The following is a 288,358-nucleotide window of genomic DNA, read 5'->3' on the forward strand; positions in this document are numbered from 1 at the left end:
TGGGGGCACTTGCAGCCCGGATGTAACACAAACTTCTGTTCTATAAATTGATGCAGCAGGGTATACAACCCTTTGTATCTCTTTACTGGGCATCTCCACAGCAAAGAAAGGAAACCACCTGGACAATTTTCTTCTAAACACATTAATAACAAAACAAAGAATGGCCTGGCTGCTTTGAGTCTTATAGGCTGCTTTGAGATGGATTGACCTGCAGTAGGATTGCATATGATAAACAAATCTGTCTCTAAGGACACATGGAACTCAGTTGCCTGGAAAGTGTCACATATGTTACATCAGTTCAATTCAGTTCGGTCGCTCACTCATGTCCGACTCTTTGCAACCCCATGAACTGCAGCACGCCAGGCCTCCCTGTCCATCACCAACTCCTGGAGTTCACTCAAACTCATGTCCATCGAGTCAGTGATGCCATCCAGCCATCTCATCTTCTGTCGTCCCCTTCTCCTCCTGCCCTCAATCTTTCCCAGCATCAGGGTCTTTTCAAATGAGTCAGCTCTTCACCTCAGGTGGCCAAAGTACTGGAGTTTCAGCTTCAGCATCAGTTCTTCCAATGAATATTCAGGACTGATTTCCTTTAGGATGAACTGGTTGGATCTCCTTGCAGTCCAAGGGACTCTCATGAGTCTTCTCCAACACCACAGTTCAAAAGCGTCAATTCTTTGGTGCTCAGGTTTCTTTATAGTCCAACTCTCACATCCATACATGACCACTGGAAAAACCATAGCCTTGACTAGATGAACCTTTGTTGGCAAAGTAATGTTTCTGTTTTCAAGATGCTGTCTAGGTTGGTCATAACTTTCCTTCTAAGGAGTAAGTGTCTTCTAATTTTATGGCTGTAATCACCATCTGCAGTGATTTTGGAGCCCAGAAAAATAAAGTCAGTCACTCTTTCCACTGTTTCCCCATCTATTTGCCATGAAGTGATGGGACTGGATGCCATGATCTTAGTTTTCTGAATGTTGAGCTTTAAGCCAACTTTTCACTCTCCTCTTTCTTATATGTTACATAACTTATAAAAATCAAATAGGGATATTTCCAGACCAGAAGAACTCTTTTTTGTGTAAGCAATGTACTTGCATGTATTATTAGAGACTTCATATACTCATGTGAATTATTTCTTCTGATGCAGCGGGAAAGAACAGCAGAAGCTGCACTGGTGACATTGACCCCACCCTGCTTTCCCTGTGCCTTGGACCCTTGAAATGATAGGAGACCACGAAACTAGGTTAGATCACCATGGTGTGTGTGTGAGGCTGATGTTGACAGTCCAATAATGTGTTATGTCACCAGCAAACAGAGCAGCAGATTGTGACAATTGTGATCACCCTTCATTTGAAATGTATGGCATAAGTGAAATGCAGATACTGTCAGAGATGGCTCTTATTAAGGCACACCAGTTGAACAAGCCAAAAAGTGCCCAGGTGTGTTTGACCTATTAGATCAAGGATGATCAATGATTCTTCAGAGATGAATGAATCAATCCACTTAGAATTCAGTCTTCCTTTGAGGTCATCATCAGCATATTTCCTGTTCACCAAATTATAACTAGACATATGATCAAGTAACAGAAAGTTGACCAAAGGAAAAAATAATTTCCTTTTCTGTTTTTACTAGAACTAAATGTTTTTAAAAGAGACTCATAACTCCTCTAAGAGAAAATACCTAAACAATATCAAAATAATATGGAACTTCCTTCAAGGAAAAAAAGTCACTAATTATTGTATATGATACTACTCACTAACATGGATACATATCTAATAGGTAGCTTAACTCATAGCCCCAAATTTTAATGCCTCCTTAAAAAGAATTACTAAGAACTGCAACTTTTGCCTGGAGAATCCCAGGGACAGGGGAGCCTGGTGGTCTGCCATCTATGGCGCCACACAGAGTCGGACACAACTGAAGCGAATTAGCAGCAACAGCAGCAGCAACTTTTATAGCTATGGCTGACACTAACACTGTGTAAAGGTGGGCCTAAGGCTCATCAGTCAGTGGTGATAAATATAATGGGATGATTTGTGAGCTAAAAACACATCCATATACAAATGCATATTTTTAATTAGTTGGAGTCACGTTCAGTGAACTCAGTTCAGTTCAGTTCAGTTCAGTTACTCAGTCGTGTCCAACTTTTTGCGACCCCATCAATCACAGCACACCAGACCTCCCTGTCCATCACCAACTCCAGGAGTTCACTCAGACTTACGTCCATCGAGTCAGTGATGCCATCCAGCCATCTCATCCTCTGTCATTCCCTTCTCCTCCTGCCCCCAATCCCTCCGAGCATCAGAGTCTTTTCCAATGAGCCAACACTTTGCATGAGGTGGCCAAACTACTGGAGTTTCATCTTCAGCATCATTCCTTCCAAAGAAATGCCAGGGCTGATCTCCTTCAGAATGGACTGGTTGGATCTCCTTGCAGTCCAAGGGACTCTCAAGAGTCTTCTCCAACACCACAGTTCAAAAGCATCAATTCTTCGGCGCTCAGCCTTCTTCACAGTCCAACTCTCACATCCATACATGACCACTGGAAAAACCATAGCCTTGACTTGATGGACCTTTGTCGGTAAAGTAATGTCTCTGCTTTTGAATATGCTATCTAGGTTGGTCATAACTTTCCTTCCAAGGAGTAAGCGTCTTTTAATTTCATGGCTGCAGTCACCATCTGCAGTGATTTTGGAGCCCAGAAAAATAAAGTCTGACACTGTTTCCACTGTTTCCCCATCTATTTCCCATGAAGTGATGGGACCAGATGCCATGATCTTCGTTTTCTGAATGTTGAACTTTAAGCCAACTTTTTCACTCTCCACTTTCACTTTCATCAAGAGGCTCTTTAGTTCCTCTTCCCTTTCTGACATAAGGGTGGTGTCATCTGCATATCTGAGGTTATTGATATTTCTCCTGGAAATCTTGATTCTAGCTTGTGCTTCTTCCAGCCCAGCATTTCTCATGATGTACTCTGCATAGAAGTTAAATAAGCAGGGTGACAATATACAGCCTTGACATACTCCTTTTCCTATTTGGAACCAGTCTGTTGTTCCATGTCCAGTTCTAACTGTTGCTTCCTGACCTGCATACAGATTTCTCAAGAGACAGGTCAGGTGGTCTGGTATTCCCATCTCTTTCAGAATTTTCCACAGTTTATTGTAATCCACGCAGTCAAAGGCTTTGGCATAGTCAATAAAGCAGAAATAGATGTGTTTCTGGAACTCTCTTGCTTTTTCCATGATCCAGTGGATGTTGGCAATTTGATCTCTGGTTCCTCTGCCTTTTCTAAAACCAGCTTGAACATCAGGGAGTTCATGGTTCACGTATTGCTAAAGCCTGGCTTGGAGAATTTTGAGCATTACTTTACTAGCATGTGAGTTGAGTGCAATTGTGTGGTAGTTTGAGCATTCTTTGCCATTGCCTTTCTTTGGGATTGGAATGAAAACTGACCTTTTCCAGTCCTGTGGCCACTGCTGAGTTTTCCAAATTTGCTGGCATATTGAGTGCAGCACTTTCACAGCATCATCTTTCAGGATTTGAAAGAGCTCAACTGGAATTCCATCACCTCCACTAGCTTTGTTGGTAGTGATGCTTTCTAAGGCCCACTTGACTTCACATTCCAGGATGTCTGGATCTAGGTCAGTGATCACACCGTCATGATTATCTGGGTTGTGAAAATCTTTTTTGTACAGTTCTTCTGTGTATTCTTGCCACCTCTTCTTAATATCTTCTGCTTCTGTTAAGTCCATACCATTTCTGTCCTTTATCGAGCCCATCTTTGCCTGAAATGTTCGCTTGGTATCTCTAATTTTCTTGAAGAGATCTCTAGTCTTCCCCATTCTGTTGTTTTCCTCTATTTCTTTGCATTGATCGCTGAGGAAGGCTTTCTTATACCTCCTTGCTATTCTTTGGAACTCTGCTTTCAGATGCTTTTATCTTTCCTTTTCTCCTTTGCTTTTCACTTCTCTTCTTTTCACAGCTATTTGTAAGGCCTCCCCAGACAGCCATTTTGCTTTTTTTGCATTTCTTTTCCATGGTCTTGATCCCTGTCTCCTGTACAATGTCACGAACCTGAGTCCATAGTTCATCAGGCACTCTATCTATCAGATCTAGGCCCTTAAATCTATTTCTCACTTCCACTGTATAATCATAAGGGATTTGATTTAGGTCATACCTGAATGGTCTAGCGGTTTTCCCTACTTTCTTCAATTTCAGTCTGAATTTGGCAATAAGGAGCTCATGATATGAGCCACAGTCAGCTCCTGGTCTTGTTTTTGTTGACTGTATAGAGCTTCTCCTTCTTTGGCTTTAAAGAATATAAGCAACCTGATTTTGGTGTTGACCATCTGGTAAACTAAAACTATATCTAAAATCAAGAAATGATTTGAACAGAAAAGTCATATCTGTCTTTAAAATTCTTAGTGAATGTGAGAAAGACATCAAGAGATTCAATGATAGTAGAGTATGCTGGATGATTTTAGAAAGAAAACTAGATGAAGCTGCTAATACAAGGCAAGTGATCCCTACTTAACAAAACTAGATTTGAAACTTGGTTCATCTAAGCAGGACCTCAGAAAGGTCATTCTAGTCACTCAAAAGCAAAACATTTACATTGTTAGAGCTGAAGACTTGATACAAACGTCCTACTACAAGATATTAAGGAAAATATTTTTAAATATTTTAAGTAAAAAAGTAAGAATGAAAGCTCACTCTCCTTGATTGGTAACAGTGGTCTTGAAAAGACACATGAGACATTAAAGGTCAGTATCAAGCTGACTAGCTTTTTTTTTTTTTTCCTTTTTTTTAAATGAAAGGCCAGGTACATTTTTTAAATTTATTTCTGGGTCTCCTGGGTCTTAGGTGTGGTACATGGCCTGTTCACTGCTGCCACAGGCTTTCTCTACTTGGTGGTGAGCAGGGACTACTCTCTAGTTGCCATGTGCGGGCTTCTCATTGGAGTGGCTTCTCTTGTTCCAGAGTACAGACTCTAGGGCATATGGACGCAGTAGTTGTGGCCACAGGATTAGTTGCCACACGACATGTCAGATCTTAATTCCTGGGAAAACCATCTTCCCTGAATTGGCAGGTGGTTTCTTAAACACTGAATGACCAAGGACGTCCCAAGTTGACTTACCTTTAAGAAAGGATCCAAGGCAAGTCACACAACATGTACAATGACAGCTAGTGGAGGTCGTAAATCACTCTGCATTTGGGGCACATATATGCTAATTAGAGCAAAGGCTGAATGAGTGGACACCCCCTCAGCTCAGGGAGGTTGTCAGCCCAGGAATCCCTTCCAGCTTTACATCTTTCTCATCATATGGCTACTTTGGGCTGTCTAGTGCCGTTCTCCATTGTGGTTGCATCTCGTCCATTACCAGTTATTCAGTGCTTACAGATTCTTAGGAAGAATCTTGCTAACACACAAGACAGGCCCTGAATTGGCATAGAGTATATTCTGCATTGTTTTCCACTGTTCATTTTGATCCTGTGAATATTCCTTAAGTTGATGTTGCAAGGGGCATTTCACCAGAGGAAATGTCGCAGATCCACTAGTAATTCTTTCTTTCTGGAAAAATATTTCACCATGATTTTCAATTGGATTAAGTGAAGGAGAAAATTTTGAGACAATTAAAAACTGTTTTCAGATGAGCAGCATTTGTACCAAATTGAAAAGTTCAGAGAAGTATGCTGAATACTGAAGACATATAAATCAAGGACATAAAAGACCAACTGAAGACATTGGGCATTAGAGGAAAAGCCTATGTTTGTGTGTATGTTTACACATGAATATTTATTAAGTAGTAAATATTATGCATGTGAAAATTTAAAATTTTAAGAAGCGTGGTTACTAAATATAGAAGCTTTCTTATATGTGAATTGGAATTTCTAAAATAAAATTACATAGGGGTTTCTCTGACAGTTCAGTGGTTAAGACTTCACCTTCCAATGCAGGGGGTGCGGTTAGGAAGTTAAGATGCCACATGCCTCCTGGCCAGATAACCAAAACCTAAAACAGAAGCAATATTGTAACAAATCCAATACAGGCTCTAAAAAAAAAATAAATTACAAAGAGGAAGAAAGGGAATAATTAAATAAATATTAATAATAGAAGAACACTTTCCTGATTTAAAGAAAGATTTGAGCAAATGCACTTATTAGTATAACTTCATAATAAAATATAAAATCCCCAGACACATTTTAGTGAAAATTTTTGAATTTTAAAGATCTGGCAGGAGAGGACATAACAAAGTTATCATGGAAGAAGCACATTTGCAGCAAATAACGCTTTGATCTTGAACATTACCAAAATCTGCTCCTGGATAAGACAAAGGAGTTAAACCAAGAGCAATAGAACCCTGCACCTATGACATTTTCTTGAGAGAAAATAAATCAGTGAATGGAAATATGATGGGACAGCCTTTGGTGAAATAGAGCAGCTCTGATCAATTCTGCTTCTGGTAGTAAACTTGTAATACATGGCTGTGACTAAAGTCCTCCACCAGCTGTGACTACAACAAAATAGTTTTTATTCACATGGAGTCACGAAACAAGAGGGTCTGCTTGAATCAAAGCAGCTGCTTAATGATATAAAAAGATAAGAATTTTCTTTTGAATCTTTAGCATATTGTCTTCATTTTCTTAAATATAATAGCCAGTGAGTTGAGGAATGTAGAAAATAGGTAGATCAAAGGTTAGACTAACCGTGATGGTTTGTTGAGGGCTGCATACTTCGACACAGTCCTCAAAATTGGGGTTATGTTAGCAAAGAAGAAGGGAGGCAGAATTTTGGTTGTGCATCAAACACTGTATGCCATAGATAGAGGCAGATGAGCAAGTGGTAGGCAGGATGTTGAATCCATTCTCAGAGGACCACTACCATGCATACCTTACCTGTCAACTTGACTCTTAAAGCCGATCACTTTCTCTGTAAGAACCAACTAACCAACAAGCAAAACTGTTGCAATGAAAGGGATTCCAAAACTCTAAATAGAATTAATTTACTCTAAACCAGGCATGGTGGAGGATGGGTATGGGAAGGGAGACTTTTCTTTTTTAAATTTTCTATTTCATAACATTTAATTTAAAAAATTGTTGTTCATTTAATGCCTGTGGTAAAAAGAAAAAGAATTCACATTATGACAATGTGAGTAAGCTAGGAAGAATTGAAATATATTATCATTATACTATTAGCATAATAGGTGAACCAGTTGGCAACACATTTTCCCACCTCTTTAGTTTTCAACTTTTTTTTCAGCTGTGCCCTTATTTTCCAGATCAGGGATCATAACTGGGCCCACAGCAGTGAAAGTATGAAGCCCTAATCACTGAACCACCAAGGAATTCCCTATTTTTCAAATGTTATCATTGAAAATATACAATTTTATAATGATGGGACTCTTTGGAAAGCAGGAAATAATATAAGCTGAGTTCAACAGAATTAAATAATGGAACACATTTTATTGAGGTGGTCAATCTATCAGAAAGGATACTTTAGTAAAACTGAGAAATAGAAAGTTTTCTAATGGGTGAGCAGAAGTCACTGAATTCAATTCTTCATTGAGCCTCTCGTTACACATCACAACACTGTGCAGAAGAGCATGTAAATGTGACCAGATCACCTGACTCCAGAATCTGCCACTTACTTGTTAAGTGACAATGCAAGAGTGAATTAACTTCTCTATTCTTTGGTATCCTCCTCCATTTAAAGGGAATATTATTATTTCCTACCTTATAGAATACATATGCAGATTAAATGAGGTTATATCTGTAAAGTGTGAGTATTTAGGGTAACTGTCACATATCTATATGTTTGTATACGGACATAGACCTACATATATACTTAGTGGCTAAATAAGAGTTTATGAAATAAACTAAATGTATGTCCTTGGAGATGGAAAGGAAAACAAAGACATCATTACAGAAAAAAGGTATGCAGAGTTAAAAAAGTTTTCTTGAAAATATTTAGGGAGGAAATAATTATATGAATACAGAAGATATTTTGTTAACATTTATCACATTCATAGCATTGAGCTTGTACAGAGCCAAAAATCAATGTTAATGTCTTTCTCTTTCCCACAAAATAATGTATTTTTGTTTCATTCAGGTTTTTGACACCAAGCCTGCTTGAAGGTCAGAATACCAATATATCTGAATCATCAAAATTTCCAAGAGAAAGATGTACAAGTACATTTGGAAGATATTTTTAAACATTTTTTCTTTCCTGAATGTGATGTAAGGTATAATATTATTAAGGTCTTGGTGGTTCAGCTGGTAAAGAATCTGCCTGCAATGCAGGAAACACAGGTTCGACCTCTTGATCAGGAAGATCCACTGGAGAAGGGAATGGCTACCCACTCACTCCAGTATTCTTTACTGGAGAATACCATGGACAGAGGAGGCTGTCAGATAACAGTCCACAGGGTTGCACAGAGTCAGACACAACTGAGTGAGTAACACTTTCACTTTTTTCAATATTATCACAGCATTTGAAACTTTGAGAAGTTCTTATCTGCACATATATTTGGTGATGGTTTAGTCGCTAAGTAGTGTCTGACTCTTGTGAGCCCATGGACTGTAGCTCACCAGGCTCCTCTGTCCACAGGATTTTCCAGGCAAGAATACTGGAGCAGGTTGCCATTTCCTTCTCCAGGGGATCTTCCTGACCCAGGGATTGAACCCTGGTCTTCTGCACTGAAGGCAGATTCTTTACCAACTGAGCTATCAGGGAATTCTCAAATAGTTTATATATGTAACTATATAAGTAGTTGCTAAATAATAAGATATTACTTATGATTTGCATGCCATGGAAGACAATGACAGAAACAGACACACCACAGGAGAAACCAAAAGAGCCATAGTTTCTCCAACAATAGAGATATGTTAGGTTACTGGTGGAAACTGTTTGCTCAATGAGGATTTACATTATGGGACTTCTTTTCTTTCTATCTCTTGATTTTTAAATTATTCTTAAAAAGTGTAAGAAATATTGCAACCTAGGCAGACTTTCTTTAAGTTTCATTCAAAGGCAAGACAGCAGAGAAGTTTTGAAAAACTACTGTCCATAATTTTAAATTCAGATTTGACTGTGGGTTCCTACCAAGCAGATTTGCTGATTGCAACAAAACATGGATGGCCAATCAATATGGATGCAAATTTCAATAAGAATACTTTTCTGCTGGCAGCCAGTTACTTTACGACTTTCTTTGAAGAGATTATAGTGTCAGCATTCCAATGTCCTCTTCCTTTATTTTGGCTTCTTTGTGAACAGATACTATTCTGTATTGCATTAGTCATACATCGCTAGGGAATTCTTTGCCCTGAAAATCTCTGGCATCTTACTTTTTCAACATTCTATTCAGTCTGCTTTGTTCAGTTTTTTTCATCCTTTCTACTGCTGTATTTACATCAAGAAAACATAAACACTGTGCAACTTAGTAAATAGCCCTTGCTTTTCAGCCTCTTTTCTAGCTGTTGGATTCCCAGCCCTTTTTGAACCATCAGCTGATAGCTTGTAACTTTTCACAAAGCATAATTCACTCGTGTGTACGGTCTTTTTTGCCCTACTGCTCCTTTTGTCAGTTCTTTTTTGAAACTGCAGAGTTGGCATTGCTTAGCTCTGATTCTGAATTAACCCTATCAGGGACTTGCTTACTTTGTGTTTCTTATTTTAAGCAAAACAGTAGCATAGATTTTATGAATCAAAGGATTAATGAGCGCTCTGTCATATTTTGCAAGAATGCCTCTGTGAATCACTTTTCTGACTTTAACTGGCACTGGGAAATTACTACATGTAAATAGACTCTCAGAAATGTCAAAGCAAGAGTGTAGTATAAAGGAATGTCTGAATGGTTTCTCCACAATGTTTGGCTGGGCTGAGAGCTTTGTTAGACCATTGGGAGACGTCTGGGCACTGGAGGTTAAGCAAGATGTTCAGGATATGAAAAGGAGTATGAAAGAGCTGGAGAATAGAATTTTCTTTCAAATGAGCAGAGGTTATAAGCTTTGGAAATTATTGCTGAACTAAATGGAAGCCTAAAGAATAAATACAAGGTCTCAGATAACATTATGAGTCTATTGGTGAACCTTTAAATTATTTTCTTTGGAAGTGGAAAATATAATGGCTTTCCATTTGAGAATTTACAGAGGAACTCTCTATAAAAATATTTAGGCAAACTTTTGACACCTAGTTGAAATGATTTTTTCTTTAACTAAAGCAACTTTCTATTTTGGTTCATGCTATGATAAGTCTTCCGTTAAGGAGGATGAAGATGAAGATGAGGTTGATATGAACATCACTGAGTGGTCTTAATGTCCCTGGAATCATGCTAAACACATTGAGCTATAACCTGTTAATATAAGGGAAGACTTACTTTTTAGATAATCAGTATTTTTATTTTTAAGAGGTATATATTAGTGAGGATTCTACTAAGGAAGGAGAACCACTGAATAAATCAGAAATTCATTTAGGGGATTAGATTCTCCACAGTTATGAAAAAAACCCACCAAAGGAAAGATAAGGAAATGTATGGCTGGAGGATGAGAGAAAAGTCACTAACAAAGAATCACAGACAAGAGTTGGTGAAATCTACAGAAAACTGTTTGCAGAAGGAACTGGCAACCCACTCCAGTATTCTTGCCAGGAGAATTCCATGGACAGAGGGACCTGGTGGTCTATGGTCCACAGAGTCACAAAGAGCTGGACACGTTTGAGCAACTAACACACACATAGAAGACTGTTGCCTCTGCATTTGGAAGTGGACAGACTATAGATCGGCAGGGCTGCACCTAAAATGAGAAAAATTGAATAAGAACCCATGAGGACAAACCAAAATCCACAGGATTAAACTAAAACCTGTACTTTTATTCATTGCTTTCCTTATTGTCTCTAATGCAACACATAGCTTTGAATGACCTGCAGAAGAAGCTGGGGCCCTTCACCTTGGCACTGCATAGAAGCCTTGACGACAACTTAAATCAGAGGGAGCTCTGTGCTGGCTGGCCATGAGCTAGCCAGTCAGCAGCAATGTGAGACCTGCAGTAATGCCTGGATCCTTTGCACCAATCTCCTATTAATAGCTTACTAGCTGCTTTTTCATACTCACCTTCCAAATCTCACTCATTTCTTTGGTGGCCACCCTAGCCTATGTCGACTTCAAAAATGTAAAATGTGAGAGTTTGGGGTTAAGTTTTATTTGGAACAAAATGAAAACAATAGACCGAGAGGTAGCATTTCAGATAGCTCTGAGAAACTGCTCCAAAGAGGTAGGGGGAAGGTCAGTATTTATGTGACTTTAGTGAAGGGAGAGTACACACAATCAAGCACGTATTCTTTGCAGAAGGTTTCTGCTAATCTCATGAGGTTACTGCTAATCATGAGGCTCAGATGTCACCTTAAAGGAATTTAGTGCTTTTCTAGATATGAGGAGATGCAAGAGTTGGTCTCATAAAATCAGCTCCTAAAACTATCTGACTACTTGAAGACTTGTCCTATCAGTTTTTCCCAGATCACAGAGTGTCCTATTTCTGCTCTCCACTCTGAACTCTTCTCATGGAGTGTTGAAGGTTAGGGGGTGTTGAAGGCCAGCAGGTACAGCAACACATGATTTAATCCTTGGAAAAATAGACAACGAGTACCAATATGTAGTTGACACCCAGAACCATACAGAGAAGGACACTTGAAACATCATGCTAATTTACATAAATGGACACATGTAAAACCATTGAATTTGCTCTTTAAACCTAGATTACTTGCATCTATTTCCTGTATTTGGTGTTTACTGGCTCTAATACCTCAGGCTACTCAAAAGTTCAGTGACTCAGTTTCCACATCCCTCAAGTGGGAATAATAGTAGCACCTTACCCACAGTGTTATTATAAGAAGCAAATAAGTAAATACATGTAAAGCTCCTAGAATGACACACGGCCTGTCACCCCCTTCTCCTCCTGCCTTCAATCTTTCCCAGCCTCAGGGTCTTTTCTGTGAGTCAGTTCTTCGCATCAGGTGGCCAAAGTATTGGAGCCTCACTCCCTTCAATGAATATTCAGGACTGATTTCCTTTAGGATTGACTGGTTTGATCTCCTTGCTGTCCAAGAACCATCAAAAATAAATGTCTATTGTTTATAAGTCACCCAGTCTATGGTATTTTGTTGTTAGCAGACTGAAATAAGACAAATGGTGACTTTAGCAATGCTGCTTAAGGTTACTCTTACCATAGACTCAACAATGTTATAGCTGGCCAACTTTGTCTCATCCAAAATATTCATTGTATAAATGCAGAAACTGAAACTTGAACAATTCAGTTAAGTTGTTTAAGATATTGTTATTAGCAAAATCAAGAATGGGATTTAAAATTTTTAGCTCCTAGTCTGGTGTTTAGGGAAGAATAACTTTCTATTTGGATATACCCACCTCCACTATGGGGCCGAAGAATTGATGCTTTTGAACTGTGGTGTTGGAGAAGACTCTTGAGAGTCCCTTGGACTGCAAGGATAAATGACCATTAAATATAAGTAATTACATATTATTTTATTTAATCTCTTTTTACTCTATTTTCAAAATAGTCTCCTGAAATGGTGTCTTGGGATCTATTCTAAAATAGCATGCTTCTTCTCTAGTTAGAGCATACTGTAATTTTTAAAAACCATAATATGACAAAATATCAAGACTCCAAGGGTTTTATTTTCTATTTATTGTCTATTAGGGGTAATACATTGCTTTCAGCCCTCTGCTTGAAGGCAGAAACCAAAAGTGTAAGAAGACTTTTGTTCTAAGCTGGCATTGTAATTTTCAGTGGACATAGCCAAAGGGATGTGTCAATGACAATTTTTCTTAGGGTAGTGAAGGTTGAACTTAAAACAGATGATGAAATCTACTTACAATCTCCCTGAGACTTAATCCGTTATCTTTCCAGGCAAAAGTTGAAATCAGAAAAATGCTACTCAGACCTTAAACAAAAGAGCAAACTATTCCATAATAGGTAAAGGATAAATACATTCATTGGCATGAGAGAACTATCCCCAAACAAAAGGATGGAAATTGCACATTATCTTTTTTCTTTAATGAAACTATGTAGCTGTCTTCCAAAACCATGCTGACCTCTGGCATGCCTAAATTAAAACACTAGGTAGAATCTTATTAGAACTGTAAGAAAGGAAACATTGTTATCTGACCAGGCATAACAATATCTGGTATCAAAGGAGAACTTTTTTGAAGTTTTCCTTTAACAGACAATTATTATATCCATTGTATTGATGAGGAAACCAATGGTAAGGGAAATTAGGTAAAATCTACCTACATTTTTACCACTAGTCACAACAGGCCAAGATCTGAACTCAAAGTCAGTGTTGTTTTTTTTTTATATGCTAAGTCACTTCAGTTGTGTCCGACTCTGTGAGATCCCATAGACGGCAGCCCACCAGGCTCCCCTGTCTCTGGGATTCTCCAGGCAAGAACACTGGAGTGGGTTGCCATTTCCTTCTCCAATGCATGAAAGTGAAAGCAATGCCTTTGATTCACAGTCAGCAGGAAACATTGAAAACTGTGGCCAAGGTCTTAGAACATAAAATTACAGATTCTTCTATGCTAGACCAAGAGCTGATTTGAAATGTTTAATATATTGCTTATTTTTATATCATTGCAGGTCACATTAATTCGTTATTAATGCTGTTTCTCAAAATTAGCATCTATTAGTATTTATTTTCTCAATGTTTACAATTATTAGTAGGTCATGTTCCCCAGTGGAGAAGGCAATGGCACCCCACTCCAGTACTCTTACCTGGTAAATCCCATGGATGGAGGAGCCTGGTAGGCTGCAGTCCATGGGGTTGCGAAGGGTGGGACACAACTGAGCAACTTCACTTTCACTTTTATGCACTGGAGAAGGAAATGGCAACCCACTCCAGTGTTCTTGCTTGGAGAATCCCAGGGACGGGGGAGCCTGGTGGGCTGCCGTCTATGGGGTCGCACAGAGTCGGACACGACTGAAGCGACTTAGCAGCAGCAGCAGCAGTGTTCCCCAGTAATACTCAATACTATATTAGTCCCAAGTCAGATATTTAAAATAACAGTTAAAAATAGAATTTCTGAGTTTCTCCATAAGCTTATTCTTTGAAAAGTCTGTACTGTCAGAACTTTTATGTGCATATAAGTCATCTGAGCATCTTGTTAAAATAGAGATTCTTGGTAAATTATTCAGGTGAGATTCTGCATTTCTAACAAGCTTCCAGTTGATGTTCAGAGACTTAACTTGAATGGTAAAGGTATAACCTCTTCACGTCCTCTCTAGATAACTCATGGGAGAGAAAGAAAGCCCATACACCAGGAAACTCTTTGATTATATATTGCTGGGACTGACTGCAGTGATGTCTCTAATGTCACTAAGCCCCAGGATCACATCTACATGGTGAATCCCACTAGGAGTATCTCCCCACTGCCTAAGCCTGGCCATGCTATTTATACTAACAAAAAATCAGAGCTCAAAAGCTTGTTTTACCCAGCAGCAAGATCAAGCGTGCTTGCTATATGTTACACATCTTAATCCAGTATGGTGTCATAAAGAATAACAATATCACTAAATCAAATTGCTAATTGTTTGAGGTAGTATATGAGTTTTACTATGTGTAAGGTAGTGGTGGTGATTGATCTGATTATTACCGCAACACATGAATTTTTATTATGCCTCTTAAATGCTGAAGATTTTTTTTAAGCACACAGAAATAGCAAATTCAGTTGAGTCTGTATTCTCTCCAACTACAAAGTAACTTCCGGTTACCTAATAAAGAAATAATGAAAGGAAAGATTATGGCAAAGCTTGATCATAGAGTTAAGGGTTAAATGTTTGTGTTTCTCCCAAATTCCTTCAAATTCATATGTGTTCCTCCAATATTCATATGTTGAAATCTCAGCTCCAGAAGCTTTCGAGAGATGATTAGGTCATAAGGTGAAACCCTCATCAATGGGTTAAATGAGCTTAATAAAGAGACCCCAGATTGCTCTCTTTTCTGCCATGTGAGGATACAATGAGAAAGTGCCCATCTGCAACCAGAAGGGAACCTTCACCATAATTTGATCATGCTGACACCCTGATCTCAGACTTCACACTCAGTTCAGTTCAGTCGTGTCTGACTTTTGCAACCCCATGGACTGCAGCATGGCAGGCTTTCTTGACCATCACCATCTCCCAGAGCTTGCTCAAATTCATGTCCATCGAGTCGGTGATAACATCCAACCATCTTGTCCTCTGTCATTCCCTTCTCCTCCTGCCTTCAGTCTTTCCCAGCCTCAGGGTCTTTTCCAATGAGTCAGTTCTTCACATCAGGTGGCCAAAGTATTAGAGCCTCAGTCCCTCCAATGAATATTCAAGACTGATTTCCTTTAGGATTGACTGGTTTGATCTCCTTGCTGTCCAAGAACCATCAAAAATAAATGTCTATTGTTTATGAGTCACCCAGTCTATGGTATTTTGTTGTTAGCAGACTGAAATAAGATAAATGGTGACTTTAGCAATGCTGCTTAAGGTTACTCTTACCATAGACTCAACAATGTTATAGCTGGCCAACTTTGTCTCATCCAAAATATTCATTGTATAAATGCAGAAACTGAAACTTGAACAATTCAGTTAAGTTGTTTAAGATAATATTATTAGCAAAATCAAGAAAGGGATTTAAAATTTTATCTCCTAGTCTGGTGTTTAGGGAAGAATGACTTTCTATTTGGATATACCCACCTCCACTATGGGCGCTGAAGAATTGATGCTTTTGAACTGTGGTGTTGGAGAAGACTCTTGAGAGTCCCTTGGACTGCAAGGAGATTCAACCAGTCCATCTTAAAGGAAATCAATCCTGAATATTAATTGGAAGGACTGATGCTGAAGCTGAAACTCCAATACTCTGGCCACCTGATGCAAAGAACTAATTCATTTGAAAATACCCTGATGCTGGAAAAGATTGAAGGTGGGAGGAGAAGGGGATGACAGAGGATGAGATGGTTGGATGGCATCACCGAATCAATGGACATGAGTTTGAGTAAACTCTGGGACTTTGTGATGGACAGGAAGGCTTGGTATGCAGCAGTCCATAAAGTTGCAAAGAGTTGGACACTACTGAGAGACTGAACTGACTGACTGACAGACCCCACTATTACTATTAGATCAGTCAGGGTAAGCCAAGCTATGCTGCATTAGAAAATGACTCTCAGGTCTCAGTGGCACACAACAAAATCCCTTTCTTGCTCATATTGCATACCCACAATTTGTCAGCTGTGACTCTGCTTCATGTTGTCTTCATTTTGTGGCCCAGGTTGATAGAGCAGTCCTATATGAGAGATTGCTTTTCTCATTGCACAGGGGAAAATCATAAGAATTAGAAAAACTTTTAAAGAAACTAAGGGAAAATAAATAAGATATTTTAATTAATATTCTAATGGCAGTGTATTAAGTTGAGAACAAATACATTCCTACACTTGAATAATTACTCATGGAAAAGAAAAATGTTATCAAAATATCATAATTAGAGAATTTCTACTTTTAAATAAACAAAGAAGCATTTTCTAAAGATGTTTTTAAAATCTTTTAGAAGTATATCATGGATTATATTGAAATTCCTCATAAAACTCACAGTAACAGTTTACTGTATAAGTGAGATAAAGAAGTAATAAGTTGATTAAATAACACAGATGTTTGTTTTCCTCTCTATGTTAGTGCAGACACAAAGGACCAGGGCGTGTGACTGGCTCTGCCATTCACAAGTATTAAGAGCTTCCAAGACCACTACTTTTCCTCATTTTCTAGCCTTCAGGAAAAAAGGAGAAAATCTAGCAAGTCTCTATAAAGAGATGATCCAGAAGTTGCACATGTAACCTTCTCTCATACCCCACTCTCCGGAAATTAATCACACGGCCACATCTAAACTGAAAGGGCTGTTGCTCGTGACTCACAGGGAAAACTCAGGGAGTTTCATGACTAAAAGGATGAAGAGAAAATGAAAACAGAGGAAGAGTGATCTCCACTACAGTTTTGTTTACATAACGTTTTTCTTATTTTAGTGCAATCTCTCCAATGACCTAATGTAAGAAATCTTAGTAAATATATGTATGTATCCTGCTTAATTCCTGATGCCTAACTAACTTTGCCAAACTCATGCCTCTATCATTGACTTTGCATCTTAAAATAGTGGCTTAAGATCAAAGCTACATTTCTGGTTACTGCAAGTTATTTTATTTTTAATACGTATAATCCCCTCTTAGCAGTAGCGGCAAGAAACATTCATTAAGCATACAATTCTTGATACAGTACATTATTTAAGCAAAAACTGCATACCTGGCCACTTTCATCTAGAAACTGACATTCAATTAAAAAAAAAAGTAAACAAAATTCATATAAAGAAGCTATGCATTGATATTTATTGGGATTCCCTGGTGGCTCAGAGGTAAAGAATCCACCTGCAATGCAGGAGATATGGGAGTCACGGGTTCAATCCCTGATTTGAGAAGATCCACTGGACGAGGATATGGCAACTCACTCCAGAATTCTTACCTGGAGAATCTCATGGACAGAGGAGCTTGGTGGGCTACAGTCCATGGAGTTGCAAAGAGTCTGACATGCACACATTACACTTACTTAGTAAAAATATTGCCAAAAGAATTTCTTTGGGTGTCATCTAAAAAGGCATAGTCATAAAAAATGAAGTGCAGAGTTTTACATGGGAGGTTGAGATCTGGATCCAGGTGGAAAACTTTAGTTTTCTGAAGTAGATGATTTCTTAGTTGGATCTTTATTCTTTTAGTTGGGAAAGAAAAGAAAATGAACTTTCTGGAACTGTTTTAATGACAGGGCAGTGAAAACTGCTTTAGCAAGTTGATGTGGAAAACTTGTTCTATGGAAAATGTAATGCTTGATAGAAAACTTTAGTGATGATAGCAGGGCAATTAGATGAAAAGGAACCGAGAAAATTTGACAAGTGGGCTGACTCCCTTTCAATATCAAAAAATCTTTTGACCTCCAGGAACTAAGATGATTAAAGTTAAAAAGAAACATGGTGAGACAATAAAGCCAGCCTGAGCTACAGATGTGACCATCACAACAATATAAAATCGTGGGGTTGTGAATTGGTTAGGATTCTGAGTACATAGGGGGTTTCTTTGAAAATGACCTAAACTAGCTACTTATAGGGAGGAACACACTGATATTTTTTCAGAGCTCCCTACTAACCAACTAAAATGCTATAAAAAGTGTGGTAACCCCTACTAGGAAAAACCAATCTCTCCCAGCCTAGTATATTTTTCTTTCCTGAAACACAGGTCTATCTTTGAATGCTGTCATGAATAGAGGTCTCTTTCGAAACAGTTAAGTGCTATGCAGTTCAGCATGTCCTGGTATAATACCTTTGATTTAAAAGTTTCATAATCCACTTTACAGACAAAAGTAGATTAGGGAGATAGAGTGACTTTCATATAGCAAGGTAAGAAGCTACATGCAGAGCAGGAACAAAGGATGAAGAACTTCAACACACAATTTGCATTACCAAAGGGAAAGTAAATAGGGTTTCACTGTCCTCAGACAAGAGAAGGATAAAAAAGAAGCAGCAGTAAGAATGAAAGGTCAGTGGGAGAGATGAAGGAAAAGATCTTAAGAAAATGTTTGAAAAGACATTGTCTCACATGGATAATTTTTTGGTGAATCTCTGAAAGAAATTCGAGAAACAAAGACTTTTAACATGAAGGGACATAAATCATATACTTTCCTTTGGAAAGCATCATAAAAGTCATAACCTCAGGAAATTTTAGAAATAAGACTGATTTTAAGGTCAATAACTGTTCTCCAGATAATAAAACTGAAGCTCAAAAAGAGGTTTAGTGAAATGCCCCATGTTGCATGATAAGGGTCTATGGCTTTACATAAAGGTGAGCCTACTGTCTACAAGACTAGAGCATTTCCCACAACCTCACACCCCCTTCTTTGAATGGAAAATACACTTTTTAGCAAACTAAGGAATGCAATTTACAATTTAAACAGAATATTTCAGTATGTAAAAACTTAAAGGGATTTCTTTTTTACTATTAGCCTAAATATAGAGGAACCCAACAACTGGTTGAACCCAACAACTGTAAGATGATGTAAGAGGTTACTATAAATTGAAAGGATTTTTATTCTCTTTATTTTCAGTTTTCATGGATGTACCTTTTCGTAAACTAATATTTAGCTGAAAACATGGTCCATAAATGAACTTAGTAATATTGTATCCTCAGACTTTTTCAGAGCCAAGAACTTTTGATATGATATATAAATTAATGTTTAGGTATAGTTTTAGTTGAATAAAATTTTTGCAGTCTTTAGGTCTGAAATTACATTGGATAGACTTTTGGGTAAAGTCTGAAATGAAGTTGAAGCTTAACACATCTTTCTCTAGAATGTAATTAAATGAGTCATAAACTAGTTATAAGCTGAAACTCACCAATGGAAGGGGGCATGGGGTGGTGCAGAAACAAAGCAAACAAACAAACGACAACAGCAATGAACAAAGTTCCCGGCAAAATGTCTGTCCAATAGCAAGAATATTATGAGGCTCAACCTGTCTTTTTCTATTAGTTACCTAACAAACCCTATCCTTCCCACACCCCTTTGGACTGTAGCACACCAGTCTTCTCTGTCCATAGGATTTCCCAAGCAAGAATCCTGGGCTGTCATTTCCCCCTCCAGGAGATCTTTCTGACCCAGGGATCCTGAGTGTTCTGCATTGCAAGAGGATTCTTTGCCACTGTCCATCAGGGGAGCTCCCAGGATTGCTCAAGAGAACTAAAAATAGTTTTAATTTTTTTAATATCTTGCAATCTGTAACTGGTGAACCAAGTAGCAGCAGTGGTAAAGAACCTGCCTTCCAAAACAGGAGATATAAGAGATGTGGGTTTGATCCCTGGGTCAAGGAGATCCCCTGGAGAAGGAGCTGGCAACCCAATCCAGTATTTTTGCCTGGAAAATCCCATGGACAGAGGAGCCTTGTGGGCTATATTCCATGGGGTTGCAAAGAGTCTGACACACTGAAGCAACTTAGCACCCAGCACAGCGATCCCTAGTGACTACTGACTGCCAGGGCATCTCAGTGGAGACAAGTAGAAACCATAGGGCCTTGTAATCTCTCAGCACTATTCACAAATTTGTAGAAAAGAGTATAAAGCACAGTTGTACCTCACACACATTCACAAACAGAATAAACCCCCACATTAGTACAGGGGGAACGTTGCTGTAGGTTGTTTGACAAAATTGCAGGAGAGAAAGAAATATGAATGGTCATAAATATGGAATAGATAGCTTCCTATGAGTTTGTTCTCTATCCTCAAAACCTTCTCCCAACCCCTCAGTTTACAAAAAATAAAAAAAGCATATTGTATAAATTCCTCAAAATGTAGTGCTACAAAGGCATGGAGAATCCACCCACTCTGTGGGAAAACTATGGGAAAGAGTCTAAGCGAACTAAGCAAACCAAATAAAAAGAAATAGCATGGCAGCCACGCAAATATATCTCAGAAGGAAAGAAGCGAGAAGGGAAGAGACTAATTTATAAAACGTTGTCCAAAAATCTGACTCTAGAAGCAGTTTCAACCAAAGGAAAGTCTTCTACAGTTTTGTTGTTGTTATTCAGTTGCTAAATCATGTCCAACTCTTTACAACTGCAGCATGCCAGGTTTCTCTGTCTTTCACTATCTCCTGGAGTTTGCTCAAGTTCATGTCCATTGATTTGATGATGCTATCTAACAATCTCACCCTCTGCTGGCCTCTTCTCTTTTTGCCTTCAATCTTTCCCAGCATCAGGGTCTTTTTTCAATGAGTCAGCTCTATCACATCACGTGGACAAAGTATTGTAGCTTCAGCTTTAGCAACAGATTTTCCAATGAATATTCAGGACTGATTTCCTTCGGGATTGACTGGTTTGATCTCCTTACAGTCCAAGGAACTCTCAAGAGTCTTCTTGAGCACCACAATTTGAAAGCATCAATTCTTCAGTGCTCAAACTTCTACAGTACTACTTATTAAAAAATATGTTAATAAGAAAATAGGTTCAAGATAGTAATAAATCAACAATAAGATAAAAAAACATGCTGCTGCTAAGTCACTTCAGTCGTGTCCGACTCTGTGCAACCCCATAGATGGCAGCCCACTAGGCTTCTCTGTCCCTGGGATTCTCCAGGCAAGAACATTGGAGTGGGTTGCCATTTCCCTCTCCAATGAATGAAAGTGAAACGTGAAAGTGAAGTCGCTCAGTCGTGCCCAACTCTTAGCAACCCCATGGACTGCAGCCCACCAGGCTCCTCTGTCCGTGGGACTCTCCAGGCAAGAGTACTGGAGTGGGTTGCCATAAAACATAGACGTGTTAAAAGAGAAAGATTACTTTAAAAAAAAACTGCAATCTGAATCAATAGCATTATACAAACTATCAATAAATTAGAAACAACAGAACAGAATGCATAGAATTGAACATTGTATATAATTAAAATATATGAGAGACTTACAGATATGGTAATAATTAGGAGAAATTTATAAATATAAAGAAATTACTAAGATAATACAACCAAAATAATTGGGCTCCAACTCCCAGTAAGATATCCAGTAAATTGAACAACACAAAATTTTTTTTATTTTAATAAAAGAAGATTAATTTTTAGATGAAGTGGAAACTGAAAAAGGTATGCAACATTCCAAGAAAATTCAATTCATAATAATCAATGCCAACTTATTTCCTATTGAGACTTAAGCATGAAAAAAGAATTCTCTAGGCAATTAAGCAGATGTAAAGCATGTCATTCAAAAATAAGATATTGAATTAGCTTTAGATGTGTTCTAGTTTTGCTCTGTGTCAAAAAGACAATATTAATCCTCGCCTCCATGCTATTTATTTGTGATTTCATTTTTATTTCAAGATTTTAGATCATTTTCACTATCATTATTCAGAATTCTTTATCAGGTAGATTCCCTATCTCTTCCTCTTTTGTTTGGTTTGGTGGGCAAAACCTTGTTCCTTTACCTGCTGGTTATTCCTCTGTCTCTTCATCTTGTTTATATTGCTGAGTTTGGGGTGGCCTTTCTGTATTCTGGCTGTTTGTGGAGTTCTCTTTATTATGGAGTTTCCTCACTGTGGGTGGGGTTGTATCGGTGGCTTGTCAAGGTTTCTTGGTTAGGGAAGCTTGTGTCAGTGTTCTGGTGGGTGGAGCTGGATTTCTTCTCTCTGAAGTGCAATGAAGTGTCTAATAACGAGTTATGAGATGTCAATGGATTTGGAGTAACTTTGGGCAGCCTGTATATTGAAGCTCCGGGCTGTGTTCCTATATTGCTGGAGAATTTGCGTGGTATGTCTTGCTCCGGAACTTGTTGGCCCTTGGGTGGTGCTTGGTTTCAGTGTAGGTATGGAGGGGTTTGATGAGCTCCTATCGCTTAATGTTCCCTGGAGTCAGGTGTTCTATGATGTTCTCAGGATTTGGACTTAAGCCTCCTGCTTCTGGTTTTCAGTCTTATTTTTACAGTAGTCTCAAGACTTTTTCTTCTATACAGCACCGTTGATAAAACATCTAGGTTAAACATGAAAAGTTTCTCCACAGTGAGGGACACCCAGAGAAGCTGGCAGAGTTACATGGAGAAGAGAAGAGGGAGGTGGGAGTTAGAGGTGACCTGAATGATATGAGGTGGAATCAAAAGAGGAGAGAGCAAGCTAGCCAGTAATCACTCCCTTATGTGCGCTCCGCAGTCTGAACTGCTCAGAGATGTTCATAGAGTTATACAGAGAAGAGAAGAGGAGGAAGGAGACAGAGGTGGCCAGGAGGATAAAAGGGGGGAATGAAAAGGAGAGAGACAGATCCAGCCAGTAATCAGTTCCCTAAGTGTCCTCCACCGTCTGGAATACACAGAGATTCAGAGAGTTGGGTAGAGAAGAGAGGGGGGAGGGAGGAGACAGAGGCGACCTAGTGGAGAGAAAGGTGAGTCCAAAGGGGAACAGAGCAGTCAAGCCAGTAATCTCGCTCCCAAGTAAAAATAGGTACTGAAGATTGGGTTCTTAAAGGTACAAAATTGATAACAAATACCAAAAAGCAAAGATTAATTATTAGAAAAACATTTTCAGAATTCCCAGAAAAAAATAAACTTGTTATTTACCCATGCATATGATCCCCAGAAAAGTATCACTCAAGTATGAAAGAAAGAGGAAGGTTTCTCACATATAAATAAACTCAGGGAATATAAAATCCATCAGCCCTAAAAATAACACATGCACCTGGCAAATCATGATGGGCATCCAATCAAAGATGAATGAAAGGGTAATAAAAGAGAACTAGTTCAATAATTGTTTCCAAAGACTAGTGGAAGAGTATCTACAAGCTTCTGAGGGAAGGATGGTATGGTTCCACACATTCAGTCAAGTTTTTCTTCAAGTGTCAAAACTATAAAAAAAAATTACCTAGTGAACAAATGTCTGTGATTACAGTATCTAAAGATGTTCATTGACAAAAATATTTAAGGACCTAAATCCCATCTTCTTTCACCCCAGAGATATTTATCAAAGTCCTCAGATATTACACAAAGAAAGATTACTCTACCCTTACAACATCTAAAATAAAAAGAGACTCATTAATTAAGTTTTAGAATAATGTGTTAAAATTATATGAAAAGTCAAAAAAAAAAAAAAGAAAAAGAAAAAAGTAAAGAAAACAAATACACCAGCATGGAGACAAGCAAATGTGTATTTCATACAGCTCAGTCGTCTTTGAATCATGTACCATAAAAGTCATCAAAGTGTTAATTTACTGACCACTTTGGATTATTTGAACACATTTTCAGAGAAAAAAAAAATCATCTGTAGAATCACCAAAAGTATTCCTGGTGAGCAATATTGCTCTTCTTATTTTATATTAGCTTTTTTTTAAATTTAATATTCATTCAAGAAATTTTTCCAGTAACAGACCAGTCACAGGAATTTTGCATATTTAAAGGTGAAAGCTATTGGGACTTTCTCACATCTTGTTGAATAATGGAAGAAATGTTTCATTAATGCTCAGGGCCTTAATCTTAAGAAGCTCTTTGTAATTACTACAGCTACTTACACAGTCAGAGCATAAAATCACATTCAGCAAATGAATGGACTATATTATGTAACATGATTCTTAACCCTCCAGTTCTTTTGCTTCAATAATATTAACAAGAGTTTATAGATTCAATTTTCTCAGTTTTTTGTTTGTTTGTTTGTTTTTTTCTTAACCTTTCATTCATTATAGGCTAAAATGGTTGCAGTATCACTCAGGAGTTCAATATTGAACTCTTAAAAGTTCAATATTAGCCCTACTTACTACATTTTTCACTATCTTCAAGTCTCTTCCCACTTCATTTTTCACTTAATTGAAATGTGTCACTCCCATCACTGAAGTGGTCACAATTGTTTTCCTCACTGAAAACTTCATTAAAAATATAAATGATGCTTACTTTTCCAGAGCTATATATTCTCTTCAATAACCATGCCAGATGTTTTTTCCTACTTATTTGTTTCTACTTCATCTAGATCATTTTAGCATATATGGTTACATTTTAATATATGTTTTACTTATCAATATTCAATGATTTGAGTTAAGTAGGGTCAGGTGTTTCTATGACTTCTACATTTCTCAAAGTAAAAAGCCTTAGGCATAAAGACTTTTAAAATTTAGTTGTTATTATATAAGATTAAACTTATTTGTTACTAAATAAGTTGTTATTAAATAAGATGAAACTAATATAACAGAGACGTCAATCATATGCTTCCCCTTTCATTTATATATATATGCTGTGCTTAGTTGCTCAGTAGTATCCAGCTCTTTGCAACCATATGGACTGTAGCTGGTCAGGTTTCTCTGACCATGGGGATTCTCCAGGCAAGAATATTGTGATGGGTTGCCATGCCCTCCCCCTGGAGATCTTCCCAACCCAGGGATCGACTCTGCAAGCAGATTTTTTACCATCAGAGCCACCAGGGAAGCCCAAGAATACATGATTGGGTAGCCTATCCTTTCTCCAGGGGAACTTCCTGACCCAGGAATTAAACTAGGGTTTCCTGCATTGTAGGCAGGTTCTTTACCAGCTGAATTACCTTGGAAGCCCATATATATATATATATATATATATATATATATATATAAACTCTCTCCAGTATTCTTGCCTGAAAAATTCCATGGCCAGAGGTGCCTGGTGAGCTGTAGTTCTTGGGGTCACAAAAAATAAAACATGACTGAGTGTGCACACACACACACGCAGACATACATATATTGTGTGCATACTCAATTGTGTTTGACTCTTTATGGACTGCAGCCCAACAGGTTCCTCTGTCCATGGGATTTTCTCCAGGCAAGAATACTGAAGTGGTGGATGAAACTGGAGCCTATTATACAAAGTGAAGTAAGCCAGAAGGAAAAACATAAATACAGTATACTAACGCATATATATGGAATTTAGAAAGATGGTAACAATAACCTGGTGTACGAGACAGCAAAAGAGACACTGATGTATATAACAGTCTTATGGACTCTGTAGGAGAGGGAGAGGGTGGGAAGATTTGGGAGAGTGACATTGAAACGTGTAGAATATCATGTAAGAAACGAGTTGCCAGTCCAGGTTCGATGCATGATACTGGATGCTTGGGGCTGGTGCACTGGGACGACCCAGAGGGATGGTGTGGGGAAGGAGGAGGGAGGAGGGTTCAGGATGGGGAACACATGTATGCCTTTGGCGGATTCATTTTGATATTTGGCAAAACTAATACAATTATGTAAAGTTTAAAAATAAAATAAAATTTAAAAGTAAAAAAAAAAAAAAAAAAAAAGAATACTGAAGTGGGTTGTCATTTCTTCTTCCACGGGATCTTCCCAACCTAGGGATGGAACCCACATCTCCTGCATTGACAGGCAGATTCTTTACCACTGAGCCACCTGGGAAGACCATACATATTTAGAATAATGCAGAAAACTATTAATTCATGTGTCCCAATCATCTAATTTTGTCAAGTTAACATGGTTCATTAATTTATTTCAAAAATTTTAAGAGAATCAACACAATTCAAATACAGTTGAAGTCCCCTTGGTTGGTATTCCATTCCCACACTATCCAATCCTGTTCTTAGCTAGAAGTAATCATTATATTGAATTTTTAATTTATCATTCATATGTAAACTTTCATTACATGTAACTACATTCCTAAACAAATTATTTTCTTTTTTTTACTTTAAAAAGTTTAACACTGCATATATTCTTCTGCAACTTCTTTCTTGTTTTTTTTTTTTAATTTATTTTATTTTTAAACTTTACATAATTGTATTAGTTTTGCCAAATATCAAAATGAATCCGCCACAGGTATACCTGTGTTCCCCATCCTGAACCCTCCTCCCTCCTCCCTCCCCATACCATCCCTCTGGGTCGTCCCAGTGCACTAGCCCCAAGCATCCAGTATCGTGTATCGAACCTGGACTGGCAACTCGTTTCTTCGGGAGAGGACATCAGGCACCCAGAAAAGCATCCCAACTCTTCGAAAGGAGGTAGTAAAAAATATTAAAGACAAAAAAAAGAGACAAAAGAGGGAGGGACGGAGTTCCGTCCCGGGAAGGGAATCTTAAAAAGAGAGAAGTTTCCAAACACCAGGAAACCTTCTCACTGCTGAATCTGTGCCGAGCTTTGGAAGCACAGAGGGTAACATAACAGGAGAAAAAATAAATAAACAACTAAAACTCGCAGATTCTTTCTTGTTTTTATTGAAATATAATTTGACATACAATGATACATTAGTTCCAGGTGTGCTACATAGTAGCTGACTTCTAGTTCACAGTCTCTAGTCTCATCTCATAAAATGCTTAATATGAGTTCAGTCTTCTTAAATTTGATAAGGCTTGTTTTCTGGTCTAGTATTTGATCTATCCTGGAGAATGTTCCACATCACTTGAAAAGAATATGTATTCAGCAACATTTGAAAGGACGTTCTGTCTGTCTGTCTGTCTGTCTCTCCTTTGGTGGACATGGCTAGATCTTGGGGTTTAACTGGTTTCTTTATGTCAAAAGTTTGTTGGTTATTTCCAAACTGCTACATAGAGCTCTGGTTTGTATACTTATAATGTGTACAATATTTTATCATGTAAAAAGTACAATTCATTTCCCTATTGATGGACACAAGATTTCTCTCTACTTTGTGAGGCTTAAGGTAGTTTCATGATAAATATTGTCATATTGTCTCATTATCTGGATGTGTTAGAGTTTCTCTAGGAGGTATAATTATAAGATGAACTTGGGAGTCAAATTCTACATGTATATTTAGTTTTGATAGATACTACCAAATTGCTCTTCAATATGACTTTAATTTTCTTTCTCACAGTTAATAGTTGCCACTGCTTAGCAATACTAAGGATGTTAAATGTTGCTAGTATATTTGAAGTCAATAATATTTCATTTTTTAATTTTAATTGGAATTCTATAATTATTACTGAAGTTGACCATCTACTAAAATTGACTGCCTATAGACATTTGTGTTTTTGTGTTTTATTTCTTTAAAATTTGTTAGGATTTGTGCTTTTGTTAATTGCCTGGTGTTTGTCTTTTAAATGTTATTTAGCAGAAATTCTCCATGAATTCTTTTTTTTTATTTTATTTTATTTTTAAATTTTACATAATTGTATTAGTTTTGCCAAATATCAAAATGAATCCACCACATGAACTCTTGAAAGTATTTTCTCGGTTGGAAACTGTAAGGGTCCTTCCTACATATGCTCTCATTCATCTCTGCAAACTGAAAGCAATTTTTCATGAATGTTCTGTACACACACAGGGTGAGCTGAAAGTAGGAGAGTTAAAGCCCCAGAAACTACTTTCTGCCAGTGAGCAAGGCTATTTGGTTAATAAACATCCCTGCTTCCTTGCCCATTAATTGGGATAATCCTGAGGACTTTTCTCTCTGTTTCACACAGTCCACAGCAGGATTATGTTCCTGAGCCTACGGTGGTTTCTGGCTTGATTATATAGTTTTATTGCCTTTATTGTTCCCCACTTTTCACTTCCCAACTCTTCTCATGGACTTTGTTTGGATTACCTTCCAAATAAATTTGAGAAACTCACAAAAAAATCTTGGCCTCAGTTCTGTTCTGTTGTAGCCAAATAAAAACATACACAGTAAAAAAATGAAAAAAAAAAAAGAAGCAATCTACTTTGTGTTTTGTTTTTACTTTCATTGTATGTCTTTTGTTTAAAATCCAGTTTGTGTTATTATTGGCTAAATTTATCAATATTCTTCCTAGTTCACATTTTTAATAAAATGACAATTTCTATAGTTTTTGGTTTATTTATCCACCTGGAATTTATTTTTCTTATGATGTGAGATAAAGATCTAACTTTATATCCGTAGAAGAATAACCTGATGACCCAGCATTATTTATGAAAGAGCATTCTTCTTCACATATTAATAAGACTATCTTTTTGACATATGAAATTTCCATATATGAATCAAGTTGCTTGTGAATTCCTTATTCTGTTTCACTGAGATATTTTTTCACTCTTGGCCCAATATCACTCACTCTTTATTATAACTGTGTAATGAGGTTTGTTATCTGAGATGGCAAGTTCTGGGCTTCTCTGGTAGCTTGGGGGATTTCCCTGTGGCTCAGATGGTAAAGAGCTTACCTGCAATGTGGGAGACCTGAGTTTGATCCCTGGGTAGGGAAGATCCCTTGGAGAAGGAAATGGCAACCCACTCTAGTATTTTTGCCAGGAAAATCCCATGGATGGAGGAGCCTGTCAGGCTACAGTCCATAGGATCACAAAGAGTGGGACATGACTGAGCAACTTCACTTTCTTTCTTTCTGGTAGCTCAGCTGGTAAAGAATTCACATGCAATGCAGGAGACTCCAGTTCGATTTTTGAGTTGGGAAGTTCCCCTGGAGAAAGGCTAGGCTATCTACCCCAGTATTCTTGGGCTTCCCTGGTGGCTCAGATAGTAAAGAATACACCTGCAATGCAGGAGACCTGCATTCAATCCCTGAGTTTGGGAGACCCCTGGAGGAGGGCATGGCTACCCACTTCAGCATTCTTGCCTGGAGAATCTATGGACAGAGGAGCCTGGCAGGCTGCAGTCCATGGGGTCGCCAAGAGTCAGACATGGCTGAGCAACTGAGTGCAGCACAGCATGACAAGTTCCATTTTATTTTAGTAATTTTTTCAGTTTCAAGACATATAATTTGTCCTTTTTCACATTAACCTATTCGTCTTCTTTCAGTCTGTCCTTCATATATCAACGTCTTTTTAAAGAAAAGCTATTCTTCCACTCATTTATTTGAACATAATAAGCATAGTCACTTAAAGCATATAATTTGAGGAAAAATTATAATATGAATGCTGATTTCATTTCTGAACATAAGTATATAATTGCTGATTTTCAATTTTCTGTTTAGTATATTATTGCCCTATGTGGAGGATGGTGCATGAACAAATTTTGCTATTTTTCTTCCCTTATATAAAGTAAAAAGAAAATTCTACTCGATTTTTCTGAAAGCAATTGCCAATGCAACAGCTATAATGAAGAAGACAGTCATTTATCTCCATCTTCCTGACTCCCCAAATTCAAGGGGACCCTCTCAGGTCTCCCATTGTATAGGAGTGTCTCACCAGTCGTTAGAATCATCTCCTAGAACATGATAAAGATAAAGCTCTCCCAACTCCATCCATGGTTTCTCTCTTTTCATGTGTATTTTAAAGTGATCAAGAATACGTAGTATGAACTCAGTTAAATAAAAAATATAAATATATTCCATGACATACCTTTATTTATTTATATTCCACTTTTTATTAGCAAGGCTTTCAGAGAGCAACATGTGGTTCTTTTTGTTCAAGAGTAAAGAAGAAACAAATAAGTTATTGCTTATTTGAGCCAATATAATAGGCCACACTTTCAACACATTAACCCTAGACCTAGTACTTCCTTGCCTCTGACCAGTTTTACTTGCCAGAACTAGAGACAAATTGGCTTACTTCAGAACAAGTTTGGTTTTATTTATTAATTTTAATTCTAAATTAATTGTTATTCAAAGTGTGGAAGGCCTCATGATGAAGTGTACTTTTATTATCACAGGACAGTCTTGGTTTTCACGTAACTATCGTCATGAGCGTGGTTATCTCAACCTGTCCTGTCATTATTGTTGGGATACTTAAAATAGTAAAGTTCAAGGCAAGTGAGTAATGTTTTCCCCACCCAGAATACTTCCTTAAAAGAGAAACAAATGCTTAATTCCTCCCACAGCAGTTACTCTTGTTCATTGATAACTACGTGAGGACATGAAAATGTTGGCATGTGATGCCTTGTTTATGTGGACTTTCCTTTAGGTTAGATCAATACTCCCTTACATTGTGGAACTTTAGATGGGTGACATAGTGAAGATCGCAAAATTTGTGATTGTTTCGTGTCTGACTCTTTGTGACCCCCATGGACTGTAGCCCACCAGGCTCCTCTGTCCATGGAATTCTCCAGGCAAGAATACTGGAGTGGATTGCCATTCCCTTCTCCAGGGAATTTTCTGCACCCAGGGGTCAAATCCGGGCCTCCTGCTATATATATATATATATATTGCGAGAGAGAGAGAAAGAAAGTGGGATAGAGGAAGGACGGGAAGACAGGTATAAGTGTTAATATATATATTAGGCTATTTATCTGTGTTTAAAAGTTATCTTTAGAATGTCTAAACCTACATAAAACAGGAAAAATGCTTTAATAATGACCTGAGTCAGAGGGTAGAAGGTTGATCTGTTAGGGACTTACTACAAATATCATGTGTGTGCCCAATGATTAATTTGACTATCATGAATTTCATATTTCTTCTACCAGTTCTCAAAGTGATAAAGTTTCATTTTTGTTTACAACATGCAGTTAACTTCATTCACATTGACACTGACCTGCTTGGGTGATTAACATTTATAACTCTAAACACCTCTGTACTCACTAGTATCTTATTAAAGATTAACTTCTTAAAGATTAAAGCTAGTTAATGTATAGAGACATAATGCTGCCAAAGGGACATACACACTCATATACACTGACTAGTAAGACTAATGTAGATTTGTTGTTTGACAAAACTTTGAAAACTGGAGAGTTTCTGCTCTTCAACTGCTGCAAGCTTCTGTGCTCTTCCAGAGTCCTTAGAGTAGCAAACCTTCAAAAACCAAAAATGGGGTCAAAGCGAAGTGTACCATCAAGGCACCGTTCTCTCACCACCTATGAAGTCATGTTTGCCGTTCTCTTTGTCATATTGGTGGCGCTCTGTGCTGGATTAATTGCCGTGTCCTGGCTGTCAATCCAGGGATCAGTAAAAGGTAAGTTACATAAGGTTGGCTACAGAAAGTGCTCACAGGTGAATATATACACTTCAGTCTCCAGAATCCTGCCAGCATATTGTATCCATTGCTGTGATTGATTTCCTGCCAAGGTATTTATATTGCATTCAGATGCTTCACCTTAGCTCACATCATAGGAATTTTTTAAGTTGGTATATAATTTTAAATTTAATTCAGAATTTGAATATGAGACTAAGTATTTAAAATTAAAAAATGATTAGATTCTCAGTGTCAACATATAACAAAGTAGGTTCATAGCCTTTGGGTCTGTTCTGATAGAATTTAACTCATAAACATATTCAAACCTTGTTGACTATAATAGTGGCTAAATAGGCCAATTTAAAGAAAAATATTGCTTATTTCTAGAGAATTATATCTTCATTCTTATTAGTACATCAATTTTAATTATAACAATATAAGGGAACCTTGGTATAATTGTGGAGTTATAAATGTCTCAAGATGCCTGAGTAGCAATTTGTGATTAACAGAAAAAATAAATAACTAAATAAAAACCTCTTCTTTAGAGCTAAATGACCTGTGTGTGAAAGCTGACCTGTCATGTCCAACTCTTTGTGACCCCATGGACTGTAGCCCACCAGCCTCCTCTGCCCATGGAATTCTCCAGGGAAGGATACTGGAGTGGGTAGCCATTCCCTTCTCCTGGGAATCTTCCTAACCTAGTGATCAAATCCAGATCTCCTGCATTTCAGGCAGATTCTTTACCATCTGAGCCAGCCAGGAAGTCCAAATTACCTGTACCAACTGCTTTTAAAAGCTCTACAAATGTATTCTCTTGTTACAACAAACCTATGAGTTAGTTGCTATTGATACACCCATTTTACAAGTGAAAAACCAGAGGCAGAATTTAGGTAACTTGTTTCAATTTGCAGCATTGCCAGGTAGTACAAGCTAGATAATCTAACTGGATAATGTGCACTCTACCATTCATTCATTTATATGATTTTTTAAAAAATGTTAGCATAGCAAAAACCTTGAATATTGGATTTATTTTTTCTGAGAAAATTTTCACATTTTTATAAAATGATGAGTTATATGGTATATTAATTCCTTCAAAACCATTTACTGGTAGTGATTTTGGTTTTACTGAGAAAATTCTCAACCTTTGAGTTAGTTCTTTTCCTTTAAGCAAATAAGTTTAAATTAGAAACAATAAACATGATTTATAGTTTTATAAAAGAATTCCAATATAATCCCTGGTTTATATTACTACTATAGCTATATACAAAGAGAAGGAAGGCTTGTGGATATAAAATTAAATAAATTTTAGAAGTTCACTGAGCCTTTTAGAAAAGTGACCACTTTGGTCTTAAATGCCCTGTGAATACCTTCAAGGACATGTAATCATTTGGAAGTCCATTGGAATGTTTCATACTCAATAAAAATACAAAAGTTAGTTTTTTACCAGGAAAATAAAAGAATAAATACTTTTAAAAGTTTGTGTGGTTTAATCATGAACAACTGAATATAAGAAGAGATTTGAAATAAAGCTATAACACTACACCAGGGCTTCTCTGGTGGCTCAGAGGTTAAAGCTTCTGCCTGCAAGGCAGGAGACCGGGGTTCAATCCCTGGGTTGGGAAGATCCCCTGGAGAAGGAAATGGCAACCCACTCCAGTATTCTTGCCTGGAGAATCCCATGGACAGAGGAGCCTGGTAGGTTACAGTCCACGGGGTCGCAAAGAGTCAGACACGACTGAGCGACTTCGCTTCATTATAACACTACACCACAGGATATAAGACACACTTTCAATACATACTTCAATATTTGTTGTTGTTCTTCAGTTGCTAAGCCTGTTGGATTCTTTGAGACCTCATGGACTGCAGCATGCCAGGCTTCCCTGTCCTCCACTGTCTCCAGAACTTGCTCAAATTCATGTCCATTGAGTCGGTGATGTTATCTAAAACCCATCCTCTGCTGCCCTCTTCTCATTTTGCCTTCAATCTTTAGTTTACTTTATACTTACTTTTATGTATTTCATACTATACACTTTAATATACTTAACACTTTTACTGGAAATTGTTTTAGATTTCAAAAAGTTGTAAAAATTGTAGAATTATTTTATACATTCATACAAGTTCCCCTCAAGTCAGTATCTAGTATATATATATACAACTATTACAACCAAGAAATTAATAAAATTGTTACAATAATATTAGCTAAACTAAACACTCTATTCAAATTTCACCAGTTTTTTCACTAATGGCTTTTCTTGTTCAGGATTCAGGACAGATTCCTACATTGTATTTAGTTTCCATGTTTCCTCAGTCTCTGGCAATTCATGACAGTTCCTCAGTCTTTCCTTGTGTTTTAAATACACAAATTTAAATTTTGAGTACTGTTTAAAATATTAATTCTAAAAGTTTCTTCTGAACTAAGAGATTTGTGTCAATATATACAATATGGGAGACCTGGGTTTGATCCCTGGGTTGGGAAGACCCCCTGGAGAAGGGAATGGCATTCTTGCCTGGAGAATCCCCATGGACAGAGGAGCCTTCCAGGCTACAGTTGGCATGGGATCGCAAAGAGTCAGACATGACTGAGCAACTAAGCACAGCACAGCATGACAGATCTTGAGGTTTGAAGTCAGTCAGTCCTTTGTCCAAATTACATATCTGTCACTCTTTAACATTGAAAAATTTTCTTAGTGAGTCTAAGCCCCAATTTCCCCAGCTGGAAAAAAAAAGAAATAGCATCTTTTCATATCAGGTCAATGCATCATTATTAGCACATTCATTAATGATCTCATCATTGTATGAGCTTCATCTGAAGCAATTCATTTTGAACAGACATTCAAGGAAAATAATCACATAATAGTATTGTATTGGACTTAATGGCATATTTTATTTCCCACGTCCCTACCCAAATTGTTAGCTTTTTTAAACATATTTTTCATATTGAGATAATTATATTTTCTGCAGCATTCTCAAAAACTTCTCCAATAATGACAGTCCCCATCTAATGGCAAAAGGTTACACATGTCAAATTTATAATTATTAGAATGAAAGAAGTAGTTTCAAAGCTATGCTTCAAAGTAATGCACATACTGAAATCCTCACAGCAATCCACATGTAGAAAACCAGCAGTGTCCCTTGATTCTAGGTGTTCAAGAAGTATCTGAAAGCAACTACAAAACTTTTAATGGTGCCTTTCTCACCATGTTTTCCTGAATCAGTTCCCATAATTGGTGGAAGTTGATCATTCCTGTATCTTCTGACAGGAATCTCAATAACAAACCAACAAAAACAAAACAAAACTTGGAAGTCTGCAGAGTTGGTTAGATTTCAAAGAAAAGAAAAAAAATTATAATGGGACAGAGATGAAGTTTTAATTTTCAATCTTTTAAAACAACTAGATAGCTAAGAAAAAAAATAAAGGATAAAAGCAGCTGATGATGAAACAGGAAGACTAAAAAGAAAAAGCAAGAACTCCAGAGTCAGCACATTAAGTAAGAACTTTACTTCTGTGTCTTAACCAGAATGTGCATATTTTCTTACTCATCATTCACATTTTCAGTTTTGTTTCTAATAAATTCATCTAGATGCAGCATTTGGAAAAAGTCATGAAGCCAGAGGGACATTGAAAATAATATCCGGAGCTACTTATAATCCTCATTTGCAAGACAAACTCTCAGTGGACTTCAAAGTTCTTGCTTTTGACATTCAGCAAATGGTAGGAGACTTTTTCTCTTTCTCTCTTTAACTATGTTAAAATTTCATAACATAATTTCACTAACTACTTGCTAGAGATATATAGATCTTGAAAGTGAAAGTGAAAGTCACTCAGTCATGTCTGACTCTTTGTGACCCCATGGACTGTAGCCTGCCAGACTCCTCTGTCCATGGAATTCTCCAGGCTAGGATACTGGAGAGGGTAGCTGTTCCCTTCTCCAGGAATCTTCCCAACCCAGAGATCGAACCCAGGTCTCCCAAGTTGCAAGCAGATTCTTTACCATCTGAGCCACCAGGGAAGCCCACATAGATCTTATTCTCTTTGAAAAAAATCAGCCAATAAATATAATTGCTCAGGATACTTAAATATATGAAATGTATCATCACAGAGAAGGAAAGTACCCCAAAATTGTCCTATATAAAAGTTATTTTGTTTAAATTTGTTTACTAGTTTACTTAATAAATAACATATTAAATTTAATATGTCTTTTTAACTTTCAGATAGATGATATCTTTCAATCAAGTAATCTGAAAAATGAATATAAAAACTCAAGAGTTTTACAATTTGAGTGAGTATAGCTCAAAATTTTTATATAAATAGAAAGCACAGAATCACAACATAGTAATCTCTTGTTAATATTTGTAAATAGAGCATCACAATTTTTGGAGAAAATGGAATATTTTAAATTTTCAACATTTTCTGGGAGGGTTGAGAAAAGTGGCACAGTATAGACTTTTATATTGGTAGAAAATAACAATGCTAGATAATTGATCTCATATTAACATATTTCCGTCACTTGAGTACAAAATCTTTCAGAGACACATGAAGAAGAGTGAGGTTGCTTTTATGCAGATGTCTAGGAGTCTGACAGTTAACCTATATCCAATGGAAGCCACAGGGGGTTTCAGGTCATTGGAGAATACAAAGAGCCTCACTGTATTTTATTAATTAATTAATTAATTTATTTATTTCCAAGCTTGCCCAGTGGCTCAGTAAAGAATCTGCCTGCCATTGCAGGAGCCTCAGGAGATGCGAGTTTGATCCCTAAGTGGGAAAGAATCCATGGAGGAAGAAATGACAACCCACTCCATTATTCTTTCTGGGATAATCCCACGCATAAGGGAGCCTGACAGGCTACAGTCCAAAAGGCCTCAAAAAGTCAGACATGACTGAGCACTCACGCAATCTATCTCAGATCAGAAACAATTAAACCAGAGAGTCTACCACCAAAGATACTTGTTACATGGTCTTCACAACAGTCCTGACATTTGTATAACAGTCCTTTGGTTCACAGGGACCAAACAGAGATAGGTCAAGTCAAAGAAAAAGAGATTATACTTAGAAGAACAATGACAGAAGGTCAAATTAGTTAATGGGGAGAAGGAAATGTTAGTCCTTGCTGTTTCTTTTTGGAACAAAATGAACAAAAGCACAAAGCTTTATTTTACCAAATACAAAAAAAAAAAAAAAAAAAAGGCGATTTTTCACCTACTTATCTATTTATCTTTATCATTCTTTATCCCAGATAGCACATTCATGATATCTTAGTCTCAGTAGCCAGTCAACTCCACCCCATGTCCTGTCTTCATTCCTGTCCACAATAGAGAGGCTTTGACTCCTGTTTTCCAGGGTTTATGATCTCTGATAACCTCTTTCATAACCTAACTTCAGGGCTAGAAGGAGACATATGGCCTCTCAGGAAAGATTTATTAGTGTTTTTTGTTTGTGTATTTTACTCAAAATATTGTTTTAAAATATTTATTCAGTATTTATTCTGTGTAGGTAAAGCCATGAATGCAAGATTTTATTTCACTTTAAGTTAATTATCTATTTTAGAGTAAGTGGAACTGATTTCTCTTTTCAAGTTTTAGAGAGGACTAAATGTGGAGATCTGCATTAAAGCTTCAATTAATATTTAGTTCTTAAAGGTTTAGCACAGATTTCCCTGGAGAAGAGACTGACTACCCACTCCAGTGTTCTTGCCTGGAGAATTCCATGGATAAAGGAGCCTAGCAGGCTAAGTCCATGGGGTCACAAAAAGTCAGACACGACTGAGCAACTATCTCTTTTAAGGAGCGGAATCCCATGTTCTTCCTCACCTTCATAAGGCTCTGCACAGTGAAATCCACGCTAAGCACAGTATGTAGTGCAGAGTTTATTAGGATAGTTTCCCTAATGGAACTGTTTGTCTTCTCTTGCTTACAACTTGCTGGATAACTTTGTTTTTACTCAACTGAGAAAATTTGCTGAATACAGACTTTTATATAAGGTCTGGTAGTTTATCAAAACCCTAGCATTTTCTTTGGTATTTATTAAGTAACCTTACATTTCTCTAGATAGTAAAATCACTATATTTGAAACTGTAAATTATTTGAGCTGAGGAATTATTTCTTTCCCTTCCTTTAAACTACCTAGGAGACCAATATAGTGCCTATACCTTGATACATATTTTATAACAATTTTCAAATAATATACTTCATCAGTATAGAGAAACTTTCACCTAGTTGTAGCTGAACTACTTTTAAATCAGAAGTGAGTTTTTAAAAGATGCAACGCAAAGGAATTTCATGAAAATGTCTGTAAGATAAATTATAGGTAGGTGCTCTGGGAGACTGAGAAGAAAAGGATGAGAAAAGAAATTTAGAAGCAGGGAAGAAAGTACCAAGCAAACATTTAGGTTTACTTTAACTAATGTGATATAAAATGACATATTCCAGTTACAGAAAAAAGTGAAAGTGTTAGTTGCTCAGTCATGTCCGACTCTTTGCTACCCCATGGAGTGTAGCCCACCAGGCTCTGTCCATGTGATTCTCCAGGCAAGAATACTGCAGTGAGTTGCCATTCACTTCACCAGGGGATCTTCCCAACCCAGGGATCGAACCCGGGTCTCCAATACAGGCAGATTCTTTACCACCTGAGCCATCAGAAAAGCCTATAGAAATAAGTGACAGACTCTTAATTGCTTTTATAAAGTATTTGTACTTTAAACTGATTGATAAAATTAAGAAACAGAAATAACTGACTTCTCAACTAACAGTAGCCATATCAACTCTGAAAAATACATCTAAAAATCCTTAAAAATGCCTATTTCATTTTTTGTTACTGATTTTAATGAAATACACACTTTATGCACATGTATATGGTCAAATTACAGCACTCAGAATACTACACTTAGTCATTAACCTCTCTCTTCTTCCTTTTAAAAATATTATTTAATGTCAACTCTTTCCTCCTCCATTAAGTTTTGTGTACATATGTGTGTATGTGTGTGTGTGTGCTGAGCTACTCTGCAGGACAAGCAAATGGTCTACCCATGTCTGGAAACCCTTTTATTACCCTGCTTTGTGAAAATGCTTTGACCCAAAGAGCATTTAAGAGTTGATTCTTTTAATAAAGTGCTGTTTACCCTTTGTAGCAATAGGAAGCTTATTTTGCCCTTTGAGCACAGATAAGTCATCAAGTTAGGAAAGGAAAGACTTTTTTGTTTACTCAGCAACCCTAGAGGTTATCAATATCATTAAGGAAAATAAGAGATAAGAAACGTTTGATTTATTGCACACAGGCTTTCTGTATAATGATAGGATTTATCTTTTTTTATAAAAAAAAAAAAAAAAAGGATGAACTCAGATATTCCACTGAAAAAGGGCTTTGAAATGAAAATGGTCATTGTTTCCTTTTTTTGTTTTCTAAAGGAAGAATTCGCATTTTCTTAGTAAATAAATTCAATCTCACAGCTGTGATAGAGATGATTACTAAACCACATAACAGCTTTAACTTTATTATTAGGTAAAGCATACATGTTTATTATGGTTTCCCTGATTTCTACTGTATATCTTTCATATCTCAATATTTATACTGAATAAGAAACAAATTTTAAAGAATGCAACTGTGTGTATAGAATATGTAACTCCTGTCCTTGCAAATGAATTATTAAATGCAATATATAATTTAAAACCAAAAAATCCCCACATCTTTCATACAAAGATGTTTTATGCCTGAAAATAAACTAATCCGGTTACTTTCAACTCAGTGAAAGGAAATTCCAGATTTGTATGCTCTCTGCCAAAATTACCTTACCTCTTCTATTTCCTAATTCAAATAAAATAAAAGAAAGTAGTAAGTGAAATTAAATCTGTGAAAGTTACATAAAGAGAAAAAATCTGTTTTAATCAGGATTAAAACTATATGCTGGGCAACCAAGGATGAGTTGGCAATGATGAATTGAAGACAGAGGAACTAATGGACATTGTCGACTCTCACTTTATTTTAACCACATTTAACTCTATTCATTTAAGAAGTCTGGGATAAAGATTGGTAAGAAGACAAGGAAAAAGAGAAGAAGAAGAGGAGGAAAAGATGGAGAAAGTGAGAAGGAAAAGAAAAAGATGAAGAGCTATTAGAGGAGCAGGAGAGGAGAGAGGGAGAGAAAAAGAGGAGGGAAGATTCTATTTCCCCAAAATGTGGAGGCAATAAACTATTCACTCGCCATCCCAACTCCAACCAACCATTTCCCCCATCTCTTTGGATATAAAGTTCTGCTAACAATGCAAGATAATAAAAACCTGGACCTGCATCTAGGCAAATGTATTATATTGTCTTCCGTATCAATAAATAGTTCATAATGGTGTTGATAGCAGTGCAGGGGGGTGGGGAATCAGAACTATATCAAAACACATCTGGGACACAGAGTTTCTGGGTTTTATTTCTGTATCTGGTACTACTGCTGCTGCTGCTGCTCCTGCTGCTGCTAAGTCGCTTCCGTCATGTCCGATTCTGTGCGACCTCATAGACGGCAGCCCACCAGGCTCCGCCGTCCCTGGAATTCTCCACGCAAGAACACTGGAGTGGGTTGCCATTTCCTTCTCCAATGCATGAAAGTGAAAAGTGAAAGGGAAGTCGCTCAGTCTTGCCCGACTCTTAGCAACCCCATGGACTGCAGCCTACCAGGCTCCTCTGTCCATGGGATTTTCCAGGCAAGAGTACTGGAGTGGGGTGCCATTGTCTTCTCCACCATCTAGTACTAGTAAGCTATATAACTCTAGGCACAATTACATATATGATCTAAGTTTCAGTCTCCTTATTGCTAAAATTAGTGTTGGCCAACATCAGGTGAAAAATACTAGAGTCATTTTCCTTTACTCAAGCTTCTGTTTAAATAAATATAGCATGAAACCTGAGAGTTATATGCCTGTTAGGATTTTTAAAATAGCAATTAACAGAACACATGACTGAAAGTATCCTAAACAAAAGAGATTATCATCCGACATCACAAGAAATCTGTAGGTTTCAGAAGAGGTTAATTCAGTGTTACAATGATTGTGACTTGATCAAAAATGTACGTGTTTTCAATCTTTTATTATGCTATCTGCAGCTTGACAATCATAACTTGCCTCATGGTTCCACAATAGATGCAACAGTTCCAGCAATCACATGTAGACATAATAATAATCAACAACAGAGTAGTAGTCCACTATGAGCCTTTATTACATTAAATATGGAAACATTTCCTAGAAGTCTGCAATCAGTTTTACCTCATATTCCATTGGCCAGGTCCTAGTCACATGCTCATGAATAAAACTATCATTGACATGAGCAATGGTTGCAGAAGTTATGTGAAGATGGAGCATTATTCTCAAATAAAGAGAGACTGACTAGCATGGAAAAATTCACAAGTGTGGAGGAGTATGTAAAAACAGTGTCTGTAATAAAATCTACTTTTATCATGGATAGCAAGTGATTACATGTATGGGTGAATTTGAGACATTGTTACTTAGTAAATAGTTATTAAGGAGCCTTGTGTTTAAAAGATTTGGATAATTTGATTTAACCAAATGATTGGAAAGTTAAACATTCTAACATTTTAAAATTCTATACTTAATAGAGGTGAAATGTGCAATTATTGATCAGCCCGTTCACATCAATCATGAAAACCTAGCTACATAGAAAGGAATTATTTCTAAACTGTGAACTTGAATAAAAGCACAGAAACTAAAAAGGAATATCCTACCGAGAGGGAATGGTGATCTACTGTGATCTTTCAGGGACATTTTGAGTAGGCTCTACCAAGACATTTATACATACAGATACATAAAGAACCCTTCAGGAGTTGATGAAGCCCTTCAAGAAACTAATTAATTTACAGATATGAATTTAAATGCCTAAATTTCAGAAATAGCAAACATATTATGCAAAATTCGGTTCTCTTTAGTTTGCCTTTTTTTCCTTAATATTCCATTATTTTTAATGGATATTTATTTATTTTTGGTTGCATTTTGGTTTTATTTTATTTATTATTTTTGTTATTTGATTACCATTTATCTTCTTGTTATATTAATATATTATTTTAATTATCTTTATTTACTATTTTTATTTATTTTATTAATTTATTATTTTGGTTGCATTTTGGTTTTATTTATTTTTGGTTGTGGCATGCAGGCTTCTCATTTTGTTGGCTTCTTGTGGCGCTCACTCTGTGCTTGCCGGCTTCCGTAGTTGACGTGCTCGGGTCTTAGTTGCCCTGCAACAGGTAGAATCTTCCCAGACCAGAAATCGAACCTGAGCCACGTCTCTCGTTAGCAGGCATTTTCTTATTCATTGTACCACCAGAGAAGTCCGTTAAGTCTGCCTCGTAAGGATCCAAGTAAACCCTGAGTAGCCTTAGCTTACTGAAGCGTACAGAATGAAGACCAGAGCTAGAGTTCATTTTCCAAACAGTCGTATCCTAAAAGCGCATTGCTCCTGCTCATTCACTTCAGTCATGCCCAACTCTTTTGCGACCCTATGAACTCTTTTCCACCAGGCTCCTCTGTCCATGAGATTGTCCAGACAAGAATACTGGAGTGGGCTGCCATGCCCGCCTCCATGGTATCTTCCTGATCCAACGATCGAACCCGAGGCTCCTGCGTTGCAAGTGGATTCTTCACCACTGAGCCACCAGGGAAGCCCTTAAAAGCATAGTAGCAAAGTAGAAACATAGACCAAAGAGCAAAAATCCCTGTAGTATTTCCACTTGGCCAAATATTAATTTTTTGATTCTTTAAACTGTAAACAAATTACCGGTGAGAGGAAAACTTTAAAATGCAGGTTTCAGAGAAGGAGAAAAGAAATGATGACTTGGGTCATATAACTGAACTCTAACATCATGGTCAGAGATGAACAGACAACATAATCCAACTCTTGACAATGAGACAGTATAGCCCACAACTTCCCAGTAACCCATGTATGCTTGTCTTCTTTCTGCTTTTTTAAGTCAGGATATATTTCAATATTTTATATTAAGAATGAAGAAGAAAAAGTAGATATAATGTATTAACAGTTGTTATAAGCTTGCCATCAGGCCTTTGTTAACTACATAGAAAAAAAAATTTTTTTCTGAAATCAGTGTAACTACTTTAGACTTCTTCCTACTTAGAAGTCATCAGTGAAAATAAAAAATCCAATTACAAATCCTCATTTTTTCAAACAGTGCAATAGGAATAAATGTCATGATATCATGTGATTTTGTTTAATTTGACTCAAGTGATTGTGGTTTGGCCTAGGGATTAGTGTGCTACTGTGGAACTGAGAAAAATTGGGTTCTAATTCTGGATATATCTTGTGCTCTTGTAGAAACGGTCCCTTGTTTAAGTTCTCTTTCTTCCACCTGTGAAATAAAGATAACACTTGACATGACCTTCCTTGTACAAGTGTGATAGGATTAACAAGGTGATGACTGTAGAGAGCCAAACGCAAATCATTTGAAGAGGGCTGAGTTTTTTCTCTTATGTCACTTTTTGCTTTGCAGAAATGGCAGCATTATAGTCATATTTGACCTTCTCTTTGACCAGTGGGTGTCAGATAAAAATGTAAAAGAAGAACTGATTCAAGGCATTGAAGCAAATAAATCCAGCCAACTGGTCACTTTCCACATTGACTTGAACAGCATTGATATCACAGGTATCTGTGAACCTTATTTGATACTTTGAATCAATAAGCCATGAAATTAAAATTCTATGTACCAAAGGAGCAATGGGATCACCCTGGACTTTTAGGAACCTGTCTTATTGCATGAGTAACACATTTACATAAGGATAGTGAAATATGGAGAAAACAGAAAAAAAAAATGCCAATGAGAAAATCTTTGTAAAATATCAAATACCAAAGAAGTTCTGAAAATATTGGCATGCATAAATGTTTGTGAGTCTAATCACACTTTTGGCCTTGGCCAAGCACAACACTGGTTTTCTAGGAACCCTCCATCTGAAAGTGACACATTACTTTTTTTTTTTTAAACTTTACATAATTGTATTAGTTTTGCCCAATATCAAAATGAATCCATCACAGGTATACATGTGTTCCCCATCCTGAACCCTCCTCCCTCCTCCCTCCCCATACCATCCCTCTGGGTCGTCCCAGTGCACTAGCCCCAAGCATCCAGTATCGTGCATCGAACCTGGACTGGCATCTCGTTTCATACATGATATTTTACATGTTTCAATGCCATTCTCCCAAATCTTCCCACCCTCTCCCTCTCCCACAGAGTCCATAAGACTGTTCTATACATCAGTGTCTCTTTTGCTGTCTCGTACACAGGGTTACTTTCTGATAGTCATATTGTTGTTTAGTCACCAAGTTGTGTCTGACTCTTGCAACACTCTGGTAGGCCCACCTGGTTCCTCTGTCTATGGAATTTTCCAGGCAAGAGTATTAGAGTAGGTTGCCATTTCCTTCTCTAGGGTATCTTCCCAGCCCAGGGTTTGAATCTGAGTCTCTTGAACCTCCTACATTGGCAGGCGGATTCTTTACCACTTCACCACCTGGGACGCCCCTAGAATACTGAATCTACCTCTAAATAGCTGTGTTATTTAAGGCAGTTTACCAAAATTTTCTGTATGTTCGTTATCTCATCTGGAAAATGGGAATAGTAAAGATACTGTGTAGTAGCATTGTTTTCAGGGGTAAATGTGTTGATAAAAAAACACTTATTCTAGCTAATAATAGTAATATTTTTCAGCCCATTTGAATTGGACAAAAAACCAAAATAGTCTCTGCTGCAGCAGGTGTGCCAGAGGGGACCAAACCATCAGTAGAGGAAGCACTAAAGAACTTGAGTTGCCTTCTCACTGAACAGGCACAGCAGGATAAAGCAGGAAACTGGATAAAAGTAAACTGTGCTTGATGAGCCCTTGCTGTAAAGAAAAGCAGCTAGAGGTCTGCAATATTGTATCTACTATCACAGAATCAAAGAAACAAAGCACTCATGTCTTTATATATTTGCTTAAGAGCAAATCGATACTGACTTATGCTGAAGTAAAACTATTTGAACTGGCAATAGGTTACTTAGAGTGTGCATTTATTCCTGTTGAAGTGGATATTTATATATTGATGAGCTTTCTAACATCTAAAAATTTCTGAATTCGAAAACATATTTAGCTGAAGGTTTACAGAGAAGAGATTGTGGATACAGATGAGCCTGGTATTTCATTTTAATATTTATTTGCATCATGTCAATTTTCAAATTTGTTACATTTTAAAATTGGTTGATAATCTCACAAACATCTTAGATTTTTATACAGTAAACTGTCAAGCCAAACACAATGAAAAATTAAGATATTATCTTCTTTAAGAAAAAAATCTTATAAAATTGATTTTATCTTTTTCATTAATAATCTACCACATATTTATGAAACTGTTACAGGTCTTTTACAAAGAAGACAATGCAGTAATGAGGAAATAATGCAATAAACCATCTAGTTAGTAGAAGAAGACCTACCTCTTAGCCCACTTACTATAAATATTGTTTTGAATAAAATCAAATTCATTAGATCAGGGCTTCTCAGAAGATATACTTTGGTTTCCTCTATTTTTAACATAGCTGTCATTGTGTCTTTAAAAATATTAAACATGTTAAATGGTGAAGAAAATAGCTATTTTTATCTTTTAAGTGAAAATCACTTTATGCTTAAACAGTTCTTAGTTCTCAATAGATGTTATCATGTGCCAGATTATTTTGGCATCCATTTGTTTCACGCAAAACCATTGATTCTAGGTCCCACAAGATCGAGGGTATTAGATTATCTCTCTTAAATATAAATTATTCTATATAACTATGATGAATAAGTAGCTATCCTTCTTAAATGGATAAAATAAATGAAACATTCTGTTATATATACATTTTATAGAGAAACTATATAAAGATTCTGAAAATTCATTGAATGTATAATCAAATAGTAATTAAATAAATAGGAACGTTCAGGGTAAGAAAGGATGAAATGGAAACTCTAGATCAGATGCCCTTTGAATAACTATTTGAACTGCACTCGATGTTTTGTAATACTCTAAGCACTATATTCAAACCAACTTTATTCCAGCCTCTTTGGAGAATTTCTCTACGATAAGTCCTGCAACAACGTCAGGTCAGTACTTAACGACATTTTAAAATATATAATTTGGTGACCATAAAACTTTATGACATTAAGCAAGGATTCTATTTTTTTCTGGTGGCTCTTTCTAAATGAGGTATTTAGTCTTCATTTAAAAATGTAAAAAGTATACATTTGGCCTGGAATAATGTAGTTCATAGTATCCAGGATTCATAATGCTTAGGTATGTATGCAAGGATATGCATTTCAAATTGCAATCATCCTTTCATATTTCAAACTCTATATACATATGTATGCATATATGATGTGTGTGTGATCTCAAAATATGACTCTGATTATGCAGCCTTGGAAATGAAGCCCTGACATTGCTAAGGTCACTATGAATGAGGGAAAGGAATCTTAAAGATAATGAAATGATAACTTTCAAAATGTATTGTACTGTTTGGAAAGGACAATCTAAAGTTTAATATTAACTTTGCTCTATTCCAGCATTTTCTTCACTCTCTCTTTCTAACTACAATTGGTCACTATGGCTCATAAAATTGAGGACTTCACTTTGTCTTATCAAGATGATACTGATTATCAAAAGAGAGCTTTGAGAAATTATCATTTTAAAATTAACCTGAGTTATCTTAAAATGTAAAATCATTTTGTTGTAAACATCTTATTCAAATTGAAGTCAAAAGATCTGAACACTAATCCTGTCTCTGCCAACTATCAGAATCACTGAGCATTTCACCTTCTGAAAATCTGTTTCCCATAAATTGTGAATAATAAAAGTTTTCTAAAAATGTTAGAAGTCATCCCAAACATCAAATTCATAAACAAGTGCTTTTTAAACTGTAAATTGTTATAAAACTATAACTGTATTACTTTTTATATCACTTGTAATCATGAACACTTCTATAATATTTAAAAAATCTATTTGAAGTATCTACTACTAGGTACTATATTTTACAAACATTATCTCACTTAATTCTCAGAATGATTTTGTAGAGAGTTAATACTTTTTCTACTTAAAAATATATAAGTAATAAAGAAAGTGCCCAGAGTCACACAGTTTAAATTTATCAAAGTCAGGAATTAAAAGTAATTCTCTGGACTCCAAGGCCAATAGTTTAAGCATATCTCAAGCTCCTATTTCAAATAGCATCAGATTAATCTAGGACATTTATGTCTACAGCCATTATGAAATAAGTGAATTCTTATATTAATTATTGAAAAAATCTTTTTTCCTTAAAAAAGTGAACACATCTAAAAACCTCTGCTATACTACTATAAAAATCAATAAAAAACATAAAAGATTTGTTTTTTAGATCCAGATACAAATCATATATTAAGTTAATGAACATTAATAATTCATAGTAATTTAAAAAACTCTCACATAAAATATTAAACAGGAGGAATTCCTAATAATCGGTTTAAAAATGTAATTTTTATTTATTTTATTTATTTTTACAGAAAAGCTAACAACCAGCATTCCTCTGGCAACCCCAGGTCAGTTTTAATAATATAATTTCTCATGTTTTTTAAAAAGTTTTTGTTATGTTTCATTTTGGACTTCTGAGAATTATCTGATAAACAGCAGTTAACAGTACCCTTATTATAGATAAGAAAAGTAAAGCATGAAAGTTTATAGTTAGTCTAATTTTTACCAAAAGGCAACAACATATTTGAGGTTAATTAATGCCTGTATTATCTAATCTCACTCTAGTCCTCCATCTATTAGAATCATGGTTATTATCTTCTGCTAAGCATGCCAAGAGTAGGATCAAAATGTTTTCCAGAAAGGATCAAAATGTTTTCCAGAAAGGATACAGGTTTCATCAGGTGTGAGGGACTTTTTTCTCTAATTATTCTCTCTGAATACAAGTGACACATACTTGCTCTCTCCTTTTAACATGGTATGGTTGCCAAATCAGTACCAACGTTCCCTTGGATTCAGTCATTCAACAATTTTTCATTAAGTGGGTATTTTATACCAACACATGGCATGTATTTGTTTTTAAATTTTTATTGGAGTACGGCTGATTTAAATGTTGTGTTAGTTTCTACTGTACAACAAAGTGAATCACTTATACATATACATATATACCCCTTTTTTTTTAGATTTCCTTCCAATTTAGGTCACCAAAGAACAATGAGTAGGTGACTAGAGCACTGAGTAAAACAGTAGTTCCCTGTGTTATTCGGTAGGTTCTCATTTGTTATCTTTTTTATACATAATAGTGTATCTATTTCAATCCCAATCTCCCAATTCATCCTACCCACATTCTGCTCTCAGTTTGTTAAGTTTGCTAACAAACTTAAGCCTGTTCTCTACATCTGTGTCTCTATTTCTGCTTTGCCAATATGTCTATCTGTACCATTTTTCTAGATTTCACAAGTAAGCAATCTTGTATGGTATTTGTTTTTCTCTTCCTGATTTACTTCATTCTGTATGACAGTCTCTAGGTCTGTCCAAGTTTCTGCAAATGGCCCTATTTCATTCCTTTTTATGGTTGAGCAATATTCCATTGTATATAGGTACCACATCCTCTTTATCCAGTCCTCTGTTGATGGACATTTAGGTTGCTTCCAAGTCCTGGCTATTGTAAACAGTGCTGCAATGAGTACTGGGTGCATGCATCTTTTTGAATTATAATTTTCTTTGGTCATACCCAGGAGTGGGATTGCTGGGTCATGTGGTAGCTCCGTTTTCAGTTTTTTGCAGAACCTCTATTCTGTTCTCTAGAGTGGCTATACCAGTTTACAATCCCACCAAGAGAGTTCCCTTTTCTCCATACCCTCTCCAACATTTGTTTGTAGAATTTTTGATGACAGACATTCTGACCAGTATAAGGAGATGCTTCGTTATAGTTTTGCTTTTCATTTCTCTAGAAATTAGTGATGTTGAGCATTTTTCCATGTGCTTTTTAGCCATCTGTATGTCTTCTTTGGAAAAATGTCTATTTAGGTCTTCCACCCAATTTTTGATTGGGTTGTTCTTTTGATATTAAGCTACATGAGCTCTTTGCATATTGTGGAGATTAATCCCTTGTCAGTTCCTTTGTATGCAAATATTTTCTCCTATTCTGAGTGTTGTCTTTTCTTTTTGTTTATGGTTTCCTTTGCTGTGAAAAGCCTTTTAAGTTTAATTAGGTCCCATTATTTATTTTTATTTTCCTTACTCTTCAGTTCAATCGCTCAGTCATGTCTGAGTCTTTGCGACCCCATGAACCACAGCACGCCAGGCCTCCCTGTCCATCACCAACTCCCAGAGTCCACCCAAACCCAAGTCCATCAAGTCGGTGATGCCATCCAACCATCTCATCCTCTGTCGTCCCCTTCTCCTGTGCTTGGTCTTTCCCTGCATCAGGGTCTTTTCAAATGAGTCAGCCTTCGCATCAGGTGGCCAAAGTATTGGAGTTTCAGCTTCAACATCAGTCCTTCCAATGAACACCCAGGACTGATCTCCTTTAGGATGGACTGGTTGGATCTCTTTGCAGTCCAAGGGACTCAAGAGTCTCCTCCAACATGACAGTTCAAAAGCATCAATTCTTCTGCGCTCAGCTTTCTTTATAGTCCAACTCTCACATCCATACATGACCACTGGAAAAACCATAGCCTTGATTAGATGGACCTTTGTTGGCAAAGTAACTCTTTTTTTTTTTTTAATTTTTTTAACTTTTTTTTAATTTATTTAACTTACAATATTGTATTGATTTTGCCATATATCAAAATGAATCTGCCACAGGTATACATGTGTTTCCCATCCTGAACCCTCCTCCCTCCTCCCTCCCCATACCATCCCTCTGGGTCGTCCCAGTGCACCAGACCCAAGCATCCAGTAGCATGCATCGAACCTGGATTGGCGACTCGTTTCATATATGATATTATACATATTTCAATGCCATTCTCCCAAATCATCCCACCCTCTCCCTCTAGCACAGAGTCCAAAAGACTGTTCTATACATCAGTGTCTCTTTTGCTGTCTCGTATACAGTTATTGTTACCATCTTTTTAAATTCCATATATATGCATTAGTATACTGTCTTGGTGTTTTTGTTTCTGGCTTACTTCACTCTGTATAATAGGCTCCAGTTTCATCCACCTCATTAGAACTTATTCAAATGTATTCTTTTTAATGGCTGAGTAATACTCCATTGTGTGTATGTACCACAGCTCTCTTATCCATTCATCTGCTGATGGACATCTAGGTTGCTTTCATGTCCTGGCTATTATAGACAGTGCTGCAATGAACATTGAGGTACACGTGTCTCTTTCAATTCTGGTTTCCTCAGTGTGTATGCCCAGCAGTGGGATTGCTGGGTCATAAGGCAGTTCTATTTCCAGTTTTTTAAGGAATCTCCACACTGTTCTCCATAGTGGCTGTACTAGTTTGCATTCCCACCAACAGTGTAAGAGGGTTCCCTTTTCTCCACACCCTCTCCAGCATTTATTATTTGTAGACTTTTGGATCGCAGCCATTCTGACTGGCGTGAAATGGTACCTCATAGTGGTTTTGATTTGCATTTCCCTGATAATGAGTGATGTTGAGCATCTTTTCATGTGTTTGTTAGCCATCTGTATGTCTTCTCTGGAGAAATGTCTATTTAGTTTTTTGGCCCATTTTTTGATTGGTCCATTTATTTTTCTGGAATTGAGCTGTAGGAGTTGGTTGTATATTTTTGAGATTAGTTATTTGTCAGTTGCTTCATTTGCTATTATTTTTTCCCATTCTGAAGGCTGTCTTTTCACCTTGCTTATAGTTTCCTTTGATGTGCAGAAGCTTTTAAGTTTAATTAGGTCCCATTTGTTTATTTTTGCTTTTATTTCCAGTATTCTGGGAGGTGTCATAGAGGATCCTGCTGTGATTTATGTCGGAGAGTGTTTTGCCTATGTTCTCCTCTAGGAGTTTTATAGTTTCTGGTCTTACGTTTAGATCTTTAATCCATTTTGAGTTTATTTTTGTGTATGGTGTTAGAAAGTGTTCTAGTTTCATTCTTTTACAAGTGGTTGGCCAGTTTTCCCAGCACCACTTGTTAAAGAGATTGTCTTTAATCCATTGTATATTCTTGCCTCCTTTGTCAAAGATAAGGTGTCCATAGGTGCGTAGATCATCTCTGGGCTTTCTATTTTGTTCCATTGATCAAGATTTCTGTCTTTGTGCCAGTACCATACTGTCTTGATGACTGTGGCTTTGTAGTAGAGCCTGAAGTCAGGCAGGTTGATTCCTCCAGTTCCATTCTTCTTTCTCAAGATAGCTTTGGCTATTTGAGGTTTTTTTGTATTTCCATACAAATTGTGAAATTATTTGTTCTAGCTCTGTGAAGAATACCGTTGGTAGCTTGATAGGGATTGCATTGAATCTATAAATTGCTTTGGGTAGTATACTCATTTTCACTATATTGATTCTTCCAATCCATGAACATGGTATATTTTTCCAAATACTTAGGAATATATCTACCTAAAGAAACTAAAGACCTATATATAGAAAACTATAAAACACTGGTGAAAGAAATCAAAGAGGCAAAGTAACTCTTAAGAGGTGGGTCAAAAAATTTCTTGTTTGGATTTATGTCAAAGAGTATTCTGCCTATGTTTTCCTCTAAGAGTTTTATAATGTCTGGCCTTACATTTATCTTTGCTCCACTTTGAGTTTATTTTTAAGTTTTGTGTATGGTTGGCATGTGTCTTTAATGTCATAATTTTTCCAGATTCTTAATAATTGTCTACTTTGCCTTTGTCTATCTGCTGCTTAACCAAAGTGTCTTCTCTACTAACTTAATCTTCATGTTAAACAGTCTGAATGTGTACATAGTCTCTTTAGGTAAACTCCATGCAGGCAATATTGTATAACTCTTCAGCTCCTGAAATAATGCTGCTATTTTCATGTTATTAGAATTTATATCAAAGATTATGTAATACAAGAAGAGAACATTTGTGAAACTATAAGTGGTCTCTGGGTAAGACTTAGCAATTCCTAGATATAACAGTAGGTATGAAGTTTGAAAAGCAGAGTGATATATGAATGATGTATCAAAATACTTTATGAAACAAATCATCCCACCTCTAAACCCATGGAGGGCTCTTATGGTAGGACAAGCCTGCCTGGGGTTGTATTTTGGTGTTGTTCAGAGAGCAGCACAACACAGTGAAAAATGGAACTGCTCTTCAGCCCACTGTCCCTTATGCAATGCAGAAAACTATTTATAACATCTAAAATCACCTTTCAACACACTCTCAAAAAGTGATCTTAGGATGAATAATGACCAATTAATTTAATCTAAAATTTAAATAACTTTAATATATTTTAAGAAATATTTTTATAACTTTAAAAGTCAGCAACAAATACCAAAGTTAGTGCTGTGTTTTCTATTTACCTATTTATTGATTCACTGGGTGATTCATACAACCCACAGTTATTGAGGACCTCTTAGGTGTACAAAACACCCTAAGGGAAATATGTGGAAAGACATAGAAGGAAAAAAAGTGCTAGAGCAAAATATCTGTGGACTTAAAACAAATTTTCTTTCTTACTCTCTTGAAGACAAGCCCACCAAAAATATGAAAAGTGACTGAACAATATGCCCAGTTTCTTGCAGGACTTTTAGTCCTATCCAGAATGCCCATAAGACATCTGCCCACACCAAAATGGTCCTTGATGATTTGGTCCTGTCCAAAATTATTTGAAGGACTTCCCTGGTGGTGCAGAGGTTAAGAATCTGCCTGCCAATGCAGGGAGCATGGGTTCAATCCCTGGTCCAGGAAGATTCCCCGTGTTGCAAGGCAACTACATGTACACCACAACTACTGAGCCCACGTGCCCTAGAGCCCACTTGCTCTGCAACAAGAGAAGCCACCACACTGCAAGTATAGAGATGCTCAGGCTCACCGCAACTAGAGAAGGCCCACATGCAGCAAAAAAAAACCCAGCTCAGCCAAAATAAATTAAAAAAAAAAAAAACAACAACAACAAAACCCAAATCATTTGAATGGAACAGATATGCTCTTGGACACTTTTTGTTGTTGTTATTTAGTCACTCGGTTGTGTCTGACTCTTTTGTGACCCCTTTTAGTGTAATCCGCCAAGGATCCTCTGTCCATGGATACTTCAGATAGGAGCAAATTTTAAGGACCTTTTGGAATGGATCAAGTGTTTAAGAACCAAATGTCTTATGGACCAAAATATCCCACACACCAAATGTATTATGACATTTGATGTGCTATGTACACATACACATAGTTGCTCTGTTGTGTCTGACTATTTATGACCTGTGGACTATAGCCCAGCAGGCTCCTCTCTCCATGGGATTTTCCAGGCAAGAATACTGAAGGGGTACCCATTCCCTTCTCCAGAGATCCTCCTGACCCAGGGATCAAACTCAGGGCTTATGCATTGCAGGTGGATTCTTTGTCTTCTGAACCACCAGAGAAGCTGGGTAGGATCAAACATAGGCTAACAGCCCAGCTTCTGGCAAAAGGATATGGTGAAAGGGGAACACAGAGCATGAGGGTAATGATTGACCAGCACTTTTCTTTCCTAGAGAGTAGGACAGAAATCTTTCCAACCTGTAAACTGTAAGAATGGAATCAGTATATATTTATTTCTATCTTTCACATTTTATATGAACATTTGATAATCATAATGAAGACCAAAAACTAACATACAATTTTCAAAGATTGAAAATGTGTAGGTGAATCCATCTTAACTATTTCCACCAATTACCGTCATATAATGTTTGGTAAGCCACCTAGTTCTTGAACTTTGTATTTATTATCTGAAAGACAAAGATTTAAATATATGTTTTAAAGAGCAGTCATGAAGAAAGGAAATAATACAGATACCAATTCATGATTGGCATAAAGGAGGGACACAACCAAAAAAAAAAAATAGCAAGTTGTATACTTTTTCAAAAAGATCTTTTAAAAACTAGACTAAGGTTAAAACAAGATTGTTGTGTTCAGTAGTGCCCGTTTTAATCTGATCATTTCTTTGGCCACAAAAACTCCATTTCCAAAGCTTTCCTATTATTGGAGACCATATTGAATTACCTTACTCAATCTTGAAGAATTCTCATAATGTAAGTAGGTGGTAAAATATCACATTCCCTCTTTTACTGGATCCATGAGTCCCCAGTCACCATTCATTCCTATTCATTCCTCTCATACAGCAAGACACTATAGATTTATAGAGGGGAATGTGGCAATTAAACTTGAAAACCACAGTTTCCAAGCAGTAATTTATTATGAATATGACTTTCAGGGATGTTAAGTTTATTCTCATTTTTATATGCCTGGAAGACAGAGTTTGAGAAAAATCAACAAATGCATGCACCATATACCTGGCGTTACTACTATTATAAATTCTGCCAAAGAGAATTTTTATTTGATAGTGGGTACAAAGTCCATGAGGATTATGTTCTATTGTTCAACTGCCTTTGTTGCCAATTACCGTAAAGTTTTACTAACCCATTCGGAACAGTAAAGGGAGAGATGGGAACTAAGGTTGCATTACACCGATTGATTTCTAGCTGTTACAGTGTGCCCAAGAGGGGCTCTTTTGCGCAATTGTTCATATGCTTGAAGGGTTTCTAGAATACAGCTTGTTCTAGTCTTTTGTTGCTTACTGGTCAGGCAATGATTGCAGAAAAACAAGATTAACTATCATGGGCTTTCTCAGTCTCAACAAAATGCAATTTTCTATAGTTCCACCATGTGGAGGGGTTTGAGGATGGAAGGAAAAGAACTGGCTAATTTAGTAAAGAATGTGAAATTGGCTCAAGAGAATTTAAGGCAGAATTATACTCTTCAATTGAATTGATTGTCCCAGGACTCAGACACGGGCACCGCAACCAACACCAAATGTCTTTTGACTTCAAGTATTTGTTTTCTCTGCATCTGAGAAAACAACATACATATCCTGCTAAGCACTCTCCTCTAATTTAAGACACTCCTACACAAATAATAACAGAACCATTAAAGTATTTTCCCACTTTAATTTCATTTGAACAGCCACAGTCTTGCTAAAATGATTAAATTTGTTCTTTTAAAGTAGAGGAGAATTTCTGTAAAGTGATATCTCCCAAACACAGTACAGTGAAATGAACTTGGTCTCTTAAAGCAGGCATTCATGCATTCAGATTCTGACTTCATTACTAAGTAAGCTATTAAATCTTGGGTTTAATTTGTCTCATATTTGGTCACCAAGGGTTGTTACACCCATTTTTAGGAAAAATAAAAGTCTAATATTTCCCAAATATGATTTTCAAATTACTGTCTTGTATGCAACACTTCTTATAACTGGTTTGGAAGAAAACAAATAATGGGTTTCAGTCTTTTTCTTCTCCACAATGCTTAGTCCAGAGTCTGCACAAAACAGACAAGAGAGATTCCTCACCTCAAGTCACTGGACAGTGTTATGACCGTGGATTACTCTGAAGTAATCACATTTTAGGGTATACTGAATCCTTCCTGATACAAATATAAATAGACGATAAAGCCTTCAATTTGCAGAATTACGAATAATACTAATTTATGGTGGGTTTCCATATTATGCCAAAAATTAATATCCTCAAGATTAAAATGCCATATAATATAAAAATATGCAAATCTTTTTTCCATTCAAGAAAACAGCAAGTAATATTTAGACAATTTGAACAGATTTTAATAAACAGAATCAATTATTTTTTTACACATTTCCTTAAATAGAAATCCTTAACTGTTTTGTTAAATAGTCCTTATAAGAATCACAGTAGAGATTCCCGAGAAAAGGAGACGTACTAAAGTAAAAACTAACGGATGAAATGGCAAACTAAATAGTCCAGCCAAAGAACTCTAGTTTTAAGAATGGAAGGTTACTTTAAAAACTGGCATCTGGCTAATTTCTGTAGCAGTTAATGTTTTAATCAATGGTTTTGTTGGAAATGGACATCATACCTGTGTATGTAAGGAGATGAGAGGGAGACTGAACACTAGGTAAAAATAAAATCTGATAAAATCCTAAAACATACTTCCTTTATTTAAGAAGACGATATTCATATTTTATTTTTTTTAATTTATTTACTTTACTTTACAATATTGTATTGGTTTTGCCATACATTGACATGAATCCGCCATGGGTGTACATGTGTTCCCCATCCTGAACCCCCTCCCACCGCCCTCCCCATCCCATCCCTCTGGGTCATCCCAGTGCACCAGCCCCGAGCGTCCTGTATCATGCATCGAACCTGGACTGGTGATTTGTTTCACATATGATAATATACGTTTCAATGCCATTCTCCCGTACCATCCTGCCCTCTTCCTCTCCCACAAAGTCCAAAAGACTGTTCAATACATCTTTGTCTCTTTTGCTGTCTTGCATACAGGGTTATTGTTACCATCTTTCTAAATTCCACATATATGCGTTAGTATACTGTATTGGTGTTTTTCTTTCTGGCTTACTTCACTCTGTATAATAGGCTCCAGTTTCATGCACCTCATTAGAACTGATTCAAATGTATTTTTAATGGCTGAGTAATATACCATTGTGTAAATGTACCACAGCTTTCTTATCCATTCTTATCCATTCATCTGCTGATGGATTGCTTCCATGTCCTGGCTATTATAAACAGTGCTGCAATGAACATTGGGGTACACGTGTCTCTTTCAATTCTGGCTTTAAATTAGAGGAATTTCTCTTTATTCATGGACCAAGACAGATGAAGAATGTTTGTACAACAGAATATGGAGATATGGAGAGTACAATCTAAACAAGAGTATAATATTTCCACCTTCAAATCTAAATATTTCAAACTAGAGTCATTTACTAATCCCACCAGCTATTTCTCTGATAATGCCTATTGTGACTGATGAACACTGGCATTTCATGGCCACACCAAAGTGCATCTATCATTCTGAGCACCCTTTTCTTCACCTCCCTCTGGCCAGGAGCATATCTGACCACTAAAGCCCATCAATCCTACTTGTAAAATAGCAACTGGAATATATCCCCATCTCCCCTGCTAGTGCAAGAGTTCCAACTCTCATCAACTTTCACCTTGAATGTTGAAATGGTTTCTCAGTTGGTAGCAGAATTGTCTTTATGAAACATGGACTGGTCATATCGCATATATATGTTAAAATTTTCAATACTGTTATTTACAAAAAATATTTTAATATGTTAAAATGATTTTTAAAATGTCCCCCAGAATTTGACTAAACTCCCTTCCTGCCATAGTTTCAGTAAGCACGCCAACATCTAGATAAGTTAGATGCCCCTGCTTTCCCTGTAGTAATATGCTCTTGTCATATCATCATATGTACATTTCACATACCTCTTTTCATTGTGCATTTCTAAACATCTTTCAAATTTTAATTTATATGAAGATGTTTTCAATCCCAGACTCAGAAGGAAGATAATCCATGGCATAGCCCAGTTTTTATGTTCCCACATCACTTTTTTCTACCTCATTTACAAAATTTGCTAGCCAATGAATCAGTTGACCACTAAACTCCAAACTCTATAAAAATAGTCTCTGCCTTACTCATCCTATTATTTCTATCCCTTAAAAAGACATGACACAAGTAAATAGGAAATAAATACTTGTAAAGTGAATGAATAATCATTAATGAGATCAAATGTTTCAAATGGTGTCTCTTGACAGTGTGGTTTTGAAGTTCAATCTATAAATTTCAATAAGCAATAGACAAAGATATGAAATATCAATAAGTGAAGTTTCCATAGAAAGCATTAGATCAGACAAAATCATAATGTCTCTAGTTAAATGCCCAAGTCTATTCTTGTAGATGCTGAATACCTAGAACTCCTTCAACCACTGTTTAAGAGACAGAGTTACTACAATGATGTCCTTTTTCTCATTTATTTTTTACCAAGCATTTTTTTTAATACTATCAACATGATACCTCTTATGGATTAGTGGCTCAATAATTAAGAACTCTTGATGAATATCTCATATGTGTCATAATATACAAGTTTATTTAACATATTTTTTTTAATTATTTTTTTTCTCTTAAATGGGAGTAGTTTAGCACTTGGAAATGATTCAGCTTTATCCTGTCCTATTTTAGATGTTAGCTGGTCCATGAATTTCACAATGGCTTATATCTATTTTAATTACAATTATAAAAGACCAATTTAGTTGTATTTATACCCAGCAACTCTGTCTATAATGTTCTTAATTAAGCATTACTTTAGCAGATTTATTAACAGAAGCACTTTCCCCAATTTATTTCTTGGAGCCTAAGAGAAATTTCAGAATCAAATATATTTTTAAAACCCAGCAGATGGCAGTACAATGCTGGCTTTAAGATTAAGACCAATAACAAAAAGAAAAAAAAATGCTATTGAGCTTAAAGATTTTCCAAAAACTTTAAACTGTCATTGTTATTCTAATCATAAAGAAACACATTGAAATTCTCACATTGCTCAGAAAATTAAAAACATATGTAGTTATCCAATGGGCATATATTATTAGGATTGCACCTAAATTTTCCAAGTCAATTTCTAGAAGCAAAATATGTTTCTCGGTCCATCTTTATATTTAGCAATGTGGAAAGAAGCAGGTGAAGGACAGGACAGGCTGAGAGGTGCAAATTTATCAGATCCTGGTCAGAGTATGACATGGAATCCTTCAGGGGGATGTTTGCAACTTTCCCCCTAAGAAACTCTGACCCAAGAAGCTGTGGGAGGCAGGGGGGGATGATTTGGGAGAATGGCATTAAAATATGTATAATATCATCTAAGAAACAAAAGAAAATAATAAAAAAGTAAAAGTATATAACATATTTAAAAAAAGAAGAAGAAGAAGCAAGGAGATAATGAACAGAAGAAAACCATTGGGTTTTCTTGTTCAATGTACTGTGGATTTTAAGTTTCATTTTACTATAAAATAGTTTTCATTGACAAATTTTGTTCTGCAGGATGCAAACCTTAACTTCAACTACTATATTTTCAAGTCATAAGTTTATAAGTAAATGAAGTGGCTATTAGATACTGTAGATGATGAGATATACATTTTAGCAAATTGCCCCACATTACACATAACAATCCTAGGAGGTGTAAATATTGGGGACTAAATGTCCAAACTGTAGCATTCATTTATCAAGATTAAAAATCAGCAAAGTAGGGGCTTCCCTGATGGCTCAGTGGTAAAGAATCTGCCTGCCAATCCAGGAGACACAGGTTTGGTCCCTGCTCCAGGAAGATCCAACATGCCTCAGAGCGACTAAGCCCATGCCCCACAGACACTGAGCCTGTGCTCTAGAGCCAGGGAGCCAGAACTACTGAAGTTCACGTGCCCTAAAGCCCATTCTCGCTCCACAATAAGAAAAGCCAGCACAATGAGAAGCCTGCAGTCTGCAACTAGAGAGCAGCCGCACTTGCCACAACTAGAGAAAGCCCGGGCAGCAGCAAAGACCCAGCACACACAACCAAAAGCAAATGAATAAATAGACAACCTTTTCAGAAAATCAACATAGTAAGCATCGTATTTAATATCTATGAAGAAATATGTATCATTTCTTCAAAACTTAAAACTATAAGATCAATTCATTAAATGAAATACATATTTTGGGGGAAGTTGAAATAATTATAAGTAAGCATATACTTACTTGGGCTTCCCTTGTGGCTCAGCTGCTAAAGAATCCGCCTGTAATGTAGGAGACCTGGGTTCGATCCCTGGGTTGGGAAGATTCCCTGAAGAAGGAAAAGGCTACCCACTCCAGTATAACTCCAGTATGCTGGTCTGGAAAATTCCATGGACTATACAGTCCATGGGTCTGCAAAGAGTCAGACACAACTGAGCGACTTTCACTTTCACTTTCAAGTATATACTTACCTAAATGACAAAGAATAATACATCATAACCTTTAAATTCAATTTTTTTTAAAGGAAATGTCTCAATAGAGTGCCCACCTGATTCAAGGCTGTGTGCTGATGCTCTAAAGTGCATAGCAATTGATTTATTTTGTGATGGAGAATTAAACTGTCCAGATGGCTCTGATGAAGACAATAAAACTTGTGGTAAGTGATTAACTTCCCTCCCTCACTGTGTATACACACACACACACACACACACACACACACACACACACACACAACCCTCAGGTGCCAGAAATTACCAGAGATTGAGATATACCCTTAGTCATGTTTATGATTTAAGACAAAAATCTAAAAGTAATATTAAGAATATTAATATTCTTAAATTTTGTCTTTAACTCAGGAATCATCACTCCTTAATTCAAATTGTTGCCTTTATTCAACTTTTGGCAAAGAAACAAAAAATAGGTAAAAAGTGTACTTGAGTTGTAGTTCTGTGAGTAAAGGAAATCAGTTAAGAGTAAGATCTTCATGTCTGTTAAACTAAATATCTGTTTTGTTTCATCTTTTGTAAATACTGGCATTTGTTTAGAGTGCTAATAGTTTTTTTAATCACTATTATTACTATTAGTTAACACTTAAGTAGCACTTAATAAATGCTGAACATAGCTGTAATTTAAACATGTAATTTAAATATGTAATTTAAACATATTTCTTTTTTGGCTTGTTTCTTCATTTTATTGCCTGGGTAATATAATGTATATATGACTGGTAAGTAATGTGAGGAACTATTTGAACAATTCTAACCTACAATTTGTTCTTGAAAAATTAAAGAGCAGGAATTGAGCAATTTTTTGGTATAGTTTATAATCAGTTTAAAAATTGACCGTGAGCACAGTTAGTTCCTGAAATGTGTAAAGGCTTTAGTTACAATTTACTTCACTTTATTTGTTATACTTTGCTCTTCTTTTTGATATTAATTGAAGACAAATACTCAAATACCAACTGAAGTTTTAAAAATTACCTATCCACTCAGGATATACTTGAAAAGATAGGCAGTTGGTCTGTTTCCCAGAACCAACTCAAAAACCAGCAACTTGACTAAAGTGTCTTCAACAAGCACTCCTAGTTCAAATGTTCTTGGATAAAATTCAAACTTCAAAGTTTAACAGCATACTTTGAAGTGCTCTCAGAGCATACTGGAAGAAAGTGCAGGCTACAGAATATTTTTTAATCTATTTTATATAACTAAATTACTCAAAGAAGAAGAAAGCCATGTCTTTGTTTGCTCTGGTTTTCAGGCAGTTTAAAAACCTTTTCAGTGGGAATGTGATACAAGTGTGCCATCATGAGGTAATAGAGGTGATGTTCCCCCAATTTATATTTCAAAAATTACGTGTATCAGAGTGAGCCACATACCTTTAAGTCTATATGATGCTGATCACTAACTGTAAATGGGGAGAAACATCTAAGATGTGTAATCAGAAAATGAACCATACCTGTTATGTGCTCTCCACGGTTACAGAGTTTACAATTTTCATAACAAATTAGTATCCATGCATATCAAATAATAACCATAGAAATACACTATATGTGGAAACTTGTCCTGAAGTAAGTTATAAGGCCATGAATTATGTTTCTAAGTCACGCTAAACTCATGACATGAACTTCAGTATTAGAACTGAAATCTCTAATTATGAGTATGTGTTTGCATTAAATACATAATCAAACTGCATTATTACTTTTCAATATCATGAAGGTTTTGTGTTAATTGAAACTTACTATCAATTCACCATCCAAGTCACTAACTTTCTGAAGCCTATAGATCCTTGTCTGTCATTTTTCTTGATTCTCTTTATTATTTGCACTTTAAAGTTAGCACTGTATCTATTTTTTTTTTTTTTTTTGCAAAAACAAGTTAAAGTCTTTGTGGAATAAAGAAGAGAAAAAATCAATCAACTACTCTATCTTTATCCAGGATTTACTGTCATATAGGTTGTTTTATTCATTATTTGGATTCCCTGGTGGCTCAGATGGTAAAGAATCCACCCACAATGCAGGAGACCCCGGGTTCATATATTTAGTCAGATCCCTGGGGTGGGAAGATCCCTTGGAAAAGGAAATGGCAACCCACTCCTATATTTTTGCCTGGAGAGTTCCATTGCCAGAGGAGCCTGGTAGGCTACAGTTCATGGGGTCACAAAGCGTCAGACATGACTTAGCGACTAACATTTTCACTCTCACACTTTCATTCATTACTTAATCATAAATGATTGTGAGTACTTCACCTCAGCCCCACTTCAAACTTGTGCTCAAATTGTAGCATAATTTCTAGAATAAAGCCCTGTCCATCAATTTACATTCACTGAAAGATGATTTTAAGAAAACTATCTGTGTGAAATTGACCTATGCTCTCTCTTCTCTCCCTTATTCCTCCATCTGTGAGCTCTAATTCTAGTCGGTGTTATTAATAGAGTCATATTAATGTTAACTTCCTAAACAGCTTTCTTTTTAGGCTTTAGTTATTTAGGTTTTCATAACTTATAGCTGACGATAGCAGAACCAAGATTTCTTTAAACTGTTCTTTTCTTCTGATGAGGATTGAATCAGCAGGAAAGTTTACTTTTTAGCTGACCTGTGAGAAGAAAAAGTGCTGATCCATACCCTTCAGGCCAATGTTCAGGCCTATTTTGAAAGCTGGCAAGTGTCTCCAAAGGTTGTTTGTCTGTCTCATATGTACATGCAAAATAGACTTGAGTGGATGGGCAGAGATCACGTTTGATTTGTGTGTGTGTGTGTGTGTGAGATAGACACTCAGTCATGTCCAACTCTTTACTACCCTATGGACTGTAGCCCGCCAGGCTCTTCTGTCCCTGGAATTCTCCAGGAAAGAATAATACTGGAGTGGGTTGTCATGCCCTTTTCCAGTTTGATGTATATTCCTGGAGAATTCAGTGTACTGAGCAAACACACTACTAAAAAATAATGAACCAGCAGAGGGAGCCCTCAGTGGGTCCTAAGAACACACCTATATGAATCCCATTCCATTATACTCAATTTTGGATAGTGCAATAGAATGGCTGATAGTATAATATTGGACAGGCTCATTTATCTCCCACTGAGAGTTTTTTCCTAGCACCACACTAAAAAGCACTTTGTAGTCTAAAAAATTATAATCCTGAATACTTAGTAATCATACTCAGCCATGGCTGGGTTATATCTGTTTTTCCAGAAGTATGCCCTGCTTCATGTCTTATTGTAACATTCAGTTAGGTTCAGTCGCTCAGTCATGTCTGACTCTGCAACCCCAAAGACTGCAGCGTGCCAGGCTTCTCTGTCCATCACCAGCTCCCAGGGCTTGCTCAAACTCATGTCCATCGAGTCAGTGATGCCATCTAACCATCTCATCCTCTGTCATCCCCTTCTCCTTCTGCCTTCAATCTTTCCCAGCAGCAGGGTCTTTTCTAAGGAATCAGTTCTTCGCCTCAGGTGGCCAAATTATTGGGGCTTCAGCTTCAACATCAGCTGTTCAATGAGTATTCCTGACTGATTTCCTTTAGGATGAACTGGTTGCAGTCCAAGTGACTCTCAAGAGTCTTCCCCAACACCACAGTTCAAAAGCATCAATTCTTTGGCTGCAGCTTTCTTTATAGTCCAACTCTTACATCCAGACATGACTACTAGAAAAACCACAGCTTTGACTAGATGGATCTTTGTTGGCAAAGTGATGTCTCTGCTTTTTAAGATGCTGTCTAGGTTTGTCATAGCTGTTATAAGTAGCTCAATACTATTGTAACTTTATTTTAAATGCCTTCAGGAATGTTCTTCTTAATCTTTTCTCAAATGCAGAAATTCCCAAAGTTCCTTTAGAGCATAAATTGATCTATAGAGTATCCATTTCCACTAAAATTCAGCAACTTCATAGAAAACTGAACACACAAACTGATCGTGTCCTTAAGGGCAAACTAAATATTATGAAAGAGGAGAATGAAAGAGCTGGTTTAAAACTCAACATTCAAAAAACGAAGATCATGGCATCTGGTCCCATCACTTCATGGCAAGTAGATGGGGAAACAATAGAAACAGTGACAGACTTTATTTTCTTGGGCTCCAAAATCACTGTGGATAGTGACTGCAGATATGAAATTCAAAGAAGTTGAATTGCTCCTTGCTCTTTGGAAAGAAAGCTGTGAGAAACCTAAAGAGCATATTAAAAAAAACATCACTTTGCTGACAAAGGTCCATCTAGTCAAAGCTATAGTTTTTCCAGTAGTCTTGTATGGATGTGAGAGTTGGACCCTAAAGAAGGCTGAGCACTGAAGAATTGATACTTTTGAACTGTGATGTTGGAGAAGACTCTTGAGAGCCCCCTTGGACTGCAAGGAGATCAAACCAGTCAATTCTAAAGGAAATCAGTCCTGAATATTCATTGGAAGGACTGATGTTGAAGCTGAAACTCCAATACTTTGGCCACCTGCTGCGAAGAAATGACTCATTGGAAAAGACCCTGATGTTGGGAAAGATTGAAAGCGGGAGGAGAAGGGGACAACAAAGGACGAGGTGGTTGGATGGCATCACCAACTCGATGGACATGAGTTTGAGCAAGCTCTAGGAGATAGCAAAGGACAGGGAAGGCTGGTGTGCTGCAGTCCCTGGGGTTGCAAAGAGTCAGATATGGCTTAGTGACTGAACAACAACAAAAAATACTATGATAAGTAATCTTAACAATATAGGACAATTACAATTTATCACTGACAATATAATTCAAGAAAGGTGGCAAGAGGCTGTGCTCTGAAGCATTCAGGGTTCCAGTGCCTCCACCATACCTTCTGAGCCAAGTTCTCCCCTGGATTCTTTGCAACCTGCTGACAGACAATGGAAGAATGTTACAGAAGATCTTTTTATAAATCAGATCTGGAAATAAATACAATAATTTCCACCAAAGTTTATTCACCAGACTCTGTCATATGACCCATTTGGAGGTACGCAGTCTAGTCATGAACCTAGAAAGGGACTGAGTAAAGGTACAGCAGACATACAACCATCTTTGCCAACAGGGACATAATTCACTTTTTTTTTTTAATTTATTAATCCTGTTGTGCAGCCCAAAGCTGTTGATACCTTTCCCCACAAATATGTAGTGAGTGGACGAAGCTGCTGCTGCTGCTGCTGCTAAGTCACTTCAGTCGTGTCCGACTCTGTGTAACCCTACAGACGGGAGCCCTTCAGGCTACACCGTCCCTGGGATTCTCCAGGCAGGAGCACTGGAGTAGGTTGCCATTTCCTTCTCCAATGTGTGAAAGTGAAAATTGAAAGTGAAGTCGTTCAGTTGTGTCTGACTCTTGGCGACCCCATGGACTGCAGCCTACCAGGCACCTCAGTCCATGGGATTTTCCAGACAAGAGTACTAGAGTGGGTTGCCATTGCCTTCTCCGGAGTGGACGAGGAGGATTACTAAAATATCAGCTTTGCAAATAGGATTTATACATTCTAAAACTGCTCTTGTTTTGTTCCCTTTTTCACTCCATATGTTTTTCCTTTTATTTCTCCTGTTTGTTGCGAAGTGCTATTGCAAATGTGATCTATATTATAATTTTAAAAACACTGGATTGATGAAATTCTTTTAATTTCATTTCCTTTTTCATTTGCAGTCTCTCTCTCTCTCTCACACACACACACACATGCACACACACACCCCTGCTTTTCAACTCAAAGAGATTTGAGTGATATCATTATGATAGCTTTATATATTGTAGTATTAAGATAATATTAGGTATTGGGTAAGACTGCCTGTCTTTGAAACATTGTTTATAAGCTGGGAGAACTTATGCTAGTTATTTAACCCTTCTGTACCTCAGTTTCCCCACCTAAAACATCATAAGTTTGTGGTGAAGAAAACATTAATACTTATGAAGTGACCTTAGGGAAAGGCCAGTACATAAGAAATACTCCACCAATGCTAGCAGCTGTATTTTATTGCTGGTAGGATTAATTGCTCTTCCTCACTGAGTTCCTGAGTATCATAGTTTAAATATAAACTATTTACAATAGTAGTGGATTTTCATGCATTGCCAATAATCTTGGAGTCCACATGTTTCTTTACAAACTGTGATTAAAAGGCTCCATATATCATTTAAAATACAAGCAGACATTATTCTTACTTTTATGATCAGTGAAGCTAAGGGATTAATAGTCTCATTTCTTTGGTGTGGTTTATGACAGACAGCTTTGAATGAACAAGGGAGTTTTTTTACAACTAGAAATTTGTTTAGTTCTGCCTTAAAAAGTCATATTTTCACTGTTTACTTTCAAATCATATAAACTAGCCTTAATTGTCCTTTTTGCTCCAGTAAGTATAACACACCAACTGAGTCTGTTCTCTCAACAAATCACAGATTTTTCCCTTTTATTTCCTGAAATTTGTGATATTAGGTTATTATCTTTTCTGTTCTTAATTTGTTCTTTTTTTCTTTCTTTTGTCACCTTCTGGGAACTAGGCTACAACAATCCCATTCATAATCCAATACAGTTAACTCCTAGGCCATTGTTCTTAACAGACTTTGAATCTTAACATGTACCTACTTTTTTTATGCCTTTACCTAATATGCCCAAAGTAGTAAAAAGTCAACCAAAATGCAAGATTTTTACCTAGATTTCTGTGTGCTGATCAATTTATTTCTTTTGTTCATGTAAAATATTTCATGTCACGTAATAGCTTGTATTTTATAATTTGACAGCATTTTTGTATAATGTTAGAATGGGCTTTTCCATCTATCAATTTAGGATTAGCTTATGCTAGCACTCAGATTGCAAGACCAGCAAGCTGATTTTGATAAATTTCCTTGATTTCCCTGCCCTCCATCAACACATCTGGCATATGAGGAATTAACAACATGCCAAAAGAGAAAGGACACATTTTAGAAGTCTTTATTTTAGAATATAATATCCATACAACTAAGTATACAGAAAATAACCTAAGAAAAACATTAATGTTATTTTTAATAGATATGATATATAGCAAGTATAAAATGAAAAGCTGTTAATTCATGACTCCTGGTTCATGCTTTCAACAAGGTTTACTCTAATTGGAAATGATTCATATGGAAACTAAGATCAGTAGTAATGCATGACATTGAAGAGAATGGCTTCCCAGGTGGTAAGTGGTAAAGAGTCCGCCTGCCAATGCGGGAGACGCAAGTGACACGGGTTCTATTCCTGGGTCAGGAAGTTCCCCTGAAGTAGGAAATGGCAACACAGTCCGATATTCTTGTCTGGAGAATTCCATGGACAGCAGAGCCTGGTGGGCTAGAGTCCACAGGGTTGCAGAGAGTCTGACACGGCTGAGTACTGAGCACTCCGACACTCTGATACTTTAACACTTTGACTTGACATAAATATATTCATGCTACACGAATTAAAAGAGAAAAGTGAGTTGCCATAGGAAGGAAAAACACATTCAGAGATCCTGAATGAAAATACTGAACTAGATTGTGAGTTCGTATAAAAGAAGCAAAAGTGAAGTCTAGAAGTTGTGTGCAGTAGTTTGAATGGAAAGTTCTCTTCAAGCCGCTTGCACCGTATGTTTCATTTGCCTGGTCATATTCTGACCATTTTCAGGAAGACAAATCACTTAGTACACATAGTTGAAACTCACTCTAGCTCCAACTTAATAGGGAAAATAAAATTAAGAACACAGTAGTCATTTGTTTAAATTGGAAGTTTGTAATTCAGATATACATATTTTTTACAAATGTGGAAGAATATACTAAAATGCAACTTAGTTATGGGTATTTAGAAATAGAATGCTTTTCTATTTTTATGGACTCTGATGGGCTGTGTAAAAGTATCTGAAAATAAGTAATAGATTTAAAACATGAAATTTGATCTACTTCCATTCGATCATTTTGGTTTTGTGAAATAGCCTCCTATAGATTTAGTCATGAGTGTTCTATGAAGATTCATTAGCGAATTTGAATCCCATTTCATTTGTGAAATGCTTCCAAGATGATTTTTGTCTGACATTAATTTTCTCTTTTTCACAGCCACAGCTTGTGATGGAAGATTTTTGTTGACTGGATCTTCTGGGTCCTTTGAGGCTCTGCATTATCCCAAGCCTTCTAATAATACAAGCGCTGTTTGTCGGTGGATTATACGGTAATAGTGAGTGAAGTCGCTCAGTAGTGTCCGACTCTTTGCAACCCCATGGACACCAGGCTCCTCCGTCCATGAGATTTTCTAGGCAAGAGTACTGGAGTGGGTTGCCATTTCCTTCTCCAGGGTACTTCCCAACCCAGGGATCGAACCCAGGTCTCCTACATTGCAGACAGACGCTTTATCATCTGAGCCAGCAGGGAAACCACCTTTTATTCCATGTACTTAAGTCATGAAGTCTTTCTCTGATGCAGGAAGTCTTAGCATCTTTAGTAATGCATTTATTTTCTAGATAGTTGTTTCCATTAGCTACAAAACAAAGTCTTCCCATCTGATATACTGTCCAAGAAGTTTCTCTCTCATTCTCAACCTTTTAAAAAGGAATTTTGCCCTATAAATGGGGCCATCTCACTGGGCTCTGTAGCAAGTTTTTTCTTTTTTCCCCCATATGGTTGTCACAAATCAAGTGCTACCAAAATGAACAGCACACCCGTGTATCTGTATATCACAAGAAACCGTATTTCCTTCAGCTGCATCCTGACTGCAGAATAGTTCCTTTCTCATTATGCTTTGTATCTGTATGAAATCTCCTATGCTGTGATTTGGTCATGCAGATCAAGATCTGGGACACCCTCTATACTCATCTTCTTTGCTGTATCTTGAAAAACACTTAGTTCACTTAATATATATTTGACCTCCAAGTCTTAATTCAGTTGATGAATGCAATCATGATAATCAAAATAATCAAACTGCTGATAACTGGTCTACCTTAATATATGCCTAAGCATTTTTCACAGAGGAGTGATGTTTCTCCCAGATATTCCAAGAGAAGTATCATCTGTACTCAAATAAATATAAGCAATACTGAAATAAGCTCATTGCAATCTTTTAAAGTGCAAAACTTCTCATAGCCTTAGATAGGTTAAGATGCAAGTAAATCTCCCCCCAAATATACAGTTGACCTTGAACAACAGAAGGCATAGAGATGCCAACACCCTGTGCAGTCAGAATCCGTGTAGAACATTACAGTTGGCCCTCTGTTCTGTAGTTCCCTATGGTTTGTGTAGTGTTGTAATATGCACTTTTCAAAAAAAAAAAATCCACATATAAGTGGACCCACATTCTTCAAACCAGTATTGTTCAAGAGTCAACTGTATATTTCCTACTAAGCCACTGAAATTTCCCCCCCACAGGAGTATTCAACACACATGCTTTGTGGAATTCACTTTGATAAATGAATCCTAGTTAGCTCATTTCTCTTAACAGCTGGAAGGGAGTTTGGTTTCCCATTCTGACCTACCATATATTTATTTTAATCATTATGATGACTTAATAGAAAATGGGAAATCGATATATCAACTGATTAAACAAGGTTGAAAGACAGAGCCTCAGGTTCTTGCCAAACAAGTGATAGGAAATGGCCCCGTAAATGCTCACATGAGTTCTTTTCCTGTGTAGACATATTGCAGAGAGGACATGAGGTATGAAGGGAAGATTGTTCTAAACACATTTACTTGGCATTATTCAGGGAACAAAGAACATGCTGTCCTGTTTAAATAATTTCTATTTTGGAGCTCAGCCCCATGTAAGTTATGTTATATAACTAGAAGCACACTTTCTTCTTGTCAGTGCTCTAAACAACATGTTGTTGCTGTTGTTTAGTCGCTAAGACGTGTCCAATTCTTGCTACCCCATGGAACATAGCTCACTAGGCTCCTTTGTCTATGGTATTTCCCAGGCAAGAATACTTGAGTAGGTTGTCATTTCCTTCTCCAGGGAATCTTCCTGACCCAGGGAACAAACCTGTGTCTCCTGCATGGGCAGGCGGATTCTTTACAACTGAGCCACCTGGGAAGTACCTAAACAACACTCTATTTGTGTGCAAAAGATAAAATTTTGCATATTAAAAATGGCAGTTCTAAGTAACTCTCAACTGAAAATTTTTTTAAATTTAATATTTATTTAAAAATATTAGGACATCACTTCTGATAATCACATTTAAAAAGAAGATTTATAAATGGCTATTAGTACTATTTTTAGTACAATGAAAAAATATTCCATTCTTTACCTAAAATGTCAGCAGAGAGTCTTAGAAAAATCTTAAATTACTTCCTTTAAAAAGGGAAATAAAATGAATTGTAACTGATCTATGATGCATTCCTAATTGCACAATGATTTCATCATGAAATCTTTGGAACTTTATTAATACTAAATAATAATAATTTAATTTTTATGTAATTAATATTTAATCACCCACCCTCCACTTCTTAGTAAAACTATGTCAAGTCTTCAGGGAAGTCTTATAAGCAGACCACAGTAAACAATATTATTTTCGCTACAATAGTAATATTATTTATGCATAATCAACATTATGTTAATTAAATATTTGTATGGTCTGTACTTTTAACTTCCTTTCAATGACTTAATTTTTAAAACTATTTTAAGAAATCCACCATTAATTACGGGTGATTTTTAAAACCTACAAAATCTAAAATATTACTTTAAGTAAATACTGTCAGTTCAGTTCAGTTGCTCAGTCGTGTCCGACTCTTTGCGACCCCATGAATCACAGCACACCAGGCCTCCCTGTCCATCACAAACTCCCAGAGTTCACCCAGACTCACGTCCATCGAGTCAGTGATGCCATCCAGCCATCTCATCCTCTGTCGTCCCCTTCTCCTCCTGCCCCCAATCCCTCCCAGCATCAGAGTCTTTTCCAATGAGTCAACTCTTCGCATGAGGTGGCCAAAGGACTGGAGTTTCAGCTTTAGCATCATTCCTTCCAAAGAAATCCCAGGGCTGATCTCCTTCAGAATGGACTGGTTGGATCTCCTTGCAGTCCAAGGGACTCTCAAGAGTCTTCTCCAACACCACAGTTCAAAAACATCAATTCTTCGGCACTCAGCCTTCTTCACAGTCCAACTCTCACATCCATACATGACCACTGGAAAAACTATAGCCTTGACTAGACGGAACTTTGTTGGCAAAGTAATGTCTCTGCTTTTCAAGATGCTATCTAGGTTGGTCATAACTTTTCTTCCAAGGAGTAAGCATCTTTTAATTTCATGGCTGCAGTCACCATCTGCGGTGATTTTGGAGCCCAGAAAAATAAAGTCTGACACTATTTCCCCTGTTTTCCCATCTATTTGCCATGAAGTGATGGGACCAGATGCCATGATCTTCGTTTTCTGAATGTTGAGCTTTAAGCCAACTTTTTCACTCTCCTCTTTCACCTTCATCAAGAGGCTTTTAGTTCCTCTTCACTTTCTGCCATAAGGGTGGTGTCATCTGCATATCTGAGGTTATTGATATTTCTCCCAGCAATCTTGATTCCAGCTTGTGCTTCTTCCAGCCCAGCATTTCTCATGATGTACTCTGCATATAAGTTAAATAAGCAGGGTGACAATATACAGCCTTGATGTACTCCTTTTCCTATTTGGAACCAGTCTGTTGTTCCATGTCCAGTTCTAACTGTTGCTTTTTGACCTGCATACAAATTTCTCAAGAGGCAGGTCAGGTGGTCTGGTATTCCCATCTCTTTCAGAATTTTCCACAGTTTATTGTGATACACACAGTAAATACTGTACTGCATCATAAAAATTTATTTAAAAGTATATAAATTTTCTAAGTGTATTTTCTTCTCCAAACTGATTATTACATTAGATGGTGGTTTGTTTTTCCTAATGGTGATCAAAGTAGGGTATGAAAGTAATAATGTTTCTTACAAGCTTGAAGACCCAGGAGCCAGTCGAGAAATGGTTATGATACAGTTAAGCTATATTTTGGAATTATATTAAGGCCCCGTGTAGCAGAGTGTCAGTGATGAAGGATGTGAGTGCTGAAGACAGTCTGTGTGGCTTCAAACCTGGCCTCCTCACATTCAATATCTACGATCTCAGGCAAATGACTAAATCTCTTAGACTCAAAATTTCTACATCTGTAGGGGTCAGGGCCTCTAACTACAGGGGTCAAAGTCATCATGAACTGTAAAACACTTAGGTCTCTATTAGGCGCTCAATAAAAGTGGGCTCTAAGAAGAGTAGCTATTGATACAAAAATGTAAAATATAAAAGTGACATTTAGAAAAGTACCCTTTCCCTTAAAAAATTCATAAGGTAGCTATGGCTAAAATTACCAATTAATCTCACCTTTATAAATGCCTGTGTTTTATTGCAAGTAATTTGAGTTTTCTGAATCAGAAGTAGAACACAGTATGCACTCATTTCTCTCCTCCGCCTTCAGTTATCTATTTTGAAAAAAGTAAAGGGCTTTGGAACACAGTTTCTTAGGGAGCTTTTCTTGATCCCTTAGTTTCAAGGCTTAAAAACAACATCAATTGTTGAAAAAAAGAATCACTATTTTCTTGCCTGGAAACACCAAAACTTTCATTAAAAGAACAGAAATCATCCTGAGGGGGCTGCTTATTTCTTCTTCCTCTGTCTTCTTCTTTGATGTTGGATTCCCTACAGGTCTCACTCGCAAGCTCACTTCCCCCAGTCCCTGAAGAGGCCTTTAGTTGGTGGAATTCTAAACAGCTGCCACCACCTGCTTTGTTCTTCTCTCAGTCTGGGCTGGGAAGAGCTCATGCTCCTCATATTGATCTCCTCTCACCTCTGTCAACCTCCTGTGGACATCTGAGGGTAGCCCATGAGCGCAGCATCCTCTGTATCTGCCCATCTTCCTATAAAAATACACATCCCCTAATCCACTCCAGAACCACTGAATCTGATATCCACAATTGAAGTCCACATGTCAGTATTTAAAATAATAAGCAACCTGCCAGTGCTCTACCCTCACTTTCCAGGCAATAAACACTGGTCAGATCCAAAAACCTAGATTTCTGTTTAGATGTCTTTTAATCCTGCACTGCTGGTCATGGCCATTTCAGTGTTGTCAATCCCACTCATTGAAGACTAAACCCTAGTCCTGCCTCCAGCGCATCATTAGGAATCTTATGCAATGAGGTAGTGCTCCAATTTGACATTTTCCTACCATGAAATTCAGAGTTTCAAAATTAACTATATTTGTTTTTTCTTTTACTTTCAAATAAAGATTTTATTTTATTAATTTTATTTTTATTATATTTTTAATTTAAGTTTATTTTTTACATTGATTAAGACTTTAGTACAATCCTAAATAGAATTGATAATATCAAAATTTTTTTATTTCTGATGTTATTAAAGGTTAAAAGTGTGTTAGTCTTAATTTTTTTCTTTTAATTTTTAATTTTTTTCCTTTATCATTGTTATTTTATTTGTGATGAATGTCCCCAGTTTCTCAATTGACTGAGTATTACTGATAACTTACCAAAAACCTGAACTTGCCATGCCCCTGGCCAGGAATCCTGGTTCATTCAGTAGCCTCCACAGTCAGCCTCTGAAGTCAAGAGTCTTTTCAGTCTTCTTGTCTTTGGAGATTAGCCATCTCCCTATTTTCAGCCCTTTCAGTATTTAGCCAGCTTCAACATTATCACCCATGCTTTACTCTGCTGTTCAGCTTCCTCCTTTGTGAAGAGTTCAGGGGAACATTGTTCCTCCAAAACACTAAAGAATTATTGACATTTCTGATCTCACAGTTCAGTGAAACAATGTAATTATAAACAGACATTGCCCTAGATACATTTCCTCAATCTGAAAATTAAAATTTGAACACTTTCCCCACAGAGTATTCAACATAATGTAGATCAGCCATTGGCAGTTTGATTATTGTGATCATCATAACAACTGAACCATTCAACCAAATCAAGAGTTTAGAGATCAAATATATAGCAACTGATCCAAATTTTATTCAAGACTTAGCAAAAAGGATGTATATAAAGGGTATTCCCAACTTTTAATTTGCCATGAATAAATCACACCATAGGAGATTTTCATACAGATGAGAAAAGAAATTTTCTATAGTCAGGAATGATTCACCTTTGTTCCTGCACAGATGTATCAATTTAACAATGAAGTGAAATGAATGAAAATTCCAGAATTCAGTTTAGAAGTTGCATACCCTGCGTGACTGCAAAGCCAAGAACAGCTGCAAGAAATGGGCAAGAAGATTAAGCTTTAACCTCCATCAGCACTTCCCCCAACACAGCACAGCCCAACACAGGTCTTAACTCTCTACTTCTTCCTTGGAAGGAAAGAAAAGGGTGGAACATGCATCCAGTGTCCCAACTTTTCCAAGAGTTTCCAAAGGAACTAGTTTCTGTTCTCGTATGTATCACTAATGGACCTGGCATTGTTTGAATGCCTGAGAGATACTGAGAACAAATAGGAGTGGGTGCAGCTTGCTATGATCAGCAGGACTTGATACCATTAGGAAAAGATGAACAAATCAAGGCTTCTCCCTAAAGATGAAAAGAAAGAATTGCAGGAAGTTCCCAACATTCTAGCTATTTCAGCAACTTCCCCAGCAACTGGTGTGTACCTTGCATGAATGGGAAGCTGATGAACCAGCACAATTTGCATGACCTGGTGGCTGCAGAGAATAAGGGAGAGTGGGGTGACTTGCTGTGGTAGGAAGAGAAAACGTGCAGCCCACATTACAGACACCAGAGAGAGTAAGAAACAGAAACCACCAAAGAAGAAACCTGCCAGCCTCTTGTTGTTCTTCAGTGGCTCAGTTGTGTCTGACTCTTTGTGACCCCAGGGACTGCAGCACCCCAGGCTTCCCTGTCCTTCACTATCTCCTGGAGCTTGCTCAGACTCATGTCCTGTGAGTCAGTGATGCCATCCAGCCATCACATCCTCTGTCATCCCCTTCTCCTCCTGCCTTCAATCTTTCCCAGCATCAGGACCTTTTCCAAAGAGTCGGCTTTCTGCACCAAGTGGCCAAAATATTGGAGCTTCAGCTTCAGCATCAGTCCTTCCAATGAGTACTCAGGGTTGATTTCCTTTAGGATTGACTGGCTTGATCTCCTTGCAGTCCAAGAGACTCACAAGAATCTTCTCCAACAACACAGTTTAAAAGTATCAATTCTTCAGCATTCAGCCTTCTTTAGGGTCCAACTCTCACATCTGTACAAGATCACTGGTTAAACCATAGCTTAGACTATACGGACCTCTGTTGGCAGAGTCATGTCTCTGCTTTCTAATACACTGTACCGGATTGTCATAGCTTTTCTTTCAAGGAGCAAGAGTCTTTTAATTTCTTGACTGCAGTCACTGTCTGCAGTTATTTTGGAGCCCAAGAAAATAAAGTCTGTCACTGTTTCCATTGTTTCCCCATCTATTTGCCATGAATTGACGGGATCAGATACCTTGATCTTAACTTTTTTGAATGTTGAGTTTTAAGAGTTGTAAGCCAGCTTTTTCACTCTCCTCTTTCACCTTCATCAAGAGGTTCTTTAGTTCCCCTTTGTTTTCTGCTATAAGGGTGGTATCATCTGTATATATGAGGTTATTGATATTTCTCCCAGCAGTCTTGATTCCAGCTTGTGCTTTATCCAGCCTGGCATTTCACATGATGTACTCTGCATAGAAGTTAAATAAACAGGGTGACAATATACAGACTTGACACACTCCTTTCCCAATTTGAAACCAGTCTGTTGTTCCATATTCAGTTCTAACTGTTGCTTCCTGACCTACATAGGGGTTTCTCAGGAGGCAGGTAAGGTGGTCTGGTATTGCCATCTCTTTAAGAATTTTCCACAGTTTGTTGTGAGCCACACGGACAAAGGCTTAGCATAGTCAATGAAGCAGAAGTAGATGTGTTTTTTTTTTAATTCTCTTGTGTTTTCTGTGATCCAACAAATGTTGACAATTTGATCTCTGGTTTCTTTGCCTTTTCTAGATCCAGTTTGTATATCTGGAAGTTCTCAGTTCACTTACTGTTGAAACCTGCCTTGGTGGAATTTGAGCATGACCTTGCTAGCATGTGAAATGAGTGCAGTTGTGCAGTAGTTTGAGCATTTTTTGGCATTGCCTTTCTTTGGTATTGTGAACCTCTGATTGCTTTGGAATAGTCAACGGGGATCTCAGAAAATCAAAAAAGAAATTAGAAAATATATTGAAGCAAATGAAAACAAGCAAAAAAAAAAAAAAAACCTTATGGGAATAGAGAAAAAGCAGTGTGAAGTGGGATAACCTAGAAGAAAGGGATAAATTCCTAGAACCATATGATCTATTCAGATTGAATTATAAAGAAACACAAAGATCTCGGCAGACCAATTACTATTAAGAAAATTGAGCCAGTAACCAAAGACCACTCAACAAAATACTGCAACACAGTGGTTTTACTAGTGAATTCTACCAAATATTTAAAGATGAATTCATACTAATCTTTCTCAAATTCTTCCATAACTTAAAAAATAAGAATGTTTACTCTGGTACCAAAGCCATAGAAAGTCACCTGAAGAAAAGAAAACTCTAGTCCAAGACCCCTGACAAATATTAACATAAATTCACAAATCCTTGAGTAAAATACCAGCAAACCACATGCAATGGCAAATTAAAAGAATCATACACCATCACCAAGTGAGGTTCATCTCTGGAATGCAAGGATGTTTCAATATATAAAAATCTGTCCATTGATATACAATTATTAACAGATTGAAAGATAAAAATCACAGGATATACTCAATAGATGCAGATAAAGCTCTTGACAAAATTCAATAGTCTTTCATGATAAAAAAATAAACATACAATAAACTAGGAATAGAAGAAAATTACCTAAATAGAACAAAGGCCGTATAAGAAAAGGCCCAGATTGATATCATACTCAGTTCAGTTCAATTCAGTTCACTTCAGTCACTCAATTGTGTCCGACTCTTTGCAATCCCATGAATTGCAGCATGCTAGGCCTCCCTGTCTATCACCAACTCCTGGAGTTCACTCAGACTCACGTCCATCAAGTCAGTGATGCCATCCAGCCATCTCATCCTCTGTCGTTCCCTTCTCCTCTTGCCCCCAATCCCTCTCAGCATCAGAGTCTTTTCCAAGGAGTCAACTCTTTGCATGAGGTGGCCAAAGTACTGGAGTTTAAGCTTTAGCATCATTACTTCCAAAGAACACCCAAGACTGATCTTTAGAATGGACTGATTGGATCTCCTCTCAGTCCAAGGGACTTTCAAAAGTCTTCTCCAACACCACAGTTCAAAAGCATCAGTTCTTCGGTGCTCAGCTTTCTTCACAGTCCAACTCTCATATCCATACATGACCACTGGAAAAACCATAGCCTTGACTAAACGGACCTTTGTTGGCAAAGTAATGTCTCTGTTTTTCAATATGCTGTCTAGGTTGGCCATAACTTTCCTTCCAAGGAGTAAGCGTCTTTTAATTTCATGGCTGATATCACTATCTGCAGTGATTTTGGAGCCCAGAAAAATAAAGTCTGACACTGTTTCCCCATCTATTTGCCATGAAGTGATGGGACTGGATGCCATGATCTTAGTTTTCTGAATGTTGAGCTTTAAGCCAACTTTTCACTCTCCTCTTTCACTTTCATCAAGAGGCTTTTGAGTTTCTCTTCACTTTCTGCCATAAGGGTGGTGTCATCTGCATATCTGAGGTTATTGATATTTCTCCCAGCAATCTTGACTCCAGCTTGTGCTTCTTCCAGCCCAGCGTTTCTCATGATGTACTCTGCATATAAGTTAAATAAGCAGGGTGACAATAAACAGCCTTGACATATTCCTTTTCCTATTTGGAACCAGTCTGTTGTTCCATGTCCAGTTCTAACTGTTGCTTCCTGACCTGCATATAGGTTTCTCAAGAGGCATACTAACTGATGAAAAAGTAAAGACTTTTCCTCTAAGATCAGGAATAAAACAAGGATGCCCCCTCTCACCACTTTTATTTAACATAGTACTGGAAGTTCCAGGCAGAACAATTAAGCAAGAAAAAAAATGCAGTGTATCCAAATAAGAAAGGAAGATGTAAAAATATCTGTTCACAGAGGATAAGATCTTATATATAGAAAACCATAAATGTCACAAAAAAAAAAGAGAAAAAATATTGAGTAATAAAATAATTAAGAAAAGTTACAGGATACAAAAATTCACATAGAAAGATCACTTGTGTTTCTACACACTAATTATGCAAAAAGAAAATCAAGAAAATAATCCCATTTACAATAGCAGTGAAAAGAATAAAGTATAATACTTACAAAATAAACTTAATCAAGGAGGTAGAAGTTTTAAACAGTGAAAATAATTAAACATGGCTGACGTAATTTAAAGACAAATGGAAAGGCATGTCACATTCATGAATTGGAAGCTAATGTCATTAAAATATAGTAACATAATATAATAATGTCCATATTACTGAAAATGACCTACAAGTTTATCACAATCCCTATCAAAGTCCCAGTGACTTTAAAAATACTTGGAAAAAAGAATCCTAAAATTCACATTGAATCACAAAGGACCCAAAATAGCTAAAACAATTTTGAGAAAGAGAACAAAGTCTCACATCTTGATTTCAAACTATATTACAAAGCTATGGTAATCAGTAAGTATGCCGCTGCTAAGTCGCTTCAGTCGTGTCTGACTCTGTACGACCCCATAGATGGCAGCCCACCAGGATCCCTGTCCCTGGGATTCTCCAAGCAAGAACACTGGAGTGGGTTGCCATTTCCTTCTCCAGTAAGTATAGTTCCAGCATAAAAATAGACATAAAGCCCAATGAAGAAGAACAGAGAGGACAGAAATAGCCCACAGATATATGATCAAATCATCTTTAACAAGGATGGAAAAACCACACGATGGGGAAACAGCTTTCTCTTCAACAAATGGTGTTGGTAAAATGAGATATTCTAATGCAGAACAAAATTTACCTTTATCGTACACCATACACAAAACCAACTCATAATTAATTAAAGGTTTAAATGTAAGACCTGAAATTATAAATCTCATAGAAGAAAATATGTAAGAAAAACTTCATAGCTTTGGTCTTCACAATGATTTCCTGAATTTGTAAACAAAAGCACAGGCAACAAAAGCAAAATCAACAAATGGCAGTACATCTCATTCAAAACCTTCCGTACAGTAAAAGAAACAGTAACATGAAAAGGCAACCTGAGGAATGCAAGAAAATATTTGCAAACCATTTTCTAATAAGGAGTTAATATCCAAAATATATAAGGAACTCCTTCAAAGGCTCAATAGCAAAATAAACTAAATAAACTTTGGACAAAGGTCTCAATAGATATTTCTTTTTTATTTTAATTTTTTTTTAGATATTTCTTTTTTAAAAACATACAAATGGCCAACAGGCATTGCTCAACCTCGATAATCATCATGGAAATGCAAATCAAAATAATAATGGTCATTATTTAAAAAAATCAGAACATTATAAATATTGGTGAGGATGTGGAAAAACTGGAACACTTGTGTGCTGTTAATTGGAATGTAAAATAGTATAGTCATTATAGAAAGCAGTATGAAATTTCCCTAAAGACATAAAAATAGAACGACTATATGATCTAGCAATCTGATTTCTTTGAGTATTTATTCAAAAGAATTGAAATCAAGATCTCTAAAAGATACACAGTCCCATGTTCATTATAGCATTATTCACAATAGCCAAGAGGTAGATACAGCCTAAATTAGAAACAGCCTAAACAGCCTAAAACATGTATTACTAGCCTAAATTTTTATTGACACTAGCCTAAATTTTTAAAGAAACTATGGTTTCACTTTATATACAGTGGAATATTATTCAGTCATTAAAAGAGGGAAATCCTATCTTTACAGCAGAAGAAAAACCTGTGATACCATGGTTGCACCTTAAGGACATTATACTAAGTGAAATAAACCAGTCACAGGAGGACAAATCTTGCATGATTTCACTTACATGAAGTATCTAAAGCATTCAAAATCATAGAGACAGAAAGTAGAACAGTGCAAACAGTGGGGAGTTACTGATCAATGGATACAGAGTTTCAGTCATGCAAATTAAAAGAGTTCCAGAGAGCTGAAGTACGATATTGTGTTACAAATACCATTCTTTACATTTAAATATTTGCTGAGTGTCCATCACAAGTTATATATTTTTATTACAATTGGAATAATACATTCAAATTTGAGAATGCATTGAGTTGTGCCAACTGTTAAATGTGTAATAATCTATTTATTTTTTGCTTTTAATTTAGTGTAAACCAAGGACTTTCCATTCAACTGAACTTCGATTATTTTAATACATATTATGCAGATGTATTAAATATTTATGAAGGAATGGGTTCAAGCAAGATTTTAAGAGGTAAGTTAAAGCAAATATACAGTCCATTATCAAAATGAAAATATGTACAAAATTTATGGAGTAGATTGTGCTTTCGCTTTGATTTTGAGCTGAATATGAATTTGTACTTTGTTTCTAAAAGGAAAAACTGATCTTCATTATAAAAATTAATAATTTAGTGCTCTGTGTAATCAATCTTCTTAGTAATAAAAGAGATATTGTTTCACATGATCCCCTTCATGTGGAATTTTACTCTACCCCGTGTTACTTCTCATTAAGCAAAATTCAAACAAACCCTAAAAATGACTATTTTTCTTCAACATTTGATTTTTTTTTCTCTTTTTAATATGCACTCTGGTTCTCTGGCTCTTTCAGGACTATTACCAGTAAAATGGATAACACAATGACTAGATCAAGATATAAGCGCTTTAAATGGATGGTGTGGATGGTATTGTGCAACCATTTGTCATTGTGAACATAGACATCAGTGGGAGCTGAGAAAAGGCAGGGAAAGCACTAATAATATATGTGTGGCTACCCCACTTTATACCATCTGGTCCCCAAATGCATAGACCTATTCATGGTAGCCAAAAAAATGGGAGTGAAAATAAAATAGGTATGAAGGAGGAAATAAAATAAGGATGAATGTGGCAGTGAAATCCAGGGAATAACTAGTTTTCCTCACACTTTTGAGAAATAATCAAGTGCAGAGCTAAGATGAGGTTACAAGTGGTATCTCTTATTAAAGTTTGAATAATAGCTACATATATTCATGAATGCCAAGTCATTTCAGTCGTGTCTGACTCTTTGCGATCCTATGGACTGTAGCCCTCTAGGCTTCTCTGTCCATGGAATTCTCCAGGCAAGAATGCTCGAGTGGGTTGCCATGCCCTCCTCCAGGGGAGCTTCCTGACTCAAGGATTGGATCTGTGTTTCCTGCAGCTCCTGCATTGCAGGTGGATTCTTTACCACTGAGCCACCAGTATAGCTGAGCTGTATATATATATATATATATATATATATATATATATATATATATATAATTTTGGATTTTAAATTGCAATTATGAGTAATGAAAAGTAGATCCTATCTAACACATGCTTTGATTGACTTATTGATCTGAGAAATATTTGAGCATATGATAATAACATATACCTTTTTACTGGGTGCTTTCAATATGGAACTCAACATACTGAGTGCTCTTTGTGGATACCTTATTTAACATTTTTAATAAATCTGAAAAATATGCATTACATGAGAGGAAAGTGATGTCCAAGAAGTTAAATGATGCCAAGTCCACAAAGGTAGTTAGTGTTGGAGATAGAAATCAGACCCAAACACTCTCGACTTCAAACACAGTGTATTAATTTATTGTGCTTTAAAAGCTCCAAGTACAAATATAATAATGAGTATACATAAAACAGATGAACTCATGGCAAGTTACATTTGGCTTAAATAAATGGGCCAGTCATTTCATAATCTACTTATTTCTGTAGTTGATAAATCAGGTTCATTCAAATTATGTCAACATAAATATTTACATAGCTGAATAAATAAGCCAGGTCATATAAATTTCTCCAAGGGCTAATGTGATGTTAATAATAAAATTTAGCATGCTTTGATCACTTGAAATATTCAAAGTAGTGTAATCATTACCTTAACTCAAAAAAATGCTCCTGTGAACCATATTATGTAGGTGCTGTTACAATCTTTATTTTATGAATGATAAAAACTAAATTCATAGAGGTTAACTGGCCAAAAGTGGTAGGTGAAATTACCCTCATGCTCTCTTCTCTTCAGCTACAATTTGCCTGAATGCTATTTTTACTTATTTTCACATGCTTAGATCATCAGAAATATATAACAAAATCTTCGAGTCATTAGATATAGTGATATGAATAATGCATAAATAATTATCACAAATATCCAATAAGAAAACTAAATATCCAAATAGAAAATAGAAAAAAAAAATAAGAAAATTAATTTAAATTATAATAAATAGGTAGTTGTTTAGTTTTTAGGGTCTTTTTGAAATATGAAAATATTTCAATGTTTTTTAAATTAAATATATTAATTTAACTTGAAAAAATATGAGAAATGGTATTGTTATTATAATTACACTTTACATTTTAAAATAATACCTTGTTGAAGATAGGTAAAACTATCTTACCTCTAGATTCTAGCACATGCCTGATATATTGTAAAAACTTTGTATTTTTTAATTTAAAGTAAAATCTACAGGTTGATATGGTATATAATAGTTAATCAATGGACACCAATAACATTTCTTGCAGTTTTAAAGGTATTTTGTTTTTTAAATATGCTGATACTTTTATCTATTTTCTAAATATTTCAGTAAGTTTCTTTCTGTGAGAAATATGTACAAATTCACTTTTATTAAATTACAATTCAGAATAAAGATAATTACCTTTATAACATGGAAATAAACAGATATTTTAATTAAATCAATGAAAATAAGATTATATAATTAAATTATAAGAAAACACAAGTTTCCAGTACCATAAAATAGCTATTGCATACTTGATTAGGAATATGTCAGTATAAACAAATTTTAAAGGCATTTTTCAGTCATTTTTATATAAAGTCATGATGTAAAAGTTCTCCTGTGGAAAGTTTCAGAGGAAGATGGGCATTTCGTAAAGACAGACAATATCGAGAGCAGTAGGAAGTATTTGGAAATACTTATTTCCAAGTAAGTATGGGAATCAGGGTAAATTAGAATAAATTAACAGGATAGTTAAAAAATGTTTTCTTTATGTTGTGGTTATAAAGCTACAATATTAAATTCATTAGTGTTAATTGTTATCAGTGCTGGGTATTGAAATGGTTCAGTTCAGTTCAGTCGCTCAGTCATGTCCGACTCTGCAAGCCCATGGACTGCAGCATGTCAGGCCTCCCTGTCCATCACCAACTCCTAGAGTTTACTCAAACTCATGTCCATTGAGTCGATGATGCCATACAACCATCTCATTCTCTGTCTCCCCCTTCTCCTCCCACCTTAAATCTTTCCCAGCATCAAGGTCTTTTGCAATGAGTGAGTCATTTGCATCAGGTGGCCAAAGTATTGGAGTTTCAACTTCAACATCAGTCCTTCCAATGAACACTCAGGACAGATCTCCTTTAGGATGGACTGGTTGCATTTTCTTACAGTCCAAGTGACTCTCGAGTCTTCTCCAACACCACAGTTCAAAAGTATCAACTCTTCAGTGCTCAGCTTTCTTCACAGTTCAACTCACACATCCATACATGACTACTGGAAAAACCATAGCCACGACTAGACGGACCTTTGTTGGCAAAGTAATGCCTCTGCTTTTTAATGTGCTGTCTAGGTTGGTCATAATTTTCTGTCCAAGGAGAAAGCATCTTTTAATTTCATGGCTGCAGTCACCATCTACAGTGATTTTGGAGCCCCAGAAAATAAAGTCTGTCACTGTTTCCACTGTTTCCCCATTTTTGCCATGAAGTGATGCAACCAGATGCCATGATCTTAGTTTTCCGAATGTTGAGCTTTAAGCCAACTTTTTTACTCTCCTCTTCCACTTTCATCAAGAGGCTCTTTATTTCCTCTTCGCTTTCTGTCATAAGGGTGGTGTCATCCGCGTATCTGAGATTTTTTATATTTCTCCCGGCAATCTTGATTCCAGTTTGTGATTCATCCAGTCCAGGGTTTTTCATGAGGTACTCTGCATATAAGTTAAATAAGCAGGGTGACAATATACAGCCTTGACATACTCCTTTTCCTATTTGGAACCAGTCTGTTGTTCCATGTCCAGTTCTAAGTGTTGCTCTCTGATCTGTATATAAATTTCTCAAGAGGCAGGTGAAGCAGTCTGGTATTCCCATATCTTTCAGAATTTTCCACAGTTTGTTGTGATCCACACAAAGTCTTTGACATAGTCAATAAAGCAGAAATAGATGGTTTTTTTTCTGCAACTCTCTTGCTTTTTCAATACTCCAGTGGACGCTGGCACTTTGATCTCTGGTTCTTCTGCCTTTTCTAAAACCAGCTTGAACATCTGGAAACTCACAGTTCACATATTGTTGAAGCCTGGGATGGAGAATTTTGAGCATTACTTTACTAGTGTGTGAGATGAGTGCAATTGTGCGGTAGTTTGAGCATTCTTTGGCATTGCCTTTCTTTGGGATTGGAATGAAAACTGACCTTTTCCAGTCCTGTGGCCACTGCTGAGTTTTCCAAATTTGCTGGCATATTGAATGCAGCACTTTCACAGCATCATCTTTCAGGATTTGAAATAGCTCAACTGGAATTCCATCACCTCCACTAGCTTTGTTTGTAGTGATACTTCCAAAGGCCCACTTGACTTCACTTTCCAGGATGTCTGGCTCTAGGTGAGGGATCATACCATCGTGATCATCTGGGTTGTGAAGATCTTTTTTGTACAGTTCTTCTGTGTATTCTTGCCACCTCTTCTTAATATCTTCTGCTTCTGTTAGGTCCATACCATTTCTGTCCTTTATTGAGCCCATCTTTGCATGAAATGTTCCTTTGGTATCTCTAATTTTCCTGAAGAAATCTCTAGTCTTTCCCATTCTATTGTTTTCTTCTCTTTCTTTGAGTGATCATTGACGAAGTCTTTCTTATCTCTCCTTGCTATTCTTTCAAACTCTGCATTCAAATGGGTGTATCTTTCCTTTTCTCCTTTGCTTTTCACTTCTCTTCTTTTCACAGCTATTTGTAAGACCTCCTCAGACAGCCATTTTGCATTTTTCATTTCTTTTTCTTGGGGATGGTCTTGATCACTGCCTCCTGTACAGTGTCACGAACTTCCATCCATAGTTCATCTGGCACTCTGTCTATCAGACCTAGTCCCTTAAATCTATTTCCCACTTCCATGGTATAATCATAAGGGATTTGATTTAGGTCATACCTGAATGGTCTAGTGGTTTTCCCTACTTTCTTCAATTTAAGTCTGAATTTGGCAATAAGGAGTTCATGATCTGAGCCACAGTCAGCTCCCGGTCTTGTTTTTGCTGACTGGATAGAGCTTCTACATTTTGACTGCAAAGAATATAATCAGTCTGATTTCGGTGTTGACCATCTGATGATGTCCATGTGTAGAGTCTTCTCTTGTGTTGTTGCAAGGTGGTGTTTGCTATGATCAGTGCATTCTCTTAGCAAAACTCTATTAACCTTTGCCCTGCTTCATTCTGTACTCCAAGGCCAAATTTACCTGTTACTCCGTTTGTTTCTTAACTTCCTATTTTTACATTCCAGTCCCCTATAATGAAAATTATAGAAGATGATAAATATTCTGTTAATATTTTATTAAAAATACATAGATGTATATTTATGAATCTGCAAAGAAAGACAACAAAACTGCCTATATGAGAATGCTGAAAGTAATTCCAAGTTGCCACTCTCAGAAATTCTTTTTTTGTGTGTGTGTAGTTATTACTCTTTTCTTTATATCCTAAATGCTTAGCTGTTATTCCATTCCCAAAGGACTGTTATTATCATATCCTTAGTATTGGAGCTTATATTTTAAGACCATGTTTTTAAAACTGAATCACACAAAAGTGGGCACAGTATAGCTGAAGATATGTAATAAACATAATGGATCTTCTTGAGGCTCGTCTTTAATTGTCAACTTGTCCTATGACAAAAATAATCACATTGTGGTGTATGTATATTAGTCACTCAGTCATGTCCAACTCTTTGCAATCCCATGGATTGCAATATTGGAGTGGGCTGCCATTTCCTTCGGAGAAGGCAATGGCACCCCACTCCAGTATTCTTGCCTGGAAAATCCCATGGACTGAGGAGCCTGGAAGGCTGCAGTCCATGGGGTTGCTAAGAGTCAGACACGACTGAGCGACTTCCCTTTCACTTTCACTTTCATGTATTGGAGAAGGAAATGGCAAGCCACTCCAGTGTTCTTGCCTGGAGAATCCCAGGGACAGGGGAGCCTAGTGGGCTGCCGTCTATGGGGTCGCACAGAGTCGGACACAACTGAAGCGACAGCAGCAGCAGCAGCAGCCATTTCCTTCTCAGGGTATCTTCCTGACCCAGGGATCAAACCCACATCTACTGCATTGGCAGGCAGATTCTTTACTACTGAGCCACAAGGGAGGTCCCTATTGAACCAGTAGCCACAGTTAGATCCTACCAGAAGTCATTTTCCCCAAAACCTTTATTGCTATAGAAAAGAAAGCAAGAAGGATAGGCAGATAGGTTTGAAGCAAAATTTCTTAAATATTCACATCCTTTAAGCAACTAGATATTTATGGACTACATAAAGTTTCAATATGGGAACCATTGGATTGTGTGTGTTAGCCGCTCAATCACGTCCAGCTCTTTGTGACCCCATGGGCTGTAGACCGTCAGGCTCCTCTGCCCATGGAATTCTCCAGGCAAGAATACTGGAGTGGGTTGGCATTCCCTTCTCCGGGGCATCTTCCCTTGAACCCCAGTCTCCCACATTGCAGGCAGATTCGTTACCATTTGAGCTATCAGAGAAGCCCAACCATTTAGACTGCACAGTTACATATGCTAGTAGAAGGAATCCAAATAACCAATGTAATTCTTCATGAGAAAATACTGAAAGAATGACATACAACTTTATTGGGAAAAAGAATAAGATAGAAGTGAAACCTTATCCATGGCTTTCTTTCCATTAGATGTGACTGAAATTGTCATGCATGTATCATATTTTTCACTAATTTCTACACAATAAGCACAGAATTTTTCAGTAGTTTTGAAAGTATTTTTCTTTGGAACTCAGTAAGTAACAGTGATGTTTTGTCTTCAACTTGCAAGCATAATAACTTTCATAAACTTGAATCTGATACCCAGTTCAAACTGTTACACTAAAATTTAAGCTACTGTTTCCTACCCTATTTTATTATTCCCACTAAGAAACTTCTTAGATGTTTTTCCCCCTAGCTGCTCACCCATGAAATTTTAATATTTCAGATATTGTCTATACCCATACTGTAGAATATCTAAGAATTTTTCTTCTGCTTCTGATAAAAATTTTACCATTTATAGTTTTTTAACAATTATAAAAACTAAGAATTTTTCTTCTGCCCCTGAGAAAAATTTTACCATTTATAATTTTTTACCAGCTAAGAGGCAATATCACCCTTGAGAATGTATGTGCTAAAAACAAATTTTTATAAAAAGAAAATATTATATAATAATGCTTTTTAAAAATCATCATGTGAGTACTTATTTCTCAAGCACTATATAAATTTGTGAGAATCAAAGATTTTGAAAGAGAATATCTTTTTTAGCTAGAATTAAGATAGAAAAGTGACTAGATCAATGTGGGCTTCCCTGGTGGCTCAGACAGTAAAGAATCTGCCTCCAATGTGGCAGACCTGGATTAGATCCCTGAGTTGGGAAGATCCCATGGAGGAGGGCATGGCCACCCACTCCAGTATTCTTGCCTGGAGAATCCCATGGACAGAGAAGCCTGGCAGGCTATAGTCCATGGGGTTGCAAAGAGTTGGACACGACTGACCGACTAAGCACAGCACACAAGATCAATATAAAATTCTGTAGAAACAATACTTAAGTTGTAGAAACAATACTTAAGTTGCCTAGGATTTTTTTGAGGTCCTCAGTTCAGTTCAGTTCAGTCGCTCAGTCATGTCTGACTCTTCGAGACCCCACGAATCGCAGCACACCAGGCCTCCCTGTCCATCACCAACTCCTGGAATTCACTCAGACTCACATCCATCGAGTCCATGATGTCATCCAGCCATCTCATCCTCTGTCGTCCCCTTCTCCTCCTGCCCTCAATCCCTCCCACCATCAGAGTCTTTTCCAATGAGTCAACTCTTCGCATGAGATGGCCAAAGTACTGGAGTTTCAGCTTCACACCATTCCCTCCAAAGAAATCCCAAGGCTGATCTTCAGAATGGACTGGTTGGATCTCCTTGCAGTCCAAGTCCTATAGTTATGTAAATAAAGAGACAAACAGACACCCTTATTTATATTATTTTGATGAAGTTTAGCCCCTGTTAGTATAGCATGGGAAATACTGATAGTATTAAAGTCATTTTTTGTTTCATAACTTTTTAACTTATGTACTTCTAATTTGAAACATTATTATAATAGAACAAGGAACACTTTATTTCAAATAAATTAATTTTAGGACTAATGCTTTCAGTTAACCTTAGGATCAGATAAAAAGATTGATAGATCAATAGAATGATGAATGTATAGATGAATGATGAACACATCAATAGATAAGTGAATAGATACATATGTACATATAACATTCTTCTTCTTCTTTTTTTTTTTTTTTGTAGCTTCTCTCTGGTCAAATAATCCTGGCATAATTAGGATTTTTTCCAATCAAGTTACTGCCACTTTTCTTATACAGTCTGATGAAAGTGATTATATTGGCTTCAAAGTAACATACACTGCATTTAACAGCAAAGAGCTTAATAGTAAGTACTGTTTATTCCTTAGCCTTTGAATCTTCAAGTACTTTAATGCTGTGGTGGAATTTTAAAAGCAACAGAACCTAATATTTTAGAAAAGGATCATTATCCATTTCATTGTGCAAGTTCTTCAATGAGTATCTCTTACATATACCTTTCTCCACTTCATACTTGGAAAGAAATGAGAATTCAGAAAATCACTCACATCCTTCAAAACAATGACATAAGCAATTTGAAAAAATATATAACAATAGAAAAATTAAATCAAACTTTTATATACTGCAAGTATTCAAAGATTTAAAATTAGCATAAAACTAATCGTGAGAATGTTCCACATCAATTCAGTTTTGACCAGAGTATTAAATTTAGTAAATAGATAGGGGGAGAAAAAAATGGGGACAAAGTTTATGCAGGTAAGTCAACAGAGGTAAGCTATAAAATTTAAAGAACAATAAGAACGAAAGGCTTGTCTTGGCTAAAGCCCTAATGCGGCATAAGAAACATATTAACACTGTTGGCAACAAAAGCTGGTGTTTGTTTGTTTTTTTTTTTTAACTAAATCAAACAGCCAGCATTAATTAAGAAAAATAATTCTGTGCATGCCACTTGATTATAAACTGTATGAGTATATATTATTTTCAATTCAATCTATTATAATTAGTCATATTGTTGACTCAATTTGAAGCAAATTTTTAATTTACAGATTATGAGAAAATCAACTGTAATTTTGAAGATGGCTTCTGTTTCTGGATCCAGGATCTAAATGATGACAATGAGTGGGAAAGGACTCAGGGAAGCACCTTTCCTCCATCTACTGGACCAACTTTTGACCACACTTTTGGCAATGAGTCAGGTATAATTCATATTTAGTTCAGAAACCAAGAAAAAACTATGGCATCTTATTCCACAGTTCAAATTGAGCAGTATTAAATGCAAGACCTTTTTTCTTCAGATTTTTTTAATCATTCCTAATAAAATGAATTTAACTGAAAATGGTATCAATTAGGCAAGTAAAAGTATTTCAAGAAATATATTTTTTTACCTTATATATTCACAAAATGTTGAAAAGAACACAGGCCATTAGAGACAAAGAGACTTGTGTTGTCACTCTAGATTTGCCACTTATTATTAACTAAGTGGACTTGTGGGAGGTAATTAACTTTTCTGAACTTTGGTCTACTATGCCTTAATTTCATTTTCTCGTTGTTCATTGCTAGTGTATAGAAATCCAGTTGATTTTGCATATTGACCTTGTGCCTTGCAGCTTTGCTGAAATTAGTTTTAAGACTTTTCAATAGATCAATATCATACCATCTTGAAATACAGATAACGAGGCAGGTTTACTTCTGATAAGCCTTCTTAGACTGTTCAGGCTGCTATAACTGAATTCTAGAGATTGGTTTTCTTAAACAATCAATATTTATTTTTCACAATTCTGAAGACAGGAAGTCCGAAGTCAGGATGCCAGCATGGTCTGGTTCTGATGAGAGCCCTCCTTTTGGTTCACCGACACCAGCCTTCTTACTATATCCTCATGTAGCAGAGAGAGAGAATGTAAGAGAGAGATCTGTCCTGTCTCTTTTTACAAGATCACTTATACCATCATGAGGGCTCACCTTCATGAAAAGATTACCCTCCAAAGGACCCATTTCCACTCTCATCACATTGGGGTTTAGGGTTTCAGCATATTAGGGGCAGGAGGGAGACCACCATTCAGACCATAACAGAAAAACTATGGAAGATCTGATTCTAAAGCCTGGTCCTAGAGGATGAGATGGTTGGATAGCATCACCGACTCAATGGACATGAGTTTGGGTAAACTCCGGGAGTTGGTGATGGACAGGGAAGCCTGGCCCGCTGCAGTCCATGGGGTCGCAAAGAATCAGACACAACAGCGACTGAACTGAACTGAACTGAAGGGAAAGGTGATGTTTTGTAAGTATATTTGTCACATAAGTGAGATATTAGAACTGGATTTCAGGTGGAAACATTAACATTAAGATAATAAAATTTGACTGAGAACACCAGAAATTATTGGGGATTATTAAGGAATAAGGAACTTGTAGTGAAGAGACCAACTACATATCCCTTGGATGCATGTATTCATAATATTTGTTATTGTTGTTCAGTCGCTAAGTTGTGTCTGACTCCCTTCTACCCCATGGTCTGCAACACATCAGCCTTCTCTGTTCTTCACTGTCTCTCAGAGTTTGCTGAGATTCATGTCCATTGAGTTGCATCTAACCATCTCATCCTCTGTCACCCCCTTCTCCTTTTGCCTTTATTTTTTCCCAGCATCAGGGTCTTTTTCTAATGAGTCAGCTCTTCACATCAGGTGGCCAAAGTATTGGAACTTCAACTTCAGCATCAGTCTTTACAATAAATATTCAGGATTGATTTCCTTTAGGATCAACTGGTTTGATCTCCTTTCTGTCCAAGAGACACTGAAGAGTCCTCCATCACCACAATTTAAAAGCATCAGTTTTTTGGTACTCAGCTTTCTTTATCGTCCAACTCTCATATCCATACAATATGCAAAAACCATAGCTTTGACTAGATGGACTTTTTAGGCAAAGTTATGTCTCTACTTTTTAATATGTTGTCACGATTTGTCATAGCTTTCCTTCCAAGGAGAAAGTGTCTTTTAATTTCATGACTGTAGTCACTGTCCTCAGTGATTTTGAAGCCCAAGACAATAAAATCTGTCACTGCTTCCACCTTTTTTCCTGCCATTTGCCATGAAATGATGGAACTGGATGCATGATATTAATAGTTTTTTGAATGTTGAGCTTTAAACCAGCTTTTTCACTTTCCTCTTTAACCCTCACCAAGAAGTTTGTTAGCTCCTCTTCACTTTCTGCCATTAGAATTATATTGTCTGCCTAACTGAGGTTATTAATATTTCTCCCAAGAGTCTGATTTCAGCTTGTGATTCATCCAGCCCAGCATTTCAGTGATTTACTCTGCGTATATGTTAAATAAGCAAGGTGACAATATACAGCCTTGCCATACTCCTTTCCCAATTTTGAACCAATCTGTTGTTCCATGCCCTGTCTGTTGTTTCTTGACCTGCATACAGGTTTCTCAGGAGATATGTAGATGGTCTGTTATTCCCATCGCTTTAAGGATTTTCTACAGTTTTTTGTGATCCATGCAATCAAAGGCTTTAGCATTGTCAATGAAGCAGAAGTAGATCTAACTACAAATCCAGATGTAATGTGGATCTTACAAAGTAAAGTGAAAGTTGCTCAATCATGTCCAACTCTTTGCAACCCCATGGAGTCCATGGAATTCTCCAAGCCAGAATACTGGAGTAGGTAGCCTTTCCCTTCTCCAGGGAATCTTCCCAATCCAGGGATAGAACCCAGGTCTCCACATTGCAGGTGGATTCTTTACCAGCTGAGCCACCAGGGAAGCTCAAGAATACTGGGGTGGGTAGCCTATCCCTTCTCCAGCAGATCTTCCAGACCCAGGAATCGAACTGGAGTCTCCTGCATTACAGGTGGATTCAATTCAAAAAAGCAATGCAGGTGCATTGCTTTTGATCTTACCTGGTGAGCTACCAGGGAAGCCCATTTAAAAAACAAAGAAAATTACAAAAAGGACAGAATAGAAATTCATGCCTTTAGATGATTTTCTTAGACAAAATCAATCCTATAATACATTTTACTATTGAGATTTCAATTCAATTCAAAAAACACATATTAAATGCTTCTTTTAACTAAACATGGTTCTAGGTATTGAGGACTGGGATCACACATCACAATTTCTACAAAGCCTTTCTGGAACTTCCAAATTAAAATCTTCCTTTCCATTAAGCTTTAAAGCACCTCTTTTATTTTTCCTATCACATGACCTTTTATCTGCTTACTTGTTTGTTTCTTTTCATCACAATGTTCTCTTCAGGAACAAGAACCTTGTCTTTTTCATCTTTGAGATGCTAGTGCATTTTCAGTGCCAGAATATAACTAACATGTAAAATTATTTTAAATTAATGAGTGAATGTCTACAGTTTTGACTCAATAAGTCATTTTTAAATAAGTGATTGACTATATGAAATTGCTTATAACATAAAAATAGCCTGAGCACTTCCTTAGAAAATGCACCCCAGGATAACAAAATACAGTTCACACAAATTACAGTTCATGAAGCATTTCTTAACAGGAATGTGACTGCTTTTGATCTATTTCTCTAAGAAATCATTGAAACTCCCACTCGAAGCATTCATTCACTCCCTTATTTAAGAAGTATTTTCTTGAGTCAAGACCTCTGGATGTATCTGTGAATAAAAGAAACCAGATTTTCTTCTCTTACGGAACACATTTTATAGCAAAGGAAAACAGGAAATAAGCACTATGCATCACAAATCATTACATTTTGGGCGTCTGTTTAATGTTAATGAGTACTTAAGGGAAAATACAGAGCTTGGTAAGGCCAGTGGGGAGGGCAGATGTTGAGGTGTTTCTGCAAATTAAAATATAGTCATTAGGTTGAGTCTCATTGAAACAATAAGTGATACTTGAATCAAAACTTTAAGGGACATACAGATTACCCCAGGCATAGGAAACACACAGAGTAAAGGCTCTGAAGGACGCATGCCTGACCTGCATGAAGGAAAGCCAGGAAACCAGCATTGCTGAAATAGAATCTATAGGGCCAATGGGATTCAGATAATAATGAGTCTTCCATGGCTCTGCCCTTTTCCCCAGTGACATGAGGAGCCACTGACATTTAAGTGTAGGAAGGAGAAGATTCACTTTGATTGGTAGAATAGTTTATGGAAGGGCAAGAGAGTTGTCAAGGAGACCAATGAAAAGTTGTCACTTAATCCAGAAAAGAGGCCATGGGACTCACATGTGGCCATATGAGGTCAGATTCTGGATATAATCTAAAAATAATGTTAACAGGATCCTGCTAAATTAGTTAACCAGTGTGACCCTATGGATAAAAAAATATATATATGCTCTGCATAGATGGCCAATCTCATTAGACTTGCATGCTTAAAACTAAATATTATGACATGCATCGTCTTATGCATAATTATTCTCCTTTGAATCAGTGATTTCCCACAGCCTGGTCCCCTAGGGATAATTAGTAATCTGCACAGTTGAAGACTAACCCCAAAGTGATAATCACCCCCAACTCTCTAGAGAATCCTGACCTAAAACAGTCAAATAATTTGACCATTTTTTTTTCCTTAACTATAATAAAAAAAAAAAATTCTCTCTCACACTTGGAAAGTAGTTAGAGGAAAGTACAGAAAGCACCTATATCCATTGACTCTGACAGATGGCTTTTATGTAGTCGAAATCTTTGATGTTCAAATTATCATTTTCTCCTTTTATGTCATCATAATAAGAGAGAAAAATCATTCTACTGATATTTGAAGACTATAAGTACATTAGGGGAGAAAAATGATTTAGGCTTGCCAACAGATTAAATCACAAAAGAAATAAGATGAAACTGACCAAAGTGAGACAGGTTGAATGTCAGGTGGAGGTTTTAAATAGTCGGGTTGGAAATGCAGTCTCAGGAGAAGGTTGTGAAGCAGGAGTTATTTAAAGTGAGATGAGTCAGAGCAGTTGAGAGCCCACCAGAGGCAGCAGTGTAATAAGAACGGATGAGAGGCCTTAATAGGTCCTTCCCAAGTCTCATACCGGTGATTTCATAATCTAGCAGTCATTCCCCTCCAAGGGGTATTTTTCTTCCAGCTTGCTTTTTATGTGTCAGACATCCTGCCTCTGAGATGGAAGGGAATTAAATCTTTCCTGCTGTTCCTCTTATCCATGCAGGATGTTTTTTGTTCTTTACTTTCACTTTAAATGACAGGTAGGCCTAAATGAAACAGATAAACTTGGAATTAACATTGCTTTAGGGAAGAATAGCTAAGACCCTTAACTCTCCAAGTCTTTCTGAAGAAGTTTCTCCTAGTGGAGCACCTGCTTTGAAATCTCTGTATTGTCAATGCTCCGTTTCTCTGTTCTTCTTAGAAACAAAAGCAACTGGTGGAGACATTGGTGCTGATTCAGGGCAGCAGCTTGGGGTGCTCAGCAGAGACCCATTTTTCCAGAACATTCAGGGATATGAGATGAGTAACATAAAATTTTCAGAAATGGAGGAGTCACAAAAGAGCTAGAAGAGATGAAGAAAGTATTTTTTGTTGGCTTTTCTCAATGAAATCATAATCATTCCAACACTTGGGGGTTAGCTAGCACTGTATAGTAGTAAGAATCATTCAAATAGAGACCCTAAAGTCATAGCTAGGTTTACATTTGAGCTCTGCCATTTAAATCTACTCTGTTAGATGACTCGTCATCATCAATCATTTCATCATCTATCTCAGTTTCCTCATCTGGAAAGTGGGTTGATGATAATAGAACCTGACTTTGGAGGAATATTATGAACATTAAATTAATATGTTTTTTAAAATCTTAGGAAAATGCCTGGCATATGAAAAATGCTTTATGCATATTAGGTATCATAACTATTTTCTTTGCATACCACAGAAACATTCAACAGAAACAAATTGGCTGTGATACTGTTCTAAATATTATGCCAAAGAGGAAAATAGTTATAGATTCAATTTTCAAAAGTATGTTAAGTCTTGGGGATATCTGCATTTTATTTAGCCTATAAACCTATTCTAAAATAAGAGTAATTTCAATGTTTCAAAGTAAAATTGTCCTTATTTCCTTATTTTTCCTGTGATGTTGAATTTCAGAAAATAATGTTGCTCTTTAATATTGAGAGAACCTGGCTGAATTTGCACCATTCTCAATCTAAAACTTTTGATATTTATCTACCAGATTCAGTTAATTTTATATGCACCCACAAACTCACAAAGTGATTCTTAGTTGAGAGGGCCCTCTAGTTTTCCAGAAAGTTCTACTCTCTCTGCAATCTCTGCTGTCTCTACATCAACATCCAGTACTACTTCTCTTCCAAAGAGAAGAAGTGAAGTAGTGTTACGACTTCTTTGGAGGTTGGAGTGTTGGAGGGGCAGAGGTTAGGTTCAGTTCATGAAGAAATAAGCAGAATAAAAGGCTAGATGGACGTTGTAGGAGAAACCAAATGGCTCACAAAAACTCACTGAATGCTTAACTTACAAATTTTGAAGCTGACTCTTGAGGTTAATTCCAAGAACTCTCAAAGATATTTTAAAAGAATTATCATTTAACCTATAATTCCCCGTAGGGTTGTGGAAGATACCTATTTAATCATTTCAATTGTGTAGTACTTTAATAAATTTTAAAATAAAAAGCCAATTTAATGTAGCATGAATATATTAAATAATATTTAGCTAATCCACACAGAGAATTAAGAAAATGTACCAAATGTCTTTCTTTTATCCAAACTTCTAACAAGTTTTTAACAGCACATATGAATATAAATATAATACACGATGGAATACTCTAAGTGACATCAGAGAAGTACAAGCGTAACTAAGAATTCAAGAGTCACATCTAGTTCGAAAGACCAAAAAGGATTTTCTCAAGATGTTAATTAGACTTAAATGACCTCAAAAATTAGTGACAGTTACAATTGTAAGGGAAACTCCAGTAGAAGGAATTGAACTTTCCCTTGGAATTTGCATTTAAGTACTTACCTTAAGTGAGTTAGTCCATCAGCATATCTAAATATCTTCATGGTCCTATTGTCTCTACAGGAGTGAATACTCAAAACATCTAATAAATTGGAGCTAAAGTGGTATTTTCTCAAAGTAATAAGATGAAACAGTCATGTGAACTCTTAGTAACTTAGATTTTGTTATATCCTTAGGGACGTTCCTGTTCAAGGCTATTGGGAAGTCCTAAATTGAGAAGTGACTTTCTTAAATAACAATTGATTATGGAAGTTGCCTTCTGGCTTCTAATATAGCTCCTTTCCATTCTACCTAAACATGTTTCTTATATTTTCATGTTAAAGTTGTGCTTTCCTGCTTATAAATTATATAAAAGGAAAGCACAACCAAAAAAGTTGCTAATATTTAAGTGAAGCAAAATATTTTTTGTTGTTTTTTACAGGATTTTACATTTCCACCCCAACTGGACCAGGAGGAAGACGAGAAAGAGTAGGACTTTTAACTCTCCCTTTAGATCCCACTCCTGAACAAGCCTGCCTTAGTTTCTGGTATGTTATAGACACATGTTAAGTAACATCTTATTTAATAAGTGATGTTGCTTTTCTTACATTGCCAAGCTCAAATTTTACTAAGATGTTGCCCCAAGTTTTAATGCATTAGTCATTACTTTTCCCATTAATAAAGTAGCAAATACTAAAAACTTTCTTTTCTCTAGCAGCTCCTTTACCCAAAAGAAAAGAGGTAATTGAGTGAAAGATTTAGAATAATCCGAATATATCTACATATATGTGAATATATGTATATTTTTTTTCTAGTGTTCTAGGAATTGATTAATTTTTGCTTGTTTCCAAATTAGGTATTATATGTATGGTGAAAATGTTTACAAACTAAGCATTAATATCAGCAGTGACCAAAACATGGAGAAGACAATTTTCCAAAAAGAAGGAAATTATGGACAAAATTGGAACTATGGACAAGTAACATTAAATGAAACAGTGGAATTTAAGGTGGGCAAAACACTTTATAACCATGTATTTGTATTACAAAATGGTGATACAATTATAGTTTATGGTGATATGTGAAAAACAATTTACTTTCTGGGTATAGCTAAGTCGTTTTCTCTTCTTTCCTGATCTTTCTCTCTCTTTTTTTTTTTATATTTGAGTTCCCCTATTTTCAATTATTCACTGACATTAAAAACCACTTACTGAGGAACAATTTACTACATGGAAGTACTACTTATAATGAGCCATAAAATTCACAGAAAACTTGAAGGATATTTCAGCTTTCTTCAGCAACTTTCTAGCACAAGTCAACCATGTCTTCCTATTCCACTGCCTAACTAGGTTTTCCAACTTTTCAAGACCACCACCTAAATGACCCCTACACTTTTCTAGGGAATCATCTTTTGCTGTTAGAACATCCACACCCACCAGTATCCCCACATGCTGCCACATTCTAACTTAATCGCCATATATTTCCTCTAGAGACAAGTTCTATGAGCTGTATCATTGGGAAGTCTCTGATCATTTATTTCACTTTAGGGTGAATTAATTTTTCACGTAACAGCTTAATGTATTCTCTTCCCAAGGGTGTTTGCAATTAAAATATAGGATCATATAAGCTAATAGCTTGACCAAATTAAGAATGTTTTAACTGGGCAATTTCAGATACAAGAGTATAACTTTCAGAAGATGTTTGGACAGACATTGTCATTAGTGAAGATTCGTGCTTTTCTGTGACTTGATAAAAAGCAGGCAATAATCAATGACTCTCATTTGTATTCCTCCCAGCTTTCTTAGCTTTCTTTTTTTTTCCCCCTATCCTTTTTCCTTATCCTCTTTCTTCTGATTCTATAATTCTGTAAAGTTTTCTTTTCCACCTTAATTTTCTGACAGTTCAAGGAAGGTAAAGGAAAATGGAACATGAAGGAATGAAAAGATGGCAAAAACAGAAAGATAAGTATGGCAGTAACTAAATCTTGGGCAACACATGGAGAGTCTTAAAAGTCACAAAACTGCATCCACTTTTTCATCAGGCAGAGTGAGAGGACTGAGTTCTAGAAATATTTACACCTTGGCTTTGCCACTTCAGTTACAAAATCTTAAAAAAGTTACTGTATTCTTTTTGACATTCAGCTTGTGTGTATCTGAAAGGAAAAGATAATTCTTACATGGAGTAGTGTCTACCATGAAGTAGGTAGAATGAATGAACTAACAAGTGAATAGATGATTGTATATTGAAGTAGGTATAATGAGTGAACAAATGAGTGAATAGATGACTGTAAATTCAATTTAGTGTCAGAAAAATTAAATAATATAATGCATACAATGCACCTTGCATAGCAAATAGCACATCAGGTGTTCAGTTTATGTCTTTCCTTTCCCAGACAGGAGAGGATCCAACAAAGTCCATCAAAAATACCCACTGTTCTTAAGAACCTAATATGTTTCATCTGAACACTGGGCCTTTCTCCCAGGTCTGGGTCTGTGTCCTCTGGTTATCACCTTTGTAATGTATCTCACACAAACTTCCCAGGTCAATTATGACCAGTACCAGCAGGCATTCCCCACTCCAGGGGATCTTCTCAGCCCAGGAATCTAACTCTCTTGTGTCTCCTGCGTTGGCAGATTCTTTACCACTAGAGCCACTACCTGGCTCTTAATAACTATATCATATTTATATTTTCTCTTGTTTTCTTCTTCTCTCTTTTAAATTACCTAATCAATGTGTCTTCTCTTCAGGGTGTTATGCTCCAGGGATTTCTCTGATAGCTCAGTTGGTAAAGAAGCCACCTGCAATGCAGGACACCCTGGTTCAATACTGGGTTGGAAATATCCCCTGAAGAAGAGAAAGGCTACCCACTCCAGTATTCTAGCCTGGAAAATTCCATGGACTGTATAGTCCAAGAGATTGCAAAGAATTGGACATAACAGCGTGACTTCTACATGGACTGTATAGTCCAAGAGATTGCAAAGAATTGGACATAACAGCGTGACTTCTAATCTCTTCAGGGTTGTATGCTCTAGGAAGGCAGACAGCTACCTGGATTTTTAACAATGTTGTGGAAAGAACCTAGAATAAGGTTGCTGTCCATGCAAGATGATGTGTATATGTGACAGAGTACAATGGAGCATGACAATATCATGAAAGAAAGAGCTAGAGACATAGAGAAATTGTGACGATATTGCCTAACACAGAAAGAAGACACTAGCAAAAATTTAGACCACCGTAAACACATAGTTAGGGAGCTGGGCTCAGCCGAAGGATCTTGAAAAACAGTATTTCACTGTGTGATAACTTGTCCACATTTACTTGGACATGACCGTATTGATTCTCCAGAGAATACTGGGCTACAAGAAGAATCAATCAGAAAAGATTAAAGTGGAATCATTTTATGTACCTCTCTGAATTACAGGTTTCTTTCTATGGGTTTAAAAACCAGATCCTGAGTGATATAGCATTGGATGACATTAGCCTAACATATGGGATTTGTAATGTGAGTGTCTATCCAGAACCAACTTTAGTCCCAACTCCTCCACCAGAACTTCCCAGTAAGTAACCTTAACATGTGTTTTCCCTAATTAGGTTATTAGTATTTCCAGGTAGATCTCTCTCTGATTTATTTTTTTATTATCTTGCCATAGTGCTGTCTTTTCACTGAAAATCAGAAACTTTAAAATATAAGTAAAACAGAAACTAGTAAAATATTACACATTAAATATAGATCACCAATGAAATAATGCTGTGCATCCTGTTATGCTTCATGTTTATGATAATTTTAGTACATTTTCATTTTTGAAAATAATTTAGGTGCTGATTGCCATTTTGTTTTCAATTTAATACAACCTAATGCTAGGTGTGGGGCTTCCCAAGTGGCCTTAGTGGTAAAAAAAAAAAAAAAATCTGCCAATGCAGGAAAAGTAAGAGACTCAAATTTGATCCCTAGTCAGAAAGATCCCCTGGAGGAGGGCATGGCAACTCACTCCAGTATTCTTGCCTGGAGAATCCCATAGACAGAGGAGCCTGGTGGGCTACAGTCCATAGGATCACACAGAGTCAGACATGACTGAAGCGACTTAGCATGCACACAGTGCTTGGTGCATGTATGGATTACATAAATTCTTCAATATTTGAAATAGTCATTCAAATTTTATAAATATTGCATACAAAGCACTTCATAAGAAAATGTAAGATATATCAATAACCACTATTACATGAAAGAAAAATCCATATAATATTAATTTATAAATTAATAGATACAAAAATCAACATCTAACTATGTGCCCCTAAAATTAGTACATGAGAGACTTAAGTGGTAGAGTACTTTGGAGAAGAGAGTGTGAGCTGGAAAAAGCTTCAAGGAAGCACTAAGATCAAGCAACAGAATGACACAAAAAAGTTGAAACAAAAGAAGGAAAATACCAAGTGTGTCTGTATGTATGCATGCTCAGTCATTTCCATATAATAATATTGCCTCCAAAATTGTGTTCTTGACGCCAAACTCTGGATCTTAATCACCTTTGCTTCACTGTTGTCTGGTTCTTAATATTGCATATATAGATCATCAATAAATACTGTTAGGTATAAACTAAAGCCTCTCTCTCTGTATCTCTTTCTCAGCTGTTTGTTACTTTTGGTAACAAAAACATTTCTGCTAAACAAAATTTTAATACCAGAAATAAAGCTTGCAAATCATTGTGGGGCTAGCCATAGAGAAAATATCAATCTGAAACCAATAATTTGGGCTCCACAACATTGTTCAAAAATAATTGTCTCACTTGATTTTGTAAAGGTGTCTCACACTCTTCTGGTCTATTATATAAAACTTTTTTTCTGCAAAAAGTATTACAATCATTAAAATCATTGCTGATTTGATACATAATTGCTATGGATACCAAGCATTACCAACATCTTGCTATTTTGATAGTGCAATCATTTAAAAAACAGACCGTCTTCACAATCTTTTCTGTTAGCTTGTTTCTCTATTCCTCAATAAGTTGTCAAGAAGAAAACTTTTCTAGGTGAAAGTAACATAGTTTCATAGAATTGATATTTTAAAAGTAGCCAAATTTCATCACTATACAAAATAAAAAATTTGAGAAAACTTTGAAATAACTTTTATCTATAAAATCATACATATATAAATAAAACTTTAATTTTTTGTATTAAAACTTTATCTGTGTAATGCACAGTCCACTTAATCTATTCCAACATGAAAGAGAAAAATATAATACCTCAATGTCAAGGAAGCATGATATACCTGCATATTTTCACCATACTGAAATTATAACGGTAGAATAATTCATCTGATTTTAAAATATAAACTTTAGAATTTGCCCAGAGTGTATCTGTTCCAGTTTCCAAATGGTTCACTTCAGGGCAATATTTAGCACAGCAAAAAATGTTAATTACCATCAAATGCATTCTGAACAATTTCATTCAAATGCCATTTTCAATTGGTTCAGTGAAATTCTTATTTGAGCAGAGCTTTTCTGGTTCCAGATCAGTGATTTGTTTAAGCAGAAACAAAAGAAACCATGGCTGACTGCCTAATAGTCTTTTCTTTGGCTCTTAGAGAGCATTTAAATAAGAAAATATTGCCAGTCGAGTAACTGACTAGCTAAAGCCATTTTTCTCTGTTGTTTCTAGGGATTCAGGTTGTGCCCTGTTTCGGGAAATACAAGTTCAGTTTTCCAAACTGCAGGGATTTTTCTTCTTTTTTTTTTTCCTTCTATTTTTATCACTTGCTGCTACATCAGCTCTATCATTTTTGCCCTGTGACATTAGCACAAGTAATTTAAATATGGGGACTATATTGAGAACATTTTAAAAAGTAAACATTCCATTACACAAATATAATGCCAACTTGCAACACAATCAGAATGATTCATCACAAGTCCTTACTAAATAGTATGCATGCGTGCGTGCTAAGTCACTTCAGCCCTGTCCCACTCTTTGTGCCCCTATGACTGTAGCCTGCCAGGCTCCTCTGTCTATAGGAAGCTCCTCTGTCTACGGGATTCTCCAGGCAAGAATACTAGAGTGGATTGCCATTTCCTTCTCCAGGGTATTTTCCCCGACCCAGGGATTGAACCCGCATCTCTTGCAAACCCTGCCTTGGCAGGCGGGTTCTTTACCATCAGCGCCACCTGGGAAACCCACTAAATAGTATGCTGCTGCTGCTGCTGCTGCTGCTGCTGCTGCTAAGTCGCTTCAGTCGTGTCCAACTCTTTGCAACCCTATGAATGGCAGCGTGCCAGGCCTCCCTGTCCATCACCAACTCCCGGAGTTCACTCAGACTCATGTCCATCGAGTCAGTGATGCCATCCAGCCATCTCATCCTCTGTCGTCCCCTTCTCCTCCTGCCCCCAATCCCTCCCAGCATCAGAGTCTTTTCCAATGAGTCAACTCTTCCCATGAGGTGGCCAAAGAACTGGAGTTTCAGCTTTAGCATCATTCCTTCCAAAGAAATCCCAGGGCTGATCTCCTTCAGAATGGATATTATACTTAGAGCTAAATAATCTTTGACTCTTGTTATTCATGTGAAATGAATTAGTAACTATTCAATTATTTTATAATTGATGGTCATGTAGATCTGCTTGGCTTTTATATCATTAGTATGATTCAATATTCAAACTCTTAGCAAATTCCAAATTTGCTAAGCTCCTATCAGTGTTTTTGACTATTCTATTGTTTTATTCTTTTACCTTCAAAACAGCCTACTTACTAGATCTATTATTGGCTAGATTGCTATTAATTATAAATAAAATGAAAATCACTGGGAATAAAAATTGACCTTTATTGCCACAAATATAATAAAAATATTTATATCATGACTGATCACTATAACCTGTGAATGGAAATAAAAATTTTGACTGAACTCCAAATTTTCTTTTTATATAGCAACCTAATCTTTTAAAATGTTGTCTGTAATATTGTAGGACTTATGTATTACTATGATTACAAGAAAATTCCTAATTTTAAAAATTAGCCCCTTTGAACATATTCAAATATCAATGTGAGTAGTATTTCTTAAACTGCACCTATTATTTCCCTACATAAAAGTAGCCATCAGAAACCTATTTTTATCACCCTTATTTCTTGCTTGAAATATCTTGTCAGAAATAACTTTAATTTGAACCCTTTTATTGTAAGTGAAGGCCTGACTCTCCTGTTTTCCACCATACAGTAAATGCCTCCACATTGACACATATCTCATTTATGTTAGAGGTTTAAGCATGGATTAAAAATGACATGCCTCAAGGAAAATATCTATCCCTGACAACCACTTTGCAAAATACTGCATATTATTTACATATTGCATGCAGTGAAGATCCCTACTGGCATAGGAAGAACTTAATCAGAAAACAAGTCTTTGAGAGAACAGCTCCAAAAAAAAGAAAAATGGGAAAGTTTAACAACCGTAACTGAATAGGGTTCCCCATATCAAGAGGCTATTTGACTCTCATTCTCTGTGTGGAGATGGCTTATTAAATGACACAGCAGGACCTTGATCTCCAGAATTACATTTCATGAGTCTTTGGCTCCTCTATTAAGCACATGCTACATCTCTACTATAGCAACACTACCATTAAAATCAACTGTGTCATCATGTTTAGAATGGCTGAAAGTGCCTTTGCCAATTTCTTACAGTCATTTATATACCAGAAGTAACTGATACGCATCTTATAAGGCCAATGAACAGAGATACTTATTGATCAGTTATATGATATAAAATTACATTTGAAATGTATTTCAAAAAGTACTTCTTAAGGATTTTATTATTTTAAAAGTACTTCAAATTGTTGAATTTTCCAAGATTACTATTCAGAAGAGAAATGCTAAGTCAACTGCCTGCCCTGACAGACTTAACAATACACTTAACAGCATTTTAGTTCTGATCGTGTATTTAAGTCCTATGTACTCATCTACATATAATATAACGTACTGTCAAATGTTCAGAGAGGTGAACAAGCAATGCATTCTCCAAAATTTTGACTATTTACTGTATGAGGAGTATACAATTTAGAAATTTTCCTGTTCCTTGAAGAGGAAATGACAATGATGTTTAAACAGCAGCATCCCTAGCCGCCACACTGGGTATGGCTAAACTTACAAAGTAGGAAGAGCTGGCTTCCTCCCCGCCACCATCCTTCTTCAATCTGCAGTGTTACTTTTGTCCTGTAGTTACATTCTCCCTTTCCATCCATTTCCTAGATGATTGAAGGAAGAATTTTGAGGCACTTAGAATTACAGAAGATTACACGCATTGTATGTGGGGAAGAGTTGAGGGGTTGTAGTGGATCCCTTTTCAGGAAATTTTGCAAGACAAAGAGTCACACAATCAAGGAGATGATTTGCTTCCAAGGGACAGCTGCCTGGGAGCTCGAAGTATCTTCAGCCTTTCTCAGTGGAGAAACTGCCCTAGTTCTGAATTACCACTTTCTTAAGAAATTGCCCTTGTTCTGAATTACCACGTTTTTTGGTTCCAATGTCTTCTTCAGCACCCTGTATACTCTGCTTTCTTCCTTCTAGATCTGTTCATCATTGACTTTACTTTTTAGAGATCTCATCCACCTTCCCCTCTGTCCTCCTTCTCCTTGTCACCTACCCATCAAGTATATATCACCTACCCACCAAGTGCCATTTACTGAGATGCAGTCTAAACCCTGCCTATGGCTTGGACCAGATGGTTAAAATGATTCCATTTAATCAACCCAATAGGAGACAGTAACATACTGTGAGATGAGTTTGAGGTTAACTGAGTTGAAGCCTTGACACTCACTGAATGTGCACAGCATTAACAACTAATGGAATACCTCCAAAGTCTGGATTGCCCATTTAAAACTGAAAAAGTCATAGTAATTACCTATATCACAGAGGTGCTTTGAAAATGAGTACTGAATGTAACAGGCATTTTTCACAAATTATTTCTGATTTTTACAACAACCTTGAAAATCTCTAATATATGTCTAGTTTATATATGAGAAGACCCAGTCTCAAAAAGATGAGAAACTCAGAGAAACCGTTTTACTTCACCAGCTACAACACATCTTCCTTTTGCACACGGTGTTCTCTCTCCAGATGAGACAATGTGCACGGACATTTTGCAAACAATGAGTTTTTAGAAAGATTTTATTATTCCTGCTGAACTCATTTGTTTCTGGATAAGCCAGTCCCAGGAGTTCATATAAGTTAGGCCAATCCCTATCACCTTACAGAACAGGATATATTGGTAATGATACTAGTTTGAGCCACAGTAACTGTCTCTGTCCCATTGTGCATATCACAAAACCCAAATCAAAGAACATTATTACCTACAAGCTTGAAAAATGCACATAAATTGGAAGGATCCACATAAATAAGGCAGATGACCTGTGAAAGAGGGATTAAACAAGAGAGTCTGATAAAAGACACTGCTGTAGATGTAGAGACATTTAATTTTCTCTTCTCTAATTTGACTTCTATGTTATTGGGAGTAAGTACACCATTATCAGGCTCCCCTGGTTGCTCAGCTGGTAAAGAATCTGCCTGCAGTGCAGGACACTCTAATTGGATTCCTGGGTCAGGAAGATCCACTGGAGTAGGGATAGGCTACCCACTCCAGTATTATTCCTCTTCACTGGTAGCTCAGGCAGTAAAGAATCTGCCTGCAGTGTGGGAGACCTGGGTTCAATCCCTGGGTTAGGAATATCCCCTGGAGGTGGTCACGGCAACCCACTCCAGTGTTCTTGCCTGAAGAATCACCATGAACAGAGGAGCCTGGCAGGCTACAGTTCATGGGGTTGCAAAGAGTCAGACATGACTGAGTGACTAAGCACACACAGCCATATCATTTTCATCTGCTTTAATTACAGGAAAATATATACTTATCCTGATCCTCTGTATTCTTCTATTTAGGTTACTTTTATTCTTTTGATCTTAAATATAATATAATATTAAAAAGTAAGAACTGGAATACTCAACGTAGCTGAGGAATTTTTATATTACCTTAGAATGGTCTTCTAATAAGCAAGATAAATAAATATGAAGTAGGTTACAAATTTCAAAAAGTTAGTTTACCTACTTGAAGCATCATACTCTTAACTGGAAGATTGGTGCTATGTTTTTTCTTATAAATTTGGATTTAGTTCAGTCCCAACTTCACTCCTAGACAATCTAGGGTAACTATTTAGAAAGTAGCAATTGTGTTTGTCTCCCTTTCTTGAACATCACATGCTTCAATACAGTATACAGAATGGTGAAGCTTCTCTACTAAAGAAAAGTAGGAAAAAAAGAAGAAAAAACAAGAAATGATAGGATTAGTTATTTACTAGTCCTTCTCATAAGAGAGAGGCATATACTGTATTTGTTCCATTACAAAGATTCATCTATTTTTTCTAAAGCAAGGAGTTGATACTTTATTTCATGAAGACTACCTATAAAAGATGCTTGTCAAAATTGTTTCCTTGGCCAGATAATTTTGGAAAATGCAGAACACTATTATGCCTTCTTGGGGAATCACAAAGATCATAAAAATATATAAGGGTTTGAGACATTCTTCAGTAAAGAAACCTGTTAGCCTATATTTTCCCTTACACAAGCTCTAACATGTATCTGACAAAACCAGTATTCCAAGAAATAAAATTGGAAATTTGCTGGCATATAGTATTACAGCTCTGAAATAAATATTATGTTACTCATGATTTTTCTTTGCTTTCCTTTTCAGCGGACTGTGGAGGGCCTCATGACCTGTGGGAGCCAAATACAACATTCACGTCTATAAACTTCCCAAACAGCTACCCTAATCAGGCTTTCTGTGAGTCATTTCTTTTCCAGATCATGGAAAACAAATGTATATATCAAAGTTAGATTCTCCCCTTGACACAGCAAACTAGATTATAAATTTGCTATATCTGGATACAACTACTACATCTATGAGCTCACTTAATATAATGAGAAGAATAACAATGATTAATGACTAACTTTTTTAGCATTTATTTTATGCCAGTCACAGCATCAGTGCTTAATATAACTTATTTTAGTCAGTTCTTACAATAATTCTTTAAAACAGGTGATATTATGATAATTCTTCTATTTAAAAGTTTAAAAAAATAAGTAAAAGAGGTAGTAGCCTTATTCCAGATACCAGTCTCCTTGATTATGCATATATTGTTTATCTTGTGTATAACAAGTTTGAGTTCCATAGTATAAGATCAGTGGAAAGTACATAAAGCAAAGAGCCAATTGTGACACCCACATCTTTTTTTTTTCCCCAATGTTAAATACTATTTATTTATACATATTTTAACAAGTGTAAACTGTGAACAAAATTATTCTATTTACTCAGATATTACCATTTCTGTTATTTTTCCTTATTTCTTGGCATTACAGGGTGCCCTCTGCTATCATTTTTTTTTCCCCTGTGAACTTTCTTTAACATTTCTTTTAATTCAGGTCTACTGGCAATTAATTCTCTTAATTTTCTTTCTTCTGAAAATGGTTTTAATTTTCATTGTTGAAGGATACATTTGCTGATTAAACGATTCTGGGTTGATAGTTTTCTGTTTTGTTTTCAAAGCACTTTATAAATAGTGTTTCACTATTTCTGACCTCCACAATTTCTTTTTTTTTAATTTATTTTTTTTTTATTTTGTATTGGAATATAGCCAATATGCAATGTTGTGATAGTTTCAGGTGGACAGCAAAGAGACTTATCCATATATATATATATATATCTTTTATAACTACAGATTAAAGAGAATAAAGCAGGCAGTGATTAGAATCCCAATATAAAGTGAAAGTATTAGTCTCTCTGTCATGTCTGACTCTTTGCAACCCCATGGACTATATAGCCCCACCAGACTCCTCTGCCCATGGAATTCTCCAGGCAAGAATACTGGAGTGGGTTGCCATTCCCTTCTCCAGGGGATATTCCCCACCCAGGGATCAAGCCTAGGTCTCCTGCACTTAAGGCAGATTCTTTAACACCTGAGCCACCAGGGAAGCAGTCCCAATATGTCCCAACATAAAGGATGATCTAGTATGAAGGATACTAAAAAATTCTAAGTCTAGAAAGAAGAGACTTGTATGATAAAACCAGATAAAGCTTATATCTAGATCATTAGTCCTAAATAGAGATGCTCATTAGAACTACACAGAGATTGTTTGTGTTAAAGATGAAAATTCCATGGCCCATCCCTCCAAAGATTCCACACTAGTATTTTGAGAAACAGACATGTTCTTCCCCTGCCTTCCATGGCTTCTGATAGCACCACCAACCTAAATGGAAAATTCTACCAGTGAAAAAAATACCCCAATGACAGTGAAAAATGTGTTATTTGAAAATGTCAGTGTCTCTTCCTTCAAATGATCCAGAGATCATATCATTCTGAAAGGATAATAGAGTCACTATTATTAGGGAGATATCTGATTAAAAAAAATAAACAGCCATTAATCTAATTTGACTTGTATGGGGAACCAGAGATTATCATCTCTACTTAGCATAGAAACTATCTTTGAAACATTTGTACAAAGTAATAATGTAAAAATATGATTTGTACATTATCAATTGTACAAAGTAACGATGTAAAAGAATCCAAAAATAAGTGGAACATTGAAAGAACAATTTGGAGACATTTATTAAATTTATTAACTTATTCATGAAATCTTTTTTGAGTGCTTTATTTGTTAGGTACTGAAGTAAGTAAAGAAGAAACAAACAATTCAGTCTAGATAAGGATTCAGATAACTTGTCAGACATAACACAATGCCTAAGGCCCTGTTTATAATAAGGGCAAAGACAGGAGGCTGTGCAGGAACATAAGAAGTATTTAACATACAAAAGTTCAAAAGTAGAAGACCTTGATTTTTTCTTGAATCTTCAAGCAAAATTAAGTAATGATAACAAATGAAAATGAAATGTGAAGTTATCTCACACCATGTTAAGCAGTTTGAATTTTATTCTGAGAGCACTGAGGAGACTTTCACTGGCTTACAGGAAAATAGTGGTAAAATCAAGTTTGCATGTTAGATGGATCCATCCTTTTGTATTGCAGTCCATGGGGTTGCATAGAGTTGGACACTACATGGTGACCAAGCAACAACAAATTCTATTGCAGGATCAGAGATTGGTTGTAAGGGAGCAATTAGCCTCACTCATTAGGAGATGAAAAATAACAGTGACTTGAATTCGGATAGTGGCATTGGAGACTGAGAAGGCAATGGGATCCCAGGGATGTAGGAGCTAGTATTGGCACCCTTGGTAATTGATTGTATATGGGAGGAGAGAGGTCAAGGAAGACGAGGAAGCTTCTGGTGTAGAAAACTGTGAGTGGCTGATTAGTGGTACTATTCACTGAAATAGGAAGAATGCAAAGAGGAATGAGTTGGCAAAAGAGATTGCTGTGTTCCCTTTATTACTTGTTGAGTTGGAGATACTTACATTTATACACAGTAAATATTGGATAACTGGATCTACTTCTCAAGAAAATGTAGAAGATAACTTAGAGGTCCATTACTATGTCAGTGAAGTGACTTCCTTAAGAGTGAATGAGAAATTCATGTAGAATGAAGAAATGTTCGGGAGCAAAATCTAAAGAATAAATCATTTAAGGAATCAATAAAAAACAAGGTGGTGGTGGTTTAGTCACTAGTTCAGTTCAGTTCAGTCGCTCAGTCATGTCCAACTCTTTGAGACCCCATGAACTGCAGCACATCAGGCCTCCCTGTCCATCACCAACTCCCAGAGTCCACCTAAACACATGTCCATTGAGTCGGTGATGCCATCCAACCATCTTATCCTCTGTCGTCCCCTTCTGCTCCTGCCCTCAATCTTTCCCAGCATCAGGGACTTTTCAAATGAGTCGCCTGTCCACATCAGGAGGCCAAAGTATTGGAGTTTCAGCTTCAACATCAGTCCTTCCAATGAACACCCAGGACTGCCCTCCTTTAGGATGGATTGGTTGGATCTCCTTGCAGTCCAAGGGACTCTCAAGAGTCTTCTCCAACACCACAGTTCAAAAGCATCAATTCTTCAGCGCTCAGCTTTCTTCATAGTCCAACTCTCACGTCCATACATGACTACTGGAAAAACCATAGCCTTGACTAGATGGACCTTTGTTGACAAAGTAATGTCTCTGTTTTTTAATATGCTATCTAGGTTGGTCATAACTTTCCTTCCAATGAGTAAGCATCTTTTAATTTCATGGCTGCAATCACCATCTGCAGTGATTTCAGAGCCCCAAAAAAATAAAGTCAGCCACTGTTTCCACTGTTTCCCCATCTATTTGCATGAAGTGATGGGACCGGATGCCATGATCTTAGTTTTCTGAATACTGAGCTTTAAACTAACTTTTTCACTCTCCTTTTTCACTTTTATCAAGAGGCTCTTTAGTTCTTCTTCACTTTCTGCCATAAGGGTGGTGTCATCTGCATATCTGAGGTTATTGATATTTCTCCCAGCAACCTTCATTCCAGCTTGTGCTTCTTTCAGCCCAGCGCTTCTCATGATGTACTCTGCATATAAGTTAAATAAGCAGGGTGACAATATACAGCCTTGACATACTCCTTTTCCTATTTGGAGCCAGACTGTTGTTCCATGTCCAGTTCTAACTGTTGCTTCCTGACCTGCATACAGGTTTTCAAGAAGCAAGTCAGGTGGTCTGGTATTCCCATCTCTTTCATAATTTTCCACAGTTTATTGTGATCCACACAGTCAAGGCTTTGGCATAGTCAATAAAGCAGAAATAGATGTTGTTCTGGAACTCTTGCTTTTTTGATAATCCAGCGGATATTGGCAATTTGATCTCTGGTTCCTCTGCCTTTTCTAAAACCAGCTTGAACATCTGGAAGTTCATGGTTCATGTATTGCTGAAGCCTGGCTTCGAGAATTTTAAGCATCACTTTACTAGCATGTGAGATGAGTGCAATTGTGTGGTAGTTTGAGTATTCTTTGGCATTGCCTTTCTTTGGGATTGGAATGAAAACTGACCTTTTCCAGTCCTGTGGCCACTGCTGACTTAGTCACTAAGTCATGTCCAATTCTTTTTGGACCCCATGGACTATAGTTGCCCAGGCTCCTCTGTCCATGGGATTTCCCAGGCAAGAATATTGGAGTGGGTGGCAATTCCATTCTCCAGGGGGTTCTCCCAACTCTGGAATTGAACCCACATCTCCTGCTTTGACAGGCAGTTTCTTTACCGCTGTGCCACCAGGGATTCCTGATACTGCTGCTGCTGCTGCTGCTGCTAAGTCGCTTCAGTCGTGTCCGATTCTGTGCGACCCCATAGACGGCAGCCCACCAGGCTCCCCCGTCCCTGGGATTCTCCAGGCAAGAACACTGGAGTGGGTTGCCATTCCCTGATACTAAAAGGCTATAAATATTTTTTTGTTTTGTTTCAAAAGGAACTGCCATCATATGACATATATAAATAATGGCAACAATTACTTAAAGAAATACTAAAGCTTAGTTGCCCTACAAATTACATTTTAATTACCTCATTTCCTCTACATTTAATCTTGGAAATAAAATAAATAGAAGTAGAATATTCATATCTTTTGACGTTCATATATTTTAGGTTGTAGGAGTAAAAGGCTATTTGCACGCTTTGATGAAAGTATTTCATTTATATGAATAAAATAAATTCAATTAGAATAAATGATCTCAAATTTAGTTGAAATTTTACTGTAAGTATTCTAGAATAGATGAAATATTTCTTCACACAGACAAATAGTTTGGAATATTAGGTTTTATAAAATGAAGGAAAGATTTTTGAAAGTGATTTGAAAGTCTCAGAAGATTGAAGTTAAGAGAAATCAAAAGAAGTATGTTTAAACTAACTTTATTATTTATTACTTTTAAGGTATTTGGAATTTAAATGCACAAAAGGGAAAAAATATTCAGCTCCACTTTCAAGAATTTGACCTGGAAAATATTGCAGATGTAGTTGAAATCAGAGATGGTGAAGGAGATGATTCCTTGTTCTTAGGTAAGTCTCCAGTTTATTGTGAAAGTTGTATGGCTCAAGACAGACTGATGGAAAGAGAAAATGAAAGTGAAAGTCGTTCAGTCGTGTCCGACTCTTTGCCACCCCATGGACTGCAGCCTGCTAGGCTCCTCTGTTCACGGGATTCTCCAGGCAAGAATGCTGGAGTGGGCAGCTGCTCCCTTCTCCAGGGGGTCTTCCCAACCCAGAGATCGAACCCAGGTCTCCCGTATTGCAGGTGGCTTCTTTACCAGTTGAGCTACCAGGGAAGCCCATGGAGAGAGAATTTCTCAATACATGTAGTTACTTTTTTACAAAGAGCTAAGTGAAAACACAACAGTAGAATAACACATCAAATTGTGGCATTTCCAATATGGGGAGCGTTCACAATGATGATGGAAAAATATTCTTTAGAATTCTTGGAAAATCAAGATTCACAGTTTTGAGTTAGCAGGTCCTAGAGATACTGCTGCTGCTGCTGCTGCTGCTAAGTCACTTCAGTCTTGTCCGACTCTGTGACCCCATAGACGGCAGCCCACCAGGCTCGCCCGTCCCTGGGATTCTCCAGGCAAGAACACTAAGCATTATACTTTAGAGACTAAAAGCCAAGAACATCCATTATGCAGTTTTCTATTCTATGCATTATGTATACATTGTATGTCCAAGGATAACTATTATAATACATTTTATTTCATTTCAAACTGAAGGATCAATTATGTTTACTTTGCAAAATTTTTAAATGATATTTACTTTGTGTTTCACTATTACTTTGTGTCTCTAGTACTAGCTGCTTCTATATAAATATCTGAGAATGAATCAAAAATTGATCAAATTGATTCTTCCCAATCATTTATTGATCACTAATTTTTAATAGACATGGAGGAAAAGTGTACTATTCCAGAAGTTATTATACCTACATCATAAATGCCTTTTAATATAATAAAGTTCTATGAAATAGAATGGCTAATATCTTATTAAACAACTACCAGCTTTTAAGAAAGAAGTGTCCCTTGATAAGTCATGCTTTAAACTATGAAAATACATGAAACATCAACTGGAACGAAAAAACAGCACACTTTTCAGAAGTGTTTTATCTAACTGTGCTTTGTGCATGTGCTCAGTCGTGTCTGACTCTCAAAAGCCTCCTGGGAGACGAGAGCCACACACAAAACCAGTAACAATGAAAGTCTTGGTGGACTACGGTGCCTTGTACCAGCAAGAACTGAGGAACTTCAAGTTTGATTTTCAGAACAGTTATAAATGCATTTTGAGTAGTTTTTCCATTTTCACTTTACGTTGTCTTTATAATAAAAATTTCTGTTCTCATGATCAGTTTTTATCATTTCACCTCTTAGTATTTCCATCAATCATTGAAAAGTAAATGAGAATTCCAAAAGGATCTCATAATCATTGTTTTCAAATTTATCAGCAAGAAGCTCTTATGATACAGAATCACTTTCAAGTATTCCAATATATAAAACATTTAACACAATGAATGTATTTTTAAAGTAACTGAAGCCAGTACTTTTTAACAGGGCTACCTTTCTGGCTCAGCTGGTAAATAATCTGCCTGCAATGTAGGAGACCTGGGTTTGATCCCTGGGTTGGGACGATCCCCTGGAGAAGGGAAAGGTTACCAAGAGGATTGTATTGTTTATGAAGGCCAGTAGCCCTAGGGATTAGAGGGGGAAAAATTGAATACCACCATTTAGGTCTACGTTATCCGTCTCTAATATATCTTTCAGATAAGGTTAGTGATTCAATTTATAAAAAAATATCAAATGAATTTAAACAAAAATGTATTAAAAAGGCAATTGATTTATTAAGATAAAAATTCAGACTAAATTTATTGAGACAAAAATTGTAAAAAATTATAATCTCCATTATTTTATAAAGGTCTTTAAAAGCAGGTAAATAATTTTCTGGGGTAGCATGAGCTTTGAATAGTACTGGTGCTAAGTTAGACAATATTATGAGTAATTTCATCATTACAATTCTAGAGCTGCAGAAACCTTAAGTAATACTGGAAAAGATCAACAAAGAAGTTGGCTTTCTTAGAAGCAGTGTCTAGAATATAAGAGAATGTACACGTTCTATGTGTGGGTGCTTCTTGAGCAAGCCACGCTGCGTGTTGCATATGTCTGGGAGACAGAATTCAGGAAAAGGGTACATTTCCTTCTAGAGTCAGATGATTATCTCACTGATTATCCCATTTTCTTTGGGAGCAGCTGTGTACACAGGCCCTGGTCCAGTAAACGATGTGTTCTCAACCACCAACCGAATGACTGTGCTTTTTATCACTGATAATATGCTGGCAAAACAGGGATTTAAAGCAAATTTCACTACTGGCTATGGCTTGGGGATTCCAGGTAAGTAGGTGTGGGATTACATGCTGCCTTATAAGTTTTGGAGCCAAACAATAGAAACAGCCAGAACTTAATTTCAATGTTTGCATTCTAGTACATTCGTTCATTTTTCCTCATCTTAAAGGAGAATTTCTTCCTTCCTTTACACCTGATTAACCACTAGCTGACTTTGCTTAAAGCAGGAATCCACAGGGGTTTTTCAACAGACCTATTCGCTGCTATTTAAAGAGTTGTGCATCTTGTATCTGAAAAGGGCCATTTTAAACTGTAAAGGGGGGCTTCTTGGCACTGTGAGGAAGGAGGATTGTCCATCACATTCCTTTTGCCAAGAACGTTTTCAGAGAACAGCAGGAAAACAAGCAAATGAGCTGTTTGAATGCCAACAACATCCAGTTAAAAAATTAACATCAACTTCTTGGAGACAGACAGTGTGAAAAGGCACGGCCATGAAGGCAGAAGGAATTTGATGCTGATATTTGCTGGAATGCACAACCTTTTTGGTGGCTCAGATGGTAGAGTCTGCCTTCAACGCAGGAGACCCAGGTTCGATCCCTGGGTGGGGAAGATACCCTGGAAAAGGGAATGGCAATCCACTCCATTATTCTTGTCTGGAGAATCCCATGGACAGAGGAGCCTGGCAGGCTACAGTCCATGGCATCTCCTAGAGTTGGACAGGACTGAGCAGCAAACACTTACATTTCACACTTTTCACAACCTTCTTACCCTATATTTTTTATTACATCCATAACATAATCAGCAGAAATCAAAATCATGACCTGCCTGCTCATCATGGAGAGATGTAGATATAGTTGTAGACACAGATACAGAAGGAAAGTTATGATCAACCTAGATGGCATATTGAAAAGCAGAGACATTACTTTGCCAACAAAGCTCTGTCTAGTCAAGGCTATGGTTTTTCCTCTGGTCATGTATGGATGTGAGAGTTGGACTGTGAAGAAAGCTGAGCACTGAAGAATTGATGCTTTTGAACTGTGGTGTTGGAGAAGACTCTTGAGAATCCCTTGGACTTCAAGGAGATCCAACCAGCCCATTCTGAAGGAGATCAGCCCTGGGATTTCTTTGGAAGGAATGATGCTAAAGCTGAAACTCCAGTCCTTTGGCCACCTCATGCAAAGAGTTGACTCTTTGGAAAAGACTCTGATGCTGGGAGGGATTGGGGGCAGGAGGAGAAGGGGACGACAGAGGATGAGATGGCTGGATGGCATCACAGACTCAATGGATGTGAGTCTGAGTGAACTCCTGGGGTTGGTGATGGACAGGGAGGCCTGGCGTGCTGCAATTCATGGGGTCACAAAGAGTCGGACACGACTGAGCAACTGAACTGACAGATACAGATATTTTCATTCATATATGTGAGATTTAACTCTGCCTTCAGTGGTTTAAAGAGAATTTTTATGGCTTGCTGCTCCTCCTGAACTATGATTTTTTAAAATACCTCTGCCCCACCACTTAGTGGTTCTCTGGGTGGAAATATGTCAGGAAAACAGAATACACATGGCTTCCTACGTCTACATTTCCCTTCCATAGGAAATTGTGATCAGTATGTCTTTAATTAGGATGTCTAGAAAAGAGGTAGGATTGTACTATTGATCATCGTCTGGCCTATTCTCTAATACTAGAGTCATCTGTACAAATATCTGTTCCTCCACTCACAACCTAGACCTCATCCCAGAAAGTTGTGTGCTTTGAACATTACTGCAAATGTGAAAAATGACCTGTAGCTTATCTATCCTCTGGCCCTGAATATAAGTCATAACAATTATTACTGTCCAAACTACTCAGATGGGAGTAAGTGATTGGTATTAGATACACCTACTTAGGATTTATAAGCAACATTGACATGAATCAACCAAACAATCCACTAGTGAAGTAAATAAACAAAACATTAATTAGGGAAGTAAACAAACAAAAACATTAAGGCCTATGAAAGAATATACAGCACCAAAGAAAAGGAATAAAGACTTCAGAGCAACTGAAAATTAGAATTTACCTTAAAAAAGAGTACATGAAAAATGAGAAGCATATAGAAAGTAATATGATTTACAATTATTTTAATTTATAAAGAAAATTATTTATTTTAAATTATATTTATAATTATCTTTCAAAATAGCAAAAAAGAAAATATATTGATATGAAAATATAAATAGATGTCATGCTGCAGCTGCTGCTAAGTCACTTCAGTCATGTCCGACTCTGTGCGACCCCATAGACGGCAGCCCACCAGGCTCCCCCATCCCTGGGATTCTCCAGGCAAGAACACTGGAGTGGGTTGCCATTTCCTTCTCCAATGCATGAGAGTGAAAAGTGAAAGTGAAGTCGCTCAGTTGTGTCCAACTCTTAGCGACCCCATGGACTGCAGCCTACCAGGCTCCTCCGTCCACGGGATTGTCCAGGCAAGAGTACTGGAGTGGGGTGCCATTGCCTTCTCTAAATAGATGTCATATGTTTGTGTAAATATAATGTGTAAGATATATAGAGAGAGTGATGTAGATAGATAAAATATATACAAAATCAGAAGCTAACTAATTAAATCACTGCGTTGGAAAGTAGTAATCAAGGTAATTTTGAGACCACCTGTTTTGGATTAAGTCACTTTTCTATCTCTATGACCTATTCTCTTCTTTGAGAAGAGGAATTTCTTGTTGAAACTCTACCACCACCAAATTATTATTTCTGACTCCATCAGAGGTTTTTGGTAATGGTGTGAAGTGAACTGCACAGATTTTTGGTCAATCGTATACCTATTCAAAAACTCTGACACCAAAATACCACATTCTCACAAAAACGCTGCACAAAAAGCGTGATCAAGAGTCAAAAATGATAGGTAAAGAGATGGAAATATATGGAAGTCTCTGATGTGCATACAGGAAAAACACCAACACACAAATTGAAAGTAATAGTCATTCCCAAAGGAAGAGCCAATTAAAACTAACACTGAAAGTTATAATAGGAAAAAAACAATATAATGTCTAGATCTGATTAAAGTGTCTGAAAAATCATGAAATATGATTGCTTATTATAAAAATTTATAAGTAGAAATCAGTGTTAGAACATTTCATATTTTAAATTTTAAAGTAAAGTTTTCATTAAATTTTAAAGGAGAATAAGCAGAATCAGTTTTTAAAGATGTTAAAAACCAGTTCAGCTTTATATTTTAGTCATTTCATGATGTATATTTTAAAACAGTGGCATGATATTTCTAAATTTTCAAGGAGAAACTTCTGCAATAAAGAAAATGTGTGACATCAGTATCATTGTATTTTAATGAAATACAATTATGTGCTTGGTTCTCTATTTTAAAATAGAACAAGAAAATACCTAATAGTTACTCTCTTGGAGAGGTGGGCTTCCCAACTTTTTTCCAGAGATGTCACAGAAGGAACTTTTGAGGAGTATTGTAAATGGCACCCCACTCCAGTACTCTTGCCTGGAGAATCCCATGGAGGGAGGAGCCTGATAGGCTACAGTCCATGGGGTTGCAAAGAGTCGGACATGACTGAGCAACTTCACCTTCACTTTATATGTTTTTAAATTTATTCTAATTATATTTATTTGTTATTACAATAAAATTCATTTTTCAATGTTTATTTCCAGTGAGTATAAAACACAAATTAAAAACTTGTGGCATATTATATTAACCGCAAATTGAGTTATTAGCTGTTTAATATTGTCTCATGTCTATTCACCAAATTAAAATTAATTTCAGTTCTATTTTCTTTTTTTATTGAAGTATAGTTGATTTACAATATTGTGTTATTTTCACATATATCAGTACAGTGATTCATTTATATGTTATATATATTATATATATTCCTTTTCAGATTCTTTTCTCTTATAGGTTATTACAAAATATTGAGCACAGTCTCCTATTCTATAGGTCCTTGTTGATTTTCTATTTCATATATAGTAGTGTTCGTGTTAATCCTAACCTCCTAATTTATCCCTCTCTCTACCTCACTTTCCCCTTTGATAGCAGTAAGTTTAATTTCTATGTCTGTGAGTCTCTTTCTGTTTTTTTCTATTTCTTTCTGTAAATAAGTTCATTTGTATTCTTTTTAATTTTTTTAAACTTTTTGTTAGAGTATAGTTGCTTTATAGTATTGGGTCAGTTACATAGAAAATAATAAAGATACTACCAGAAAATAATAGAGCTCACCAATGAATTTGATAAAGTTCCAAGATACACAATTAATACATAGAAATCTTTTGCATTCTTATAAATTAACAACAAAAGATCAGAAAGAGAAATTAAGGAACCAATCCCATTTACCATCTTACCATTGCACCAGAAAGGATAAAATATGTATCATTATTTTAGAGTCCACATATAAGTAATGTCATATGATGCTGGTCTTTCTGTATCTGACTGAAAATTACTATATTTTTAAAGTAATGAAGATGAATTGTAAAACCAATTGAACTAATGAGATTAAGAAAACCTAATAGCTGTAACCAATAAGGGAGTGAATGTATCCAAAAAAGTAATTATTGACCATCTACCATCAGCAAAAATAAAAACATCTTGAAACAAAATTTTAGAGAAATAGTAGGTCTTTAAGCCATATTTTAAATTGTAAAGGAAAAAGGGAGGAAAGAATTATAAAGAGAATAGGTTGGGGAAAGGAAGGCAGCAACACCTCTTTCATCAAAAATATTACAGTTGCTGGCTTTATTCAAGTCTTCTAATAAAGTAAATACATTACGACTTTGAAAAATATTACACGCAATTTCTAGTCAAGATAAAAGCCAAAAGAACATAATCTATGGCTTACAACACAAAATAGATAGATTTATGGCCTAGGTATTGTTTTTATTTGTTTGCCCTTTCAAAAGATTTCAGTTACTATGATAATGTTATTTAGGCAATAAATCATTTAGAGAAAATTTCCTGGATTGAAACTAAAATGGAGTCTTCCATGACCATCACTCTGTGTTGAATATGTTGAGAATGTGGTCTCAAAATTCCTCTTGGCCAGGGAAGACTTATGCTGCTAGGGACTAGAAAATGGAGTGATTGAGTCATTATCATCATAATCTTCTCCCAGAGGGGTTTTTTTACACCAAAAGGCTGAAAAGCAATTACAGACACAGTGAATTGGCAGTGGCAGATAATCACACTGGTAATGGAAGGAGAGATTAGGCACACACATCTTTATATTGGTGTCCTGCTTTGCTGGTCATTTCAGGAAAACAGGAGCAAAGGAATATCATAAATATGCAGCATGAATGTGCTTCATTTATCTTCTAAGATATTTTAGGTACACCTTCCAAAGTACTTAAGTGACATGTAAAACTATTGTACAACATATTTTTTGTTTCTTCTTTCTTTATCTTAGTTTTCACATTTTATTTACATTAAACTAGAGTATAAGAAATAGGATTTATTAAGATCACTCTCCTCTGAATGTCCCCTCATTGCTCTTTTCTGAATCTCAGAGTCTTAATTTGGAACTCAATAGTGCTTATCTGGCAACTGTGGAAGTGGCAGCTGATTACATTTAGGGGTTCAGCGCCCTCCCCAGATTGTGTGGCATGTGCCTTAGAGATCAGTTCAGTTCCATTTAAAACCAGGCATATGTTGACTAAATGAGGCAGGGCTATTGGAGACTTCATAAAAAGGAGATGGGGAAATTCAGTTCTTAGCAATGTTTCTTTTTGTCTCTCTCACTATGGGCATAAAATGATCAGAAATAGGACTCCAGAGGCCCCAGAGAGTTAAACTTTTGGATTAAATTCTTGAAGTCGAATTGTTACATGCTGCGAAGAATCAGAATCCAGTTCATGTATGTAAAGGGAAATTTTGAAACAATTTATTTAAATTTCTCAGAATTTGTCATTTATTTTCAGTTCAGCAGCAATAGATTATCTTTTCCCATTCAGCATTATTTTTAATCCAACAGACTCATCTTATGAAGATAGGGTAATTTTTCTGTGTTCATTTGGTATAACACTAACAGCTTTGGCTAGAGCAGAAAAATGAACTACAATTTTCAGATATTTGCACATGCTTTCATTCATGTTTTTATTCAGTTATTTAAATTTTAATTCAATGGATACATGCTTTTTGAATTAAATATAGCCTGGCTATACCAGTAAAAGAGTAAAATTATTAATAAACTATCAATGATTAAATTATTGGCATTTAAAACTCATTTTTACCTAATGACTTTAAAAATCTATGAAAACAAAGTAATGGGATAATTTAAAAATAACTAGTGGTGACTAATATTCTATAAGTATATTAAGTTATTTGATTATGGATACAAAATTAAGCTGTCAGCTTTTAAAATAAATATAATATATATTAAAATATAGATTTAAAATAGACTTAAATTCAACACACGTATACCTCGTTTTAAGTACTTCTGCTTTCTAAACTCAATACTGGAAAGATTAAAATATAAAGTCAGTTAAAACATTGAGGCTTGCCTATAGAATAAGTAGCTGTCTTTGCCCATTTATTGTCTCACTAATCTGGTTTGGAAATATGTGTTCGTGAAATAAATTGATAATTGCATTTACAAGAACCTTCCTAATAGTATTATATTTGATATATGTAACCTACACTCGGTGGATAAACATTTGTAGAAGCAACTATCCCAATCACGCCTTTCTTAAAGTATTTTTTATTAAAGTAACTTAAATTTGGGTTGAAAAAATATAGGCTTTATCAAAGTTTAAAATAACAGATACAAATACCTCCAATTATTGCTGTGAGATTCCTGGAGGAAAGCATTAGGTATGACTTCTTGCATTATCTGGAGAAGAAAGTAGCACAACCAGCACACAGAAGTATCAATGAAAAGGATGACCTCTAAGGATTGCTACTTTTACTGTTAAGGATAAAATTTATTCTGCATTCAGTGTATTCATATTGGCACAGTAAATACATTCAATTTTTTAAAAAATGATTCTCATGATATACCTAAGACATAAGCAGTATTTATCCCACTATATCAAAGAAACTGAGCTTCAAAAGATTAATTTATTTGTCCAAGGTCAAAAATAAAAGAAAAGAAAATGTTTAAATTGAAGGTCAAATCAGTCACATGACTCCAGAGCTTATGTTTTAACCTGCACCCCAAATTCAAACAATTAAATTTTACCTTCATAATTCATAGATTTGATTTTTATTTTTCAAGTCAATAGCTATCATCAGCCAATCAACTGTCTACTTTTTAAATGTATTTTTTGAAATCATACTTTTAATGATTTCTTCGTATTGTGTTTATGATTAATGTGCATGCTGATTTTTGAGGCATATCCACTTACCTAATACAAATTAATTCACTTAACATTTAACAAATATCTACTGATTCTTACTTTGTTCCAGTCATTTTGTCAAGTCCAAGGCATATAAAAATGAAGAAACAAGGCATATGGATATTACAGCTAGTAAATTACAGATTCAATTTAATGAATGGACTCAATGAGAGCATTTATAGAAAAAGCTTTGCTTTTACCCATCTTTGTTGTTGCTCAGTTACTCAGTCATGTGCAATCCTTTGTGATGCCTTGGAGCAGCACACCAGGCTTTCTTGTCCTTCTCTGTCTCCCAGAGTTTGTTCAAATTCATGTCCATTGAGTCAGTGATACCTTCCAACCATCTCATCCTCTGTCGTCCCCTTCTCCACCTGCCTTCAATCTTTCCAAGCATCGGGGTCTTTTCCAATGTCTTAGCTCTTCGCATCAAGTGTCCAAAGTATTGGAGGAGCTTCAATCCTGAGCTTCAGGATCAGTCCTTCCGATGAATATTCAGGGTTGATTTCTTTTAGGATTGACTGGTTTGATCTCCTTGCTGTGTCCAAGAGACTCTCAAGAGTCTTCTCTAGTACCTCAGTTTGAAAGCATCAGTTCTTCTGCACTCAGGCTTCTTTATGGTCCAGCCTTTCATCTGTACATGACTACTGGAGAAACCATAGTTTTGACTATACAGACATTTGTCGACAAAATAATGTCTCTGCTTTTTAATACACTGTTTAGGTTTGTCATAGCTTTTCTTCCAAGGAGCAAACATCTTTTAATTTCATGGCTGCAGTCACTATTTGGAGCCCAAGAAAAGCCTTTTAATACCCAACTGCTATTTCCTTTCTCAAAAAAATCCAGATTCCACATGGCCCCAGTGGAGATTCTAATATCAGGATGTAGCTACTCCTCCCAAGCCACAATCAGAAAACAACTCTAGGGTAGCAAACCCCTCTTTTCCAGTGAGATGAGGGTTCCCCAAGAGCAAGACTCCATAAGAATAAACAAACATTTCCAGGAAGCATAGTTCTCACTCCCTTTCAACAATGACGACATCAAGTAGACATCTTTTGCACAACTCAAATTCTGGAAGCAAGTACCATATATGTATTCCGATCCTCTTCATTGTCCTTCTGTGTTTTCATGTCCAAGCACATTCCCAATAATTCCAGCCCTGCTTTCCCTGTTTCCTTTCAAATGACTGCTATTGCAGTTTCCATTTCTTTAGATGACTTTTTCCCACCTGACCATGCTTTAATTAAACTATTTCCAGCTTGGTACAACTTTGATTCCACCGAAAGACAGCTTCCACATTTCTATGTAAGAAAGGGTTAGAGGTATCATTTAGCTGGTAAAACCAGGAGATCTCTCTATACTTGTGAACATTCCAGTGATTGTTACTTGTACATTCACATTCATTGGGTTGGAAGAATTTATAAGATTCACAGAGACTGTGTGGGATGGTATGTCCAAAATCTCTCACACATCGCTTGGAACTGCCCTGACCTCTGCTGCAGAGACAATTAAGGTTTTGTTCATATTCTAACTAAACCATGTCTCCAGCTTTGACAGGACTATTGCAAAAGCATTTGGAGGAATTGTTTTCTCATATTCAATATCAAAGTCAGGTTAACCAAGGACTGTGGCAAAGAATGGATGTTTAAAGGGACAAAAATGGGATGGGTACTCCAGAATGGTCTATTTGTCATTTCACTATCCTATACAATACATATTTTTTCCCTGCATAGAACCCTGCAAGGAAGACAATTTTCAGTGCAAGGATGGGGAGTGTATTCCGCTGGTGAATCTCTGTGACGGTTTTCCACACTGTAAGGATGGCTCAGATGAAGCACACTGTGGTACGTTTTATTTTTAGGAAAAACTTTGATCATCTTAATTTCTACATTTGGATTCTACAAATGCAAAAGGAAGATTATGACTATATCTATTAGGACATATCTTGGTACTTATGGGTTATGATTTCCTGGTGATTTTAGTGCCTCTGCCACAATTCTGGTTATAAGAAATGCTAACGCACAAACTTATTTCTGTTTAAAGTTGACTACATTTAATACCTTTAAGTCTGTGTGCGTTAAGTTGCTTCAGTCGTGTATGACTCTGTGCGACCCTATGGACTGCAGCCTGCCAAGCTCCTGTGTCCATGTGATTTCCGAGATGAGAATACTGGAGTGGGTTGCCATTTGCTTCTCCAGGTGATCTTCCTGAGCCAGGGATCGAACTTGCACCTCTTAGGTCTCCTGCATTGGCAGGCAGACTCTTTACCACTATGGCCACCTGGGAAGCCCAGCTTTAGGTCTAGGACAAAGCATTTTCAAGTAAAGAGCATAAAATACCTCAGAAAGACAACAGCCCATGCCAGCCAGTCTAGCCACCACTCTTACTCTTATACTTTGTACCTTGCCTACACACAGAGGCCCCTCATGCTCATTTATAACGGACTTTCTTAGACTTTTCCTTGCATTCTTGATTCTTCAGTATCTAATTCTCCTCCTGCCTTGAGTCTCCTGTCCAGCCCTCCTCCAGCTCTCTGTTACGTTAGGAATAATGACTACTTTTACTCTGTCCTACTTTATAATTTCAAAAAAAAAAAAATAGTAAAAGCTATTTATGATGTGCATGTGCTGTAACGGAGTGCTGTAAAATGATCTTAACATCATTGGAATTAACTCTGTTTCACTGAAAACTGAGGCTTGGAGGAGTTAAGTAGTCGCAAAAGATTACACATCTAGTAAGGCTTAGGGCTATGTTTTCAACCGAAGTCTGTCTAATTCTACAGGCAATGCCTTTATTCTTTTTATCATCAGAAAAAATGGTGAACAGTAGCAAACACTTTCAGAATTATTGTATGGCATTTGCGGGAAAAACTACGATGGATGATATTTTATCTGTTTGATAAACTAACTCTCTTAGCCCAGTCTCCCACCTAACCACTAATGGCCTTAACACTCTGTCCAAAATGGTTGTCAGTTGAAGGGGGAATGACAGAAACCAAACAGCAGAAAAATAAGGTCAAAGAAAATACCTTCCGGAGAGAGAAGTAAGAAAAAAAAATGTTTAAAGTTGTTCTTGAATTTGTTTTCCTTCTTTTGGTAACTATGCTTATAAGATAAGCTCTTCAAAATAGCTTTATTTTCTGTTTATGTGCTGTACTGATATGCAAGGAACTTACGTATCTCTGCCAGTTCCATCTTTATAAACACATGAAAAAGCAAAATTCATACTACCAAACTTATCGTTTTCAACTTAAGACTTCCAGCATGTTCTTAAGAAAAATCATACACTATCAATCTCTAAATGTTAAGAACATTACATATTTGGCTTAAGAGTCCAACATGTGCTTACTGGCTTGGGTCACAGTGACCCTGTGTATGATCTCATCTTTTTAGTGCGTCTCTTCAATGGCACGACAGACAGCAGTGGTTTGGTGCAGTTCAGGATCCAAAGCATATGGCATGTAGCCTGTGCCGAGAACTGGACAACCCAGATCTCAGATGATGTGTGTCAGCTGCTGGGACTAGGGTAAGTAATTCCACTCAGCTCTCAAATTATTCTCAAGCTTTTTTATGGGTTTCAAATTGGGTTTATTAAGAAATTTAAAATTTGTGGAAGTCATGAATTTAGAAAATACATATGCTCAAAAGGAAGAAAACATAAATCTTGTTTAACCCCATTCTCAAAAAGACAACCACAGTTAATAATCTTTCAAGAAATATTACATAAATATGAGTATACAGAAATAGTATATTATAAAATCATGCAAAATACCATATTATAAGCTGTTTTGTAACCTATTTATGCACGAACATTTCTCATGTCATTAAATATTGTTCATAAGTTGTCTTCTTTAACAAAAGGAAATATTCCATTTTATGCTCTATTATAATGTAATTATAATTAATCACATGGGTAATGGAGAGAACATGCTTTTGCTATGTCTTCCTGACCCATTCATGATAGTTCTTTTGGAAAATTTGAAGAAGTATTATTGTCATGAGAAAGAAAATGTGCAGGATTGCAAGACTTAATTCAAGTAATAATTCCATATTAATGACTCTCAAAAAATTACTATCAGTTCAGTTCATTCACTCAGTCATGTCCGACTCTTGCTACCCCATTGACTGCAGCACACCAGGCTTCCCTGTCCTTCACCATCACCTAGAGTTTGCTCAAACTCATGTCCATTGAGTCGGTGGGGTGTTGGTTATGGGGCATAATGTTTTTTGATGAAAAAGCAACAAAACTCTGAAATGGATAGTTGTATATCCTCACTTCAAGTAAAGCACTGGATAAGTGGCACTGACTCGAGATTCCTACTTTAATGTTGCTTTTAGATAAATAGTGAGTCCATGCAGGTGAGGCCCTAGGAAGTTATTTGCTTCCACTCAGTTCAGTTCCCTTGATCAGTCATGTCTGACTCTTTGCAATCCCATGGACTGCAGCACGCCAGGCCTCCCTGTCAATCACCAAGTCCCAGAGTTATTCAAACTTGTGTCCATTGAGTCAGTGATGCCATCCAACCATCTCATCCTCTGTTGTACCCTTCTCCTCCTGCCTTCAATCTTTCCCAGCATCAGGGTCTTTTCCAGTGACTCAGTTCTTCGCATCGGGTGGCCAAAATATTGGAGTTTCAGCGTCAGCATCAGTCCTTCCAATGAACACCCAGGACTGATTTCCTTTATGATGGACTAGTTGGATCTCCTTGCAGTCCAAGGGACTCTCAAGAGTCTTCTCCAACACCACAGCTCAAAAGCATCAATTCTTCAGCACTCAGCTTTCTTTATAGTCCAGCACACACATCCATGCATAACTATTGGAAAAACCATAGCTTTGACTAGACGGACCTTTGTTGGCAAAGTAATGTCTCTGCTTTTTAATATGCTGTCTAGGTTGGTCATAATTTTTCTTCCAAGTAGAAAGTGTCTTTTAATTTCATGGCTGCAATCACCATCTGCAGTGATTTTGGAGCCCAGAAAAATAAAGTCTCTCACTGTTTCCATTGTTTCCCCATCTATTTGGCATGAAGTGATGGGACTGGATGCCATAATCTTAGTTTTCTGAATGTTGAGTTTTAAGCCAACTTTTTCACTCTCCTCTTCCACTTTCATCAAGAGGCTCTTTAGTTCTTCTTTGCTTTCTGTCATAAGGGTGGTGTCATCTGCATATCTGAGGTTATTGATATTTCTCCCAGCAATCTTGATTCCAGCTTGTGTCATCCAGCCCAGCATTTCTCATGATGTACTCTGCATAGAAGTTAAATAAGCAGGGTGACAATAAACAGCCTTGACGTACTTCTTTCCCAATTTGGAACCAGTCTGTTGTCCCATGTCCAGTTCTAACTGTTGCTTTTTGACCTGCATACAGATTTCTCAGGAACCAGGTGAGGTGATCTGGTATTCCCATCTCTTTAAGAATTTTCCACAGTTGCTTCCACTACTCAATTTGATAGTCATCCTGAGGAGCTGTTTTATAGACTCAGGAACTTAGTACAGCTTAGGCTAAGGAGATTGGCTCCTTGACCTTGTGACCACAGTTGACGGACCTAAATGCCCTGGATGATTGGGCTTTGACTGTACAGGAGCTTGTGTTACAGATTACCAAGTATCACTATATGACTGTCAACACAGGTGTTCTTTCCTCTGTGATGTGTGAACCTTAGCTAACTGTCCCCTCAAAGAGACAATGTTGGGGTTAAGGTGAAGCCTTTAGAAAGATGAAAGTAATCAAGATCTTCTTTGCCAAAAATATTTTCAATGCATTTGAATAAAATATGTTGAGTGATAGCATAAAGCTGACTCCAGTTGCATGCAAGAGCATATTGGAAAGGGAACATTTATCTTCATTATTTTTTCTAACAGTTGCTAATATAAACACATTATTTTGATTACTCATAGATTAGAAGTTTGTGCATTGGCAATGATAATGTGTCTTGTCTTTGGATAAATAAGAATAGTTTTTACTTTAAATGCTTATATGGTAGAGACAGACACAGAAATAGAGAATTACAATATATTGTGATAAATACAATGTCTTGTAGGAGAACCTCTACTCAATTTGGGCACATCAGGGAAAGCTTTCTAGAAAGTGGCCTGAGCTGTATAGATGACGGCCAATTCCACATAACCATATACTATCTATTTACAAGGTTTTACCTCCAGCCAGATTTTACTCTCTAGTTCACTGACCTCATTTCTAATGGATCACAGTCACAGAGAGGGACAGAGAACTAGATTTTTTTTTAGTGTGTGTTAAGCAAGTAGTACACCCCACTGCCTTCAATACAATGTTTTTCATGAGGTCAGGCACTTGGCTCTCTTCAGAAATGAGTCAGGTAATCTCTGCAAAGACTTTAATCTTTGGACCAGCACTTATTAACTAGTCTCCCTAGTGCTCTAGTAATTGAAAGAAAGTTACAGCCTTAATTCGAATTTGTCTAGGTTGGTGCATGCTAACAAAAGAAACCTTAGTGTGTTTAAAATGATGTGTTTCATATAGAGGAAAGTAATTTAAGAGTCAATTTATTAAAAGGGCACTGTAGCCTCTCAAGATTATTTACACAGTTAGGGTACAAAATGCAATTCCCCACAGGTTCTAGTAAATTATATGAGGCAGATTTCATCAGCTTTCCTATTTTTAATGAAATATTTTCATTCCCCACCATTGATAGCTGCATAAGTAAAAAGAATTTTGAATAACATTTTCATGTCTCTGATCAAAGTATGAAAGAAAACATTTTAGACTGATGCAAGAATAAATGTTAAAGAAATATTGAGCAGTGATTTTTAGAATATTTCCTAGGAAACCACACTACCCTGTTATTAACCCAATAAATGAACGATGCAGTTGATGTGCTCTGCTAAGGCATTAAAATCAAGAAGTCATCAGGTCTATAAAGCTCTAAAAATTTAGGAAATGCTAACATTTTAAAAATAGAATTAGCTGTATGTATCCCCATGAGGAACTGATGTTAATTTTTAAATCCCATAGTAGTCTTGTACTAGATACCTTCAGTTCAAATATCAAAAACATCTAATTGACCCTCTCATTCTGAAACCCAAAATAAGAAATAGAATTACTTCAATGTTCTCCCATTTCAGAGGTGTTTTAAAAATGTTGGGAGGTGAGTGGTAAATATTTTTTTTAATTAACGTTTCACATATATCAGTTCAGTTCAGTTCAGTCGCTCAGTTGTGTCCGATTCTTTGCGACCCCATGAATCCCAGCACGCCAGGCCTCCCTGTCCATCACCAACTCCTGGAGTTCACTCAGACTCACGTCCATCGAGTCAGTGATGCCATCCAGCCATCTCATCCTCTGTCGTCCCCTTCTCCTCCTGCCCCCAATCCCTCCCAGCATCAAGTCTTTTCCAGTGAGTCAACTCTTCACATGAGGTGGCCAAAGTACTGGAATTTCAGCTTTAGCATCATTCCTTCCAAAGAAATCCCAGGGCTGATCTCCTTCAGAATGGACTGGCTGGATCTCCTTGCAGTCCAAGGGACTCTCAAGAGTCTTCTCCAACACCACAGTTCAAAAGCATCAATTCTTTGGCGCTCAGCCTTCTTCACAGTCCAACTCTCACATCCATACATGACCACAGCAAAAACCATAGCCTTGACTAGATGGACCTTTGTTGTCAAAGTGATGTCTCTGCTTTTGAATATGTTATCTAGGTTGGACATAACTTTCCTTCTAAGGAGTAAGCATCTTTTAATTTTATGGCTTCAGTCACCATCTGCAGTGATTTTGGAGCCCAAAAAATTTAATTTCCTGTGTAAGCACTAGAGCAAATTCGTATTCACAATTTAGCACTAAAAATAGGTTCATAGAAAATTGAAAATAGAATCTGTGTTTCCTATTAGTTTAAGAAAATGGTAGACAAATAATGCTCCTGTTGTTGTACATATTTTCTGTCACTATCCCCAAATTTTCAACTATGAAGGCAAAGCCTTAACACAAAAAAACAGCAAAGATTAGATATAGGGATTAGTAGAAAAAGTATAACTGCTACCTCAAATTTAAATGATTTTTTAATTTGCTAACTTTATACAAAAAATAATAAATGTTTTCTGTTATTTTAAAATTTTAATTTACAAGTTCAACATGCAAGAAAATTTTAATTTTATTCTTAGCTATGTTCCTTGGGTGGAATGGTTGAGGCAGTGGGCTAGTTGGATAGGAGGGGCTATGGGCAAAATGGTGAAAAAAATTTTATTTTACTTGGTTTAACTGACCAAGCTAAAAAGCTAATAATTTGCCTGAATTGAAATTTGTAGCTCTGATTTTTTTTCCTGTTTTAGAATGAGAAATACATTAATTAAAAATAAGCAAAGAGAAAATAATAGCAAACTATAATAATTTATAACTTCCTAAGATTAATCTGTAATAGGCATATCATCTCACAAAGATGTAGAAAACACAGTGTTAGGTAATTATATCTGCTATGGGCAAGGGCATGAAAACAAGTATACCCAAGAGCTGGATCAGCACTTCCCAAACCTGATGATACATTAAAATCACCCAGTCATGTTCCCAGACATTCAGGTTCAGGGTGGTCTAGGTCATCGGTTCCCAGTGCTTCATTTTAAAATCAAATTAGTAGCTGAATCACTTTTCTTTACATCAGAAATTAACAGAATTTTATAAATCAACTATACCTCCATCAAGTAAATTTTAAGAAAGACAAATATTATACGATATCACTTATATGTGAAAACTAAAAAGATGATACACATGATCATATTTACAAAACAGAAAGAGATTCACAAACTCTGAAAACAAACGTATGGTTACCAAAGGGGAAAGGCTGAGGGGAGGGATAAAGTAGGAGTTTGGGATTAACATATACACACTATTATATGTAAAATAGATAATCAACAAGGATGTACTGTATAGCGCAGGGAACTCTATTCAATATTCTGTAATAACCTACATGGCAAAAGAATCTGAAAAAGAATGAGTGTATGTATAAAACTGAATCACTTTGTTGTATATCTGAAACTAACACAGCATTGCAAATCAACTAATCAACTATCCCTCAATATAAAATAAAAATTAAATTAAAAAATACGATAAAAAAGAATTAGCAGCATCTGTAACAACCACCTGGATGCATGTATAGAAATTTACATTCTGGAGCCCCACCTCAGACCCACCCATCTGAAAGTCTAGAACAGAGACCGACAATTTGTATTTGAATAAGCCCTTAAGGTGATTCTGATGCTCTGTATAGTTTGAGAGTCACTATCAAAGTGTGGTTGTCCTTAACCTTCTTCTATGTGTCATGAACATTTCTGGCAGTCTGGTGGAACTTACCAACCTCTTCTTAGGTAGGTTTTTTTAAGTTGCAAAAGAGTAAAATACACATAATTTTGAAGGAAATTCATTTCATTGAAAAAGCTATCAAAGTGTTAAAAATATAGTATGATATTATATATTTCTTTTTTAAGAGAATAAATAAGATATATTGGTGATTCTAATGATTGCTGTGCTATCAAAGATGAGCGTAAGTGATATTTTTAGAAGAATGCACTAAGATCTGAAGATATGTGTAATTTGTCTTGGTGACAAAATTATAGGTGCTGCTAATAATATTGTGGTTAGTCACCTACATTTGCAGCAGAAATAAAGACTGTGTTTCAATTACAAGTTAGTAAAAATAAAGATGTCATTATTTCTCCTCCAACTATAAACTGGCTACATGTTATCATGAATTGCTAGGGGCTCCATAGAACTCAGGCTGGAATTTTGGCTAGAGGAAGAGCCAGAGGTCTTGGTTCTTTCAAGAACGCTGGATGATTCTCCTACTACAGGAAAGTAGAACTGTCATATCAAAAGAACCCAAGAAACCTTGTATATGTGTTTCAGTAGAAAACATAGAAATTATACAAAACATCTCTGAAGTTTGGCAGTTTGATTTCATCTGGTATTAAAAACAAAGTTAAAAATAATTATACATTTTTTCTCCTACTAAGAACATGTGTGCTAAGTCGTATCTGACTCTTTGCGACCCTTGTAGTCTATAGCCTGCCAGGCTCCTCTGTCCATGGAATTCTCCAGGCAAATATTCTGTTGTGGGTTGCCATGTCCTCCTCCAGGGATCTTGCCGACACAGGGATCAAACCCTCCTCTCTTACTTCTCACGCATTGACAGCTGTGTTCTTTACCACCAGCACCACCCCAGAAGCCCCGACATGCAGGTTTAGCTTCCCTGTGTGCAGGTCAACTCTGGCTTAATCCAGGGGATTCCTCAGCTTTTCATTCTGACACTAACTTCTTTTAACTTCTCTGGAAAACTTTTCGCTCAGTAGATCAAATTAGAGTTTAAAAAGACCACTGTAAGTAGGACATCATTAAAATGGTATTTTTTTTTTAGAAAAAAGAAAAAAAATCAAGGCTAAGATTTCAACACAGGTTGGTATTATTGCTTGCTTGGGAAAAATTCATTCCTGATGTACCCTAGTAAGTATTTGAAAGCATATTATCGGAAAATAAAGGATTCTTTTATAAGAAATCACTTATTTTTATTAATTCAATGTAGGGAGCAAACTCTTTGTTGTCTTTAACTTTTATTTTGACTTAAACTTGAATGAGTATTTTGCAACCCAGAGAAATTTATGAGGCAAGGAAATTGCTGAGAATATAATTATACACATAAAGAGATAAAATTTCTTCTGGTCAACTGTGAATCATCTACCAATAAATTTTCTGCAACTCAGTTGTCTAGTCTACAAAAGCCTGTTGCAGAGTTGGGGGTTTTTCATTTGGTTTTTGTTGCTGTTTCTGCTTTTTTAATTGAAGGCTTTTTTCTTCACTTAAAGATGGTTGCATAAAAATAACAAATATTATAGTTTTCCCTAAACCAAAATATCTTTCACCATTCCCTTAAATACTGTTGTTGCGGAGAGAGAGGAAGGTGTCTATATTCTAAAATAGAAACAGATAAAGGCAGGAGAAAACTATCATTCCCTGAATGAATAACAAGCGTTTTCTTGTTCATTCTGTTGTTGTTATTCAGTCAGCCGTAAGTCGTGTCCAACTCTTTTGCGAGGCCACTGACTGTAGCCCACCAAGGCGCCTCTGTCTATGGGATTTCTCAGGCAAAAATACTGGCCTGGGTGGCCATTTCCTTCTCCAGAGATCTTCTCTACCCAGGGATGGAACCTGCATTTCCTGCTTTGGCAGACGGGTTCTTTACCACTTAGCCAACAGGGAAGCTCCTTGTTCATTTAGCCTCCCTCCTAAAAATTATTTCCAACTGATCAAACTGTAAACAACATGGTATATTTTTTGAGATCAAGGACAATTTTGCATTAAATTGATGAAATCAAGTGGGATACTATACTTTTTTCTCCTTTCCTTTAATTATACCTTCCTCTTTCTCTATCTTTCTTTCTTCCTTATTTTTTTTGCTTTCGTCTTCACTTCCTTATTCCCCTCAACTTTTCATCTCTATTTCCTTCCATTCTCTCTTCTTTTCTTTACACTCTTATCTTTTCAAAAGAAACTGCATTGACTTATAACAGAGTATATGTGGTAAAGTTAATACACTAGAAAAGTAAATAAGGTCTAAGAAAGAAGGAACCAAATAGATACAATATACAGAGTCACCACAATTACTAATACATGTGTTTTAGATTTCCTGGAAATCCATGCCAAAAAGAAAACATTAAAAACCGCATAATTTTAATTATGAGATAAGTTGAATAATACCAGTTCCATCCATAGGAAGACAGATTTCTTCTGAACCCTCAATTCTAAAGGCAATTTTGCATGTATGACCTTAAAATGTAGTAAGGCATTAAAAAGCATGCACTAAGAAAAATTTATAGTAAACATGGAGATGTATATCATATACCTCTTATTCAAAGATAAATAAATGGCAATGACTGAGAAAACAATGTTACAATTGAATCAAGAATATAGTACAAGGGATTAAGATCATTTTATCCAAGATGCTGTCCACAGAGATCCCCTCTCCCATGATCGAAGTATCACTTCTCTCAGCCATGTTTTTGGTTTTTAGTAGGAAATACCAGGAGTTTGTCTCTTTGCAAATACCATTAATATGGTAGAGAGTGGCTACCAGACTGACCCTATCAATTTCTCTCTGCTTCTTAATACAGTAGCTTGTACAAAGGGGTAAATTGATCAGGGGAAGAAAATTTTTTTTCCTTTTGTGTGTCATGAAATTTCGAGTTGAGATCAGAAAATCTAAAATTAATAAAGCTTACTTGTTTTCTAAGAGCTAACATATGGCTGGGTAAGTGCTAGGTGAGTTGTTATAAACGTGTTAAATGAATAAGCTATTTTAGTTACAATGTGTCCAATTCAGTCATGATGCTTATGGAATTGCCAACCTGTCCCCACTCTCCTAGTGGGATGGTTTGCCATCCATTGCCTCAAATTCCTTTCATTCACCCTTCCCCTGCCTATTAAAATGCTCTCTCCTACCTTCTGTTCTGCCAAATCGATCCCCCTCTTTCCCTCCCATTGAAAGGGAAGGCCCATTCTTCTCCTAAACCATTTTCAAACTAATCCCATCTGGTTCCATTCATTACTTAAACCTTTTGGGGTGTGAAATGAGCTACAGTGCCTGACTGCAGCATTTGCAACATTTGTTATTATTCTTTGCAGCTTTAGTGAGTCCAAAGCTTAAAACATCCCTACCTAAGCTCCAGCTTCAGGGAGGAATTCTTAGCACAGCATACACAGTCTAAGGAGGGTGACAAAAGAGAGGAAACCTCCAAGAGACCTGAGAAGAGAGGCAGAAGATTTAATACCGTGCAAGACGCCTTGGGATAGGCTTCTTTTTCTCTCTAGAATTCCTCTCTGAGTGTATTTTTATACTCCATATATGACCTCAAAAATAATGATGGTGGGTTGCATTTATATGCTTCTTTTCTCACAGAGAATAAGGTTCCCCTGAAGCCGGGGGAGCCCTTTGAGGGTGCACAACGTATAAAAATGGTAATAAAGTCTTAGAAATAGGCAATCAGGAGGCATTACCATGTCATCAAGGTGATGCTATGTAGATGCATTTTTATGTGGCACCGAACTGCAGATTTCAAACAGTTATGCAAATATGCACAGAGTTATCTAAATCTGCAGAGCTGGGACCTTTTCAGAATTAAAAAAAAAATGCAAACTCCAGTTGTAATCTTGACAGAATGCCTCTCTTAATGTGAACAACTAGTTTTCTTGCAAAGAGGAAACTGAGTCAGGGAGTGCCTCAGTTACATGCTTTAATTAAAGAATTTAATATAATATATTCTCAACAGTTCAACTGCTCAGTTCTGAGATTTTGTTTCTATGAACTAAATAGTGACTTAACATATGGTTGCCAACGTTTTATTTTGCCAAGGATATTTTAAATGTATCCTTATCATCTCCATCATTTTCTAAAATAAGAAATAGTTTATCATAAACTTCCTCTGCTGCTTATGTTTTGTTTATTGTGAATACCAGTTGGAAGACATCGTGTTTGGTTTGAAAAAGGTGAGTTCAGCTTGGCAGGGTTAGAAATGCAGATACTCTCTCTCATATTAAATTCTAACTTTAATATCCAGCACTGATGCCTGGAAATGTTTGTATGAACCAATGGGCTCTATACACCACCCTTAGGTTGCTGGTATCAATATTTACAATAAAAATTAATTATGTGAGTACTTTAGAAGTTTTTTCCAAAAGAATGTTTTACCCAGTTGTTCTGAGTAACCCAAAACAATATACATGCACCATTAACTGCAGTTTTTTTCTCATATAAAGTTTGAGTTTACAAATTTAGAACGCAAGCTTAGAATACAAGCTTGACGTGTGTCATTTTGTCCACATACATACATAATCTATTTTTCTCAGCCAGCTAGTGAAAACATAACTATGGAACAGTACTTGAGAATCCCAGGTAGAACATTCAGCATTTACTAAATATTCTTCATCCTTAAAGCTTTGCCTCTAGTCTTCTTTCTTCTAGAATAGGCTTGTGTTAAAAATGTAACTGAAAATCCCACCACAGTGCAGTGCCAGTGGTAGATGTGTGATAAACAGATATTAGATTAAAAACTGATTTATAAATATTTTTCAATATTTTTTTCAATTTCATTTTGCTTAGACTTTGCTTTGAATTTCCACAGAAATTAATACATCCCCTCAGGATCTATCTTTAAAAGACAACTAAGCAATAGACTAAAAGCAGCCAGAGACAAAGGAAGCCTTAACTCCACAACCTCAATGTGTATTTTTAATGACTAACTCTTCTAAATGTTCCCCCATGTAGTCACTGTAAAATGACAAAACTAAAGCAATTTAATAACAAGTTGATGTCCTTTATTTAAGGAGAAGAACTTCCCCCAGTGATTCAGTGATAAAGAATCCACCTGCAATGCAAGAGACGCAGGAGATGCAGGTTTGATCCCTGGGTTAGGAAGATCCTCTGGAGAAGGAAATGACCACCCACGTCAGTATTCTTGCCTGGAGAATCCCATGAACAGAGGAGCCTGGCAGGCTAGTCCATGGGGTTTCAAAGAGTCAGACATGACTGAGCACACACATACACATGCATTCAAGAAAAAATAGCCCATAGATAGGAGGGGACAATGTCTCACAAGCGGTGGAGCACTATTACTGAGGGATTTGGGGCAAGAATGAGTTTTATAGAATGTTAGAAGAGGCAGGGAGAAACAGAGTACCACTGGCTAAAAGGCCAAGGATTTCCTTATAGGCTGACAGGCTGCCAGGTCCTATTTTCTAGGGTAAGGTGAGCCAGCTAAGGCAGAAAGTGAAGAACTAAAGAGCCTCTTGGTGAAAGTGAAAGAGGAGTGTGAAAACGGTGGCTTAAAGCTCAACATTCAGAAAACTAAGATCATGGCATCTGGTCCTGTCACTTCATGGCAAATAGATGGGAAAACAGTGGAAACAGTAGCTGACTTTATTTTGGGGGGCTCCAAAATCACTGCAGATGGTGATTGCAGCCATGAAATTAAAAGACGCTTCCTCCTTGGAAGGAAAGTTATGACCAACCTAGACAGCATATTAAAAAGCAGAGACATTACTTTGCCAACAAATGTCCATCTAGTCAAGGCTATGGTTTTTCCAGTGGTCATGTATGGATGTGAGAGTTGGACTATATAGAAAGCTGAGCACCAAAGAATTGATGCTTTTGAACTGTGGTGTTGGAGGAGACTCTTGAGAGTCCCTTAGAATGCAAGGAGATCCAGCCAGTTCATTCTAAAGGATATCAGTCCTGAGTGTTCATTGGTAGGACTGATATTGAAGCTGAAACTCCAATACTTTGGCCACCTGATGTGAAGAGCTAACTCATTTGAAAAGACCCTGATGCTGGGAAAGATTGAAGGCAGGAGGAGAAGGGGACGACAGAGGATGAGATGGTTGGATGGCATCACCGACTCAATGGACATAAGTTTGGTTAAACTCCGGGAGTTGGTGATGGACAAGGAGGCCTGGTGTGCTGCAGTCCATGGGGTCGCAAAGAGTCGGACACGACTGAGAAACTGAGTGGAGCCAGCTAACCCTGAGTTGGAGGATTATGACTGGTGTTACATTTTCTTGACAGTGAAGCACTTCCTGTAAGTGCAGGTTGACATAGATTTAGATTTGTGACATGGACCAGGCCCCTGGGTGATATTCATTTTGTGGATCCTGATTTATGAGTTAATTTATCAGTGCCTTAAACAGATTGCTTAGGTCCATCCATTTCGTCACAGTTGGCAAAATTTTATTCTTTTGTATCCATTCACCTGTTCATGGGCACATAGGTTGCTTCCATATTTTGGTTATTGTAGATAATACTCCTGTTAACACTGAGGTGCGTTTATCTTCTTAAGTGAATGTTTTCCTTTTCTTTGGATATCTTTATTCCTGTTTTCTTTTCTGAGCTATAACAACTATATTTTATATAAGTCTTTAAAAAAATAATTATTCTTCCTGCATGGAATGAATATATTAAACTTTAGCAATAATAGTACTAAGACTCATTTTCCCTTCAGTAAATCCATTTTAGATTTTATTAAAGGACTGGTCATTGATTTGTGTGCTTCAGTTACTTTCATCTGTTTATAAAATGAAAGTGCAAGTGCTAAATTCTGGGACATTACATAGGAGTTTCATTGTTCCAGCTTTCTGTTCAGTGGATGAAAGCTACTAGACACTTTCAGTCTTTAAGGTATTGTCTGACCTGAAAGAGAGATGAAACACCCTCTCCTTAGTTCTTTTCCTCTTACTGATCATAACAGCCATGAGTCTTCCTTGGAATCTCCTCTGTGTACAGAGTTAGGAAATGTTCAGCATTGACTATCGTCCGGGGAAGACACTGAACCGTCTTTTGAAGAGGCAGTGAGCGGGTCCATAATGATATTCCAAAAGATAGGAAGCACATCATCTCCCTGCCAGCCAGGAGGAGAGAGCAGGCACCAGGAAGTCTCTAGCCTAAAGGCATAGTTTATATGAAGATTGAAATCTAGAATAAATAAAAGGCAGGAAAAATATTAAAAACTTAGAAGCTAAAAGTTTCCAGCCTAAGCCTAGGGAAGAGTGGATAATTAAAAGACATCATCCATGAAGGCTCACAGTTGACAGAATGGCTATAATAGGCTTTCAAGGACAAGAAAGGCCAGTAACTTAATGTCTTTTGTCACATAAAGGTGTGTAACCCATTCTGGCTCCCTGGTTGATACTCAGAAGACCAGGCTACATACTCCATCTTTTAGAACAATCACATAGCTTCTGACTTTAAATTAAGATAGTTATTAATAGGCTTTGCATTGAATAAAATATCAAGAACAGAGCGACTAAAGTAAACACTGAAGATCTCCTTTTTCTGCGTTCTTAGACAATGTGCACGTTCTTAAAAAGTGAATTACACTCAAAAGGAAAAAATGTTTAATAAATTATGGTGCAGCAAGTCTGTGAAGTTGTCATTATAATTGACCATTATGGAACTTTCTGGACAACATAGAAAAACTCAAATGACAAACTCAGACACTCAAGTGATGTATGCACTGATCTTAACTCAGTTAAATAATATATATGAGCAGGCAAGTAAGAACCAGAAGTATTATGCAAACATTAAAATGACATTTATGTCATTGTGAGTAATTCTTCTACAGATCTATAACTTCTTTTAAACATTAAAACACTTGAAGTTGAGTATTAAAATGTTAATCTCTTTGTCAGGAATTTCATAGTTTACTTCAATATCCACAGCATTAAATAACTAGTAATTTAATTTATGTTTTTGTTTGTTTGTTTGTATTTTTATTTTGTTCATGGGTTTTTCCCTAGGACTGGAAACTCATCCGTGCCAACCTTTTCTACTGGAGGTGGACCATATGTAAATTTAAACACAGCACCTAATGGCAGCTTAATACTAACGCCAAGGTAGGTTACAAAATGTGTTCTTTGATGAGATGTACATGGACCAAATAATAGATTTCAAAGCCATTCAGATTTTGAAGCCATCACATACTGGCCATATAATTTTGAAAGGTATTTAACTCTTTGTTATTCAGATAATTTCAAGCAGTATCTAATCCATCCTATTGGATAACATTACCTAATCCATATACATGGTAAGATGGTCAAATGAAGTATTGTAGTGTAACTAAATAGCACCCAGAGATTCAAAAAGTTTTACTTCAATATCTTTTTTATCCCTATTCTTGGATTTAAAAAAAGTAATGGAACGACCCAGAGGGATGGTTTGGGGAGGGAGGAGGCAGGAGGGTTCAGGATGGGGAACACATGTATACCTGTGGCGGATTCATTTCGATATTTGGCAAAACCAATACAATATTGTAAAGTTTAAAAATAAAATAAAATTAAAAAAAGTAAATCCCATAGAAGGCTTCCCTGGTGCTCAGACGGTAAAGCGTCTGCCTGCAATGCGGGAGACCCGGGTTCGATTCCTGGGTTGGGAAGATCCCCTGGAGAAGGAAATGGCAATCCACTCCAGCACTCTTGCCTGGAAAATCCCATGGACTGAGGAGCCTGATAGGCTATAGTCCATGGGGTCGCAGAGTCGGACACGACTGAGCGACTTAAATCGTGAGAGTTGAGATAAATAAGTACATGTTGGACAGACTAAAAAGAGTGATGCCAGTATGTATCATCAAAAGAGAAGAAAGAAAAACAAAAGGCACAGTATTCTTTTTCCTGGCAAATGTGTTCATGCTAAGTTGCTTCAGTTGTCAAACTCTTTGTGATCCTATGGGCTGTAGCCTACCAGACTCCTCTGCCTGTGGGATTTTTCAGGCAAGAATACTGGAGTGGATTGCCAGGGGAGTTCCTTACCACTAGAGCAACCTGGGAAGCCTTTTCTTAGTAAACAGAACATGGATATTAACTGAAGGAATCCAGACTCTAAGTCGTGTCTGCATTTCTCTTTTACTCTTTAAAATTAGGTTTGCTTTTACTCATGTTTTAAAAGCAGCATCTTTCCTGTATTCAAATATCTGTTTTAGCTTAGATTATGTCATTTCTTCTGTTTGGGCATTAATGATAACTTCAGTTGAATTGGCTTCAAATTTTATAGCTCCATTAAAGGCCAGCTTGTGGGTGGGTGGAGAAAGTAACTTTAAGAAAAGACTGTAACTACAAGAATTTAAGACATTATTGCTGGTACAGTAGGTTGTAGTTTTTGGTTTAACGTATTAAATGGTGAAAAGTGAAATTATATAATTATTCAGCTATTCATGAAAAGTTGCCATTTCTGTAAGTTCAACCAGTAAAACAAATTGTTAAAGGAGTACTTTTAGTACCAAAGTACTTTGCAGTTGAATACTTTATATGAATGCTTGCACAGCCTTAGCTGATATTATTAGTCTCATCGGGGATGAAGCAAAGAATCCACAAGATCTCCTTTCATAGATTTCCTTTTTATAAGGCATGTCTAAATTTACATTACCATTACAGATGTTGAGCAGCTTGTATGTTGAGAATGCCTCTCATTTATATTTTACAAATATTTAAGGATGAGTTAGGAAAAAAGGGAAAAATAGTAAATATTTTCATATTAATTATATGCATGTTTAAAATAAAACTAGGTTATTCTATGCTTACCAACAAAATACCAGGATCATTGTACATTGATGTCTCAATTGTATGTAGGTTTGTGTTATTTGAAAGAGATACCATTTATAGACAGAGATACTTGAAACTTTCAGCACATCAATAAGCCAGGGCATTCTTAATCTCTTTCTTGATTAGCCACATATACTGGGTTGGCAGGAAATCAGATATATTTGCACTTAGTTAATTTATTAATATACTTATTTATTTTTTGAAGAGACAGGTTTATTGCCCCCGTGTAATCTGATGTTTTGAAAATGCTCTTTCATTAGTGGTCAAAATAAAAAAATAAGAAAAAGAAGAGAATATCAAGGAGGATGATTCTTCTAACTACAGAAGCAACTTGACCTGATATAACTGGAAATGTAGAATTGCGCTATTTCCAGTACTAGGCTTCCTTTTTCTTTGTCTGCTAGTCCTAGATAAGCAAATTTTGATTTGATACATGTTGGTTGAGAATGTGTTCTAGATACAGGATGTAGACTGCTTATCAACACTTTGCCCCTCAGTCGCTCAATCATGTCCAACTCTTTGTGACCCCACGGACTGTAGCCTGCCAGGCTCCCCTGTCCAGGCAAGAATGAATTTTCCAGGCAAGAATACTGGAGTGGGTTGCTATTATCTACTCCAGGGAATCTTCTGACCCAGGGATCGAAACTGCATCTTCTGCATCTCAATTACACTCTGCATCTCAATTAAACATTACAATGCTACAGAGGGTATTTCCAGTTCATATAAAAGCTCTGTGACTTGGGTGGTACTTCTCCACTCTAAGGTTGAGGAAACAAGCCTGGTATTGATAAGTGACTTGGACACATTCACAAAGCTGGAGGCAACATGAGATTTTAAGCCTTCCACTTTCCACTCTACCCTACTATATTGTGAATGCTCCAAGGCAGCATCTTACTTTAAATAGCAGTTCTAGAAAGGAAAAAGAAAGAAAAAGGGCCAGTGTTGTTGGGCAAATATAGGGAGAGAATTTAGTTCACTTTGTCAACACAGCAGATAGAGACATCCATTTGTATCCCAGTGTTGCCCCACTGGACTGGGAGTAAGCCACAGCATATGGCATTGCCTATTTTCCCATAGAGGGGGCTAACCTAGTTCTGACGCCAGGACCGAAGACCAGAACAGTTACTCTATTTCTCTCTAATCTCTCTAAATGTACCTCGACAAATGGACTCACTGCTCACTCTGACTGGAAGTGAAGCCTCTTGCTGCTCTATTCTGAGAGTACATATGTGCTTGTGTAGGAAAAGTTTGGTTCAGCAAAACACGTGAAGAATGAGGTGCCAAGTTCACTTTAATTTTCTGGTTATCTGTTAAGTTAGCCAAAAACTTTTCTGTGCTTGCTGAAAAGAAATCCATCCATTTTATACAGACAACATAACATTAAGTATTGTTTAACACCGAAGAATAGAATCCATTTTGAATATCAGTTTTTATCGATGAGTATCGTAGATGTGGTAAGTTTGGATGAGACGGGACATCATCGTGGAAAATATCCTAAAAACTGCGTATCTCTTAACCCTAGGTGGATAACAGAAGGAGAGTTAACTGAGGCTTCTTCTTTGGGGAATGTTGAATGCATACTGATACATCTACAGAAAGTGAAATTTGCTCAGTCGTGTCTGACTCTTTGCAACCCCATGGACTATACAGTCCATGGAATGCTCTAGGCCAGAATATTGGAGTGGGTAGCCTTTCCTTTCTCCAGGGGATCTCCAGGGGATCTTCCCAATCCAGGGATTGAACCCAGGTCTCCCACATTGCAGGCGGATTCTTTATCAACTGAGCTATCAGGGAAGCCATATAGATACATCTATAGATAGATAGATATACCTACATGCACGTTGCTTATTAATAAAATATACATTTCCTTATATTGCAATTGAATATGTCTACTCTAAAGAATTTGTCCATTAGACAACATGAATGCCTGTGATCAAATACTTACCATGTATGTTCCAGAAACATTGAATTGCTCTGATTGTGCTTATTATCTCACGTGGATCTTGGGTCATGTTTCGTGTTTTTTGATTTGGTCTTTTCTAAAATTACAAGCATCTAAACACTGTGCACAAGATATGGTGTTAAATATTTAAATAGAAACTTAAAATTATATGCACATGTGTGTTTTAACATAAGCGATAGCTACGTAGCTGCATCAGGAAAAAGTGTTGGCAAGCTCTTTAATTCCTTGTATTATACTGATCTCTAGTGGTTGGTAAGTATAACATTTTAAAACAATTTTTATTTTAATTTCTTTAAACGAGAATTCTTGGCTTTGAAAAAAGTCGGTGTCCAAATATTTGAACAGGTAGTGAGTTTTTAATTATTTATGCCTGCACTTTATGTGCCTATTTACACGTCTGTCTCCTTTGAAAATAGGACCTATGATTTATTCATTGAATTCCCTGAATAAGTACACAGCCTCACACACAGTGTTGGGCACTGAGGCATATTCTGTATTATAGAATGATGAAATCCAAGGTTGATTCACAGAAGCTAACAGTTGGCATGGTTTATGGAATACTTATTCTGTATAATGCACAATAGTAATTCCATTGCAAATATTTCTTTATTTCTCACAAAACTCCAATACGGTACTATACCCCAACTAATGGATATTAAAACTGAGCCTCAGGGATATGGAGCAACTTATCTAAAATCACCTGCGTTGCAGAGTTAAAGGTTCAAACTCAGCTTTATTTGACTTTCAATTGAAGATTCTCTGCTGTACGTTTCAACCTCCCTACATTTTGCGTATGACATATTTAAAAGCCCATTTTACTAAAGAGGAAAAATAGGATAACCTATAATACTATGTTTTGTTTGAAATGTTATGTGCACCATTTTTTAAATATAGTTGCTCTTCTATTACAGCCAACAGTGCTTAGAGGATTCACTGATTCTGCTACAATGTAACTACAAATGTAAGTAAATATTTCCTCTTGTTCTCCTTCAAGCCTTCAGTGTAATGTCCTGGAGTTGGTGTCACCTTAAATTATTTTGTAGTGGCCCATTCAATTTTCAGGATCAGAGGAAATTCACCGAAATTAACTAGAGGCTCTTTCTTCAATTATCTTAATAGCATGTGGGAAAAAACTGGTGACTGGAGAAGTTAGCCCGAAGATTGTCGGAGGAAATGAGTCCAGAGAAGGAGCCTGGCCTTGGGTCGTTGCTCTGTATTTCGACGATCAACAGGTCTGCGGAGCTTCTCTGGTGAGCAGGGATTGGCTGGTGTCGGCCGCCCACTGCGTGTACGGGTGAGTGTGACTTCACTTCCCCAATGAGGTGACCCTGGCAGACCCTGTGCATCCCATTCCAGGTGGCCTCCCTAAATACTCCCAGCAGGGAAACGTCCCCACTGTTTATAACACTATAAACTGTCCAGTAATTTTCCCATGAAAGTCATGTATAAAAATAAAGTACAATTAAAACTCATTTTCATTAGAGTCTTACATCAAGAATTATGTTTCCCACATACACAAAAATCGAAATTTCCACCTATTCACAAGGTAAGCATTTTTAAAGGTATAAAATGAGCTTTTACTATATGATTTGTGCTGGTTGTCAGTCATTTAGAACAATATTTATTGTCATTAAGTCATCAATGTCAAAAAAAAAAAACATGTATCAGTAGATCTGGAGTTACAAACTAAAAAGTGTTCTCTTTGAAATTCACATGTAAGCACCTTGCTGTGAATTAGCTTAAAAAGCTTTCTTTAGTTCTCAAGTCAGATCTGTTTTGATGCTGGTGCTGCTGCTGAGTCACTTCAGTTGTCTCCCACTCTGTGCGACCCTATGGACTGCAGCCTGCCAGGCTCTTCTGTCCGTGGGATTCTCCAGACAAGAATGCTGGAGTAGGTTGTCATGCTCTCCTCCGGGGACTCTTCCCAACGCAGGGATCGAACCCAGGTCTCCTGAACTGCAGGGAGATTCTTAACCGCCGAGCCACCACAGAAGTCCGTTTTCACGCCAACCGTAACTAAAACTTAGCACTAAGAATCAACCATGTCTAATGCTCTTCTTGTAGTATGATTTGACAAAGTGCATGCGGAATTCTAGGATTTGTCTTCTCCCTCTAGAGCAGCCATCCTTAGAGCAGTGCCCCAGGAGAAATGAGAGTGGATGGAGGAGGTAGAAAATAAACATCAATATTCCTGGGTCCAAGAATGTGTTAATTTCTTCATCTGCCTGAAGGATGTCACCTCTTTATGTAATTATACTCCAACATTTCTGGATTAGGTCAGAAAAAGGTAGCTTCCTCATAGATTCATGAGCCCTGACTAGGGTGATTTCCTGCCCCTGAATGAGTAGAAGAGGCCTCCAGGAAATGACCTTAATTGTGAGGGTTAGAATGAGCCACAAACATCCAGAATCTCTAAGTGAAAAAGTGCAATGTGTGTGCAGAATGGAAGAGACAACTGTCGTTAATCAGATTAAAAGACTAACTTTGTATAAACACTAACACTGAAAGTTCTTGGATGAATGGAGATAAACTGTCAACCACAAAGGCAGTCAAAATCGTTTGGGAGACAGGGAGGTCCAGGGAGAATGAGTATTAATGAATTGAGCCTAATGTGAAATATCTATCATACCAGAATGAGCGCAAACTCACACTGAGAAAGCTGGGAGCCTAGAGGTGAGGACCCTGATTTGTAGTTTGGCCAGTTACCTGGGCTTCATGAGGACTCTCCAAGGTACTGTCTGTCTGCTTCTAAAGTTCTGAGTCTGTGCATTACATTGTATCTGGGTGAAAATATTAAAGCCTTTCCCATATCTAAACTGTACCTTCATTTTGCTGCTTCTTGATAACTCTATTTTAATCTTTTTTTTCCTACCATATCATAAAAAAAAAAAAAAATCTGTAGCAGTCAATTTTCCCATTCCCTGCTAAACAAGACTTCAACCTTTACCTACACATACTCTATGCGTTGGACATGTCACCAATGGTAACCTCTATCCCAACTATGTTATAGGTAAAAGGTATCTTTAGCTAGAAATTCAGTGTTTTCTGCTGCACCATAGGTAGGTCTTAGTAAGAGACCAACTTACTGTATTAACATCAGATATGATAAATTCATCCATCCGATGTTCTTGCAGAACATATGTTTTCTAAATGTCAGCTAGGCTTGCAGTGACGTGAATGACATCTTTCAATTATCTACTTTACAGATGTACTTATTATGGGTTCAGTTCAGTTCAGTTCAGTAGCTCAGTCATGTCTGACTCTTTCCAACCCCATGAATTGCAGCATACCAGGCCTCCCTGTCCAACACCAACTCCCAGAGTTCACGCAAACTCATGTCCATCAAGTCAGTGATGCCATCCAGCCATCTCATCCTCTGTCGTCCCCTTCTCCTCCTGCCCCCAATCCTTCCAAGCATCAGAGTCTTTTCCAATGAGTCCACTCTTCACATGAGGTGGCCAAAGTATTGAAGTTTCAGCTTTAGCATCATTCCCTCCAAAGAACACCAGGACTGATCTCCTTTAGAATGGACTGGTTGGATCTCCTTGCAGTCCAAGGGACTCTCAAGAGTCTTCTCCAACACCACAGTTCAAAAGCATCAATTCTTCGGTGCTCAGCTTTCTTCACAGTTCAACTCTCACATCCATACCTGACCACTGGAGTTTTGCCTTGACTAGACCAACCTTTGTTGGCAAAGTAATGTCTCTGCTTTTGAATATGCTATCTAGGTTGGTCATAACTTTTCTTCCAAGGAATAAGTGTATTTTAATTTCATGGGTGCAATCACCACCTATGGTGATTTTGGAGCCCCAAAAAATAAAGTCTGACACTGTTTCCACTGTTTCCCCATCTGCTTGCCATGAAGTGATGGGACCGGATGCCATGATCTTCATTTTCTGAATGTTGAGCTTTAAGTCAACTTTTTCACTCTCCTCTTTCACTTTCATCAAGAGGCTTTTTAGTTCTGCTTCAATTTCTGTCATAAAGGTGGTGTCATCTGCATATCTGTGGTTATTGATATTTCTCACAGCAACCTTCATTCCAGCTTGTGCTTCTTCCAGCCCAGCATTTCTCATGATGTACTCTGCATATAAGTTAAATAAGCAGGATGACAATATACAGCCTTGACGTACTCCTTTTCCTATTTGGAACCAGTCTGTTGTTCCATGTCCAGTTCTAACTGTTGCTTCCTGACCTGCATACAGATTTCTCAAGAGGCAGGTCAGGTAGTCTGGTATTCCCATCTCTTTCAGAATTTTCCACAGTTTATTGTTATCCACACAGTCAAAGGCTTTGGCATAGTCGATTAAGCAGAAATAGATGTTTTTCTGGAACTCTCTTGCTTTTTCCATGATCCAGCAGATGTTGGCAATTTGATTTCTGGTTCCTCTGCCTTTTCTAAAACCAGCTTGAACATCTGGAAGTTCACGGTTCATATATTGCTGAAGCCTGGTTTGGAGAATTTTGAGGATTTATTTGCCAGCATGGTGAGATGAGTGCAATTGTGTGGTAGTTTGAGCATTTTGGGGGATTGCCTTTCTTTGGGATTAGAATTAAAACTGACCTTTTCCAGTCCTGTGGCCACTGCTGAGTTTTCCAAATTTGCTGGCATATTGAGTGCAGCACTTTCACAGCATCATCTTCCAGGATTTGAAATAGCTCAACTGGAATTCCATCACTTCCACTAACTTTGTTGGTAGTGATGCTTTCTAAGGCCCACTTGACTTCACATTCCAGGATGTCTGGCTCTAGGTGAGTGATCACCATCCTGGTTATCTTGGTCATGAAGATCTTTTTTGTACAGTTCTTCTGTGTATTCTTGCCACCTCTTCTTAATATCTTCTGCTTCTGTTAGGTCCATACCATTTCTGTCCTTTATTGAGCCCATCTTTGCATGAAATGTTCCCTTGGTATCTCTAACTTTCTTGAAGAGATCTCTAGTCTTTCCTATTCTGTTGTTTTCCTCTATTTCTTTGTATTGATCGCTGAGGAAGGCTTTCTTATATCTCCTTGCTATTCTTTGGAACTCTGCATTCAGATGCTTATATCTTTCCTTTTCTCCTTTGCTTTTCACTTTTCTTCTTTTCATAGCTATTTGTAAGATTTCCCCAGACAGCCATTTTGCATTTTTGCATTTCTTTTCCATGGGGATAGTCTTGATCCCTGTCTCCTGTACAATGTCACGAACCTCTGTCCATAGTTCATCAGGCACTCTATCAGTGCCTTAAATCTATTTCTCACTTCCACTGTATAGTCATAGGGATTTGATTTAGGTCATACCTGAATGGCCTATTTGTTTTCCCTACTTTCTTCAATTTCAGTCTGAATTTGGCAATAAGGAGTTCATGATCTGAGCCACAGTCATCTCCCGGTCTTGTTTTCGCTGACTGTACAGAGCTTTTCCATCTTTGGCTGCAAAAAATATAATCAATCTGATTTTGGTGTTGGCCATCTGGTGATGTCCATGTGTAGAGTCTTCTCTTGTGTTGTTGGAAGAAGGTGTTTGCTATGACCAGTGTGTTCTTTTGGCAAAACTCTCTTAGCCTTTGCCCTGCTTCATTCCATATTCCAAGGCCAAATTTGCCTGTTACACCAGGTGTTTCTTGACTTCCCACTTTTGCATTCCAGTCCCCTATAATGAAAAGGACATCTTTTTTGGGTGTTGGTTCTAAAAGGTCTTGTAGGTCTTCATAGAACCATTCAACTTTATCTTCTTCAGCATTACTGGTTGGGGCATAGGCTTGGATTACTGTGATATTGAATGGTTTGCCTTGGAAATGAACAGAGATCATTCTGTCATTTTTGAGATTTCATCCAAGTACTGCATTTCAGACTCTTGTTGACCATGATGGCTACTCCATTTCTTCTAAGGGACTCCTGCCCACAGTAGTAGATATAATGGTCATCTGAGTTAAATTCACCCATTCTAGTCCATTTTAATTCGCTGATTCCTAGAATGTCGATGTTCACTCTTTCCATCTCCTGTTTGACTACTTCCAGTTTGCTTTGATTCATGGACCTAACATTCCAGGTTCCTATGTAATATTGTCTTTACAGCATCAGACCTTGCTTCTATCACCAGTCACATCCACAAATGGGTATTGTTTTTACTTTGGCTTTGGAGATCATGCTCCACTGATCTCCAGTAGCATATTGGGCACCTACTGACCTGGGGAGTTCATCTTTCAGTATCCTATCATTTTGCCTTTTCATACTGTTCATGGGGTTCTCAAGGCAAGAATACTGAAGTGGTTTGCCATTCCCTTCTCCAGTGGACCACATTCTGTCAGATCTCTCCACCATGACCTGCCTGTCTTGGGTGGCCTCACACGGCCTGGCTTAGTTTCATTGAGTTAGACAAGGCTGTGATCAAATCAATCTGTGATCAGATTGACGAGTTTTCTGTGATTATAGTATCAGTGTGTCTGCCCTGAAGACACAGGGTTAGGTGTCTAGGTTAGGTTAGGAATATCAACAGCATCTTTTCAAACCACAAATACATGAAGGAAATGGAAAAACATTTTCATTTAATATAAACACATGTTCAGTCATACAGCACATAAAATAACTTTTCACACAGTTTTAATTCTGAACAAAGGCAAGCAAGTGTAAGCTGTAATAGAATTTTGATGGTTCAGACTTTTCCTCAGCAACCTTGCATTGTACCCACTCTCCTTAGCCCCTCAGTGGTATTATATCTCATTCTTCATCAGTTGCCAGGAGTTTTCTTTCTTTTTTATTTATGTCTCTAACCAAGAAAGTTTCTGATATTATTTCAGAGAGTTTTATCCAAAAAATGTTCTTACAAATATGTTAATACTGCCTCTGATTTTTAAAACTCTACTTATACAATGAAAAACTTAATTTCCTAATAAAAAGGAGAACCCAAGTCAAGAAACTTACTGAAACCAAACCATACAAATAACCTGTGCCTGTGTGCATGTTAAGTCACTTCAGTCGCATCCAACTGTCACTGGGCTCCTGGGCTCCTCTGTCCATGGGATTCTCCAGGCAAGAATGGAATGGATTGTCATGCCCTCCTTCTGTGGATCTTCTTGACCCAGGAATCAAACACTATCTCTTATGTCTCTTGCATTGGCAGGAGGGTGGTGGGGCAGGGGGTTCTTTACCACTAGGGCCACCGGGGAAGCCCCACGCAAATTACCGATGTTTGTACTGTGTGCTACGTCACTTCAGTCATTTCTGACTCTGTGCAGCCCTATGGACTGTAGCCCTTTCGGCTGCTCTGTCCATGGCATTCTCCAGGCAAGAATACTGAAGTGGGTTGCTATGCCCTTCTCCAGAGGATCTTTCCAACCCAGGGATCAAACCCACATTTTTTTATGTATCCTGCATTGGCAGGCAGGTTCTTTAACACTAGAGCCACCTGGGAAGCTAGTGACCTGATCTGACCTGACCTCGATGTAAATCTGCTCCAGGAGTTTCCACCTATGGATAGTTAAATGGTTTAATTGGTCAGTTCTTCTCCATCTACATTTGTATGTTTACACCCCTTTTCCCATCCCTCAGCTGCAGTATTCCTGGATGTCACTAAACTTCCCTGTGCTTGTTCCATTTCTCCTTTACTGTTGCGTCTGTTTGTTTTTTATTTTTTCCAACATTAAAAGAGATATTTGGAAAGTATGAGCCGACTTTGCTGTGATTTAAAGACAAGGAAGGTTGACTTCAAATCAGAGAATAGGATTTTGATCCTACTTATGGTACTGACTGAAGGGTACTTATGGTACTGACTTAAGGGGAAGCCCCCTTGTGGCTCAGATGGTAAAGAGTCTGCCTGCAATGCAGGAGACCCGGGTTCAATCCCTGGGTTGGAAAGATCCCCTGGAAAAGGAAATGGCAACCCACTCCAATAATCTTGCCTGGAAAATCCCATGGATGTAGGAGCTTGACAGGTACAGTTCATGGACTCACAGAGTTGTACACAACTGAGCGACTTCACTTTCCCTTTCACTTTTTCATGGCACTGACTTTGTGTGACTTCGAATCAATCTGTGGGTTTCAGGATCTCATCTGTAGAGTGTCCACAGATTATCTACCTCCTAGGATGATTGCCAGGGCAAAATTAAGATGCGGCAATACTTTTGTGAATTAGAGAAATGTGCAATAAAATTTTTATTGCTCCTGCTCACGAAATGTCCGTGGAAGAAGACTCTAAGTCTTACCCATGAGATACTCAGCACATTTATTTTCTAAATTGTTTATATTGATAAAATTTCAGACATGCCCCCAAATTGCAAATAATACAGAGAAATCCTGTGTACCTTCACTGACATTTACCATTTGTTTACATTTTATGCTATGAGAACTTTCTCATCATTCTTTCATTCCCTCCACTTTGGAGAAATATTTGTTTTCTGAATCATTTGACAGTGGGTTAGACATATGCCTCTTTACACTGTGTTCTTTGTTATTTTTTTTAAACTAAGAACAAGAATATTTTCCTTCATAATCACAGAAAATCATGGATATTAACATGCATGCAATACAATTATCTAATTAATTAATACAGTATATATTTACTTTTATCAATTGCCCCAAATATGTTTTTTAGAACATTTGTAGCTTGTATGTTTTCCACCCAAGAACCAATTAAGAATAATGCACTCAATTTGGTTGCCATGTCTCTTTCATCTTTAATCTAAAACAGCCTTTCTGTTAGCCTTACTATCTTTGTCTTTCTCAGCCTTTTTTTCTTGTCTTTGATATCTTTTTAATACATGCAAGTTATTTTATAGAAAGTCCTTATATTTGGGGAAACCCTTCAAGCTTGCTCCCTTGTTGGTCTTGCTATATCCCCATTCTTTGAAAACTTCCTTACTTTCTGGCAAAATGAAATGTTCCAGGTTCATCTTGTACTTTCCCTGCCCTTGCTCTCAAATTAAGCTTTCTATAAGAGACCCCAAATCCATTCAGCAATTTTAGTTCCTTCTACATTAAAAAACTAATATCATCCACAGCCCTACAACTGGTGGTATTCCCTGATTCTAGACCCTCTCAGTGGGCATATCTCTATATTCTCATAGCTTTATAAATATGAACTCAAAATGGGACAATTCAAATAAAACACAATAGAATACATTTTAGTCTTTTCTCCTTCCATATTTATAACTCATCTCCAATTGTGACAAAGCTTATTTATGCTGTCTACAAAATAACTATGGATTTACTCAAGCTTAGAATGGAAAAGTAGTTTGAAAATTGTGAACTATAGCACTGTCTAAAGCAACCAGAGTTTAATATTGCTTTCATTTTTTTCCCACTGACATATGCAAAATGCCTAATCATTAATGTCCAATTTGATTAGTTTTGAAAATGCATATGTCTGTGTGACCACACTCTCATCAAGACATAAAACATTTCCACCACCTGGAAATTCTTCCCTTACCCCTTCCCAGTCATCACCATCCTTGAAGTACACTCCAGAAGGGACTACTGTTCAGTCTGGGTGGGTCACTCATTTATAATTTACAGTATGGATCACATCTATTGAATAGACATCTATCCATGATGACATTCCTGGAGGAGGAAATGCAACCCATTCCAATATTTTTGCTGGGAAAATCCCATGAACAGAGGAGCCTGGCGGGCTACAGTCAGTGGGGTCACAAAGAGTTGGACATGATTGAGCAACTTGAGCACAATAATGAAATTATCATTGATGAGAAGCCTCTCGTCAATCTTCCATTCTTTAATTTGCTCTTCAGAGAAGATCAAATGCACCATGTGGATTACCTCATTTCTCATTAAAACAATTTACTGAACCAGGTGTTAACATTTCTGAAATAGATGATTTCATAACCAGGTGTTTTGGTGTATGACAAGAAATACACATTACTATTTATGCTTTATTTAGTGCTAAATTAATTTAACTTATAGTGATAATAAAACTTTGAAGACCAACTTTTTAAACAGTATTGACTACAGTGAGCGATAGTCATGACTGAATAGTCATGTCCGACTCTTTGTGACCCTATGGACTGGAGCCTGCCAGGTTCCTCTGTCCATGGAAATCTCCTGGCAAGAATACTGGAGTGGGTTGCCCTTCCCTTTTTCAGAAGAACTTCCTTACCCAGGGATTGAACTCATGTTTACCATCTGAGCCACCAACATTAATTAATTGATACTGCAATTACAGTTTAAAATTTGGATTCTTTTTAACGCCTCAAACAGATAGATCTAGGACACAGAATCTACCCAAATATAATGTTTTAAAAAATTATTTCATTTCTACTTAAACATACTCGAAAAAAATATTGTGGGTTTAGTTTCTCTATCTACCTATTCTTACAGTTTTAGGAGATCAGCTAATAATAAATTATCTCCTTCAGGTTGCAGAAATCCTGTAACACTTTTTCAAGATTTTAGTAATTTTTACAGATCAAAAAAATGAAGAGTATTTTCCTAAGCCAGTAGAGATTTCAAGATTAGTGACTTATTTGGTTTTGGTTATGGCATGGATCTTGATTCCTTTTCTAAGAGATACCAATTCCTAATCTGGTGTCATCTACATAAAGTCAGCTTTGGCTCATATCATATAACTCATTTCCTTGATAGTATGCTATCAGCACTACTTTTAATAACATACTTTTATTAACTGCTGCTGCTGCTGCTAAGTCGCTTCAGTCGTGTCCGACTCCTAGCGACCCCATGGACTGCAGCCCACCAGGCTCCTCCGTCCATGGGATTCTCCAGGCAAGAGTACTGGAGTGGGGTGCCATCGCCTTCTCCAACTTTTATTAACAGGTAGCATTATTATTATTAGTCCACTCAGAAGTCTCATTTCCTAAGTGTTTCAGCATCTGATCCCTGAAGCTACTTCTACTTTGAGAACAAATTCTTCATCTTGGATGGCATCACTGTGAGCTCTCTTCCCTTATTTATTTTGTGTAATCACATGTGCTGATATGGCTTGATCTGCAACTCCTCTCTCTACCTGGCTGAAATGTGTAACCACTGGTTGTGCTCAATCTTTCTGACTCCTGGATTGCATCTCGTTTTTCATATATTCCTTCAGTCAGTGAGCACTCACCATTTTTTTGTTCTGCTTTTGGCTTCACCGAGTCTTCACTGAGGTGTGTGAGTTCTCTACTGTGGCCCACAGGCTTAGTTTGGGGCTCCCAGTTCCCTGACCAGGGGTGTAACTTGTGTCCCCTGCATTGGAAGGAAGATTCTTAACCACTAGACCACTAGGGAAGTCCAGTGAACATAGCCTGTGCCAAGCACTGTTCTAAGTTTTAGGGGTAATAATGCTCTACAGATCAACAAAGTTTTTGTGTGAATGATGCTTATATTACAGGCTAGGGCAGAGAACAAAAACACTGAGAAGCCTTGCTACCACTGTTAATCAGGAAGTGATTGACAGTGGGGTAGGAACAAGATATGAGATATAAGCAAGACCGTATCCTAGGCCCTGGTGAGGACTCAGTCGGCCGTGGTAAGTGGGATGTGAGCCTGGAAGGTGGAAGAGTGACCTTGTCTTGTCCGGTATCTGTGTAGAGATTCCACTGCTGAGGGGAGCAAGGGTAAATTTGGGGGAACCAGTCAGAAAGAAACAATGGTGGCTCTAAGATTATGTTAGAGGAAACTGGACAAATGCCTGGATCTTATTAATATGCTCAGATGCTGAGAGTCATCTAAAGTTGCAGTGATCTCAGAAAGTGAAGAGGAACTAAAGAACTTCTTGATAAGGGTGAAAGAGGAGAGTGAAAAAGCTGGCTTGAAACGCAACATTTGAAAAAAAAAAAAAAAAAAAAACTAAGATCATGGAATTCAGTCCCATCACTTCATGGTAAATAAAAAGGGAAAAACTAGAAGCAGCAACAGATTTTATTTTCTTGGGCTCCAAAATCACTGCAGACAGTGACTGCAGCCACAAAATTAAAAGATGCTTGCTCCTTGGATAGAAACGTACGACAAACCTAGATAGCATTTTAAAATGCAGAGACATCACTCTTGAGAGTCCCTCAGACTGCAAAGAGATCAAACCAGTCAGTCCTAAAGGAAGTCAACTGTGAATATTCATTGGAAGGACTGATGCTAAAACTGAAGCTCCAATAGTTTGGCCACCTGATGGAAAGAGTTGATTCATTAGAAAAGACCGTGAAGTCCCTCAGTCATGTCTGACTCTTTGCAACCCCACAGACTGTAGCCTGCCAGGTTCCTCTGTCCATGGGATTTTCCAGGCAAGAATACTGGAGTGGATTGCCATTTCCTTCTCCAGGAGATCTTCCTGACCCAGGGATCGAACCTGGGTCTCCTACATTGCAGGCAGATACTTTACCATCTGAGCCACCAGCAGATGCTAGGAAAGAAGGAAGGCAAAAGGAGATGTGGGTGACAGAGGATGAGATGGTTGGATAGCATAACCAACTTAATGAATATGAATTTGAACAGACTCTGGAAGTAGTAAAGGTCAGGGGAACCTAGCATGCTGCAGTTAAAAGGGTCTAAAAGAGAGTGGGAAATAGATGGGGAAACAGTGTCAGACTTTAATTTTGGGGCTCCAAAATCACTGCTGATGGTGATTGCAGCCATGAAATTAAAAGACGCTTACTCCTTGGAAGGAAAGTTATGACCAACCTAGATAGCATATTCAAAAGCAGAGACATTACTTTGCCAACAAGGTCCACCTAGTCAAGGCTATGGTTTTTCCAGTAGTCATGTATGGATGTGAGAGTTGGACTGTAAGAAATCTGAGTGCCGAAGAATTGATGCTTTTGAACTGTGGTTTTGGCGAAGACACTTGAGAGTCCTTTGGACTGCAAGGAGGTCCAACCAGTCCATTCTGAAGGAGATCAGCCCTGGGATTTCTTTGGAAGGAATGATGCTAAAGCTGAAACTCCAGTACTTTGGCCTCCTCATGCGAAGAGTCGACTCACTGGAAAAGACTCTGATGCTGGGAGGGATTGGGGGCAGGAGGAGAAGGGGACGACAGAGGATGAGATGGCTGGATGGCATCACTGACTCTATGGACATTGAGTCTGGGTGAACTCCGGGAGTTGGTGATGGACAGGGAGGCCTGGTGTGCTGCGATTCATAGGGTCACAAAGAGTCGGACACGACTGAGTGACTGAACTGAACTGAACTGAAAAGAGAGTCGAACATGACTTAGTGACCAAACTACAACAGATAGATAAGGAGAAGAATAAAGGGTTTGTCTTTAAACAATAAGATAAGTGTTCATATAGTTTATTGAGATGATGAAAATGGGAAGAAACAGAACTAGAAAGGGAATAAAAGTTCTGATGTTTTGCGTATTAAATTTGAAACTTCCTTTCAGAATCCAGCTTTCCCAGGTGGTGCTAGTGGTAAAGAACCTGCCTGCCAATGCAAGAGACTCAAGAGACGTGGGTATTTCTGGTATTTAAAGTCATGGCATTGGATAAGATCATCACTGAAACTAATGTTAATGAAGAAAAGAAGAAGGCAGAAAGCAAATTCTAGAATATTCTAATATCTAAATATTTGAGAAGAAAAGAGCTGGCAAAGAGAAACTGAGGAAGAGTAGAGAGTGAAATGAGAGGAAAATCCAAATCCATGGATAGTCTGGGGAATCAAGTGAAGAAAGGCACTCAAAGATGATTTATTAAGTTTCCAAATATAATCCTTGTTGTTGTTCAGTTGCTAAGTCATGTCTGACTCTTTGCGATCCCATGGATTATAGCCTACCAGGCTCCTCTGTCCATGGGATTCTCCAGGCAAGACTACTGGAAGGGGTTGCTATTTCCTTCTCCAGGGGATCTTCCTGACCCAGGGACTGAACCCACATCTTCTGCAATGCAGGTATATTCTTTAACCAAAGCCATCTGGGAAGCCCAGCAGTAATCCACCAGATCAAATAGTGCCGAGGATTGTTTGGCTTAGTCTTGGTTCCCTGTACTTATTTCTCTTTTCACACTTAAACACATAGATGCATAACTTTATTTTAAAAACATACTTAATAGATGAAATAAAAAGTCCCATATGTATGAAACGCTTTCCTATTCATGAGAAAGGATAATATTGGAACACACCCTTCCTGTCAACCCTCCTTTACAATACATCTGCCTTTTTACACACTTGGCTTTTTTTCTTTTGAGTTTCTTCATGGACTCATGGCCCTTTATTAACAATGTATTTTATTAACTAGAATAATTATTGTGATTACTATATGATGCTCAAATTGTTAAAGCTAGCCAGTGTTATCCCATTTAATATGGTTCCTTTGTTCTTTTAAAATTACCTCCAATACTCTTGAAAACTTTATTGATCTCTGACAACAGTAGCACATTTCAGTGGCATTCCAATTCTTTCTTGCCTTTGAAAATTGGCTATTCCATTAGGAATTCTTTTCCATTCATGGAGAATGAAAATAGAGACTAAAAGTTCTGTAAACATATGGGTTGGCAGTGGGTAAACTTGCTGAGGTTGCTTTATGCTACCGTTAGAAATGGGAGAATATTAAAAAATTCAGTTTATAGTATGGGTTCCCATTGATCTTTTTTTCCTTTTAGCATATTGCGTTGCTCTATGATAATTATTTTACATATTTACTTCCTACCACAGTGAAAATCCCACTTACAAATGGACATTTTTTTTTTAAGATTTTTACAGATCAGATGACTATTTATATTTACTTTTGACCATGTCAAGTGGCATATGGGATCTTAGTTCCCCAACCAGGGATAGAATCCATGCTCCCTTCAGTGGAAATGCAGATCCCTAAACACTGGACCACCAGGGATGTCCCCTGGACATTGTTATGCTTACGTTAGTGAAGTTATTTAATCCCAGGACAGAGCAACATAGAGTGGGCCGCATCGATGGAGCACCTGGTATATGCCATGAGGTGCACAGTCTTTGAAGTTGCAGAGGTCGGGAACACACATCTTTTTATTTCATCTCAACCTATGCCTTTCTTTTCCTCACTACTGAGAATAACACTTTGCTTGAACAGAGCAGGCAAAGATGAAACGTAGCAGAAATTCCACCCACTTGCCCTAACTAAAAATACCCTATTTCTGCCATCTTTAGCCTCTGCTGGATTGGGTCTGCCTATCCAGTGGGGTTATATACTGTTCCCATCCCAACCTGTCTTCTCTCCTATAGCTTTTCCTTGATGTGTGAGATTACAGATGCTTTGAAACAAAAATATTTTTGAAACATACCAAGTCCCCTTTCTTCATCTGTAGTGATTTCTCTGAAGATTTTCTTCCCCCATCTCTTGGCTCTGGATGAATGGAAAAGCTAGGAAGGATTTGTATTGCTCAATATACCAATAGTAATTACAAAGTACGGATTCTTGAGTCCCATGCCAACCTTCTAAATTAGAATTTCTAAAGATAGAATGTAGGAATCTGAATTTTTAGCAAATTTCTCCAGTCATTCATAAGATTTAAGTACCATTGGCTATGACTTCCGTAGTCTCAGGTCTTTGTGCTCAGAGAAAAGGATGTAGTCATTTTACTTGGCTTGTGCTAGTGTGGGGCTCATGCCGGGGAAGTGAATTACATAGACACGGAAAGTTATGCAGAAAGGACATGAGAGAGAAGTGCAAATGACACATGTTGGAGAGATATTTCTTACCTATAGCGCTGCTTACAGATGGTGGGAAGAAACATGGAAGAGAGGCTCTATTCATTGTAGCAGAATAATAATTTCAGAAATCATTAAGAATTATGTCAGAATAACATTGCAGTAAGCCACATTAGACCAGAAGATTAAAACATGCATGTTTAATCTTAGTTTGTTGTTTGTGTTGCTTCTCTATTTGAAATACCAAAATAATGAGAGAAAATGGTGATTCCTAAACTTTGCATTACCTACAAATTCTCTCATATCAGTGTTATTTCAATAGTTCTCAGATAGAGTACAGTACATACAAAAGAGATAATTTGGGAATTTAGCTACTAAACTGCATTTTATCCGAGCTGCATTGTTTTATTGATTTAAATTGATAGCAAGTAAATTGAATATACCACTGAGAACTTTTTTGTATTTTTTCTGAATATAAAATATGTAGAAACATTTAAGGAGACAATAAATTTTTTAAGTAAATGTACTCAACTTCAAAATGAAATCTATAAAATGGGGTCATACTTCCTTTGAACAAATGTTAATAATTATTATTGAAATGTTATACCATTAATATAGTGTTATTAGTATAATAATTAGTATACCAATTATACCAATTAATAAACAATACTTTATTCTCATTCATAATGAAATCAATAATTAATAATTTATTAAATAAATAACTTACTTATCTCAGTATTTATAAGTGATTTGATTATGGGCTACTTAATTATAAATAGTAAATTTAATAATTTATTAATAATAAATGAACAAAAGTAATAATGACTTATCATTACTAAATAATACTAACTATAAGTGATTAGTTTGTATAATTTAACATATAAATAATAATATAATGCATTGGTTATATAAACTATAATGCAAGATATATATAAATAAATACAATTAAATGCAAAGTAGGAAAATAGTGGGGCAATTTTAAGATGCATTTTTTGTAAATATCAAGTAAATATATAAATTAAATGCTGAGTAAAAATACATACAGCTTTTTCAGAGGAGTAATTATTTAAGAGGAATACACAAAGTAATGAATAAATAGGTAAAAACATAACAGATGGACTTGAAATAACTTCATGCCCTTTATATATTTACATATATTTGTAGGTGACTTGGATTCTAATATTTGAAGTACCGTGTTAAACTAGGCATTTATGACCACAGAGAATTGAATGACTAGTTCTGTTATATTACAGTTATTGGAATTTTCACTTCATTGTGAATATGGCTCAGTTGGCTTAATACCAGTTTTCCAACAGTAATTTCTTGGTATGGAGATGTTGCCTACCAACAGCACATTGAGGAATTTCTGTACACTTTCAAATTCTAATACAATCTCCAATTTAATTTGCCTATAATACAAATGTTATCCTTTACCAGTACATTATCAGTAGTCAACATTGTGTATGAAAAATTGTGAGTTCATTATGTGTGGAAACTGCTCAAGTTCATGTATTACCTTATAAATATAATAGGTTTTATTATTTATGTGACCTCTGTGAATTCAGTGATCCCCTAAACAGGAGGTGCTGCTGAACTTCCTTTCATTGTTACCATAGCTACTGTGGTTGCTGGAAGGAGCCTTGAACCAAGAGGTGGTCTCCACACTGGAATGTGATCTATAGCAGTAGTTCTCAAACCTTACCAACAACATGGAGACTTAATTTAAAAATGAATATTTAAAAATGCCTCTCTCCATCCCAGACTTATTAAATCAGAGATAGGGAAAGGAGAACAGTGTTATTTAAAAGTGAAACAGGTGATTCTAATGGGAAACATAAGTTGAAAACCACAATCTAGTTCAGTTTAGTCACTCAGGCGTGTCCAACTCTTTGAGACCACGTGGACTGCAGCACGCCAGGCTTCCCTGTCCATCACCAATCCAGAGTCTGCTCAAACTCATGTCCGTTGAGTCGGTGATGCCATCCAACCATCTCATCCTCTGTTGTCCCTTTTCTCTCTGCCTTTAATCTTTCCCAGCATCACGGTCTTTTCCAAGGAGTCAGTTCTTTGCATCAGGTGGCCAAAGTATTAGAGCTTCAGCTTCAGCCTCAGTCCTTCCAATGAATATTCAGGGTTGATTTCCTTTAGGATTGAGGTGTTTGGTCTCCTTGCTCTCCAAGGGACTCTCAAAAGTCTTCTCCAACACCACAGTTTAAAAGCATCAGTCCTTCAGCACTCAGATTTCTTTATGGTCTAAATCTTACATCCATACATGATTACTAAAAAAACCATACCTTGGAATAGAGGGACATTTTTCAGTAAAGTAATATCTCTGCTTTTTAATATTCTGTCTAGTTTGGTTCATAGCTTTTCTTCCAAGGAGCAAGCCTCTTTTAATTTCATGGCTGCAGTCGCCATCTGCAGTGATTTTGGAGCCTCAAAAAATAAAGTCTCTCACTTTTTCCATTGTTTCCCCATCCATTTGCTGTGAAGTGCTGGGACCAGATGCCATAATCTTAGCTTTTTGAATGTTAAGTTTTAAGCCAGCTTTTTCTCTCCTCTTTCACTTTCATCAAGAGGCTATTCAGTTCCTCTTCACCTTCTGCCATAAGGGTGGTGTCATCTGAATATCTGAGGTTATTGATATTTCTCCCAGCAACCTGGATTCCAGCTTGCACTTCATCCAGCCCAGCATTTAACATGATTTATTCTGCATATAAATTAAATAAGCAGGGTGACAATGTACAGCCTTGATGTACTCCTTCGCCAATTTGGAAATTAAAGGAAATATTTTTAAAGAAGAATTCGTCAGAGAAGTGCAAGATTACCTGAAGATATGAACAAGTGGTTCTGAAATATCTACTGTGAATTTCTCTAGAGTGTAACTGTGGTGGATGGGAAATTTCTTATTCTTTTGTTTTCATAATCTTTAGGAGAAATATGGAGCCGTCTAAGTGGAAAGCAGTGCTAGGCCTGCATATGGCATCAAATCTGACTTCTCCTCAGATAGAAACTAGGTTGATTGACCAAATTGTCATAAACCCACACTACAATAAACGGAGAAAGAACAATGACATTGCCATGATGCATCTTGAAATGAAAGTGAACTACACAGGTAGGAGAAATCAGCTTTAGTCATCTTATCTGACCATATTAATTCAAGATCAGACTTGAAATATTATCAGTACCAGTGTATAAATAGTCCATAAAAGTTGGGTAATTTGTTATAGAAATCATTATAATTTAAATGGAATTGGGAAATGGGGAGACACATGTTAAATTACCTTCATCAAGGTGCTTAAATCCAGCTTTCTGGAAAATTGACCAGTAAAATAAAACTCTCAGAGTCCTGTATAACAGTCAACTCCAAGGAGCAACCCAGAGAAAGTAGATCATGCTCTACTGCACGCAACCTCTCTTTCTCATGGAAAAGAAAGGTAGGTTCACCTGCTACAGATTCTGGAATAGGACAAAGTGAGACGACCATGTGTTCAAAGAGCAAAGGGAGTGAGAATGGCTATCCGTGTGTGTGTGTGTGTGTGTGTCTGTACTCAGTCATCTCCGACTCTCTGTGACCCCATAAACTGTAGCCCACCAGCCTCCTGTGTCCGTGGAATTTTCCAGGCAAGAGTACTGGATTATGTTGCCATTTCTTCCTCCAGGGGATTTTCCTGACTCAAGGGTCAAACCCATGTCTCTTCTGTCTCTTGCCTTGGCAGATAGACTCTTTACCATCCAGCCACCATTCATAAAGAGAGTCAGTAATATTAATGAAATGGCAGATGGAGGGCTTCCTCCAAAAATGTAAATAAGGTACAAGAAATCACCTGAGAGAGTAAACCTTATCCTGAAGGGCTCTGCTCAGCTCCAACCTTTACTCTGAAGACTCTCCAGTCCCCAGTCAGGAGAAAGTGTTGGCATTCCTGTGCTTCTAAGGAATTTGGTCTCCATGTGTAGGAGTTGTGTTAGTTGCTCCATTGTGTATAACTCTTTGTGACTCCATGGACTTTAGCCTGCAGGCTTCTCTGTCCATGGAATTCTCCAGGCAAGAGTACTGGAGTGGGTTGCCATTTCCTTCTCCAGGGGATCTTCCCCACGGGTCTCCTGTATCACAGCGGATTCTTTACCATGAGCCACCAGGGAAGGCCCCACGTGTAGGAGACCACTTCTCAAAGGCACATGCTTGCTGCCGTTGGTTGTATGAGCCTATCTTTTTATCTACTTTTGTGTCTGCCCTGTGTTTTACATGTCTCGGATGCTGAATAAATGTTAGGAGGCTTGCAAATTATTGGAGAAGGGCTTAAAAAGTCAGCAAGCTGTGCTAATGCCTCCATAAGTACCCTGTAAAACAATCGCCTAAGACCCTTTTTAATGTGGGGATAATTGGGGGAAAGAAAAATCCCCCACAGAACATTTGCCCAAATTTCTCTTAATTAACCCTGATAAAACAGCCTTACCAAGATTTTCACAGAACTGGCACCACATTCTATTAAGTACCACGATGATTTAAAAATCAAATGTGTATGACTAATTCCAGAACTAAGATGTGTACATTACAGCAGAGAATTGAGACAATGCGGGGGATCCTAGAAGGCCACCAGTGGTACCTAATCCACTTTCAAAGAAGTGCTGCTCTGCAATGCTTCTTTCCCTTAAGATTGATGTCTAAAACATGTCCAGGCAGCATAAAATGAAAACACAAGTTTTTTTTAGATGAAATGTTGAAAAGGATTGATTTTTAAAACTTTTGGAAATGCATGTGTGTTTGTCCTTGTTTTGTTTTCTTTCATATTTCCAGATTATATACAGCCTATTTGTTTACCAGAAGAAAATCAAGTTTTTTCCCCAGGAAGAATTTGTTCTATTGCTGGCTGGGGGGCACTTATATATCAAGGTAAATTGTCAGATTCAAAAGAAAATATAAAAAGCTTGCTAGTACTCTACCCTGTGACTGTTTTCAAAAGACTCATATTATAACACTTTTCCTCAATGTCTCTTAAAAGCGCTGTCAGGCTTATATTCGTATGTTCTTTTTTGTATAGTTAAAAATTTCATTTCCAAATTGCATTACCATATTATAAAACTATAATTATTATAAGAGGGAAATCCAAGCATCCCCCGAGCTCAATATCTAATGTTAATATTAATATTATAAACAATCTGATGAAAAGATATACTCACTGAAATGAATATAGCCAAAAGTGACAAAAATGTATTTTTGTAAAGCATATGGATGAAGTCTCATCAAAAGTCAAATTATTTTCTTTTTAATTAATGTTTTTTATTGAAGGATAATTGCTTTACAGAATTTTGTTGTTTTCTGTCAAATCTCAACATGACTCAGCCATAGTCTGAGCCTCCCTTTTGAACCTCCCTCCCATCTCCCTCCCCATCCCACCTCCTCTAGGTTGATACAGAGCCCCTGTTTGAGTTTCCTGAGCCAACAGCAAATTCCTATTGACTATTTTACATATGGTAATGTAAGTTTCCATGTTACTCTTTCCATGCATCTCCCCCTCTCCTCCCCTCTCCCCATGTCCATAAGTCTGTTCTCTATGTCTGTTTCTCCATTGCTGCCCTGCAAATAAGTTCTTCAGTACCATTCTTCTAGATTCCATATATATGTGTTAGAATATGATACTTATCTTTCTCTTTCTGACTCACTTCACTCTGTATAATAGGTTCTAGGTTTATCCACCTCATCAGAACTGACTCAAATGTGTTCCTTTTATGGCTGAGTAATACTCCATTGTATATATGTACCACAACTTCTTTATCCATTCATCTGTCGATGGACATCTAGGTTGCTTCCATGTTCTAGCTATTGTGAATAGTGCTGAAATGAACAATGGGATACATGTGTCTTTTTCAGTTTGGTTACCTCAGGATATATGCCTAAGAGTGGGATTGCTGGGTCCTATGGTGGTTTTATCCCTAGTCTTATAAGGAATCTCCATACCGTCTTCCATAGTGGCTGTATCAATTTACATTCCCACCAACAGTTCAAGAGTGTTCCCTTTTCTCCACACCCTCTCCAGCATTTATTGTTTGTAGACTTTTAGTATATTTTTATTCAAGCTCATAGGACCTTATCAGTTCAGTTCAGTTCAGTTGCTCAGTTGTGTCTGACTCTTTGCAACCCCATGGACTGCAGCACACCAGGTCTCCCTGTCCATCGCCAACTCCTGGAGTTTACTCAAACTCATGTCCACTGAGTCATTGATGCCATCCAACCATCTCATCTCTGTTGTCCCCTTCTCCTCCTGCCTTCAGTCTTTCCCAGCATCAGGGTCTTTTCAAACGAGTCAGTTCTTTGCATCAGGTGGCCAAAGTATTGAAGTTTCAGCTTCAGCATTAGTCCTGCCAATGAATATTCAGGACTGATTTCCTTGAGGATGGACTGGTTGGATCTCCTTGCAGTCCAAGGGACTCTCAAAAGTCTTCTCCAACACCACAGTTCAAAAGCATCAATTCTTCGGTGCTCAGCTTTCTTCACAGTCCAACTCTCACATCCATACATGACTACTGGAAAAACCATAGCCTTGACAAGATGGAATTTTGTTGGCAAAGTAATGTCTCTGTTTTTTTAATATTCTGTCTAGGTTGTTCATAACTTTCCTCCCAAGGAGTAAGCGTCTTTTAATTTCATGGCTGCAGTCACCATCTGCAGTGATTTTGGAGCCCAAAAAATAAAGTCTGTCACTGTTTCCATTGTTTCCCCATCTATTTGCCATGAAGTGATGGGACCAGATGCCATGATCTTAGTTTCCTGAATGTTGAGTTTTAAGCTAACTTTTTCACTCTCCTCTTTCACTTTCATCAAGAGGTTCTTTAGTTCTTCTTATAGGACCTTATAATGACTCATTTTAAAATTTTTTTTATTTTTTTGTTTTTTAACTTTACAATATTGTATTGGTTTTGCCATATATCAACATGAATCCGCCACAGATATAAACATGTTCCCCGTCCTTAACCCTCCTCCGTCCTCCCTCCCCACACCATCCCTCTGGGTCGTCCCAGTGCACCAGCCCCAAGCATCCAGTATTGTGCATGGAACCCGGACTGGCGACTCGTTTCATATATGATATTATACATGTTTCAATGCCATTCTCCCAAATCATCCCACCCTCACCCTCTCCCACAGAGTCCAAAAGACTGTTCTATACATCTGTGTCTCTTTTTCTGTCTCATATACAGGGTTATTGTTACCATCTTTCTAAATTCCATATATATGTGTTAGTATACTGTATTGGTGTTTTTCTTTCTGGCTTACTTCACTCTGTATAATAGGCTCCAGTTTCATCCACCTCATTAGAACTGATTCAAATGTATTCTTTTTAATGACTGAGTAATACTCCATTGTGTATATGTACCACAGCTTTCTTAGCCATTCATCTGCTGATGGACATCTAGGTTGCTTCCATGTCCTGGCTATTATAAATAGTGCTGCGATGAACATTGGGGTACATGTGTCTCTTTCCCTTCTGGTTTCCTCAGTGTGTATGCCCAGCAGTGGGATTGCTGGGTCATAAGGCAGTTCTTTTGTAGACTTTTTGATGATGGCCATTCTGACCAGTGTGAGGTGATACCTCATTGTAGTTCTGGTTTGCATTTCTCAAATAATGAGCAATGTTGAGCATCTTTTCATGTGTTTGTTAGCCGTCTGTATATGTCTTCTTAGGAAAAGTGTCTGTTAGGTCTTTTTCCCACTTTTTGATTGGGTTGTTTGTTTTTCTGGCATTGAGTTGTATGAGCTGCTTGTATACTTTGGAAGTTAATCCTTTGTCAGTTGTTTCATTTGCTATTATTTTCTCCCATTCTGAGGGTTGTCTTTTCAGCTAGCTTATAGTTTCCTTTGCCATGCAAAAACTTGTAAGTTTAATCAGGCCCCACTTGTTTAGTTTTGTTTTTATTTCCATTACTCAAGGAGGTGGGTCACAGAGGGTTAGCTTTGATTTATGTCATCAACTGTTCTACCTATGTTTTCCTCTAAGAGTTTTATAGTTTCTGGTCTTACATTTGGGTCTTTAATCCATTTTGAGTTTATCTTTGTGTATAGCTTAGGAAGCATTCTAATTTCATTCTTTAACATGCAGCTGTCTTCCTAGCACCATTTATTGAAGATGCTGTCATTGCCCCATTGTATATTCTTGCCTCCTTTGTCAAAAATAAGATACCCATGATACATGGATGTATTTCTGGGCTTTCTATCTTAAGAAGCCAAGTTATTAACTACTACTTTTCCCAAAGCAATGAAAGTATTTGTATTAATCATAGAAATAATATAATTTATATTACATAAATTATCATACAAATGTTTACATGATAAATCGTGTAAATTAATCATATAAATGTAAAGATGAGTAGGAAATTCTTTTCAACATGCTGATTCCACCTACTGACAGACTATAAATTAATAAACCATTGGCTCACTAGCATTTTTTGATAGCATGCTTTCCAAACAAAGAAAACATGCCCATATTAAAAATAATCAAGCATTTAAAAATAAAAAGCATTCTAGTACTTCATACCCCATAAATGTAACTGCAAGTTTCATTGGTTTCAAAATTCTTCATGGGAGTTAACTCCATGTAGGATAATTTGACCATTCGTTCATAGCTAAGCAAAAAGTTAAAGAACTATTGTCAGGTGGAAAAACCTGGTCTCTAGAATTACAACAGGTCATTGCCATCTTATGTAAAGATCCTAATTGCATTTAAGATGAAAATGCACAAAATCTTGTGGAGAGGAGCAGGTCCCAAAAGCAAAAGATGCACAGCAAAAATATCCTTACTTCTTATAGGAGAGAGTATAATATGTGAGTCAAATCATTGTCTGATGGTTCCAACAAAGCTTCTCCACTGCAATTACGTTATGTGGCTGAAATGCTTTGCTTCTGCTGCCCGGAAAGTATATTGAAGTCAAAGACTGTTTATTATTCTATTTCCTCCATTTGAAAAATGTCATGACTTATTAACTTTGAAATCTGAAGAATAAAAATGATTCTTAGATATTTTTTCTATCAGACTTCAAGCTAAAAGACATTTATGACTACAATGTACTCTTTAAAAACAAATTATCTACTAACAAAATTTAAGACTTTATTGCATAAGAAATTATTTTTTTAAGAGTTGAGTAAACTTGTTCAGATTTGCTTATTGTTACTAAAGATATGCATTTAATTGACTTAAGAAAAGACTCTGGGAGTGGTATGGAGCCAAGAAAAAAAAAATCTGCATCTGAGATCAATTTCACTTAGAAATAAAGAAATCATATTTAAATACTTCCTGGGTGATGGCAATTTTAACGAATTTTATAAACTTTGTCTTAGGGTTTCCAACTATTTCTAAAATAACAGTTTTTCCCCTTTGAGTATAATATACTAATTAATTTTCTAAGAAGATTATGAACATATTGCTTACCAAGAAAAGAAAGAAGTATTAGTTGATTAAATCAAGGCAACTAGTAAAATTAAAATAATTTCACCAACATTTTTGTGTGGGTTTTTTCTGTGTGAACATGTATATTTTCAATTATCCTCTTGATAACTCATGTTGACAAGTATTAACTGTAAGACCACTGCTCAAATTTTTTTTAACTTTTTAAAAAGTTTTATCATATAGCAAACCAATTTTTTTATTTCTTGACAAGCAGCAAAATTGTCTTTGATTTTTATCGTAAAACTAAGTCTACCAGGCCATACTCCATCTTCATAGAATAAATGACAGTGAGATGCTGAAAGTTCTCCATCATAACCTCTATAATTCACTTTTTAAAGTCCATTGTCAAACTTTAAAAGTCATCCAGCCTCTGAAGTCACTGGCACCAGTTGGAATCAGTTCCCAACTTCATGTTCACTGTCACACTGATGCCTTGAAATTGACCATGGTTAGAGTGCTTATAACAGGCACATTGACAGACAATACATATTGGGGCTTTGTCTTCATTTTTGAAAACCAGTTACTGAACATTTACAAACATACCACTGGGTTATTTACACATTGCTTTGCACCTAAATCTCACACACACACACACACACACACACTCACACACACACGTTTGTTTCTCATCTTTTAGTGTGGCAACAAAACTTAACTGGAAATGAGGTCACACCAACACTGGCTGTCACATGCGCTAGCTGATTTTCAACTTTCTGCCTCTCTTGAGAAACCAAATAGAATTGCTAATTATTGGAAAGTGCTTATCATGTACCTTTTCTAGGGCACTAGACACCTGCTTTTTTCACATCCCTCTTGGGATTGGTGTTTCAGTAAACAAAGATTCAGGCTTTCAGTGGATGAGTCATTTTGTAAAAAGCATGGAAGTATGCTCTGCTACTCAATGCCTCCTTTCTCTCTGCACATGGATGACAAGCTGATTGCCCTGAGACCAGGGCACAGTTCCTCTGAGCTTTGTCTCCTGCACAGTTCGCACCTGTTTGCTCACAAAGGAGCTGAATACCATCATAAGGGAGCACCTATTCAGGTGGCAGATGAAAAGCACTTCTGGATTTCTGAGCCATTGCTAATTTTCATGAATGAAGCTTTTTGTGTTGGTGGGCTTTTTTCCCCATGAACCATGTGGTCACCACTTGAAATTACTGAAAATACCCAAAGACTGTCTAGTCCAGTCAACCATCCCTGCTAACCCTTGGGAACTAAAGAAAGTGCTTTACTGTCACTCATTTGGCAAAATCCGCAGATGGGCTTTATTACGTGCTTTAAAGTACAGGGTTTAGCATTTAGTTTCATTGTTTATGCACACAGTACTCAGTAATGAGAGGGAACTGTTGAAATAAATAAGACTGATGGTGGCTCATTCGCTGATGCATGTTGATCACTTCTGACTGGCTGGCTGCATTATCCATCTCCAACAGGTTCTACTGCAGACGTACTGCAAGAAGCTGACGTTCCCCTTCTATCAAATGAGAAATGTCAACAACAGATGCCAGAATATAACATTACGGAAAATATGGTGTGTGCAGGCTACGAAGCAGGAGGGGTAGATTCTTGTCAGGTAAATATGTAAAACTGCTCACCTTCAATTTCAAGAAAGCATTGCTACATGATGAGCTCATCATTCATTATGACCAGGGAGTACAGAACTCACCAGGATCTTAAGTATCTCTTCTTTTACAAAACTGTGACTTTTCACTTTTATTTGTGGCTTATCTGAATAGTCCTCCAGGGTAGACCTGAGCAAGTCAGAAACAAAGCTAATTTTAACAACAAGAGTTACAAATCAGATGTTTTTAGAGGCTAGGCATAAAATAAGAATGTGTCCAAATGCCAAGTGAAATAGAGTGGGCCTATAGGGGTGGGTGGGCTGGAGAGGTACACCTTAGTTAGAAGCATTTACTTTCAGATTTCCAATTCTTAAAAAAAAAAAAAAAAAAAACCCTAATACAAACAAAACAGATCTGTAGGCCAAATTTAGCCAATACTTCTCCCACTCTCAACCCTTATTCAGAGTCTGGTCCAGGTATCCAGTCACCCAAAATAATTTCTGGATGAAAACCAAGCTGGAGAGCATGCAAGGTATTTGAAGTATCATTAGCTTTTGACTTGTGTGACTTTCAGAGAAAATTCTTACCCACAAAATAACCCTCATGGAAAACAAAATCATCTTACCACCTGGAAATAATGTAGCCATCTATCAGTTCTAGGAAATCTACATACACTCAACAAATACAAAGTAAATTCTGCTAGATTTTAGAATTTAATTAATTCTCAGGTACAGCATGAAATAACCATGAGAGCATGGATTCCACATTCAAACTACTTATTTGACCCTTGCTGTAAAACCTACCAGTGAGAGTGGGCAAGTCACATAGGTATGATTAAATAGAGTTTTGAAAGTAGTAACACATGTAAGGCACTAAGTAGGCACTCAAAAAGAGTAAAAATTGTTATTGTAAGAGTGTAAATAAATTTTGTGGCATGTTTTCTATATTTGAAAATTAATAAAATATTAATGCATTAACATCTACTGGATTAGATTAAATCTGATAACAGGATTGTGAGGGTTTGTCATGTCTGACTCTGTGACTCCATGGACTGAAGCCTGCCAGGCTCCTCTGTCCATGGAATTCTCCAGGCAAGAATACTGGAGTGGGTAGACATTCCCTTCTCCAGGGGATCTTCCCAACCCAGGGATCAAACCAGTTCTCCTGCATTGCAAAATTCTTTACCATCTGAGCCACCAGGGAAGCCCATGTTTGCTATATTTGAAAATTAATAAAATATTAATGTATTAACATCTACTGGCTTAGATTAAACGTGATAGCAAGATTGAGCCAATGAATAATTCACAAATGAAAATGTAGCAATTTATCCAGTGCAGAAATGGCTTCACTTTGTTAAGGTGTAAATAACTTGTTATATACATGAACACGTATTAATACATATGTCATAATAATCTGACTTGATACAAGACTTTCTTAGACACTTAAGCTGGTAGATCCATATGTGTCCTCTAGTTGAGTCCATGTCTCATGTCATCTTAAATGTTCAGCTTAGTTTTACATTTACTCTGCTTTGATGAACACTTGCACATTCAAGATGAATAGGATTGCATTCTTGTTTAAAAATTATCTCTGATGTCTACTACCCTTTAAAATGATGAGTGTGCTAAAGGTAAGATACATTGCCACTTAGAGGGAGATTTATATAATTATTGTTTAGAAGAGAAATCAGCAGTACACCTTCAATTAGAGTTAATGGGGGTTGTGTAGCGGACCCCCTCACACATGAGGTAGAAAGTATGACCGCTGATGCTATCGATGCTCGGGCTACATTAAGCCAGTAACTCATGCCAGATCTCTGAAATCTGTTTGGCTCTGGTTTCTAGAGAGTCAAGTGTGTTATTCATTAGCAAGTAAGAAAGCTCCCACACAAGACAATTCTTTGTAACATAATATTGTCATGATTGAGGAATTGATAGTCTGGAGATTACATGATTTTCTTTTTTTAAGATACTATTTATTCAAGTGAATAGATTTTGTTAAAACTGGGATCACATTCTAGTTAAAGCCACTCAATCTATACTAAGAGAATTACATGATTTTCTTTGTTCAACTTTAATATTGTGTTAAACAGGAAGATTGATTAAACAAAGATACATTATTTTAAATTATGCCTATGTTATTATTGGTACATCATTTAAGTTCTTCAAAACATTATATTCTTCCCCTCTAGTGGTGAAGAATTTGTCTTATTAGTCATTCACACGTTCTTGAATATCTTCCGGTTTCCCAAAGGCTTGTGCTTGCTAAACAATTGTTTGCATTTTACGGCACCGTGATTAGCTGTCAAAAGTCCCTGTAAAACTAAGTGAATGACATACAAAGAGCAAACCTGTTCTGCCAACTATTTTGATCCTTATTCTATAAACTGGTTTTCAAAGTGTGGCCTCCAATCCAGATTAGCATCACCCAAATACTTGTTATAGGTGCAGATTCTTAGCTCTGCCCGAGAGCCACTAAGTCAGAAACTCTAGAGGCGGAAGTCCAGCAATGTATGTGTGAGCAAGCCCCCCCGCCCCCGGAGTGATTCTGATGCAACCCAAGGTTTAAGAACCACTACCCCAAACAAAAATGGTCTCTAATCCTCATACTCAGATTCTCAGTCATAGAAGTTAGTGATTTTTGTTTTCTTCACAAATATAGCATCTCAGTGGAAACACACTTTAGGTTAATACTTTATGTTCTGAAAGTGAAATTGAAAGTCACTCAGTCGTGTCCGACTCTTTGCAACCCCCCAGGCCAGAATACTGGAGTAGCCTTCCCTTTCTCCAGGGATCTTCTCAACTTGGGGATCAAACCCAGGTCTCCCACAATACAGGTGGATCTCTACCAGCTGAGCCCTTATGTTCTGAACCTTTATTCATATTTTTGAAGTAGTTACACACATCAGAGATAGTGGAAGAAGATTATACCTTCATTGAATAAATCAGAAAATAAAGGCAAAGAGAAGTTACACAGTGGAACTGACATGGTGCAGTTTGATGATGGGAAGAAATAGCCCCAGACGTAGGTCTCTCAACCAGACGGACCACCCAGCTGTTTGGCCTCAAGCCTGCTGATGGATTCTTCAAATAATTGCAAATGAGCCAGTCTGTGCTGGGTAATTTAAAATCCTTGTTCATGTAATCAACATCTGGATTCTACCATCTATTAGAAAATTATTTTGAAAATATGAAGAAAACCAAATGAGTCCTTTTGAAAGTACCCAAAGAGTTGGAGTTTATTTTTACTAATTTATAAGTCTCATATAACTTAGAGTCAGTATTTATTCTTATCTTGAATTGACACTGTTCCATAAATATTTCTGAACCTATATTATGGACTAAGGGTTGAGGATGTAGAAGTATTAATCAAATCATAAGCTCTGCCTTCAAACAACTTGAGTGCATTTGTTACATTTAGAAAAGAAAGTAACCAGTGGTTGCCAATATGACTTATGCTCTTCTGCACCCAGGAGAGAAAGGGTGATTTTCTAAATACATTTTTTCCCCTTATATGTAGGCTTCAAAGGTAATCAAGAATCAGGCAAAAAATCTCTCAGGATAATTTTTTAAATAAGCTTGTGTGAAATATTCTATTGTACCAGTGATTTCAACCACAGCATACAGGGGTTTATGTTCCTTCATAAATATAAAAAAGGAAAGGCTAATTAAAATATGTTTCACATTAATGTGGGAAAATATTTGTCAATTCTCTGTCATTAAATAATGGTATTATACATTTGCATTACATTCCTTTCCATTACACAGGAACAGTCATGTGTAAATAAACTATGTAAATAACTAGGAATTGCTATAATTAATATTTATTAAAATTACAGACATTTCATCAATTAAAATCTCAGATGAAAACATGTGTACCTGTCACTAGAAATTATATTATAAATGTACCTATTTCCATTGAAATATTACTTTTTCAAATCTGATTATGCTTGTCTAATACCAAAACCTAATGCTACTCAAGAGAACTAAAATCAATTTTATGTGTGAGTTCTTAGTCATCCTGAAGCACATAATGTGGAATGACTGTCTTTCCACAAAGTCCCTCATAATACTTAGGATAAATCAATATCTCCTTTAATAAAAAGATTAGCTTTTAACATATATTTTGATTGGGATGCTCTCAGAGTTGTGCCTTAGAAAGTGTCTTTGTTGTTTAGTCCCTAAGTCATGCCCAATTGTTTGAGACCCCATGGAATGTAGCCCACCAGGCTCCTCTGTCCATGGGATTTCCCAGGAAAGTTTCTTGGTACCCATTAAAATGCCGTAATTAAAGGGAATGCTTGCTATAAAAGTGAATCACAAAAAATTACACACAAATTTTGTTTTAGTTGTCACAGTTTCTGTATCCTTACTGACCAGCTAAAGGTTCTCATTCTTGATCTAGTGTGACGATGAGACTATTCATAGTTGACTTGCAATGAAATCATATTTTTGATCTTCAGTTTTGGATTTATTTGCTAAACAATTATATATGTATTTATATCAATTGACCACACATCGATGATTTTCTTTGGCAATTTACTGTTTAGGGGGATTCAGGCGGACCACTCATGTGCCAAGAAAACAACAGATGGCTCCTGGCTGGCGTGACGTCATTTGGATATCAATGTGCACTGCCTAATCGCCCAGGGGTGTATGCCCGGGTGCCAAGGTTCACAGAGTGGATACAAAGTTTTCTACATTAGAGTGTTTCCAGAAACAAAGATGAAAATCAGGCAGTTTTCCCATTTCACTTTAAGAAGCATGGAAATTGAGAGTTAAAAAAATAATAATTTATAAAAGTCTTGATTCTTACCTAAGGCACTGAAATGCTACAGGAAAAAAAAAAAGCAAAAACTAATTTTTACAATACAAAGTAACTATAAAATAATAAATTCTGATTTTATTGTCAACAGTTACTCTTTCACAGACATCATTATTTCCTTTGTTCTTAATCATTATTTTTATCGTATTCTTATTTAAAGAAATTATATTTTAAATCATGTAATATAATGTTTAAGCAAAGTTAGGAAGAGACGTGAAATAAACTTTTACACAAAGTAGGGTATTGTTTGAAATAGATTGTTATAAGTTATCTAATTCCAGGATAGGTCACTATTATCAGCATCTCAATCATTTTGCTGTTTTTCTATCCAAATGCATTTTCAATCCATCTTGAGCACATCCTTAATATTTTCCCCATAATAAAATATATTTATTGTAAGCTCATGTCACAAGCCTGGACTAAACTGATTGTACAATCCTCTCAAATAAGCTAGTTAAACAGAAAACTAGCACAAGTTTATATATTGCCCTTGCATCAAAATAAAAGCTAAAATAATTAACATTGTCTTTCTCTCATCACATCATTTTTACTTGGATTATTATATCACAGTCCATTTATTTCAAGCTGGCATTTTTTTGGATTTACAAAAATTATCAATCATGTCAAAGAGATACAAGTATTACAAACGTGGGTTTTCTCTGACAGATGTGTTTATAGTGGGTATTTCTAACATGTCCAAAGCTTATTTAGACACAGCTGATTGCCCATTACAAGGCCAAAAATGTAGAATAAATGCATTTGTTCCACAGCTTTAATCTCTTGGATCACTTCCAAAGTACAAACTTCAATATAGCTCACCCCACAAAATCTACTGATTTATTCAGAAAGAAAAAATTTATATAAATTTATACAAACACACACACACACACACATTCTTACATGGGTCTGTATAGTCAAAAGGAATAGAAAAGTTTCAAGCAGTTGAAAGAAGAGATCCATCAGTTCATACCTGTTTTATGGAAGAAAGGAGACTTGGGCTAGACCTGAGTGAATAGTTGTTACTGATGGACTAAAAAGGCATCGGCATACATAGGTCACTCCCATGTAGGTGGGAGTGACCCTGAAAGTTCAGAGAGAAGGGACAGTAGACAATCATGAACTGTCCTAGTAAAAGGTGTTCTCTCTGGGCAATGGTCAGAGAAAGGGAAAACAAGGTCATAACAAGAAGGTGTGGCCAGATGATTGAGGACTACAAATTCATGGAATTTATTACTAGAACAAAAATTGGGAGTCCTTGAACACACTGTTCTTTCTAAGACCTTTCCAATGACCTGTTCCTAATAGAAAGGATGAAGTGATTAGGAAGGATGGAGCATCAAGGGTAGAGTGTGTTATTTGATTTGATTCCCCAAATATTGTTCCACAAATGTTTCATCTGCATTTCAAAACATTTATTAGAAGCATGTTCTGAAAATTACAACAGATATATCACAGACTCCTTTTTATTTTTCAAAGGTCAGCTTTAGAAACCCTTAGGACAGTCACTCTTTACCATCTTCTATTAAGAGAGAAGTTCCTTATCCCATCCCTAGGAACTTATGGGTTTAGTAATTGATACCAGAAGAGTAATCCAGGTCTGGAACAAGATAAAAAGCAAAACCAAGTCCCTTCCCCATTACTTTTCCTCTCCCCCCGCTGCAGCTGTTGTAGCTGTGGGTGGCACAGACGTTGGGGAAAGCCCAGTCTCCCTCCATCCAGTCCGGACTGAGGAAATAATGTATGGTGGGAGCCTGGAGGAAAGAGGTGGGTCTCAGCAGCTGGTCTCCTATGCTGCCCAGAAAGATGGGTCTCCAAGAAAGGAAAGAGGAGTGTTAAATGTGGGCAGCTGTAAGCTTAGAAGGCAGCTGCCCATTTCCTCAGTCTCTAAGCAGCTGAAAACAGACCACTGCCCACTAATTTCTATTTTGTCTCTTAATTTTACCAAACAACTGGAATTGTGAATTCCCACAATGAAAGCACTTCCATTATCTAATTGAAAAGATGAGGTTTAGAACACCCGGCAACTGTAACTTCCATTCTTACCACACTTAAACAGTCATTTGTTTCCATGCATTATTGCAAACACATCTGTACTTCGTTCATGTAAGAGATTTAGACAGCACCAATGATCATTCTTCAGAAACAAGAACTTTTTATTTGGTTAAAAGGAGCACAGAGACGTTTGAAGACCAGATAGTTACATCTCTCTCTTGAGAGGAAGGAGCCACAAGCATTGAAGAAACTAGAAGAGAATACAGAGCCACCCCAATTTATTCTCCCAGCCAAACCCTGGACAGGGAACCCATGATCACTGATGCCTACAAACGCGTTTTTACACTATTTCAGTTTCTTTCCTCACGGAAATGTCAACGTGCTGTGCTTAACTGCACATTCATGGTGACCGCTCAACTAGTCCCAACTCTTAAACCCTCTTATATGCTGATAGAGACTAAACAGAGCCAGGAAAGACCTTAATCAAACTCTGCAGGAGTTTGCCTCCAAGGTCAACACCAGAACCATCTTTGCTTTGCTGGCAAGAGAGGGACTGATTTCAGAACCCTCAGAGAGCTACTTGTGGTTATACAGGCAACATGTGAAGACATTATCTTGATTGTGTATGCCACCTTTTTTGTTCTAGATTGAGTATATTATTGTTTATACAGCTATTTAACAAAGTTATTACAAAATCTGTTGAACTTTAAATTCAAAATAATTGTAAGGCACATGTCTTGCACAATTGAAATTAGACAATTCTTGCCTCTAAGTAAAATATTTGAGTAGATACCACGGTTAATGAAATAACTTCTTATTTCTGAAGACATTTCCTAAACTTCCTCTGACCCAAAGCAGAGAAACTAAAAGAAGATGAGCCATTTCTAGAAAATGAAACTTTTTCTACGGTAATAGATTTATGTGTGTGTGAATTCAGTTGACAACAGCGATACATTTCTTTAATCAAAACAGCATGTATTGAAAAATGAGACATCATAAAAATAAATACTAGAACAGTCCATTCTATCAAACACTCATGTAAAGGAAAAATATTTTGCACACTGTAAATTTCGATGCAATTTACATTACATTAACTAGATTACAACTTATGAAAGGTGAAAGAGACAAAGATAACTGCTTCCAATGCACACATTGTTCTGATGTGTTCACAGCAATTTTATCTGCATTTTATCCATCTCATCGACTTGAAGTTTGGGTGCATCCTTTAGCAAAATAAGCATGTCTCACTCCATTATTAGCACAGCATTATTTTATAAATGAAATAATGAACATATAAAAATTATTTTAGTATTTGCCTCAAGGGGGAGCTTACAGTTCATCTTGCACATCCTTTGAGATTTCAAGCCATTCCAAGCTAATGTTCTGATGCCATTCCTTATACAGTTCCAGAATTATAAAACTCTATTTTCTTTTCTGGAGCCAAGTCAGTGGATTATTATACTTCCATGCCACTTTCTTTCCTGGTGCTTTTTGAAATCCACAGTGTGGATTGGTTTGGGCTAGTTTTTGTTCTTCCTTTACTGAAAAACAGAAGAAGAAGTAAATTCAATGTCTGAGACTTCTCATCAAACTAGGCATGTCTTGGTCCAAATGGAGCTTTGTCAGACTTATTATAAAAGTATTTTTCTTCTCTCATCAGCAGATTTTTTTCATTCCTACAAAAAATTCTGGATTATTCCAGTAGGTGAAGAGGGTAAGCAGTTCATATAAGATAATAAAAAAAAAATCTTTCTCTGACCCTTCATATTTTAGAATTCAGACATATACACAAATATGTTTAACCCAGTTTCAAAATGTTCATTGTAATCACCAATAAATCTTCATTTTCTTTGATCAGTTATTTTTATAATTTTGCTTTTTGAATAATCTGCCATTAACATATGATGTACTTTAATGTCAAATCATCAAAATAGTGCTTTTGTCCTACATGTAAAAACTGTCCTATCCCCTCCACCCATCATGTTTTTCTGTCCTATAGTTAAGTCATTTAATTCCCCAAAGCTTAATTTTGCTATAGTTTCTGAAACAAAGGCAGTTCAAGGCAGATTCAGGCCTGAGAGAGTTCCTCTAGCTCTCAGGCTGACCACACTCCACCCTGTCCCTCAAGCTGTGATGTCTTCTAAAGTGAAAAGTGAAAGTGTTAGTCATTCAATCCTGTCCGACTCTTGGCAACCCCATGGAATGCAGCCCACCAGGTTCCTTTGTCCATGGAGTTCTCCAGGCAAGAATACTGGAGTGGGTAGCCATTCCCTTCTCCAGGGGATGTCTTCTAAGTTTTTCCATAAGATGGCCACTTCTAAGACTCCTGCAAAAGTGACTGTTCCTGAGTTTCTCCCTTCCTGAGTCAGCCTCTTCAAGATACTTATCAAGATTGAGTCTCTTTTTTGATCCAGTTTCCTGGGAATGAGCCCTTGCCTAGATCACTAACCCCTGGTGGTTCCTGTTCATTTTCTTCTGTACTTCCTTGCTCCTACAGATGCTTCCTTCAATAGCATCTGCCTCCACCCCACGCTCCAGGCATTCCTCCTACCCCATCCCATTCAATCTCTGTCTACAAGACACTGTGTTGCTGAATCCCTTCAAAGAAAGAAATAGTCTTTCTAAATAAGCCTGAGCCACAGAATTTCATACTATTACTTAATTGACTTCAATTTAACTGTAAATTTATTGCTAATACATGATTGTATCTAAATGATACATTTTCGAAATGTGCATCCAAATAAGTAAGATCAACACATCTCTACCCAGGAAGTTATCCTACATGAATGGAAAATAAGCCAAGCAAAGTTGATGAAAAACATGAAATTCTCCTAAATGGTTGAAACAAAAGGGTGGTTAAGTTATTAATGTGGCTTTGGGGTAGCATTAGTATTTATTTGATTTAAGAGTTATCATGGGTTAAGGAAACAAGACTTCTTATTTTGAACATGACATGGAATCACAGAAGCCATCATGTGTACCCAACCGGAACTTAAACTTTCTGCAATGCACTCAGATGACAATGGATTGGAGTCTTTGATGAAGTTTTTCCTTGCTTTCCTGGAAGAAAGGAAAATGGGAGGATCTAAGAGAGGATGAATTAAGCACTAATAGCTAATTCTGGTGTCTGGAGATGGCTTATGTTTGAGTGAGTATATTTTCTTACTCTGAGAAATATGTTTGAAATTTGAGAAATATTTCCTCACCCTTGAGAATTTCCAACATGTGAAAATTCCAAGGTCTTCAAAGTATAAAAACCTGGAAGACTTGAGAATGAGCAGAGTCTCCACAATAATATACTATTTTGGAAGAAGGAAAGCAAACTTCAGAGAAAACTCAGTTACTGATACTTTGGTAATTTTACTTTTAGAAATGAGAAGATCTATATAATTTTTCTCAACTCTTTGTTCATAGCAATTAGCTATTTACAGCCCTTCATTACAGTTTGGCTGGGTTATGGGGGGGATTTATATCAAATCCTCCCTCTGCTTCATTGTTTTTCATACTGATAAATTATCTTTTCATCTATAGTCTTAGAATTAAGGGTAAAATCAGATATTTACTATTGTCTTTATTCTGTATAAAATATTGAAAACATATATATGTGTGTGTGTGTATATGTATATATATATATATAAACTGAGTACACAAAATATAGTATTAATTTACCAGGCTTTATTTATCATTATTCAAAAATGGCTTCTTTAAACAGTCAATATATCACAGCTTGGATTTTTTTAAAAAAATTCTTTTGTAGCATTTAGAGTTTATATCTATTTAATTTTTTTTTTCTGGAGCTTTTTAACTCAGTAAATTCTTTAGGGTTCATGAAAAAGAAAATGAAGATAAAAGAAAAAATTACTTATCTGCATGTCCTTCCCTGTTGGAAACATTCTATCATTTTTTATTTAAAACACTGACAAAAATGTCTAGTTTATTCTAACAAGCATGCACTAATTTAAATCCACATCTTCTTTTCTTTGATATATACTTATATTTCACACATTAATGTTTTAGTTTAACTGTCAAACTGACACCTATGAAAAAATTTCACCTGTAATTCAAGGGTATGAGTAAACAGATATAAAAGAATACTCTCAAGAGTCTGGATGTTAAGATATATCACTTTATTTCAAGATGCCTACTAAAAAGTGACTCATTTTACCATTGTTCCTATACTTAAAATATCCTTTGGAAATAAAACAGAAGGCTGTTTTTGCAAAAGGTACTACAAAGTTCACGCACAAAAATCAAGTCTGGCATACAACTTGAGGTCAAGATTAAAAGGTTTAGCATTACTGCCTGTACTTAATATAAAGAGACAGTACAGTATAGTCGCATATGTTGTGGAATTAAAAACATTCACATTTCAGATCCATCACACATATTAGCCATGAGACCCAAGGCAAATTGTATGACCCATTTAAGCAACCATATTCCCAACTGAAAAAGAGAAAACAGAAGGATACCTACTTCATATGGTCTGTGAGGATGAAATGAGATAATTCATAATCCTATAATCAAGGTATATGTTATTAGATTATATATACTGTATTTGTACTGAAAGAATTAGAATCACACTTTTCTTAAGGCAACTTAAAAACATAATTTTTTACAGAGTTATGAAAACATGTTTAAAGTTTTTCAAGTTGTCTCTCCATGTATGAATTATTTACCTTTTATGTAGCATCTGGAAACAGCAGGTTCCAAAAGCAACCAGGATCAGTAAGAGCAAAGGAATTGTTGGTATAACAACATAGATTAGATTGGGAATTATTCCTACAAAAGTAAAACAGTCTTAATGTAAACAGATAGTTGAGGCAGGATTCTGACATTATGGTTCTATAAAAGCTTTCTAAAAAATTAAGGCAAAATAGAATTATTATCAATAAGCAGATACCAAGTAAGGTCTTCCCAAAATACTGAATAATCTAATGAAGTAATATATTTATGTTTGGTTAAAAGTTAAAAACAAAATCATGCTGCATGGTTGCCATGCTCCGGTTAAATGACCATATTTCCAAACTATTATTAAATTTGCAATTCAGATAGGGACTGGCTTTCATAACATATTAATAATCTTAGCTATCTCACTCCATTAATCCTTCTCAGTTATTACTTTGAAAACAAGCACTGATTATTAAAGAATAATCATGATTAAAGTAATTGTTGATTTATTAGATATGTAATTATCCTAATAAGCTCAGTGCCATGATGACATGCATAACTCTCTGGGATTAAGCCAAAATACGTAAATATTAACTGATGATAGAGTCATAACCTAGAGACATAAGACTCCAGAGGCATAAATATTTGATCTTAATTAAATTCTAAGATGAATCATTTTTTAATCCTGTTTCATCACAGTAGATAATGTTAGGTATTCTTGGAAAAATAAAAAACTGCCACACAGAACCCCCATATAGCTTGCAATGACTTTATTAAACAATTTCTCAATGTCATAAGAGGGAAAATATTCCTAATATAATTATTTACTGATCTGTTTGATTAGATTTACATGGTCTGAATGGTTTTAAAATCAGACGACTGAAAGTGAAAAGCACTAAGGTTTAATATCACATCCATACAAGAAAAGCAAATTAGAAAGCTATGTATTGAGATAGCAAATTGAAAGCCATTATCTTAGTCTAAATGCGTGTGTGCTCCGTCACTCAGTCATGTCTGACTCTTTGCAACCCCATGAACTTTAGTCCACCAGGCTCCTCTCTCCATGGAATTTTCCAGGCAAGAATACTGGAGTGGGTTGCCATTTCCTCTGCCAGCAATCTTCCCAACCCAGGGATCGAACCCACGTCTCCTGTGTCTCCTGCACTGACAGGTGGATTCTTTACCAGCAGCACCATGCTAAAACAGGCCCTAACTGATACTAAGAGCAGTTTTTTTTTACTAAAAAGAGGTTTGCATTGGGATTGTGTTTTGTGTCTTTTGCAGACACTGGTGTGCCATAGGCACTGAGTTGAAAGCTCATTGTATGTGTCTACTACCCAATCTGCTCTTTAGCCATGTCACTTGGTAACTTGAAATTGGCCAGGGTGGCAGTTTTCCATACCACAGAAAACTCAAAGCCTACAAATTGGACTTTTTAAATCCCAGCTTACTCTAGTCAATCCCTAAACATTTACCAGTTCCCTACTGTTTATAGGCTACTGAACGTGCCAATTTACATCATAACACCTACAAATTGGGGAAGATCCTTATGAATCCACATTTTAACATGGGATACTTAGTTTAGTACTAGATACAGAAAACAAAATTTCTATTCAAAAACTGGCTTAGGAGACTTCCCTGGAGGTCCAATGGTTAGGACTCTGTGCTTCCACTGAAGGGGGCATGGGTTCGATCCCTGGTTGGGGAACTAAGATCTCACGATCCGCACAGTGCGGCCAAAAAAGAAGCACCCACAAAAACTAGCTTAGCATCATTTGTTCCAATGCAATTCTAAAATAAATCTCCATACGCCTATATTTAGTGCACTTTTTCACTAAGCAACAAGAAAATTGGGGCCAACATGAAGCAAAAGTGAACTGAGAGAGTAGCGCTGACATATACCCACTACCATGTGTAAAATACATAGCTAGTGAGAAAGTGTTGTGTAGCATGGGGAGCTCAGCTCAGTGCTCTGCGATGCTCGCAAGAGGGGGCTCAAGAGGGAGGGAATATATATACATACTCATAGTGGATTCACATTGTTGTACAGCAGAAACCAACACAACATTGTCAAAATTATCCTCCAATCAAAAAAAAAAAGAAAAAATTAAGTACCTTTTCTTCTCCTTATAAGTGAGTTAAAGACATGTGAACTAATTACCTGCCTCAGTAACAACTACATTTTGATGAGTGTCTCCAGGTTGGTTGGTAAAATACGTCTTTTCTACAGGAGCTGTTGGATTAATCTCTGTAAATAATAAGTACAGTTATCATGTATAATGATAAATAAGACAAATGCAAATGTAGATGAAAATAAAAGCTTATTACAAAACAAAATAAACATTGATTTCTGAACAACTTCCAGCTAATTCTATTTTGAATTTAAATTTATATGAAATGATTTAACAATAAAGGCAGCATTTAATTGTCTCTGAATAAAAGATCTGCCTGGTTAACTCTTTGCAACTTGGATCCACTGGGTGAATTCCTGTAACCCCAGACTGCATTTAACAATCCAGAGCATCTGTGCTGATGATAACCTATTACAGGTAATAATGACCAAGGAGGTACAAAAGTAGGCAAAGATAGGCAAGAATCAGAAAGCATAAGAAAGTGAGGCACTAGCTGTGAATAAAGACCAACAAAGATGATTTCTACACTACTGTTGTTCACTCGTTAAGTCATGTCTGACTCTTTTGCAACCTTATGGATGGACTATAAGCCTGCTAGGCTCCTCTGTCTGTGGGATTTCCCCAGCAAGAATACTGGAGTCGGTTGCCATTTCCTTCTCCAGGGGATCTTCCCGACCCTGGGGCTCCAGGCAGATTCTTTACCACTGAGCCACCAGTGAAGTCTTTATACTACGATGGTGTATAATTTAGATTTCTCCTCACAACAAAAAACAGCAGATAACTGCATATGGACAGTATCCGGAATTGATGATTCAAATAAAAATGTTCTAAAGCACATTTCTGTCCCCTACAAACAATGCCATCCTTAGATTTCCTTCTCAACAATATCTGCATCTTTAAAAAATTATCATAAATTAAGGCTTGCACATTGTTTCTCTCCCTGCTTTTTCTGAGGCAAGACTTTTTCAATTGCCACACACCTGAAAAATGCTGTTGTTGGTTTTTTTTTTTTTTAATAACTATCTGGTACTACTCTCTTGTCTAATTTCTTTCTCTAGGGCACTATTGTTAAGAATCCACCTGCAATACCGGAGAACTGAGTTCAGTCCCTGGATTAAGCTGGAGGAGGGGATGGGAACCCACTCCAGTATTCTTGCCTGGAGAATCCCCATGAACAGAGGAGCCTGGCAGGCTACAGTCCCTGGGGTTGCAAACAAGCAGACATGACTGAGCGACTAAGCACAAGCAGTGGCTGAATTAATAGAGAAATTAAATAGAATTACTAAGAAATAACTTGTACATTTGTTTTCATTTGTTCCAAAAATATAACTCTGCTTATTTTTCTCAGTTAATGAAAAAGAAAAAACACAGGCAGCATCTTACATTAATTTCAGAATATTAAATCACTTCAATGTAATGTTTACTATTCTAATTTGGCTACATGGTCTCTATTCATTAGAAATTTAATCGTACACCATCCTATAATAATATTTATTATCTTTTAAACATATCTTACCCTGACACTTTGCCTCCTCTAGTCTTCAGTCCTACCCTACACTCATTCTTCTACAGAATTTAGGTACTCCTTGCTTCTGGTGCTCAACTGGTATTTGCTGAGCAAATAATACAGATATTATACAATTTATCAATATAGAACTGGTTATTTTTTAAATCGTTCAAAAGTTTTAATGTAATTGCTGATTGAGAAAATTTTAGAAATACAATCTAATACATGCCGTTTTTATTGTCTAAGAATAACAGTGCTTAATGTAATTTTAATAAACATAAAAATTGGATTCACTATTCAGAAAACTAAGATCATGGTATCCAGTACCATCACTTCATGGCAAATAGATGGGGAAACAGTGGAAACAGTGACAGACTTTATTTTGGGGGTCTCCAAAATCACAGCAGATGGTGACCGCGGCCACAAAATTAAAAGATGCTTGCTCCTTGGAAGAAAAGCTATGACCAACCTAGACAGCATATTAAAAAGCAAAGACATTACTTTGCCAACAAAGGTCCATCTAGTCAAAGCTATGATTTTTCCAGTAGTCATGTATGAATGTGAGAGTTGGACTATAAAGAAAGCTGAGCACCGAAGAATTGATGCTTTTGAACTGCAGTGTTGGAGAAGACTCTTGAGAGTCCCTTGGACTGCAAGGAGATCAAACCTGTCAATTCTAAAGGAAATCAGTCCTGAATATTCATTGGAAGGACTGATGTTGAAGCTGAAACTCCAATTCTTTGGCCCCTGGATCCGAAGAATTGACTCATTGGAAAAGACCCTGATGCTAGGAAAGATTGAAGGCAGGAGGAGAAGGGGATGACAGAGGATGAGATGGTTGGATGACCTCACCAACTCAATGGACATGAGTTTGAGCAAGACAGGGCAACCTGGCGTGCTGTAGTCCACAGGGTTGCAAAGAGTGGGACACAATTGAGCCACGGAACTGAACTGAAAAATTGGATTCAGAAGCATCCCCTTAATAATGTTTCTGGATAACAGTGATAGACCCAAAGAATAAATATGCAACTCACAGGACAATAACAAAAAATGTTGGAGAAGAAAGTGAAAAAATTTAGAAGTGAATTTTTCAGTTTCTGTATAACTAGGCTAATTTTTTTTTAACCACTTTTGTATATCAGTAGTCATGCTCTTGTGGTGCTGGAGAAGACTCTTGAGAGTTCCTTGGACTGTAAGTGGATCAAATCAGTTAATCCTAGAGAAAATCAGTCCTGAATATTCATTGGAAGGACTGATGCTGAAGATGAAGCTCCAATACTTCAATCAACTGATACGAAGAGCTGACTCACTGGAAAAGACCCTGTTGCTAGAAAAGATTGTAAGCAAAAGGAGAAAGGGGCGACAGATGATGTGATGGTTGGACGGCATCTTCAACTCAATGGACATGAGTTTGAGCAAACTGTAAGAGATAGTGAAGGACAAGGAAGCCTGGCATATTGCAGTCCATGGGGTCACAAAGAGTCGGACATGACTTAGCAACCAAACAACAAGTCATGCTATTAGATAATATGCAGGAGCAGAAAGAGGAGACCAAGTTCAAGTCACATAGTACTTCTGGTATAGTTGGAGAATAAAGTTCAAAATATTGTTACAATTTGTAAATTAGTTTTACTGCTTGCTCCTCCAATCCCCACACCACTAAAAAGCTAACTGCTGCTGTTGCTGCTAAGTCACTTCAGTCCTGTCTGACTCTGTGTGACCCCATAGACGGCAGCCCACCAGGCTACCCCGTCCCTGGGATCCTCCAGGCAAGAACACTGGAGTGGGTTGCCATTTCCTTCTCCAATGCATGAAAGCTAACTCAGTTCAGTTCAGTTCAGTCGCTCAGTCGTGTCCGACTCTTTGCGACCCCATGAATCGCAGCATGCCAGGCCTCCCTGTCCATCACCAACTCCTGGAGTTCACTTAGACTCACATCCATTGAGTCAGTGATGCCATCCACCCATCTCGTCCTCTGTCGTCCCCTTCTCCTCCTGCCCCCAATCCCTCCCAGCATCAGAGTCTTTTCCAATGAGTCAACTTTTCGCATGAGGTGGCCAAAGTATTGGAGTTTCAGCTTCAGCATCATTCCCTCCAAAGAAATCCCAGGGCTGATCTCCTTCAGAATGGACTGGTTGGATCTCCTTGCAGTCCAAGGGACTCTCAAGAGTCTTCTCCAACACCACAGTTCAAAAGCATCAATTCTTTGGCGCTCAGCTTTCTTCATAGTCCAACTCTCACATCCATACATGACCACAGGAAAAACCATAGCCTTGACTAGACGGACCTTTGTGGGCAAAGTAATGTCTCTGTTTTTCAATATGCTATCTAGATTGGTCATAACTTTCCTTCCAAGGAGTAAGCATCTTTTAATTTCATGGCTGAAGTCACCATCTGCAGTGATTTTGGAAGCTACCTACTCACCACCAAAATAGCACTGACTATACAAGCAAGGAATTTAGTCAAGCCAACATCCTTCATAAATAAGACACTTAAGCTCAAGGAAAGAAAATCAGTTACATATGTGTATGTGTGTGTTAGTCAGTCATGTCCAACTCTTTAGTGACCCCATGGACTGTAGCCCACCAGGCTCCTCTGTCTATAGGATTCTCCAGGCAAGAATACTTGCCTGGAGGGGGTTGCCATATCCTTCTTTACCACTGAGCCACTGGGAAAGCCCTCTCCATCAGTTACATATAAGGTAAATAAAATGAAAATAAAGTACAGAAATTCTAAGTACATTAATAAGACCAACCATGGAAGTGTTCAAGTGCTTCAAAAACAATAAGTACATAAAATAATCTTGCTCAAAAGCTATACATATTTGAAGATTTAGGTAGAATATAGAAGATAAAGGAAAAAATAATTCCTTGTCTAAAATGCTGTTCCATAAGTAGTATAAACTTAGACTACCTGATACAAAACAGGATTCAGAGGTAATAGTGTCCTGAATAAGGTGGTAAGTGTGATGCAAGATAAAATAGTATACAAGGGTCAGCTAAAAGTTCAAAGAAAGAAGATAATATTGTATTAAGAATATACCATAATATAATTTGTTTCATTTAACAGTTTCAAGCACTTAGTGTCACAAAGTTAAAATGTCAGAGAATTTCAACTTTATATTTTTCTAAGGAAAAAAATTTAGACAAAGAACCTAAGTGCAAAACAGATTTCATTTTGCAAAGGCTTCTAAGAGGGTAATGATGGATTTAACCACCAAGAGGTTTAAAGAATAAACTCACCAGGGATAAAGAGAGAAGGCTAATATACTCAAGCGCAGAATAAATATAAGAGAAAGGTAAATCTAATCCAACTAATCCCTTGTGCTTTACAGTCTTATGAGTAAAGAAGTATAATTTCAAGAGAATAATGGAAATAGCAGCACTTGATTATAATTGCCTACCATGAACATATGCTTCGAGGTCAAGTAGACAGCCCTTGGGAGAGTTCAAATGAAACTTCCAAACACTGAGAGGAGAAAAACAGCAAAAAGACCTCAAAGCCTAAGTGTCTAAGTTGACTTTTTCAGATCATTAAAAAGATGAGTTTACATAGTTCTGATCAGTCTCTTTTTTGGTCAAATTTCAATTCAGTTCAGCTGTCCTGTTCAAAATAATTCAAGTTTACCATTTCAGTAGGAAACCATACTACCATAGCTCAGGTCAGAGCAATCTCTCCATGTGCTGCATAGGGTAAGAAAGCTGGAGACTTCAAACAGAAGGAAACTGAGGAGCCATATTCCATAGACTGAGGGCCACAGCAAGAACATACCACCTGCCCCTACTTTTCTGCACCAGGGTTCTCTGACATTCGGATTTTCACTGAGGAGTACAAGCTAAATATCATGCCATTATATGATAAGCTAATATCCCAGAGGAATGGTGCTTGGTTCCCTTAAATATACCAGAAAATGTTCTAAAAAACTACTAATCACATGTGTAAACTCCTAGGTGCTTTGGTGACATACTTATTTCACATGCACTATACTAAATGCTTAAATGTTTGTGAATAGATATTTATTCTTCATAAAACCTGTTTACAAAAACACAATTTGGCCTTAATATTAGAAATAATTACTGTCTTTTAAAGATACCTCTCTGGATATTTCTAGATACTCCCTTCTATTTAACTCATTGGGCAGTTGTTTGCTTTATAGCTTAGGCTGTTTCAATACTCTGTCATCGAACTGCAAAGTAATTTTGTGTTTCACTGCACAAAAACAAAAAGAGCCCAGGTAGCATAGGCTAAAGATGAAAAATGTAAGCCAATACACATATACAATCTGCTACTACTGACTTACAATGCTTCCTACCTGGTTCATACTTGCAGATGTAATTGTGCTTCATGTTGCACCTGTCGTCATTCCACTGGTAAAGGTAGGGGCCCCCAAGGCCAGGGTTGGCCGTTGGCTGATGATACATCACAACACACTTCTCACTTCCACAGGAAGGTTCATCAGTGTACCAGTTTCTGCAAGGACAGAGTACCAGGGACACTTCTCAGTGACTTCGCCTGTTCTACTCTGACATCCTCTACAGGTAATGGACATCTCCCCCCATTCTTTGCCCTCTGAGTCCCCCCAGAGACCTCTGCCTCCTCAGGATCCCCACTCACCGGTACTGGGAACTGCTTCCATCTGACCACTGGTAGAGATCTGGGCAGGCACCGGATGTTTGCCCCTGGCCATTTCTCCAAAGCCCTATCCAGAAATCACTATCGGAAATTCCTATTCCTGGCTTTGTCAGGTTCTGCAACATGCTTTCTATTAACTTCTGTTCTGCTTCATTCTCCAGGCTCAGAAGGGCGCCCCCTTCACTCTCGCAAGCCAGCCGTGCCTCCTGAAAGCTCACGCGGCTGGACAGCTCATGAAAGTAGGCCATCTTGTAGCAGAGATGCTTGAAATCAGCAAAACATACTTTTTGGCCTGAAAAAAAGAAAAGATGTCCATGTACTGATTATCTGAACTATCTTCATAGTGGTACTTACTACACGTTAAAATGAAAGAACCAATCAAATCAGAAAGAATCTACCAAGAACGCTTCTCCCACTGAACCACTGCATAAAATCTAGAAAATATTCTAGATTCCTACTTCAATCTACAAATGCTAATTGATACCCTAACAAACTAGTAACCCAAACTTTTCAAAACAGGGGAGAAGAAAGTATAAGTGGGTCAGTCGTGTCCAAATCTTTGCAACCCCATGGACTGCAATGCACCAGACTCCTCTGTCCGCGGAATTCTCCGGGCAAGAATACTGCAGTTGGTTGCCTTTCCCTTCTGAACCAAGGGATATTCCTGATGCAGGGATTGAACCCAGATCTCCCACCTTGCAGGCAGATTCTTTACCATCTGAGCCACCAGGGAATCAGTACACCAAGGAAATTTTTGTAAATCATAATTCTTCTGGCTTACCTTTTGCAAACTGATAGCTAAAGCAAGTGAAAGTAGATAAAGAAATGTCAAGTATACACAGTAAAGGAAGCTAAAAGGTCAAAATTATGAAATAAGAATCACAATTCACAAAGGAATTAATAAAAAGTAATGTAAAAAAGCAATCTTTACATAAGGCATCATGAAGTGAATACATTCAAATAATTTAAATTTAAATAAAGTGGCAAATATAAACTGTAAATATTTGTTTTTCTTGTATATATTTGAGAGCAAACATATTAAAATTCAAAGTTAATAGAAGTCAGTATAAAGGTAAGGGTAATAATAAACAATTTATTAATATAGTGTGGTATTAGAAGTGACAGGTAAACCTTTTAGAGTACTCTAGGATATTCAGAATTTGGAACAGAAATTTAAAATGCAAATTTTCACTTGTATTTTAAAGGTTTTTATAAGTTACAACACTCAGTTCAACCATCTATGCTGATATCTATGAATGATTTTAAAAGTCACTATATAGAGAGAGAATACAAATTTATGTCACGATATTAGATTGAACCACAAATGAAGTTTAAGATAATTCTCAAGAGTTCTTAATGAAATATCACCTTTTATCAAGCTTCACTGCTACGACATCACTAACAACATCTGTGAAGACTTAAATACATAGGCAAACAAAAGTTTGACTTAAAAGGCCTCTCAAAATTGAATTTCACATACCTCTACATACAGTTCAGAATGAATACTCCTAATTACTTCGTGACAGAACTACAAATATGAATGATCACACTGCATCATAAAAAAGCCATATAAATAACAGGAATAGTGTCCAGGATTTAGCAACGGAATTCCTATTGTTCTATTGTTTGCACCTGCCTCTTTTATCACCAAGTAAGTATGCCAAGGTTATAGACACGGTCTCCACAAAGGTCATGCTGCTCTGTTTTGTTTTTCATTAGCTTCCATGATTCACCTCAAATCTTTGCTGCCAACTTTAAAAACTGCCATGGCTCTATCTCTGTCATTATTCCTTATCCCCAGCCTGCTGTCCACAGTCTCCACCTCCCTTTCAGTCTCTCGTTTCAGCCTGAGCTTTGCCCTTGGAAAATAAGCTAGTATTTTATGTAAAATTAAGGTGAGTTACTTTATACCAAGAGATCAAGACATAGCTTTACTGCTTACAATTCTTATTCTTCTTGGGATTGAAGGCTTTATTCACTGTGTATTTAATTTTGTAGCTGATCAAGGAAATCTGTCAGTATTAGAGGGCTGTTATAACAGTTTCTAGCCAGTGTTTTAATATTTAAAATAAAGCATTCAAGCTTTATACTCTTAATTACAGTACATCACACTGAGCCAGTGTTGGTATCACATCCATTCTCCTCCAGAATCAGCAATTAATGACCTCTGATGACAGAGGCAGGAGGGAAGAAATCAGTGGAAGGCCATTAACCTCACACCAGTGTTTGAGTGATAGGCATTCAGTATCTTGATACAAGCTGAGAACAGCCAACGAACAACACAGAAGTTCCAGCAATGCAAGCAAGACAGCAAGCCAGGTGTCCTCTTTGTCTCATTAACTGATCTGGACTCAGGACTAATGCACTGAATAATAAGAACAAATTAAGAGACTGCCCCAACTATTAATGAAAACTAACATGTTAATATGAATGACTACAGGAAACTGGAATTAAAGAGACACCAAAAGGACAAATGAGCCTGAAATAAATAATCTGGGGGAGATGACATAGAAGTCCCAATGGTTGATCCTAATACAAATTTTTTTTAATTTCTAATTTATTATTAGGGTTTGTGATGATGTCAATGTTCAAAATGGTTGTCCCTGGCAATACTTTAGTAATGCCATTAAGCCTAGTGATTTTTAGGCTTGTATTTTTAAAGCAATCTCTATCTCTATTTTCATTTCTACATCTTTTACATACTTCTAAATCTCAAAATATATCTGAGCTGCATTCCCTTGAGCTTTCAATGTGTTCAATTTTCCACCCAAGAACCTCAGACTTCAATGTGATCCCAGCTTTTGAAATATTAACTTGTCCAATGAGATTGTTTGGCAAGATAACAGAAAGAAACCAAATTAAAAAAATAAAAACAGATTAGCCAGAAATTTTAATGAGTTAAAAATTATTTATGTAACAAAGCCAGCAACAGTAGTTCAGAGGATATGCCTAGTTCACTTTATAAGCTAAAAGTCTCTGCTCATTATCTTTGACATACTGAAAAATAAATGCAGAGATTTGTTATTTATGATGAGGACACAAGAAAAATGATGAAATTGTATTTATAAAATTAAAATAGCACTTCTAATTAAATGCATAAGAGAGCTTTCAGTGTCTTGTGGAAATTCCTAATACCACTACTAGGTATTAGAAATGTCAACCTGTAGATAAACAGAAATAATAATAATAAAGGAAAAATCTAGAGACAGGGATTATATTTTAAATAGTTAGGAACTAATACGAGGAGCCCTGGACTATAGCCAGCCTTTGCACTCTCTGCGCCAGGTACCATTTCTTTGGCAGTGGATGAAGGAATGGTCTAGGATCCTGGAAGATGGGGTGTGGGCTGTGGTGGCTGCATATCAGGGGGACTCGTAGAGGACAAGGACAATGGCCGATTACCAATTACAGACATATGTTAACTGCAAAGTGTACTAATGGAATATCAGCTGTGTCCACACATTTTAAAACTGAAGTTACTAGCAGTTCAGCTTCAGCAAGGCAGTTTTGAGGAAATTATTAGCTATACTGCACATTTTTATGGTATTTATATAGAAAATCAGTTAAAGCTGACACTGAATTTCTTCACATTCAATTCTATTTTATTATCGACTTCCACCTTAGTCAGCAAATTTGGTCCAAGTTGCAGCACAATCACCAGAAGCAGCAGCTACTGAACCACTCACCGCTTCAGCCGACACACTTGGCTGCAGGAGCAGGGGAACTTTCAACAGCTGGGAAACAAATGTTGCCCTAATTCCCAGAAAAGTTCCATTAATATGGGCCTTCTGGAAGCAACTTTCCCACTTCTCTGAAGGCTAATCTTAGGGAGCCATTACGACTACATCCCTTCTCATTCTGTGAGATCACATGGAAAATTTCCTTTTCTCTTGTTTTTAGATATTCAGAATAAATCCTCCATTGACTTTTTTGAACAACGGGAAGCTAGTCTTCCATCTACTACATCTAACTCCGTTTACTACATTTAATCTTCCACCGACCATTCTACCACCTGTAAAATAATCAGATACCCACCTAGCAGTTTTTATTACACTAAGGCTAGCTTGATGACAATTTACTAAAACTTACCTAACATCTGTGGTGGGAAATCTCCCTTTATTGTTGGCTTATTTACAAAAGAGAAAGACTTTTTACCTAGGAGTCAACAACTCCTGGTTTTAATACATACATTCATACATGCATGCATGCACACACACACACTCAAACAACTACACAGATACATATGCACTTTAATTCAGCAATAATTTTTAGTATTGCCTGCTAAAATAATCATTCCTATCATTATCACAGCTAAAATTCTACTATTTCCACAAATAGATAATTCTCTTTTTTCTTAGTCATAAAAATTCCTGTAGATCTAAATATTGGCAGAATTTTAAATGTTTTTAGTAACAGTGTAAAAGTGGGACCAATTCATAAAGTCATGGCAAGAATTTTTCTTCCTGAATAGAAAGGATCTATGATTTGGTTTGCGGGTGTGCATGTTAAGTCACTTCAGCTGTGTCCGACTGTGTGACCCTATGGACTGTAGCCTGCCAGGTTCCTCTGACCATGGGATTCTCCAGGGACAAGAATACTGGAGTGGCTTGCCATGCTCTCCTCTGGGGGATCTTTACCACCCAGGGATGGAAAGCCATGTCTCTTACATCTTCTGCATTGGCTGGTGGGTTCTTTACCATGAGATCTACCTGAGAAGCCTATGATTTGGTTGGGTTTCATTTATATTTATAAAATTTCTGAAAGTTGAGTCCTCAGTTATGAAAGTAATAACATTTTTTCTTACACCTCACACTATAATCACATATTAGCAACATTAAATAAGTATGGAATTTTATCATGTTTTTCAGTAAAAACATGGAAGACATACTGTGAATTCCAGTTGTTCAATTATGATCTACCTTTAGTTGCAAAGAAAAAAACAAGTTGTACAAAAGAGGACCTACATGATAAATCTTCCCCAAATCAGACTAACTGGACTTTGGACATTTCACTAGAATACCATAAACCAATTTGCTTTTCCTGGTTCTTTTTTACTCTACTCAAAATCAAAGGGATAAATATGCTGAAACGATAACATACAATGTGAAATGACTTCCGATCATAATGCCCAAACTTTGAAACTAAAAAGGAAAGCTATCAGTTATTCGTTCTGCTTTTACTGTTCAATATCACACCAACTTTTTAAGACTTTTTCATCATAAAAATGTATTGCTATAATAAACTTTACTTTTGCAACAGATGTTGTAATGTAATTAACTGCATAGTGCACTATTAAGATCATGCTGGAATCCATCTTCCTATACTGACAAACAGTGAAAACTATAGTCTTGGCCATTGTTTGAATAATGGTGGTATCAGCAAATCCTAACTCTCCACCTGGGAAACACCACAAGTCTTCTGAGAAGAGGATGAAATTTATTTCATTAACCTAGTATTTATAATAAGATCTACATAATAAATGTAAACCAAGTAATCATGTGAGTGAAGAATTCAAACATTGAATCACTAAAAGCTGACTTCAATCAATAAGAGCTTTACTTGAACTGTGGAAATATTAGGGACATTATTTAAAACTTTCCTAGCCTCAGTTTTCTTACCTAAAAAGTAAGAGTAGCTCAGCGATTTAAAGAAATAATGATAATAGCCTGAGATTTATCAATAGCTAAGTGTGCAAACCCTCACAGCTAGCACAATCCTTTGTTTTTCAGTCGCTAAGTCTTGTCCAACTCTTTGTTTCTCCATGGATTGCAGCATGCCAGGCCTCCCTGTCCTTCACTATCTCCTGGATCTTGCTCAAACTCATGTCCATAGAGTCGGTAATGCCATCCAACCATCTCATCTTCTGTTGTCCCCTTCTCCTCCTGTCTTCAATCTTTCCCAACCTCAGGGTCTTCTCCAGCAAGTCAGTTCTTCACATCAGGTGGCCACAGTATTGGAGTTTCAGCTTCAGCATCAGTCCTTCCAATGAAGATTCAGGACTGATTTCCTTTAGGATGGAGTGGTTTGATCTCCTTGCAGTCCAAGGGACTCTCAAGCGTCTTCTCCATGCCCTTGGGTAAATTAGGAAAGAGGTGATACAGGCTGGTCTCCTGTAGGTGGCCTCAGCGGTAGCTGTGGGGCCTGAATGCCTGAGTGACCTCTCACCTTTTCTTGGTGAGCCTGTGTCCATGACACGACCTGCACTATTGTGTTTGAACCCCTCTAACCCCTCAACTGGATGCTGGGAAAGATTGAAGGCAAAAGGAGAAGGGGATGGCAGAAGATGAGATGGTTATACAGCATCACCAATTCAATGGACATGAATTTGAGCAAACTCCGGGAGGGAGTTAGTGGAGGACAGAGGAACCTGGCGTGCTGCAGTCCATGGGGTCACAAAGAGTTGGACACTGCTTAGCAACTGAACAACATCAACAACAACCCCACAGCAACCCTATGGTGTGGATGCTCTCATCCCATCTTAACAATGAAGCAAGGGAGACACAGAAAAATTAAATCATTAGCCAAATTCACACAGCTCATAAATGGTTAAGGGTTTGGAACCAGGCAGTCTGGCTCCACAGTTCACACATGTCCCCAAACTTCTAGGCTGCCTCCATGGAGGTCTCAGGTATATTTTTCTTAGGTAAAAAAATTCATGAATAAAGGGACTGATTCATATATACATAATTAGTATAACCTATGCTATCATGTTTAGCATTGGCTCATGATTGATTACTGGATGGCTAACACACGCTTAGGGTTGTACATGGAGAGTTTCCCTCTAAGCAGAATGCAGAATTTCTTTTGGTTAACATTTAGACATAGGTTTCCTACTGCAACATCCATCTCAGATTTTCAGACCCCATATCTCCTCAATGATTTTTAAGTCTAGACCTTCTATTTTCCAAACAAAATAGACAAGGTCCAACCTGAACATATCCCCAACAAAAAGGAGTATAACTTTAGTCAAATTGCCAGGCTATGTTCTATCATCAGTGATATATTAAAACATGAAAGAAACAATCTCGCCTGATGGTTGTGTCTATCATTTACCTGTGTGCCAAGCATCTAACACGGAAGACAGAGAGTTGGAGAAGATCAGCATTGCTAATGAGACCATCAGCTGAATTTCCACTTTGGACATCTTTATATAATACTGTCCCTTTTTAATGTTAATGTAACAGATATTATCATCTTCCGGTAAAAGAATTATGAAAATAAAACCATAAAATAATGAAAAATGGCAGGTAAGGATTAATGACTATGATGAATGTGTAGTTTATTAAGTGACTGCTAATAAGATTAATTCATTCCTCTCTTGCCCAAGAGATACTTAAAGTAATTGCATCTTTGAAAACTGCACTATCATCACTTTATGCTTTTGATGACGTCATGGAATAGTACCACAAGCTGGAATACGCTCAGCAGTTTTTTTCAATTAAAAAAAAAAAAACTTGTGTGTCCCTTGCTATTAATCTATGGGCTACTGGTCACCACCTATGATTTTGTAATATTCTGTGGCATTTGGATGATCAAAATGGAAGTCTCTAAATCATTCAGTCTTCTAAATAAAATGTTTGCCAATTTCAATAATTTCAAGTGAATACATATTAAAGTGTTCTGCAGAAATATGGAGGTACCCTGAAACACACCTAATGCACTTTGCAGTATAAATAGATTGATGGATCACTGCTGGGTACACTTAAAAAGAGAAAGTAAACACACACACACATTACTTCAGAACACTAAATGCTTAAGAATATCCACGTGCTCTTCAGATATATTCTCCCATCTTAGAGACCTGAATTTTGAATTCTTTTTCATATGTATGCATATACCCCCAAAGTAAAATCGTCTTACCTTTGTCCTAAAGAAGATGTCATTATCCACCAGTCACTTCACAAATTTAAATGACTGCACCCCCCCAGAGATATCCTCTACACGAGAGATCCCCAACCAGCCTGAGGGTCTGAGGTACAGCTGATGTAATGATAATAGAAATAAAGTGCACAATAAATGTTAACGGGCTTGAATCATCCCCAAACCACCTCCTACCCCTCGTTCCATGGAAAAACTGTCTTCCACGAAATCAGTCTTTGGTACCAAAAAAGGTTGGGCCCATTGCTACACATCTGTGTAGAGCAACAAATCAGTACTGGTCTAAGATCTTAAAGCAATTCCCAAATTAGAATCAAAAATTCACTAGATATTCTGTGATCACTGTCTTCACGGTTATATATTTTTATTGCATATTCATGCATCAAAATAAGCATAGCCAGGAATTTATAAACATACTTTTCTATTACTGCTGCTGCTGCTGCTGCTGCTAAGTCACTTCAGTCGTGTCCGACTCTGTGCGACCCCATAGACAGCAGCCCACTAGGTTCCTCTGTCCCTGGGATTCTCCAGGCAAGAGTACTGGAGTGGGTTGCCATTTCCTTCTCCAATGCATGAAAGTGAAAAGTGAAAATGAAGTTGCTCAGTTGTGCCCGACTCTTAGTGACCCCATGGACTGCAGCCCACCAGGCTCCTCCATTCAGGGGATTTTCCAGGCAAGAGTACTGGAGTGGGTTGCCATTGCCTTCTCCATCTATTACTGCTAGATGCTAGGAAATCTTATGAGGCAGGTTAAGATAATGTTTCATAAGCTTATTCTCCTGAAATGCTTTCACTTCATTTATAAATAATGCTCTCAACTTTTAAAAAGGTGGTGTATGTAACAGTATTGGAAAGTATTTTATTGTATAAAGTTATGAGTTCTTATCTTTTTTCCCTAGGATAAATGATACATTATATGGAAATTATAATGGTTATAATGATCTTCAATAACTAAAAAATGCATTCCATATATCGTAAGTATGTTCCTAATAATGGCCCTAAAAAGCTTGTTTCAGTTGACAGACAGTTAAGTAGAATTTTGGTAAATGGTCCCTAGTGGCATGAAAAAGTTGACACACCTTTCAAAGCTTAACAGCATCCAGGGAGACATTAGACCTAATATTTCTGAAATATCAGGCTTTAGACTGCTCTGTTTTCATGCCATCATGGCTGATATATACATTTTTAAAAATTAGTCTTCAGAGGATAAAATTACAAATCAATTTATAATAGTTAGATTTCAATGTGAGTTTGTATGGCAAAGACAAATTATTCATAAGAAGAACATAACTTGGTAATTATTTTACTATCAAGTAAACATCATCATTTATGTTAAATTGAATAAATCACGTTCACTTAATTAGAAATTTTCCAGATGTCACCTACAAGATGTCTATAAATACTTTCTAGAAGAACACAGCAAAAGGTTTGTAAGTATTTATGCAATAATAGAACACAACATAAACTTTTCATCAATGGTTTTTCTCAAGGTCTGCTTTATGTATTCTTCTTCTCCCTTTGCAAATTTTAAGAGATGAAACAAGAATATACCTAATGGAGACTATTTAAATCAGTGAAGTTTTTCCATGTGTTTAAGAAACACCTTAAGCTCAGAGCCTGATCTCTACTGTTCATTCATTTGCACGAATAATTCTGACAGAGACAAAGGCAGTCAGATGCTTAATTTACACATTCAGATGAGTTTGTATGCTGGACTTTTCTTTGAAGCTAACATCGGCAGGAAGAATCCAAAGCTAGGGCTTGTGTAACCTTATTTGATTCTGCAATGTTTTCATTTTATATTTAAATAATAACAGCCTGGGAAAAAAATGTAAGCAATATGTATTTCCAAGTGACCTTTCACACAATGTATTTAATTCCAATATCTCCAGAGGGCCAAAAAGTTAGTGGAGAGTGATTGATACCCAGACATTGAAGGATTGTATTCAGAAGATGTAGAACATCACATTGCTGAGGGGAATATCAGTAACAATTAAGCTTAATAGGCCAATTTCTAAAGGTCTGACTTCACTACTGATTAAGTCGCTGTCATCTGTCATCTACCTCTAGTGACACCTGTTATACAGATGCACAGAATGTGAAAAGGAATCTGTGCTTTCTACATTTAAAAAAAAAATTACACACTTAAAACCCAACCCACATATCTTCAACGAATGTCTATTGCAACGCTATAATTAGCATCACAAGAAACTTCAATAAGTGTAGCTATGCTCAATTTTCCTGTAAGGCCCCATTCATTCATCCTAGGCTTTCGAGAATCTTGGCTTTTTTTTTTTTTTTTTTTTCAGAAACCTTCCCCAAAAGTAAGGGAGAGTGAATGTGGTATGAATTGCTCAACAACAGGACAGTAAAAGTCGTCGAAGGAAAAAAAAAAAAAAAAAAGGCAAAGCAAAGGCCGGGAAGCTTGCCAATTCTGATCCCTTTCCTGGGCATAGACTCGAACCGACCTAATTGGGCATCTACTGTGTGCATAGACCTGCATTGATGATCATGCACAACTCAACCCAACTCGAGCCGATTTCGTGTTCTGAGAAGTCCCCAACTTGCAACACGGTATGTAAAGGAAAGATCTCCTCCCACGACGACCAGTGGCCTGGTCTTTGTCAGCCCTCCTGAGAACAAAGGCTGAGCACCCCGGGGTCGTGAGCCACCCACAGCGAACAGATCTGGTCTCAGAAATCATCTGCATGAAACCCGTGCGGGCGGGCGGGGACTGGAGTCGAGCCAGGCCAACAGAGGGTGGCATTTCTGCAGCGGCTCTTCTGTCACTGGGCTCCGTCTGCCTCCGCGGTACCCCACCCTTTCTACAGGTACCAGCCCTGCGGCCAACTCTCTTACAAAGAAAGTCGAAATAAGTCCTAGAAAACGCTGTACTGCCCAGGATGAAGCAGAGCTCTCTTCGTAGCCACTAAACCAGGCACTTTCAAAAGAATGTAAACTTTTCTGGGTGTTTAGGGAGGGATGGGGAGAAAGCAGCATGCAATCAATTTCCTCCTGCCTCCTCCGGCCCCCTACCTATCCCGCACGGGTCTCCAACCCCTGGGAGAGCCTCCACCCCTGGACACGCCTGCCCTCGCCCGCGCGCCCCGCGATCCCCTCTCCCGGCTTGAGAACCGGGCGGGCTGCCCCGGACTCACCGCTGACCACCCGGCGGCAGAAGGCTCCGTGGCCGCAGAGCAGCGCGGCGCCCAGCAGCAGCGATACCACGCGGCTCATCGCGACGGGGCGGCAGGTGTGGCGTGGAGCGAAGGTGGTCTCTGCCCGCCTGGAGGCCCGGGCTCTAACCCCTCAATCCCCCTGCCTCCCCGTTGGAGGCCCTACTCCCGCTGTCCGAGCCCGGCTGCCCGGCCCCCTGAGAGCATCGCCTCGGGCCGGACCTGGCGCCGGGCGCGCTGATGCCGCGCGCGAGTGTGCCGGGTTGGAGCGCACGACCCTGCGGGTGCGCGTCTCCAGAGAGGCACCTGAAGTGAAGCGGTCCCGTGTCTGTCCCAGAGAAGAAGAAGGAGCCCCGGTGTGGCCCGCACCGTGCCCCTGGCTCCTCTCCTCGGCCTCTGGCCAGCGAGAGGCTGAGCCGGTATGCCCAGGTCGTGGCTCCTACAGACGCAGCAGCAGCTCTGCGCTGGAGGCGCCGTCTTATATACCCACGTCCCCGAGGTTCCAGCCCCTCGCCAGTAATAATTTTTAACTACTTCGTCTCTCCTGCCCTGCGGTGCATCCTTGGCCCCTCCCCTAAAAACTGGAGCCACTTTGAAAACAGTCCAGTCAGCAGCCCCACCTCCTCGCGCTCTCTTTCCATTCGCTAGCAGACTCATTTGTGTAAAATGAGACAGTTTTGCTATTAAACTCTGGCAAAAGTTGGATCCATTTGATTTTCTCAAAGATTAATGGCCACGGGGATGCCAAGTTGTGGGGCCTTTCTCTCTCTCTCTCTCTTTGTGCTATATTGCTTTATCACATGTATTGCTAGATGCAGGGCACTAGCCACTATTTAAGATGGATTGGTGGAGTGGGAGCCAAAACCTATTCGATGAATTATACGGTTTGGCAGGTTTTCCCCCACCTCGGTTCTGCAAGAAGATTACTTCCAAGCAGGGTTGTTTGACTAAATTGCCACAGGAGTAAATTGAAGAGAATATTTGAAACACAGTTTTCCCAACTGATTTTCATCTCAGTATTTCGGAATACTTGGAAATTTCCTGGACATAAAGGTATGCATTTCTTTGCAATCATCTATCAGTGAGATATGGTGCTAGAGAAGACTCTTGAGAGTCCCTTGAATTGCAAGGAGATCAAACCAGTCAATCCTATAGGAAATTGGTCCTGAATATTCATTGGAAGGATTCACGCTGAAGCTTCAATACTTCGGCCACCTGATGGGAAGAACTGACTCATTGGAAAAGACCCTGATGCTTGGAAGGATTGAGGGTAGGAGGAAAAGGGGAAGGCAGAGTATGAGATGGTTGGATGGCATCATGACTCAATGGACCTGAATTTGAGCAAACTCTGGGAGACAGTAAAGGACAGTGAGGCCTGGCTTGCTGTAGTCCATGGGGTGGTAAAGAGTCAGACACAACTGAGTGACTGAACAAGAACAAATCAGTGAGGTATGGTTAACAAACGAACTTTTCCATAACCTGATTTGGTCTTTATTGTAACAGTCCACTCAAGGATGCTAAATTTTCCTGGAGTACTGAAAAGAAGTTCATGAGAGTTTCATCTATATCTGGTCCATTATAGGAACCCTGAGGATGGTCTCATAGTGGGCTTCAGTAAGACTGATATTTTGCCATTAGGTTGCTTTCAGTGCATGAGAATTTGTTAAATAAAATCCTCTGTTTTTAGTTATTTTAAAATTCTTTGGCTTTTATAAGCCATGAGTATACTCAACACTTGTAGGACTGTTTTCTTAGGGAAAAAGTTATTTTACAGTAATGATAGATCTTACAGAATAAGACATTTTAAACACTTGGAAGGATCTTATGGAATATTAAATCCACCCTACTCAAGTAGAATCCCAAAATGATTATGATGTCTATTATTTTATTTTCCTTGCGGAACCATTAGAAATACTAGTTTATTCTAGGGTCAGGGCAATTAGCAAATCATGTAAAGAATGTGGATTTTCACCACTAGCCACAGATCCAAAAGAAAGAGTTGTTGCTAGGATTTTGATTGGAAAATGGAAAACATAAGTCCTCAAAGCCATGAAGGAATATATAGCTCAGTCTGTAAGCCATGTCAAAGAGTGTCCCTGGGTGTGGCTATGTCAGAAAGTTGCTCTAGGGGTTCTAGAGAGGGCACTTTTTGGGGTTTCAGACTGTGGACTTCTGGTTAGGTCCTCAGGTGAAGGAAAGAAACCTAAAGAGCATTGGGGGTATCTTTAATAAAGGCACTAGTTGCTTTCATGAGAGTTCTACTCTCATGACCTAATTCCTGCCCAAAGGCCCAATCTCCTAATAACTATCATACTGAGAGGTAGAATTTCAACATGTGGATTTGGTTGGGGGGCAGGGGTGGGGATACAAACATTCAGTTCACTGCAATGGGCTACAAAGGAGATTTGTTACATTTAAGATTATTACAACTTTATATGAATATATTTGAAATGTCATTGGAATCCAATGGTAACTAATTTACTCATTCTATTACAGTTTAAAGATAGTAAATGATTCTTCTGAGGACTATCAATATCATTGGTAGGACATAATAAAATAAATATTTGAAAATGAAAAAATAAAGCTATTACAATATAACCAAATCAGCAGTAGGCACAAACTGTTATTTTATTTATTTTATTTTCTAAATAATAGTTAACAGTCACTTCCAGAAAGAGACCATTGAATCCAAGGTTTTCCTTCCAATTCTTCAGAGGTGACGCCTTGGCATCTGTTCAGGCCTATAACTGACTCAAATGCAAGGATGAACATTTGGTCAAATTCTCCCCAGATTTACTTATTCTTTTCAAACCATGTCTGTGCTATGGAATACATGACCTGCCTCATTCAAGAGCCAGTTTTACTCTCCCTCATAATTCTAGAAGCCTTAATTTTTATAGGGTTATCTTATGAGCTTCAATGTTCATAATGCTGTTTGAAATTTAATGAAGACTTATGTGTGTGCATGTTCCATTGTGTTCAACTCTGCGATCCCATGGACTGTAACCCCCCCAGTTCCTCTGTCCATGGGATTCTCTAGACAAGAATTCTGGAGTGGGTTGCCATACTCTCCTCCAGGGGATCTTCCCAACCCAGGGACTGAACCCCCTTCTCTTCCATATCCTGCCTTGGCAGGTGCCACTAGCACCACCTGTGGAGTAAAACCTGCCTTCCTATCATTTAAAGTTTAAATTCAGGAACTCTTGAGTCTGTTACACGTTTTAACCATTCAGGTGATGAGTTAGTATTTATGGAACTCAATTATTAGAAGCATATGTTATCAGATCTTAAGATTCCTATGAATTTATATGAATATGTAATTAAATATCAACTCAGTGGATTGAAATTTCCTTTTAGTGCCTCTTTATTAATTGAAAGCAATGCATTCAGTACTGCTGTTACCAATTTATCATGGGCCAATACTTTTTACTCTAATCTTTGCTGAAATACTAAATCTGATCTCAATATACATTGATACAAACAAGCAAAATTGAGGTAATTAAAGCAAAAAAAAAAAAAAAAAAACCATATAAGCTAAAGTCATCCTTACTTCAAGTGTCCAGCTTGAATTCTCTAGGTGTGTAATTGACAAACTCCTTTCTGTGTATTGAAATATGGAAAAATTACTTGGCTAAGAGAATCATTAATCTAGATTTAATATGATCTTGGGCAAGTTTCTTCATTTTTTTGGTTTTGACTTTTAAAATATAAAAAGAGAATGAATTGAAGTTCTGTGCTCCCTGACCGGTTGGCATTCTGGCCCAGAAAGGTTTATTTCACAAAATTTTCAAATCTTAATCTTTATGTTTACCAAGAATTATCCCCAACCAAGATAAGTAGTGATGTATATAATTGCTGTTGTTCAGTCACCAGTCATGTCTGATTCTTTGCAACCCAATGGACTGCAGCACACCAAGCCTCCCTGTCCCACACCATCTCCTGAAATTTGCCCAAGTTCATGTCCATTGCATCAGCGATGCCATCCAGTCATCTCATCCTCTGACACTCTCTTCTTCTCAGTTTCAGTCTCAATTCAGTTGCTCAGTTGTGTCTCACTATTTGCGACACCCAGGACTTTAGTACGCCAGGCTTTCCTGTCCATCACCAACTCCCAGACCTTGCTCAAACTCATGCCTATCAAGTTGGTGATACCACCCAACCATCTTATCTTCTGACATCTACTTCTCCTCCTGCCTTCCATCTTTCCCAGCATCAGGGTCTTTTCCAATGAGTCAGTTCTTTGTATCATGTGACCAAAGTATTGGAGCTTCAGCATCAGTGCTTCCAATGAATACTCAGGACTGATTTCCTTTAGCATTCACTGGTTTGATCTCCTTGCAGTCCAAGGGATTCTCAAGAATCTTCTGCGACACCACAGTTCAAAAGCATCAATTCTTCAGCATTCAACTTTCTTTATGGTCCAACTCTCACATCCATACATGACTACTGGAAAAACCTTAGCTTTGACTATATGGACCTTTGTCGGCAAAGTAATGTCTCTGCTTTTTAATATGCTGTCTAGGTTGGTCATAGCTTTTCTTCCAAGGAGCAAGTGTCTTTTAATTTCATAGCTGCAGTCACCATCTGCAGTGATTTTTGAGCCCAAGAAAAGAAAGTCTGTCACTGTTTCCATTGTTTCCCCATCTATTTGCCATGAAGTGATGGGACCAGATGCCATGATCTTAGTTTTCTGAATGTTGAGTTTTAAGCCAGCTTTTTCACTTTCCTCTTTCACTTTCATCAAGAGACTCTTCAGTTCTTCTTCACTTTCTGGTATAACGGTAGTGCCATCTGCATATCTGAGGTTATTGATATTTCTCCCTGAAATCTTGATTCCAACTTGTGCTTCATCCAGCCTGGCATTTCCCATGTGTACTCTACATAAAAGTTAAATAAGCAGGGTGACAATATATAGCCTTGACATACTCCTTTCCCAATTTTGAACCAGTCCATTGTTCCATGTCTCATTCTAACTGTTGCTTCTTGAACTGCATACAGATTTCTCAGGAGGCAGGTCAGGTGGTCTGGTGCTCCCATCTCTTGAAGAATTATCCAGTTTGTTGTGATCCACATAGTCAAAGGCTTTGGTGTAGTCAGTAAAGCAGAAGTAGATGTTTTTCTGGAACCCTCTTGCTTTTTTGATGATTCATCGGATGTTGGCAATTTGAGCTCTGGTTCCTCTGACTTTTATAAATCCAGCTTGAACATCTGGAAATTTCTCAGTTCATGTACTGTTGAAGCCTGGCTTGGAGAATTTTGAGCATTAATTTACTAGCATGTGAGATGAGTGCAATTGTGCAGTAGTTTGTGTACTCTTTGGTATTGCCTTTCTTTGGGATTGGAATGAAAATTAACCTTTTCCAGTCCTGTGGCCACTGCTGAGTTTTCCAGATTTGCTGGCATATTGAATGCAGCACTTTAACATCATTATCTTTTAGGACTTAAAATAGCTCAGCTGGAATTCAATCACCTCCATTAGCTGTTCGTAGTGATGCTTCCTAAGGCCCACTTGACTTTGAACTCCAGATGTCTGGCTCTACATCTGGCTCTGGGATGTCTTCTCCTTCTACCGTCATCTTTCCCAGCATCAGGGACTTTTCCAATGAGTCAGCTTTTTGTATCAGTTGACCAAAATACTAGAGTTTCAGCTTTAGCATCTGTCCTCCCAACAAGTTCAGGGTTGATTTCCCTTAGGATTTTCTGGTCTGCTCTTCTTGCCATCCAAGGGATTCTTGGGAGTCTTTTCCAGCACTGCAGTTCAAAGGCATCAATTCGTTGGGGCTCCACCTTCATTATGGTCTTTCTCTCACAACCATACGTAGCCACTGGGAAGACTACAGCCTTGACTATATGGACTTTTGTCGGCAGAGCAATGTCTCTGCTTTTCAACACCCTGTTGAGGTTTGTCATAGCTTTCCTGCCAAGGAGCAGTCATCTTCTGATTTCATGGCTACAGTCATGATCCTCAGTGATTTCAGAGCCCAAGAAGAGGAAGTCTGTCACTGCTCCCTCCTTTTCCCCTTCTATTTGCCATGAAGTAACAGGGCCAGATATGGCCACATTGGTTTTCCAAATTTATTCAGATGGAAGTTAAATTTTTCAGTATCAATAAATTCATAAAGTTCTTTTCCCCACATATTTTTATCAATATTTACTGAAAGAACAATTGTTATTATGTGGGGTCATGGAATAATATGTTTAGTAAAATTCCAGCATCACAGTCATAGAGATAGAGAATCACTAAAGCATAATACATTATCTCTAAAGTTCCTTTCAGCTTTACAACCCGTTCTCTCTAAAGTTAGGAAACTCTAACACTTCTCTTCCTTCCTTCAACTTTTCTTTCTGCTTCCCTCCCTCCTTTACTCTCTCTATTAAAAAAAAAAATCCAGTGTCAATTTACAATGAGTGGATACACCCCATCATTTGATTTCCAAGTTAATCAGAAGATAGGAGTCCTGGAAAATTTTCCTACGATCTTTTGAATATATTGCAGTTGCCACATAAATTGAAAATCCAAACACAGCAAAATAAAACTGAGTGCCAGGTTGAGTTAAATAAAATGCAATTAAGAGACTATAAAAGTATAAATAAATATTTGGTGAACTCAAATTTTTTTCTATAAAAGTGCTCCATTTTATTCAAAAGGAAATTGTATCAGGAAGAAAAATAGCTAAAGACCCAGAAAACATAAAAGATGCCTTTGTTGTATTCACAAATATTCAGTGTTTTTCCAAATATATCAAATGACTGGAAAACAATGGTGTCAGAGCAGCCATAATAGCAATAAACTGAGTTATGTGGAATGACATATAAAGTTAGAATGTGGTGGGGAAACAAAGGTTTTTGGACCAAAAAAAAAAAAAAAATCAGTTTAAATTTCCTTCTGGAGGTACATCTGTCACTGCAATATTTGTTCATATACCATTTCTAAGGGGAAAGGCTTATGTCCCAAATGCATGTTTATACTGCAGCACAGCAAAATAGAAATTGTAGGACAAGCAAGAAACACATTGTCAGGTAACTCGTAGTTACTGGCATCCATAAAATCTCCTTATCCTCTAGACTATGCTTTTTAAAATATACATACAAGTTATCATTTATCTGCGTCTGCGTGCTCAGTTGCTACAGCTGTGTCTGACTCTTTGTGACACAGTAGACTATAGCCCTCCAAGCTCCTCTGTCCTCGGGATTCTCCAGGCAAGAATACTGAAGTGAGTTGCCATGTCCTCCTTCAGGGGATCTTGCCCACCCAGGGGTCAAACCTGCATCTCCTGCATTGCAGGAGGATTCTTTACCACTGAGTGACCAGGGAAGCCCCATTTATCTATAAAAAGGTCTAAATATTCTGCAATGTAAAGAAACCCTTTTAAAATAAACCTGAACAGAAAGGGGGGAAAAATAAAAACAGTAAAAGTAAGTATATTTCTATGGTGAAATCTTTTATATCAGAAAAAATAAACTGGTCATATTACATAAGGAATGGATGCTATAATATTTCTCTCCAAAGAATGGACACATAAGATTCATAAGACAGCCTTTATTTTCCAGAATTTTCAAGATTGGAGACAAGTTAGGGACAGTTAGAAAGTGTGGGATGGACATGTACACATTGCTTTGTTTAAAATGGATAACCAACAAGGACCTAGTGTATAGCACAGGGAACTCTACTCAATATTATACAACAACCTATTGGGAAAATTTTTTTTAAAGAATAGATAGATGTATACATATAACTGAATCAGTTTGTTGTACGCCTGAAACTACCACAACATTGTTAATCAGCTATACTCCAATACAAAATAAAAATTTAAAAAATAAATAACAGAGAGGCAAGAAATCATCATGAATCTATGACCTAGTATCTTCTATCTTTTCCAGCACTTAAGGGGTCATTTAATTGGATACTAAACAATTGAAAAAAAAAATAGTTTAGATTTTTAAATATTTGTGAACTCAAATAATACAACAGTTGCAAAAAGGTATAAAGTTCCTAATACAAACTGGGATGATCATTGTGGATTCTGGTTCATCCCCACTGGAGATCATTAGCATGTAACCTAATGACTTTAAAAATATATATCTATTGGGAATAAAATGGGGAACAGAGGTAGTAGGTCTGGATGTCTTCATCCCCAAATCATTTCCCCACACACATGCGTCAACCCCTCCCTGAACAGATAACTTCGCGTGGCTTACTCTAACACATTGAGGGCCACTAGAATGCTGGGGTCTTCTTGCAGACTCTACGTTGATTTCTCTAACTCGACTTAGTAGTTCATGGGGCTAAGAAGCTCTTTATGATGACCGTAAAGGAAGTGAAGACACTGTCCTCCTCTTCTGCCTAGACCTGCCGAAAGATCTCCCTTGCCACACAATCTAAATCTACCCCTTGTTTATCTCTCTCCCAGTTTTTCCAGTGACAACATCTATTACTCACTCAACAAACATTTAAGGAGCACATGATGTACTTTTTTTCCTGTTAAAATCGAGGGTATATCTGTTTAGTTGTTTAATGCTTGCCTGTCCCTCTTCGGTTATAAATTCTGAGCTGGTTTTATTTTCCATCAGTAGGTGCCTGATAATTATTTATCCGGTAAATAAGTGAAAGAATGAGTGAATCTCTGCATTAAACTTTTTACCTTCACCTGAAGCCAATTTTGGCACTTCTCCCTTTTCCTTTTCTGCTCACAGGAATAAGGGTGGTGGGAGTGAGAGGGACCTCGCATGTGGCATCCAGTACAGAAAGGACAGTCTCTTTCCCTCCATCCTACTCCATCACCTGGCAGGGATGAAAAGAGGCTTCCGCAATTCTGAGGAACCCTTATTTTCCTTGACTGATATTGACAGATCTTATGCCTGCAAATGGAAAGAGGTTTTCAAGAGTAATTCACCTCACTTGCATTCAAGAATCCTAGTTTAAACCTTTCTTCCTAATCTGCAGAAATTGTGGTCACACACATTTCAGCTAGATATTTTTTTTGTGTGAGAGTGAACATGAATCTAAAATTCCAATATACATTCCTTGATGATAATGTTAGAGGCTCCAAATTTTGTTTTTCTATCTCCACACAGCTCCACACTCCCATCAGTAACATCTTCCATGAATATGGTATCCACACATTCCAATTTGTCTGGCAAAGTTCTGCTTTTCCCAGAACAATGCCTGTCCACCTTGATGGGTGACTATCACTTTCTATATGAAGCTTATTTTTTAATTTCCAGAAAAAATATTTTCTTGCTCTGATTTTTAAAAAATATCATACTATATTTTTCTCCAATACTTAATTGGGTACATTATATCTCTTTATGTAGACACATCAATTTCCTTTAGGGTAGATTCCTTGTCATTAATATCCTGCAGTGTCTAGGAATTCTTAAGTGTTGACTTCAATTAATTGTTCTCAAAATCCTACAAATAGACATTACAGAATAAAATTTAGCCTATTTGAAGGTTAATATAAAATTTCACCATCTTTATATATTCTTATATAATTGCTTCTTTGCCAAAATTATGCTTAATGTTTTAGAATGACTGTGATTATTTTATCATGATTATCTGTGCTTACATTTTCCTGTTTAGTATTTTACCACATTTATCTTTTCATATTCTATTTTTTACCTTTGAGTATAAGAGACTGAGGATATCTTATAAATACAAATAGAAAATGTGTGTTTATTGCTCAAATTTTTATCGAATTGCTGCAAACATTTAGAAGTCTGGAATTACCTACTCTTTTGCTAAGTACCACAACTGCAATTTCTAGTGTGGTGGTAAGGTAAAAATCTAAAAGAAATAGAAAGCACCTAAACCAAGTAACCATAATAACCACGCTTCCTTCCAAAGAAACCTTAGAGACACTTTGTGAAACACTTGGGATTTATAAAACACATTTTGAAAACCAGAGTTTCAATCAATAAATAGCTATCATATGCTGAGCTAAGGGTCAAAATGTTCTGAATCTACCAAAAAGCAATCAAAACTCAAGTAGATGAAGAAGACTTTTGAGATTTAAAAATGAAGGATGGTTGACTGATTTAATAACCAGCAGATGATGCAAGTTTAACTGAATATTCTAAATCTATATGATTTTAAGGGGGAAAACTATTCAAAACATTGTTGAACACTAAAGAATTTCAAAGTCTTCCCTGGATTTATAAAATTTAAAAAAATTAAAAAGAAATACCATCTAGCTAAATATGAGCTATTTGTCTGTCTTTTTTGTCTCACCTTTAATGCTCTAGCTTCCAATTGCTCTTCTAGGTTGTCATGGCAACAAAATGCTATTTTCAATAAGTTTTGGTAGAAAACCTGTGTGGAACACCTAATTTAGTATAAGTGGAGTACATTAACTTGGTTGCATGTATGACACATATTTTAACTTTGTACAGAATTATTTGATCATATTATTCCTGATGAGTACTGCTTCTTAAACTTTTTATGACATAAAATAACTTTTACAGTTCATTGACAATACTAGGAATAACTTCAGTGCAGACATACCTATAGCCAATCCAAACAGCTGCCTGGGATTTAGGCTTTGCTTCCCCCAAACCCAATATATCCAATTATCCTCTACACCAGCAACATGTTGTTTGTCTGAAATATAGATTTCTCATATATTCATTATTTTAATTTCTTAATTTGCTTCCACTATTAATATAAATTATATATTAATTTATATTTATGCTTTTGAACTGTGGTTCTTTATGATGCTTTTGAACTGTGGTGTTGGAGAAGACTCTTGAGAGTCCCTTGGACTGCAAGGAGATCCAATCAGTCCATTCTGAAGGAGATCAGCCCTGGGTGTTCTTTGGAAGGAATGATGCTAAAGCTGAAACTCCAGTATTTTGGCCACCTCATGAGACGAGTTGACTCATTGGAAAAGACTCTGATGCTGGGAGAGATTGGGGGCAGGAGGAGAAGGGGATGACAGAGGATGAGATGGCTGGATGGCATCACTGACTCGATGGACATGAGTCTGAGTGAACTCCGGGAGTTGGTGATGGACAGGGAGGCCTGGCGTGCTGCTATTCATGGGGTCGCAAAGAGTCTGACACGACTGAGCGACTGATCTGATCTGATCTGATTAATATAAATATACTTGTAGGAAACAAGATAAATATCAGAAAGAAAATGTATGGATGATGCCACTACCAAAAGCTCCTGTTACACACACACACATACACACACACACACACACACACACACACACACACACAGGTTTTCATATATTTTACTTCTCAAAAGTTTTCAATTACATTCTAGCTGGTAGAACAAAATTTTAATTCCTTTGTGCTGCATCCAAAGCCCTCCAAAATTTGACCCTGTTTACCTTTCTAGATTTATTCCCACTTCCTACTTTCATACGTCAGCCAGTACCACCAACCAGGTGACTGAGAGTCTGTCTTTATGTTTTCTCAGCTCAGTGCACACTGCTACAATTTTCCACACCTTTTCATGCTTGTCTCTCTCACCATGCCTATCATAAACATGGATTCCCCTTTTCTCGAAAAAAAGAAAAAGAGCCACTCAGTTAACTTCTTACCTTTCCCAGATGGAAAAAAACAAACAAACTTATTTTGTCCTTTAATAGAATCTACTCTGTAGAATGTTTCAGGTTATCAATTTTCACAAGTTACTTAGCTGCTTACATGCAAGTATTTTACCTTCTCAACTGGAAAGTAAGTTCATTCAGAAACAGAACTGTTTGGTGTGTCTTTTTTCCAACCCAACAACAATTTTGTCTATTTTACTTAAGGTGAAAGAGGAGAGTGAAAAAGCTGACTTAAACTCAACTTACAAAAACAAAGATCATGGCACCTGGTCCCCATCACTTCATGGCAAATAGATGGGGGAAAAAATGGAAACACTGGCAGACTTTATTTTCTTGGGCTCCAAAACCACAGTGGACAGTGATTGCAGCAATGAAATTAAAAGATTCTTGCTCTTTGGAAGAAAAGCTATAACAAACCTAGACAGCATATTAAAAAGCAGAGACATCACTTTTCCCCAGCAAGGGTCCTTATGGTCAAAACTATGGTTTTTCCAGTAGTTATATACAGATCTGAGAGTTGGACCATAAAGAAGGCTCAGCATCAAAGAATTCATGATTTCAAACCATGCTGCTGAAGAAGATTCTTGAGAATCCTCTGGATAGCAAGGAGATCAAACCAATCAATCCTAAAGGAAATTCACTGGAAGGATTTATGCTGAAGTTCCAATACTTTGGCCCCCTGATGCAAAGAGCCAATTCATTGGAAAAGACCCTGATCCTGGGAAAGATGGAAGGCAGAAGGTGGCGACAGAGGATGAGATGGTTGGATGATATCACTGACTCAATGGACATGAGTTTGAGCAAACTCTGGGAGATAGTGAAGGATGGGGAAACCTGGCATGCAGAAGTCTATGGGGTGGCAAAGAGTTGGACTGAACAACAACTTAATAGAAGAGCCTTCAGAGTAGAAGTGGTATTCCAGATCCTTCCTGACTTCCAGTGATACACTCTAATAACTCACTTTGCAGCCATACGTTATCAGACACACCGTTGGGGAGTAAAGGTGAAGGAATGTATTGTCTCCTCCCTCTTTTAATTGTATTCTCTTCTTTTATCCCAGATAATGCATGATTGCTACAAACAACTACTTCATGAGTTACCTATGTAAGAGGTCCTTAGCATACACCCATAATGCACACAAGGAAAGCTGGAAAAATGGGTTAAGAGCTAGGAAACAATACCAGAAACATAGGTGTTTCTTTTCTGATTAACTGCCAGTTATGTTCAGTTCAGTTCAGTCAGTTGTGTCTGACTCTTTGCGAACCCCATGAACCACAGCACCCCAGGCCTCCTTGTCCATCACCAACTCCTGGAATCCACACAAACCCATGTCCATCAAGTCGGTGATGCCATCCAACCATCTCATCCTCTGTCATCCCCTTCTCCTCCCGCCCTCAATCTTTCCCAGCATCAGGGTCTTTTCAAATGAGTCAGTTCTTCGCATCAGGTGGCCAAACTATTGGAGTTTCAGCTTCAACATCAGGCCTTCTGATGAACACCCAGGACTGATCTACTTTAGGATGGACTGGTTGGATATCCTTGCAGTCCTTGCAGTCCAAGAGACTATCAAGAGTCTTCTCCAACACCACAGTTCAAAAGCATCAATTCTTCAGCACTCAGCTTTCTTTATAGTCCAACTCTCACTGGCCTTGACTAGACAGACCTTTGTTGGCAAAATAATGTTTCTGCTTTTTAATATGCTATCTAGGTTGGTCATAACTTTCCTTCCAAGGAGTAAGCGTCTTTTAATTTCATGGCTGCAGTCACCATCTGCAGTGATTTTGGAGCCCAGAAAAATAAAGTCTGACACTGTTTCCACTGTTTCCCCATCAGTGATGGGACCAGATGCCATGATCTTAGTTTTCTGAATGTTGAGCTTTAAGCCAACTTTTTCACTCTCCTCTTTCACTTTCATGAAGAGGCTCCTTAGTTCCTCTTCACTCTCTGCCATAAGGGTGGTGTCATCTGCATGTCTGAGATTATTGATATTTCTCCTGGCAATCTTGATTCCAGCTTGTGCTTCTTCCAGCCCAGCGTTTCTCATGACGTACTCTGCATATAAGTTAAATAAGCAGGGTGACAATATACAGCCTTGATGTACTCCTTTTCCTATTTGGAACCAGTCTGTTGTTCCATGTCCAGTTCTAACTGTTGCTTCCTGACCTGCATACAGATTTCTCAAGAGGCAGGTCAGGTAGTCTGGTATTCCCATCTCTTTCAGAATTTTCCACAGTTTATTGTGATCCACACAGTCAACAGCTTTGGCATAGTCAATAAAGCAGAAATAGATGTTTTTCTGGAACTCTCTTGCTTTTTCCATGATCCAGCGGATGTTGGCAATTTGATCTCTGGTTCCTTTGCCTTTTCGAAAACCAGCTTGAACATCAGGAAGTTCACGGTTCACATATTGCTGAAGCCTGGCTTGGAGAATTTTGAGCATTACTGTACTAGTGTGTGAGATGAGTGCAATTGTGCAGTAGTTTGAGCATTCTTTGGCACTGCTTTTCTTTGGGATTGGAATGAAAACTGACCTTTTCCAGTCCTGTGGCCACTGCTGAGTTTTCCAAATGTGCTGGCATATTGAGTGCAGCACTTTCACAGCATCATCTTTCAGGATTTGGAATAGCTCAACTGGAAATCCATCACCTCCACTAGCTTTGTTCTTAGTGATGCTTTCTAAGGCCCACTTGACTTCACATTCCAGGATGTCTGGCTCTAGGTGAGTGATCACACCATCGTGATTATCTGGGTCGTGAAGATCTTTTTTGTACAGTTCTTCTGTGTATTCTTGCCATCTCTTCTTAATATCTTCTGCTTCTGTTAGGACCCTACCATTTCTGTCCTTTATCGAGCCCATCTTTGCATGAAATGTTCCCTTGGTATCTCTAATTTTCTTGAAGAGATCTCTAGTCTTTCCCATTCTATTGTTTTCCTCTATTTCTATGCATTGATCAATGAGGAAGGCTTTCTTATCTCTCCTTGCTATTCTTTGGAAGTCTTCATTCAAATGGGAATATCTTTCCTTTTCTCCTTTGCTTTGCACTTCACTTTTTTCACAGCTATTTGTAAGGCCTCCTCAGACAGCCATTTTCTTTTTTGCATTCCTTTTTCTTTGGGATGGTCTTGATTACTATCTCCTGTACAATGTCACGAACCTCCATCCCTAGTTCATCAGGCACTCTCTCTAGCAGATCTAGTCCCTTAAATCTATTTCTCACTTCCAGTGTATAGGCATAAGGGATTTGATTTAGGTCATACCTGAATGGTCTAGTGGTATTCTCCACTTTCTTCAATTTCCGTGTGAATTTGGCAATAAGGAGTTCATGATCCAAGCCACAGTCAGCTCCCAGTCTTGTTTTTGGTGACTGTGTAGAGCTTCTCCATCTTTGACTTCAAAGAATACAATCAGTCTGATTTCAGTGTCGACCATCTGGTGATGTCCATATCAGGCAATTAAGCCCAGTTTCTTGACAAGATATTCTACACCCTAAAGTTAAAAAAAAAAAAAAAAATATGTGACTTGTTTTCTTGCACTTGCGTTAATGCATACAGTTAACCAAGAGTCCTGGGCGTGGAAATTTTCTTTATCTTAGCATTTTTAAAGGTTAAGCTTTATTGATTCATTCTATGAATAATACAATTTGGAATATCACCCTTTGATATATCACTAAGGAATTTAAATACCATGCAGTCTGTACTATGTTTTTTTGAAAGTTGTAGTCAGTCTATAGACAGTATTTTATTGACTTAAACATTTAAGTCTTGATAGGTTATTTTAAGTCACAGTGTAAAGCAATAAATAATACAATCTTGCATATGAAATCTTTTCATTGGCACTTCAGAAAAGCAGAAAAGGAAATGCATAAAGCCTTACCAGAAGGAGCCTAACAATTTATAAATTAAAGCCAAATTATGTAAGTAAAAGAAAATTTATGCATATATTCAATATATTCCAAAATATTTGGCTTGATGTTTTAGCAAAATATTAGCTGGGCTGTAAAAACTAAACTCAGGCCTTCATATCATATAATGTTATGGAGACTATGAGTTTCATAAGAGAAGAATAACAATAATGGTAAAATCAGTTTATAGTTACACTGAGAACAGGAACTATTCTGAAAGATTTATATATGTCAATACATTGCATCCTCACAAAAATCAAGATATTCCTGTTATCCCATTTATTTTATTTTAAAGATTTTTTTTGATGTGGTCCATTTTTAAAGTTTCATTGTATTTTGTTGCAATATTGCTTCTTTTTTTATGTTTTAGCTTTGTGCCTGAGAAGCATGTGAGATCTTAGCTCCGCAGGCAGGAATCAAACTAGTACTCCTTGTATTGGAAGGTGAAATCTTAATCATTGGACTACCAGGGAAGTTCCCCCATTTCTTAAGATAAAGAAAATGAAGCCCAAGGATGTTAAGCAACTTGCCCAAAGCTACACTTGGCTGAAAGATGAGAGCGGGAATCTGAACCCAGGAGTCAGTCTCTAGAATCTTGGCTCTTAACACAACATCAAACCAGCTCTCAAGGGTAAGCCCTCCTGAGTGATAGACACAGAAAGACTGGAGCTTCCACTAGCTTCTATTTTCCAAGGCAGACTTTTTATCCGTTTCATATACCTAATCCTCCATCCATCACACAGCCATCCACCAACTCTAGTCAAAAAGTAGGCCAGTGTTTCCCAAAGATGATCTACATGGTTTTAGGTGAAGTAGTTTTAAAATTTTAATAGCTATAGATTAACCTTTATGTGTATTAAGAAATCAACATAATTAGCACATCAACATGATCATACAGATATGAACTAGACTGAATAGTGAATAATTTAGATCATTTTAAAGAAAAAATATTAAGCAAGTAATAGGACAAATGGGGCAGAAATATTGACGATGGCATGTAACCAATGGATGTTTGCTAAACATTGACCTCAGCAGTGCTTTTTTCTGAGAGTCGAATTTCCAGATAACCAGCCTTGGAGTGTCTCAATTAACCTAAGGCAGAATTATTCTAGTCGCATCTCCTTTGCCACCATTTTGCTTTTATTGGAATATAATTGCTGTACAATGCCGTGGTAGTTTCTGCTGTACAACAGAGTGTAGCAGCTATATGTGTACATATATCCCCTCCCTCTTGAGCTTCCCTTCCACTCCCATCCCAGCCCTCTAGGTCATCACAGAGCATCCTATCACAAACTCCCAGGGTCGCCGAGCAGTCATATGCATTTTTCAATTATGGTCTTTCCAAATAGAAGCCTGTCTAGCACCCAGTGAGGCTCATGTCTCTGTTTTTTTCAGAACACCTAGCCAGACCCCTCTGTAGAGGCCCAAGCAGCAAAAATAAGGCTTCCCAGGTGGCTAAGTGGTAAAAAATCTATCTGCCAATGCAGGAGATATGGGTTCAATCCCTGGGTCAGGAGGATGCCCTGGAGAAGGAAATGACAACACACACCAGCATTCTTGCCTGAGAAATCCCATGGCCAGAGGAGCCTTGTGGGCTACAGTCCATGAGGTCACAAAGAGTCAACCAGTGAACACACACACACACACACACACACACACGCAGCAAACAAGGGTATACATGAATAGAGATGAAAAGAAAAAGGAACTGTGATTCTTGGAAGACCGAAAAGGGAAAGCACTTACACCGTGCTGAGTAGTGTCTTCAAAGCACTGTAGCAACTAGCTAGTTTACTCTTCCAAATAACTGATCTGAAGACATCATTGTCCCTCTTTTTTAGAAAAGGACATACGAGCCCACAAAGCTTCTTTGATTCTGAAGCTGGAGGATTTCTACTGTACTGTGCAGTAGAGGCTGAAGAAGAGAAACAATACATAGTGAAATGAAACTGAAAGAAACCTTGAAATGATACATTTCACATCTTTTTAATAGATTGGAAATTAAAGTAAGGCAGAGCCAAATGGCCATGCAGCCAGACCTACAACATGGATATCCAAACGGCCAGTTCAATGCTCTTTCTAGCACCCTTTTCGGAAAGGTGTAGGTATTGGCTAGAAGGCTGAGAAAATGTTTGGCTGAAGAAGATGCTTAAATTAAGTCAAATGGAAGGAAGGTCTGCTGTGCCAAGTCACAGAGTTAGTACACGCCCAGTGGCCAGCAGCCATGGAAACAATTTCTGCTGAATAGGTTATAAAACAAATAGGCGACTGCAGGGAACTCTCCAAGCACTATCATTTCATGATGTTGGAACCAAAAACACTGAGCATGTTAGTGGACTGGCAGGGAGAGGAGCTGACAGTTACCTTGTCAAAATCTTTATTAGAAGTACCATTATTTTATTGTAACATTGATTAGTATTTTTTTTTAATTTAAAAAGCTGAGTAAATTTGCTTCTTCAAAGACAAGCTACAACAGACATTCTCCCCAGTGAACCATAATATCACCAACCAAAGGGCCATTTTTGTCTTTATATCCCCATATCATCATGCCCATGATTGCAGATATAATTTTGTTGAATTGAAGCAAACACATTATAAAGGTTGAAACACCTGTGCAGGGATAATGAAGATCCTCTAAGTGTATGTGAAAGAAAAATCAGAAAATAAAAAAGTATTTGTATCTCTAGTAGTTTGTATTTATCTTCTTTTAGAGATATCTTTTGAGAAAGTCATTATCATAAAAATAATTTTGGCCAATTATGACATATATTATGCTAAAGTTATAACTCTACTACTCAATGACTCATAGTCATATTTTACCTTCTTCTTTGGTATTTTAATGCATAATGCTGCTATTAAGAGGCACATTAGCCCCCCTTGTAACTCCAACAGTCCTCTAACCAAACTTTTTATTTATAAAATGATACTAGATATAAATTTTCTGTTATGTTAATTCCTTTGCATTTGTGAGTATTTACCTCCACTTTGTCTTTCTTTTAACATTTTATAATAAATTATAAAGCCATATTATATGGAGTCAATGAGCATTAGCGGTAATAAACTCCAGGTAATCGTAAGCCTAAATACTTAAAATTCTTTTTAGTTTCTACTTCCCTCTCTTTTATTTAGTGATCACAGAAAGGTAGAGCTATTTAAAAGGTCACAACTGCCCAAGGAATTAATAATGCTGATTTTGTAATCTTGAAGTACGTGATTCTCTCATTGAAAATAATCTTTTCAAGGGAATACAAAACAACTGTCAGAGGCATACCATTTGAGTGGTTTTTGTTTTGCTGTTTTTGTGTGGTTCTACTTCCTGACCTTCCTGGCTATTTTCACTACAAGGATTTTTTTAGCAAAGCCAGATATTGTTTAGAACTAGAACTATGAAGACCCTGAATGGTATTGAGAAAATTGCCCGAAAAAACAAATGAGGATATTGTAAAAGGTAATAGCTTCGACTTAGGGTAAGTTCAGAAACTTTTTCCCCCTAAATTCCATGGGTATGTTTTATTTGGCTACATTGCACTTAAGCATTTGACATAGATTGTACCATTTGTTTTTAGTCACTAAGTCATATCTGACTCTTTTGCAACTGGGATTTCCCAGGCAAGAATACTGATACTGAAGTGGGTTGACATTTCCTTCTCCAGGGGATCTTTCCAACCCAGGGATCGAACCTGCCTCTCCTGCATTGGCAGGTGAATTCTTTAGCCCTATGGATGTTTCTAGTTTCACAAATACTTACTCCCCACGTGCACCTTCCAAGGAGAAATAAAATTCCCCATTTAATTGATTTCAATTTGGGTCATGTGACTTACTTTGGCCAACAATGTGAGAGAATGTGACATTAGCCATTGTGCATAATAAGTCGATTCAGCCATATCCAACTCTTTGCAACCCTATGGACTATGACCCACCAGGCTCCTCTGTCCCTGGGATTTTCCAGGCAAAAATACTGGAGTGCGTTGCTATTTCCTACTCCAGAGGATCTTCCTAACACAGGGATCAAACCCACGTCTCTTATGCCTCCTGCACTGGCAGGTGGGTTCCTTACCACCAGTGCCACTGTGCGGCCCGACATAAGCATATCAAAGCAAAACCTAAGATGTGCTTGGGTGATGTATCTTGTTCTTTCACACCCTAGATCTTTCCACAAAGATCTCTCTCTAGCAGAAACTGCTTCTTCACTCTGGGTCACAGGATAACAAAGATCTGGCACCAACCAGATCCACAGGGACAGCCTAGAGCAGAGCCTGCGCAGCCTCCACACACAGGACCATTTTTAGAGATTAATTGTATGTCATTGTAAGTTGCCAGCATGCTTCAATCCACTGTTACGTACCATCAGTATAGCAAAAACAAACAAATACAGAAATTGATACCAGAAATGGGATGCCTGAAGGACAATGTAAAATTAATAACATTGGCTTTAGGGCCAGATGTGGGTGGCCAGGAAACTTACATTTTTAGAGATTAGTCTACTATTCCACCTCTGGATATTGCTTGGCGATCGGGGAGGGGCAGCTATGATGTAGAGGCTACCACACAATTTCGAACTTCAAGTATGATGCCATAAAAGCATAAAATTTTGAGGGAAGCAAGGGGTCTTCACTGGCATAGGGATGAATACATTTTATGGGTGGAACAAAGGAAAGCTGGGCTTCCCTGGTGGTCCAGTTGTTAATCTACCTGCCAATGCTGAGGACATGGTTCGGTCCTTGGTCCAGGAAGAACCCACATGGTGCAGGACAACTAAGCCCACGTGCCACAACTACCGAGCACTCAGTCTAGAGCACACACCGCACAGTAAGAAAAGCCACTGCAGTGAGAAACCCGCACATGCGCCGAGAGAAGAGCCCCCACCACTCAGCTAGAGAAAGCGCACACACAGCGGTGAAGACCTAGCACAGCCAGAAAGAAAGAAAGAAAAGTTAACATTTGTCTTCCAAACAACAAATTATAGATTGCATAATTACAGCACAAATATTTATCCTCCCAGCCCACATTACTGGAGAAGTACATATTTTCACACTGTTGATGTTTGCCTTGACCACAGGAATATGACAAACAGCCAACTCAGACTGAGGCTTTGAAGGTGCTTATGTGTTCTGGTTTAGCCTTATATCTCTTCTTTTCTGCCATGAGAATAATATGCTCTGGTTAGCTTGCATCTTAGAATGGCAGAAATATTGAACACATCAAAACACACCTAGAATCTCAAGAAGAGATGCCTCAGCCCTCTACAAGACCTGTGAGTAAGAAATGAATGTTTTTTGATGCAAGTCATGGAAATATTCATGTTATGTGACATTATCACAGAAAATGACTAGTATACAGTTTCAAAATAATGTGTCTGCCATCTGTACACATGAGAAAACAGTGATATTTCACCTGATCTTGTGTTCTTCCACTTTCACATATGTTATATATGCAGTTTTTGTAGTTTTATTTGTAGATCTGTGTCACCATACTACAAGAGTACACTTTTGTTGGTGTCTGTTGTATTCACGCATACTTCCCTAGGACATCCAAGGGACTTAGAAGATTCATAAATTGTTGGGCTCGTGAGGTCAACTGGATAGACCTTTTAGAAGATTTGTCTTTTTATAATAAATATGGAAGCATTACATTTAACACTAACTCACATTTAACTCACCAAATAAAAGCCACTATTTTTATTTGGTGAGTTAAATACAAAACAACACAACCTTTGTACTGCATCTAATAGTAACCCAAATCATAACCTACATACATTTATATCAATGATTTAGTTGAAATAAGCTATCTTCTATAACCCTAAATCTCATTATTCAAAACTAAAGAAAAAAGCTTTTCCAAACCAATTTAAAGAAAAAATTACATCAGGGTAGATTATTAGGGTTTTGGGATTTAAGAGCTCTCTTCTAACCGCTGGCAGAATTAACAAGAGAATTAAGTTGGCTTGTGAACACCTTCTCGTGCCAAAGTAGACATCAGGGAACTGAAAGCACAGCTGGGATGCTTAGATTATGTGTGTGGCAACCCCACGAGGGACTGCCAACCAGATGCCCACAGAAATGCCAGCATTCCTTGTGCGGTGTAGACATGAAACTAATGATGCGTTCCATGATGTAGCCATTGAGAGAAAACCATCTGTTGGTTTATTCGCCCACCATTTTGTCACTACAGATGAGCATTAAGGAAAAAACATGGCATGAAAAGCAATTTAGATAGGGAGGTTTGTGGTGTGTAGACACACCCTAATGACTATACACACCCATAAATTTGCAACTGTCCATCCACAGCACTGTCTTATGTTACACTATCTACATAAATTGTGCTTGTGACTCCAGCAGGTTGCAAAATTAAACTATTGGCTGCAGTAAGTAAGCCATCAGATCAATTAATTACTATAAAATCTTGATGTGAGATGTACGAAGCCTTGAGAAAAGTCAGATTAAAAAGTTGACTTTTAAAAAACTGTAAACAAATAGCATTGCCACACTGAATGGTTGGGTTTGTTCCTATCAAATAAAAAGATGCAGAACTGAAAAATTAGAAGCCCCAACCATAGCCAAAACAGTATTCTGAATTCTTGTGTAGTAGTAATACTCGTAATAGAGACTTCAACACAAAAGTCTCGGTCTTTTAGAAAGCTTAAACTTGTTATCACAAACCACTATTTTCATTCAGATATTGTCACTCACAATATTTTGCTTTGCAGATATATATAGCATTGTGGAGAAACAAATTTTCTAGTTAACTTACACTATAAGCAACTGAATAATAACATTTTATAAATAATTAAAATTTAGAAAATGTTTTTATACAATTTTACAGGCATACCTGAGATTGCAGGCTTAGTTCCAGACCACCAGTATAAAGCAAATATCACAGTAAAGTGAGTTACATGAATTTTTTTTTCTTATGCATATAAAAATTATACTTATACTATACTGTGGTCTATTAAGTGTACAAATGCATTATGTCTCAAAAATCAATGTACAAAAACACACACACACACAAAAATCAATGTATATACGGTAATTAAAAATTATTTTGTTGCTAAAAAGTGCTAACCATTGCCTGAGCCTTCAGTGAGTCCATCAAATAGCAGTGATCACAGATCACTATAACAAATATAATAACAAAAAGATTGAAATATTGTTAGAATTACCAAAATGTGACACAGACATGCAATGAACAAATGCTGTTGGAAAAATCATGATGATAGACTTAACATAGTGTTGCTACAAAGCTTCAATTTGTAAAACAAAAAAACAAACAAAAAATCCCACAACATCTGGGAAGCACAAAGAAGGTATGCCTGTATGGTTGATTCAGTTAACCACCTAGTGTGTTAGTTACTATTATCTGCATTTAACCATGAGGCTCCCGAGATAGGGAGAGGGGCATGACCCTGTCCTCCTTTCCCATCACAGGGAATTGGAAGAATTTAGACTTGAACCTAGATTTTTCTAAATCCAAATCAAGTTGAATTTCTGATAAGCAAACAGATTGTTTTTATTTACTAGTTAAATTAACATGTTTTCTCTCTTCATATGAGTATTACATTAACAAAAGTTAAATACCCACTACACAAAACAAGTATGCTTAAACAATAATATTAAACAGTATTTTTAATATAAATGTCAGACACAGGAAATCTTGACAAGTTTCATATTAAGAACCTTGATTCCACAGCAGAATTATATTAAGAACCTTGATTCCACAGCAGAATTACTTTACATTTACCACCATTACAAACGTTTACATTATTTAGGTCACTTAGTTTCCCCAAAATCTGTTTGACAAGAAGATGCAGATAAATAAGAATTGAAAGAATTGATGCTTTCAAATTGTGCTGTGGAAAAGACTCTTGAGAGTCCCATGGACTGAAAGGAGATCAAAGTAATTAATCCTAAAGGAAATCAACCCTGAATATTCATTGGAAGGACTGATGCTGAAGCTCCAATACTTTGGCCACCTGATGCGAAAAGCCAACTCATTGGCAAAACTCTGATGCTAAGAAAGATTGAAGACAAAGGGAACAGGGGGTGGCAGGGGATGAGATGGTTAGATAGCAACACCAACTCAATGACATGAATTTGAACAAACTCTGAGATATAGTGAAGGACAGCGGAGCCTAGAATGCTGAAGTCCATGGGGTCTCAAAGAGTCAGACAGAACTTAGCGGCTGAACGACAACAACAAAAACCTAAGATTTTAGGAGCTTGATGCATACAAAGGATGAACCTTTTCTCTGGCATATAACTATTATTTGTTTTTTTTCCCTCTTGCCCCAGAATTTTTTTTTAAATTTTACTGCTTTAAAATAGACTTTAAACAACTACCTAAAATAAATGGATCCATATATTTATTTTATTACAAATGACAGGAAACATGAAAATTTCCAGAGGACTATAATAAAAAAATCAATTTATACAAAAAACAAGATATTATAGCTTCACTTCAATGAACATTGCTAAGAGACAGGAAGAGTATCTTCTATTTAGGATAGAAAAAGCAAAACATTTCCTTTCAATCACAACTCATTTTCTCTATAACTTAAAATAATGAATCCATCCCTTGGAACTGGCAGAAATAAGCATTCCATCTTCCCAAGCGTGAAGGGGAAGAACCCTTGTGAAATGATGTACCTCAGGTTTTCCCCAAACTTGGCAGCCCTCACATTCATTAAAAGACACACTTACAAGGCAGTCGAGTTTACCTTTGGCTCCTGTCCCATATCACTTTAGATCCCTCCTCTCTCCCCCTTCCTGCCTTTTCTTCTGATGCACTAGACTCCCTTGCTAACAGTATTATGCGTCCAGATGGACTTTATTGTCTGTGTGTATTCATTTATTTTACATGGGTCTTGAAGATAAATACCCCTAAAATCTAAAGAATTACTATCTTAAGACAGTTACAGCGTGCTTGTGTGCTAATTTTGAGTATGTGAAAGTCAAAGTGATAGCTGCTTAGTTGTGCCCAACTCTTGGTAACCCCTGGACTGTAGCCTGCCAGGCTTCTCTGTCCATGGGATTCTCCAGGCAAGAATACTGGAGAGGGTAGCCGTTTCCTTCTCTAGGGGATCTTCCCAACCCAGGGATCAACCCGGGGTCTCCTGCATTGCAGGCAGATTCTTTACAGCCTGAGCCACCAGTGAAGCCCAATTTTGAGTATACAATCAATTTATATTTTTCATTAACTTGAAATGAAAGATACATAAAGTGTCATCTTGCTTCAATTGCTTTCCAAGTTTTCCTGGTTTCCACTCATCTCACCAAAAAAAAAATTACTGTATGTGTCTTATGTGTTCTTTCAGGTATATTTTAAGCATATGTAAGAAAAAAATATATAGTCTATCTTATTCCCTACTAAAATTGAATAATGTACAAATATTTATGTTGCTTTTTTTAAGTTTATAGTATATTCTGAAGATTTTGCATTCAACTACATAAGAAATCTTTCTTTTAAATTGTTAAAATATATTTCATTTATATTAACAATATAAGAAGGTCTGTATGTCTTCAAATAGTTTAAATAGTCAAAAAAATAATAATTAGAGAAGTGCAGCTCAAAACTGCAATGAGGTATATCACATCACATCAGTCAAAATGGTTATCATCAAAAAGTCTACAAAAATAAATGCTGGAGGGAGCCTGGAGAAAAGGGTACTCTCCTACACTATTGGTAGGAATGTAAATTAGCAAAGTCACTATGGAAAACAGAATAAAATTTTCTTAAAAAACTGAAAATGGAGTTACCATGTAATCCAACAATCCTACTCCTGGGTGTATATTTGGAAAAGATGAAAGCTCTTTCAAAAAGTTACATGCACTCCAGTATTCACAGTGGTAATATTTACAATAGTCAAAACATAGATTCAACCTAAGTGTCTGTCAACAAGCAAATGGATAAAGAACATGTGGCATACACATACACACAAACATACACACACACACACACACACACAGGAATATTACTCGGCCATAAAAAATAATGAAATAATGCCATTTGCAGTAACATGGATAGACTTATAGATCATCACACCTAAGTGAAATAAGTCAGACAGAAACAAATAATATTTCACTTATATGTGGAATCTAAAAAACATTAAACAAATAGGGAACTTTGCTGATCATCCAGTGGCTAAGACTTCAAGCTTCTAATGCAGGGGGCCCAGATTCCATCCCTGGATGGGGAGGTGGATTCTGCAGGCCACAACTAAACATCCTGCATGCTGCAGCTAGGACCCACTGCAGCTAAATAAATGTTTTTTAAAAATTATACAGATGTATTTATTTACAAAACAGGAATACTCAGACATAGTTTGATGATCAAAGGTGGAGGGAGGTATAAATTGGTAGTAGGGATTAACAGATGCATACTACCATAAATAAAATAGATAAGCAACAAGGTTTACCATATAGCATAGGCAATTATATCTTGTAATAGACTATAATGGAATAAAATTTAAATATATATATATATATATATATATATATATATATATATACACACACACACTCATATAACTGAATCACTATGCTGTATACCTGAAAGTCAATATTATAAATCAAAAATACTTCAATTAAAAAAAGATTAACACCTAATCAAGTTGCATAATTCATTTAACAGAACTTTTTCCACCAGTGGGCAAATTGAGTCTATAAGGTAACACCTACAAATAATAAGCAATTGCCCTTAAATACAAGACCAAACACATTAGATACACAATCAGGAGTAAACAAAAGACTTATTTTTTTTAAAGAAAGACAACATTTTAAGTGAACGTATGTATGTTTAACTCAAATGAAATATGTCACCTTTTAATAATTGCACACTTAAGACTATTACATAAATAACTATTTTATGTAATATAACTATTTATGTAATACCACAAATCATAAAATGAGTGTGTGGGGGAGTGTGTAAAACTTTCCCAATATAGTAGAAAAATCAACTCTATAATGTAAAGAATACTAAACTGCACTTCTATCCAAGCCTTTTTAAATGTAAAATTTAGGAAGTAAAACATGCATTCAGAAGAGTAAACATAAGTGTCCAATCCATGCATTTTCACAAAGTGAACATACCTGTGTAATCAACATCCTAATAAAGAAACGGAAGATTTACCAGCGCCCTCAAGACTTATCCTGAGCTACCCTGGTGGCTCAGGTGGTCAAGAGTCTGCCTGCGTGCAGGAGACCCGGGTTCAATCCCTGGGTTGGGAAGATCTCCTGGAGAAGGAAATGGCAACCTGCTCCAGTATTCTTGCCTGGAGAATTTTATGGACAGAAGAGCCTGGAGAGCCCCAGTCCATGGGGTCGCAAAGAGTTGGACGTGACTGAATGACTAACACCTCACTTCAAGATTTGCCCATGTGAAGAAAAAAAAGAACAGGCAGAGGTACTACATAGACTAAAAAAAAAGGAGAACAATTGCCTTTTATGAGAAGTTGAAGAAAAACCATTAAAACTCTAAAGATATTAACTCTAACACCTCACTTCTCTCTCTCTCTCTTTATTTATATATATAGGAGGTCTATAACTTCCTACCCTCTCAGTTTTTATACAATGCTGAAAATATAGTTAATGTTTGAAATCCAAGAAACTTGCAGGTTTGAAGAGGGGGGCATATTCAGGAAGGGCAAAAAAAATTTTTTTTTTTTCTCAATCCTAAGGGAATATAACAAACTCCTTGCTAATTTGTGTCTAAGATTTAAATTTCAGAGATTAGATCCAAAATGGAGAACCAGGAAGTGCCAGGAACAATGGGCAATTACAGCAACTACTTGTTAATTACAGCAGTTGATTAAGGAGGGCAAACCATGACTGAGCATTTTGCCATGACAGAAACTATCCTAGGCACTTTACAGGATTATTTCATTTAATCTTCATATCAACTTTATGAGAGCAGAATAATTATTATCTCTATGTTAAAGACGAGCAAAGATAGAGAGGGACTGAAGTGATTAAAAAAGCAATTTGGAACAGATCATCCAGCTTGGAAGTGTTGGAGGCAGGATTTTATAGCCAGTCAGTCTGATTTTCAGCACAGCAGTGGCTCAGAGCAAGTGTCTAACAGAAGTCTGAGGTATGGAAGAGTTAGCTTGGCAAGAAATAGTGAGCATGTGAGGGACCTCAATCAGACAGCAGTGAACTATAGGGCTCCAGGCACAGGAGCTCAGAAAACTGGGGCTCAACTCAGTAGTCAGAGTCCCAAGGAGATTAGCATGGTCAGTGTTGGGGTCCTCATTAGTCTTCCCACTGTGACTCCCTGAGGAGTCATAGTTTAGAGGGTCTCCAAAATTGAGGCGATTTTCCTCCAGCAGCTGGTATTCTCTCAGTCAACCTCTAAAGCTGGCCTCTTGGTAATGATAGGCTTCTTTCAGTTTTATGATCCTTTCCACAGAGGTATCATAAGGCTCATAGATATATTTTTTCTTGAGAATTCCTTAACTTCTTGTATTAAAAATATACCTATGTTAATGTGTATTTTATAACTCAATGCCTTTACAACAACAATATTATTTTATGACCATAGACTCTGATATGGGTTCATTTAATCTTTTAGTTATGCCATCTGCCACTGGTGAGAGTGAGTGAGTGAGTAAGTGAAAGTCGCTCAGTCGTGTCTGGCTCTTTGCAACCCCATGGATTGTAGCCTACCAGGCTCCTCCCTCCATGGGATTCTCTAGGCAAGAGTACTGGAGTGCAGTGCCATTTCCTTCTCCAGGGGATCTTCCTGACCCAGGGATTGAACCCAGGTCTCCCACATTCCAGGCAGACGCTTTAACCTCTGAGCCAACAGGGAAGCCTGCCTCTGGTGAGAACTGATGGAAAAATGGCAGAAGCACACCTACTGAACTGCCTCAACCCGTAAGTTCTAACTGCAGAGGAAGCTGGAGAGCAGAGTGGGACACAGGGGTTGGGTGGGCCCTATGTGCCCACCACAAACAGCTTACCCTTTCAGAAGTTAGACATTCCTGTTGCCTTTTTTTGTTCTCGATTATTGATTTTGGCATTCTAGTTGGTCCATTTTGAGTCTCAAATTTCACAGGCCATGTCTCCTGGGAGGCCTCCAAGTCCCTTGAACAATTGTATTTCTGGTAGGGAATGCTGTGATATCCCAATGTGGATATGACCCTCTTTAAGAAAATGAAAAGTATTAATAGAATTCACTTTGAAACTCAGGAAAAAAATGCTTATGGTTTTCTCTTGGTGCCAGTGACTGCACTTTACAGATATTGCAGATAAAACATCCTAGAAAATATACTAATTGAGTTCTTTGGACCAATAGCTTTTGTTTCTAAATTTCCATGACTTTAACTTATTATCACTCTTCAATTTCTGATCATTTCTCTCATTTATGTGATTAAAAACCTTCTAGTCATTGGCGCTTTCCACTTTGTAATAGTTTTGCTATTCAATTCTTCTTCAAATGAAATATTATGACAGTTTCATATCAATAATATAGAACTTTACTGGCAGTGAGGTTCTTTGTATCCCTGTATTTATGGTGTTCCTAGAAGTTTTCTCTTGCCTGGTTGTACTCCAAATTCACTGTCTGACTCCATTTCCAAAGCTGAATAATAATAATGTGTGTCCATGCATACTCAGTCATATCTGACTCTTTGCAACCCACTGGACTGCAGCCCGACAGGTTCCTCTGTCCTTGGGACTTTCCAGACAAGAATACTGGAGTGGGTTGCCATTTCATACTCCAGAAGATCTTTACTAACTCAGGGATTGAACCCATGTCTTCTGTGTCTCCTGCATTGCAGACAGATTCTTACTGCTGGGCCACCAAGGAAGCCCTGAAAAAGCCATGCTTTTTGTTCAGTCATTAAGTCATGTTTGATCTTTGTGACCCCATGAACTGCAGAATGCCAGGCTTCTTTTTCCTTCACTGTCTCCCAGAGTTTGCTCAAATTCATGTCCATTGAGTTGGTGATACCATCCAACCACCTCATCCTCTGTCGTCCCCTTCTCCTCCTGCCATCAATCTTTCCCAGCATCAAGGTCCTTTCCCATGAGTCAGCTCTTTGTATCAGGTGGCCAAAGTATTGGAGCTTCAGCCTCAGTCCTTCCAATGAATATTCAGGACTTATTTCATTTAGGCTTGGCTGGTTTTATCTCCTTGCTCTCCAGGGGACTCTCAAGAGCCTTCTCCAGCACCAAATTCAAAAGAATCATAAGGTAGGAGGATTAGCTCCATCACCTGAGCACAAGGGACTCTCAAGAGTCTTTTCAAACACCAAAATTTGAAAGCATCATAGGGAAGGAGGGTTAGAGCCACCCCAACTGAGCAAGTTTATTTGGGAATCATAGGATTTTCCCACTGGAGGTGACTCAGAGAACAATATTTTTGCTTATATTGGCAGAAATTAAAGGATATAAGCCTGAGCTCTCTTTGACCCATGAATTACTTAACATGAGCCCAAGTGTGAAGGGAATAATGAGGCAAGATGCTTTCAGATCACGGAGAGCAACCTCAAGACACAGCACTTTACCAAAATTATGCTTCGTGTTTTAGGATGACCACTGTTATTTTATCATGACTATCTTTGCTTATATTTTTCTGCTTAGTATTTTAATCTACCACTTTTATCCTTTTTGGATTCTACTTTTTACCTCTTATTGTTCATGTGTTGCTAATTCTACTTTCTTGTTATTTCCATACTCCTCTCTTTTAAAAGTATCACCCAAGCGAAACCATCATAGCAAGGGCTATGATGGGAACCATAGGTGGGAGTTTGATCCATGCTGTAAATCAAGGATATTATGTGGCTATCTCATTGTGATACTGGCCAAAGCTCAAATGCTGTCTGCACTGAGCTAGCCCAAGAGGGATTCCTTTAGCAATAATGATGCTCAAAAGAGTGCCTGGCAAATTTTAGATTCTCAAAAATTATGTACACAGTCAATGACTATCTTCCCTATGTCATCCTTGTTTGGATTTCATAACTATAAAATTAATCTATAGTGAGATTAAATTGGTGGTGGTGGTTTAGTTGCTCAGTCACATCAGACTCTTGTAATACCATGGACTGTATCCCTGCCAAGCTCCTCTGTCCATGGGAGTTTTCAGGCAAGAATCCTGGAGTGGGTTGCCATTCCCTACTCCAAGGGATCCTCCCGACCCAGGGATCAAACCCAAGTCTCCTGCATTGCTGGCAGATTATTTAGCACTGAGCCACCAGGGAAGCTACTGAAATTAAATTATCCCCCTTCGATTTACAAATAAAGAACTGAGGGAAAGACAGATTTAGTAACATGAGAACAATAAGTGATCCATTGAGTCCAGCTTAGAATTTGTGTAAATATCAAGTAACCTGATTGAAACGATGTCAATTAATGATTACTATAGGCAAACCACTTTGCTAGATGCTAGTGAGATAGATAATTAAGACATTCTTCCTATGCATAGTAAGCTTACAGTCTAAATGGTAAAATACAGAAACTGAAACATGGCATGAAATACGCACGACTTAGCCTTAAAGAAGCAGAAAGTCCAGAGGAAGATGTTACTCATTATGATGAATAGACCTAGTAAAGCTTTAAAAATGAGGTGACTTAACATTCCCTTAATGGATAAGACTTTAAAAGGTAAAGAAGGGAGAATGCTGGGATAATGTAATAATACAAGTCATAATTCAAACCACTGCAAGCTGAAGGAAATTGGATATGGGGAGAAAATAGATGGTGATAAAATTAACATTACAAATTTATTAGATTCCATGGACAGAGAAAAAAATAATTTCAGAGACCATAGCCTCATTGAAATTTTTGAGGCAAGACTTGTCATAGCTCCCCATATATTTTAGAATTTCTAGCTTGAACCCTTCCAGTAGAGGAAGAATAAACTAGCTGAAATACCAAGGAACCCTCTCCTACATTTTTCAATCTAGTTCACTGTTTAGAGTGGTGGGAATACTGCTCCTTCCTGAACACTGACAACTGTTGAATAAACTCATTTTGGCCTAACCCATTGACTGGGCTCAGTTCTTATTCCAGTGTCTCAATTTTATATATAAAAATCCTTATATTGGCATAGTTAATTGAAATCTCCTTTAGCCTATGCTAGGTAGAATTTGGAAAACTCAGCAGTGGCCACAGGACTGGAAAAAGTCAGTTTTCATTCCAATTCCAAAGAAAGGCAATGACAAAGAATGCTCAAACTACCGCACAATTGCACTCACCTCACACGCTAGTAAAGTAATGCTCAAAATTCTCCAAGCCAGGCTTCAGCAATACATGAACCATGAACCTCCTGATGTTCAAGCTGGTTTTAGAAAAGGCAGAGGAACCAGAGATCAAATTGCCAACATCCTCTGGATCTTGGAAAAAGCAAGAGAGTTCCAGAAAAACATCTATTTCTGCTTTATTGACTATGCCAAAGCCTTTGACTGTGTGGATCACAATAAACTGGAAAATTCTGAAAGAGATGGGAATACCAGACCACCTGATCTGCCTCTTGAGAAATCTGTATGCAGGTCAGGAAGCAACAGTTGAACTGGACATGGAACAACAGACTGGTTCCAAATAGGAAAAGGAGTACATCAAGGCTGTATATTGTCACCCTGCTTATATAACTTCTATGCAGAGTACATCATGAGAAATGCTGGACTGGAAGAAACACAAGCTAGAATCAAGATTGCTGGGAGAAATATCAATAACCTCAGATATGCAGATGACACCACCCTTATGGCAGAAAGTGAAGAGGAACTAAAAAGCCTCTTGATGAAAGTGAAAGTGGAGAGTGAAAAAGTTGGCTTAAAGTTCAACATTCAGGTAACTAAGATCATGGCATCTGGTCCCATCACTTCATGGGAAATAGATAGGGAAACAGTGGAAACAGTGTCAGACTTTATTTTTTGGGGTTCCAAAATCACTGCAGATAGTGATTACAGCCATGAAATTAAAAGACGCTTACTCCTTGGAAGGAAAGTTATGACCAACCTAGATAGCATCTTGAAAAGCAGAGACATTACTTTGCCAACAAAGGTCCGTCTAGTCAACAGACGTGATAGTCCAGCTATGGTTTTTCCTGTGGTCATGTATGGATGTGAGAGTTGGACTGTGAAGAAGGCTGAGCGCCAAAGAATTGATGCTTTTGAACTGTGGTGTTGGAGAAGACTCTTGAGAGTCCCTTGGACTGCAAGGAGATCCAACCAGTCCATTCTGAAGGAGATCGGCCCGGGGATTTCTTTGGAAGGAATGATACTAAAGCTGAAACTCCAGTACTTTGGCCACCTCATACGAAGAGCTGACTCATTGGAAAAGACTCTGATGCTGGGAGGGATTGAGGGCAGGACGCCAGAGGATGAGATGGCTGGATGGCATCACTGACTCGATGGACTTGAGTCTGAGTGAACTCCGGGAGTTTGTGATGGACAGGGAGGCCTGGCGTGCTGCGATTCATGGGGTCGCAAAGAGTCGGACACGACTGAGCGACTGAACTGAACTGAATTGAGGTAGCCTTTAAGATGCCCACCCAAAATTAGAACAGATGTCCCCAGGTTCTTAGTATCTGGTCTTGTTTACCCCAGCCCTATTCTATTTTATACTTAGTCTCATCTTGTCTCCCTTCACACCCAAGCTTATCCCCAGCATTTTCATTTCTTTTATCTTCCTATTAATTTCTTCTACCTCAAAGTTTAGTCTACCAAAGACTGGCACTATGCTAAGATATCTAAACCCTATTGGTTGTGATGACAAAGAAGCATTCTTTATGTGCCAAAATAGGCAAAAATGAGAACTGGATAATAATAGCATTTGTTGTTTGATTGGAGTATACTAAATGAGATAAGATGATCCATCATCCCTTTGGACATTTTGTTTGAATTCTAGATCAGAAAGGATTGCTTTCTATCTCCTTAGAAATTATACTCATTTTGGTCAGGCTAATAATCATTTCAAAAACAATAAGCAGTCTGTACTAATACAAGCCTTACAGGTACTAAATGCTGAAAATGTACAAACAGCCATCTAAAGCAGCAAGGCTGGTTAAATTATAAGAGTGTCTCAAAAGATGTACCTTCGATCAGAACATTACTCACAATTCCAGTAACACATGCCAAAAGAAGAACTTTTCATCTATCAGAAATTGACCCAGGTAATTTGCTTGACATCACCTAACAACTTAGAAAACAAACAAATCATTGCACTCTGTTAGTGTTTCCTGAATGATGAAAGCAATCAATATAAGTGATTGCTCTTTAAATGAGAACTCCATCACTTCTTCCAAATAATGTGATGGTCTTTGGTTTTTTGCTTTCATCTTAGTTTGGATGTCTAGCTGAGATAAACAAGGTATTTACACATGCCAGTGCAGGATAATTAGCAATTTCCCTTTGGAGACAAACATTTTAAAATATGATACTGTCATAGGAGAATCTCAAAATATAACATGTATAAAGAATAAAAAACACAAATGGAAACTATTCTCATTTCAAGAGAATATTTACAGAAATCTTTCTATTGTTTCTAGATTAAGTTTATTTTTAAAATCCAAAATATTTATCTCAGTATATTTTGATAATTTACTATTTTAGCTATAATTTATGTTGCTCTAAATTAATTTTGAACATGATTATTTAGTTGCAGCTTTCTGAATTCTTTCAGTTTAATGCATATTTCCAATGTAAATATGCAGACTCATTAAATAATAACAAAGTGTAAATGCCTGTTGGCACTGTTTTAAGTCTAAATTTACAGACTTTAAAAACAAAAATTCTTGTTTATATTTAGGTTTCAAACTAATTTTAAATTTGTCGAGATTGCCATGATCAAAAGCAACCTTTTCAAGATGTGATGTATTGCTCAATACTCATATCTAAAACTGAAAAGACTCTCCTATTGATCTATTGACTTCTGACGGCAATTACGGTGGTTTCAGACTTTAAAATTGCTATTAACTACGATATTGTTTGGGCAGTGGTAAAGCCATGCTATTAGTTAACGTTCAGACTGATATTGATTGGCTTTTTTCGACAATAAATATAAACTTACTAGACATCAATGTTCAACTATTTCTTTTCTGCCAGTTATGGAACTAGCAAAAAGAGATTCAAAACGTGTGTTGCGTGACCAAACCCATAGCTGTGCCACAACGAATGACTGCTTTATTCATGCCTATATAGCACCCTGTATATGCCTTGAGTAGAACACTTACTACCTAGTATTTATTGTTTACTTTGTACATGAATTCTAAGTTCTTTAAAATTCCAGGGTCCTACTTACTTGGAAGGCTTTCATATATTCACCATGGAATAAATATTTTCAAATGAATGCACTTATGATAGACATATTCCAATCAGCAACAGTAAATCTGGAGAGCAGTATCCAATAAAATTTTGAGTGAAAATTGAAATGTCCTAGATCAATGCTATTTAGTACAGGAGCCACCAACCACATATGACTGTTACACACAATATGTGGCTACTACCATTGAATTTTAAATTTTATTTTCCTTTAAAATTAAATTGAAATATAAAGAGACATATTGCAGTTATTGTACTGGACAGCACATTTCTAGATGCTCTTTAAGAAATACACTTTACCTATACTTCTGAAATATTGCCAATTTTCTTCCAAAAATGTCAGGAAATCATAAAGCTAAAATGGGAATTCAACTAAAGATTACCCTACCGTTAATGAGATGTCATAGGGAAGTCTGCATTGATGGAGACCAAAAAACACCAAAATTTTAAATTAAGAGTGAGAAGATATCCCACCACCAGATCTAAAGACTCAAAAAGCATTGCCTTTTGATGCTATGTCTATTTACTGAGCCCCAAAGGAAAATTGAACTGAAGCAGATGAACAAAGACAAAGGAAATTAAATGTACAAGAGGGTGATGACCAACAGAATTGGCTATTTAAAAAACATATTAAAAACCAGGGTTCATCCTTCTTGAAACATGCAGACCTCAGACACGAATTTCCAGAATGTAATAGGCAAATTCACAATATGCCAAGATGACATGCTGTGCCACCAAATTTCCCTGGAACTATTACGACTCTGACATTAACCTTCCCTTTGGACTCATTGTTTAGCCACTGATTGCTTTTAATTTGACTTGCTTTCCTCCAACTTGAAAAATTCATTTGCTTAATGGTTATAGGGTATCACCTTACAGGCTGTTTAGTGTTCCAGACACTGGGGTACAGATCTGAACAAAGAAAACCAAAATCCCTGCTTCCTAGAGCTTACAGTAGAGGAATAAAAAAAATGAACAAATGACACAATTGAAATATGCTAGTGGATGACAAGGGCTATGGAACAAAACCAAGCAAGAATAGGGTGTGTGTTTGTGTGGGTGTTTAGGAAGCCTGTGTACATGCTAAGCTGATTCAGAGTCTGACTCTTTGCAACTATATGGATTGTAGCCTGATGGGCTCCTCTGTCTCTGAGATTCTCCAGGCAAGAATACTAAAATAGGTTGCCATGCCCTCCTCCAGGGAATCTTCCCAATCCAGAGATCGAATCCATGTCTCTTATGGCTCCTGCTTGGCAGACAAGTTCTTTACCACTAGCCCACATGTTTAGGATGCAAGGCAACAAAACATTCAGTTCAGTTCAGTTCAGTTCAGTCGCTAAGTCGTGTCCAGCTCTTTGCAACCAAGTGGACTGCAGCATGCCAGGCTTCCCTGTCCATCACCAACTCTCAGAGTTTACTCAAACTCATGTCCATTGAGTCAGTCATGCCATTCACCTCATGCTCTCTCATCTCCTTCTCCTCCCACTTTCAATCTTTCCCAGCACCAAGGTCTTTTCCAGTGAGTCAGTTCTTCGTATCAGGTGGCCAAAGTATTGGAGTTTCAGCTTCAGCATCAGTCCTTCCAATGAATATTCAGGACTGATTTCCTTTAGGATGGACTGGTTGGATCTCCGTGCAATCCAAGGGACTCTCAAGAGCCTTCTCCAACACCACGGTTCAAAAGCATCAATTCTTCAGTGCTCAGCTTTCTTTATGGTCCAACTCTCACATGCATACGTGACTATCAGAAAAACCATAGCTTTGATTAGATGGACCTTTGTTGGTAAAGTAATGTCTCTGCTTTTTAATATGCTGTCCAGGTTGGTCATAGCTTTTATTCGAAGGAGTAAGCATCTTTTAATTTCATGGCTGCAGTCACCATCTGCAGTGACTTTGGAGCCCAGAAAAATAGTCTGTCACTGTTTCCATTGTATCCCCATCTATTTGCCATGAAGTGATGGGACCAGATGCCACGATCTTCGTTTTCTGAATGTTGAGCTTTAAGCCAACTTTTTCACTCTCCTCTTTCACTTTCATCAAGAGGCTCTTTAGTTCTTCACTTTCTGCCATAAGGGTGGTGTCATCTGCATATCTGAGGTTATTGATATTTCTCCCAGCAATCTTGATTCCAGCTTGTGCTTCATCCAGCCCGGCGTTTCTCATGATGTACTCTGTACATAAGCAGGGTGACAATATACAGCCCTGACATACTCCTTTCCCTCCTTGGAACCAATCTTTTATTCCATGGAACAACAGCAAACCATATGACTACTTAAAGGAAGGGTTTTTCAGTCAGAGGTAAAAATAGGGATGGGGGCAGAGCAAGAAAACTGTGTGTAGCTGGAACAAAATACAATAGCAGAGCAGTAGGAGGCAAATCAGAGAAGTCATGAAGGCTAAAGAGTATAGACTTTGAAGACTATTTTAAGGACTATTTTAATGTTTATTCTGTAATATAAACTTTGATGGGGTTAGTCTTCACTCTGACTACTGTGTGAAGACTGCAAAGAGTCAAGGGAGAAGGGAATCCGGTTCAGGAGCTCAGGATTAAGAGACTTTGCATTGGCTCAGATAAAAAATGATCAGTTTCTAGATATAGTTTTAAGGTACATCTAAGGGACTGGATGAACTGGATGGATCTACTGTAGATGTGAGAAAAGAAGAGTCAAGATGTTTAACCTGAATAACTGATTGGAGTGGTATTTATTGAAATGGAAGCAACTGGAAACTAGGAATTTGGGGAGAGACATTGGCAGCTAAATTCTGAATTCAGTTGATTTGAGATGTTTCTTACATATCTGTGTGTAGTTTTAAAATTTTTAGAGTTTAAAGAAAATGAGGATAAGTCCAGATATAAATTTGGGAGTCATCAAAATCTAAACTCTCTTTGAAACCCACAGGCATCATGGAAGACTACTAAGACCAAAAAGTAGTAAAAAAAGTGAAAGCATTACTTGCTCAGTCATGTCTGACTGCAACCTCATGGACTATGGCCCTCCAGGTGCCTCTGTCCTTGGAATTCTCCAGGAAAGAATACTAGAGTGGGTAGCCATTCCCTTCACCAGGGGAACGTCCTGACCCAGGGATTGAACCCAGACCCCCTGTGTTGCAGGCAGATTCTTTACTGTCTGAATCATCAGAGAACCCCACTAAGACCAAAGAAGGATACAACTGTTTGCAGGGAATGCCGAAGTGTCCACAATGAAAGCAAGGTGAAAGGCATTTCCTAGAAAAGCCATGAAATCTAAGGGTAAGAATAAAAGAAACTGATGTTGCTTACTGGCACATGGGAGGGTCAGAGGGCAACAGATAGAGATCATAAGGATGAGCCTGAATTCCTGAAAGAGGAAAAACTTTTCATGGTATTCAGAATACTGAATTACATTTTTAAACTGTTCTCCTATAAAGGTTTGCATATAAACATTAACTTTTTTTTTTAGTTTTCAGTAATTTGGAAAATCTATCCCAAGAGACATATACCTTACCATTCTAAAAACTGAAATGTTACTGTTATCCCCACCTGTGCGATGGGGTCCACTGGAGAAGGGAATGGCAAACCACATCAGTATTCTTGCTTTGAGAACTCCATGAACAGTATGAAAAGGCAAAAAGATAGGACACTGAAAGATGAATTCCCCAGGTCAGTAGGTGCCCAATATGCCCAATATGGAGAAAAGTGGAGAAATAAATCCAGAAAGAATGAAGAGACAGAGCCAAAGTGAAAACAATACCCAGTTGTTGATGTGACTGGTGATAGAAGTAAAGTCTCATGCTGTAAGAATAATATTGCATAGGAACCTGGAATGTTAGCTACATGAATCAAGGTATTGGGAGTGGTCAAACAGGAAATGGCAAGAGTGAACATCAAAATTTTAGGAATCAGTGAACTGAAATGGATTGAAATGGACGAATTTAACTCAAATGACCATTTTATCTACTACTGTGGGCAAGAATCTCTTAGAAGAAAGTAGCCCTCATAGTCAACAAAAGAGTTGAAAATGCAGTTCTTTGATGCAATCTAAAAAGCAACAGAATGATCTCTGTTCATTTCCAAGGCAAACCATTCAATATCACAGTATTCCAAGTCTATGTCCCAAGCACTAGTGCTGAAGAAGTTGAAGTTGAAGAGCTCTATGAAGATCTACAAGACCTTCTAGAACTAACAAGAAAAAAAGATGTTCTTTTCATTATAGGGGATTGGAATGCAATAGTAGGAACTCCAGTAGAGATACCTGGAATAACAGGCAAGTTTTGCCTTGGAGTACAAAATGAAGCAGGGCATAGGCTAACAGAGTTTTGCCAAGAGAATGCACTGGTCATAGCAAACCATCTTCCAAGAATACAAGAGAAGACTCTACACATGGACATCACCAGATGGTCAATACTGAAATCAGACTGCTTATATTCTTGGCAGCCAAAGATGGAGAAGCTCTATACAGTCAGCAAAAACAAGACTGGGAGCTGACTGTGCCTTGGATCATGAACTCCTTATTGCCGAATTCAGAATTAAATTGAAGAAAGTAGGGAAAACCACTAGACCATTCAGGTATGACCTAAATCAAATCCCTTATGATTATACAGCAGAAGTGACAAACAGATTCAAGGGATTAGATCTGAGAGAGCGCCTGAATAACTATGGATAGAGGTTCATGACATTGTACAGAACAGGGATCAAGACCATCCCCAAGAAAAAGAAATGCAAAAAAGCAAAATGGTTGTCTGAGGAGGCCTTACAAATAGAGGCCTTACAAAGAAGAGAAGTTAAAGGCACAGGAGAAAAGGAGAAAATATATCCATTTGAATACAGAGTTTCAAAGAATAGTGAGGAGAGATTTTAAAAAAAAGCCTTCCTCAGTGATCAATGCAAAGAAATAGAGGAAAACAATACAAGGGGAATGACTAGAGATCTCTGAAAGAAAATTAGAGATACCAAGGGAACATATCATACAAAGATATGCACAATAAAGGACACAAATGCTATGGACCTAACAGAAGCAGAAGCTATTAGAAAGAGGTGGTAATAAAACAGAGAAGAACTACACAAAAAAGATCTTCACAACCCAGATAACCATGATGGTGTGATCACCCACCAAGAGCCAGACATCCTGGAATGCAAAGTCAAATGGGGCTTAGGAGGCAACCCTGTTAATAAAGCTAGTGGAGGTGATGGAATTCCAATTGAGCTATTTCATATCCTAAAAGATGATGCTGTGAAACTGCTGCACTCAATATGCCAGCAAATTTGGAAAAGTCGGCAGTGGCCACAGGACTGGAAAAGGTCAGTTTTCATTCCAATCCCAAAGAAATGCAATGCCAAAGAATGCTCAAACCACTGCACAATTGCACTCATCTCACACACTAGCAAAGTAATGTTTAAAATTCTTCAAGCCAGGCTTAAAAAGTACATGAACCATGAAATTCCAGCAATTTAAGATAGACTTAGAAAAGGCAGAAGAATCAGAGATCAAATTGCCAACATTTGTTGGATCATCGAAAATGCAAGAGAGTTCTAGAAAAACATCCACTGCTTTATTGACCACAGCAAAGCCTTTTTGACTGTGTGGTCACCATAAAGTGTGGAAAATTCTTAAAGAGATAGGAATACCAGACCACCTGACCTGCCTCCTGAGAAATCTGTGTGCAGGTCAAGAAGCAATAGTTAGAACAGAACATGGACCAACAGACTGGTTCCAAATCTGGAAAGGAGTACGTCAAGGCTATATATTGTCACCCTGCTTATTTAACTTAAATACAGAGTACATCATGCAAAATGCTGTGCTGGATGAAGCACAAGCTGGAATCAAGGTTGCCAGGAGAAATATCAATAACTCAGATATGCAGATGACACGACCCTTACGGCAGAAAGTGAAGAGGAACTGAAGAGCCTCTTGATGAAAGTGAAGGAAAGTGAAAGTGAAGTCACTCAGTCATGTCTGACCCTTTGCAACTCCATGGACTGTAGCCCACTAGGCTCCTCCATCCATGGGATTCTCCAGGCAAGAGTACTGGAGTAGGTTGCCGTTTCCTTCTCCAGGGGATCTTCCCAACCCAGGAATAGAACCCAGATCTCCCATATTGTAGGCAGATGCTTTACCGAAAGTAAAAGAGGACAGTAAACAAGCAGGCTTAAAACTCAGAATTCAAAAAACAAAGATCATGGCATCCAGTCCCATCAGTTCAGTTCAGTTCAGTTCATTTTAGTCGCTCAGTTGTGTTCAACTCTTCGCGATCCCATGAATCGCAGCATGCCAGGCCTCCCTGTCCATCACCAACTCCCGGAGTTCACCCAGACTCACATCCATCGAGTCAGTGATGCCATCCTGCCATCTCATCCTCTGTCGTCCCCTTCTCCTCCTGCCCCCAATCCCTCCCAGCATCAGAGTCTTTTCCAATGAGTCAACTCTTTGCATGAGGTGGTCAAAGTATTGGAGTTTCAGCTTCAGCATCATTCCCTCCAAAGAAATCCCAGGGCTGATATCCTTCAGAATGGACTGGTTGGATCTCTTTGCAGTCCAAGGGACTCTCAAGAGTCTTCTCCAACACCACAGTTCAAAAGCATCAACCATAGCCTTGACTAGACGAACCTTGGTTGGCAAAGTAATGTCTCTGCTTTTCAATATGCTATCTAGGTTGGTCATAACTTTCCTTCCAAGAAGTAAGCGTCTTTTAATTTCATGGCTGCAGTCACCATCTGCAGTGATTTTGGAGCCCCCCAAAATAAAGTCTGACACTGTTTCCATTGTTTCCCCATCTATTTGCCATGAAGTGATGGGACCGGATGCCATGATCTTCGTTTTCTGAATGTTGAGCTTTAAGCCAACTTTTTCACTCTCCACTTTAACTTTCATCAAGAGGCTTTTTAGTTCCTCTTCACTTTCTGCCATAGGGGTGGTGCCATTTGCATATCTGAGGTTATTGATATTTCTCCCGGCAATCTTGATTCAAGCTTGTTTTTCTTCCAGTCCAGCATTTCTCATGATGTACTCTGCATAGAAGTTATATAAACAGGGTGACAATATACAGCCTTGACGTACTCCTTTTCCTATTTGGAACCAGTCTGTTGTTCCATGTCTAGTTCTCACTGTTGCTTCCTCACCTGCATACAGATTTCTCAAGAGGCAGGTCAAGTGGTCTGGTATTCCCGTCTCTTTCAGAATTTTCCACAGTTTATTGTGATCCACACAGTCAAAGGCTTTGGCATAGTCAATAAAGCAGAAATAGATATTTTTCTGGAACTCTCTTGCTTTTTCGATGATCCAGCAGATGTTGGCAATTTGATCTCTGGTTCCTCTGCCTTTTCTAAAACCAGCTTGAACATCAGGAAGTTCACGGTCCCATCACTTCATGGCAAGTAGATGGGGAAACAGTGGAAACAGTGACAGACTCTCTTTTTTTGGGCTCCAAAATCACTGCAGATGGTAACTGCAGCCATGAAATTGAAAGACACTTGTTCCTTGGAAGAAAAGCTATGACCAACTTAGACAACATATTAAAAAGCAGAGACATTACTTTGCCAAAACAAAGGTCTGTCTACTCAAGGCTATGGTTTTTCCAGTAGTCATGTATGGATGTAAGAGTTGGACCATAAAGAAAGCTGAATACCGAAGAATTGATGCTTTTGAACTGTGTTGTGGGAGAAGACTCTTGAGAGTCCCTTGGACTGCAAGGAGGTAAAGCCAGTCCATCCTAAAGGAAATCAGTCCAGAATATTCATTGGAAGGACTGATACTGTAGCTGAAACTCTAATACTTTGGCCATCTGATGTGAAGAACTGACTCATTGGAAAAGACCCTGATGCTGGGAAAGATTGAAGGCAGGAGAAGGGGACGACAGAGGATGAGATGGTTGGATGGCATCACTGACACAATGGACATGAGTTTGAGTTAACTCTGGGAGTTGGTGATGAACAGGGAAGCCTGACATGCTGCAGTCTATGGTGTTGCAAAATATCCGACACAACTAAGTGAGTGAACTGAACTGTGGTATGCAGGAAAATTAAGAAACTTTTAGACAATAGTTAACAATGCTGTATTATGTGCTCGAAAGTTGCTAAGCAAATAGATCTTCGAAGTTCTCAGAAAAAGAAAAAATTTTGTAACCACATGAAGTAATGTATGTTAACTTGTTGTGATAATCATTTTGCTATATGTTTATAAATTACATTGTATACCTTTATACGATGTTTTATGTCAATTATATCTCAAAAAAACTGTGGGGTTACTCAGACAGGACAGCAAACTTGTCTTGTTCTTTATCTTATTCTTCTACCCCATCTGCTTATTGAGCTTCTAGAAAGTTCAGAATTATACATAATTAATGGACTCAAATATTTGGACCTACCATCTGTAGCCTGAATAAATTATTTTTTTGTACATAAATTTTAAAAACAACCAAGTGACACCTATTAAGTAAATCAAATCTTTGCTAGAAAGTTTAAGTGTCACTGGAATTAAGCAACTCTGTTTTCTCAATGGCCCTCTTAATTCAGGAGTGTTTTGTAAAGATGTAAACAGGGTTGAGCAGATCGTTGTCTTTCCAGAGGTTACAGTCAAATAGTGACCACAGAAAAAATAATTTCCAAGAGTTGCTTTGTTTGATCCATCAGGGAAGGAGAAAAATAAAATATTTTAATAGTTCTATATATTGATAGTTTGTTAAAAGGAAAGCCTGTCTCCGCTATTTTGTAAAGCTCTCCAAACCCTATGCTTCATGTCCTGAAATCCTCTCAGGGATGCTGAGCATTTTCTCAGGTACTGTGTCTCAGATGGAAATAATAAAATGCAATGGGAAAAAAATGGCCTATGTTTTACATTAAAAAAATAAACTAAATATCATGGAATGGCAGAATCTGACCTTTAATGTGGCTGCAATATGTCTGGAAGTATAAGTATTACTGCCATAATTTTTAGTTGCCTATTCCCCAGATAACTGCAGTACTCATTTTAAAACAGTCTTATAGGACGTTGGTATGATTTAGAATAAAGAATCCATAATGATGTCTTAATAGTTTCCAGTAATATTTCAGCTCCTATGAGTTTTTTTTTCCATTTCCATAGCCACAACATTTTTTAAAGTACACAGAATCATAATTGGTAAACTGCAGAGATCCCTTGAGATTTTTTTTGTCCCAAAGTTTAAAAAATTTCTAAACAGAATACAAAAAAAAGAGGCAGTTTAATTTTTCTTTTTTTTCAGTGAGCTGATATTTTTTTAGGATTCTTTGTTCAGTCACTGACTTCTCCATTAGATACCACTCTGTGTGTTAGAAGCTCAGTCGTGTCTGACTCCTTGCAACCCCATGGACTGTAGCCCACCAGGCTTCTGTATCCATGGAGTTCTACAGGCAAAAGTACTAGAGTGGGTTGCCATTCCCTTCTCCAGGGGATCTTGCCGACCCAGGAATCGAACCTGGGTCTCCTGCATTATAGGCAGATTCTTTACTATTTGAACTACCAGGGAAGTCCAAGAGTATTAAATATGCATAATAGTGTAATCTGAAAAAATATATATATATATATGTATAACTGAATCAATTTGTACCACTAAAATTAACACAACATTGTAAATCAACTATACCTCAATTAAAATGTGTAATAGCAGACTTTGATTAATCTGTGACTTTTAATTGAAACATTTCTATTGAGTTCATTTCTCAAATCCTATAGTGACTTTTGAGTGAAAATAAGGTATCAAATAATACCATGTTAGGTTATTTTGGCATAAATTGCATGCAAGTACTACCCTAAGATTTATATCAATTGTCTTCAAGATGGTACTTCTCTATGAGTTTATCTATGAGGATAAGAATGAGGTCCAAAAAATTAATATTTCACAAGTATGAATCATAGTCATACCTTTTCTGTGGATGAATATACCCAGGTTGTCTAAAATACCAGACTGTCTTTAACTGAACTTATATCAACTTACTGGCTAAACTTAATATATCATGCTGAGCAGAGCACACTACTGCATGCCTTTCATTAATATAAAATTAGTTATGTATTATTTCTAAATACTAGTTATGATCAAAACCTTCCAAAATATATGATAGGTGAAAATAGTATTTTTAATTTTCATTGGAATACAGTAGATTTACAATATTGTGTTAGTCTCTGCTGTACAGCAAAGTGAATCAGTTACACACATACGTATGTCTACTCTTTTTTAGATTTTTTTCTATGTATAGGTCATTACAGAGTATTGAGAAGAGTTCACTGTACTATGTAGTACGTCCTTATTAGTTATCTATTTTATGTATAGTGCTGTGTATATGTCAATCCCAATCTCCCAATTTATCCCTACTCCAGCCCCTGCTTTCCCCCTGGTAACCATAAGTTTGTTTTCTACATCTGTGACTCTATTTGTTTTGTAAATAATTTCATTTGTACTATTTTTTTAGATTCCACATATAAGTGATATTAAATGATATTTGTCTTAGCGAGAGAAAGTAATTAAAAAAAAAAAAAAACACCCTTAAGTGAAAAACTTGGGAATGATAGAGTTTTAAGAAGCCATGATTAAAGACCCCAGATTAATATAATCAGAAAACTTTATAATTTCACTTATAATAAGATGTACAACGCTATCTAGAAATGAAATTTGAAATTATAAATCATAACAAACTTTTTGTCAATTTAAATGCAACTTGAAAGAGCATTTGAAATTTTAAAGAAAACTGTATGATTGCTTTTATGTATAAGTACATTTTTACTTGTAAATTATTTGGCAATCACTTGAGAATATTGCAGAATTTCATTCAAAAGTTGAAAAGAAAGATATATCAGCTGTCTGAGTTGACTTTTCCTTCATATGTCAAAAGCTAATGGATATACAAATGGCTCTTAAACTTTGTTTCTATCCTCACTCTTTCCCTTATGATCACAAAAAATAAATCATCAAGGATCCTCTAAGACTTTAGTGAAACAAAATTCTGGAGAACCAAAAGATCACCAAATAACATAAGAGAATAATTCTGATAGTTTCTAAATGGATTTGATCTGCACATCCAAAAACTCACTGTATTTCAAACTCAGAGTTTAATGAATAGATTAATCTTTACCATATAAAATATTATTTTTGATTTATGTTGGCTGACATTCTCTAACAATGCTTTTTCAAGATGAACTTTCCTTTTAAATTATTCAAGTTCATCACTGACATTGAATGATCAGCTAGTTTCAGTAGATGTAGACACATGCAGATTATTTACTGTCTGTGTTAAATTGTGGAGGATATTATACTTTTAAGGGCCAAGATGGACGAAAATGAAAATCTGGTCTTATTTTGTTGAAAACAAAAAAGGTTCTTTTCTACTAGCCTCAGTCTATTTTATCAACAGTGAGATTTATAGAAAATTACTAAGAAACATAAAGTATTCAATTAAGAACTAATCCTGAGGTTGTGTGTTTTCCATTTTCCATTTACATCATCAGTAAATCATTTTAACTTGGAATGTATTAAATAAAACTATTTCATAATCTAAACTTCCACTTTCTCAGGATTTATTAGAATAAAAACTACTTTTTAGAATAACTTTTTAACAATTAAAAGCTGTCATAAGAGCTTTTGAACTTTAACAAAAATTGTTTATAAAATATAAACTTCAAAATGTGCTTCTGCCTTTCTCTCATATATAAGAAATGAGGTGGGAGAAACTATTTGGAAATAATGTTACTGACAAGGGATTCATTAATTCACAAAATATGTTTCAATGCCATTAACGAGATGCCAGTCCAGGTTCAATGCACGATGCTGGATGCTTGGGGCTGGTGCACTGGGACGACCCAGAGGGATGGTGTGGGGAGGGAGGAGGGAGGAGGGTTCAGGATGGGGAACACATGTATACTAATTAAATAATTTTCTATTAAAGAAAAAGAAAAAAGAAAAAAAAATCCACAAAATATGCAAACAGTTTATACAGCTCAATATCAAAAATAAACAAGCAAATCAAAAAATGGCAAGGAGACCTGAATGGTCAGTTCTCAAAGAAGACATACAGATGGCCAAAAGGTATATAAAAAGATTCTCTATATGGCTAATGCTATGCTCTGCTCTGCTAAGTCACTTCAGTTGTGTCCGACTCTGTGGGACCCCATAGACGGCAGCCCACCAGGCTCCCCCATCCTTGGGATTCTCCAGGCAAGAACACTGGAGTGGGTTGCCATTTCCTTCTCCAATGCGTGAAAGTGAAAAGAGAAAGTGAAGTCGCTCAGTCTTGTCTGATTCTTAGTGACCCCATGGACTGCGGCCTACCAGGCTCCTCTGTCCTTGGGATTTTCCAGGCAAGAGTACTGGAGTGGGGTGCCATTGCCTTCTCCGCAATATGGCTAATAGAGAAATACAGATCAAAACTACAATGAGATTATCACTTCACACTGGTCAGAATGTCCATCATCAAAAAGCCTACAAATAATAAATTCTGGAGGGGGCATGGAGAAAAGGGAACCCTCTTACATTCTTGGTGGAAATATAAATTGGTGCAGCCACTATGTAGAACCATACAGATGTTCCTTAAAAAACTAAAGAGCTATCATATGATCCTACAATCCCACTCTTGGGCAAATATCCAGAGAAAACCACAATTTGAAAAGATATATGCACACCAATGTTTACTGAAGCACTATTTATAATAGCCAAGTTACAGAGGCAACCTAAAGGTCCATCAACAGATGAATGTATAAAGAATGGTGTATGCATGCTAAGTCATTTCAGTCGTGTCCGACGCTGCAGCCCTATGGACTATAGTCTGCCAGGCTCCTCTGTCCATGGGATTCTCCAGGCAAGAATACTGGAGTGGTTTGCCATGCCCTCCTTCCGGGGATCTTCCTAACCCAGGGGTCATTTTTCTTGTATTGGAGGTGGGTTTTATACCACTAGCACCAACTGGGAAGCCACAAAGAATGGTATATATACACAATAGAATATTACTCGGCCATAAAAAGAAGGAAATAATGCCATTTGCAGCAACAGAGATGGACCTAGACATTATCACATTAAGTAAGCCAGAGAAATATCAATAACCTCAGATATGCAGATGACACCACCCTTATGGCAGAAAGTGAAGAGGAACTAAAAAGCCTCTTGATGAAAGTGAAAGAAGAGAGTGAAAAAGTTGGCTTAAAGCTCAACATTCAGAAAATGAAGATCATGGCATCTGGTCCCATTACTTCATGGGAAATAGATGGGGAAACAGTGGAAACAGTGTCAGACTTTATTTTGGGGGGCTCCAAAATCACTGCAGATGGTGACTTCAGCCATGAAATTAAAAGACGCTTACTCCTTGGAAAGAAAGTTATGACCAACCTAGATAGCATCTTGAAAAGCAGAGACATTACTTTGCCAACAAAGGTCCATCTAGTCAAGGCTATGGTTTTTCTTGTGGTCATGTATGGATGTGAGAGTTGGACTGTGAAGAAGGCTGAGCACCGAAGAATTGATGGTTTTGAACTGTGGTGTTGGAGAAGACTCTTGAGAGTCCCTTGGACTGCAAGGAGATCCAACCAGTCTATTCTGAAGGAGATCAGTCCTGGGTGTTCATTGGAAGGACTGATGCTAAAGCTGAAACTCTAATACTTTGGGCACCTCATGCAAAAAGTTGACTCATTGGAAAAGACTCTGATGCTAGGAGGGATTGGGGGCAGGAGAAGAAGGGGATGACAGAGGATGAGATGGCTGGATGGCATCACCAACTCCATGGACATGAGTTTGAGTAAACTCCAGGAATTGGTGATGGACAGGGAGACCTGGCGTGCTGTGATTCATGGGGTCACAAAGAGTCGGACACAACTGAGCAACTGAACTGAATGGAACAGACTGAAGCCAGAGAAAAACAAACATCATGTCTCTTATATGTGGAAATCTAAAAAAAAAAAAACACACAAAAGTTATTTTCAAAGCTGAAAGAGACTCACAGACGTATGAAGACAAGCATATGATTATCAAAGGGGAAAAGGTGGGGCAGGGAGAGGAATAAATTAGGAGGCTAGGATTAATTTACACACATTACTATATATAAAATAGGTAACCTACAAGGACCTACTATATAGTACATGGAACTATACTCAGTAATATATAATAATTATAAGAGAAAATATGTATATAATGCTTCCCTGGTGGCTCAGAGGGTAAAGTGTCTGCCTGCAATGCAGGAGACCACTCCAGTACTCTTGCCTAGAAAATCCCATGAACGGTGGAGCCTGATAGGCTACATGGGGTCACAAAGAATCAGACTCAAATGAGTGAGTTCACTTTCACTTTCATGTATATAATGAAATTAAAAGACGTTTACTCCTTGGAAGGAAAGTTATGACCAACCTAGATAGCATATTCTACAGCAGAGACATTACTTTGCCAACAAAGGTCAAGGCTATGGTTTTCCCAGTGGTCACGTATGGATGTGAGTTAGACTATAAAGAAAGCTGAGCACCGAAGAATTGATGCCTTTGAACTGTGGTGTTGGAGAAGACTCTTGAGAATCCCTTGGACTGAAACCACTCCATCCTAAAGGAAATCAGTCCTGAATATTCATTGGAAGGACTGATGTTGAAGCTGAAATTCCAATACTTTGGCCACCTGATGTGAAGAGCTGACTATATGAAAAGACCCTGATGCTGGGAAAGGTTGAGAGCAGGAGGAGAAGGGGACGACAGAAGATGAGATGGTTGGATGGCATCACCAACTCAATGGACATGAGTTTGAGTAAACTCCAAGAGTTGGTGATGGACAGGGAGGCCTGGCGTGCTGCAGCACATGGGGTCGCAAAGAGTCAGACACAACTGAGTGACTGAACTGAACTGAAGGTATGTGAGAAATGAAATGGAGGATATAAAGAGGAAAACTAGTTATCTTTATTTATAATTACTTCTTATATTCATCTTACTCTCTGAAATTAATTGTGTATGTAATGGGTAAAAAGTATCTTGCCCTCAATAATTAAAGTACATTCTTCAAGAATAAAAACAAAAAGAGCAGTTAGAAACATTCTGTATTAAGATTAGTACCTTGAAATAAGCAGCTTACTTAGAAGTTCAATTTAATAGAGTATTGAATTAATTTATATCCTAATTTTATATATTTGTCAGTGTAATTCTTTAGATACAATTATATGTACCATTTTTATTATATAAGTTTTATTGTCTTAATGGTATTAGAACTATGAATATTGAAAAGACTTTTATTTTAAAGCCCTGAATCAACACTAAGCCAAAATCTCTAATGGCTAAAATCCAAAAAGCAGGCAGTGAAAAAGTAAAAAATGCTAGCAAAAAGGCAGAGCAAGAGGAACCGCTGTTCGTTGCTGGTGGGAACACAAAAGTGTACAGCCGCTTTGCAAGACAGTGTGGCAGGTTCTCGCGTGCATTTTATCTTAAGGGCCAGCAACAGAGCTCCTCCAGACTTACCCAAATACACTTAAAATTTATACCCACACAGAAATCTGCATATGAGCTACAGAGCTTTCTTCATAATGGTTCCAAACTGGAATCTACCAAGATGGCCTTTAAAAGTGAATGGGTATACATATATTTACTGTTCATGGCATTTTCAAGGCAAGAATACTGGTGGTTTGCCATTCCCTTCTCCAGTGGACCACATTTTGTCAGAACTCTGTCCATGGGGTCCCAGAGTTGAACATGACTTAGCAACTGGAGAACAACAATCCATACGTTTGTATACCAAGGGGATAGAGAGGGATGGGATGAATTGGAAGATTGGGTTGACAAATATCCATATTGATACTATGTATAAAATAGATAGCTACTGAGAACCTGGGAGAAGGCAATGGCATCCCACTCCAGTACTGTTGCCCGGAAAATCCCATGGATGGACGAGCCTGGTAGGCTTCAGTCCATGGGGTCGCTAAGAGTCAGACATGACTGAGCGACTTCACTTTCACTTTCCACTTTCATGCATTGGAGAAGGAAATGGCAACCCAGTCCAGTGTTCTTGCCTGGAGAATCCCAGGGACGGAGAAGCCTGGTAGGCTGCAGTCCATGGGGTCGCACAGAGTCGGACACGACTGAAGCGACTTAGCAGCAGCAGCAGCAGAAAACCTACTGTTTAGCACAAGAAACTACTCAGTCTTCGGGGTGACCTAAATGGGAAGGAAATTTAAAAAAAGAGTTTATATATACATATATATATATACATAACTATATATATAACTAATTCCCTTTGTTATACAGTAGAAGCTGACACAACATTGTAAAGCAACTATACATGAATAAATTTTTTAAAGTGAATGGGTTAAACTGTGGTACATCAATACAGTGGTAAATTATTCAGCAATAAGAAGAAACAAGCTATCAAGTCATGAGAAGATATGGAGGAAATGTAAAAGGATATTGATGATAAAGAAATCTGAAAAGGCTATACACTGTGATTCCAAACACATGACATTGTAGAAAACGCAAATTTTTTGACAGTAAAAAAAAATCAGTGATTACCGGAGGTTCAGGGAGGAGGAAATGGATGAATATGTAGACTACAGGGGATTTAAAGCAACAAACCTACACTGCATAATCCTAGAATGGTGAATACATGACATTACACATTTGTCAAGAACATATTGTGACAACCTAGAGGGGTGAGATGAGTGGGAGGTGGGAGGGAGGTTCAAGAGGTAGGGGACTTACATATACCTATGGCTGACTCAAGCGATATATGGCAGAAACCAACACAATAATATAAAGCAATTATCCTCCAATATCATACATTTAAACAAAAAAAGAAAAGAAAAACATAGAACTACAAACACAGAGTGAACCCTAATGTAAACAATGGAATTTAGTTAATAACACATTGATATTGGTTTGTTACAATCATCAAGATGCTAAAGTGAGAAACTGTAGAAAGAGGAAGTAAATGCAAAAGAAATACTCTGTACTCAATTTTCTGAAAATCTAAAACTGTTTTAAAAATTAGAGTTTATTAATAAAAAATATCATTTTTTTTTTAATCCCAAATCAAGTTCGGTTGAAAAAATACAGCCCTTGAGAATGATGTAGGATTACCCTGCTGACTCAAGCTGCCTGGTTTATGACCAATCATTCTATTTTCTTCTTTTGTATATTTTTGGGAGCTCCGTTACAATGATATCTAAAAGCCAGAAAATAAATCTGTATTTGAGAACTAAATCTCCAAATGTAAACTTATTAGCATTTTAGATTTTCTATCCAGCAGGAAATTACTTAATCAATTTATTTTAATTCTTTGGCCTGTAGGATCTCTCTCAATATCTTTAAAATAGCATTAGACATGGGCTGAAATTTTCATTTTTTTTTTTAGAAAATGTCATTTCATATTGATTTTATAATATTTTGGATTCAAGGACAAGTGTATGTGTTAAATGACAATGCCGATACTCTAATACATGCATTATTTTTCATTTCCTCTATCTCTTTGAGCATCCATTGGGGCAGAGCTATCTAATGCCACAGAATGTGTTTTTTTCCCTTTTGGTGATATTATTATAGCCCTTCTTTGAAGGTTTCCATGTTTGTGAAATAATACATAACATTAACACGAGTAGCATATCTGGGAGTCACACAGAAAAATAATGTGACTCCCAGATATGCTCCTCAAGTTAATGTTATGTATTATTTCACAAACTACAATATTGTTAAGTAATTAGCCTCCAATTAAAATAAATATTTTTTTTTAAAAAGTATGTTGTTTATCCTTCTAAAATACTACCACAAACAGCAAAATTTTTTGAGTGCAAAACATCAAGAAAACCTGCTCTTTGAGAGTCTGGAGATTTTTTTGTATGGCAACAATTATGCCAAACAACAAGGTCAGATCACATTAACTAAATTTATTATGATTTCAATGAAGCTGTATTATTTTAAATAACTGTAATAGTGCCTTCTGTTTTTAGAGTTCTGTAAAGTTCATGGTAGACTTTGAGATACTAAAGGGGAAAATAAACAATTTTAATAACTCTTTGCACTATTTTAACCTTGTTGCAACATTTGCATTATCTTCTGTAAAATGAAGCATATAATCTTGCTTTGATTCCCCATTTCACCATGATTAATAGAATGCAAAGCCTCCATGAAGTATTATATCTCCCTAGGGAATACAGGAGTTCTTTGTGTAATGGACTATGTTGCATCTAACTGAAAAGTCTAATTAATGTAGATGGTAGAGGAATCTATGTGCTTTCAATTGTCTGTTATTTGCTGACCTGTAGATAACTTTCAGCTTGCTATTTTCAAATAAATAATAAATTCCACTAATAACAATACCTTTTCATTAACTAAATGCCTTGTGATTGTCAACTCAACTGTGTGCCTCTCTCCTTAATGGGGACTCAAAATGCTTAGGTAAGTTTAAATCATCATGAAATATTTATTTGGTTGCATTTGCAAATTATATAGTACTCATGTGAGTAACTGTAAAGTAGACAAAGCTATGTTTGCTTTTCCTTCCTTCCATTTGATGGTCCTTTGACCTTTTGGCCTTCATTGTCATTTTCTTGGCTTCCTTGGGACTTATATGGTGGCAATTCTGTATGGCATTCAGTGTGCTATAAATTTGGGTATTTTTCCAAGACTTGTTGGCAAGAACATGAGCTCTCAGCAAGCACCAGTGACCGTATGGTACAGGCTTCTGCAGCCCTCCACAACGTAGATCTAGTTGTGCTTGGCAGGCATGGGTGAGGCAATGATTATAAAGGGGGAAAAAAAACAGTTTACAAGAAAGTATTGGTGTTAGGGTTAGATAGAAACAAATGCACTTCCCTAATTAAGCTACTTTTTATGTTGTATTGATCTATCTTTAAGACAAAGGAATGAACTCCGGAGGGGCTGAATTTGGATTATTATTTGTTCATAAGCTCAACAATCACCATGCCACATGGTCTCACTTTGCTTCTAAATAGTCTTATTGTATAGTATAAGTAGTATAAATAATATATAAGTAGTATAAATAGTGTATATGAGAAAGTAGTCTTCCCATGGATGCAGCCTTATCAGGCTTATGTGATTTCTTGGAAAGAGGTAGTAGAGACGACTGTGTGCACAGGACTAACGATGTCTGCTTATGAGAGGTGGCCAAAGCTCTACTCTTACATATAACCCACACTCATTTCAGTACTGGGATGCCAAAAACAAAGCAAAAAATTAGGAGAGTTTTTATGGACTGTAGCCTACCAGGCTCCTCTGTCTATGGAATTTTCCAGGCAAGAACACTGAAGTAGGTAACCATCGCTTCTCCAGGGGATCTTCCTGACCCAGGGATGGAACCCGGGTCTCCTGCACTGTCTTAGATTCTTCACCATCTGAGACACCAGGGGAGCGCAATTGAAAAAGAAAGGAACTTCAAGTAAGACCTTTGATGGGGGGTTCTAATATAGCACATTTTAAACTTTGCAAAAAAAAAAAAAATCACATATTTTTCCCAAACACCATTTGCTTAGAGAGGAGGTAATATTCACAGATGGGCCATGGTCATAATCCAAATATAATAGATTCCCAGTGCCAAAATTAACTTGTCCCAGTAGGTTCCAGTTCATTTTCAAGATTCAGGTTAGGATGATTGGTAGTAACTGCTATCCCAGCAAAAACAACACTGAGATGGTATCCTCAGACACTACTGAGTCCCTGTTACGTTCCTCTGCAAAAGATACTAGGTTTTGGAAACATTAATTGGCCTGTGATAACTGCTCAGGAAGATGGAAATTTGCTTGTGTTTTTACCTTAGTTTGATTAAGGCAAATTCTATTGTAATCTATGTCTTACTAAGTCTTTGGTCTCTTTAAAAAGCCAAGCATGTGATAAACCATACTAATATTTTCTTAGGTCAGCTTCCAAAGACAACAGAAATGAAAGCAAAACTAAACAGATGGGATCTAATCAAACATACACACTTTTGTACAACAAAGGAAACCACAGACAAAAGGAAAAGACAACCTACAGAATGGGAGAAATATTTGCAAACAAGGAGAACAAGGGATTAATTTCCAAAATACACAAACAACTCACACAACTCAACAACAACAAAGAAGACATAGAGATGGCCAATAGGCACATGAAAAGATGCTCAACATCATTAATTATTAGAGAAATACAAATCAAAACTATAATGAGATACCACCTCACACCTGTCAAAATGGCCAGCATTAAAAAGTCTAAAAATAACAAATGCTGAAGAGAGTGTGGTAAAAAGGCAATCCTTCTACACTGTTGCTGAGAATGTACATTGGTACGACTACTACGGAAAACAGTATAGAGGCTCTGCAAAAACTAAAACTAGAGTCCCATATGATCTGCAGTCTCATTCCTGGGTATGTATATATCCAGACAAAGTGAAAGTGAAAGTCACTCATGTCCGACTCTTTGCGACCCCGCGGACTATATAGTCCATGGAATTCTCTAGGCCAGAATACTGGAGTGGGTAGACTATCTCTTCTCCAGCGGATCTTCCTGACCCAGGAATTGAACTGGGGTCTCCTACATTGCAGGTGGATTCTTTACCAACTGAGCTATCAGGGAAGCTATAGAATTCAAAAAGATACATCACCCCTATGTTCATAGCAGCACGATTCACAACAGCCAAGACATGGAAACAACTTAGATGTCAAACAACAGATGAGTGGATAGAGAAGATGAGGTACATATGTACGATGGAATTCTATTCAGCCATAAAAAAAGAATGAAGCTAGAGATTATTATACTAAGTGAAGTAATTCAGAAAGTGAAAGACAAATACCATACGATATCATTTATATGTCAAATCTAAAATATGAAATAAATGGACTTATCTAAGAAACAGTCTTGTGGTTGCCAAGGGGAAGGGGTTGGGGGAAGGATGGAGTGGGAGTTTGGGGTTGGTAGATAAAAAACAAGTACCTACAGGGTGTATAAACAACCGTGTCCTACAGTTTGGTATAGGGCTTGGCAATTCACTGTATAGTCACATTTTAAATTAATATTTTAATTTAAAATATTGAAAGTGTATATGTATATACATATACATACATTTTAATATTTTTCTCCATCATGGTTTTTCCCAAGATATTGAATATAGTTCCCTGTGCTATACAGCATATATATATGTATATATATATAAAATCACTTTTATGTATGGCAGAAATTGACACAGTGTTGTACATTAGCTATACTAATACTAATTAAATTCATCCAGTCCTCTCTCCTCTGTTCTTAACCTTATTGAGGTTATCATGATCTGGACCATCATCATCCAGGGGAACAACTGCCTTATTTCTCGCCAATCTTACATTGACTTTTCATGCCATACTGAGGACACTTCTAGAATGTAATCATCCCAATCCTCTGCTTAAAATCAGTAAGTAAAGCCTCAGTTCTTTAAAAATCTTTCCAAACACACATTCTATTACTTGTCCTTTTATATTTTGTTCAATTATACTGAACACGTCTTACATATGCGAGTGTTCTTTTGCATCTAAACTTTTGCACAATATTATACAAACTAAAATACTGCTACAACACCTCCGCTTCTTCCTTTACCTGACTATTTCTATTAGTCTTGTATAGTTCTAATTATACAGGCTTTCTTCAGGAAGGTTTCGCTGACGTCTAAACACCAGTCTAGATGCTCTTTCTAAGCTTAAAGTCAAGCATGTCAAAGTTGGTTTTGAGACTATAGAAGCCACTGTGTAACTGATTCCACTCCAGACAGACACAGCCCAGCTCTCTAGGTATTAAGAATATCTCTAATTGAGACTCAGAGAAAGACAGGGAATAAGGCTTTGGATTTTTCACTCACAAAGGATGGCAGAAATTTGGATTTCAATCTGTTGGCCATTGGACTTCAATTTGCAAAAAGGAATATTTTAATATTAATTTTCCCATAAAATTGATGAGGCAGACATATTCAACTTTTTATATCCCTATGTTGCTAACATTTTGTTAGTGAACTATGAACATTTTTCTTGAAACATCTTTATGCTATATTTACTGAAACATAAAGAAACTTCTGATGCAACTGGATAAAGTTTTAATTCAACTAATTAAAGTTGAATTAAAAGAATTTCAGTGTTTGTTGCATAGTGATCATGGATTCATTGTCCCAAACAATTTTAAGAGTCTTTTTTTTCCGCAGAAAGATACTCACGATACAGGGGCTGGAATCAGGGGAGTGACCTCATGAAAGTGGCAGCTGGAGAATCAGATGTAGCTAATTTGAGGGCTATATCCAGGGGGCTGCCCAGGTTTGGTGCTAGTGGTAAAGAACCTGCCTGACAATGCAGGAGATGCAAGAAACATGGGTTCATTTCCCGGGTCGGGAAGATCCCCTGGAGGAGGGCTTGGCAACCCACTCCAGTATTCTTGCCTGGAGAATCCCATGGACAGAGGAGCCTGGTGGGCTACAGCCCACAGGGTCACACAGAGTCGGACACGACTGAAGCGACTTAGTACAAATGCAGGAGGGCTATATCCACACATGACAGACAAGATAATTTTGGCACTGTGTATCTCCCATCTCTAGATAATACCCCACCTGTATACAATATCTCATCTCCAAGAGAAGAGTATTTGAATAAAAAATACTGTCTTCTTTCAAAGTTTAACAGAGAATAAAGCATTGGGAAATATTAAGAGAAAAGACTGTTTCCTTCTTTGTGGAATTTCATTGGAAAGTGTAATATTCCAGACTCTCTCCATGCCCTTCACTCACTCTGTCCAATGGGAAATGCAGTGACTTTTCTAATAGGTAAATGTGATGAGGCTATAATGGGCTTGCTCAACTCCCTCCTCCCACCCCCCGCTCTCAGGAGCTGCTTTTTGCCTGTAGAATGGAGACTTTCTCTGATTCTACAGTAAGAGTTTGACTTAATGCTTAAGAGCCTTCTTCAGGTCTTGTTTTGTCATAATTGAATAGGTTCATCTGTCCAATTCTGGTGTTCATTTGCCAGGCCCATTGGTGATTACCTTAAGCTATATACTTCAGCTTCTGCTAGCATTTCCTGGTGACTCAGTGGTAATGAATTCATTTGCAAGGCAGGACACACAGAGATGGCAGTTCAATCCCTGGGTTGGGAAGATCCCCGGGACCAAGAAATGGCAACCCATTCCAGCAATCTTGCCTGAAAAGTCTCACGAGCAGAGGAGCCTGGCAGGTTGCAGTCCATGAGGTCTCAGAAAACTTGGATATGAGTGAGCGAAACTGTTTATGTTTTATGTACTCTTTTTTTTTTTTTTTTTTTGGATTTATCACTTTTTTAGATCCCACTGAGGAAAAAAGAAAAGTGTTTGGTACCCTCAAAGATCCTAACACCTGTGCTCAGTCTAGCATCTTCAAACATATCTAACAATTGTGTTTTAATTGGAGTAGTGATGAATTCATTCCCCTCAAATGTATCAATATTACTAAGTAATACTACCAAAAATAAGAACATGAATCATACCTCACATATCATTATCTCTCTGGGTAATGTTTTCCTGATGAATGTCTCATTTTAAAATCCAAATTTCAAATAATGTACATTTTTCTCAATATAATACTGATCAGCTGATGTTTAAACAAGGTAGCTTATAACTGTCTCCAAAACTCAACAACAAGATTATATTAATGTGTGGGGAAAGTTTTGGATTATAATCCAGATATGATTAAGAGGACAGCATCAGACATTATGTATTATGTGTAGACATTTTGAGAAGGATGCCAAGTATTAAAATTGGACAAGTATGTCTGAGATATCACTGCAGTCGAAGGAGGTATCAAGGTCTGATAGATCACAAAGATGATGGAAGAGACACTCTTGAAAGTGACAGTGGTACAATGAAGAGCTACTCTTCTTAAAACAGTTTCTTGTTTCTTTCTGAAACATAATCACCAGAAGAGTAGAAAGTCCATTTTACAGTTTTTCATTCTCATTCATTGACCACCTCCACTGAAGCTATGATAAAGCACACATGGCCAGGAAAATCATCACTCCTAAAAGTGTTTTTACAAAACTATCTCCTCCTTTGATATTTGCTTGATGATTTTGCTTTTTAATACATTTTGTTGTTGTTGTTTATTCCTCAGGTTCTTTTACAGGTATGGGCAGCCACATAACCTAGACCCGGCCAATGAAATATAAATGGAAATCTGTGTGGGAGCATTTGTGGGAAATCTTGTATTATTATTATTATATAAGTTTCCATCCATAACCATATGGTTGACCCTCTCCACTCATTTTGCCCATGTTCATGTCCCTTTATCACCAAAAAAGACATTTTCAACCATTCAGCTTATTTTTTAGTTGTGTTCAGTTTCAACTTTGCTTGGTGGGAAAACATTCATTATGTAACATTTTCCAGTTGTTTTATTGTATTTTTTGTCTGTTTTTACTGCTTTTAAAGATAAATTTATTTAATGTCAGGCATTCACCATGTTGTAAATATAATAATTTTGACTCTATAAACTTTACATGTTAATTCATACAAAGTAATTTTTTAAACATGAGCATAAAATGATATGCTAAGCATTTCACATCTGTATATATATATATGTGTGTTACATGCATATACATACATGTGCACTCACTCAGTCATGTCCAGCTTATGGTTTTCCCATTTAAAAAAAAATGGAACTGGGATTAAGCTCCTATTTAGCACTATCACCCAAAACATCTGATTTTCAGAAATAGATTGATGTTAAAATGCTGTACATTCTAGAAAGCACTTCTCAAATCACACAATATTAGTATGCACACACACACAGAGTGCTAATTTAAAATACACTTGCTAGTTGGAGCTGCATGCATAAGTTCTCAGTATGACTACTTTAGAATAAATTACAGAATTTAGACAAAAATAATCATTTTTATGAACACTATTGGTAAAATTGAATTATTGTGTTGTGATGCAAACAAACTATGGGCTTTAACAAGAGTGCACTTGGAGAACTATATTCAATATCCTGTGATAAATCATAATGGAAAAGAATATGAAAAAGGACGTATATAAATGTATAACTGAATCATTTTGCTGTAGATCAGAATTAACACTGTAAATCAAATATACTTCAATAGTTTTTTAAAGCTAAAATAAATAAAAAACAGGGAAGTGACAAACAAAACAATGGTTCATTTTCATTTAGGGATTTAGATACCAGAATCTTAAAATTCAGATACTGTTAAAAACTGGGAGATTGGGATTGACACACATACCCTGTGATACTATGAATAAAATAGGTAACTAATGAGAACATCCTGTGTAGCTCAGGGAACTCTACTTAATGCTCTGTGGTGAACTGAATGGGAAGGAAGTCCATGAGGGTGGGCATATATGCATATGTATGATGATTCATTTTGCTGTACGGTAGAAACTAACCACACTGTAAAGCAACTATACCTCCATAAATTTTTTTAAAAAATTAGTTATTGCTTCCATCTGATCATTAGAAAAGATAGACCCCAAAAATATAATTTCCTATGAAATTCAGAAATGTAACATAAACAAGTTTATATAATTATTTAGATATTCAAAATACAGAGAAATACATAAGCTAAACTGTTAAATATTAGAATTAATTATTGGAAAAACTTGGTCATGTGACATACTATACCCCCCCAAAAAATGAACCACCTCAAGAATTTGTGAAGTACTTCATTTTCCTGTCTCCAAATACTACTATACCTTGTGGTTTTCCATACCTTCTGGATACCTTTAATAAACCTCCCGTAGGGAATGAGCAGGAAGAGTCATGGGACTTCCCTGGTGGTTCGGTGGTTATGATTCCATGCTTCAAATGCAGGGGGCATGGGTTTGATCCTTAAATAGGGAACTAAGATCCCACATGCCACGTGGGGAAAAAATAAAAGCCCTAAACTCAGTGTTCTCATTAGGCTACTTTTCTTTTCACATTATTCATGTATCCTGACTACTTCCTCCACTGCAAGGTCCCTCAGTTACCTTTATATTCTGATTACTCTAAATCTATAATCTCTAACCCTTACCCCTTTTGAAAATAACTCCACACAATCAACTTATGAGCATTTCCATTAAATTTCCAACAACTCAGTGTTTTCTAAATAAGCCCTCCTATATTCTCTAGCTCAGTAAATACTCCACCATCTGCCATGATATACAAAGAAGAGTGAACTTTACTCAGGTCTCACTGAAACCCACATGTAATCATCAAATCTCATTGGCAGCATTTCAATAATACTGCTTCAATCCATCCAATTCTTCCCCCTCTGTTCCTAACCTTGCTGAAGTTGTCATGACCTGGACCATCATCATCCACTGGACCAATTTCCTCTTTTCTTGATCTTAAATAGGTATTCACACTATACTGAAGACACTTCTAAAATATAATCAAGCCAATCCTTGCTTAAAATCAGTCAATAAGGACTTCCCTGGTGGTCCAGTGGTTAGGAATCTATCTGCCAATGCAGGGGACATGAGTTCAATCCCTGATCTGGGAAGATCCCATATGCTGCAGAGCAACTAAGCCTGTGAGCTATAACTACAGAGATGCACTCTAGAGCCTGGGAGTCACAACTACTGAAGAAGTCCATGCACCCTAGAGTCCATGCTCTGCAGAAAGAGAAGCCAACACAATGAGAAGCCCAAGCACCACAGAGAGTAGGCCTAGCTTGCCACAATTAGAGAAAAGCCTGAGCAGCAGCAAAGACCCAGGGTAGCCAATAAATAAATAAGAACAAATTTTAAAAATCAGTCAATAAGTAAAACTGCAGTTCTTTAAATACCTTTTCAGACACACCTCCTATCACATGCCCTTTTATATTCTATTCAACCATACTGAATGTTTTCTACCTACATGCTATTTTGCATTTAAACCTTTGCAGAAGATTACACAAGTTGAAATACTGCTCCAACACCACTACTGGTTCCCTTACCTGACTATTTATATTATTCCTTTATAGTTTTATTTAGCTAGGCTTTCCTCAGGAAGATTTCTCTCACATTGAAGTGAAGTGAAGTTGCTCAGTCATGTCCGACCCTTTGGGACCCCATGGACTGTAGCCTATCAGGCTCCTCTGTCCATGGGATTTTCCAGGCAAGAATACTGGAGTGGGTTGCCATTTCCTTCTCCAGGGATCTTCCCCATCCAGGGATCAAACCCGGGTCTCCCGCATTGTAGGCAGACACTTTTACCAGCTGAGCCACCAGGGAAATTCACTCACATTGAAACACTAGGCTAATTCAATGTTCTCACGTTGAAACACTAGGCTAATCTTTATCACTTACTGCTTTGAACTGTAGTGGACCGATACTGGTTTGAATCTTTCACTGGTTACAAACATTATTTCAAAGACCTTGTCCTTTTTATATTCCCAGTGTTTGGTGCAGATCTGAGTAAATAGTAAGTGCTCAACCTATATTTCTTAAAATTATTGAAGACTAACAGAAAAGTAATATCACAGCCTGAAACATGGACATTGACAATGGGAGCTGACTTAGGGACTAAAAATTACTTCTGTTTAGGAATATATTGAGATTAAAGCAACACTGGGATCCCTAAGGGAAAAATTTTGATAGAGATTTGGTCATATAGAATTGAGCTTCCAGGTGTAGGTTTTACCCACACAAATTTTGGTGAAAACTGAAGTAAGAGCAAACTAGGTTCTGAACGTAAAGGAAAAGCAACAAATCTTTGGAAGAAATTATGAAGGAGTTTAAATGATTCCTTTTATTGTTTTGTGTAGAAATCAATATTTCATTTGGCTTTCTGTTAATAGGGTGGAGGTAGTAGGAGATTTGTTTGCTTTGCTGACTAGCTTCATAAATCAGCCGATATAAAGTATATTGTTTACTATCAGCCTTTACTTTTCCTCAGAATAATAAAGTACAAAAAAATCCAAAGATATTTTGATTACTATCACAAAGATACTTTAATAACGATTCTGCTATTACAAAAGAGTTAATAGTATATATTTGACACATTAAAAAGAGTATCTTTAAAATGATAGAGAATTTTATGAATTTCCATTAAGGGATCCTTGCTAAAATTGATGCAGTTAGTCACAAGGGAATGGGGAAATTATTAAATAAGATGAAAGTGTTTGTGATAATAGTCATAAAACTATGTTTATATGATACAAAGTTTAATGGACAGATGTTTAGAAGAACATTGCTTTTTTTCAATTTTAGTTTCACACTGTTTTCAGGAAATGGGCAGAAACTGAGTGAAGATATTTATATTTCTCTAAACAATTCCACTTTCCCAAATGGTTGCATATTGATTTTGTGAAAGCTTCTGCCCTCCTTCAAAATATATTTGTCAGTTACATATGCCAGTCACCACTTAAAGTTAACTGTAACTCAGCAATGCTATAGGACATGGAAATAAACATTTCCAGATGAAGACATATTTGAAAATCTTCCACATCAATAAAGGAGGAAATTTTTCCTGGTATTTGGAAATGCTGTCATTTTTAATTCATTTTAATAAAGGTTTTATGTTGAAAATTTTACAGTAGCAGCAAAAGTTGTTTGAAATGTAGCTGGTAATAAACCATGTTATAAGGGAATATAATTTGGGTTGATTAGAAAATCTCTAGATTAGGAATAACAAGCAGGATATCTTTGCTGTTATTTTCCATAGTGGTTGTACCAACTTACAAATCCCAAGAGCAAAGCAAAAAGGTTCCCTTTTCTACATATCCACACCAACCTTTTGGTCTTTCATAGTGATATCAGTTCTAATGTAAGCCAGTATTTAGGTTTTTCTTCAGTTTTATTTAATTCATGCTTTTTTTTTTAAACTTTATTTCAGTAAGCTTAAAAATCTTATCACAAATTTCTACTATACAAGATGTTAATAAGTTACAATATGTAGTACAGAAGTAATTCTAACCTTAGAGTAAAATAACTTTAAAGTGAACCTCTATTATAAAATAACTGAACATGCCTTGTGATTCTTGAAGTTCACCTTTTCTTATAAGTTTTTAAAACTTGTAAAGGCAACCTACTATACAGAGTGAAGTAAGCCAGAAAGAAAAACACCAATACAGTATACTAATGCATATATATGGAATTTAGAAAGATGGTAACAATAACCCTGTGTACGAGACAGCAAAAGAGACACCGATGTATAGATCAGTCTTATGGACTCTGTGGGAGAGGGAGAGGGGGAGGGTGGGGAGATTTGGGAGAATAGCATTGAAACATGTATAATATCATATATGAAATGAGTCGCCAGTCCAAGTTCGATGCACGGTACTGGATGCTTGGGGCTGGTGCACTGGGATGACCCAGAGGGAGGGTAGGGGAGGGAGGAGGGAGGAGGGTTCAGGATGGGGAACACAGGTATACCTGTGGCGGATTCATTTCGATATTTGGCAAAACTAATACATTACTGTAAAGTTTAAAAATAAAATAAAATTAAAAAAAAAACAGGATTAAATTTTCTAAAGGTAGGGTCAGTAGACTTTACTTTTAATTTTACTAAAATAGATTTTAAATAACTTTAAAATCTTATTGACCATATCCAAAAGTAAAATTACTAAAACCTTAAGTTGAAGCAATGCAAACAAAAATACCTATTTATTTTTAATTGAAGGATAACTTCTTTACAATATTGTGCTGGTTTCTTCCCTAGTCAAAATGAATCAGTCATGGGTATACATATGTCCCCTCCCTCTTGAACCTGTCTCCCACCTCACATCCCATCCAACCAACCTAAGTTGTCACAGAGTACTGGTTTGAGCTTCGAGTAATATAGCAAATTCCCATTCAGTTCAGTCGCTCAGTTGTGTCTGACTGTGCAACCCCATGGACTGCAGCATACCAGGCTTCCCTGCCCATCACCAACTCCAGGAGCCTACTCAAACTCATGTCCATTGAGTTGGTGATGCCATCCAACCATTTCATCCTCTGTCGTCCCCTTCTCCTCCCACCTTCAATCTTTCTCAGGATCAGGGTCTTTTCCAGTGAGTCAGTTCTTCACATCAGGTAGCCAAAGTATTAGAGTTTCAGCTTCAGCATCAGTCCTTCCAATGAATATTCAGGACCGATTTCCCATTGGCTATCTATTCTACATATGGTACTACTGCTTCTTTTTATACAAGACTTTGAACATTCAGTTCCTTGCGAATTCAGCAGTAGAAACATTAAGATTTATTTGCATCATGATTTTTGCAAAGTTTACATTTCTTTTTTTTAATCTCCTAAAAACATTCAGGTTAAATACAGGGTTGATCAATTATGCAAATACATTGGTTTCTTGATCTTTTTAAATTAGGTTATATAAACATAAAAAGGTGTTCTGCTTGAAACCATAATACAGATGGAAATTTACATCTTTAATGTGAAAGCTATGCTTGTTTTTTTGTTGCTATTGATTAGAGTTTTTGCTGTCTTAATATTCATTTTGGGTCAAATGTAAGCACACATATTTCTTTTTTAACTGAAATGAGATTATTTCCTTTTTTGTTCATGATACCTGTAAAATATGAAAACGCTTGCTCATATGTATAAATCAGAAACTGAAAAATGTTTCTGGCTGTCCTGTGAATGGCTGGCTACCCTTCCTCACATAAATCCAGAAGCAGATCAGTAATATTATATCGAGTCTGATCAGACTACATTTCCTCTCTCAAAATCACGTTTCCAACCCAAGTAGAAGAGTCAGAGAAAAGACTCTCCCCTGACACGTACTTGTTTTGAAAGGCAAGGACATTAATGTTCAGTGTTAATCAGTTCTCCCAGGTAGTTTCAGTAACACTTGACATTTGCCTTTTCTCAAATCTTGCCTTTTTCTCAGTCAAACGCAAGCAGCAGTAAAAACATTAAGATTTATTTGCGTCATGATTTTTGCAAAGTTTACATTTTTTTAATCTCTTAAAAAATTTAAGTTTTAACAATATTGTTGTTTGTTTGTTGACCATAGTCTATAGTCTTGTTGACTATAGTTGACTATAGATTTGATGTTGTTCAGCAGATCTCTAGAACTTACTCATCTTGCATAATTGAGACTTTATGCCTATTGATTAATATCTCTCCATTTCCTCCTTCCCCTACCTCCTGGCAACCATAATTCCACTCTGATTCTATGAGTTTAACTATTTTCAGTTCAGTTCACTCAGTCGTGTTCAACTCTTTGCAACACCATGGACTGCAGCAGGCCAGGCCTCCTTGTCAATCACCAACTCCTGGAGTTTACTCAAATTCATGTCCATTGAGTTGGTGATGCCATCCAACCATGTCAACCTCTGTCTCCCATTTCTCCTCCCCTGTCTCCCCCTTCTCCTCCTGCCCTCAATATTTCCCAGCATCAGGGTCTTTTCAAATGTGTCAGCTCTTTGCATCAGGTGGCCAGAGTATTGGAATTTCAGCTTCAGCATCAGTCCTTCCAAAGAACATCCAGGACTGATCTCCTTTAGGATGGACTGGTTGGATCTCCTTGCAGTCCAAGGGACTCTCAAGAGTCTTCTCCAACACCACAATTCAAAAGCATCAATTCTTTGGCACTCAGCTTTCTTTATAGTCCAACTCTCACATCCATATATGACCCCTGGAAAAACCATAGCCTTAACTAGATGGACCTTTGTTGGCAAAGTAACGTCTCTGCTTTTTAACATGCTGTCTGCTGCTAATGCTGCTAAGTCACGTCAGTCGTGTCCAACTCTGTGCGACACCATAGGTGGCAGCCTACCAGGCTCCCCAGTCCCTGGGATTCTCCAGGCAAGAACACTGGAGTGGGTTGCCATTTCCTTCTCCAATGCATGAAGTGAAAAGTGAAAGTGAAGTCGCTCAGTCGTGACTTCAGTGACCCCATGCCCTGCAGCCTACAAGGCTCCTCCGTCATGAGTCCATGGGATTCTCCAGGCAAGAGTACTGGAGTGGGTTGCCATTGCCTTCTCCGAATATGCTGTCTAGGTTGGTCATAACTTTTCTTCTAAGGAGTAAGCATCTTTTAATTTCATGGGTATAGTCACCGTCTGCAGTGATGTTGGAGCCCCAAAAAATAAAGTCTGTCACTGTTAACTATTTTAGATACATCATAGAAGTAAAATCATGCAGTATTTCTTTTGTTTTATTTCACTTAGGAACTCTTATAACTTCAGAAACTAACAGAGCTACACTTTAGTAAACATTTCACTGAGGAAAACATGCAAATGGCCAATAGGTATATGGACACAAGCTAAATATCACTAGTCAGAGAAATATGAATCAAAACCACAATAAAATAGCATTCACACCTGTTCCTACGGCTATTACCAGTTTTCTTGAAAGAAACTTTCCATTTGAGGTCAAAACATTTCCCCAAGGCCTTGCAGAGACTTGGCAACTGATTCACATGATGAAAAGTGTTTTCTAAGTAGTCTTGTTTCAGAGCTATTTGTCATCTTCAAGGATCTCTGCAAAATCTGGCCTTTAAAAAAAAAAAGTCTTCCCACAATTTACCTGTCAGAGCTCTGCTGCTACTAAGACAATAAATTTCTGTAGTATGAAGTCATTTATGGCCCCTTAGTGCCGGTCTCCAGTTTCTAACTCACTCTTGAGTGATAACAAAATAAAACTAACAATTTAATAAAGTTAACGCTTTTATACTATCATCTAGAGCTCTATTTTATCTCTGAGTTTTCAAATAAGCACTCTCTGAGGAAAACAGGGTGTTATGACTGCTTGAATCTTATTTTTTTTTCTTTTACTATGGAGTCAAATCTTTTATGGAGCCAGTATTGATGGGCTAGTATCAGTACAGATGCAACTATGGCTTCTTCAAAACAGGCCTTTCTTCCAGTTAAGATAAAAATGAAGTAAATCTTAGCATGCTAATATCAGACAACTCTCTTTAGCAGAAAAAATTCTTGAATTTCACTATCATAAATCTTATAACTGGTACAACATAATTATTGGTAAAACCTGATCATTCATTAATCTGAACATAAAACCCATCATTTATCAGTTTATTACATGGAATCTCTTTAGCCTTTTGTGACGATGTGACATAGCAGTTAAAAGTGGAACTTTCTCAATTTCTTCTACTGTATCTTTCCCTAACATTTCACTTTCTGTAATTTTACAACCACCATTAAACAGGTTATCACCAACAGCATGACTTTTACTCTTCTGAGAAATAAGGTCTCTTTCTGCTACTAAATAGCACTGTTCCAGAGATTTTTCTTTAAACAAAAGCTTTACTCTATTTTGAGACTTTAATAACCATTTAAACTAATCAGCACCTTTATTTGTCAAATGAGTGGGATTTGTAATGAAGTATCTCTTCAGTTTTGCAGATGCCATTGATAGACTTGCATTTTACACAAAATGCAACGAAATAAGCCAGTTTGGATGACCAGCCAACAAACACTCTATTGATAAGTAGCTTTCGTCATAAAGGATTTGTGCTGCACCCTTGGACTACTGCAGTGACGTGATTCATGAGATTATATGTACACCTCAAACTAGAATCTTCTCTCCAAAAACACCACACTGGATCACCAGATGTATTTGTAAAATACAAAATCCAATAAAATATAAGACAGGCATAAATAAAAATGAGAAAAAAAATCACCAAATACATAATAAAACTTTATAATTAATTATAGTCTAATATGCATAATCTAAGTTTTACAATTGTTAAAGAAAAAAGAAAGAAACTATAGGCCCGGGGAGGAGCCACTTAACCCCAGGGCCCCAAAATAGCCTGACAAAATTAATTTCCAGGTTTTTGAATGGGAAACCCCAGCTCTTGGTTGGCTCTAGGTTCTTTCACACTGGAAACTGCTGTTAGTTTAAGCTGTAGTTTCCCATCTGTTTGGAACATTCCCCAGATTCCATGCTGAGAATTGTTGATGGTTACAAGCTGGAGTGGGATTAGGTCTGACTTAAAAATGGACTGGCTCTAGGAGTGGGCTAAGTCCAGTTTAAAAATCAGACAGGATATAATTTAAACTGAATTACATCCAGTCAGGGACTTTCCAGCTGGTGCTGGAAGTAAATAACCCACCTGTCAATACAAGAGACATAAGAGACATGGGTTCAATCCCTGGATGGGGATGATCCCCTGGAGAAGGTCATGGAAACCCACTCTAGTATTCTTCCATGGGGAATGTCATGGACAGAGGAGGCTGGAAAGCTACAGTCCATAGGGTCACACAGAGTCTGACACAACTGAAGGGACGTAGCACACATGCGTCGGGTGAGGGGGCCTAGATGAATAAGATTTTGTTTAAACGGGATCCTTTATATCCAGGAAGTGCACAACCTTCCTGGTGGTGGTTTAGTTGCTAGCTCGAGTCCTGTCCAACTATGTGCAACTCCAAGGACGATAGCCCACCAGGTTCCCCCGTCCATGGGAATTTCCACACAAGAGTTCTGGAGTGGGTTGACATTTCCTTCTCCAGGGGATCTTCCTGACCCAGGGATCAAACCCCATCTGCTACACATCTGCTTATTTTATGTCTGAGAACTGTGAGAAGTTGTTCAGTTCAGTCACTCCGTCGTCTTTGACTCTTTGCGACCCCATGGAGTGCAGCACACCAGGCTTCCCTGTCCATCACCAACTCCCAGAGCTTACTCAAACCCATGTCCATCGAGTCAGGGATGCCTCCAACCATCTCATCCACTGTTGTCCCCTTCTCCTCCTGCCTTCAATCTTTCCTAGCATCAGGGTCTTTTCCAATGAGTCAGTTCTTCAAATCAGGTGGCCAGAGTATTGGAGTTTCAGCTTCAGCATCAGTCCTTCCAACGAATATTCAGGACTGATTTCCTTTAGGATAGAATGGTTGGATCTCCTTGCAGTCCAAGGGACTCTCAAGAGTCTTCCCCAACACAACAGTCAAAAGCATCAATTCTTTGGCCCTTGGCTTTCTTTATAGTCCAACTCTCGCATCCATACATAACCACTGGAAAAACCATAGCTTAAACTAGATGGACCTTTGTTGGCAAAGTAATGTCTCTGCTTTTTAATATGCTGTCTAGGTTGGTCATAGCTTTTCTTCTAAGGACCAAGTGTCTTAATTTCATGGCTGCAATCACTATCTGCAGTGATTTTGGAGCCCCCACAAATGAAGTCTGCCACTGTTTCCACTGTTTCCCCATCTATTTCCCACGAAGTGATGGGACTGGATGCCATGATCTTAGTTTTCTGAATGTTGAGTTTTAAGCCAGCTTTTTCACTCTCCTCTTTCACTTTCACCAAGATGCTCTTCAGTTTCTCTTCGCTTTCTGCCATAAGGGTGGTGTCATCTGCATATCTGACGTTATTGATATTTCTCCCGGCAATCTTGATTCCAGCTTGTGCTTCCTCCAGCCCAGCGTTTCTCATGATGTATTCTGCATATAAGTTAAATAAGCAGGGTGACAATATACAGCCTTGACGTACTCCTTTCTCGATTTGGAACCAGTCTTGTTCCATGTTCAGTTCTACCTGTTGCTTCTTGACCTGCATACAGATTTCTCAGGAGACAAGTAAGGTGGTCTGGTATTCCTATATGTTTAAGAATTTTCCACAATTTGTTGTGATCCACACAGTCAAAGGCTTTGGCATAGTCAACAAAGCAGAAGTAGATGTTTTTCTGGAACTCTCTTGCTTTTTCAATAATCCAACGGATGTTGGCAGTTTGACGTCTGATTCCTCTGGCTTTTCTAAATCCAGCTTGAACAGCTGGAAGTTCACGGTTCATGTTGAAGCCTGGCTTGAAGAATTTAGAGCATTACTTTGCTAGTGTGTGAGATGACTGCAATCCTGTAGTAGTTTAATCATTCTTTGGCATTTCCTTTCTTTGGGATTGGAATGAAAACTGACTTTTCCAGTCCTCTGTGAGAAGTTGTAGATATTTACAAAAATGATATTATCCTAGTAAGCTTGTTTTGTGTCCTGAGACCTTGGCTTGGTAGCTGTCAGATTGGACACTCAAAATAATTGACAAGTAGAAGTGTAAGTTGTGCCCCATTTGCAGCCAGACAGGGTTAGACCAGTTGAACTCCATTTGCAGCAAGGGACCTACCAACTCTTGTCAGCCCTCAAGGGAAATTACTATGGTCATTATGAAGTGAAGTGAAGTGATGTCACTCAGTCGTGTCCGACTCTTTGTGACCCCATGGACTGTAGCCTACCAGGTTCCTCAGTCCATGGGATTTTCCAGGCAAGAGTAGTGGAGTGGGTTGCCATTTCCTTCTCCAGGGGATCTTCCTGACCCAGTGATCGAAATTGGGTCTCCCACATTGAAGGCAGACGCTTTACCATCTGAGCTACCAGAGAAGCCCATAGCCATTATGAGGACTATTCCAAATAGGTATGATTTGAGAAATGCACTTAAAATCAAGAGCTTCTAAATCAAACAAACAGAACACAAATAAATAAATAGGGTACCTATTTTAATTAGTATGCAGAAACTTCCAAAATGCATCATGGAATGGTTTCAAAATGCAAATAAAAAGTTAAAATGATAAATGATATCTAAAAAGAAGCTAATAATTATTTGAGGAATTGAAAACTGTTTATCTTGCAAATCTCTGCAGGTCACAGAAATTCAAAGTTCATCCACACCCCAACACACACACACCACTTCTCTTTTTCTTTTTCCCCTGGCCATCTATCAAAGCTTACTTATTTTTCTCATAATGTCTGAAAAGATCAAGACAAAGAAAACAGAATTGTCCTGCACTTAATTTGTGCTTTTGTGATGCAGATTTCCCAAATTTATCTTTTCTAGAACCTGACAATTCTTTGAAATGTAAACTCTGGGGAGAAGAAAAAAAGAGGAATTTAGAAATTGAGCTAATGAAACATCCTACAGCTCTACAAATATTAACTATAATTAATGTCTGTCTGCCCATATGTTATATGTGTGTCCATATATGGATATTGTAGATGTGTAACGTTTTTCTATTTACAGATGATATTGCCAAAATTGATTAAAAAAAAAAAACTCTATTTAGTCAGTTTGAGGAACTAAAGTGCCTCTTGGTGACAGAGAAAGAGGAGAGTAAAAATCTGGCTTGAAACTTTACATTAAAAAAACTGAGATCATGGCATTCAGTCCCATCCCTTCATGGTAAATAGATGGAGGGAAAGTGTGTTAGTTGCTCAGTCGTGTCTGACTCTTTGCAACCCCATGGACTGTAGCCTGCCAGGCTCCTCTGTCTGTGGAATTTCCCAGGCAAGAATACTGGAGTGGGTTGCCATTTCCTTCTCCAGGGGATCTTCCTGACCCAGGGACTGAACCCATGTGTCCTGCATTGTAGGTAGATGCTTTACCATCCAAGATTGTATTTTCATGGGCTCCAAAATCACTGTAGACAGTGACTGCACCCATGAAAGTAAGACACTTGTTCCTTGGAAGAAAAGCTATGACAAACCTAGATAGCATATTAAAAAGCAGAGACATCACTTTGCTATGGTCTGTATAGCATAAGCTATGGTTTTTCAAGTAGTCATGTATGGATATGAGAACTAGACCATAGACAAAGCTGAGCACTAAAGGAAGAACTGATGCTTTTAAATTGTGTTTCTGGAGAACACTCTTGAGAGTCCCTTGGAGAGCAAGGAGATCAAAGCAGTCAAAGGAAGTCAACCCTGAATATTCACTGGAAGGACTGTTGCTGAAGCTAAAGCTCCAACACTTTGGCCATCTGATGACCCTGACGCTGGGAAAGATTGAAGACAAAAGAAGAAGGGGGTGGCAGAGGATGAGATGGTTAGATACTATCACCAACTCAATGTACATGAATTTGAGTAAACCCCAGGAGATAGCAGAGGATAGAGGAGCCTGGCATGCTACTGTCCATGGGATCACAATGAGTTGGACAGGACTTCGTAACTGAACAGCAAAGTTGGTTTGAAGGCAAGGTCTTAAAGGACTGAATCATTCTAAAGCCCTCAAAAATATAACAGGAATCAACCTAAATGCTTTTCAAGTTCATGTGTTCCTGGATAATCTTCAGTAATCTAAGTTCATTGATTTAATTAAAACAGACATATCTTTTAATTCATCAACATTAAATATAATGCAGATAAACTTCTACTTGGGTTTACTAGTCAAATTTATGTTATCTCTATTGTGATATATGTCATTAAATAACAACAACAATGTACGATGATGACTGATTTTGTCTACTATCTCATGAAGTTTTCATGGATAATCTAAAATTATTCAGAGCAAATGATGTACATGTAAGGGGGATAAGAGTGGGATTTTTCACAACAAAAATATTCAATGGTATGTGTACTAAAAAACAGATTTCAAAACTTTTGTTTACAAAATTTATTTACCATGGTAACTAGTTCACTCTAGTTACTAAGTTAAATGGTATGATAGAAATTTATTAAATATGTAGATCATTTCCAAGTAAAATATAGTGAAATATTGATTACTGATCATAGGTTTAATTGCTTTGGGTAAGGTCCATCTAGTCAAGGCTATGGTTTTTCCAGTGGTCATGTATGGATGTGAGAGTTGGACTATGAAGAAAGCTGAGTGCCAAAGAATTGATGGTTTTGAACTGTGGTGTTGGAGAAGACTCTTGAGAGTCGCTTGGACTGCAAGGAGATCCAACCAGTCCATTCTGAAGGAGATCAGCCCTGGGATTTCTTTGGAAGAAATGTTGCTAAAGCTGAAACTCCAGTACTTTGGCCACCTCATGTGAAGAGTTGACTCATTGGAAAAGACTCTGATGCTAGGAGGGATTGGGGGCAGGAGAAGGGGACGACAGAGGATGAGATGGCTGGATGGCATCACTGACTCGATGGACGTGAGTCTGAGTGAACTCTGGGAGTTGGTGATAGACAGGGAGGCCTGGCGTGCTGCAATTCATGGGGTCGCAGAGTCAGACATGACTGAGCGACTGAACTGAACTGAACTGAACCTATTGCAAAGGAAATAAAGATAAATTCGGGTCTATTAGTAAACATTTTAAGTAATATTGAATGACTATATTGTGAAGAAGCATGATTCTAGAGATAAACAAAGCTGCCAGTCAAAAAATTCTCTTATGATACAAGGTTCACAGTTGTTACTTCTTAGTTTTCACTAGACATTAAAGTTTCTAAGGTTTACATATTCTAGCATATGTATTACAGCTACTAGAAATAAGGTAAACAACTCTGCATACAAGAAAAGCAACATGTCTTTTTTTGGCTAAGAAAAAAAAACAAGAACCAGGAGTGGGGGTGCCGTACAAACTGCTAAGCAAGGGCAACCTCTCGAGCTATGAGAAGGAAAGGGCCGTGAATAGCCTACAAGAACACGAAGAATGGTCAGGACTGTACTAGTTAGAGGCTGCTCATGGGATCAATGTTTGGTTTTGAAACAAGTTGAAGTTTAAGACAGAATCCATAATAATTTAAGGAACTGTGTCAGGGTATCGAAGTCATTGTTCGTGCTCTTAAAAAGAAAATTCCAAACGAAAGCACCAAGACCACAGTTCTGTGTATCTTACTTCCCTGGGAAGCCCAGCTGGGCCTCTTCCACTCCTAAATGCCTCTCTCAGACATGTCATCTACCAACTATACTCAGTTCCTGGGTGGATGTAGGTAAGCTGCTGATGTGAAAGCTACCTCTCACTCGGTTCTTGCTAAAGGAAATGAGAATAATTTTATCTGAACTAAAACTTTTTATTATTTCAGAATAGGAAGGAAGTAAATAAAGGACAAGCTAAGGACAAAAAGTTGGGAAGAAAGAAAATGAAGGAATCAATCCTGTAATCAAGCTGGCTAAAACTGAATTGTTATTGTGGGAGTTTTATGAATGAGCTTTAATATCAATTGTATACTTACGTAAAAGTAACCTAATTTTCTTTCATCTGCTAAAAGAACAAAACTTTATTGGATTATTGGCCTGCTCTTGGTAAGACATAATGAAAGATTTTCTTGTGGCATATTTGGATGAGTTTCATTATGAAGCTGACATTCACTTATGTAAAATCACTGAGCAAGTCACTTGGCTTAAAAGGGTGGGGAGGGAGGTGGGGGCAGTTCAGGATGGAGGGGACACATATATACATATGCCCAATTCATACTGATGTATGGCAAAAAAAATCACAATATTGTAAAGTAATTTTCTCCAATTAAAATAAATTAATTTTTTTAAAAAATATGGTGACTCCTTCAGTGGGGGCTTTGATTGGTTTGAGTCTTGTGGACCATGACTCCAAAATGCATTCTAAACACTGGGCATTATTCTCCTTATAGTGCCTCTGGTGTGTTGTATTTGCTAAAAAGCTTCAAATGCATGTTGTCAGCTGCTAACTATCAAACAAACGATCTCCTCAAGACTGGAATATCAGAAAAGCAAAGAGAAAGACCAACTAAAGGATTATGAACCTGAAACTTTGACCTGTGAATGTCATATGGAATCAGGAGAAATGTCATGCTCTGTGATACAACAAAAATCAACAAAACTGAGAAAACTGAGTGGTAGCTAACAGTAGTCCTTCTGCCTTAAATTTCTCACATCTCCCAGGCTGATATTTTGATCAAAAGGAAGATTTTTTTAAAAAGAAAAAAGAAACTGCAGACCCAGGAGGAACCACCTGCCCCCAGGATGGCAAACCAAGACTTACTTGAAGTTTCAACCTCTCCTCAGAGTGGAGGGCAGCATTAGTGATGCAACCTTGCCTGCAACAATCCTGTCTTCCATTAATAATCTTCTTGTCCTGCCTTGTCTTAATAAAAGCCTTCCATTTTGTCAATTCCTCAGAAAATCTTTCTATTTACTAAATGGGTTGCTGCCCAATTCATGAATAATTGAATAAAGACAACTAAGCCTTTACATGTACTCAGTTGAATTTTTTTAAACATAATATTTCTAACATAAAGCGGTGGAAGGGGAGTTAGGTGATAAGTCATGAGGCAAAAAATTCCTTCTTTAGAATGTCCTTCCAATTTTCTATTATACCCAAAAGTTAACTTCTTTTAGTCAGGCTGCAGTACATAACGGCAGACTGTGTGAAGTAATTTGTGAGTGATAGGCTGTCATCAGTTCATCACCTCCATGCAATTCAGTGCTCACCAATCATTAACAGTCTTTCAGTCTTGCATCAAAAGAATGAGACTAAAGGAGAGAATGGTCCTACTGTGCCCTGCCATATGGGACAGAAAGACCACTAATAAATTTAATCATGTCCATCACCATGAGTACTGATATCACATGATGTGTTCAATTCTTATGGTTTTTTTAATCTCACTTTATTGTTTAATCCCAAAGTTCTGTGGAATCCCAGTTAAGAATCAAAGATCTCAGTTGTGATTAAAAAACACACATTTATAAACCTGAAATTTCTGGATTTATGGAGTACATCTACACTGAGGAATGAAAGTTAGTCTTATTAGCAAGTATAGATACTGAGTCTCCATAATGTAGTGGCTCCCCTAAATGGCTTGTAAATTATGGGGGCCTTGCTCAGATTCTCCAAAATATCTAATTATATCTAGTATGGAAAAGAGCATTTAAGATGCCGCCTATGATGTTGTGAGGCATCCCAGAAAACAGTGCGGTCTAGTACTGCTTCATTCTTCCATACATTCTTACTCAAAACTAACTTTTATTGATAATTAAGATTTACATTTTCTTTGAATCAGAATGACAACTTATCCATTTGTGAAAATGTAAAAGAAAATAAAATTTTGTTCTGGTTAAATGTGAAGTGCCTATTAAAACAGCCATGTAGAGATATCAACTAGGGAATCAAATATAGATTAGCAAACCCGGAGTTGCGTAAGTCAGAGTTATATACACTTATATTTAGGCTCTCAATATATATGTGTATATTTATGAATACAAGTATGAATGAAATAATATAGGGAGATAAAGTCCAAGAATAAGCCTGCATTATTACAATATTTTACAGATGAAATAAAAGGAAGAACAGATCAAAATAAACTTAAATGTAGTCACCAGTAGGAAAGTTTATGATTGTTGTTGTTCAGTCGCTCAGTTGTATGTTACTCTTTGTGACCCCATGGACTGCAGCACATCAGGCTTGGCTATCTTTCACTGTCTCCTGGAGTTTGCTCACACTCATGTCCATTGAGTCGATGATGCCATCCAACCATCTCATCTTCTGTTGCCCCTTTTTCCTCTTGCCCTTAATCTTTTCCACTATCAGGGTCTTCTCCAATGAGTTGGCTTATCACATTAGGTGGCCAAAGTATTGGAGCTTCAGTTTCAGCATCAGTCCTTCCAATGAATATTCAGGGTTGATTTCCTGTAGGATTGACTGGTTTGATCTCCTTGCAGTCCAAGGGACTCTCAAGAGTCTTCTTCAGCACCACAATTCAAAAGCATCAATTCTTCAGTGCTCAGTGAAAACATCCAGTTTAGGATATAATCATAAAGTCCAACAGAAAAATGTGCTTCAAAAGGAGAAAATGGTCCCAATCTAACTAATGCTGATAAACATCAAGAAAGAAGAATATGATAGATTTAGAAACATAGGAAATCCTGAAAAGAACAATCTCAGTGTAGTGTTGAGATAACTCCACTGATTTGAGGCTATATGTTAAGGAAATGGAGATAAAACTTTAAGTCAAGGAGGTATCTTTAAGATATAAAAGTTCAGTTCAGTTCAGTCCCTCAGTCATGTCTGACTAATTGCTACCCCATGGACTCATTGTGACCCCATGGACTGCAGCTGGCCAGGCTTCCCTGTCCATCACCAACTCCCGGAGCTTGCTCAAACTCTTAAGATATAAGAGAGTAAATGAAATTCGTAGGCTGATGGAAATGAAACATAGGGAGAAACTAAGGGTGTAGGGGTAGCAATCGTTCCTAGGAAGTTCCCATTTTCTAAGGCAATAAACTCCCTTACGTGTTTCAGTGAGTTTGGTTCTTGTTATCTTGCAACTGAATAAACCTGAATGATACAAGCCAGCACTGGGATTATTTAGAAGTTGGAGACACATTGAGAAAAGAGAAGCTACTTCCAGCAGTTCTCCAAACAAAAGCGAATCAACCAAGGAGAAATCTTGTGAGTATTTGCCAATCTCAAATGATAATGGGGTCTTGACATTTTTTATGACACACAACTGGTTCCCATTTATCCACAATTCTTTAGAAACAAATGGCTGCCAAGATGGGCAGGAATTTGGATCCTTACCCCTGGCCTTTAGAAATCTTGGTGAAAAGTCCCTGTCCCCAGTTTTCCGCAAAGGATGTTAACTCACCCCTGCCCGCAATGTACTGAAAATCAGAATCCAAATTTGGGGATTTACAAACTTTCTTTATTTGAGGATTACAAAGTTTCTCTCTCTCCCCAGTATAGTATTTGATATTAGGTAGTGCACAGCCCTAATGACTTAGAACTTGGAATCAGATTCAGTTCAATTTAAAACAAATAAATAGTTGTGTGTGTGTGTGTATGTTTTTCAACTTTGTACCTTGTATTGTGGTACAGCAACCCACTCCAGTATGTTTGCCTGGGAAATCCCATAGACAAATGAGTCTGGCAGGCTATGGAGTCACAAAGAGTCAGGTACAAGTAAACAACTAAACAACTAAACAACAACAGCTAATTAACAATGTTGTGATAGTTTCAGGTGGACAGCAAAGGAACTCAGCCAAACATATACATGCATCCATTCTCCAAGGGATGGGAGTTTGGGAGAGAACAAACAGCTATTTTTTTTTTTTTTTTTTTAGTTTCATCAGTTTATACACTTGGGTATTGTGGAGAAAATTCATACCAAATACATATTTGTTAAGCCAAAGCCTGGTTGAGACATTGTAAAATTAAATATGTGTTTATTCTAAAGTCTTTTTTAGTTCCTCAAAGTGTGCTTTTATAGACAATAAGAATTCTAACTTGATTTTTCCCAATTTCTCAGTCTGAATTTTACTTAGTATTATAATGACCATCTATATATATTCTGTGTTTGAAAAATAAAAACGTCTGGTCCAAGACAGCAGTAAAAAGATCTTGAACTCATTATCTTCCCAAGACATGTTGGCTCTAAACTTACAGATAGAATACTTCCTCCTGAAAAAGAAGGAGGGCTCTTTTCAGGAGGGCTCCTCCTGAAAAAGAAGGAGCCCTCCTGAGGGCTGATGGAACAGCTTTTGCACAAAAGCTGCTAGAGGGACCACATGCAGATTGGTAGGAGAGGTGGAGACCTGGTATTCACAAAAACCCCATCCTGACACAGCAGGCTGCAATAGGGAGGAATATCACTGAGTGGTTTGAATGCAGACTTACCTGTCTGGGCTCACAAAGCAAGCAAGCAAATGAAAACTACACTCACCCCAAAACAAACGAACAAAAACAGCAGCTTAAAGGCAACTAGACTATATATGTGGCTTCATTCGTGGCCCAGAAGGTAAAGAATCCGCTTGTGATGAGGGAGACCTTGGTTCAGTTCCTGGGTTGGGAAGATTCCCTGGAGGAAGGTATAGAAACCCACCCCAGTATTCTTGCCTGGAGAAACCGTATAGATGGAGGAGCCTGGCGGGCTGCAGTTCATGGAATCACAAAGAGTCAGACACGACTGGGCAACTAAGCACAGACTATATATGAAGGAAATCCACTTACCAGCATCTGCCAAATGGGCAGGGAACTGCTAGAACTCTCTCCAGGTTTGGTGGCACCAGAGAGCACCATTTTTATGCCCCTCCCACCTTGGCTTTCCTTGTGGCTCAGATGGTAAGGAGTCCATCTGTGATGAGGGAGACCGGGGTTTGATCCCTGGGTTGGGAAGATCCACTGGAGAAGGGAATGGCAACCCACTGTAGTATTCTTGCCTGGGGAATCCCTGTGGACAGAGGCGCCTGGTGGGCTACAGCCCATGCAGTGACGAAGAGACACAACTGAGCGACTCACACATACCATCTTGATAGCTCAGGTAGGGACAGAGTCCAGTCACTCTAGCTGGCCTGCCAAGCACCCCCACCCAAGCACACATTAATTCATCGGTTCAATTCAGTCTCTCAGTCATGTCTGACTCTTTGAAACCCCATGGACTACACCACACAAGGCCTCCCTGTCCATCACCAACTCCCAGAGTTTACTCAAACTCATGTCCATTGAGTCGACAATGTCATCCAACCATCTCATCCTCTGTCATCCCCTTCTCTTCCAGCCTTCAATCTTTCCCAACATCAGGGTCTTTTCAAATGAATCAGTTCTTCAAACCAGGTAGCCAAAGTATTGGAGTTTCAGCTTCAGCATCAGTCCTTCCAATGAATATCCAGGACTGATTTCCTTTAGAATAGACTGGTTGGATCTCCTTGCAGTCCAAGGGACTCTCAAGAGTCTTCTCCAACACCACAGTTCAAAAGCATCAACTCTTCGGCACTCAGCTTTCTTTATAGTCCAACCCTCACATCCATACATGACTACTGGAAAAACCATAGCCTTGACTAGATGGACCTTTGTTGGCAAAGTAATGTCTCTGCTTTTTAATATGCTGTCTAGGTTGGTCAATGGCAACCCATTCCAGTGTTCTTGCCTGGAGAACACCAGGGGAAGCCTGGTGGGCTGCCGTCTCTGGGGTCACACAGAGTCGGACATGACTGAAGTGACTTAGCAGCAGCAGCAGCAGGTTGGTCATAGCTTTTCTTCCAAGGAGCAAATGTCTTTCAATTTCATAGCTGCAGTCAACATCTGCAGTGATTTTGGAGCCCCCCAAAATAAAGTCTGTCACCGTTTCCTCATCTATTTGCCATGAAGTGATGGGACCAGATGCCATGATCTTAGTTTTCTGAATGCTGAGTTTTAAGCCAACTTTTTCACTCTCCTCTTTCAATTGCATCAAGAGGCTCTTTAGTTCTTAACTTTCTGCTATAAGGGTGGTGTCATCTGCATACATGAAATTATTGATATTTCTCCTGGCAGTCTTGATTCCAGCTTTTGCTTCGTTCAGCCCAGCATTTCTCATGATGTACTCTGCATTTAAGTTAAATAAGTAGCCTTTAAGTTAAATATACAGCCTTGACATACTCCTTTCCCTATTTGGAACCAGTCTGTTGTTTCATGTCCGGTTCTAATTGTTACTTCCTGACATGCATACAAATAATTCATTAGGTAAATGAAAATCAAAACCATAATCAGATATCATTTCCCACCTGTCAGAATGGCTGTCATCAAAAAGATAAGAACTATGATGATGGCATAAAAAAGGGAACTTTCATGCACTGTTGATGGGAATACAAACTGGTGCAGCCACTATAGAAAACCATAGGAAGGTTCTTCAAAAAAAAATAAAAAACACAACTACCATACGATTCAACAATTCTACTTCTGGGTATTTATCTGAAGAAAAGAGAAGCACCAATTCAGAAAGATATATATACACCTCTATGCTCATTGTCACGTTATTTATAACAGCCAGGATATAGAGGCCTTATGGGCTTCCCTGATAGCTCAGTTGGTAATGAATCTGCTGGCAATGCAGGAGACCCCACTTTAATTCCTGCGTCAGGAAGATCTGCTGGAGAAGGGCTAGACTACCCATTCCAGTATTCTTGGGCTTCCCTTGTGGCTCAGCTGGTAAAGAATCTGCCTGCAATGTGGGAGACCTGAGTTCAATCCCTGGGTTGGGAAAATCCCCTGGAGAAGGGAACGGCTACCCACTCCAGTATTCTGGCCTGGAGAATTTAATGAACTGTATATTCCATGGGGTCGCTAAGAGTTGGACATGACTGAGCAATTTTTCTCTTTCATAGAATCCTTATGGGTATGAAGGACAGGGAAGCCTGGTGTGCGGCAGTCCATCGGGTTGCAAAGAGCTGGATATGACTTAGCAATTGAACAACAACAGGATATGGAAGCAACCTTCATGTCCACTGATAGATTAAAAAATGATGTAGTAAATAGGTGGTGCTAGTGGTAAAATCCACCTCCCAGAGTAGGAGACATAAGAGATGCGGCTTTGATCCCTGGGTCAGGAAGTACCCTGGAGAGAAGCATGGTGACCCACTTCAGTATCCTTGCCTGGAGAATCCTATGGAGAGGAGCTTGGCAGGCTACAGTCCGTAGTGTCAGAAAGAGTTGGAAATGACTGAAGCGACTTAGTTCAGTTCAGTTGCTCAGTTGTGTCCGACTCTTTGCAAACTCATGGACTGCAGCACACCAGGCTTCCATGTCCATCACCAATTCCTGGAGCGTGTTAAAACTCATGTCCACCGAATAGGTGATACCATCCAACCATCTCATCCTCTGTGACCCCCTTATCCTCTTACCATCAATTTTTTCTCAGCATCAGGGTTTTTTCCAATGAGTTGGCTCTTTTCATCAGGTGGCCAAAGCATTGGAGCTTCAGCTTCAACATCAATCCTTCTAAAGAATATTCAGGGTTAATTTCCTTTAGGATTGACTGGTTTGATCTCCTTACAGTCCAGGAGACTCTCAAGAGTCTTCTCCAACACGACAGTTCAAAAGCATCAATTCTTTGGTGCTCATCTTTATGATCCAACTCTCACATCCATACATAACTACTGGAAAAACCATAGCTTTGACTAGACTGACCTTTGTTGGCAAAGTAATGTCTCTGCTTTTTAATATGCTATCTAGGCTTGTCAGGGCTTCCTTGATAGCTCAGTTGGTAAAGAATCTGCCTGCAATGTGGGAGGCCTGGGTTTTATCCCTGGGTTGGGAAGATCCCTGGAGAAGGGAATGGCCACCCACTCCAGTATGCTGACCTGGAGAATTCCATGGACTATATACTCCATGGAGTAGCAAAGAGTCAGACATGACTGAGTGACTTCCACTTTCACTAGGCTGGTCATAGCTTTTCTTTCAAGGAGCAAGCCTCTTTTAATTTCATGACTGCAGTCACCATCTGCAGTGATTTTGGAGCCCAAGAAAATAAATTCTGTCATTGCTTCATTGTTTCCCCTTCTAATTGCCATGAAGTGATGGGACCAGATGCCATGATCTTAGTTTTCTGAATGTTGAGTTTTATGCCAACTTTATCACTCTCCTCTTTCACTTTCATCAAGAGGCTCTTTAGTCCTTTTTCCCTTTCTGCCATAAGGTTGTGTCACGTACATATGGGGTTGTTGATATTTCTCCCTACAATCTTGATTCCAGTTTGTGCTTCATCCAACCTGGCATTTCACATGACATAATCTGCATATAAGTTAAATAAGCAGGGTGACAATATACAGCCTTGACATACTCATCTCCCAATTTGGAACCATTTTGTTGTTCCATGTCCAGTTCTAACTGCTTCTTCTTGACCTGCATACAGATTTCTCAGGAGGCAGGTAAGGAGGTCTGCCACTTAGCATACATGCAAACGTATTATACAATGGTATATCCTTCAGCCATAAACAAGAATAAAATCTTGCCATTTGTAACAATATGGGTGGACCTAAAGGGTTGTCTGGTAAGTGAAATAATTCAGATAGAAAGCCAAGTACCATGTGATTTCACTTATGTGGTACATTAGTAAAAAAACAAGTGAACATAAAAACAGAAACAGACTCAGAAAACAAACAGGTGGTCTCCAGAGAGGGTGGGGGCAGGAAATGGGCAAAATAAGTGAAGGTGGTTAAGAGGTGCAAACTTCCAGTTATAAATGTCACAGGGATACAATGTACAATATAGGTAATCTAGTCAGTAATATTATAATTATGTATGATAACAGATGGTAACTAGACTTACTGTGGTTATGTCATGTATAAAAATACTGAATCACTATTTTGTACACCTGAAGCTAATATAACATAGTAAATAAATTATACTTCAATTACAAAAAGTAAAGCATCCATATTTCAAATTTATGTTTTTGTTCAGCTGCTAAGTCATGTCCAACTCTTTGTGACCCCAAGAACTATAGAATCATGTCAGGCTCCTCTGTCCTATATATTTGCAAAAGAAATCTTCAATCACTATAATTAGTTACATTTGGAGAAAACTTTCAGTTGCTTTTTAAAATCAGCATCCTTCCCTTAAAATCAACTGAGTTTTTGAGGTTTCCTTATGTGATACATTTTAGCAAAACATAAGAAAAAAGTATGTACAACTGTAGCTAATATATTATTAGAAAGTGTAGTTGAAATTCAAATATGAATAAATCATATATTTAAATATCATTTGACCCCCCAGATGAAAACAGTAGCTTTGGCAAAGTAAGCCTCTAATGTTATGTTTCAAGAGATTCTTGTCAGCTCATGGGAAATGTATTTCTCTGTATAAAATAGAAATAGGCTTTCTAAAAGCTAAGACTTAATTACTGCAGAAGAAAATTCACATTCACATGACAAAAATCACAATATCAAAATAAGTCGGTTTTTATTTTGTTGGTTTTTCCAATGCCTGAGTTGGGAAGATCCCAGGGAGAAGGAAATGGCAACCCACTCCAGTATTCTTGCCTGGGAAATCCCATGGACAATGGAGCTTGGAAGGCTACAGTACATGAGGGCGCACAGAGTTGGACACGACTGAGCAACTGATCACACACATATGAAATGTTGAATACAGTTTTCCTGGCCTACTCTGCAGCCACCCCCCCCTACTTAGATAACATATAAACCATCAAAGACACACCTTTCTTAAAGGAATTCCCTTTGTTACATCAGTGTGCATAGATTTATGACATTTTATGTGTATAAAAACTATTCTTATCAGCAAATGTAGGGAATAGAGAGAAAAGCATTGCTTTCTTCTTTCTGTGGCCTAAGAAGCTTGAATCATTAGTGCTTTTTTATTGCAAGTAATAAAAGCTCAATCTAACTTAGAGGGGGAAAAAATGGAAGGAAATAAAGTGAGGATGACTTAGACATTAAAGGCAGTTATCAGAGTTGGCTTCAAGAACTAGAATCTCCATCTCTCTAGCTCTCTCCCTGCTTCCCTCTTTCTAGATATATTACTCTATATCTTTTTACTTTTCTGTACTGAGACGACACAATAGAAGATGGTTATGCCACAGTTTCTAATAGGTAAAATTTATCCACAAGTTTATCCTGAATTATAGCTAAAATCCCTTGGGTCTAGTTTTAAATTCCTGGGAAAGAAAAGGACATGATTTGACACAGTTTGGGTCAACCCCTGGTCCAGCCTTCTATAATCACAAGATAATAAGATCATAGGAACATAGCTATAATATAAACATATTTTAGGAAGCATCTCAAAAAGCTTCATGGAAAAAGGTGGAATGCATTCTCAGAGAGAGACAACCCCCAAATATATCTGTTCAAAATAAGTTTAAAGTGTATTTAGAAAACAATATGACAGGTTATCCTCTTTTTCAAAAGTCTTTGGAGACTGCTTTTATATTTATATTTATTTATATGACAATCTCATCTTTTCTGCACTTAAGTGTTAAAAGCTCAGTCATGTCCAATTCTATGACCCCATGGACTGTAGCTCACCAGGCTCCTCTGTCTATGGGATTGCTCAGGCAAGAATACTGGAGTGGGGTGCCACCCCTTTCTCCAGGGATTTTCCTGACGCAGGGATCGAACCCAGGTCTCCTGCATTGCGGGCAGATCTTTATCATCTGAGCCGTCAGGGAAACCCTCCACTTAGATCATGTGAATAAACGTTTTTAGCCTTCAGAACAGTAGTTGTTGTTGTTCACTCACCAAGTCATGCCCAACTCTTTGCAAACCATGGACTGCTGCATGCCAGTCCTCCCTGACCTTCACCATCTCCCAGAGTTTGCCTGAGTTCATTTCCATTGAATTGGTGCTGCCATCCAACCATCTCACCCTCTGTTACCCTCTTCTCCTTCTGTAGTAGCAGAAAGATAGCCTCTTGGTTTATCTCCAAATACCTTGGCTCAAACTAACATTGTGATACACATGTGGACAGAGAAGGTAGGAGCCAAGGTAGAACCCACAATACTTCAACTTGACTAGGTCTGTAGAACAAAATGAGAATATGATGACCAAGGATATTGCTGTGTATTAAATAGTGGGTAACACAGCCCTAGGAATGACTAACATACTTGCTTTTAATTTGGATCAGTTTATATCAAATTGATTAAAAGGGTGTGAATTTCCATTTTCTACTTAGGCTTTTCCATGAGTCTATTTTTCACTAGGCTCTATTAAAATGTAGAACATTAATCATGGAAAACAGGGTATACTTGAAACAGAAAATTCAGGACCAATAGATTCTTAATGAAACTCAACCACTCTGTGTCCCTGAGAACATCTTACCACTGTGGAGAAAGCACAGGCCTTGGAGCCAGTTAAACTCAGGCTCAAATCCTGGCATCTGCCCTCACATTATCCTTTGAGACAGCCTTGGGTAACATTCTTAAATTATGTGAATGCCAGGTTCTTTCTTCATCATGAATTTCAAAAGGAAAGTTTAAAATGATATTCATTTAGATTAAAATTGGTAACTGCATGTTGCTAAGAGGAATGTAAAATGGTGGAACTGTTTTTAGAAAACAGTCTGGCACCTTAATCCAAAGGTTAAATACTGAGTTAACATAAGACCCAGCATTTTCACTCCCATGATATACACCCAATAGAACTGAAAACATAGTTCTACAAAAAAATATATGCCTGAATGTTCATAGCACTATTAATAGTCAAAAATGGAAATAACCTATATATCCATCAGCAGATAAGTAACAATATGATATTCACACAATGGAATATTATTCAACAATAAAAAGGAATAAGGTGTCGGTACTTGGATGAGCCTTGATGATGTTACCCTAAGTGAAAGAAGCCAGTCACAAAAAATATGTCATATTATATGATTCTATTTATATGAAATGTTCAGAGTAGGCAGATCTACAGACAGGATATACATTAGTGGTTGCCTAGGTCTGGGGGAGGGGAATGGAAAGTGACAAATAATAGGTACAGGGTTTCTTTTTGATGTGATGAAATGTCCTAAAATTACATTGTGTAACCTTTGCCAACAAAGAAAAGGTTTGTATCATCAAGGCTTTGGTCTTCCAGTAGTCAAGTATGGATGTGAGAGCTAGACAATAAAGAAGACAGAGCACTGAGGAACTGATGGTTTTGAACTGTGGTGCTGCAGAAGACTCCTTCGAGTCCCTTGGACTCTAAGGAGATCAAACCAGTCAATCCTAAAGGAAATCAACCCTGAATACTCCTTGGAAGGACTGATGTTGAAGCTGAAGTCACCTGATGCAAATTTCTGAATCATTGGAAAAGACCCTAATGCTGGGAAAGATGGAATGCAAAAGAAGAGGGTGACAGAGGATGAGATGGTTAGATAGCATGACCAATTCAATGGACATGAATTTGGGCAGACTCTGGGAGATGGTGAGGGACAGGGAAGCCTGGCTTGGTGCAGTCCATGGGGTCACAAAGAGTTGGACACAACTGAGCGACTCAACAGCAACAATGTACATAACCCTGACTACACTAAAAAAAACATTCAATGGAATACTTTAAATGAGTAAGTTTAAACAAATCATATTTCAGTAAAATTCCTTTAAAAGGTGATAATGTGTGAAATACATCAATTTATAATTTATTCATGCCAGGATAAACTTTACATGTAAACTTTTCTTTCATATTTCTAATTATATCACTCCACCATGGCTTAGCATAAAAAGGAATATAGCAAATAATACTCTAAGTACTAGTTAGGTGTTTTAAATAATGTTAGTTCAGTTCAGTTCAGTTCAGTCGCTCAGTCATGTCCAACTCTTTGCGACCCCATGAATCACAGCACGCCAGGCCTCCCTGTCCATCACCAACTCCTGGAGTACACTCAGACTCACGTCCATCAAGTCAGTGATGCCATCCAGCCATCTCATCCTCTGTCGTCCCCTTCTTCTCCTGCCCCCAATCCCTCCCAGCACCAGAAATAGATTTAATGGCCTAGATCTGATAGATAGAGTGCCTGATGAACTATGGAATGAGGTTCGTGACATTGTACAGAAGACAGAGATCAAGACCATCCCCATGGAAAAGAAATGCAAAAAAGCAAAATGGCTGTCTGGGGAGGCCTTACAAATAGCTGTGAAAAGAAGAGAACCAAAAAGCAAAGGAGAAAAGGACAGATATAAGCATCTGAATACAGAGTTCCAAAGAATAGCAAGAAGAGATAAGAAAGCTTTCCTCAGCGATCAATGCAAAGAAATAGAGGAAAACAACAGAATGGGAAAGACTAGAGATCTCTTCAAGAAAATTAGAGATACCAAGGGAACATTTCATGCAAAGATGGGCTTGATAAAGGACAGAAATGGTATCTGCCTAACAGAAGCAGAAGATATTAAGAAGAGGTGGCAAGAATACACAGAAGAACTGTACAAAAAAGATCTTCACGACCCAGATAATCACGATGATGTGATCACTGACCTAGAGCCAGACATCCTGGAATGTGAAGTCAAGTGGGTCTTAGAAAGCATCACTACGAACAAAGCTAGTAGAGGTGATGGAATTCCAGTTGAGCTCTTTCAAATCCTGAAAGATGATGCTGTGAAAGTGCTGTACTCAATATGCAGCAAATTTGGAAAACTCAGCAGTGGCCACAGGACCGGAAAAGGTCAGTTTTCATTCCAATCCCAAAGAAACGCAATGCCAAAGAATGTTCAAACTACTGCACAACTGCACTCATCTCACATGCTAGTAAAATAATGCTCAAAATACTCCAAGCCAGGCTTTAGCAGTACATGAACCATGAACTTCCTGATGTTCAAGCTGGTTTTAGAAAAGGCAGAGGAACCAGAGATCAAATTGCCAACATCTGCTGGATCATGGAAAAAGCAAGAGAGTTCCAGAAAAACATCTATTTCTGCTTTATTGACTATGCCAAAGCCTTTGACTGTGTGGATCACAATAAACTGTGGAAAATTCTTCAAGAGACGGGAATACCAGACTACCTGATCTGCCTCTTGAGAAATCTGTATGCAGGTCAGGAAGCAACAGTTAGAACCGGACATGGAACAACAGACTGGTTCCAAATAGTAAAAGGAGTACGTCAAGGCTGTATATTGTCACCCTGCTTATTTAACTTTTATGCAGAGTAATCATGAGAAATGCTGGACTGGAAGAAACACAAGATGGAATCAAGATTGCCGGGAGAAATATCAATAACCTCAGTTATGCAGATGACACAACCCTTATGGCAGAAAGTGAAGAGGAACTAAAAAGCCTCTTGATGAAGGTGAAAGTGGAGAGTGAAAAAGTTGGCTTAAAGCTCAACATTCAGAAAATGAAGATCATGGCATTGGGTCCCACCACTTCATGGAAAATAGATGGGGAAAGAGTGGAAACTGTGTCAGATTTTATTTTTGGGGGCTCCAAAATCAC

At 37.4% G+C, this 288,358-nt stretch overlaps 2 protein-coding genes across 3 annotated transcripts; one reads left to right on the forward strand and one right to left on the reverse strand.

The window, feature by feature from the left end:
- The first annotated feature begins 31,197 nt into the window (after positions 1 to 31,197).
- Positions 31,198 to 173,590, forward strand: TMPRSS15 (transmembrane serine protease 15). 2 transcript variants are annotated; one of them, XM_019961132.2, is made up of 26 exons: positions 31,198 to 31,342; positions 34,924 to 35,054; positions 35,555 to 35,622; positions 42,838 to 42,989; positions 45,404 to 45,448; positions 46,877 to 46,912; positions 59,289 to 59,420; positions 67,259 to 67,370; positions 79,449 to 79,555; positions 87,833 to 87,973; positions 88,671 to 88,820; positions 95,992 to 96,097; positions 96,406 to 96,556; positions 98,968 to 99,103; positions 106,261 to 106,350; positions 111,395 to 111,520; positions 113,746 to 113,886; positions 122,898 to 123,008; positions 124,557 to 124,689; positions 138,463 to 138,558; positions 143,134 to 143,183; positions 143,342 to 143,516; positions 160,690 to 160,871; positions 162,555 to 162,650; positions 168,633 to 168,772; positions 173,311 to 173,590. In XM_019961132.2, exons 1-26 carry the CDS (start codon positions 31,198 to 31,200, stop codon positions 173,464 to 173,466), a joined length of 3,108 nt encoding a protein of 1,035 aa, XP_019816691.2. In that variant the 3' UTR covers positions 173,467 to 173,590. The 2 variants fall into 2 exon arrangements, with proteins under 2 accessions (XP_019816691.2, XP_019816767.2); XM_019961208.2 differs by lacking the exon at positions 45,404 to 45,448.
- Positions 173,591 to 175,714: 2,124 nt separating this feature from the next.
- On the reverse strand, positions 175,715 to 200,109 carry CHODL (chondrolectin). The gene is made up of 6 exons (XM_019961409.2): positions 199,553 to 200,109; positions 188,499 to 188,808; positions 188,197 to 188,354; positions 182,407 to 182,493; positions 180,254 to 180,356; positions 175,715 to 177,118 (listed from the first exon to the last, which is right to left on the reverse strand). Exons 1-6 carry the CDS (start codon positions 199,629 to 199,631, stop codon positions 177,034 to 177,036), a joined length of 822 nt encoding a protein of 273 aa, XP_019816968.1. The 5' UTR covers positions 199,632 to 200,109; the 3' UTR covers positions 175,715 to 177,033.
- Between the last annotated feature and the right edge of the window lie 88,249 nt (positions 200,110 to 288,358).

This window comes from Bos indicus, chromosome 1 (assembly GCF_029378745.1).
Source record: "Bos indicus isolate NIAB-ARS_2022 breed Sahiwal x Tharparkar chromosome 1, NIAB-ARS_B.indTharparkar_mat_pri_1.0, whole genome shotgun sequence".
Taxonomy (NCBI): Eukaryota; Metazoa; Chordata; class Mammalia; order Artiodactyla; family Bovidae; genus Bos; species Bos indicus.

Bases quoted from the DNA above. Each gene is read 5' to 3' on its own strand.
- TMPRSS15 (XM_019961132.2), top strand. From the start codon at position 31,198: ATGGGGTCAAAGCGAAGTGTACCATCAAGGCACCGTTCTCTCACCACC. The intron at 31,343-34,923 runs GTAAGTTACATA...AAATTCATCTAG, and splicing joins AATCCAGGGATCAGTAAAAG to ATGCAGCATTTGGAAAAAGT. The intron at 99,104-106,260 runs GTAAGTAACCTT...TTTCCTTTTCAG, and splicing joins TCCTCCACCAGAACTTCCCA to CGGACTGTGGAGGGCCTCAT.
- CHODL (XM_019961409.2), bottom strand. From the start codon at position 199,631: ATGAGCCGCGTGGTATCGCTGCTGCTGGGCGCCGCGCTGCTCTGCGGC. The intron at 188,355-188,498 runs GTGAGTGGGGAT...CTGTCCTTGCAG, and splicing joins GGAAGCAGTTCCCAGTACCG to AAACTGGTACACTGATGAAC. The intron at 180,357-182,406 runs GTAATTAGTTCA...TTACTTTTGTAG, and splicing joins TGTAGTTGTTACTGAGGCAG to GAATAATTCCCAATCTAATC.